This window comes from Lampetra fluviatilis, chromosome 9, assembly GCF_964198595.1.
Source record: "Lampetra fluviatilis chromosome 9, kcLamFluv1.1, whole genome shotgun sequence".
Taxonomy (NCBI): Eukaryota; Metazoa; Chordata; class Hyperoartia; order Petromyzontiformes; family Petromyzontidae; genus Lampetra; species Lampetra fluviatilis.
Genome location: NC_136283.1, coordinates 6,421,964 through 6,635,878, shown reverse-complemented (window position 1 = coordinate 6,635,878; position 213,915 = coordinate 6,421,964). Strand labels below are relative to the sequence as shown.

General features: G+C 43.3%; 2 protein-coding genes across 21 annotated transcripts; one reads left to right on the top strand and one right to left on the bottom strand.

The window, feature by feature from the left end:
- Window positions 1-11,242: 11,242 nt before the first annotated feature.
- On the top strand, window positions 11,243-16,714 carry LOC144934275 (uncharacterized). The gene is made up of 2 exons (XM_078859955.1): window positions 11,243-12,097; window positions 16,497-16,714. Exons 1-2 carry the CDS (start codon window positions 11,243-11,245, stop codon window positions 16,506-16,508), a joined length of 867 nt encoding a protein of 288 aa, XP_078716081.1. The 3' UTR covers window positions 16,509-16,714.
- A 5,305-nt stretch (window positions 16,715-22,019) lies between these two features.
- LOC144934165 (sorbin and SH3 domain-containing protein 1-like) lies at window positions 22,020-156,041 on the bottom strand. Of its 20 annotated transcripts, none has more exons than XM_078859686.1 (35): window positions 155,567-156,041; window positions 123,727-123,812; window positions 105,148-105,209; window positions 102,474-102,545; window positions 101,896-101,991; window positions 100,582-100,689; window positions 96,094-96,123; window positions 93,760-93,902; window positions 90,398-90,826; window positions 88,513-88,729; window positions 87,030-87,059; window positions 83,394-83,608; window positions 82,875-82,938; window positions 81,072-81,146; window positions 73,382-73,432; window positions 71,735-71,849; window positions 65,727-65,838; window positions 63,808-64,008; window positions 63,339-63,425; window positions 61,095-61,160; window positions 51,684-51,733; window positions 48,096-48,295; window positions 44,760-46,652; window positions 42,537-42,655; window positions 39,654-39,851; window positions 38,328-38,380; window positions 37,315-37,429; window positions 36,594-36,719; window positions 34,410-34,610; window positions 33,666-33,872; window positions 30,740-30,853; window positions 29,018-29,065; window positions 26,574-27,211; window positions 25,413-25,522; window positions 22,020-24,605 (listed from the first exon to the last, which is right to left on the bottom strand). In XM_078859686.1, the coding sequence occupies exons 3-35, from the start codon at window positions 105,161-105,163 to the stop codon at window positions 24,544-24,546; spliced, it is 6,261 nt and encodes a 2,086-aa protein (XP_078715812.1). In that variant the 5' UTR covers window positions 105,164-105,209; window positions 123,727-123,812; window positions 155,567-156,041; the 3' UTR covers window positions 22,020-24,543. The 20 variants fall into 20 exon arrangements, with proteins under 20 accessions (XP_078715812.1, XP_078715810.1, XP_078715811.1 ...); XM_078859684.1 differs by having other exon boundaries at window positions 36,594-36,725; window positions 155,567-156,040; XM_078859685.1 differs by having other exon boundaries at window positions 25,413-25,519; window positions 36,594-36,725; window positions 155,567-156,040.
- Window positions 156,042-213,915: the final 57,874 nt, after the last annotated feature.

Below are 213,915 nucleotides of genomic sequence, written 5' to 3'. Positions count from 1 at the left end.
ACTATTGGATACCACTGAGGTGTGTGTGTGTGTTATTGTTGGCCCACCAAAGTTATTTGATAGCTCGTCATTCGGCTCACAGAAAGAAAAAGTGCCCGGTGAAGTGATGTGTCGCGAATCACAACCACCGTCATCACCGCGTGTTCCTGCGGCTGGGTTCATCCCAACACGACCCGGTTCACTCGCGTGATCCGTGCAGCACGCGGGGTTGTTGCTGTTGTTGTACGCGTCTGTGATTCAACAAACACCCTGCATATGAGAGGGAGGACAGGAGCCCAGATCATTATTGTGATGGCTGGTGACGGTGAATGCCTCGGAGTGTACAGCCCTTTGTCAATCCACTGCAGGATGAAGACCCCCATTCCCCGACCTTTCAGTCGCGGGGGTTGTTTGGCCATACCACGCTTGGCCATGCAGGTCGTCTACGACCGCTTCAGATATAACCACTGATGCTAGCCATGGCCAGAAATTTAACTCGGGTGGTTCATAGCGCAAACCCAGTAAACATAGAGCGTCGGGCTAATATTGGGGCAATTTTGGTCGTACGGTTCCAACCATATGTAAAGGAGAGCCGACACAAGATTGCAGGGGGTTCGTCTTTTAATCCTTTTCTCCCATCCACACCTGTCCCCAGCCGTCCCAATCTCGTTCCCGCCAAAGGCCCCTTCTTCCCGCCCGTTCTCCCCTTATATCTCCTCGATTACCCCTCCCACTAACCCTCCTATTGGTGGGAATCATTCTCCTGACACCCCTACAAATATGCTAACGCTGCCCCGACGTTACATGTGTAGTGGTTCAACGCGTGCATATTCGAGAACGGCTGCATGTCTGCGCTGGGCAGCCAGAAGAGGCGGTTGGTGAGCATCATCATGGGAATGTCAAGAGCAGCCAGGGTCAGGATGACCTTTGGGGTAATTCCGTTGGGGTAAACAAGGGGGGAGGTGGACCGGAATTCAAAAGACCGGTATCTGCCAATCATAGAGGGATCTTCTGGAGAATGTTCTGGAAGGGGTCGCGAGGGATATATAAGACGGGCAAAACGGACAGACCCGCCAAGCTAGTTAGAGTATTCTTGGGCGAGAGTAGTCCTGTGTGAACCTGGGTAGGCTAGGATAGGTTCGCTAGGGGCAAGCGCAGTCCGTACGTCGGCACGCTTGACCCCCGGGGCTGCCGTGGTATCATCCCGCTGAGACAGCGAGACACGGCAGCCGGGAGGGGTGAAACAAGGAGGGTAGAGAATAGGATAGGGAAGGAGAGTAGAGAATAGGATAGGGACGCGGCGAGTGAGGGAGTGAACGAGCGACGGGCGGCAGATCCTCGGCTTAACTAAACAAGTGTTATATAAACAAACTGGAACATAGTGGCCCGGACAGAAGACAAGAAATCGTCCGCCTTTATTTACAACACTACACATGTTTGCTGGGAATGTGACAACTACTACACCACCACTCCACCACATGAATTCATGGTAACCATTTACTACTATAATGTGCCAAGAATGTCTGTGTGTCCCGCGCGTGACGTCACTCCACGTCGGCCAGCCCCCCTAATTAATAATCATGAATAGATGACGTCATCCACATGGACCCCCCCCCCCCTCATTAATATTAATTAGCGGGGGACGTCACTCCACATGGGGAGGTGAGGCACCTCCTCCCCCCTCCTCAGCGTCAACTTACAAGGCTAGTTAGTTATACTGTAACTAGTTAGTTATACTCTAACTAACCATTTGCCCGTCCAAGGACGGGTGTATTTCAGTAAATTTGATACTTGCAAGCGAAAATTAATGTGTGTGCAATTTGTAAGGGTGCGGTGACACAGACCTATTTCATTTAAAGGTTATAATCACTTGTTCATCATGACGTCCTTTTTACTTCGATGTCTCAACAGCGTTACGGAGATCAAGTGACGTGAGGGTTCTGCCTTTGTAGTGAGGGTTGAAAGTTGACGCCGAGGAGGGGGGAGGAGGCGCCTCGGCCCCCCATGTGGAGTGACGTCAGCAGCTAATTATTATTATTGGGTGGGGGGGGGTGTCAATTTGAAAGACGTCACCTCTTCATGATTATTAATTAAGGGGGCAGTTCAATGTGGAGTGACGTCACCTGTTCATGATTATTAATGAGGGAGGCTGGCCGACGTGGAGTGACGTTACACGTGGGACACACAGACATTCTTGGCTCATCATAGTAGTAAATGACAGTAGCAAAACATCCACGTCACACCTCCCTGTCATAATCCCACTCCGTGTTCGATGTATAATCCAGAGGATTTTAAGTAGTGCTCGTGCACTATTCAGAGATTGCACAAGTAGATGGCACCGAGTTAGCCAACTAGGTTGTCTGCGTGAGGTGGTACAGCAAGTAGGGTTATCAGAGGTTACGTTTGAGGTGCTTGAGAGTTATTCTCGTATGTTGAAACAGAAAAGTCTAAACATCCCAAAAAAAAAAAATAATTCTAAAATATGTTGAGATCCTCTGTAAACTCTGCACGTTACTCAGGTTGTGTGCTGTGTTGGGATTAATAGGTGATGGGTAACACCACTTGAACAATCCATGCAGGCTACAAAGCATATGTGGTGCCACAGCGACGGGGCCGCTCGGCCGAGCCAGGGAGCCGCCCGGCTTCCACCGCCGCACTGCCCCCCATCACCCCCCCCCACATAAACACGCACCCGCACCCACGTAGGGCCTCGTGGTCGGGTCACCTACCCTGAGTTTTCACCCGAGGGCCCCCTAGGGGGGTTACCCCACGGTTTCTCAGGGCCAGGGAATTGGACAGGACCCTTCCCAGGCCAAGTAACACTGCGGCGCCGTGGGCGGATTTGAGATCGCACGACCACGGCGAGCTCAGAGAGCCCCGCAGTTAGAAACGCATACAAACACAAACACGGGTCAGCAAGGCAGATAGCTGGGATCAGGACCCGGGACGACTGATTGGTCGAAAGTTCAAAGGCCGGCGGGATCGCAAAAGAGCGGGAAATCCTAGGCTCAGGATTGGTCGAGAGACCAAGGCGGTCGGGACGGGGGCGCCTAGCCTTTGATGTGAATAGTTTAAAAGAAAACGCAGGGGCAGTAGGGAACTCTCTTCTTCTGGAGTTTGGACACGGGGTCAGCGACGAAGGAGTCATCGGGCGAGCCGCTAGATTGTCTGCAGGACGATCTGAGCGCCGCAAGGTCACCAAGGACTACAGACGGTATCGTGTTGCGCGCCTTACAACACCTCAGAGCGGAGGGTAGGATCCGTAGGAGAGGGTTAGTTCGGGGTAAGGACGAGTAGGAAAGCGGTTTAGCAGAGAGCGCAGCATAGAATAGGGCTACACGGCACCAGAGTGTGGGTTAGAAGCGCCTTGCTGTCCCGCACACACACACGGGTGGCTCGGTTGGTTAGCAAGGGCTAATAAAATCTCGAGCGTAGTAACAAAACCGTGTTGTTGGGTGTTTTTGGAACGTGGTATTAGCGTGCACTGCATTCGCGAGTGTGTGGTCGTTGTACGCATAAAGGCCGTGGTCTCTGTACGATTGTGCGGGTACGGAGGTGTGTGCGTTAACGCCCGGGGAGAGCACTTTTGGTGTGTTGGCGTGACTACGCAGCCGTGTGAGAGGAGAATCGTCCTTGTACGATATTTGTGTTGACGTGCACGCGCGAGTGGGGGAGGGGACGAGTCGTCGTGTCGGCGTGTGCCCCGCTTGCGTGCGCTCGTTACTTGCGTAAGCTCTCGGCGTGCGTAATCGGCGTGCCCAAGGTGCGCGATCGTAACGTGGGCGGCCAGCGCGGCGCAGAGCGGCGCAGGAGTGGGTATCGCGTGTGGAGCTGTATGCGTGTGTGCGCGCACGTTCACGACGTGTGTAACACAGGTGCGCGATCCTAACGTGAGTGGTCAGGGTTGGGTGAGTGCCGTGCAGAGCTGTGTGTGGGTGTGCGCGTGCGTGGTTATCCATGCCTGCTACGCGGACCCGCGGTGGAGGGGAATCCTCGGGTGACGGCTCCCACACCCTGGGTGAGGAGCCTAGCGGCGGTTCGCTTAGCAGCGGTTCGCTTAGCAGCGGGGGGGCGATTGATGATGTTAGTCCGGCCGTTAGTATTATCGAGGGAGGGATCTCGGGGGCTAGCGACCCCCACAAATTGGTGTCGGAAGCGGTACGGACCCCCGCGTTACCTCACGCTAAAATAAGACTGATATTTACCGGCCGGGGGGCCCCTTCGTGGAAGGCATTCGCCCGCAATCTCTTAGGGGCCAAGGAAATTAATGGATGGACGGACACGCAGGCAGTACGTCAACTTAATATGAATCTTGATGGGCGGGCAGCCGATTTTGTAGAAGCGTTACCCGCGAGCGCACAGACACAGCTAGAGGAGCTGATGCGCCGACTCGATCAGCGTTTTGGCACGCGTGACGAGGAGGAAGCAAAATCGGCCTTAGAGGCGCGCCGTCGCCAACCTGGCGAAGATCTCCGTGATTACGCCGAGGATGTGCGCGAGTTAACAAAGATCGCACGCCCGGGGTACGCAACTGAGGTTATTGAGGAACTGGCTGCCGAGAAAATCCAGCGGTACCTGTCTCGCACGGCGTGGTGGCAGCCAGACATGAGCTGCCCACGTCTTCCCTTTAACACCCTTGTCGAGCGCGCACGTAAGTGTGAAAGAATTCACAGCGAACGCGCGCAGCTCCGGGGGCTGGGACGAGAGCGCGCCATTGCGAGCCTGCTCTCGGAAGACGAGGAGGAGGAACAGGAGCTCGCGAGGACGGTAAGGGGCCGGGAAAGAGAACCTCCAGTGTCCCGCGAGACAACCCCGGGATGGGTTGCCGGTATACAAACGGGTATAAAGGATGTCTCCGGCCAGGTAACCCAGGTACGCGAGGAAACGAACAAAAATATGACCCAATTGCAATCCTCCGTTGAGACCATCCGATCTGAAATGGGGGACCTACGCGCCACGGTGGGAGGGTTATCTGGGAGGGTAGCCCGACTAGAGGCGGAGGGTGGACAGCGGCGTAATGGGGGGGGAGGGAGTGGGCGGGGGGCCCACTACGGAGCCGCCCCCCCTCCCCGGGCATGTTATATGTGCGATCGCCGAGGGCATCTAGTGAGAGACTGTCCTGAAATCACCCGAGCTAGGCAGGCGCGGGGGGTTAAACTCCAACGCCTCCTAGTGAGCGGACCAACTAGGGGTGCAATCGACGCGGTCCCGATACAAATAGACGGTAATGGTAATAATGGCGAGCGAGTGATCTCCACACAGGTTCCAACAACAACGCCCACGGAAACGGTGACTCCTGGCGACTGGCTACGGGAGCTGGTGGCGGGGATCACGGGGGCCACGTCGCTGGTGGAAGGGGAGGTACACGGAGTGCGTACCCGAATTCTGCTGGACACGGGGGCGGTGGCCTCGCTCGTGAGCGCAGCGCACTGCAGCGCGATCGGGGTCGACGTGCGTCACCTGCAGGCACCGGACCGCGCGCTGCACACGGCGAGCGGAGCCGGAATGGGGCTGCTGGGGAGAGCCACCCTAGAGGTCCGCATAGGAAACCAGGTGTGCACACAGGAATTCTACGTTTCGAGTGTGTTGTGCCACGAGTGCATTGCAGGAACGGACCTCCTGGAAAAGTTGGGACTTAACGTACAGCCCCGGCAACGATGCGCTACGGTGGAGGGCAGCGGGGAGCGGATTCCGTTCCTAGGACAGGAGCCGAATCGCCCACGCTTCACACCCGTGGCCGCTACGCTGGTGTCGGCCGTCACCATCGGGCCTCTCGCCGAGATGCTGGTGCCAGTGGCAACCCTCTCCACCGACCCAACCCACCGACCATCGGGCGAGGTAATGCTGACTCCTCACCCGGAGTTGGCATCGCGATACGGGGTGGTAGGGTCAGCCACACTGGTAAACGCAGATGGGGGCCGGCTGTTTATACGTGTGTTTAACCCACACAGTACCCCGGCAATGATACGACGACGCACCCCGGTAGCCACCGTACACCCCCTGCACGCTCGCCACTCGAACGACTCGGTGTTCGCACTCTGGGCGGAGGACCCTGGCCGCCCCGAGGACAGCCAGGATCTGGCCTGGCGGGTCGGCCCGACCCCCCGAGCCGAGATTGTTCCCCTGCAGGATGCGTTACATGTGCCTTGGGCAGCCTTACCTAAGGGGGAGGCCGATCAGCTGCGCGGGTTATTGCGGGAGTACGCCGACGTGTTCAGTGAGCACGATTCGGACGTGGGCCGGACCGACCTGGTCAAGCACCAAATTGACACAGGTGCAGCCCGACCCATCAAACTCCCCGCATACCGAGTGGGCGCGCCTGAACGGACCCAGATCAAAGAGGCAGTCACGGATATGCTACGCGATAACATAATCCAGCCCTCCGCGAGCCCTTGGTCTGCCCCGGTGGTACTGGTAACGAAAAAGGACGGATCGACTCGGTTCTGCGTTGATTACCGAAAATTGAACGCAGTCACCCTCGGCGACGCTTTTCCCATCCCACGCATCGACGACACCTTCGACAGTCTCGCAGGAGCGCGGTATTTTTCCACCCTCGATCTGGCGTCCGGTTACTGGCAGGTGGAGATGACGGAGGAGGATCGGCCAAAAACAGCATTCACCACCCCGATGGGCCTGTTTGAGTTTCGAGTGTTGCCGTTCGGACTCACTAACGCGCCCGCGACGTTCCAGCGGTTGATGGAGTTGGTGATGCGGGGCTTGCAGTGGGAACAGTGCCTGATTTACCTGGACGACGTAATAGTGTTCAGTAGGTCGCTGTCCGAACACTGGTCCAGGCTGCGGGAAGTATTCCAGCGACTGCGAGCAGCCCATCTCAAGCTCAAGCCACGTAAGTGCTACATTGCGCAACGCGAGGTGGGGTACCTCGGACACCGAGTCAGCGAGGCAGGGGTGAGCACCGATCCCGAGAAGGTGCGTGCCGTAGTGGATTGGCCGCGGCCGAGGAACCTGACGGAGATCAGGTCATTCTTGGGACTCGCCACTTATTACCGTCGATTTGTAAAGGGATTCAGTGAGATTGCACGCCCCCTCACCCAACTCACCTCCCCTAAGAACCCCTATCAGTGGTCGGAGGCCTGCCAGACGGCTTTCACCACACTCAAAGACCACCTCACCCACACCCCCACCTTGGCTTTCCCAGATTTCACCACCGATTTTATTTTGGACACTGACGCCTGCAGCAGTGGGCTGGGCGCGGTGCTGTCGCAAGTGCAGGGTGGGACGGAGCGGGTCATCGCATACGCCAATCGGACCCTGAGCGGGGCCGAACTGAACTATTGTGTAACCCGTCAGGAACTGTATGCTGTAATTTTCGCGTGTAAACAGTTCCAACCGTACTTGTACGGCAGGAAATGTCGTGTGCGCACCGATCATTATGCACTGCAGTTCCTCCTTACATTCAAGGAACCGCGGGGGCAGATGGCTCGATGGCTGGCGCAGCTGCAGGAGTACAACCTGCAGATCGAGTACCGAGCGGGGCGAACACACGCGAACGCGGACGCCTTGTCAAGACGGCCCGCGGTGCGCGCTGAGACGAGGGAGGGAGATGCCTGCCCGTGCTTCACGGGGGGACGCTGCCGCCAGGCAGCAGAACCCAAGGAGCGCGCGGAAACTAAACTCCCCCCCCCGAGAGAGAGTGCAGTGTGCGCCGCAGGAACCCCTGCAGAAGGAGCCCGGGGACAGACGGATCATCCCACCCCAACCGGGCGGATCCAAGAGGATGTCGGCTGCGCCTTCCCGGGCTTGGACGACGAGCAGCTGCGACAAACCCAGCAGCGGGATCCGGATCTGGCGGCGGTGGAGGCGGCACTGCGAGAGAGGAAGGATGCACTACCAGGGCCCTGGAGCGGTTTGTATGCCCGGTTGTGTGTAGAAAACGGGGTGGTGAGGGAACTGGCCGACGCTGGGCAGCCGGGGTGCATCTGCGTTCCCGCCCATGTGCGGCCCCAACTACTACGACTGGTACACGACCACCCGCTCGGGGGCCATGATGGGGAACGGCGCACCCGGGAGACTCTGCGTCGCCAGTATCTCTGGCCTAAATTAGCGCAAGATGTGGCCGCCTGGGTGCAGGGCTGCCGGGCCTGTCAGCAGTGTGGGCAAAAGCCGGCGAGGTACCAGGTACCCCTGAGGCCGTTCCGAGTCAGTCGGACGAATCAGTTGGTCGGAATCGACCTGCAGGGGCCCTTTCCACGATCCCACCGGGGCAACCGATATATTCTTGTAGCGGTGGAGTACTTCACCCGCTACCCCGTGGCGGTGGCTATCCCGGATAAAACAGCCCTCGTAGTGGCCCGGGCCTTCGTGGAAAACTACGTACTTAAGTGCGGGATCCCCGAACGAGTCATTACCGACCAGGGTAGTGAATTCGAGGCCGAACTATTCCAGGCGCTGTGCCGAGAGTTCGGGATCCAGAAGGACCGAACCACGGCATATCACCCCCAGGCGAACGGGATGGTAGAGAGGATGAACCAGACTCTGGCCGGGAAGCTTAAACGCATGGCGGCCGCGAATCAACAGGACTGGGACGAACACCTCCCCTATGCCCTGTTCGCCTACACCACCGCCGTTCACACATCTACAGGACAGACCCCGTTCCTAATGATGTTTGGTCGCGAGTCTCGCCTGCCCGCAGATCTGCTGTTCGGTGTCCCTCCGCCGCAACGGGAGGAAGGGAGCCACCCCATGGAGCACTTGCTGGAGACCCTGCGAGAGGCCAGGGGCCGAGCCTACCCGCACGGAGAGGCCGCGCACCAGCGGCAAGAGCAGGGCGCCCGACCCCGTATGGAGCCCCCCTTCTACACTGCGGGCTCCGAGGTGTGGCTGTACACTCCCCGCGTCGGTGCCGGACAGGTGGGGAAGCTGACCACCTACTGGCGAGGACCCTGGATTGTGAGACGGCAGATCTCACCATGGACGGTGCTGATTCAGGGAGGAGAGAGGGGCCGGGAGATGGTGGTCAACATCCGCCGACTGAAGCCGTGGCGAGCAGCCCCCGAGGGGGGGAGCCCCGCCGTCCAAGTACCCCGAAACCCCGGGGTTTCCCCACCCCCCGTGCCCGGGGGCCTCGCGCAGTATATGGGCCCCACGGAGCCCCGGGCTCCGAGGGGCCCCGGGCGGGGCCGGGGGCGACGAGGACGGCGACCCTTAAACCCCACCGCCTCTGAGTTTGTCCCCCAGCCCGCAGGTGCCGGAGACCGAGGGGAGCCGTTGGAATGGAGGAGGAGACCACCGCCGGAGCCCCAGGAGACGGAGCCGCCACCCCCGAGGCCAGCCACAAGGGCCGGGCGAATCCCGCGGACCCCGCGGCGATACCTCGTGGGGGCAACCCAGGCGAGGTGCTCCAGTCAACCCGGGACGGGGACTGGCACCCCGGGGGGCTATGTGGTGCCACAGCGACGGGGCCGCTCGGCCGAGCCAGGGAGCCGCCCGGCTTCCACCGCCGCACTGCCCCCCATCACCCCCCCCCACATAAACACGCACCCGCACCCACGTAGGGCCTCGTGGTCGGGTCACCTACCCTGAGTTTTCACCCGAGGGCCCCCTAGGGGGGTTACCCCACGGTTTCTCAGGGCCAGGGAATTGGACAGGACCCTTCCCAGGCCAAGTAACACTGCGGCGCCGTGGGCGGATTTGAGATCGCACGACCACGGCGAGCTCAGAGAGCCCCGCAGTTAGAAACGCATACAAACACAAACACGGGTCAGCAAGGCAGATAGCTGGGATCAGGACCCGGGACGACTGATTGGTCGAAAGTTCAAAGGCCGGCGGGATCGCAAAAGAGCGGGAAATCCTAGGCTCAGGATTGGTCGAGAGACCAAGGCGGTCGGGACGGGGGCGCCTAGCCTTTGATGTGAATAGTTTAAAAGAAAACGCAGGGGCAGTAGGGAACTCTCTTCTTCTGGAGTTTGGACACGGGGTCAGCGACGAAGGAGTCATCGGGCGAGCCGCTAGATTGTCTGCAGGACGATCTGAGCGCCGCAAGGTCACCAAGGACTACAGACGGTATCGTGTTGCGCGCCTTACAACACCTCAGAGCGGAGGGTAGGATCCGTAGGAGAGGGTTAGTTCGGGGTAAGGACGAGTAGGAAAGCGGTTTAGCAGAGAGCGCAGCATAGAATAGGGCTACACGGCACCAGAGTGTGGGTTAGAAGCGCCTTGCTGTCCCGCACACACACACGGGTGGCTCGGTTGGTTAGCAAGGGCTAATACAATCTCGAGCGTAGTGTAGGGGTGTCAGGGGAAGGATTCCCACCAATAGATGGGTTAGGGGGAGGGGTGATCGAGGTGATATAAGGAGAGAACGGGCGGGAAAGGGGGGCCTTTTGCGGGAACGGGATTGGGACGGCTGGCGACAGGTGTGAATGGAAGGAAAGGAATAAAGGATGAGACCCCTGCAATCTCGTGTCGGCTCTTCTCTACATTTGGTGGCAGCGGTGGGATCCTAATGGCTACAAAGAAGAATCCTCGCGGGAGGGAGCCGAGGGAGGAGGAAGCAGGGGCCGGGGATCCTTCACATCCTGGGCAACAAGGGGGCCTGCTGTCAGAAGCAGCAGAAGGGGGCCCGGATCGCCTGGAGGATCGCCTGGAGGACCGCATGGCCCGCGTGGAGAGGGCGCTCCAGGAGCTCTTGCAGAGGCTCCCTATGGGGGGCCCGCCGGCACCGGGACCCCCACCCCCACGCGTACTACGGGAGGAGAGGCCACGGGAACCGGACGCCGACCAGCCGGCCGGGCAGGAGCCGCAACCAACCTCGTCACGCCAGCCGCCGCCGCTCCCGCCAAAACCCCCAGGGCTAAACACCCAACACGGAGAGCAGGTGGCCGGACGGCCGCGTCGGCTGGGGCCCGTCGACAAGTTTGTGGCTGAGGAAGAAGATTGGGAGGAGTTTGTCCGCCGATTCGAGGCTGCCTTCCACGCTCTCGAGTGGACAGACGAAGAGGCCCTACGAGCGCTGCCATCTGTTCTGGGCAAAGAAGCACTCTCCTCTTACACCTCCCTTCCCTCGCACAGCAAGTCCACGCTACAGGCGGCCTACGAGGCTTTGGGGGAGATCTATTGCCCGGCGGAAGGAGCCTTTAAACGGTTCCAGGATCGCCAGCGAGGGGCTAAAGAATCCCCTTTAGCCTACAGGGGGGCGCTGCTCGTGTTGGCGAGGAGAGCGTTCCCTCGCCTGGCTGAAGAAGCGCTCGAGGACCTCGTGGTCGAGCACCTCATCGCCTACGCTTGCCGCGCCGGCGTTGTAATGCCCGTAGTGACGCCGGAAGAACGCACCTCGCTGTGGGCTGCCCGGACCATCCAAGCCCACGAGCAGGTCATGGGCCGGGCGCCACTCGTGGGCCCGGTGGCTGGCGCGGCGGGGGGGAACAGCCGAGCCGTTGCCGCGGCGCTACTTGGTCCAGCGACACTAACCGCCGAACCTGCACCGTCACCACAGGCTGCCGGTGGGGCATCTGGGGACGGACCGCCGACGTCTGAGACGGAGCCATCGCTGCGGGAGGTGTACGCGGCGATCCGGGGACTGGCGGAGCAGAGGGACCAGCCGCCGCGTCGCTGGCAGCCGCCTCTACAACATCGCGCCGAGCCCCCCCGACGCAACGCCCCGTGGGTCTGCCACCGTTGTGGTCGCGAGGGGCATGTGGCGAGGGGGTGCCGCACGGAGCCGGAGGCCGCCAACGTCACCTGGAACCTGCCGGGGCCGAACGCCGACAGGAGCCAGGCGAGTGACGCCGTCCCACCCGGCCTCTCGGGCGGGCCGGGTAATTACAATTCCGACGCCGCGAACTCACCGGGAGTCTCCTCGGGGTGGGCGCCGGTGGTGTCGTTTCCCGGTCCCCGCTGTTCTGGTCGGGGGAAGGTGATAGCGCCGGGGCCTGTGGTCGCATCGCGACCCGGAGTGGCGTCGCGAACGGACGTGACGTTGCGTCCGGAAGTGACGTCGCGGTCGGAAGTGGTGTCGCGGATCGCGCCGGGAATTGCGCCGGGGCCGTGGACCGCGCCTGGAATCGCGCCGGGGCCAGGGACCGCGTCGGGGATCGCGCCGAGGCCGGGGACCGCGCCGGGAGTCGCGCCGACGCCGGGAGGGACGTCGCGGACGGAGGTGACGTCGCGGGCGGAGGTGACGTCGCGGGCGGAAGTGACGTCGCGGCCGGCAGCGACGTCGATGCCGGGCGTGACGTCGCGCGCGGGCGGGGTTTCGCGGGCGGGCGTGACGTCGCGGGTGGGCGTGGTTTCGCGGGCGGGCGGGGTTTCGCGGGCGGGCGTGACGTCGCGGGTGGGCGTGGTTTCGCGGGCGGGCGTGGGTTCGCGGGCGGGCGTGACGTCACCGGCGGGCGTGACGTCGCCGGCGGGCGTGACGTCACCAGTTACCTGCAACGCCGGCGAGTTGCCAGGGGCAACGGCCCGGGGGCGGAGGCAGCCCACACGATTGACATTGCGCCCTGGAGCAATTCCACGACCCGCCTCACCACCGCTTTGCGACAGAGCGAGACGGAACCAGGGGGACCACGCCCCCGTGACAAAGGAAAGAGAGGGGCTCACGGGAAGGCCCACCCCCCAGTCCCCACCGCCCCCTACAATGGGGGGGGGGCCCCCCCACACCACAAGGGGGGCCCATCCTACGTCACCTAGGGGGGGCAATTTGCACTACATAGAGAGCCCAGCCCGCAACCCAGGGGTAAGCCCACACTATGTAACAAGGGCGCGTTCACCCTGCTGTGACGCACTCCAAAGGGAGGAACCCCATCTTCAGTCCATCCACACCCATCCCCCATCATTTCACCATGCACCACAGGATAACGAGACGCCGCCTGGTCAGTGGCCGGTCTCAGCCACACAATGGAGGAAGCTGGCAAGGCGGGTGGTAGCGGCCACGTCAGGAACCTCGGTCCTGGTCGGTGAAATCGCGGGAGTGTCGGCACGTATCTTGGTCGATACGGGGGCATCAGCCACGATCATCTCGAGCACCATGCATGAAATGCTGCCGGATAAAATCCGACCTTTAGTCCCCGTCAAGACAACGTTCATTGCAGCAAATGGAGGCAGCATGGGCTTCCTGGGCCAGGTTGAAGCCCCGATACAGATTGGGCAGCTTTCGGTAGCAGGACCCATCCTTGTCTCCGCAACGTTGCCCGTACCCTGCCTGTTGGGGACGGACTTTCTGAGGCGGATGCCAATGAAAATCGATCTTGCCAATGGGCGGGTGGAAGTCCAGGGAACGCATCTCCATTTCCTAAAGGCGGAGGGGGCCAGCCGGGGTGTACCCTACGTGCAGGCTCTGGTCAGTAAGTCTGTCTCCATTCCCCCGGCAGCCCAGATGCTGGTTCCGCTGCAATATCGGTCCCCCCTCGTGACAGCCCGACCAGACTCACCCATCCTGGTGTCTCCGGCGTCAGCGGCCATGGATCGTCATGCGCTGGTGGGGGCCGAAACTATTGTACAGAGGAACCAGCATCTGTTCATTCAGGTGCTGAACACCTCCGATAGAACAGCGACGGTGCAGGAGGGAACAGTTCTGGCCCACGTTAGTCCCTTGTCACTAGGAGCCCCAGGGACAGAGCCCGAGCTTGTAGGCAGCATCAGCCAGTCCGAGGACAGAGGGGCCAAATCGTGGATGGACCAGCTGGCGGGGCCTGAGCCGGGATTGCCGCCCGACCAGAAACAGCAGCTGCACTCGTTATTGCAGGAGTTCTCGGACGTGTTCAGCCGGGGACCGTTCGACCTAGGGCGCACAAATCTGTCACAGCACCACATCAACACGGGAGATGCCGCACCCCTGCGCCAAAACACATATAGAATGAGCCCAATGGAAAAAGGGCACATTCAACAAGCGGTGCAGGAGATGCTGCGGGCCGACATAATTTCTCCATCCTCGAGTCCCTGGGGGGCACCGGTGGTCCTAGTCAAGAAGTCAGATGGGTCACTGAGATTCTGTGTGGACTTCCGACGCCTCAATGCCGTCACGCTGGCCGACGCATATCCCCTACCACGTATCGACGACTCATTGGATGCACTGGCGGGAGCAAAATTTTTCAGTACGCTGGATTTGTTGTCCGGGTTCTGGCAGGTCCCACTAGACGCGGACTCCCGGCCTAAAACAGCATTCCGGACACCACAGGGCCTGTTCGAGTTCAACTGCCTGCCTATGGGCCTCCAGACGGCGCCGGCAACGTTCCAACGCATAATGGAGTTGGCCTTGGCAGGCCTCCAATGGGAAACGTGCCTCATCTACCTGGACGACGTCATTGTTTTCAGCCGATCATTCGAGGAACACATTGACCGATTGCGTCAGGTGTTCCTGCGGTTCCGGAACGCGAACTTGAAGCTCAAGCCGTCGAAGTGCCACCTTATGCAGTCGTCGGTACGCTACTTGGGCCACGTCGTCAGTGAGTCGGGAGTGGCTACAGACCCGGAAAAGACGGCCTGCGTGAGGGCCTGGGCTGTTCCCACAACGGTTCCGGAGGTACGCCGGTTTGTGGGTTTCGTTTCTTACTACCGCCGGTTTGTGCCCAACTTCGCAACCATTGCCAAGCCCTTGCACGTGTTGACGGCGAAGAACCAGAGGTTTTATTGGGGCCCTCTGGAGGAAGAGGCATTCCAGCAGCTGCGCTCACGTCTGACAGATGCACCACCATTGGCCTTTCCGGATTTTGGCCTCCCCTTTATCCTGGACACGGACGCCAGCGATGTGGGCATCGGCAGTGTTTTGTCGCAAGTCCAGCAGGGTCGGGAGGTGGTTATCGCCTATGGTAGTCGCGTGCTTTCATCAGCGGAGCAGCGCTACTGCGTCACACGTAGGGAACTCCTGGCAGTCGTTCACTTTGTGCAGCAATTCCGACCCTACCTGTATGGTCGCAAATTTACGGTCCGCACTGACCACGCGGCCTTGCAGTATTCGCTCCGCATCGACCAGCCTTCGGGCCAGCTGGCCAGATGGATAGAACGCCTGCAGGAGTACAGGTACCAAGTAGTGCATCGCAAAGGGACCAGACATGCCAACGCAGACGCATTGTCCCGACTGGTGCCCCAGGGCCCTTGTGCATGCACCACAGGCGGGGCACGCTGCAAGGAGGCGAGGCCGGAGGGGACGGTCATCGCTCCCGTACGCACGGCGGAGGGCGCACAGGGTGAGGTCCAGCTGACCGACCACGACCTGGGGCTGACCTTGGACGATTGGAGACGGCTACAGCTGGAGGAAGCCCCACTGCGAACACTACGCGCCTCAGCAGAGGCAGGGGGGGAGGAGTACATCGTATGGGAGGATCTCCTCATGCGATGGGACCCGACAGGGCGCCGGCGATGCCTGGTAGTTCCGGAGTCGCTGCGTCAACAATTGGTTATGGACGTACACGGCCGCCAGCTGCTGCACCTGGCAGGGCGGAAGACACTGCACACATTACAGGGTCGGTACTTTTGGCCAGGTATGACCGCTGACGTGCATCGATGGGTCGCTACCTGCGTCGAATGTGCGCGGCGAAAGCCGCCACCCCGGGTAAGCCGGGCGCCCCTACAGCCCATCACGGTGACCAGGGTCAACGAATTGGTTGCGTTGGACATCTTGGGACCGCTGCCGGTCACGCCACGGGGAAATAAATACCTGTTGGTCGGAGTCGAGTACTGCACGAGGTGGCCGATGGCGTGGGCCCTCCCGGACCAAACGGCACAGACCATCGCCGATGCCTTCGTGGGAGGCTATGTCCTTGATAAGGGGGCACCGGAGCGGTTGCTCACGGATCAGGGCAGGAATTTCTCCTCACAGCTATTGAAGGACGTCTGCTCTATCCTGGGCACTAAAAAGGTCCGAACATCTCCATATCATCCCCAGACCGATGGGATGGTAGAGCGGCTTAACCGCACCATAGCGGCCATGCTGTCCCAAGTGGTGGACGAAAACCATTCCGACTGGGACCTCCACATTCCATCGGTCTTAGCGGCGTACAGGGTGGCCCCACACGCGGCGACGGGGTTCTCGCCGTTTTTCCTGATGTACGGACGGGATCCCGTTCCGCCTATTGAGGTGCAGCTGACGGACATTCCGGCAAGAGCCGACGCATGGCCGAAGGCACTAAAGACCTCCCTCATTTATTTGAGAGAGGCCCGCCAAGCAGCCGAGGCCGCATCGGCCGCGAGCCAAGAGAGTAATGTACGGATACGGGAGAGGACAGTGACAGCCAAGCCCTTTAAAGTCGGGGACCAGGCATGGCTACACTGTCCTCAGGTGCCGGTTGGCCTCTCACCAAAGCTGCACCGACCCTGGAAAGGGCCGGTCGAGGTCATCAAAGCACTCCGACCGCAGTGCGTCCAGGTCCAACTGGGTAAGCGACGATGGTTTGTACACCCCACCCGCCTTAAGCCATACATCTCTCCACCGTCATCTTCACCAACATCACCACCAACATCACTGCCAACATCATCATCATCCCTACCCAGGCCAAGGTCGCCGACCACCACGCGCCGACCGGCAGGGGGTTCGGTGCCCTGTGTTCCCTTGTCACCTACAGCACCCCATGTGAGGCCTGACGGAGCGGCGGCACGAGCGGGGGCCGGAGAGACAGCGGCGCCAGGCAAGGCGACACCGGCACCACCGAACCAGGGACCGCGACGAGAGGGCCTTCGAAGGAGGGGGCCGCCACGGTCATCTGCTGCCTGTGGATGTCCGGGCTGTTACGGGATGCTGGCTGGAGACCTGGGCAGGCCGCGCAATTGATTTGTTGTGTTATATTGCATTGTATGGTTGTGGGGGGGGGTAAGGGCTGTCGTCACTGTCAGTGGTGGGAGGCATGGGGAGACTTAAATGGTCCATGGGGGAGGCAGAACCGAGGACGGTTATTTTTTCTCCGGGGGGGGGGGGTGATGTAGGGGTGTCAGGGGAAGGATTCCCACCAATAGATGGGTTAGGGGGAGGGGTGATCGAGGTGATATAAGGAGAGAACGGGCGGGAAAGGGGGGCCTTTTGCGGGAACGGGATTGGGACGGCTGGCGACAGGTGTGAATGGAAGGAAAGGAATAAAGGACGAGACCCCTGCAATCTCGTGTCGGCTCTTCTCTACAGTAGTAACAAAACCGTGTTGTTGGGTGTTTTTGGAACGTGGTATTAGCGTGCACTGCATTCGCGAGTGTGTGGTCGTTGTACGCATAAAGGCCGTGGTCTCTGTACGATTGTGCGGGTACGGAGGTGTGTGCGTTAACGCCCGGGGAGAGCACTTTTGGTGTGTTGGCGTGACTACGCAGCCGTGTGAGAGGAGAATCGTCCTTGTACGATATTTGTGTTGACGTGCACGCGCGAGTGGGGGAGGGGACGAGTCGTCGTGTCGGCGTGTGCCCCGCTTGCGTGCGCTCGTTACTTGCGTAAGCTCTCGGCGTGCGTAATCGGCGTGCCCAAGGTGCGCGATCGTAACGTGGGCGGCCAGCGCGGCGCAGAGCGGCGCAGGAGTGGGTATCGCGTGTGGAGCTGTATGCGTGTGTGCGCGCACGTTCACGACGTGTGTAACACAGGTGCGCGATCCTAACGTGAGTGGTCAGGGTTGGGTGAGTGCCGTGCAGAGCTGTGTGTGGGTGTGCGCGTGCGTGGTTATCCATGCCTGCTACGCGGACCCGCGGTGGAGGGGAATCCTCGGGTGACGGCTCCCACACCCTGGGTGAGGAGCCTAGCGGCGGTTCGCTTAGCAGCGGGGGGGCGATTGATGATGTTAGTCCGGCCGTTAGTATTATCGAGGGAGGGATCTCGGGGGCTAGCGACCCCCACACATATATTTGTGTGTGTGTGTGTGCGCGCTAACAGACCACACACCTGGCGAGATATGTATGTAAACACTATACTGGAAAGGTATTTAACAGGAAGTGGGCACAGTAATGAGACGTTAACAAATGGAAACATTTCCTTTTAATAAATGTGAAAGTAAACAGCAATCGAAGACGCCCAAGACGCGGAGCTTACGCGCAAAACATTGCGTTGGCAAAATCTTAATGCAAATTAAAACCCTTAAAGTCCTAAAGAAGACAATGCAATTGCCCATCATCGCCATTATCAAAATGCACAGGTGTGCGATGATTCTGACAACACGTCATGCTATATTAGATGTGTCTTCAGGCCCATTACGTTAGAGACACCCCACTGAATTCTAATTACCCTATTTACTTTATTCGCAACAGGCCACTGAATACTGTGGAAGTCATGGCTCAGGATCTCCAACAAACGGGTGTTAAATTATGTACGGTAATCCATCCGCTTTAGATTGGTGAAATGTTGTTTCCTCTGTGATGTCTAACACACACAGGTCGCCGTGTATACTGCGTGAGTCTTCCAGCACTTGCACAAGTACTTTGGACACCTGTTTATAACGCAGTAAGAGGCGTCGTTTATAAAACGCCACGGAAGACACAACATCCACGGTAGATAAGGATGCAGCGTGGGAATCACGATAACTCCACTGAAGCGGACAGCCCCGTCTGGCATTTGGCCCAATGTGAATCGTCTATACGTCTACGATAACAAACAAAAAACTGCGCTCTTCCTGTTGCCGAGACGACGGTGTTGTGTGTGTTTGGGTTTGAGTCTAGGGCGTTCACGCCCTTTCATCGTTTAGCTCATCACCTGCCATGCGACCCGCGCAGGTAAGTCACACACCTAAGTCACACACGTGTGCGGCTCGAGCGCCCTGATGAGTCATGCAGGACGAAGGCAACGTGCCCTTCCTTAAAAGCAACGAGGGCCAGAAAGGAAATGGCCAATGTAAGCAATAAAACAATACCACCTCTTATGCCTTCGGCACCGCACATTACTTGGTTAATGCACTCCGCGTCAACACCTTGGTTGCCTTGACAATTCAGCCATTGATAGTAACACAATCACAGTCGTGTAGCTTGATTTATACGGTGATTTATAACAGCAAATAACCCATTTGTGTGTGTGTGTAGGGAATATAGCAATTTCACTGGATGCGAATTGTACGAGTATAATTTGTAAACCTGTGTGAAATGTGTGCAATTTACGATTCGAACGATTAAAGTGGAATGTGGATGGAAATTCCATGTCCAACGGTTGAGAGGAAAAAAGCAACATTCAGGAAAAAAATGTTTCACAAGTGATTAGCTAGTAACCGTAATACAATTGTGCGCGAGATGAATGGTGAGAACCGAGCCAATCTTAACATGGCTCGAATAGAATCCTACAAGTTATCGTCTTATCACCTGGGCATGGCCCTTCCACGAATGAAGGGGGGAAATCTCCAGCTCGCATGCGTTCACTGAAACAACAATGATACCACCGAAGGGCAAGGCGAATGAAAAGTTCAAAACCAGGATTTATCATTCGGAGACCTCCATGCAGAACTTCCTCGTTATCGCTTGTAAACATGTACACTATGTTGTAGGCTTCCAGTGAGAACGCATTCATCAAACAGGGGTAATAACGTCTCAATTGCCAAGGTTACGCAGTGGCAGGGCTATACGTTACAAACAGGCAAGTTTCTTCCCTCCCATCAGCCTTTTATAGTCTTTCAGGCGACATCAATGGATTTGTGGTTTCCAACTTAACCTGGGCCCTGAAAAAATGTGATTTTAGAAGCCCAATTCTTTATGTATTTGAAGAATGTTTGAGTGTTTCAGTTTTGTAGTTGAGTACTCATGATGTACAAAACGCCTCGCTCTCGGCTTCACCCTGTGGTTGGACTAATGTCACAGCATGTGTAACAGAAACTAAAGATGCTGCGGCAACGAGCTGTTATTTCCCTCGGCCGGTATAAGTACGTTGTGGGTTCGACTTCTAACCTTATTCCCTCCACATTTAGAAACATACGTTTAGAGTGTTCGGCTGCTATAAATTTCCACATAAGCCATTTCGTTAAGCTTTCATTCGTGGCCAGGTCGCTTCTGAAAAAGAGCTAAAGAGCTCAGTGGACTTTACCGGGTAATTAAACGTTTATAATTTTAAAGATAAATCAGCAATATTCAGCCTTGTGTGCTGCCAGATTCATTTTAAGTATAAATAATTATCTTACGCTATTCCCCACAATAGAGGCAGTGTACCTCTTAGCCCAGTTATGGATGTTTTCCAAAGATAACGGCTGCAGAGCCGAATCTTCAAACGAGATGGCAGGATAAATGCGCTCTGTGCATTAAAAATAATATAACCCGTAAAAACAAAGTTTTTCACTATAAATCCTTTATATGCGTGGCGGCTAATGTCCTTTCGTCCTCTGGCTTGAGATGGCTGCCACCTATGGGTCAGATGATTGCATTGCACCATTCAGCAATTGGTAATTAAATAATATTTTTGTCCTAAAAAGTGTCAAATTTTGGAAAAAAAAATTCACGAACATTAATTGTCACGCACAACGAGTCTGTGTGGAAAATGTCAGCTCGATTGGATCACGGGAAGTGCGTTAAAAAACGACCGAAAGATTTGCACGGTCCTAAGCAAGCAAGCGAACTTAATATAAAGGATTTAAAAAAAGAATGGAGCTACCAAGTGTAAATAAGTTAAATACACGTTACTCTGTGGTTATGCTTATATGTGACTGCGTAGGTGTTTTTTTGTTTGTGCCGTGTAGCTCTCCAGATGTATTTTCTTAAGCTCTCAATACGTGGAGCGAAACCTCAAGACATCATGCCGAACAACACGTGGTACAACCTACAAGCAGAGAACAATAATTTGTACGCACAAATATATTTTCACGTCGTCTCTATAGATGAAATCAGATTGGTAAAATACAGTACAGGTTCACTTTGCAGATATTTATGGCTGTTAAAAATGCGCAAAATAATCCAATAATAATAATCCTAAGTGTTTTCCAGAAAACCCGGAATGACAAGACTTTAATTCGGCGGGTCCTGCATTGGGATGGTTTTCCAATTTAATTAACGAGTGGCACTAAAAACCCAGATAAACATGTCGGGTACCATATTGTTGAGTAAAAGTATTGAATCCTTTTTTCACGTGATTAGTTAGGTCTGCGAGTGCTCTGACGTAATATTAAACGAAACATGACAAAAAGAATATGGCAAAGTTTTCTAAAGTTCCAACTTTATTGAACATTGCAAATTCAAATTGAAAACAGCAGCGCACAGATAATGGATCTCCAAGGCATATAAAGGATACATATTGTATGCGAGGATAATGTCATAAGTACAAAGGAGTCCTAAAGTACATGTGCGATACCAATTACCAGAATTCCGTAATTAAAACTGTAATCTTAATCTGGAGTATCAAAGGCAAAACGCTTTTTGCTTTGGGTAATGGCCACGTTTGAAATTTTGTTTCCTATCTTTTAAGTACAGTTCTGCATTTGAATTTATATTGGGGAAATTGTGTTAGAAACGTAAAGTGGGAGAAGTGATTTAGCCTTTACACTGCAAAAAGCTATGATATATAAATAATGGCTTAATAACATACCTGTCAACCCATACGGTTTACCCGTATTCTTGTACAGGGAAATTTAGTTTTCAGGTCCATACGGCGTACGGCCGTTTCAATACGGGCAACACAATTTTTTGTTTATTTGTTTGCGTTTCTCCCCTGTGATGGGACTTTGTAGGCTGAACGTTGCGATTTATAAGGGCACGGGGTGACCAATCTGAATTGGTCTGTAATAAGGTAGGCACTGATAAGGGGTTGGCAGGTATGTAATAAGGCCATGTGACTTGCTCAAAGCTTTTAATTAACGTTAGACATGCAGCAAGCCACAGTTAGTGAGAAAACAATAATGCAAAATATATTACTGCTATAGCAAGACATTACAAAAATATTTGGATGATATAACTAATATACTGCCAAAGCAAAAAAAATTATTTTCAAGACAAAAAAGCATTCATAATGGAGTCGCTTTATACAGTAATACTCTAGTTTCACTTATAATAAATATTGCATATACTGTACTGTAGCAAACCAAAATGAAACATTTTTTAAATGAGTTTACATAAAATATCATTTTACAAACACCACTATGAGTTGAGAATGCTTTCTATACAAAGTAGCTTTGTTTTTATCATATATATTTAAACATTTGAAGGATTTTTTTTAAAGGTTTTATTTGTTGAAGTTTACGTTATATACAACAGTGCAGCAGCTGCGTAGACATCTGAGATATTCCAGCCTCTGTTTTCTTGATAAGTCTAGAAAATGATCACTTGATGCCTAAAGCCAGAGTTTTAACCAACATTAAAAGCGGGGGATATTAATAACTTCGTTTCATATTTAGTTTCGTTTTTTACGGTTAATATTTAATCACCCAAATGTTTTCGACCAAAATTATGTGCGGGGACAAACTTACGCCGATTTGTTTTAAGAACTGTGGAGAGCAGTTACGTAACAATTCCATTTGCTCAAATGTAACAGGACCCTGCGGGGTGGGCTGGTAGGAACGAATAACCAAAGAATATAAACATAATGTATTATTACACTTGTTAAGCCAGGAAAGCCCCACTGAGTCAAAAGGTTTTTGTAGGGTCCTGCCAAGTGTTTGCAGTAGGGGGCGATGTTGATACACGGACGGACGGACGGACGATATAATCTATTGGTGGTCTGGTCCACTTCGTTCCTACCAGTATAAATGTAGTTTGGTACACCTGCAGGCATTGATGGGTAGATAACACCGGTGCACCTGTGTTTTGATTACATGCAGGTGCATCTTAGTGCGGTGTCTTTTCCCAATTCCTTTGACGATTTATTGGAAAGCACACTATATCATAACTAAGAGTACTCCCCAGTTGACATGCTACACTTGCTATTCACCCCCAACGCTGCCCTTAGATGCAGTCAAAAGATTAAGGCACTCCGCCAGGGGAATACCAGAAAAATATTGTGGTGATTAAGGCAGGACAATTATACAGTGTGACACTGGTTACCACCATAGAAATTGGGGGCTTTTCAACATCCTCATGGAGAATGTATGGTTTGTCATTTACTTAACCGGCGAAATAATTTACAGAAGCATAGACCGCAAGGAGCCTTTGCTTATTGCCCACATAAAGCCAAAGGGAAACACTGGAAAAAAAAACTCTTTGAGATGCTGTGTGGCATCTTTAAACACGTGGAAAAAATAAGGCGATTACAATAATGCTGTGATGCAAAAGCATATGCGTCATCACTTTGGCCATCGGGGCCTTCACCAGAACATTATGACGAGTCCCTTTTATAGGCCTTTAGATTACAAGTCTGCCGGGTTTGCGTTTGTATCATAGTAATAAATTGACAAATGTCACCTTTTTGCTGTAGTCTGCGATACATATAATTAATATGAGACCATACTATATTGTATTGGTCACATCACACCTTGACAATTGTTATACAGTTTTACCCTGCAGGGATTTTCGAAGTGACGTAAGTAGGCACTGCAGAATAACACAGAAGTAAAACACTGTCCACCTAATGTAATTTGCTTTCAAAATACCTTGCACTACAAGTATTGTGAAAATGTTAGAAAATGTAAGATTGAAAAATTGCGTAATTTTTGCCCTCAATAAGAGACGGCTATTCACGAATGTGTAACGGTTCAGAGCACATTCATGTCCTTAAAAGTTGCATGCTTTAGAGTTGAAATGAGGCAAAGCACAATGCCACTGCGCGGCTAATGCATTAATAATGAGCTGATTTTACATCAAATAGCGGTCAGATGCAGTGCGTACTCCATCAAGTGCCAATTTAGATACATTGACTATCTTCCGTGTTGGTAATTGCCTTGTAAATATTACGAGTAACAGGATTCATTTCCAAAATATTACTTCTCACATTACCATGAGCCACAACAGAGCAGAAGGAGGCATTCTGAGATAGTTCAGTAGTTTGATTTAAAATCAATAACAATGGCAGATCAGTAAAAGTTAAGATCTATTATTCAAAAGCAATACGTTCATATATGAAATATTGTTTTACACGTTGATTGAATAACATGTATTTTCTACTCTCAAATTTCAATCAATGTCGGAACAAAGAAAAACATTAACAATAAAACATTTTAATTGCATTCTGAACTTAAATAACAGAGCACACAAATGAAACTGGCATCGTATTCATACAAGGATCAATAACTCAATGAAAGCAATAATAACATGCAGGTTATTTTGCATATCAGCAAATAAAATATCATGGCTATATTAAAGTCCACTGAAGAATGCAACACTGACTGTTTCATTGGGAGTCTATGTTTTTAAAACAGAAATAGTTTCCTCGATGTTTAAGGAACTTCAGTTTAATATACACATTATGTCACACCATTTCCAATCATCTTTAACCAGTACAAATCCTCCCGAAACTGTGAAAACTTTATCAACTGCCTAACTCGGCAAGCCATCCGTTTCTCCTAACACCGTCCCTTCCAATAACATACAAAACATTTAGCAAGAAAGCAATGGTTTAGATCTTTTTTTTATTCTAATTTGCAATCAAAAATAAATCATTCAATCAATATTATATTTTAAGAAATATGCTTTTCTCATTACAGTCTTGCATAATAAATTCTACAAACATCTGCCTTTGCTGTCCAGAGAGCTCCGTTAAAAGAATGCCCCTTCCCACGACACATTCGCGCGGTAGCTTGTGGCAGCTCCCTCTCACACCCGCTTCACGTAGTTGCCAGGGAACGTCCCAAACAGCCTTGTGCGTCTCGATGTACCTGCGGAAGCAGTGAGAAAACCCAACGGTCACCAAAACAACGAAAACTCATCTCCGCACGCATTACAGTACATACAAAGTGTGTGACCTTGCATGATCTCGTCAACAAGCGAACTCCGGTCATCCTCACAGCGTGCGTCTTCTGCCTAGCCATCGAACAAAGATGGTCACTGCATTGCACGCTTTCAGATGCGTTTCTGCAGCCATCTGGAATGCTCTTCCTTCTGGTATGAGGAAGCCACTGGAGCTATGCACTTTTAAATCTAGAATGATAACTCATTTCTTTAAAACTGCTCATGTTCAAAGCTTGTTGTCCTTCCCTCGCACCTCCGATTAGAATGGTTGGCTGCGTACGGTGCGAAAGAAGTTCAACGTACGTAAGTTCAACGTACGTAGGAGCAGCCTGCATGCTGCAGCACAAACTCCGCCTGCAGTTTTCAGCCAGGTTCGTACGCACCATTATTTTCAACCACATGCCTCTGTTATTGGATTTTAACAGTGCTAATCAGTCCCATATAAAGGTAGGCCTTGCTATAAATGAATTAGTGATTCTGTAATAATACCGAGGATGCTGCAGCCATGTAATGGTTAAAGAGTTGAACTCGCAATCTTGGCGTCTAGTTGAAACAATGGGCATGTTTTGTCGTGCCAATGGGTAATTTGTGTGTATATTCAAAATTAAACAAACATGATTGCAGTCTGGCCACTAATTATAACGCTAATGCCATGTTTATGCTGTAAGTTTGTGATGGTAGTGTAGAAATTTTAGACATCTTCATTAAGTTTAAATGTAGCCATGAGCTCTTACCTACAAACCAGCCATCATCGCATTTCTCCATCACCTCCACCACGTCTCCCACCAGTAGCTCCAGCTCATCCTCGTTTTGGGGCTTGTAGTTATAAATTGCCTGGAACCTGCTAGCCGCACAGTACGGACAAAATCCCTCTTTCTGCACAAGTGGGGTGAAGGCAATGCAAACGGTCCACATTTTGCCAAAGTCTAACATGACCTGCATATAACTCAATTTCGAGCAATCACCACCCACTCCGGGCAGGCTAATGTCAATTTGCAAGCCAGGCGCCGAGTCGCGCTTATCGCGTGTAAAGCACATTGAGACATCCCCACGGCATCACGAACGTGCTAAAAAAAACTAATCATTATTACGATGAAGACCACTCTCTGATTTTTTAAAAATAACTTAATCTTTGAAATTAAAATATTAACATTTAATTGGGCTTGTAGTTCACGTGTCCTAATTATTTATTATAATACATCGATGAATTACAACCATTGCGTCACAATAGATAGCCTCTATCCATTTACATATAGCTGGCTACAACACATTGGCGGTGTAAAGTGTTGGTACCCTCGCTTCTTCAAATTCACATGCTCTGTTTGAAAGAGTTAACTAAACTCCTCTCAATACAAAAGCGAAGACATCCGCATTCGGTGGCGTGACCTTTTTCCATATACGGCGCATTAATTGCTTACTGCCTGTTCATTTACACAGCGACACAGACCCACGTCTGTTTATTACTTTAGTGCCCGCGATCCTCGACGACATCACAATAAATTGTCTGCAGTGTTAATTAGAAAGTTTGATTCATCATTATGATGATGAACATTATGAACACGTTTCATTTTAAAGGGAATCTAGATTATGGACATGGCGAGGCCCAAATGGTGCATTTAGGAACGAGACTGACTTTACTCGAAGGGATAATCCCCAGATCGGCGCAGACGCTTCATTCAACAAATTCAACGCGGGACGTTATCACAGACTGGCGAGATATCACTTGGACTTTAACATAGACAAAGAGAGAGCAAAACCAAGTGCAGGTTAAACCAAAATCATTTCATTGTTGTCTCTTTCTCTGCAGTACTTATCAATCATTGGCGCGTACTAACAACAACACAAGAGTAACACAAACTGCCATTGGGGTGTGAATGAAATGCCATGTTACTTACGGCTCTCCTGTAAGGTGGAAGTCGTCAGGGATGCGGACTGGCTGCTGGGGCTGGGGCTGCTGAGAGATTATAACAGATGGTGTTTTATCATAGCCTGAACCAGGCCGCGACATTGCCCTCTGGTCAAAGTCACGCTCTGCGAGTCTGGACCTATAGCTGCTCTCTGCCAGCCGATATTCATAGCCGTCCCTGCTGCCCCTCTGCTCGTAGGCTGCCTGCTCTGTCGACCGAAGGCCATAGCCGACCTCCAGAGGCCTGTATGCATAGCCCCGCTGCACTGAAGCATAGGCATATCCTGGATCGTATAACCTGGAGTCGTAGCCTGGGTGTGATGAGCTGGGCCTCAGCCCGGGCTGACGTGCCAGGCTAGTCCTCGAGCCAGGCTGGGAAAGGCTGGTCCGACAGGCCATGCTGGGACTGTGCATCGCGCTGGGTATCAGGTTCGGGCTGTATCTGGGCTCTACGAGCCGGAGGCCATAGTCTCTGTGGGAGGGGCTGGGCCTACGTTCGGTCTCCGAGCGGCCGTACGAGCAGCCGGCGGCCGGGCCCAGCCATTCAGACTGTGGGAACGGGGAGAGGCTGCTGCAGTACTGCACCGACTTCTCGGCTATCTGCAGGATCTCGTTACAGACGGCCTCCTGATGTCAGCCACGCGGCATGGCGCGACAGCACGGCAAGGAACAAGGTTAGGGTTAGGCATATCGGATCGCGATTTCACAGTGGGTTATAAGCATGTAATTTTGTTTTGCCATGGTGACAAGAGAGGCAAGAGAAAGGATTTGATGCCCAGGAGTTGTAGACAAATCCAGAAGAAGCGTGAGCAGGGAAGAGAGAGAAAGGCGAGCGCATTATAAGCAAAAAGGTAATATGCTGACATATGCAATTACCAGTAATGGATGTCATAGATGCTTCAAACAGTGCATATGCTCAAATGCAATCATGCAAGTTCCTTTGACTTTCATTTCGTTGTTGTTGTTGTATAAGTTGCAGTGTGCCACAAAATCTAAAGTTGCCGAATCTGAAGTCCGATTTATGGATAAAAAAAATTACGAAGTCTTTTCTGCTCAATGATTACATTATTTCCATTTTCTTGAAGATAACTTATTGTAAAAATGTACTTCACTCCAGTATCTTTTTATGTTATATATATGAGAGTATATCTTCGTGAGCATATACTACACGTGAATATATTAAAACACTTTAAGAAGTGTGCAAGAAACCAAGGCATTAATGAATAAACAGGGCTTTCACATTTTCATTTCAATGGGAGAGTAAAAGTAAAACTTGGAATTCAATTATGTAAACACTGATGACCTCCTGTTTTTGGGCTACAGATGAATGAATGAATGCATAAATATTCCCGTTTTCTTGTAAAATAACTTGGTTTAATTAAGTAGGCGGAATACTTTTCTTCACACAGCTTCCAAACAGGAAATGAATCAGCTATAATGGTAACAAAAATGAACACTGTTTGTGCTTTGCCGAAACATTTCTCTCCTCAACCAAACACACTAACCAAGGCGCAATTCAAAGACTAGCGGTGTGTGTCGGACTGGAATGTATTTAATTATTCGATTTAAAGGCATATTCTGGACCTTAAATTCTAAATGTCACCATTCTTTATGGAAGCTGCATCATAAATAGAGCCTACTTTTAAGTATACATTCCTTTTAATTTATTATCATGTATAGGCTGTGATAATTACATGGATGCATCATTTTGTGAAATAGCAGTCTTTTGAGAACCAGAGGGTTAAGTGTATTACGTAAGATTTAAAGTAAGATTAGCGGTGCACGGTATTGACATTTTAATTACGTATGCACAGGCACGGGCATCTCTGTTGCACAATATTTCTCACTGTGAACAGCAGTGTGATCTTGACAAATCAGAGATGACAAACTTAAAAAGCAGTCTGAGTTGATGTTGCACAAGGCTTCTTTAAATAATAATACAAGTTCATTCACCTCTATATGTAATGTGCATACTGCCCCCTACTATTAATTACTGGAGTGCTTGACTGCATTATTTCCTGAAACCAATTAATCTATTTCAATTGTCATTCATCAACACAATTGTCATTCTTCACAAAGCCATCCCTGTAGCATAGTGTCATGGTCATATTATCTACTATTATACTGAAATAAGGACACAAATCTATGCTTGTTGGTGAATTAGCTATACGGAAGTCATTCAACTTAAGCTTCGTAAAAATTAAGATGATCATATAACCTTCACTTTAGATTAAAACCATACATTTGCAATTCCTAAATAATGTAGTACTTTTGAAATGAAAATACTATCGTACTTATGGTCATTTCAAGATGTTCTTAATATATTTTTTTAGAAATCGTATATTTTAAAGTGTTTTGCTGAAATGGCATGAAGGTCATTTGCAAAGCATGTCAATCCAACTGGAGCGCATGGGTTATGAGCTATAAGCTTACCACATAGCTGGCCTCACTCATGGTTAGTGGCAATCCAGCAGGCAGCAGCTGATGGCACGAGAGCAGGCAAGTGTGGCCATGGGGGGCAAAGGCAGACAAACAGATGGAGCCGCAAGAATGAGAAGGGCAGGATGATGCAGCAGCCAAGAACGGTTTAGAGGCAGTGGGCAGCTCGCGTGGAGGTATTGCAGCACAGTCCGTTTGAACGCCACTTGCTGGCACGTGACTCAGTGCGCATTTCTCCCTACAGACGTAGACCCCGCTGTGCGGAAAATAGCTTACAAAATATAACAATTCACAGCCCCTTTTCAGTCGACTGCTGGAAGCAAGTTTTTCATGTCATTGCTCATGGGGGGTGTTGGGTCGGGGGGGGCGGGTGTTTGACCACACTTGCCAATGATGCCAAATGTTGATTTGGTTGGTGAAAGGATCAACAGGGCACCAGTTCAGATATTACTCGGCGGTGAAATTATCTGCCGTCCGATTTATTTAGTAGCCACTGAATCACACCTCCACCTCAGGATAGCTTATATTAACAAATACAGGATGGAAGATGCCAATATTGAACACGTCCTTAAAGTAATCAAATATTTCAGATATAATAAAAAAACCTGGGCATTATTTGTGAGAAGGTTCCATTATTGTTACAAGGGGTAAGTGTATATTCACATTATGAGGTAGTTACCTCACTCCATAACCAACAGCCATGCCACTCAGTTGAGCAATGACAGCTGCATTGAAATAATTATTTCAAATAAGCACAGGTCACTGTTCATGATTTGTGGGGCCATTACAATCACACATCTGCCAAGAAACACCAACTGACATGACCCACATGCAAGCTCTAGCGCTGGAGCATATGTTAAACAAACAGCTTTGCAGGAACAAATGAGCAAAAGCATGACGAGCAAAGAAACGTTAAAGGTCTTGACATGCTTAATCACATTAATCACATTACGCATGTAATGCATCAAATAATTTCACCACACCGTTGTACACAGACATACACTTCAAAACCAGTTTTCATGTATCTGTTAACTTTGTTGACAAGTATAGATGAAAGAATAATCATTTACACGCACACATGTAGGAGACATTTTGACAATTTACAAACACGAATATATTCATGTGGCTGTCATGTGATCAACATTACTGCCGTATTCAGCTGCGGTAGGTGCATGCTTCCCTCTGCTGTGTTGACTAGAGGTCGCTCCCAAGAATCTCAGAGGTAGCGCTAGAAAACACACATTCTTGCGCGGATCGCTCTCTAACACAAAGGGTTGCGCTGCTGTGCCAGAGATTCGAATAGGCACTTTATCTTGTGACAAAGTATCTATCCCGGCAACTCCGATTAGCACGCTTGGCTACGCATGGTGGTGAAAGAAGTTTAACATACATACGTACGTGACACCGACAGCATATCGATTTAAAGCTTTCGTGACTGCAGGGATTCATCTTCTTGGTTCTTTTGGTAAAGTCACGTAGAAGGGAAATAATAAAATAATAAAAATAAAACATAATAAAATAATTCTCACGACGGCTGCTTGCGTTGTGGCCGAAACGTCGTGAGAATTATTTTATTATGTTAAATTTTTATTATTTTATTATTTCCCTTCTACGTGACTTTACCGAAAGAACCAAGAAGACACCGGGATGACAACGCAAAGAGCGTGGGATAGAGAGAGAGGGATGATGAGGGTATGGGACTATAAGGGTCAGTACCTTGATGGAGTGGGTGCCTGCTCCTCGCAATGGGGACGAGTTACTGGGAGGCTGGGAAGGCACAGGGCTGCGGGAACGGCGACCCCACATCATCTCGTCATTCCACACACCAGGCTGTGGGGCCACAACACACGGACCCCGCCTTGCCGTCACACTCCAGCCACCCGGCGCACACACACACACCTACAGCTCAATGTATCAAGCTGCTCGCAAGGAAGCAGTCGTACGTTGTGGATGAATAGGAATATCCACGGGTGAATATGTGATTGGAAAACTTAAACAATCAATGGACGGAGAAAAAGTACAGAGATGCATATTTGTGAATAAAAACAACTATCATTCAAGTACCACGAGTACGTGTAAGCCTCCTTACATGTGTGCAATGAATGCATTGATTAGTAGGCAACTAATGAACCAAAAGGGCACTCGGTGAGTGAATGAATGTCAAAATTGTTGTAAAATGATTAATTCTATAATGGTCGCAAGTATTAAAGCAGCACATTGTCTTACGGTAGTCTGATGAGAATGGGGCGGTGGCAATCACCCATGAAATGTACTGATTGCAATGTTGTGCAGTGTGAGGATGATACATGCCAGGCAGCGTGGCTCTTACAATAAATGACCACCCTTCTTAATGCTGATAAGTACAACAGAGACCACGTGTCTCGTTAAATCTATAACACTATCCTTTAATCATAACACTCACGGTTAGGAAGTAATAATAACAATTGCAGCTTACACTGAGCCTTGGCTAATATCTCAATGCGCTTTAATGAAATTGAAGCCAACAAAGTGAGATTTGTCGTTTTACTGAAGAATAAATGGAAACTGAGCATAATACAGTGTTATTGTAAAACCAATTCAATGTACAGTCCATCTATTGATCATCGTCACAGGATTGCCGTCTTTTGCCTAGAGCTGGTCAGTCACAGCTGTTTCAACGTCACCATGGCCACCTTTGTTTTGCTCACAATGTGCTATCAGGATGTGACATCAAACTGGGCACCCTTGAACGAAAATGTGCTATCTTGGACTCTATTATAGAGATAGGTTTTCAGAAAGATTGTTAAATGTTTACGTGAATAAATATTATATATATATATTTTAACCTTTGTATTACATTCCTCCTAAAGTACAAGACTCAATGCATTCTGTCAACCAAGAGTTTACTTGAAAAGTTTTGTTTTAACAAGTGAAAGTATATTTCATTTGAAATATATATATTTCATTTGAAATATACTTTGCATTACAGCTCATGCAAATTATTTCAAAACATAAAGAATAAGCTGGAACTTAATGATACATACAAATCATGTTTTCGTTAAAAGTGAATCATGAACCGTGGATGGTGTGGTTCTTGCACAGCCCGGAAATTTCCAAAAAATACTTCTGAGAATTCCTGGCTCATTTTGTCAGGCTCTGTTTAATTTTACGCTCTGATTTAAGGCCACGCTTTCACCTAAACATTTTCGATCAAACCAGCCCTGGATACGGGTGGTCCCAGCCGTACTTGTGGTCGCCCGATTTGTAGGAATAAACATGAAGGTACCTTTCCCTGGGGGGCCCAGGGCTTGCAGCGGTGAAAGGGTTTGGAGGAATTGCGTGTGGGAACGGGAGGAGAGTGGGAGGAGTGAGGCAGAGGGGAGGGTGCTTCCTTGGTGTCAGACACCGCAGACCTCCTTACACAGCCAATGAGTGATGGTGCCAGGGAAGGAGTGACAAGCTGTAAGGATTTCATTGTGGCTATCACCTGTGGAGATATAATGAAGACTAATAGCCATCACGGTTCCATTCAACTATTGTGCAGCATATTTTTTGCCAAGCTCTTATTAATTAACGCACTGTGATGTTGTTTGTTGCCAATGTAATGAAAAGGATTTATAACATATTATTGTAAGCGCAACAGCTTCTTTACAGTGTTTATTTAGCCAATCGCATTGTCCCAATATCTGATAACACAGCAAGCAAAGCTCCGATGTATGAAGTATGAATGGAAATGGGTTGCAGATAAACAGGTGATTTGTTCACAACGTGTGGTGGAGCCATGCGCAAGGCGAAGCTTTCAGCAATTCAGATGGGAACACGGTCAGCTGTGGAAGCAGCAAACACCACGCCGTGCGTGTACCTTTTGCCACGGTCTCGACGGTGCCTTTTGGCTATCCTCCCGTGGCCGGGTGCCACTATCTGCCACAGGCTCCCCTGACGTTTCCTCGATAGCACCTTGCTCAATCGAAGGTACTTTGATGACTCGAGTTCTCTGGGGCCTAACACGCTGCCTCACGACTTCCTTGGTTGGGCCAGGCTGTGCCGAGCTAGCTGCCTTTCTCACCACCAGTGTGTCAAGGCCATTGTCATCATCAATGTAATGCTCCACTTCCTGAAACAATCTGTCTAGGCTCTGCCCATTGCAATGCTCTTTGCCAGCTGCGGCCATTGGGTATCCTGTTGGGCACAGATGCCTGCCTGCACCTGCACTGTCCGAGTCTTCTGGTGGTGACACAACGAGGAGAGGAGGGGAAAACAAAGCGGGTGACGATGAAGTGACAGGGGACTGCATGGTGGGGCTGGTTCGATGCATTCCATAAGCTTGAGCGTGACTGCAAACCTTTGGTCTGCCACGAGTCGTAACATTGCCATGGCGAGAATTTATTGGCAGGGTTGCGAGAGACCTAGACAGCTGTTTGTGCGCGCATCCCTGCGAGGACGGGGAGGAGGAACAGGAGACCTTCAGGGGATGATCGGCCTTGACAGATCGCAGAGTATATCCATCAAACGCAGGAACTTGTTTGGGATCAAAGTGCGAGATATTTGGGAGAGTTTTGTACGAAACCATCTGGTAATCGACAGGTGACAGGCTACGCTTGTCTGGCGATGGAACATATCCGTGTCTCACAATGGCCACCGAGGAAGGAGATGGAGGATTGACCTTTCTCCCAGGAGCGGAGGCGAGCAGGTCAGGAGTCAATGGAGGGGGGGGAGGAGTGGGGGTGCCCGAGGGCGACACCCTAACAGTCAGGTCGAGCCACTCGGACGTGACGGCCTGCAAGAGGGCCCTGGAGCCGTCTGTGCCCTTAGCGGCATGAGAGGGGAGGGTGGAGGAGCGAGGAGGGAACTTTCTGCTCAGACGACCAGGCTTGAAAAGGAGCACAGGGCAAGAGAGAGGGATGGTGGGTAAGAAAAGAACATGGAGATGACAAACAATGAAAGATAAAAAAAACAACTGCAGCACATTGGAAAGGATGCATTATAAAATAATATATTTTGTTGATCAAGATATTCAACGTAAAAGAAAAGCACAGTATGCATGTGTTGAAGAAAGTAAAAAGAATAGCTTGAAAAATGCCAGAAAAATACATTGGGATATGAAAACATGTTAAGAGATGATGGACAGTTTCCAAACGCTATTTTAAATCAAAGCAACATCCATCTGACTTTGAATTAGGTTTGCAAACCACTTGAAAAAAATGCTTATATACTATATAAATGTATTAAAATGCAACTTGCATATCCAATTAAAAGTTTAAGCAGATTGGTGACCCACTATCGTCTAAACTTTATCTACTAAGCGTGAGCAGCTGGTCCACCAGTTTCAATGCAAAAGATGAGCCAGCTAGAGGGTGGGGGTTTGGAGTGGGGGGGTTAGGGGGGGCGTTGATGCGAGCCCCCGTACCTCTGCGTTCCCTCCTTGCCCTTGGTGGTGGCTGTAACCGAGAGGCGACGGCGCGTCGGGGTAGTCGGCGGCGTTCTTCACCAGGGGCTTCCTCAGCACCTCGACGTACGACGCGGGGAAGATGCCGTGCCGCGCCGTGCCGGGGATGCGGCCCTCGTACCAGTTCTCGTCCACTCGCCGCAGAACGGCGATCCGCTCACCCTGCCGGAGGACGCAGGGTGCACCGGGGGGTGTCAACACTCGCAGAGCGCTCGTTCAACATCCGGCAGGGTATGCTCAAATACCTAAAACAAACTTTTTTTTATTTTACCAGGTAAGGCCCACTGAGCTGTATAGCTCTTTTTCAAAAGCAAACATAGCCACAATTGATAGCGCAGCCAAGTGGCTTATCGTCACGTGGAAATTTATAGCAGCTAAAATAATCTTAAACGCATGGTTATTTTAAATGTGGAGGGGATAAACCGGAGGACCTGGACAAAAATCCACACAACCACAGGAAGAGAGAGACATGCAAACTCCAAATATACAGTCGGGACTGAGCCCATGACCACCTGTGTACCAGGCGAGGTAGTTAACATCTTCGCCACCGTGGCACCCAATAATGTACCAACATCACAATCAACAACATCATTGATTTGTATGTAAGTAGAACTTCTATCGCACTGTACATAGCCAACCGTGCTCATTGGAGGTGCGGGGAAAGGAAAATACACTAAGCACAAAAATCATCTCTAAAATAAATACGTTTTCTATCTTGTCCTATGTAACTTCAACTTCACCTGCAATTGTGGTAAAGGTGCAGTCCTACAATGACTTGCATATGCCACTGCTGGAAGAACAGCTTCTATTCGAGGTACCTCGAGACAGCCCCACTCGAGGGTATTTGGCCTAATCTTCCACAGTGGCCAGATGTTTTGGAAAAGGTGGGAGTGCCCACACTTTACCCCACTACGCGTCACCTGCCGATTGACTGTTGTATACTCATGTACACTCTTTGGTGGACAGAGGAGGATAATTTAGGATAATTGCCATCGTTTCAACTTCAGCATCAGAAGACTGAGTTGAACCGATGACGTCCGAGATGCAAGTTGAGTGTGCTACCCATTTTACAATGGTAGCATCAATGTTTGCGGAACCCGAAAAAAATCCACATTAAAATAATAACTCCTTATGATCAATGACAGACATTTTAAAGTACAGTACAGTAATCATGTGACCTTGAGTATGCAATGGCAGGACTATGTCGCTCAGCTGGCCTGGGAATTCCTCAGGAAGAACGAGAGTCTGTGTCTAGTAGTGTATAGCGTAGTGTATAGTGTAGTGTATAGTAACGTAGAGCGAGAGTCTGTCGCCAGGGAAAGGGAGGTCTGGACCGCCCTACTCGATGTGGTGCCGCCACGACCCTCACCAGGACAAGTGGACTGAGGAACAGACGAATCTAATATTTTTTAGCCACGGACTATACAGTATTGGATGAAGATTTTTCAACACCATTATCAACCTTTACAATACATCTATCTTCTATACATGGGCTGATCTCATTACTACATATCATCAGAGGTGATTTTCCTCTCAAACATGTTATTTATTCCTTTGGCCATCATTTCATCACCAGTCTTTTCCACTGGCCACCGTCCCTCTTATTGATGTGTCCTTAAAAAACTCACTTACGTTCCTTTAGTCAATTTGCCATTTTCAATTGAATTTGTGCCCTGATCAATGTTTGCTTTTCTGTATATCAGTGCAATTCTAAGCATGTACCCCTTTCCACGCTTATGCACTGTTTCATAGTTGTGTAAAATGTCAACTTTCTGCATTTGATGCCCAAAAATCTGGATTGTTTTTTTTTGCGATTTGGGATAATTGTCTCATTGCATATGTGACTCTACTTAATTGTAGTTTCTTTTAGTTTTGTATATTTGGACTGCCTTTGATAATGAAGCCAGGGCTTGACATCTGTTTGGTCTCAGTCTCAGACCTGATAATCCATTGTACTGTCATCCGTTGGCACTGTGGTGAGACAAAAGCTATGCAATAGATAAACATATCAATAGTTTTGAAAATTCAAGGACAATGTCTGAGAAAATACTACTCATATCACTGGGGGGTTCACATTTATGCTGTACATTAAACATGTCATGAGTTCATGGACAATGTATAAAAGAAAATGAACAGAGGGCTGACCTTCTTGAAGGACATCTCGAGGTGGGAGTCGGCTGTGAAGTTAAACTTTCCCACGGCTTCGCCACACTGGATCACCTGCGGGGGGGCTGCAGGGAGTGGGCTCAGCGGAGCTTTCTCCTGAGTCGGCTGCAGCTGAGCGCAAATCAGATGATGGGGAGGAGGGTGCCACAACAAACCACAGTACACCGTTGTTAGAATCACTTTCAACAAGTAATTATTGATGAGTAACGCTATCGGTGCAACCCTACAATTTCTCACCACTTGTGCCACGACTGGCGGATGAGGGTATTTTGCCTATTCCTCCATTTTGGCAAAATGCCTGGTAAAAGGTGGAAGTACCAACACTTTACCCCAGGACACATGACCTGCTGATTGACTTATTTATACTGCTGGGTGAGCAGAGCCAAAGGAGGAGTTATTAAACTTGCTGCCACACCAGACTGGTAATGCAGATGTCCCGATGGGGCTGTTAAAGAATTTAACCGGATTATTAATGCCTCTTATTATACTGTAGTTACCATTTGGAGTGACTGGCCTCTATCATATGAATATGGAACTTTCGTTCCTAGCTCCAGGTCATGAACCGAGATAAACGCCACCCCCCCATGCTCGCATGAGCATCGAACAAATATTTTTGACTCTAAAAATGGCAACGCTTGAGAATGTGACACATTATTGTGGATCAAAAGGCCTGGAGCTCACCAACTCAAATGTGACTCACCTCCACGTAAGTTGCGGGGAAAATTCCAACTCTGCCGTGGTGCTCCCCTTCGTACCAATTCTGGTCGACTTGCCTGTTAATGTACACGACATCCCCCTTGTGGAGGGGAAGCTCCCTGGACCAGGCAAACAGAGCAAGCAGCAGTGATTAAGACCTTTTTTTATGCTAGGCAACGTGGTGCCACACTTGACCATTTTTCCCCCCACATACCAACTTTAAAATAATCCACTTAATAATATTTCTGAAAGAAAAAAAACCTGTTTTGACGCATTTTTTTTTGCTTTGAGAATCAGTCTGCGATAAAAGGATTCAAAAACCGGCAGCTTGCCGCTTAAGCCAGTATTGGTCGGCCACCTTCATGCTTACATCCATATCATCGGCAAGTTTGCAAGATCCTACATTATTTGAATATACATTTTTTGTTTTGCAAGCAACAATACTTTTTTTATTTGAAGCTTTCGTGACTGCAGGAATCCATACTCTTTGGTTCTTTCGGTAAAGTCACAGAGGTATAAAAATAATAGATCACGACGTTTCAATCGCAACACAAGAAATCGTCATCAGGTGGCGATTGCTGAAGCAGTTTTTTTCTAAACTATAATGTTATTGTACATTTCTGCACATTATATAATCTCTGGCATGAAGCAGTTTTTTCTTGCTGTGGTTGTCCCACCTGATGACGATTGCTTGTGTTACGATCGAAACGTCGTGATCTATTATTTTTCTACCTACGTGACTTTACCGAAAGAACCAAACGGTATAAGACTTTTTTTTGTACAGTGATTGCTGCTCGATCCAAAACTATGATTTCAGCTGTTTTGTTGGTGCTGAGTCATGCGAATTGGAGCCATTAGCCCCTCGGCTACCTCCAGAACTGCTTTAATGTACATCTCCCATTGTCATGGTTTATTTAACCTGTTAGTAATCAACCCACAGTGTAAAGAAAATGCATGAATTCAAATTCAGAAGCTTAAAACGGAATCTGACGATTCGTGCACAAATTGCAGACTTACTTTTGTGATTGGGCTCTGAAGTTATATTTTGCTCTTGCAGTCTGTCGAGTGGGCTGAACAGAGCAAAGCATGTTAATCCACAGTTGCACAAAGACATTGACATCTACAATAACAAATTAAAAAATTGTGGAAACCATACATTTTTGCAATTATGATAAAAAAAAACATGTTTGTGAAATAGGTAAACATCCATTGAGTTAAACTGTAATGGTATTGTACATTTATGTACATTATATAATCTCTGGCATGAAGATATGGTATAATTAACAGTCGAATACAGTACCCTACAAGGTGGGCTGATTGTTATGGTCTAAACAGGATCAAGGTATAATTGAACTCACACTGCTTCTAAAACAACAATCTCAGCCAACCTCTCGTACAAGTTTAAGGTGTTTCAGGTCTATTAGCCAGATTTTGCCTTGCCTATGTAAACACGATAACACACCGGCTCTCACAAAGCTTGTGCTGTAATGTTTACCGTTTTCCTAAATACCATACACGGTACATGTTGTGTAATGTTTATATGCATAAACAATGAGTAATGTTTCTAAACGTGTTTGTTGACAGATATGATATAATGTTAAAATGCCTAACAACATCTATGTAAACAGGACAAAGGACTCATAATCCTTGTTATTAAGCACATTTTCTAATGAACATTATTTTGCAATAATAAATGGGGCAATAGATCACAATTGACAGAATTTTCCATAATGTGTGCACACCGCTGGGCTTTATTAAAGCATGTTAAATTAATATTATACTAACCAGTCAACAAACACTGTTAGAAACGCATCACAACTGCAGCACATTTATTACGCAGTAGTTCTCAACAGAAACGACTCTGGAGGGATTAAACAATTTATGATTAATTCCTTACACTCTTGAGACACCGTGTGTTTCTGAGAAATTAAAAAGGTCAGACAGATGGTCAATTAAACACCCGATTGATTTAAACAAAAATTTTGCAATTTAAATGTTGAGAACCACCACTAAAATTACAAAAAAGCACTACACGTTTGACCAGGAAGTGTTAATTATGACACGTGTTGACAGAGAAGCAAGGTAAGTATCATGCAACAATTGGGCAAATGACACCGTGAACAGTCAGATGGATTAGCGAGGTCATTCAAATTTAACGGTTGGTGCTATGAGTTATAAAGCCAGGCAAAACGTGTGAAGAGCATCACTCAAAGAAGCTTGTTTTCACAACATAAAAAAAACAACGTTGCAGGTGAAAAGAGGTTAATCACAGCACAGAGTGGAAGAAGATTATGTTGTGAAGAAGGGGAAAAGGGAAACTAAAATTAAATTAAAATTGCTAACTTGGGCTGGCGATGGCGAGCTGGGACAGACCTCTCCCACCGATGTCCGCTTCCAGGAGTCATCTATGTTGAGGAGATCTCCAAAGCGATCGTTGGTGATAAACTGGTGGTGGGAAAGGAAGACTCCCGAGTGGCGCCGGGAAGCGATATCGGCCTCCTCCTGCTCGCGTCTTATCCTGCGCTGCTCCTCCAGCATGCGCTGTTGTGACAATTGGACACACGTTGGACACCCACTATCTGTATATCTGTAACACGTGTCCACACGTCTAGCAAAAGTCAGACGTCCCAGTCATATGTCGCAGTGACTACTGTTACAGCCATCAGTCAAACGTCAGGTGTGCCCTACACGTGCTATTCTTTTTTTACAGTATTAATGTGGAAATGTAATTAAATGTTTTAGCTATCATTCAGTGATAACATTACTTTACACATGTAATTAAGTTACTAATAACAGTAATCCTGTTGATGTGGAAATGTATTTAGATGTTTTGGCTATCGTTTAAGTTATAACTATATTTAACATATGCCATTCTGTTACGAATAACGATAATCCTGATGTATTTGAGATTTTTTTTCGAAAACATTCCATTTTAAATATAACATGTCATCTTTGGAAGCAAAACATTGCAGGATTATAATTCAAGATATATTAACGGCCTGGAGTCAGCTGCACAAAACAACTAAAGTACATTCCCTTAACTCCTATATAAATGCCAATTAAGGGATATGTTTACCTTTTGTTTTTAAATGTACAACTGCCCCACTGGTTTTCTACTTTATATGCAGGTCACGCTGCAACCCAGCAAACATAACAATGTACACACATTATTATTAGAATCCCTGTGCATTTGGCCTTGTAGTGCAAACTAGAATGTGAGAATTTTCCAGTATTATTTTATGAAAATGAGACTCGAAGCGCTGATATACACTCAAGAATGTAAATAGTAGGTATTTGCCAAATGGAATTTTATATCTACCCGATGTTATTGTAGCTGCTGGCTAAGTTTGTAATGGTTCTCAAGTGGCCCCAGTGTCTTGGCCAGCATGTGGTGAGTATATCTGACGCTAGTCTTTACATCTCTCCATGGCCCCACCTTATCTTGCCTCACTCATCTCCTTCAATGTCCCGTCTCATCTGCTTCATTCTCAATCTTCTGTCTCTCTCTCTCTCCCTCATCTCTGAACCCATTCCAGTTTTTGGTCCTTCTCCCTCCTTGCACTCCTTCCCTGTACATTAAGCAGTCACCCTCCTTACCCTCCTTATATTCCTCTCGAAGAGCCTCATCTCTTCTCTACTGGCCATTCTTTTCCTCTTCCCTCCTCTCACCCCTCCACTCCTTCCCATCCCTCCCATTTCATGATCCCCAAGTACCCGCTATCAAGGTCACTCATTCCACAACCCTTGCCAGCCCCTGTCATTCGATCCGCTTCTGTCACCATTAAAAAAAACGATGTTAAGCACCTTTATTGAAGGTGCTCTTTAAATACAAAATTAGATTATATTACTTTCAAACAGCATTCATATTTCCTCAGCTACCATCCCTGTGGGGATAAATATATTCTTGGAAAAGGCTTTTTTTTTTTACTCAAACTCAAAACACGATGGTTTAGATCCTTGCCATTGCTGACAAAAATGACCAAAAAGTAACTCATTGAAGGGTTCCATAAGCAGGCTTTTGATTGGAGAAATTTGACAAAAGTTATTATTTGTTTTGTACATCTCCTGAACATTCTTACTGGAGGCAAAAATCACCCTTTCATACTGGGCAATAGATTCCCAATCAACAACACAGAACCTCACCAATTACAATGCCCCTAGCCAGGGGCTATACTCAAATGACCTCTTTCAATACAGCACGTGGTCCTTCTGGAATTGGCCTGGTTTTATTTAACCTGTAACATAATCGGCATACGAGGTTGAAACAAGGACTTGAGTTCAAGAAAAAAGAATTTGGCCAGATCAGAAATTAATACCATCTGAAATGGCAAAACTCCAAATGGTTCCAATTCCTTTGTAAGTTCAATAAAAGTGAATGATGTGATGATCTGCTAGTTTGAGAACTTTAATTGTATACTTTACAGTAAATAAAAGCGGTTATTGATGATATTAAGAAAATAGTGCTCCTGAAGATTTGACGTCCTCAGTTCATATCTAAAAAAAAGGTAATTTATCTGGCTTGGGCCCTTGGAAGTAAACGTTAAAAATGGGGCAAATAAAAAGGCGGCATTGGATCCAAAGAGGGCCCATCACCAACAATGTAGCTCCAGCTCATATTTGAATCGCCATATAAATAACGCGTTTCTTACCCCGAAATGTGTACAGGTTTCTATTATTGTTTCACATATGAATCTGATTGAAGAACGCTTAAATTAATTATTCCCATTGCAGTTAATTAATGACTAATATCTGATACAATGCACAGTAAACCTCTTGATCCACCCTCAAACACCGGCTTGATGATCTGGATATTAGGAGCACTATAATTTAGGCTTTTCATGCTACCCAGCAATTGAAACGTGAGATGGGACTGAGCCCCATGAGTAATGCTGCTGGCTGTTGAGATGAAAAAAAAAACGCATTGCCGACATGAAGTTTCACTATTCTTTATCCAGCTGCTTCAGGTTATTACATTCCCATGGGATATTTTCCCCTTTCATATCATGTTTTGCCCCCAAATGTTTGTAATCAGCAGCAGCAGCAGTAGTAGACACGTGAAGGACTGAAAATACTTCTCGCGATTGTGAATCACCAAGAAGGCACTCAAAAATATCGCCAAAGTCTTTAATTACGTGCCCAATGCTCGATTTGCGGACGCTTAAGTGGATGGGATAGATTTGGAAGGGACGTGGGAAGGTGACGACGGCAGAGGAGCCACGCGCTCACCTCCTTGTCCTCCCGCCGTCTTCGAGATACAACTTCTGCACTCTCACGGCTCTCGTAGATGGGAGGCGGGCGGCCCGTTGGGGACGAGCAAGCGGACATCGGCCGGGGAGACAGAGATTCTGTACACACGCACACAAAGCACGCACGCGCACACACACCACACGCAAAGCACGCACGTGCGCACACACACCCCACAAAGCACGCACGCGCATACACGGACACACGAAAGATGGTGCACGCATAACAGGAAAACGTTCAAGACGATGATTTATGGACAAGTGCACACGCACGCAAAGCATATTGCAGATGCAGACGTAGTCAAATCAGCGCGCATCTGTGTCAACCCACACAAAACATTTTCCACTTTCGTGTGTTTTTTTACACATATCTCCTGGTGCTCAAGTATATGTACATTACACTTAAAATAAAGACATTAATTTCTACATGTATAAGCATGGCCAAGTATGCTGAAATGTATATATTAAGATACTAACGCCCAAGTTTAAAAGTACTCAAGCACGTAAATTGGTAATCTCTCACTTAAATAGGCTCACTCGGTTCATCCATTAAAATAATTAACTTGAGGCTTAAAAAGATGCCCATCAATATATTGGTGCCTTCCATTTACAGATGTCTTTCTCTAAATGTTTAATTCCTCATTCCACTAAAAACATATCAATCGCTATTACAACAGGTTATGTTTAACTGTTCCCCACCCCCTTTTTTGTTTAAATAAAAAAATGTAATAAAAAATGAGCAATTCACTTCTTAATGAACATCAAGTTAACGTGAATGCCGACACAAAGCTTAATTAATGGAGAAAGTCATGCATCGCTATGAATTATTGGTGTGCAAGTCAACATAAAAATGAAGCACATGCCCTTCAATGGATATGTACAGAACACAGTGTTGCCTTTCACCATTACAGAACAACGATATAATTTTTTCCAAGAACGTACATCTCGTAATTACTGTATTTACAAATGCGCATTTTTGGTACTTTATTTTGTGCACAATTAGCGCATTAAGAGGTTGATTTCCTGCAACACCACGCAAAGCACTTTGTGCTAAGAGTAGTATTAATAAAAAATAATTCCAAAATCAAACGTGATAAATGCAAGTCCAATCGCCTTCGTGAATTTGGAAGCCATTGAAGGGGTGAAAGTTGTTCTGGTGTGCAGCGCAATAATGCCGGACATCATAGCCCATTTGCTACGCCCCTACTTGACCACCTCATTGCCTCAGGACGAAGCAATTGGCACAAGTGTGGTGCTAATGTGCCTCCTTTTGTTCATTGCCTCTTCAAAGCATTATCATGTAAACGAATGCATTTTAAAGGCGTCTGCAGATTGACCAATATGAATGATTATAAACTGTGTTTTGAACAGTTTTCTTTTTTATACTGCGCTGGTAGTGGCTCACTCCCAAGCAAAAACTCAAGAAATTCCTCGATAAAACGACTCTAAAAGAAAACAGACAACAGAAGAGGTGACACGTTCGGAGCAATGTCCCTTCTTCAGAGCGGTGTTACTGACGAACATATTGTCCCTGGTGATGTTATGTTTTTTCATGCTCAAAACAAATTCGTACATTTTCTGTGGCAATTTTTTTTATCTCTTATAAATGCATCTGCAGAAATTTTAATTCAGGCCAAACTCAAGCGCAAGCCTCCAGCAAAGGAAATGAGTACGTGAAGACCTCTAGGTTTGTAGCAAATGACTATGTATGCAATGCTTAGTGCTGAATGTATAATAAAATGTGTATCGCAGCTTTGTAAATAATGCAAACGAGGAGACAGTAAAGAACACGGGGTTGTTAGAATGTTAGTTAGTCTCAAACCAAAGTCTTTCATTTAAATAGTTCTCAACCTGCGTAGCATTGACAGTCCCACCACTAAGAGATTGAAAGTGCATCAAGAAATGCATAAAAACGGTAAGTTAGAAATGCTTTGGAATACTCTGCAACAACCCCAATGTCCTCACTTCAAAAAGGAACATGAAAGTGTATGCGTGATGTAAATTACGAAAAAGTACATCCAAGTGACACTACATTCATTGCAGTTGGAAAATGACATACGCAATGACATGACATAAATATAATGAAATGGAATTTAAGGACGCATTTGATAAAACAATCATCACATCTGACAGATATCAGCGATCACAGGACATATACATGACCAATCACTGGACACTGACGAAAGGCAAGGCAACAGATTTCCACCTTGGCGATGGACAAAATGGTAATCTCCCTGGGCTCTGTGGCTGGGGTCCAGGCTATGGAGCGAGAGCTCAGAGTGATTGAGGTTCGGCTGAGGGTAGAGCGCTGCCTCCAGCGGTAGAGGGCTGCTGCCCAGCAACCACAGGGGTGACATTGAACGACCTTCTAAGCCATCCACGTGGCAGCTATAAGCTCCTCGCACAGCAGCAGGCAGGTACGTGGGCTGGTCTCTGTCCAGAAGGTAAGTTGATGGCGGGACGGGCGAGATGGGTTTCAGGAGCGGGTAGGATGAATCTACAAGGTATTCTGCATATTGTCTCTTTGGAAGAAAAGGACAGGGCATCTCAATGTTCTCCAGATGACCAGGATAATGGTTTTCTGAAAAGTAGGGGTAAGGGGCTTCGGAATTTTCCCAGATGTATCGAGAAGACTTCCTCTCTGGTACAAACGGTTTGATCTCGGTTTTGAGTTCTCGAAGAAGTCTGTTGTCAGGCAAACTTCGTCTCCGGGTCTCCCTCCGCATCCTCTCTCGGTACGTCTCGTGCACGGATGACAATGTTTCTGCCCTGTGCTCTTGCCTGCTCGTAGTCTGCAGTGGGGAGGTCAAACACTTCTTTTTCTTGAGTCTGACAGGAACTGGGTTGATGAGACACGCTGCCCTGGCAAAGCTCGAGCGGTCTGGCTGTGCCTGCGTGCGGTAGCTTCTCGCGTAGTTTTCCATTTTCATGGATTTGTAGTTCAAAGGAGAGCTCCTGCTCCTGTAGTAGTCGTAGTTATTCTTGTCGTACAAACTCATGAGCGTGAACCGGGCCCACGATGCCGGGCAGTATCCGGTGCAGCCCCCAGAGAGGTGTTTATGTGTTCGCCTGCGTGCCTTCTCTAAACTCTCGCACGATGCGAAGGACAAGCGATCGAGTTCACTCTCCGTGCACACGGACGTCCTGTCCACCAAAACAAATTCACTCAGCTTGGACGCAAATCCATCGGTGTCCGCATCGTCGTCTCTTTCCCTCTCCAATGAGATTTGGTTCACCACAAGTGGTGGTGCTGCCGCGCTTCTTTTGGGATTGACCGCATCACTGCTTGCAAAGCTCGTTTTCTTTCTGGGCACAGCGCTCGGTTTTCGTTCGGTTGATTGCCACTTGCTTTCCATTGCAACCTCACTGTCTAGCAGCGAGTCAGCGGAAAACGAATTTCCCATTCGCCTGATGGAAAGTGTATCGCTTTTACACATCACCATGACAGCCACTGGCGATGGAACAAGATTTGCTATTTTCAGGTTCGGCATAGACTTGGTCCTTTTTATGAATTTTTCAAACTCTGTAATCCTGCTGGTTACCAGGTCCTTCGGCACTTCCTCTGTTTGTCCGCCCTGGTTGGGCAGCAGGCCCATACCGCTGCCCTCGTACCGTTTCACCATGGTCCCAACGCAGCACAGCGACGGAGACGGAGTAATTTGCTGCCGATCGATCTGATGCATGGTCCTGTACAGCTCGGAGAACTCCGGGTCGGTGACGCGCACCTTGCGCTTAACTTTTTTCCTCTTTCCGCGATCCCTGCGGTTGATGTCGCCGATCTCGGCATATTCGTTGCGCTCCTTGGTGGTGAGGTTTTCGGCGCTCTCGGACTTGAAGGGCTGCTCGGTCTCCACGCTGTGGCTCTCGTTGAGGAGGTCGTCGCAGCTGTGGGACCGCCGCTTTGCCAGGCCTTGGTCGACGCCGACGTCTTCGTCGCAGGTCAATTTTGACGGCTCGCTTGGCCTATCCGCCACGGTAAAGCGAGAAGCGCCTGGGGCCTCTGCTTCTGCGCTACGGAACGGATGAGTCTGACTGCTACCGGGGTTACTACAAACTACATCACTGTCAGAAAACAAGAGGGCAGATACCGAGTCCCCACCTTCACCATCCACAGGAAGCGTTAGGAGAGACGAAGAGAAGGAAAAGAGCAGTTGACGGCAGAGTTAAGAACAGGATCAGAACGTGAGAGAGTGCAGCAAACAGGGGAACATTTCACAACGAGGTCTCTGCAATTGTTGATTAATTATTTTTGACGAGATAAAGAGTCATGCAAATTGGCGAAAGTGTGTGTTAGGTCATCCATGTTAATGCATTCAACACATGCTTGTTACGATAGAGCATCTCTTTTATGTGAAGATTAAATAATGTCATTAAATTTGATTACATTTATGTATTTATGTCATTCAATTATTAGATTTTATAAATGCATTTGCGGCAACATTTTATGTACAAGTAAACATTTGCAGACAGGAAATTAATTTGTTAACATGTAGAATCGGAAATATTGAAAAGATGAAAATAAGAAACATGATATTTCCATGATATCAATCAAAACGATCAACTAATAAAAAAAACATTCCAGTGCACATAAAAGGTAAAGGTGCAGCCCTGCAATTGCTTGCTCAGATCACTGTTGGCGGAAACGCACTCCACTAGAGGGAGCTCCAGCGAGTCCTTCTGGAGGGTATTTGGCCTATTCTTCCCTGCTGGTCAGACGAGACATCTTCAGAGAGATGCGAGTACCCACACGACCTGCCGATCGTTTTACTCTACATATTAAACAAATTATGCATTATATGTGCTATCGAGGAAGACTATATCCCTTGATATTAATTATACACATTCACTTCTGCCCGAATGAAATACTGGCTCGAAAGGTGAAAATAATGTTTCAATGTGTCAGGAGTTTGTTTTCGGTGAAATAATATGAAGAATAAAAATACTAAATCCAAGCAAAACAAAACCAACATAAACACCACACAGTGAAGTGATTACTGTATTAACAATCCTTTTGTATTCGTTTCTACATAACGCGTTCTAGACAAACAAATTACATGTAATCCTAACAATTTAGCCTCGAATTATGCCGTGAGCCGAGCGACACGGCATGTACCAGTATTGAAAGAGAGACGCACACAAGGGGGCACACCCGCTTCATCTGGGGCAACAAATTTAGCTCTAAGCCTTGCAGAGTGGCGCCGGTTTGCAATGCCCACTGTCTGGCGCACGCCAACCACACACACGTGCCACTGCTGACATTAACCGCACGGGACTCCCGTTGAACACATCGATCCAACAAGTCACCACGGTGGCTCGGGGGGGGGGGCTATGTTTGTGTAAACCAATCCATGGGTTGACAAGTTGAGCGGAATGCGTTGAGCGTGCCATGTTTTTCTCCAATGTAGAAATTCCGCGAGTAGGTTTGGCGAATCGGTAAGGCGACAAGCAAAACGAGGCGTTTACAGCAATGTCGACTCGCCACGAATTGCGCGCTCGTGGATGACGTGAAGCGAGGAAGCGCGACAGGGCTCGGCCATCGTACCTTTGGAGCGAGGAGAGAGCGGTGCGGAAGTGATCGAGGGCCTCTTGATGACGCTGCTGAGGCCCTGCATGGGGATGTCCCCTCCTTCCAGCACTGCCTTGTACACCTGCCTCTCTTCCTCCTCACAGCCGGGGGCCCCCACGGGACTCACTGCCGGCTCCGACTGCCTTCTCACGGCGTAATATCCCGGCTCCATGGAGCTGTGTGCACAGGGGAAACGAGCACACAAAAAAACAAGGGCTTTTTGGTCCGTTGTCCATGCGCGCGACACGGTTTTCGTCTCGTCTCCGCGTGCAAGTCTCCCGGCCACGGACGCTTGCAGAATAGCAATAGGATAAAAGTGTGCCAGCGGTTGGTGGCAGCCGCTTTATTTATACAATGCTGTAACAGCTCGAGGGTGGAGGCGTGAATAGATTGCAATTGATGACTTGATAACAATAGCTGCAGTTTATCCTCGATTGTCAACCTACATTAGGGTCTGAATGCTATGTAGGCAAGTGTATGGCGGCTTTAATATGTCCACCTAAAGAGAAAAACATACGATGCAGCTGGAAATGTTTGAATTTTGAATTGCTTGACATCTATTCGAAGAAAAACTCACCGTCAAAAGACCGTGTAAAAAAAAGAAAACTTGGAAATAGATATATGCAATGAAATTAAAAGAATATAATTTCACATACATCGTCAGCGGTTAATGCTTTGACATTAATTCAAAAAACTGTTCTTCATTGTGCCGATATCAAATCATAAACATCTAAGCAGGCTTGAGCTTGGACAGAACTTGAATGGACAACCACCGTGCACAGAACAGGTATTATAGGCAGCTACGGTTGGTATGTTGCATACACCAGTGGCTGGTCAAGCAAAATCTATTGTTGTACTATACCTTTATGCTCACACATCTACGCTCACCCTTCAACAACCCACACGGCACAGCGTGAAGTACGGTAAAAAAAAAAACTCCATGATCGCACAGCGTGGGAGGGCCCTCACCCAGTAGTGGATTCACAAAAAGTGCCGCGTGCACACAGAGACCCAGACAGCTCCATTTCCATGACAATTAGAAAATGAGCCGTGCTGGCTTAATGCTGGAATGGCCCAGCACAGCGTATTTATTGTCCCAATGCTTTGAAAGTTGGGCAGTCCAGCCATAAGTGGAGGGAACAGGTAAACTTTATTTTTAAATAAGATTTAATATATTTTTGGGTGAGTTTACACTGTCCATCCCGGGCTAAGGTCTATTATTTTTAACAAAACATAACCCAGAAGTTGACCCAAGTGAGGGATGCATTACTTTACTGTTGATTTGACAGTGTCGAATGGCAGCTCGGATGCTTGCCCATTGCACGCTTCTGATAATCCTTCTCCACTGGCACAACTGAGCCGAGCTAGGCCACAGCTGTCACGATACACGTGGTTTCCCACTAGCAATTTGATGTGATGAGTCGTGACCAAACTGTGATAAGCTGGACTAACTAAAAAAGATAACCGAATCTACCTCATGACCAAGCAGGACCAAGCAGGACCATGCGCAGGGCTAACGACACATGTATCGCATGTGGCATCAGTCACTCCACTGAGGAGTATTAATGATATGGTGTCACCACGTCATATACGTGCGTATCGACATTGTGTTACATCGGTGGCATAGCTTGGCTTTCTGCAGTGGGAAACAGCCCGTACCCTCCTTACTGATCCACGGTGGTTTGGCCTGGCACAGCCCCGGCACAGCATGGTTGTGCCAGTGGAAATAGGGTATTGAAGGGAGCGAGCGGATTGGTCATCCTGTTAAGGCCTGTCCATAGCAATAAGCGTCTGGCCTACTGGATCATTGAAAAAAGTGGCAATGGGAACATAGCATTAGCCACGCATTAACAGAATCAAACCAAATATACTTTTAGAAAAAATGTGTAACATTCAACTTTTGATGTGATGTGTAAATTTTTTTTATTTGAGTATATCAAAAAGATGGAAGAGTAAAATCACCTCACACTTTCAGCTGCTAAAGGAAGACCTTGAACCTCTTTTTCAGTTAAAAATATATAATTTAAAGGGATTCATTATTGTGAGAGCACATCAATGCAAGCGATGAATCAACATAATTACAAGCAGTGATTAATATCACGGCCTTTAATGTTATTAAAAATGCAAAAATAATACAAATCTAAAATATTAATGACAAAATTACCAGACACAAATTTATAACTTGCATGATAAGTGATATTATAATGACCTATTCTTTTTTTGTAGTTTCCTTAATGCACTTAAAAACAAACAACCAATCTGTAAACAGCTTTACGCATGTGCATGGAATTCTGATGACCACCATTGGTTCCTTCGAATATTCTTTTCAATTACTTTAAGCAACGAAAGTGAAAATTGGCTGGAATCCAAGCAATTATCACATGGACAGCAATACCCTATTGGCTGCACTTTCCAATCGAATGGTGCACTTTCCAAAACAGATACAATTCTTCCCACGGAGCCCATTTTTCATGTTTACTTGTTGAGATCGGCTCGTCTTATTTACACCAGCCAATTAAATTGCCATAAATCCTCAGGGAATGTTTTAATGGAGGCTGTTATCTTTATGCAATGTGTTCCTCCAGCCTAAATAAAGATTCTGATTCTATAAACATGCTTAATACTTGGAACTCTGTTCTCCAAAAGCATTTTACCTTCACACATAGCTATTGCAGTATATGGAGAGAACAAAATGAACTCAGTTTCGCGTGGCTTTTAAGAATCCAGTATTGATGCTGATAAAATAATTAGCACTTGACTCACTCTTTTTAATTAGAATCTGACTCACTCTTCTCATTAAGCTCATTTGGAAGTATAGGGCATTTCACTGCCGTTACGTACATTAACTACAGCTCAGGTTTGATGGACACATTGATGCAGTCTTATCACTTTTCACGTGTGGAAGACTTACATACATATACAAATGTTACAGCACACGAAGCAACGTTATTTTTTTATCTCCCTTTTGCATTAACGTCGTAACATGGAGAATGTTATGCATAATTAGCGATGGGACTGTCTAGACCTGTCTTCTCCACACTGCCATGTTAAATCCAACACACACACAGCAGCAGCGTGCCTTGAATGGGACATCTGGCCAAGGGGGTTAAATTCCACGGTTCATGCCACTTCTAAACCATCTCAGTTATTCTACCATTTTTAAATAGGCGATACAACTCCGATGCAACATTTAAACCCGAATACAAATATTTCGATACTTAATAGTAATGCTATAAATGCATTCTTACGGAAATCCTCACCTCATTTTGGTTATCATTGTTACTAAAGCAAATGTATATGCAAAGAATATACAGTACACCATATAATCACAGAATATCATAGGTTACGGCTTTCGGAGCTATTTTGTTCCAATAGAAAATAAGCGTGTGTGTATATAAAAGCAGTTTATAAAACAAATGGACTATATAATACATGAAACAAAGTGTCATGCCATCCAAATGCAATGTGTTGGCAAGACAATAGCCTCCGATAATAGACAACAAAGAGAAGCAAAGGGGGGCTGGGGCATAATCGTCGTGAGTTGTGTAGATGGAAGATACTCACTAGCCTGATTTGTCTGTGGGCTGTTCAGCAGACGTGCTATAAGCAGACATCTGAAACAAGAAATGGCACTGGGGTTAAAACTCAATTTTTTTTAAAAAACCCAGAAGATACACATATCAGGGTGGGGACACTTGCAGCAATGATGCTCGAATAAAAGCAACGTAGTCATCTTGGTACACTCGCCGACGAATGAATAAGCTTACCCACATGATAAAATGCACACACAGAAACAAAAGCAAAAATAATGACGAAGCAAGCAATGAAGTTCACGTATGAATTGTATTTTACATGTAATGCAAATACAATGTAAACTAAATAACTACGCAATAAACGCCGAATCGTATTAGCTTAACGACGTCGCAACCTGACATTTTCTTAACGCAGATAATTTCCCAACAAAACCATAGCCTGGGCACAACACAATGCACAGGATAAAACACACAAATGCCGGCCGGCTTTGTCTCCTAATACAATGCGTGTAACGCAGATCCTTTGTTACAAACCCACAAACTGGGCATCCTTAAGCAGCAGCAGCAGCACAATTTTTTATCATTCTTTTTTTTAAAGCCCACCCCCTCCCCTCCTCTCTCTCTCCAGGCACCACCACGGGGATCACTAACTTACCATTCTTAACGAACCACCACCAACACCACCGCGCATTTCGTCCCATTCATGATATCATCTGCTACGACTTGCAGGGCAAAACAATGGGAGCGTGCGAAAGCACACGCCGACTGCACGGCGAAGCTCATCCCTCGTGTTGACTGCATGCAGCACGACAGTACAGTGCTCCACACACACACAATGTGATCTGCTTTGGGGGGGCAGCAGCGGCTGCTGTGCCGTGAATTCAGATGACGGGGGGGGGGGTGATTTAAGGGACTCTGAGTGGGGCAACCTCGTCACTTGCTCAACGCTGAGCATTATACGGCGTTTTGATTGTGGGGAAACCTCTGGGTCGGCTATTTTTCATCCACCCCCCATGACATTTAATGCCTCTTCCCAAGTATATGCTATAACAACACCTACCGGGCACGCAATGGTTTTTTTTCTCTCGATATTTTTGTAAAAAAAAAACACTATATAATCATGAATATTTACCCATCTTTGTATTTCACTTCCAATTTTGATTTATGTGACTTGGAATTGTCTATTCCACATGTAACCATTATTCTAATTACAAACACAATAGACTTTGTGCATTTAATGTATTATCTGCAAGGATTCACACTCAATCGATATGCATACTGTCTGATAAAAAATCAAATGCAGAGGTTTCCAATAACAACCTTTAATGCTTCCTGTTAAGATAACATACTTTACAAACCAGCTCTCCAACTATCCAATATGCGGGTGATGTTAACAAATAAAATAATTATTTAATGTTACGTGTGTTTCAAATTATCGTTCATAATATAAATTGTACAATAATTTATAATTATCATAAAATATAAACACACTATAGCTATTTAAGTAAAAACAAATATGTTGTCATTGTTCTGTACATACATTATTTTTTATTTTATTTATTTTTTCACCTACGTGACTTTACCGAAAGAACCAAAGAGTATATATACCAATACCATTTATTAAAATAAAACAAAATGTCCATGGGCAAAATACTCGGGGCTTAATTTCAGCCAGATCCTGGCTAGCAACGCAGAAAATATGAACACACCTGGCAAATACATCTTGCTTTGGTCACATGCCACCCTCCCAGAATGTGTAGCTATAGAGTGACCCAGAAAATATTCGGTCAGATATGAACCCTGGAAATACTTTAAGTTAAACCTACGCCCACCACCGAGCAGTAAAAGAATTAAGGCAGGCGAGTCAAGTCGAATGAGAGTGACACACGAGCCCTTCAACCGATTTCAAATGTTCTTCTCGCCCACGATAAAAATGGGATGGTCGCAAAGAGAAGCGCAAACCGACTGGGGGACACCAGCTGTGCTGCATCAACACCTGGACCTGCAACGCTGCATTGCTGGCAGCCAATATAATCCACCTAAAATCGGACAGCTTACGCCTAAACCCCTGCAGACGCCCTCACCAGTTGGCCCATATCCTCCCCCCTCTTACCCCTGGGTGTACGTGAATCACGGCCACACGTGTGTAGAGTGGTGCCCAGGCACACGGTGGGGGGGGGGGGCCCTACGTGGGAAGACGCCTAACATTGCATACCATAAATGTGGGCGAAATGTGACAGCAACACAAAAAAGGCGTCGTCTTTTGATGAATTTGTTCCAGCGGGGATATGACACGCGATTACAATGTGTCTCGTGTCGCAGCGAGGGTTTTGAAGAAAATAAATTGCAAACCGCTGAAATGATGTGCTGTATTTTTCATTCGGAGGTCGCGCAGATGATTTCAAAGCAAGTTGAGTTTGAACATTGATATAGCATAGCACTGATGAAGGCTTCCTAAGAACAGCTGAATTAGATGAGTTGTGTTGGTTGCATCAGCAGTGTTATTTTGCTTCCCATCTAGACTTTGTGCGTTAGCCTATCAATGTTACATGACAAACATTTAATACATTACTGAAAATAAAAAAGAGCCACTTACAGTGATCGCATTTGGAAAATGAATAATTTGAAATTAGGGGAAAAAACTATGACATTTAGGAAACTGAAATGTATTACATCTGGCCAAAGATTATGAATTAACACAACTCCAGATTAAAATAACTGTTTTAATGGTGTGCATGTACCTTCAATGTGCATTTTTTTCCCTATTTTAAATTTATAATATACACAGCACAGTACATCAGTTTGATTTGCACGCTGTCTGTTGTTTTGAAAATCTGTAAATTCAATATGAATCCATGAATCTGCGATGCTTGCGAGTCTGACCTCAAACCAATGCTGACCGACAATGAGAGGAGACTGCATTTAATAACAAAATGCTGAAGAAGCGGTAACAGAACATTACGATGGGCTTAAGCTATGAATCAGCACTAATCAAAGCTTACGAGGCAAAACTTTACACAATAGATTTCTCCTCCACATAACTTACCATATTCGAATCGAAAATCTATTGAAAATAGAAAAAAAACTCTCGTTGAAGCTGCACCTAAACATCTATATTAAAGCCCATTTATATATATAAAAGACAAAGTAGCTTACCAGAATTTATAAAAAGGATCTAGACATTAATAAGTGTAAAACCAACATCATCTTCAGCCATGGTCAATCGACTGCTGGAAGAAGGCCTCTCCACGTAAAAAAAAAGTACAAGCAGCCTGTTATTACTCAGATAAATATGTCGTATTTGCAGATCAGTCAACATATTTAATTTCCACTTGGTTAGCCTGGCATTAGACGATGAAGGCTGGTCAAATCTTGCCGTTACCATTGCCAGGCTCTGCATGTAGGTTCAGGCAAGCACAGCAAAAAAGCATGTTAACAATACTCCTGGGCGGAGACATTAATGCTAAACGAGGCCCACCAGCGCAATGGTGCTTGGTTCACTGCAACCTTGAACGTTTGAAAAACATCTCTAACATTAACACACGAAATAGCTTGATAGCACGTAAATACTTATTCCTAAAAAGCCCTTAAGAATTGGCTGACAACTCCCAAGGGAAATTACATTACCTAGAATTTATTGTGCAAGAGATTAAAATGGAAGTAAATTTACGAATTACATTAATGAGTATTCGGTCATATATTATGCACGAGTTTAAACACATTTTGGTACTGAAATGCACAAAAAAATGGGACGGTAAGAATGCAATAAAAACTTCACAATTTCAGTAAAAAGGTAAAGACTCAGCCCTGCAATTGCCTGCTCACGCCACTATTTGTGAAAGGACATCCACTAGAGGGAGCTCTGGAGAGCCCCTCTAAGTCATACGTTGGTTCTAGATTTTAAGTTTTCATGACTGCAAGGATTCACACTCTTTGGTTTTTTCGGTAAAGTCACATAGGTAGAAAATTAAAATAAATTAACTCCAGTAAAAATGCTGTAGCGTATGAAGCAGTTACACCTGATGACGGAGGCTTGTGTTGCTTCCGAAACGTCGTGAGCTAATTTATTTAAAAATTTTACCGACGTGACTTTACCGAAAAAAAACAAAGAGTATGATACGTTGGTCTACTTTGGCACATTTGTCAGAAGTCTAGGAAGTGGTGGGCATACCCCCACACGTTACCCCACCACACTTGACCTGCCAATCAACTGTGGTGTGCCCATTCACGCGGCTGGGTGGAGAGAAGCGGGAGGATTTAAGAAACTTGCCCATTGTTCCAACCGCCACGACGGGTGACTTCTGGATTGCAAGTCCATTGTGCTATCCATGATACCACTGGCAGCCCCTTTCTAATCAGTACCATGATTGAAATATTATCAATTAACCCACATTTTTGGGGGTAACTGAATTGAGAAGATAATAAAGATTGCATGGGTTAGTGCATACACCTGCAATGAGTAGAATATTGCCACTCAGCTGTGCTTTAACGTGCCACACCATAACAGTGTAGCTGAATCACATGTGCGGTATACTGTACTCTGCAGATGTGGGTGTCCACAACCACATGCTCAGCCATCAGACGCCCAATGTGTCTGGTCAGCAATGAGCTTCTCTTGGAGTAATAACAGGAAACAGATTTCTATTGTCATGGGTGAGGTGGTGGGAAATGGCAGCACCCACAAGGGAAATCCCTCGGCCAGGAAAACATGCCACCAAAAAAAGACTTAGCAACAGCTCCCCCGACCCTAGCCTCAAAAGCAGCGGTGGCGGCTTTTACTTGTGGGAATATATAAGGAATGCAAACCCCTTTTGTTTTAATTCCAAAGCAATGTGTTGTTATTCACTCGTGCAATGCACTTTTTCAAAAGTGCACAAAAATACACTTCATAAAAAAATGCTGGACAATGGATAAGAGTGCAACATCACAATTTCAAGCCAAAACCATTGATTTATATTTTTCCGTTATTTTTTTCCCCAAACAGCTTTTGGTTGCCATGAATAAACTCAACACGATCGATAAATAGCTCTCACGGACACTCAAACAGAAAGCTTTGATGGTGAAATATCTAATTTAAAGCTGAAAAATTAGCAGTTCTCTTTTTAGCTATGAATAAAAATAATGCAATTTTTGGAAATACCTCAGATTTTTTTTTCTTGGCCTGTGTGTCACACTTTCAAGTTGCGTGCCACATTCTGCATCATATTGCGACACCTTCCTTTACAAAAAAGTTTAATAATTTGCTTGTCCCAACGTGGACAATACCATTGGATCATAACATTGAATGATATAATTTGTGAAAATTACCAGTATCAATTTTATTTGAAATAAAAAGCTTATATGAAGGGAATATGTATTTATACGAATATAAATGTGGAAGAATGTGTAGATGCGTAAATAAATAATACACTTGATATGACCTTGGTCAGAAACAGAAATCTGAGAAGTTAAAAAGGATTTTTAAGACACGACTGGGTTTCAAGCTGAGCTTCAGTTAACTGTGTCATATAATACCACGGAGGAATTACTGTCTCCCAGTCACCTTGTCATACGCCGAGACAATGTCATGCAACACGTGAAAATGTCGAGTACATCAGAACTGTGCGTATTGCAGGAACTGACAATATACTAAGTGACATCACTGCATACCGAGATTACACAGAGATTCCAGTTGTACCCAACATTACCATAGAGACACTGTCACAACACGTGTCGAATGAATAGTCACATTCTACTTGTAACCTTTAAGAGGGTTACAACAAACCCCCATGTTGTGCGGAATCTAGTGCCTTCAAGAGACGACCACTTCGCAAGCGGCATCACTGAACCATGCGCACAGCCTCGCGAAAGGAACGATTTTGCTCTACATTATAGGACCTCCTTTGCCAGTACCAAAATATGATAATAGGTTTTTCCCCTTTTTTCTGGCAACAAAACAAGTGTTAAGATGTTAAAACACCAAACTGAAAGCTTTCACAAGGAATCATTAACCACAATGCTTGTGGTCAGAATGCAAACAAAAAACATACTCTGATAATATATGCATTGTCTTTGAAACTGATTGGTCCACACCAGAGACAGCTGAGCCAAAAAAAGGGGAAAAACCTATTATCATATTTTGGTACTGGCAAAGAAGGTCCCATGATGTAGATGCTCACCCCGAGCTCTCATTACTCTGATAGTGCATTGTCTTTGGTCTGTACGCCTCTTGCCGTCCTCTGGTCTAACACCATTTGAGGCTCAAAAGAAAGCTGTCTGGTGTGGACCAATCAGATTCAAGGACAATGCATATATTATCAGAGTATGTTTTTTTTGCATTCTGACCACAAGCATTGCGCTTAATGCAGACATGATTCCTTGTAAAAGGTTTCAGTTTGGTGTTTTAACATCTTAGCACCTGTTTTGTTGCCATAAAAAAGGGGAAAATCCTACTATCAGATTTTGCTCTACTCGAGCACAATTTCCCACAGTTATATTCTATCCACTTGAAAGTTACCCCTCTGCAAAGTTCAACTGCCAATTACCAGAGGTGGGACAAAGTCATTGTTATGCAAGTCCAAGTCGAGTCGCAAGTCATCAAATTCATGACTCGAGTCTGACTCGAGTCCAAGTCACATGACTCGAGTCCACATCTCATAGGTGGGACAAAGTCATTGTTATGCAAGTCCAAGTCGAGTCGCAAGTCATCAAATTCATGACTCGAGTCTGACTCGAGTCCAAGTCACATGACTCGAGTCCACACCTCTGCCAATTACATAAACAAATAATATCGACAAAGCTCCCTAGTTCACCCACTGGCATACAACTCCTCTGCTTCACGCTGCCCTGATATTAAGATCTCCGCAACTGCTTTTACCTTTGATCTGCTGCGAGTACTAAATTTACTTGCCACGTTTACTGCTCACCACGCGACTATTTGATCCTGGGAGTTGGCAACAGACACCAGGCTGGGGACCCGATCGTACGCATGATTAAACAGCGCGAGCACTCTAGCCATAATCACAATCTGTAATTGTGAACACATAAAGAACACATGTCAAATTATATTAGTGCCCATTAAGCTAGATGGATTCCATCAGGCTCGTCACTGTCTAATTAATAGATATTTAGCATTATTTATACAGCGTACGCTGGCTATGAGCACACCCAATGAGAACAAGATCAGGTTATGCTTTGTATGTGCGGTAGTTTACTCGTAAACAAGTATAACGTAAGCATGTGTTGTTTAAATCAGAACTGTGCTTAAATAAGGTGCGCTTATATCCAGCTTCCATCGTTCAATTTAGTCAGCAGCAATACTTTATTAAATGAAAGACTGATCAACCCAAGTTAGGCTTCAACACAATATCATAGTTGTTTTGTCTGAAAACATTGTTCTTCCCACAGATAAGTTATTGCATTCAAGATATCTACAAGCTGTTAACACACCGAGACGCAAGTTCCATGAATGCACATACCACACACTCACAAGTTATGCAACGAGGGGCGTGCTTACACCCACATTTATGCACACACATAGCCAGTTATAGACACTCTCTCATATTCATACTTTAGATGTAATGTAGCCCAACAAATATTTGGACAGCCACTGAGATGTGACCCAGTCACAGCAATCAATGTATTAATTTCCCATTGTCACGACAGCCACCTTGGATGCTGCAGAACATCTACGTGAACCAGTTTCTTTTCTCCGATTGGCAACAACCACATGGTGGATTTGTGATAACGCAGTAATTAGCACACTAATCTATGAACCAATGACCTTGGTTCGATACTTGGCAAGTGATATCTGAATCAGTCATGGGCCCTCCCCTCTCATAAACCATACAGACCAGAATGACGACATATGATCAAACAACCCCCACAACCAATATGGTATGGCAAGCCTTCATTCAGCAGTGGGCTTACAAAGATGTGTACATTATTGATACTATAAGTAATCCGTTAATTCACCATTATAAATTGTATCCATTCATAACCTATTTATTACTTTTACAAAAAATATAAGTTGTGGTACCCTAACACCACATTCATAGAAAGATACCTTTGAATGTTAAAGACACCAAAGACACATTTCTCCCGTATAGGCTTAAGATACTGTTGGGGAAAGTGCTGTTAGCGAGCATCTATGAAGGCCAGAACGGTAGACGAGGGGGTGGGTGGTCAGCCCCACGCCCAACCGCCTTTGTCTCCCTAGTGGCGATGTTTACACATCGATTTAGGGGCGGCCCAGGACCGGTTCAATAATTGTCACTGGTGTTGGCCGTGAACGGGAATCAAACTCCGGTGGCTGGGTTCATAGCGCAGCTACATATACGTACACATTAGTCCATCCATTGGTCCACCAATACAGCAGGAGGAATGTCAAGATATATTTGTGATTTGTGCTCAACATCGAGAGAGAAAATGGAACGGATACATTGTTTACACGATGGTTTGGCAAAGAACGATACTCCGTAGTTTGCAGTTATTCAACAATAAGAGTCAAGAAGCATGCCCTATAGCAATGAGTAGACTGCAGGTGAGGTTCCACGATGCATACAAAGCAGCAGCAGCAGCGAAGAGCAACAAAACTACGAATGATATTAAGCATTAGAACACCAAGTGCACATAGCTTGACTGTGTCCGACTGCTGTTGTTAATATAAGCGGCCGAGTGCAACATGACGCGGGCTAATGAAGATAATCTTCCCTGACAAGAGCCTTGGTCAATCGAATACAATTTTACTAGAATTTGATGCGGTATTGCTATGTATTCTTCGTCTTCTTTCGTATGGCTGGTGTAGATACAAAGCAACAACAACCTGAATTTCACGTTTAGGTGGTCAAGCCAGATAACGGCGTCAGGAGTAGCTGAGTATGGTAGCGTATCGCTGCGATGTCTCTTTTGCGACGTATTAATGAATACAGTCAAATTGAACGGGCTATTATGCAATGTTACATATTTGTTAGGTTACTAGCCGCTATTCAATCTTATTTTAGCAAAGCGCTTATTGGTGTATATTAGATTTGGTTTTATTATGGATATTGTGTATATGATGTACACGTACAAATGTAGAATTCAAGAATAAAATCATTGCCATCTTGTGTTCATATTTGTATTGTCTTTAAATACCGATCCATATGCTTTTGACTTTAAGAATATTTCCAAATTGAGAATTATATTACAAGTGGACATACATTTTTTACGACTATTTATCTTTTTTTCTCTCTAAAATCAGGCTTTAGTAGAGAGAGAGAAAAACCCAGTTCAATAGCATTATAAATGTATTCTGACTTGATTTGTAAGTTTATAATACATCGTGAATGTATTTATGTGCCTATACATATTATTTTTAAAGACTGAAATCGCTTTAAAATAGATCATGGGTCTGCGCTGAAAAATACTACACAGGTTCAACAAGATTGAGGGTAGTTGGTGACCCAGGGTGGATATATATTACCTGCTTTTCCTGGGGAGGCAGAATGGAACAGTTGCCTGGCGTGTATTCCCAGATCTTTCTGCGAAACTTATGAGGAGGAAAGGACAGATGAGATGAGAGTTGGAAAGGAATTGAGGGACTAAGATAAGACATGCAATACGAGGAGGCATTAGTAACAGAAGCGTCATGCTGGGAGACAGAAGAGACTGGGAAAAATCCATAAATCTGAGAATATACCAGGGTCGCTTGTGTGGAGGAAAGGAGCCATCCAGGCTTCACTGGTGAATTTTTGCATTTGCACCAGCTAATGAGATGAAATGGAGTTACAGTGCAAATGTGTCACTGTAGAATAAAATACGTGTACACATTTAGCAGGCACACCGAGATAAAACATATAGATCGTGATTGAAAAACATAATCTATTTTAAACAATAGACAGTTCTAGGCATCCTATTAATATATGTATAAGCCAAAAGAAAATGATAATGGATGATTCCAAAAGATTATAATCATGATGATTTTTACAAATTACATTTAAACAATACAGGATATTTTTTGTTTAAATGTACAATTTAAATATCCGTATCATGAAGAAAATATTAGTGAAGTATGAGTGGTTTTTTTTGTAAAATGTGTGATCTATATTGTACTTGCAAATACAAATGTTTTTTTGGCAATATTAGTATTTATCCGACTTTATTTTTTTTCAAAATGAGATTTTCTCGTGAGCGAGGATTATATGAAAATTGGCATTACAATCATCAAGCTCATGCCCAATGAAAATAAATGTCATTGTGAAATGAACCTGTCATTTTGCTGACAGTTCTGCAGATGCACAGGATACTGTTTTTTGCAGCTGTAATAATCATAGACTCAGTAAACACTGTAGTATTAGTTAATGATGTACCTCCCCGTATTGCAGACATACTTTCAAAACACTTCCTAATAATTGCAAAAGTAAAAATTACCATGATCAATGATGAAAACCAAATTAATTTAATGTTCGAGCTATGGTAAACACAGTATCATAGCTCTCATAAAAATATAAATACACCATCCCAAATGCCTACTAAAATATATTATAACAAATCCTTCTAAAATATCGAAAATGAATTTAAAATTAGTCTTAAATTCATATTATCAGCGAGGTTCCTCAACTGCTGTAGGAGAATGTGAACAGCTTCGGCAATTATAGTAGGGTCCTAAAATTCATACATATTTCTATGATGGGTGGCCGGAAGTAATACAATATCATGTGCCCACTGCCCAGCTGTGGACATGGAAGCAGCATCATGATTCAGGTTAACCATTCGCATGTGAAGTTGCCGGGACTGAGGACTCGAGTACAAGATGGTCATGCCGGGCATTGAGAACATGTGCTACGCAGGACCATTTTTCCTGACCCAGCATATGTAAGTGTGGAGGTGAGGGGGTGTAAAGGCCTTTATTCGTTTTTTTTCCCAGAGCCTGCAACAACACGTACTCAATTCAGGTTGTCCTGACCTGGCATGGCCCTCAAAGAGCACAATGGATATAATCAATTGCAAGCCACAGCAACGGGAGCACAGTGTACTACCCACAACACCGTTACCAAGTCCATCCATATGGATTTGTGCAGCCTCACAATTTCTAAATATATATTTTGCCCTGACTGCAAAGAACACATCCTATAGAATTTCCAACATACCCATGAGATTATTTTAAATGTCCCAGCCAATCAACGAATTGCATATAAACAGAGGTGTTTCTGATTTAATAAATGCAAAGAGTAAAATATTTATTATACAGGTATCTAATCAGACAATCAATAAGTTTGTTGTCAAGGAAAACATTGTTTCAATGTTCAACAACATTATGTAAAATCATGAAATCACTTTAAAAAAACGAAGCCTGATAAAGCCAGTGCCGTGTATATTTAAATTGTCGATTTTTATCACACAAAGCGGCATTTTTAAATTTCTCACAGTGATATGATCTCAGTAAAAAAAAAAGTATAAATTACATGAGTGCGATTTATAATTATTTTGAAAAAAAAGGATTCATTTCACACCGCGACCTTCGAATATAGTTGCGTAAGGAAATAAAATCACCCATGGAATGATTTTCCACACAGCGGTTAGACCGATAATGGGAAGGACTGAGCCACATTAGATGAAGACAAAGCTGAGCCACATGATATCACACGGTGCTGATTTGCCACTAGTAGCGTGAGATGGTTGCCGTGATCAGGGCAGGCCCATGATTCAGCTCAAGACACCCACTTACCGGCCTTTGGCCAAACTCCAGTTCGGCAAAGAACTTATACCACTCCTCGTTCTGAACGTCTATCTCCTCCATACTTACATAGCTCGGCTAGAGGATGCACAAGTGAGAAACAAGCATGACACAGGAGGGAAATTTTTCAAACAAGAGAAGGAAAAAGGAAAATTAAAACCCTGATACAACATTGCCATTGGACAGAAAGGACCACCATAATTCAGAATCTCTATAGAGAAGAACTGCCAAAAACAAATGAGAAGAGTGAACACTAAAATAAAACAAAGTAGATTAATTTCCTTTCAGTGAGATATCTAAATATTAGGTATACTTCCAGACAACAGTTTTACACAATTTCAAATTCACAGTACTTTGTGATAGAATGCAAAACAACTAGCCCGCAATGTACACAATTCACATGGGTTTAAGGAATCAACTTTTCTGGTCACCCAGCAGTTTATTCAGGAAGTAAACTTACTCTGCGTGTCATTCCTGTTTCCCTTCCATTCTGTCTCTCCACCTGTTCCTCCTCCTCCTCCTGCACAATCTTTCTTGTACCCACTGCTTCAGGCCCTGTTTTCATTCGCTCGGCTGCGTTCTCAGCTCGTCCGTCTGAACCCAGCCTTCCATAGGCCTGCGGCTTCTTCACTGGGAGCTCCTGCCACAGTGTTTGTGGCTCCTTCACCATCAGGCCAAACGTGGTACAACATGCGGAAAGAAGAGACATTGTGCTTTTTTTCCTGTCCCGTGTGCCTTGCCGTGCAGTTGAAAATTTGTACCTACTCAACAGCTGTTTAACTGTCAGGCGTTTGGCTCCCACTAATGCACAATTGCCATTTCACTCAAAAGGGTATCACCTGCTCTTCATGCATAAATAAAAAGCAGCCACTTGTGATCTTGGCACCCATTGTCTGGACTCGTCATGGATAGAGCTAAAATAGGGGCCATTACTTCATCAACAAATGGTAAAATGACAAAGAACAAGGAAATCAATATCCGAATGACAGTCCAGAAAAGTTTTAATACAGCCTTAAGTTTGAACATAAGAGAAGATGCTGTGACAGCAGTTTTTGTTATTCACCACAACTGCTCATAAAAATGTCAGAGCAGTTAATAAACTTGGAAAACACCTCAGTGTAATTAAAAACAAATCCAATTGACTCAATTAAGTAATAAATTATCTACAATTATGTCACTCCCATTCGCACATTAACAACATTGATGCTAGTAGATACCACATTAATTAATATTATTCTCCTGAAACAGAAAACCTTCTTTCTTGTATAAAACAAAAGGAAAATTGTGTATTAGAGTCATGCCAGGCAGGCTTTTTCATGAAAACAATATCTGGCCACAAGGTCAATTATGCCCAATTATGTTCAGAAAATGTAAAAAAATAGATATATACTTTTTATGAACAGTTATTTTGAAATTTCATTTTTACCTTCTCATTAAAGTCACAAAAGTGAATTTATGAATACAATTCAACATTTCTAAGCATTAACTACAAAGCTGAATCACTTAAAGAGTCCAAATAACACACTAAATAAAAAAAACCTGGGGGGTAGTAGCATTGGTGCGGGTGGTTAGCACACTGAAATAAACCTGGCGATCTCGGTAAAATATCTGGCCGTTGCAACATAAGCTGCGATTGATATTTGAACCAGTCACAGCTACAACCTCATTTTCTTCACCAAACAACAATGACCGATATGATGAAGGAGACTGGACTGTACTAAAACAACCCCCATGACTGAAATGTGGGACAACCCTCACCCAGCAGTTAACAAAGGGCTTTAAAAAATAAGGAATTCAAACATACCGTCCCCTCTAGAATGCAGAAATTTAAGTGGACTTCCTTCACAACTCAACAGCCATCACTGGACTCAAAGGGCCTGCCAGGAACATATTGTGCCCCCCCCCCCCCCTTTGGATGACACACACACAAAGACACCGGGAGTAATAGGAGGATCGAGATACACATCGTCAGCTCCTAGCATATCTCAGCAACCCAGCCAGCGAGACAGAGCAAAGAGTCACACGAGCAGAGCCTTCAGTGACAACCAAAGCAACTAGCTCAGTCTGCTTCGGCATGGACACAGCATCCAGAATCAACCAGTGGGGTATGAACTCGGCACACCCTGTACACAGTCCTTGGAAGAATTTAACACACAATGGGGGTAAACAAATGTGTATATTTTCTCAGTTGATAAGGAATAAATAATGAGCAACATTTTTTTAAGGCAGCAAACAGCAGTTATATATGTAAAGGGCACAAGCTTATGAGAAAATGTTGTTTTGGTAAAGGAGTAACTCACACATTGCTAAGTGTTTGCAAAAAAAAGCCAAGTTAAAAGGAACGAATCGTGAGAAAAAGTGCATAAATCCTTCTCTTACCGGCGCTTCCTTGTCTAGAACGGATGACCTTCCCGGCTCATACTCAAAAATACTCTTGGGCTCCGCACGATAGCTCCGTGTGTCCACGCGCTTGTCAGGGGGCTCCCACTCGCTGTCGGGTGGGTGGGTGCAGGGGAAGGCGAGGGTGGGTGGGTTGCAGGATGGGGGGCGTGGGGTGGGTGGGTGCAGGGGGAGGGGGAGGGGAGGGTGGATGGATCCATGGGGAGGAAAGGGAGGATAGGTGGGTGCAGGGGGAGTGAGGGTGGGAGGGTGCAGCAGGGGAGGGTGGGAGGGTGGGTGGGTGCAGGAGGGGAGGGTGGGTGGGTGCAGGAGGGGAGGGTGGGTGGGTGCAGGAGGGGAGGGTGGGAGGGTGGGTGGGTGCAGGAGGGGAGGAGGTGCAGGAGGGGAGGGTGGGAGGGTGCAGGAGGGGAGGGTGGGAGGGTGCAGGAGTGGAGGGTGGGTGGGAGGGTGCAGGAGGGGAGGGTGGGTGGGAGGGTGCAGGAGGGGAGGGTGCAGGAGGGGAGGGTAGGTGGGAGGGTGCAGGAGGGGAGGGTGGGTGGGAGGGTGCAGGAGGGGAGGGAGGGTGGGAGGGTGCAGGAGGGGAGGGAGGGTGGGAGGGTGCAGGAGGGGAGGGTGGGAGGGTGCAGGAGGGGAGGGTGGGAGGGTGCAGGAGGGGTGGGTGCAGGAGGGGAGGAGGTGCAGGAGGGGAGGGTGGGAGGGTGCAGGAGGGGAGGGTGGGAGGGTGCAGGAGGGGAGGGTGGGAGGGTGCAGGAGGGGAGGGTGGGAGGGTGCAGGAGGGGAGGGTGGGTGGGAGGGTGCAGGAGGGGAGGGTGGGTGGGAGGGTGCAGGAGGGGAGGGTGGGTGGGAGGGTGCAGGAGGGGAGGGTGGGTGGGAGGGTGCAGGAGGGGAGGGTGGGAGGGTGCAGGAGGGGAGGGTGGGTGGGTGCAGGAGGGGAGGGTGGGTGGGTGCAGGAGGGGAGGGTGGGTGGGTGCAGGAGGGGAGGGAGGGTCGGTGCAGGAGGGGAGGGAGGGTCGGTGCAGGGGATGGGTTGCAGGAGGGGGGAGCGTGGCGTGGGTGGGTGGATTGCACGGGGAGGGGTGGGCGTTTGAGAGAAATGCGGAAAGTGAGAGTGGGGAGGGCGGCAATTGGTTGTAAACTCCCAGCAGCATCGTCATATGGCAACAACAACGACACAGTGCGCATGGCATAAAAGAAGCCTCATAGCGAGCCGTCATATGCGACACCAACTATCTTTATCACGGATGATATATTCAAAAGAAAGGAAACTGTTCTTTAATACAATACATGTTTTAAAAATACACACTGAAGGCATAGTTTTACTCAAGGACAATACATTATAACAATCATACAAACTCCTGTCATTAAAATTATTACGTTTAAATCAAGTGTATTTCAAAACACAGTTCATCATCACATCATAGACAGTACCGAATTATTAATTTATATTAAGCAATGCAGAGCTGCTCACATAATAGTATTTACTTTTTAAATAGAAATTACACAGCTACAATGATAACTATCTCACGGCAATAATTATCAATCCTTCTGGTGGCAACACACAAAAATGTAAACCCCATTTTTTTAATAAACGAGCAAACCGCACATCCTTTGGATGCGACCGTCCACCCCTCCCAGCCAGCCAGCAAAACTTTAATTCTTCTATGGAGCCCATTCTCTCTCCACCTTCTCTTGCCTTCTCAGTACTGTCGGAATTTATCTCGATTTCTCGCCGTCTCTGTTTCTCAAATCTTGTCTCCTCTCCTCCATCCGCTATCTCAACACCCCCCCCACTCCTTCCATCTCTCCCCTTGTTTTTCTCTCTCACTTCTCTCCCCTACTTAATTCCCACCTCCTCCCCCCTTCCGTCTCAATCTCTCTCACCTCTCCTCTCCCGAATCCTCTCTCTCCCCACAGCCCGTCACGTTCCCTCGCTGTGCTCTTTCCGTTTTGCTCTCTCCCGTTTCATGCCCTTTCACTATCTGCCCCCCCCCCCACCATGTCTTCCTCCCCTCCTCTATCTCCCACCCTCATCTCTCTCCTCTGTCTCTGTCGCTCACCTCCCTCCTCTATGAAGTTATGGCCGTATGATACACAAGATGTGACAGCAATGGCCGGGCAATTGCACTGGAGACACGTCCGGAGTGGAGGGTGGACAGAACAAAGACAAAGATCCCCCCCGTATAGCCTTAACAGACTGTTGGGGCAAGTGCTGTTCGCGAGCACCTATGAAGGCCGGCACGGCACACGAGGGGGTGGATGGCCAGCACCGCGCCCGACCGCCTTTGTCTCCCAAGTGGCGATGTTTACACACCGCACCAGGTACTCATTTTGTTTTAGGCTGAGTCGACCCAGGAGAGACCCAGGACAGATAAAGATAATCGTCACTGGTGTTGGCCGTGAGCGGGAAATCGAGCTCGCGTCGTCGGGTTCGTAGCGCAGCGTAGCGCTAACCACTACACCACCTCTCCATGGAGTGTAGGGGGGGGTGACGTCGTCACGCAGATGTGCCCTGTGACGTCACCACCACGCACGCGCACTTGGGAGCGCGACAGTCAAGCCAGACAGGAATCCACCCAGGTCATCAAGCCGAAGAATGTTTTTTGTTATTATAATGCAGTATATGATACTGCACGTGCACGAACACTCTGCCGATATACAAGTAAAGCCATAAAAGCAATATTCTCAAAATAATACAAACCAAAAAACACAATACATATATTTGGGATAAACATTACCCCAAACAAAATACATCTGTCAACGTTTTTAAGGGAACCTTCGAATAACTTTGGAAGAAAAAAATCCTCCTTGCTTAAATACTCACCTATGTTAAACGATTGTGTTGTTGGTGATGATGATGAAAAAATGGTGATGCAGCAACATGGGGGAAATGTTGAAGTTAACTTACTTGCACGCCACTGGGGCGAGAATTACGGAGTCCATGCTGCCTGTTGTTAGGGTTGAGGCACACCGCACAGTGTGAATTCACAACTGAAGCAGCATTATTATACCCTACAGGGTCCGCTGGGAATATCACGCGGCTTTCCACAATTCTCTCTCAGTCTGGGGTGGTGGTGTGTGGTTGGAGGAGAGAGGGGGGGGGGTAGATTTCCTACAGTCACGCCACGTGACACCACCACAAGAAAATGCTCTCACGTGTAAAACAAACTAATGGCTTATTGTTGCTGGAATACAAACTATTGGCAATGTTGTTGAAATACAAGGCACAGAAGGACGGCGATGAAAACTCCTCTTGCTCGTGATGTTTGTTCGCGACAATTCTGTTAAATGACGTTTCGCTTACAATTCTCTTGCAATGAAATAAAGGTCACGCAGAGAAAAGTTTAAAGAGTCAGGAAATGGCTCGCAAGATTTTCTTTTCCTGGCTCCTAAACTGCACCAGAGTTAAATGCAACTTCCCGTCCCTGGGCAAAAGTAAACATACCCTCCCCATTGCACACAGCGTTACCAGCCCATCCACACTACAACTGTAGCCTGTGTTCCTCTATCCTAATTGCCATCGAGAAGGCCTCACACTGCTCTAAAATATAAAAATATAACACATGTAACGTCAGAGCACGACACTGCTATGCATAGGTTTACGAAGTGTGTTTCACATACGTGATTAATATATATTCCTTTTTATTCAATTATGCACTTCATTCACGCTGTAATTATTATGGTTCTGTGCAACATTCACCACAACAGAACAGAGAAGACCGATTTGCAGTCCGATCAAATCGGTCAAGAAAATCTATATTTTAAGCAGACATGTGACTATATCCCTGATGTGTTACACAAACAAGAAGTATGTACAAATGGAAGTAAACACAGTAAGCCTTACCATCTGTTACGAATTAAGCACAACCCTGCACTGTAAATACACAGCAGGCAGAGTGAGGTTTGATGCAGTAGTAGTGTGGATAAGACAAGCATTAACTCTTTTTGTGTTTGGACATAATAGAGGGGTGGACATATTTGCTATATTTCGGTGTTCATTATGACGCTATTTTTTCAGACAGCTCTGTTCTTCACCTGAGGACGGCTGCTTGTGTTGTGGCCGAAACGTCGTGAGAATTTTATTTTATTATGTTTTATAATTTTATTATTTCCCTTCTACGTGATTTTACCGAAAGAACCAATAAGATATTTATATAGCTATTCCTCCCATTTGTTTTTCTTTTCTCAAAATAATTTCGAAAACTCCATCATAAAATCTACGCATTGTTACATTATCATTATTATTCTGGCATGAAAATATCCACCAATGGTACATGGCACATGGCGAACCCCTGGTCTTTCCATCAAACCAGTGCAATATTAGTAAATGAAACTACACTATTAAACTTGTTTTACCAGGTAAGGCCCACTGAGCTATATAGCCCTTTTTCAGAAGTGGCCTGGCCACAAATGATAGCTCAACGAAGTGCCTTATCACGTGCAAAATAAAAGCGGCCAAATATTCCAAACGAATATTTCTAAACTTATAAAGACAGGTGGGATGTTTCATGGAGAAAGTCTGATGAGTAGAATGTCATTGTCGTCACCCTCTATGGGTGTATCATCAACGTGTTGGTCATCATTCCAAAGTACACAATCCGGAGCCATCCGATCAGCTGCTTCAGAAGATAGGCTGAAGATTGCCACAATCTAAAAGTAATTTCACAAATAAGGCTACTTCTAACCGTATACAGTATATATAAAGTGTTTTTTCTTTACAACTTATTGAACATATAAGTTCGCTAAAGCAGAAACTTGATAACGTGAAACGGCGATCAATCACAATGAACATGTTAAAAACATTACCAGTGCCAAACAGTCAAAATGCCTACGATGAGATGCTAAGCGGGTTAAGGCCTGGATAGCTCTTGGATGGGTGACAACCATGCATTAACCAGGCATTGTAGACCTATGCGGGGCAACATTGTCTCCACCTTCACCAACCCACACTGAGCAGCATGGCCAAATATGGATAAGCAACACCCATGACGGTTATCACGCGAGGAGGCTCTAATCCCGCAGTGGAGTACCACACTTACTTTACGTTGTTGGAAATCATATAAATAAAAAAGAATTGTAACAAATATCATGTCATACATGTACACTAAACAGCCAATATAGAACACATTCCTGCGGAGGGAGCTGGTAGGAACGTTGGGTTGCTCGGTCAATGGCCAGGGTCAACGACGGCGTGGTGTATTCCGCAAATATGGCCGACTGTGAGGGCGGGCACAAGCCGGCGCGAGTAGGTTAAACGTTGAGTTTTATAAGGGCACCACGGGGTGACCAGCCCCTCCCCACTCAACCCCACCCCTCACCCAGCCCCACCCTCCCCACCCAGCCCCTCCCCACCCAGCCCCTTTCCACCCTCCCCACCCAGCCCCTCCCCACCCTCCCCTCTCCACCCAGCCCAACCCCTCCCATTTTTGGATGCATGACGGACGGACATAATAATCCCCTGTGGGTTGGTGTAACCAGGAGGTTCCTACCAGTAATAGCAAAAATAACTTTTTGCTCTGGCTTGCAGAACAGTGCAAATGTATATTCTTAAAAGATGACTAAACATGCAATGATGCACCATCATCACGAGTTAATTCAGGAATCGGTTCTGTTTCGTCTTGTTTTTACAATCTCATTTGTTCCGACTCTGTGTAATTCTCCCTTTTTCACAATCTTCATGTAACGATGAATCAATTCGAGTTAGTGAAGCTATGTGAAGCCGTACGATATGCAAATAATGCAATATGCAAATGAGGCCAGACTGAATTTATGAAGTCTGATCAATACTGAAATTGTGGATCAGGTCCACTTTGTTCTGAATTAGATTTTCACTACAATACTGGCAACGTGATTATAAAAAAAACACACCCCTTGTACTTATCACTGATTTATCCGAATTGTAATCTCCGTTATCCAGCTGTTCAGTATAAACTGGGGGAAAAAGCACATCTGTTACGTGTGCCTGTTTTAAGCAAAAAGTGGCAGCTTACCGCTGGGCCGCCGAGCGGAGGCAGATGCGCGCAGGCAGCGTGGCAGATCTCTGCTGCTGCTGCGCGTCAAAATCCGGGCCGTCCGACAAACTCTTGGAGCGCGGCACCGAGTGATCTGCAGGCAGGCGAAGAGCAACGCGACTGTTAACCTCGCGCAACACTGCGAGGAGGATAAACACGCCGCCAAATGACAGAACGATGCATCGACAGCTCTGCTAGAGCCTCTACACGTTCAGTGGACACACACGTACTTTGTTGTCCTGGAGAGTCGAGCTCCATTTTGATTGTTATTGCAAACAAGTACATGCAGAATTAATATAGAGTATGGTGATCATCATCATCATCATCTATTCCTTCTGTTGGCCCATAAGCGACAATGAAACTCAACAAATTTCTGCCATGCCTCTCTTTCTTTAGCCAGCATTACGGCTTAGTTCAGTCCCAATCCTTTCTGTCCTCGATATTTTACGTCACCTATCCACCTGGTTTCTGTCACCCCCTACTCCTTACTTCCTTTAAAATTACTCCAGATTTATTGTATTTGGTGAAGTGGTCTAGGAGAAGTTTTCTGGACAAATGTACACACATACATCTGAGCTGCTTATAAGGTAGATGCTATGAAAATGAAACACGTAAGAATATTTCTATTTTCCACACATTCAAACAATAATTCCCTGCACAGGACCAAAATAACACCTGAGATTTCGCAACAGAGCAATACACACTTTTTTTTTTATAACTCATCGCAGCTAAGTTATGAGTATATTTAAAATGTAGGAGCTGAAGCGTGACAAATGGGAAAGTGGCCTACATTTGTGAAAGTAGTGAAAATTAACAAAATGTGGCACATTTAAAATGGCTGGTGACAGATGCGCATTTGCAAGCAATCGACCGTAAAGGCAAGCCTTCTGGTACGGTTGCTATGTGACAGCCGATAAAGAAACGTGCAGAGCACAGTTCTGGCCAATACCTAAGTGTTCTGCAAAATTACATTTTTTTTGTATCACTATGGGATAGAAAGGTGTTAGTGGTAAGTTTTAAAACATTATTGTGATCTGTAAATGCATACAATACATATTCTTATTCTTAGGTTTTTTCGGCATACAATACATCCATCCTGAGCTCTCTCTTGTCACAAAAGTGCCACATATTCAGCAAATTCCACGCATGTCACATTGTCAGAAACATATTCTCGATATCACTGTCAGCACCAAAGGTAGAATTGCAAATGATCTACATTTGCATAGATATTGAAAATGTCGCACTAATATATGCAAATGAGCAAATACATAAGAATATAATATTTTAATTACATTACATTGACAGCAAGAAAATGAAGTTTTGGGATATATAACGATACATTAGCTGCACAATGTTCAACAGGATAATCGTTAAATGAAGCAGGCAACTGCACCAGGCCAAATTAATTATCCACTGTAACGTACGAACTAATTAATTATATTAAACACATTGATTATTTTTTTCACTTTCACCTGTTTTTTACGTGTATATGAATTTCGCGTATTTAATCATGTTCACGCCTCCATTTGTAAAAAAATATACAATCAATTATACCTAAGGGAATACGTAAAAAATACTGTAATTAAGGCATATGCAAGAAATATATGTATGCAGGTTAAAACCCACCAGACGTACCATCTGACCGAGGTGTGAAGGTACCATCTACTTCATCATCTTCTGTAACAACAAAAATCACATAAACCGTGAAAATAGCAACAAGAATGAAAACACCACGAATTGTCCCTCCACATTCAAGCCTTCGCGAGTGGCCCGTATCTGGGTGGGGTACCAAGCCCAATTCTGTCCCCTTCATTATGCCCCACCGGGACAAACTTGGGCAATTTTTTGCGTGATTTTTGTTCTCCCTCCATTCTGTGATCGGCGCTTTGTACCGGGCTCACATTCAGTTGTTATTAAAAACTATTTTAAAAAACACACCATTAATTCATATCAGTATTGTAGTGGAGGGCACGACTGTTAGCACCGGTGATCTTTCCGTATTTGGGTGAGAGCGTGGCTATGTGCCAGTGTTATTGAGCGCATGCCCAGCCCAACATAATTATTTGTACGCACCTGGGGCTGTTACCGTACTTGTAATTTGCGACCCAAATAGTGGATGAAATACCAGCAGCTGGATTTACAACGCATCAAAAGTGCGACATCCTAGAACAATATTTCTGTGCACATCAAACACAGCCGTGCATTATAAAATATTGAGATACCCATGCAATGTATTGCACTCAGCAAATGTAACGCTACTCAGAGCGACATACAGCAGCAGGAAAATTATTTGGATTTAAGGGTTACAGCTTTAGCCAAGCACTTTATAACATGAATTTACGTTCTCAGAGGTGTTTTCTTGTAAATCAAAAGTATACTATGCAGAGGCTACTTTTTCACGTAGCTGGAGGCGTTTGTCTACTTCCCATGCACTACTCATTCTCATGTCTCGTTTAAACTGTTTAAACTTAAATAAACTCTACAGGGCAGTGCAGCTTTCTGGGTAGAAACATAATCAAATAGACCACCTTCTGTTCTGTATCGCCACATCAGAAACAAAGTATCTAATAGTCTATCAACTACTGTATTCTCCTTGTAGGCTTAAAGCAGCATGTGTTCAAATGCCAGCAGGGAAAAACTTGTGCATCGTTTGAATGTTTAAGCAAATGCCACGACGTGAGTCTAGAAGGACAGTAGACTAAGGCCAATAATCTAAAACATACTTTACTTGCACATGGAAACACCAAATGGTTACTTTTGAAATATACTGCATAAACATCCATTATATAACAAAGTGTAGATTTTTTTTATGGCTGGGCTACTATAACTCTTTGATGTGTTTCCAAGTTGTACTGAGTGTCGTTCCAAAAGAAAGCTCCCAGCAAGTGGAGTGAAACGTCGGATATCATGCCAAGCAAGACGCAATACAACACAAGACCTATCCATTCTATAAACCTATCGGCATCATAATCTTATTTTCAGGTATTAGCAATGAGCAACGGCTGAGGAAAGTCGATTTTAAAATGACATAGTTGTTATGGACCCGAATGTTGTTGGTACCTAAAAAAAGTTTTTCAGCGATAATCATCAAGGTAAGGCAGCAACATAATCTGGCAAAATGATAATCACCATATAACAGCACACAGCATTATACAAACCAACAATGTCTTAATGAGAAGGCAAGATTACTGTCCACTTAAGCCAGTGACAAAGTGTTCTTCAGGTTGCTCTGTGGAAACAACAAATCTATTTCCTGCCTTTAGCCCAGTGACGACAGCCCAACCTCAAACCCAAAATGCTACACAGGAATGTGTGCTGGGGTATCCGGTCAGGGTCACATCTCAATGCCTTTGAAATCTCAGGGATGCAGGCAACTATGCGTACAATGAAAGGTCGTCAACATAACAAGTAATCAATAGAAACAAAAATGCTTAGTTTTTGGAGGTGCACTGCAAAGAGATTAAGGCCCCATATTTAACAATGTCTTTCTTCTTGTGACCAATAACGCGACACAGCTTGGCAGAACAAAGATATGTTTTCGCACAAAGAAGTCATGGAATCGAATCAACCCACAACTATATATTCTTGCCAGCAGCACTATTTGTGCTTTCTCAAAAGAAATGAATAAATAATGCCAAAAAAATGACACATTTTACAAATGTACACTGCACTTGAATTGACCTCGACTCGACACTCAAAGTGCCTCGCACTACTCAAGAGAAAGCCACATGAGGAGACCCTCGTGGCCCAAATGGGAGGTTGTCATGGCAGCTTTTGTACTTTTGGGAGATCGCAATTCAGCAGGTGACCCTGAAAAGTGCCGGGTTCAGAAGAATATTTAAACACATTCCTGCGGAGGGAGCTGGTAGGAACGTTGGGTTGCTCGGTCAATGGCCAGGGTCAATGGCGGCGTGGTGTATTCCGCAAATATGGCCGACTGTGAGGGCGGGCACAAGCCGGCGTGAGTAGGTTAAACGTTGAGTTTTATAAGGGGACCACGGGGTGACCAGCCCCTCCCCACCCAGCCCCACCCCTCCCACTCCCCACCCAGCCCCACCCTCCCCACCCAGCCCCTCCCCACCTTCCCCACCCAGCCCCTCCCCACCCTCCCCTCCCCACCCAGCCCCTCCCCACCCTCCCCTATCCACCCAGCCCCACCCCTCCCATTTTTGGATGCACGACGGACGGACGGACACAATAATCCCCTGTGGGCTGGTGGAACCAGGTGGTTCCTACCAGTATTACTGTGTATATAGTGCAGCATTTAATTGTAAGGCTCGCTTGAGATTGTAGCCAGCGATGCGTACGCAATGTAAAGGCTCATATGTCAGAGCTGTAAATTGTGTCAGGCGTTGGGAATTCACGGCTCGCAAGCCTCGACGTGAAGATATAAAGGATGCTGATCGCCTCCCCCACCACACAAAATAACAATGTCAAGCCAAAGATGTGCAACTATAGTCTTATTTAATATGACGTACCACCATGTATGGCCAATTGTCTTGAATGAAACCAAATACCGATCAACTAAAAGGTGGTCCTAAACATAGCTAAATAACCCTGGTTTATGTCATTCGCTACCACACGATGACACTGTTTACCAACTCAGCTCAACCTCATTTTCAGCATGGAAGAGTAGGCCATAAATACCCTCTAACAAGGCTCTCTAGACCTCTCTCGTGAACCCTTTCCACCAGCAGTAGCGTGAGCAAGTCCAGTAATTACCGGGCTGCACTTTAAACCTTCACTCTTTCAGTGACTCAGACACATGCACAAGTCACATATTCCACCATTGTAAGCGTACAGCAACCCTGGGGATGGGAGTCGTAGATTTCGTCAAAGAAGCCTTATCGCATGGCCTAACATGACGCGCAATTTAAAATGAAACGAGCAAACGTAATACATACAACAGCATGTTCATGGCTGTATATAAAAAAAAAAGTCGAAAATATTCCCCCCGTGACTGGCTGCTGACCCCCTCTGCATAGAGCCTCATTGTTCATCAGTGCTCCGGGACGCGGTGGTTGGTTTTCCCCTCTCTCAGTCCATACCCCAGTGTGATGCATAAAGAAAGATTTTAGATTTCCCTTAAAAAATAACGAACCACCCAGCCACCCCGAGATACGCTGGATTTTTCCCGTACGCCGAGTTACAGAGACCACTCCCATTACAAGAGCATTGCACACTGCTATGTTTGCAATAGCATAGGACGTTGGTGAAAAACAGAGCAAATGGTCACAGCGCCGTCTTTTGACAGTAGGAAGGATTACACCGTGGGATGTTTCCTTATCTTCATGTGTCACGAAATGTAACGAAAATTACAAATATCTCTGCAACGACATTTTTTTCTGAAATGTCTAGGCGGTGAGAAAAAAAAAATGACAACCGTGCTTTGCGTAATCTGAAATAGCAGTCAATGAAGACAAACAAACAAAAAGACCAAGGGGTGAGTAAAATGACGGGCAAAAAAGGCAAGTCCAGGGTTTGATAAGAGAAGTAAACAAGCAAATGTCACAGATACCTTCTGGATTAAGGCGCGAAACAAATTCAGAGAAGACATACGTGGGTCTGTAGGGATTCTCCTCTACAAGACGGTGGGGGGATGCAGAGGGATGGAGAGAAGGAAGAAAAACAGGGAAACGCGGCCGACAACACAAAGGGATGTGGAAAAAGGACTGCAAAGCCAAACTAAAATATTGCAAAATAAACAGCAAAGATCGTGCAGTGTCAATAATGTTCATATGAAACAGGTAAAATGTGATGTAGGTTGTGAGTAAAGCGAAAACTAACTTTTTTGTTGCCTAAAGGTAAAACTAAATAAGTGAAATAAGTTTATTTTACCACTGATTAGGGACTGACATTCCTATGCTATTCGATTTTGGAAAGTTGAAATGAAAATTTCATATCTCTATAGGATGAAAAGCTCGCTCTGGATATATACTTTCAAATGCACAGATATATAAAGATGATATTGTAATGCATGCTTTTTATTATTATGAAGTAAAAAGCAAATTACACAACACCTTACAAAATATGCCCGTCTTAAATGTGAATTCGTTTTATAATTAATCATAACTTACTGAAACATGTTTAAAAGTATACTTTGAAAACTTTAGGGAATACTTGGAATACATTATGCTTAACAATAAGATTAATAAACCACGGGCTTATTCTATACAAGTGTGTCTACAGAGGATGGACAATGAACTCCTGAATATGCACATATAGGCAAGCAAACAGATGCTGATATGTATAAGCGAGAAAAGTAAATTGTCCAAATGTTCTATGAGATACAGTTGTGCGAAAGCAAATCAATGTAAATCAAAAATATACATACTTACCCCAAAACTGTAATTTTAAAGTTAGTGGGTTCAGATTAATGACATGCTTTTTGTTTGTGTTAGTGTCAATCAGTAGATCTCAAACTCTTCTAATTAGTGGCTCTGCATGGTATAACATTTCATGATTGGTAGTCAACAAAACCATGCAATATGTAATTGTTAATTACCTATGTTTTCGTTTAAAAGACAAATGCTAGATATTTGATATGCACTATATAGCATAACATATTATGGCCATGCCCAAGAAGAGTAAGGAATTTGGAAACTGTTCGTGAGGTTAAAATATATGCAGCCAATTTATATGTGCGAGTAGGGATGATGGTTTTATACTATGTTGCATACATTTCTATTCTTACGGGCAGACCAAAGAGGTCATCAATTCAAGTCTTCTCAGATCACTCAGGCATAGCTTGTAGCATGGAGTGGTAGAACAATAATGGCATTTGTCTTGTGACATGTGCCATGTACTGTACATTAACATCTACACATTATGTCACATGACAAAATGTTACTCAACACTTTGCAAAACCGCAGGCTATGATTTAAAAAAAGACACACCTTTAAAAACAATCGGACGCATTCACTAATATATACAGTAACGTTACGCAAGAAGTAATTTCATTACAAAAATAATTCTGCAAGCTAAATATGCATTTTATGAAGATGGTACAGAGTAATTCAATGGGCATAAAAACTTCAGTTTATTTTTTATAAAGCACAATGGCTTGCGTCACTAAGATCTCGTTTATTAAGCATGCAATTACCCGTGGATCTGTCTGTATTAGTAAGCATTTAGTGGCAACACACACAGAATGTGTTCACAGAAGATACTCAAAGCCCTTATATGCTTCTCCACTTTAGCATTCTGAATGTTTGGACAATCTTTTGCCACAGTTGGGAGTTATTCACATATGGTTTTATATGTATAATTTTGTGAGATTTGTAGTTATTTTTTTAGTGCCTGGAATATAATTTGGGACACAATGAACTAGTCGTGTTATTATGAGCTGTTACCCAACTCTGTAGCAAAAGGCAAGATACCTGATACAAAGATAACGAGCAGCACACACTATTACATTACAGTGGTGACAACTCGCCACTATGATTGAGCAATGAGTATCTTGGCTCATGAATGAGCTAAACATGGGCACAATATATTGAACTGTAGGCAGAACTAATGAAAAACCAAAAAAATCAAATCATCACCACAGTAATAACAAAACAAAATCTCAACTATTTATTAGGATTGCTTGTAACCATCATGGTTAGCAGCTTCATATGTTGTGATATAATCCTGTTGTATTAAATGACATGTATTTATTCATTCTGTATTTACCAGGATTTCATGGAGATGTACGCATACATTACTACACGTCGTAAATTTTACCTTTAACAAAAGAAAAACAATAGACAAGCGTTGCTAAGGGTGGAATGGCCGATTTAATGTTCCGTTGCAGACATGTGGGCTCAGGGATAACGTGCTGGTAATGCGCAATCAAGTCGGCAGGGCATTTAAACCAACGACCCTGAGTCTCAGATGCATGCCTGGTGCATTGAAACCCAGCCTAGCATGGTGTTGGCAAACGAATGTAAGACACCTTTAATTCAATAAAAGTCTAAACTAAGCACTTTATATGTTAATTTTACGAAGAATATTAATGTTAATTCTGAGCCAAAATTGCCTCTCCGTCATTAAGATAAGACTCGTATAACGAGACTGATTCATCGTCCCCATTGCTTTTTGATTGAAATCGAGCATTTAAATACTGCCAAGAACCTGACCATTAATCACCTTGTTGTTTTATAATCCCATTATTGTTTTTTAATCTCTTCACCTCACGTAGTAACAAAGGTATTATTCAAAAGTTCTGCGTACAGTTTAACTTGTGAATTTGCCCAGTGGAACACTGCTTGCACACCGAGTTGGGTCAGGGTTAGACTTCAAGGGTCCCTTGCTGCTACTGCACACCAGCCAAATGCTGCTGTACCTGGGTCAGGAGGCTTTTCTGTGCCCTCTGGAAAAATGTATGTGGGTTTGTATGCATTTAGTTCTGCAGACATGGACGACAGCGGGTAAAGCGGTGAGGGGGGCATTGAGTGCAGTTTGGTTGGGGTGGAGGGATAGTGGAGGGTGGGAGGGAGGGAGGGAAAGTTGGGAGCGAAAATGAATAAGCAAACAGGTCGGTGGGAGTGCAGGACACGCGGGGAAGAGTAAGGCAGCAACGTGGGCACGAGACTGAAAAAAGCACACTGGACGTGCCACTATAAACATCGCCAGGACATTAACCACGAGGTATGAACAACAATAATTGTTACGCCTCAAACATCATGAGGATGTTTTTTTTATTTAATAGTTTATACAAAGTCGGAGTGTGTATGGACCAGCCAAATCATGTCACATACAACATTTAATTTATAATAAGTTCCACAACTTTACGATTTATTGTTATGGGGTAAAAGTTAATTACGTGTGATGATAGAATGTGCTGATTAACAAGAGAAAAGGTAGCCTGTTTACATTAACAGAATAATGCACTGTAGCCCAGTCAGGCACACATGCACCTGAAGAAAGAGATGTTAAACTGCCATGGCAATAGTTTTTTTATTTCCAATCAAATTATTTGTTATTCATGATGTCAATTAGATATTACATGATCATAGCATGGCGAGCATGTATGCATGAATAACAATACTTGAGTTTATGAAGTGTAATCATGAGAATGTATAATTTCCATTATTGGCATGTGTTCAGCCAAACTTCAGTGTCGATCACAGTATCATATTTAGGCAATAAAACTTGCTTATGAAAATAAAGTACAATCCAGCTGTCTGAAATTATCTTACATTGCGTAAATATATTTATACATGCCAAACCACCCCCCAATGCGAAACAAACCAAATTAAATTCCTTTTAGATATGGACCATTCACTGCAACGAGAAAGGGCCAGATGGCTTCACACAGAATGGCTGCCAGTACCTTGACAGTGACTGTGTTGGGCTCTCTCTTCAGGGAAGCGATAGGTAGGCAGGTAGGGATTGCAGTCGGAAGGTTCTGCCAGGAAGCAGAAGCAGGACAGTAGGGAGAGGGGACGGGGAAAATAAAAGAGAGGGCATGAAGAGGACAAGGAAAGGGCAGGGAAAACACCGAGGAGAGGTAGGAGAAAGGCTTGGAGAGGGCTGAAAAAAACTATGGGAAAGGTCAAGGAAATATCCATTAAAAGACAAGGTAAGGTTTGGGAAAGGTGAGTGAAATGGCTACAAAGGATAACCAAATGACCTTACATAAGCCCAGTATGCAGCATGTGAACTAGGAAACGGTTTGACACACATAATTACAACTAGGCACATATTATACAGGGACAACATGTAGTATCTCTGCAGGGCTTTTAAAAGTACTATAGAGGTGATTCAAGACAATGACAGAAATAATTTCAAATCACGGATAGTTGTAAAAAAGCAAAAGCTAATTACCCTCTGCTTGAGAATGTTTTCATGGTGGAAGTGTAGTATGTTAAGTACACTACATCTTAGCGTTCTAAATTTTAACCAAAGAATAAGGTGGTAACGGTCACTCACTGAACGGCATGGGCATAGGATGAGTGCATATAAAGTTATTTTGGTTTGCAGGCAACTCAGCTTTAAGAGTAAGGAGAATTGAACGGAGCTGATGGAACGCTGCTCAGATAAATGAGTGTGCATAAGAAAAAAAGCCAGAATGACACGCAGATAATTCATGTAACTCAATTAAAAAAGTGAACTGAAATCATAGAACAACAAAAGTATCTTAAGGTGCATTATTTGGGCTATGAAATTCCAACACTCCAATATACATTAAGTCGTAATTACTTCCGATGTTGTTTTATCTTTGTTTATTAACTTCAAAGCCACAACTAACACCCCTGCAGGTCAAAGAAAAAATGTTGAGCCTGGATATGTTTTTAAAAGTTATATTTCACTGGCACAGATGTCATCAAAAGATGCAAAGTTTCAATGTAAGTTAGACCTTCGCACGACTTGTTGCAGCTGTAACATGGGATAAAGTTAGCAACGGTTAGAATTTGAAACGTATCTTGGTAAACCATTATGTATTATCTCCTGTCAATGAAAATGCTTAAGAGTACATGATATTTTGATTTAAAGCTTTTGTGACTGCAGGGATTCATATTCTTGGTTCTTTCGGTAAAGTCACGTAGAAGGGAAATAATAAAATAATATAAATATAAAACAATATGTAAAATAATATAAATATAAAACAATAGATAAAATAAATAATATTTTCTAATATTTTATTATTTCCCTTCTACGTGACTTTACCGAAAGAACCAAGAATAGTACATGATATGTAGTACAACAGCCATATTGACTATTCTTAATTTATGATATCAGCATAACATCAGTGGTCAACATTGTGCAATACTGTAAAAGGTAAAGGTGTAGGCCTGCAACTGCTTGCCCTTGCCACTGCTGGCGAAAGAGCCTCCACTAGAAAAAGCGACAGTCTCCCTAGAGGATATTTAACCTACTCTTCCACACTGTCCAGGTATCTCAGAATAGTTGGGAGTACTCACACTTAACCCACCACACACAACCTGCTGATCGACTCACTGAGGCATATACATTCATGCTGCGAGGTGGACAGAGATTTAAGAAATTTGTCCATTGTTTCAAAAGCCACGCAATGGAGAATTAACTGGTGACCTCTGGATTGCAAGTTCAGTGCGCTAACCATTGCACCAAGGCACATCGAGTTAAGATTTGAGATTGTGTATATCACACTTACCTTTGTTCACCTTGTGGATCTGATTGAACATAGTTTTGTACCAGTCCTTTGGCCGGTCTGTGCTCTGCAATGACAACATTTAGCAGTGCAAAAGGGCATGTCAGTAGAATACTTTATTGATTAATTTATTCTCCAACAAAATTAAACATCCAAGTAATGTAAATAATGATAGGTGTACAGCACAACCGAGAAAACAACACGTTGTTAAAAGCACTGGCGATGATAATGCCATCTGTAATGGTGCGCAAGTGTGTACAAACAACGTAACCAGAAACACGCAAGCCGATACAGAATAAGCAAGCAATGATGACAACGATGCCATCAAAAAATATACTACACAAGTGCGGGCGTGTAAACGTAAGCAGAAGCGCTCCCTTGATGGCGAACGGATAAGCAAGCAATATTCAAGCAACGGTCACGACGACGCCGCCGCCGCCGCTAACTTGAATAGAAACACGTTCGCAAGCCAACGATCGAACCGGCGTTGTGCGTGCCCACGGCCACAGCCACGGCCCTCACAGTGAGAGGAATGCCGGCCTCGTCCACGCCACCAATGCCGGGGAAGTCCGGCGGCCGGATGACGCGCACCGAGGGCCGGCCGTCGGCCACCCAGCGCTCCCCGTCCGCGTAGCGCTCGTAGGCACGGCGGTCGTGCGGGTGCTCGCCCGCCCGCTCTCCCGTCTGACCCGCCGCGTCCGGCACGGGTGAAGGCGTGGGAGTAGGGGAGGACGCGTCTGCGTCGGAAAAAATGCGCGGCTTCCATCAACACAGGCCGCCCACCGCGGGGAGACTCGGGCACATGCGTGCGCAGCACTCAACACTCCACAGCAAGGTGCCTCCGAACAGTGCAGCTGTGCGCACAGGCTAAGTTAACTTTGACTCGTCACACGCTGCTGGCACGTTTTACTCCGGAACTTTCGGTCACAGAGACTAAGTATGTTTGAAAACATAACGCCTCTGATCTGTGCTGATGCGATGAACCAATATTGCAGATCTTATAGCCACGATCTTGCTCCACTTATCCACCAGGGGGGAAGAAAATGCGGATAATCGTATGAGGAATAAGGTTACGTAAATAGGAGTATTTGTGGGCCCTATAACTCCCATGCATAATGGGAGTCGGGGTGAGAGGTGCGCAGATATTAAGAGATGTTGTACAATAGTTGAGCTGACACTAAATGAGGCAACGAGTGTGGAATATTTGCTGTGCAGCTTTTTATTTTGAGCTAGGATCTTGTGGTGAGGTGGCAACAGGCAGCTTAACCATGACAACAGGCAGCTTAACCATGATAAATTTTAAGTTTGCTATTTGTATGCCTGTCAACCCATTCGGTTTACCCATATTCTTGTGCAGGGAAATTCAGTTTTCAGGTCCATACGGTGCACAGCCGTTGCGATACGGGCAACAAACATTTTTCTCTATATGTTTGTGTTTCTCCCTTGTGATGGGACTTTGTAGGAAGAACGTTGGCATTTATAAGGGCACGGGGTGACCAATAAGGTCTGAATTGATCTGTAATAAGATTGGCACTGGTAAGGAGTTGACAGGTATATATTTCAATAATATAAAAAATACACTAAAAGTGAATAGGCCACTTGAGTTAATAGGCACATTTGAAACTGTGACATGGAAATATGCGATATGGAAAAGGACTCGGGCCTCATACGATGTACGGCATTATATACCTGCCAAGACAACCAGTGTAAGCGGTTGGATCCCAATTTCTAATCCTTTTACTGCATATGATGTGTTTTGTAGCTGTGCAGATTTTTCTAATTTTAAAAGTAGAAGTTGAGAGATTTTTAGTTTCAAAATTTATATCCAGTAAACGGGCGTTCGAAAACAGCCAGACGACTGATTAAATTGGCAGAGTTGGCAAATATTAAGTGAGTGTGCATGATTTATATAGAGGATAACCACGAAATAACGGAGCCAAATCCCCACTGGGCGTCATTGGCCTTGGAAACATGTGCTGAGATGAATCAGTTAACTTTGATCTGTTACTTTCTTAGTTAATGAGTGTAACTACTCTGTATGTACTTGTTTTTCAATTTAATGAATTAATATCTACACTGTCGATTTACTAGATAACAGGCAAGCTACTTGCAAGAGTTACACAACAAAAACCTTCCCCTTTTCTGAAATGTTAAAAACCGTACAAGCTTTTATGTAACTCTGTTATATAGATGTTTGGTAATAGTAAATATGCACGAGCAGGCCTTCATCCAGCAATGGATGGCTGATAATTAAAATGAATTACATTAGAATATACATTTTCAAATGTGTCTCATGAATTTGCTTTTAAAGTATCTAGTTTTTGGGAAATAAAATGCATTTAACGCTATTTATTTACATAACACGAGGAAAATGCAACAACAACAACCACAAGCTGCAATGAAGAACACATTAGTTGTCACACAAAATACACGTGAAAACGCATTTCAGTCACCACACAACTTGGATTGATCACCATAAATATTTTAAGACAATTGTTCTCCTTGGAGACATCCAGCTTTGAGCGAGAGTATTTGAAGTGACCAAACCATGTGCTCACACGGCAAGAAGGAAAGTAGTGCCACGAGGAAAGAAAAGGGACAGATCCAGTAGCAGCTCCTGCCTCCAGGTTGAGGAGAAAACAACAAAGTCCACCTCGAGTTTTCTTGTCACGTGCAAGTGGACTAATTGATGATTGGAACATCAGGGCAGAGTGTGGTGATAAAGCACCAGCACCGGGCTCCTGGGAAACACCATGGGCTGCATGCACCCGTCTGGTGGAGAAAGTGGCGGTGAAGCCACTGCCAACGCATTTCACTTTCACATTGAATCCACCTGCACACACGTTATAACCTGACACTGGAGAACCCTCGGCAGATGTTGTTGCTTTTTCTCAAGCGCGAGCCACGGAACACCACTAACCGTGGGATGCTTTGGTACCGCTCAGTCAAGCAATCCCCCCTCCACCCAACTATCCCATGTTCAAAGAGAACAATGAAAGGGCACATTATCAAGGCTAAAAGATCCTGCATAACACTGATGTCCTTTTGGCATCTCTAAAAATAGGTGTGGTTTGCCTGGCGCAAGTAGAATGAGGCAGGCATGACGTATTATTGCGCCATTCCAAAATGCCACTGTACCTGTCTGTTGAACACAGCTTCTGAGTGCATCTAAAGGCACCTCAAGGTGGAACATTTGAGCTACTGTATTTATAATTGAGCGTTTTTAAGCCTCAACTTGAAGGCCGATGGAGTGCAATATCATCATCACTAATCTACTTTACAAAAGAACAATTGCCAGATGTAATGTACCAAATATATAAAACATTCCGAATGCTAAACATCCCAAGCATTAACATTACATTAACTTATATAATGAACAAAACAACTTAGTATGGATTTAAAATTATGTTATATTCATTTATACAGTTTCTCAGTGCAAAATAACAAAATAAGAAATTAAGTATTCCAATTTAACTGAACAATCGTTTGTTTCAAAGAAACTAACATGGCATTCAGCCATTCCGTCATTAAACTGGCATTATACACGTGTGCAGGTCAAGTGGCTAAAAGTGCACCACACTCTGAAAGCAACCCTCTGTGTAGCTGCACAGCAAGCATGCGGGGAACTGCAGGGTTAAGGAATAAGACTGGAACTCTCCTGGGAAGAAATTACCCCATGGATCGACAGAATCCACCATAGCAGGTCTCCCAGGCCACACGGTAGGGTTGTCACCTTTGAGGTATACAATAACCAGGACATATCATTGAATAAAAAAAAAAGAAATGGGAATTGTAATTACTGATTTACCAGGACAGCTACCGGTTTACCTTAAAAGTTGTCCTTCCCCCGCACCTCCGATTAGCACGGTTGGCTATGTATGGTGCGAAAGAAGCTCAACATACATACACGAGAAAATTTGGATTTTCCTGGGGATACCAGTAGAGGTGGCAACCCTACCACACACATTAATAGATTTCTACTAAAATTTGATTAAGAAACATAAGTGGTACAAACATTAAACCCAAATTCCCATTATAACTTAGCTTCACAATTAGTGTATATACCAGTGGATTCTGGGAGGCCTGATCCAGGTCAGGGATTTCACGCAGGAGCGATAACCTCTTTGCCAAGGGATGGCCTTACCAGCCTGGGCCTACCTGACAGCCTACTCAGCCGTTTTTGCTGCTCTGGGCGTGAAAGCAAAGTTCAAGAATGAAACACAAAACGCACAGGGGACAAAACAACGTCGTTAGTCGAGATACAACAGGCAAACATAACAACAGTTAATTCAATGTGGTACGTTTCCACGTGAAAATAAATGTTATGAGAAAATACATTGGGAAAATACTGTAGTAAATGAGCAACTAATGCAATTGAAAATTTGCTTTAGTGCCAAATATTGACTTGTTTTTTTATCATGCATTAAAATATACTGCACCAACGTTCACAAAAATCAATGCGTCTTTCATGAACTGTGAAGCCATGCAAGTCTTTTATTTTCTTTGAACCCATCTACGTGACTTTACCGAAAGATCCAAATAATATATTTTAACACTGTTTATACTGTTTTTGAAAATATTATTTTAATTAAATATCTTTGCTGATTAAACAACTATTGGACATGTTCACATTTGATCGTTAAACCTGCTTATTATTGATTGTAACCGATTGCATGAACTGTATACACCTCTGCTATGTGTGAATGTCCGAAGAACACAGTACCGAAAGCGACATTTACTGCCACATTACTTAATTCTTGTGCAGTGTCTTGATCATGCACTATCTGTGCCAACTGTGATGGCACATGGCCTTAAGAGTAACTGCGTGTCAGACGTTCATCCTAGCAATACACATATGCGAATACCAAAACCCATGACAGATGGTTTATTTTAAACTAGGGTTAGGGTTTCACTCCACACGATGGTATATACAGTTGCTTTGTGCAGTATCCACAGTCCTTCTCTTGTACTGCTGTATATTCAAGTCATTCAGCGGTGAATGATGATATGGGCTATACACTAAATGTACATTTACCCTACATGAAGCGTAATGCTACGCAGTCCTTTATGTACAGAGTTTGTGCTCAACAATGAGGCCCAATGATGTATGCAATCTTGAAAATAAGAGGACGGTCCACGACCACAAATTACATTATTCACTTATAACATTAAGAGTCAGGGGAACAGATTTTGTAAACAATCACATGCACATATATATATTGCATATGTAAAACTAATTATTTAAATATTATCTAATCTATGCAGCCACTTTGACAGAATAAAAGATCTTGCTATTTCTAAGAGGGTGTTGTGTAGAAGCAAGAGTCGCAAAATAGTGATATGTTATAATTGTTATATATTATTCCAAAATAAATACAAAAGGCATGTGCCTAAGTCTCAATGTATAGTCTGGAGTAGTTTTAATATTAGGGGGCAACGTTGCTATGCGGTTTTAACTAATTAGGTAATTTGCAAATAATTTGAACATTTAGACCGTGACGCTGGCACACATCCCCGTTAACTCCTTGCATGCATCGCAAAAAAAGTGTCAAGCAAATTCAACAAACGTCGGCATTCCTCCGCATCCAGGCCCCCTCCCCCCCGCGAAGCTATTCCCGCGACCCATCCCTCCCATACGCACCTCCCATCAGGCGATTGTGCTGCAGCAGCACGATGGTGGGGTTGACGGCCATGGTGGACGGGTAGGCAGAAGCGCGGCCCGTCGGCGAGAAGGAGCGCTGCGAGTCGCTGTCGGAGCCTGGGGGATGCCCCGCGGAGAGCGTGCCGGTAGGGTCGCCGTCCGTCGCGGAGGCTCCATCGGGTCCCGAGGACGATCCCACGCTGCCGTTGACGACGGTCTGCCGGGCACCGACGAGGCACAGCTGCACTTTAAAACGCTTTCAATCGGCCCGCTGTGGTGGAAACCGCCCAATACATTGAGCGCAGTGCGCGTGGGTAGGACAGCGGTTGAGTCTCACTTCCAATCACGAGGTCTGGATTGGTGCTAAGGTCAAACTCTTTGAAGTGTTCTCGGGTTCTTGTGCTCGTGTGTTGTACGGCACACGGTAGAACCCAGAAAATATGTCAAGAGAGTTACCAAAGCACAAGTGTAAAAACCCAAGCAGTGGCGTTAACTAATTTACTAAAACCTTTGAGAGGAATAAAACTGCATTGAGCGATTCAAATTCATCCTATAATAAATGTACTTCTTTGAATGTATGTGATAGAAATATGTGATATTATACCGTATGCCTCATGCGGTGACTAGTACAGTTTAATGTGAGGTAGTGTTCTGCAAACAGAAATGAAGAATGCTTGAAAATGGTAATGCCATGCAGAAAGAAGTACTTAATTTTGACATAATTTTTACTCATTTAAAAATGAAATATCTTCATGTAAAACAGCCACATTACTGATGGACCTATGAAAAGTCCCATGCAGGGGAAAAAAGACGTGAACATAAATATTCACAAGGATGTAAATCAGCACAATAACACTCGAAGGAAGATATGAATACTTTGCCAAATGTGAAAGATGTCACAGGCCCTTTGATATGAATGACTGGTGCCGCGCAAAAATGGCTGTAATATTACCATAATGACATTAAGGATGCTATGCGGGATGGATTTTAATTACAATATATTACCAGCAATGCTGCGTGATGCCACATCTGCATCCGCGTTTTAATTTGCATTGCTTGGCTTTAAAATAGTTATATCCTTTTGTGAGCGCTACGACTCCCATCTGTATTGCGAGTTCACAAGCTAGATCATTTGATTTGATGTAAATATTATGTGACGAAATCAAATAATGCCCACAAGTAGATTTTGCATGTATTTAAATATTTGTGAATAATTTTCAGTCACAAAAGAAAACATCACATTGATCGAGCCTGCCAGTATCGTGCAAGAGTTACAATCGGATCACCGTAACTACATCTCGGCGGCATCAGTCATCATCACAGAACACTCCAGTCAGGCAGCAAAGCTGCTACCGTTGAGAAAACGTCAATCATACGCTATTGCTATGAAAATGCAAGTGCTTGCAGCTATTGTGCACTTTAAATGGCTGAGTTTTGCCATGACTCTTCGCAAGGCACAGATGTAAATAATTATTTTTGCCAGAACCTTGAGTGATCATTCTTGCGAATGTGACAACTTAAATAGGGGAACGTTACTTTATTGCCCACCGTTCGCAAGGATATGACTGATGAGGACATGCGCATGGCATTTAAATTAGAACATGAAATCAATCCACAGAAAGAAATGAGAAAAAACAATATTCAAACATAAAAGCAATACTGCAGTGGACTCAGAAAAATAATACAACAAGCATATACAAAAGCATAAACGGAATGTCTTTCAGGAGAAAAAAAGAAATTAGTTTCCAATTAATGCACGTTTAAAGGGAAATGTGGAGATCATGAATCAGACATGCCAGCCTCAAAGCTGCTTAAACATGCATCCCATCTTTTTTCAAGCAGTGTTTTAGAAAATAAAGTAGTCCCGTAAACTTTTCATAATTACATCCGAAGATGTTGTGAGCAACTCTTCACATTCGTCTGGGGTTGTTGCCTGGTCGATGTCTGGTCTGCTGGAGGCTTGATCGTCTTGCACAGTCTTGCAGGACTGGCTTTGTTCCGCAAGGACGTCATCCCGCTCCACGGCTCCAGGTTGAAGGCGAGCGGGGTGCATCTCCAACTCAGGTGGCTCTGCAGACGAATGTTCTGGCTTTCCGTCTCTTGGCAAATGAACGGGGATGAAGTAATTGAGGTTCGGAAGATTCAAATCTTGCGGCTGAAGGTCAGACATGTTTTCTGTGATGGGCAGCGCTGGTGGAGGATTGCCAGCTGGCTCCATTTCCTCAGATGCTGTGTGCTCTGAGCTATAGGTTTGCTCAAAAGCGCTGCCTGGGTCATGTGTGGCATCTGTGCTCAGGCAGGATCCATCTTCAGGCTGTGGAACCCATTAAAAAGGATAAACACAGCTCCTGCGAGTTAGCATGCCTGCAATGGGTTAGAGCAATCTGGGTCTTATTATCACAAGGACTTCGTCTATTGTAAATATTAGGAAAGTATACTGACAGTCTTCACCAAATATCAGCACAGTACTTAAGCAAATTAAGCAAAATGCAGATTTGTGATGGTTCATATCATGAAGGAGCAAGAACATCTAATCATGCACATTTGTTTTCTTTTAAATGTCCAGTCTTACTACTGTATCTTCAATTTGTGATTTCTTAATGAACAGTGCTGTTCTTTACAAATTCGGTTGTATTAATAATGCATGGGATATATTTTTAAATAACATTAATCTATACTCCACTTACTGTTGTGTGTTCCGACTCCCGAATTAACATTCCAAACTCTCTTAGTGGTGGAAATTCCACAAATTAGCATTCCACTTTCCCTCATACATTTCCTATAACACAATCGTCAATAATGCTGCCTTACAAGGCAAGGTATATAATAGGTGACGATTCTGGCAATATCCCTCTTTCATAACACATACATACGCCCAGACCTCTCAAAACACACATATCTGTTTTTTTTTACATCACAACTAGAATGTAAAATATAACTCAAGCCCTAAAAACACATTCAATTGTGTACATGCCAGGTGTGTTGAGCAGTGTTAGCCTATTTCCATACAAATGTGAACTTAAATGCATATACAGTATCCTTGAGTTATGAAATTGCAAAACATCCCAAATGTCCCTGCATGGATGTGTGCGAATTTATACAGAAATGTACAAAAATGTATTTTCAAATTGAAAACATGATCTTTAACATTTCAAATTGAGTAAACAGAGCGACATTTCACTGGCAGAGACACAAATTGCTGGCGTTCCATCCCAGTTTTAAAGCATTGCCTCACTGACATTCCTTAGAAATTACAAATGTTTGGTACATTTGCTTCGTTCAAGTATGCAATTTATTATTTGGTGTTGGATGACTCCAAATTCCACCCCCTTTTCAAAGATGGGTGTCGGGTTTGTGAGCGAGAGCGAAAACAAAGTGGACTCTTTTGATTTCAACAACAGAGCTCGAAAAAAACTCTGAATCAGACAGATAAGAGCCACCCCCCCCATGGTGAAAGTGAAGAGCAACCTGTTCATCACATGACCGACCACGTGCTTATACAGAAGCTGCGAAACCCTCTCTGCAATGCAACTCCCGATACTTTCGAATGGATTACCAAACTCAACATAAAGTAGAAATAATATTTAGCATATTTTTGTCCATTTGCATACGAAAATAAGAGAGTGCATCTTAAGTACAAGGCACAACAGGCTAAATGTCGTGACATCTACGTCACCTCTTAGAAACAGCCACCACTCTCTCTTTCACCTTGAATAAGTCATTATATAATGCATTATATTTTTTGTACAATTTGGGGCATTCAATTATTAAGAAAAAACAGGTTTACTTATCGATCTACATCACTGCTGTTGATAGTTTGGCAATCACATGAAACTGAGGGATGTATGCATTGAACAAAGTGAAACAAGTTTCCACTTTGTTAAAACACTTTAGAACAGTTGATCATTTCTACACTAACAAAGCACTGTATTCTTTGGGTCTTTCGGCAAAGTCACGTGACTTTACGTAGATAGGTTCTTGACTTTTCCGAAAGACCCAAAGAATATGAATTCCTGCAGTCATGAAAAGCTTTAAGTCAAGATTTAACAATGCACTGCTCTCCAAGTAGTGTACAGTATTCTGTAATTAACAGTAACTAGAATGTTACGATGTATGGCCTTGTGTCGTTCGGTACACATTGATTTTATCTTACAATACTTCATCATCCCACTAAGATGTTGTATGCTTTACAGAGCACCGTTCATTTGCACACTTTGTTCTTAAGACTTTAATGCGTGAGAGGAGCAAGCTGCATTCAAAACAAAAAGACCGTGCACAAGCGGCTAAGATCCAGTGGCTCTTAGGGAGACCTAGTCCTTTAATTGCTTCCTATTGGCTTAATTAGTGGTCCTTTCCTTCCACTGAGATTTCCTGTTTATCCTACTTGTATCCCAGGGAGTATCTCATTAAACATCGCACTCATCGCAAACTGATTATCCTAAATGCCATAATACAATGGAGGAATGCAGATCCAATCACAGCCGAAAAGCATAAACAAAATCCAACAGCATTGACACGTATAGTTTCTTTTGAACAAAAATTTAAAGTTACAAGACTTCACCATTTAGTTGAAAACGTTTTCGTAGATAATTATCTAGGCAATTCTTGATCTTTTTATGCAAGTGTCAGAGTTCAAATGTTCCCCTTGCATTACTCAAAATACAAAAGCGAATGTAAAATGTTGTTGTGAAACTATTTTTCAATTTCAACTGTTAAAAATTCATCGGGCCTGAAATGGTGTAGCTGTGTATCCGAAACCAAAAACAGAGTGTTTAAAACAAAACATGTTTCAACGGTCATATCCGTACATAATATGTCAAAGGGTTTCCACTGACAGATTCACCTCTGTTTGGAATAGCTCAGGTTTAATTTGGCACACCTGCGGTTGGACATATTTTCCGACTTATCACGTACACGGCAGATGTGCCGTGTTTCATATGACAATCATAAATATGGTTTATGGTACAAGGGAACACAAAATAGACATATACAAATACTTACGTGTGCTCACGTAAACACCCATTCTCAAGAGTACATTCCGAGAACCATATATGTCTTTGCAACAAATGAGCTTTTCTTAGTTAAAAAACACAAACCCACCCTTGCACAATATTGTATATGAACATCCCTCGTGTCAATCTGCCGCTTGATGAGGGCTTCTCCATGCCTCCCAGGTCACTGGAGAGGTAAATTAACGGGACTTCACCATGTCGGTCAAGCAATGTTATAGGTGCGGGCCCTCTGTACCTGCGTGTGTTTTTTCTCGGTCGTGACGAGGCTGGGTTTCACACTGCGGAATCCCTTGGACACCAGGGGCGATGAAGATGCGTCTCCATTCACGGGGCCGATGTCAGCATTCTCACCCGGTGGGGATGATGCAGCCTCAGATACTGTGTGCACATATACGTACGCAAACTCCGGTCATCCTCAAAGCGGCTTTTGGCTTGTCCATCGAACCAAGATGGTCACCGCATCACATGCTTTCAGATGCCCTTTCGCGGCCATCTGGAAAGCTCTTCCTTCCAATATTAGGAACCCGATAGAGCGATGCCCTTTTAAATTTAGATTGAAAACTCATTTCTTTAGAACAGTTTTTTGTGGTTAGTGTGTCGTCCTTCCCCCGCACCTCCGGTTAGCGTGGTTGGCTACGTACGGTGCGAAAGAAGTTCTACATATATACATAAAGATAAAGTTCCCCTGATACAGACGTGAAGACAAGTGCTGTCAACGAGGACTATTAAGGAATGAACAGCTTATGGGGGAGGCACAGTCAGCACCATACCCAGCCAGCCACCTTTGCATCCCAAACTCTGGAGTTTCGCACACTGCAGAAGGTATTCATTTAAGTGTGAATCCACCTCGGGGAGGTCCAGGATGAGTTCTGATGTTCGTCATGTCTGGGTAATGTACTTGGATGGCTGGTTTTGTAGCACAGTGTGCAAAATCCACTGCAACGCCGCTTTCCACAGTGTACGCATGTACAAAGACAAAGATCCCCCGTATAGCCTTAACAGACTGTAGAGGCAATTGCTGTTAGCGAGCACCTATGAAGGCCGGAACGGTACACGAGGGGGTGGGTGGCCAGCACCACGCCCAATCGCCTTTGTCTCCCCAGTGGCGATGTTTACACACCGTACCAGGTACTAATTTCAGGCTGAGTCGACCTAGGGGAGGCCCAGGACCGGTTCAGATAATCGTCACTGGTGTTGGCCGTGAGCGGGAATCGAACCCGGATCGCCAGGTTCATAGCGCAGCGTGCTAACCACTACACTACCGCTTCCCAGGCATGTACACATACATACACATATGCATAAACAACACACAACTGTTGGAGTCAGTGCTATAAGTGAGTGCCTTTACAGGGACATGACAGCACAAGGTGGGCGATGAAGCCAGCCTGACCACAATTTCTATTCTCTGCGCTAACAATAACGTATTGTACCAAGTAACCATAACATACAGTGGCAACTGGTGTTTGAACCGAGCCTTGGGCCAGGTTCAAACACCAGTTGCAACTGATGTACAAGCCAAGAGATGACAACCCGAGCCACTGGAATCAGTGTGGTGTGCTAACTACACTACCTTGATACACACACCACACACGTGTTACCCAATGGCGGAGCCAGGATTTTCAGGAAGGGGGGAGCAACCCCTCCAGCAATGAAAAATGATAGGAGTTGTTAGTAAGTAATGACTTGTCCCTTGCTTTTTATTCGACACGTGTGGGTCGAATTCGAACCGCGTTGTGTGATCGGCATCGCGCTCACTGAAGATCAATGCCTTCAGGGAAGTCGTGTACTGTATACGCAACTGCGCACAATTCTGAGTCACTTATAACTGCTTTGCCGTTACTTATTTCAAATTATGGACTCAGACTATTGTCCTATCATCTCATAGAGTCCCTGGCACATAAACATATCCTACACAGTGGCAGTGAGGGTCGCAAAATGCCGATTTATTACTAATAAACCCCAATGATCCGATCAAAATTAGGGATTTCGATCGGATCATTGAGGGGGCACGTGCCACCCCACCCCCCTCCCCCGCTCCGCCAGTGGTGTCACCTACTGAACCTTCCAGCAAATATTTATATTTTCGTAAATGTTTATGAGCATAGACGGTTTTGGATCCCCACACAAAATACTACATTCCACAGCAAACGTCCCACCTGTGCATAACGACACAGTGGCTAATGTGCAGGCACAGGTGTGGGACATCTACTCTGGAATGTTCTATTCCGTTCAGGGGTGAGATGCACGGCATCTCCCCTGCGGGCTGAGCCAAGGAGAGCACTGATGGTGGAGGCCACGGTACATTTGCTACAGTACTGCCACAATGGAAACAGGGGTAACGCTCACGAACACATTGTAAACACCGCAGTTGGAAGTGAATCAGAAAATGTTTGGAAATATGTAAACGGGCACAAGTATTTACTGCTGCAAGCAATGATGCATCCAAATGCAGTCTCGTGTACTCTTTAGGAAAAAATCTGTCCACTGCCAAGGATTCAAGTCTGTCAAGGGATGGTTTAAATGCTTAAGGGATAAGCGGCAGTGGTGGTGAATGTAATGTGTTTATTACCTTCATGTTCTATATAATCATCTGCACCAGCTGTGAATATACAAACACATTTTGATGTTTAGTTACACTTCTAAACAAGAGGCGAATACATCTTTAAAATATAAATTGTTGATAATTTAACACGTGCACAACAATAAATCACGCATCAAATTTCCACTATATTTCTCATACAATGTTGTCCACACCATGTTACTCCATTTACTTGCGCATTGTGTTAACCTCATATGTAGCGCAAACTTGTACGTCGCAATTATGTCCTTGACAAGAGGAATATCAGTCACCCTTAATACCAAAACACATTTGCTTATTTTGATACGAAATGTCATTGGATCATTTTTTATTAATACATACAATGACGTGAAAGCAAGATTTATGGTACCAGTAGGGGCGAACATATTTTATAGTGTCGACACCACAAAATCCCACTGGGAAAGATTTATGCATAAGAACAAATTAACCTTGGAATCACAGGCTAACCGACAGTTCGAGTCACCCGGATACCCATAATGCCCAGTTTCCCTGTTCTCTCCCAAATCCGACTCCAATCACGGAAATATAAATAATATGAATGATCCGGCATTGCTCTCCGAAACCATTCCCTGACACCAACGAGAACCAATAATGCCACGATGTTGATGTCATCTCCAGTTTTTGTCTGAAAAAGATTACCCTTTCCACCAAAATAATGCTTGCAATGCATGATTAAATAAGACTGAACATAAATCAAAAGCAACTGCCTCTTTCGAGATTACTATGAGTTAAGCACAATTCATCAGTCATCATTCGCCATGTTCTATCCACACCTGGATAAAGGCCTCCCCTTTATCATCGTCGCTCCCTATCTGGTCATCCTCTTGGCTGCAATACCTCCCTGGCCTGCTACTCTATCACCAGTAGCGTCCATCGGCCATCAACATTTATAGCAATCTGTGTGCCCTGCCCAAACCCACTTACTTTTCAGAGTCATATTTGTTTTCTTATCCATGTCTGTGTCTCTCAGTATAATGCACAATATGCGTCTTTGCATGCATTTCAGATTTTTTTTTCCTAAGCTATTTTACTTTGCAGCATCTATATTTCTGATCCATTTGTCACAGCAGCTTATATGTACAAATTGAAATGTTTCCTTCTCTAGACACTTAAGCAATCACCAATTCCAAGAATATTACTCACAGTGACTGTGCGTTAGCAATACCAAAATTAACGCTGCATTTTTGGAGGTTTGTAATTTTATATAGGCTATCAAATATTTTAACTCCCATCAATAATACAATGGATATTACAATCATAAGTTAAGAGTAAAACATCTAATTTTCATGTTGCTTCTATGGACATGAAATGTTGAAAATATTAAAAGCAAAGATATAAGCATATTCAACATGTTAATTACTTTTGTAAAGGCATAACAGCAGAATAATTATTTTAACACGTAGGCTTTCGCGACCAATATTGTTCATAATCAACGATTTTTTGGGTTTAGATCGCGTTATTTATAAATGTGTCGTAACCCTCCACCACCCGACACGGCCAATCAGTAAAAAAAGTGTCACGTTGACAAAAGACAAATAGTTCACTGCTTTAGCCCACCGGTGTGTTGAAGCGTGAAACCACAACATTTACAATTTGAGTACGACGTTTCGCTGGTAATTGCATCCAGCATCATCGGGCAATTCGCCAGAATGGTGAGGCTCTGCTGTGTCTCCCATTCTTATATAGAGCAGCAGCAGAGTGACGTCATCATTAACTCATCAGGTGCAAAGATAATAACCCCCCCTCAAATCTTTGCACCTGATGAGTTAATGATGACGTCACCCTGCTGCTGCTCTATATAAGAACGGGAGACACAGCAGAGCCTCACCATTCTGGCGAATTGCCCGATGATGCTGGATGCAATTACCAGCGAAACGTCGTACTCAAATTGTAAATGTTGTGGTTTCACGCTTCAACACACCGGTGGGCTAAAGCAGTGAACTATTTGTCTTTTGTCAACGTGACACTTTTTTTACTGATTGGCCGTGTCGGGTGGTGGAGGGTTACGACACATTTATAAATAACGCGATCTAAACCCAAAAAATCGTTGATTATGAAGAATAATTATTATGCTATATAAAATAAAAATACAGTGTAGATGTCCTTTACGTGAACTGCATTCAGCCTGTTGTTTAATTCATTCATGTGTCATAGTTTCATAATCCCGTGGTTAAGGAATGCATAAATAGTATTGCATAAGAAAAAAACTGTATAATCCTTGTTTTAAATCACATGATAATGGTGGACCAAACTTTTTAATAAAAATGCCATTTTTAATTCTTAGCATCAAATTACAAGAATATTTTTTTTATAAACTTACAAAAATGTTTTAACAGTGTACATTAATAAATACAACAGCAATGCTATTGGAGCATATTTTTTAAAAATCTATGTTTAAATTTAAAATAAAATCCTCTAACAAAACCATTTGCATATCCAATCGGAGCAAATGCCCCTTCATGAATGGCGAATGCTACGATGGGTCAAAGGAAATATCTCTTTGTAAGGTAATTGTAATCAGGTTACCACTGCTCTAATAAGTAAATTACTACTTCTCCTTATTCCTGCACCGGAAAGGCTGTCTACACAGCCATGCGCATTTGTAGGATGGCATTTTGCCAATTGGGAAGATTTTGAAGGAGAGATCCCTGGGAAAAAATCTCTTCTGCAGCCATTCTCAGACACGCGGGGCACACAGCTTGGCGAGATTTATGAATGGCTTCCTCAGTCTCATGACGCGATGCCAATAGCACAATCGGAATTCTTTGAAAAACACACGTAAAAAAAGTTAGCTTTTTTACACACTGAAATTAGCGTTAAGTTTAATTTCAGCAGAGGATTAGCCTATTCACATAGTCGCTGCTTGTTGCCAGTGTTGTCAACAGTCAAAATCAGTGGACGTGACAATCAACACATTCACAATTGCTGGTTGCAGCCGTGGTAGCATGGCAGGGAAAGTGACTGCATAATGAGAAAATGTATTGGACGCATGTAGGCGATCAGTCTAACCACTTCCCTTCACACTTAACCATTGTAACAAATTGATTTAATACATTCTATTCATGAGTATGGCAATATGTTCGGGAGCTAAAAGCCAATATCAAGATCAGCTAGCCACGAGAGGGCTTCAGGAGAGTGTTCATGTAGTTTTGCCGTTCATACGTTGAAGGAGCGCAGACTACAGTGGTTTACTATATGGTCATAACAGGTGAAATTAAAGGCTAATGCATTTCATGAAAATATATGTACAGGTTGGCGAATGATGGGGCTTCAGGACTAGTCTGGTGAACATCTGAACTGCTGTCAGCGAATTGTGAAAGTGGGCAATGCCGGACTGTGTACTCCATGGTTTGAGATTGGCGACAGAAATCCCACTGTGAACTATTCTTAATTGTCCATTGGCGTCGGAGACAGCCGCTTCTACCGTGTGACGCCCCGATGAAGTTCACTGGCGAGACGATAACGTTCACGTGGTTGCCCCCCATTGTGTGGCACTTGTTTGGGCCTTCCCTTTACTCGACGCCGACCACAGATGTTGTCATCAGGCCTCCAAACTCGGACTCGACACTCTTGCGGTATAATCAGCAAGTAATGCCCGAATGAACCACATGAAGTTTGAGACTTAAAACATGCCCACTTGATCCACCTCATTAGCATTGTTTTTCAAATTGGAGGTCTACTTAGCTTAATAGTATTTCCTTTCATCAGACTGCCTTCCAAGACAGTCTGTTTACACAGGCTGAATGCTAACAGATGTCTCATGATCATATCAGCAGATCCATTTACGGATTAATCCCATTATTGTATAGATAACACATGCATCTCAAATTCTGTGCAAGAAAATATAAAAAAAACATTACCATCAGCTGCAGCAGTGTCCACTTACTTTTTTTCCCTCACATTTTTTCGTGATTATGTTACTTATTTAATGTGTAGTTGAATACACATGCATTATTAAAATCTACAAGCTGGTGGGCTACTTAATAATGGAGGCATTCTATCTCCACCAACATTTTGTTGTGCAATAACAGTCAAAAAAGTGAGAATGTCTCCGTCTAAAACAAGATTATTATTGACAATATTACTGCATTAAAATCCCTCCGATGTGTTTTCAGTTGATATCACATGTTATTGGGAATGTCTGAAATTTTGTTCCAGGTACTCGGAGCTTCTCATCGAATTACATTTCTGACGAAGCTCCCTGCACGTGGAACGAAATGTCAGATGTGATACCCAAACAATGCGTATTACAACCCCCAAAAACACTCCGGAGTGCCATACAACACAGCCACGAAAGACCTGCGCAGTAGCATAATGCATCAATAACAAACCCAATGGAGGCAAATAACATTTGTATGACGATGCAAACTCGTCCGAAAAAATAATGATTCTGCCCTTCTTTTTTCGAACACAGGAAATCCTGGATACGTGAAAGGGCACGATGACGTGGCAACTTACCGGCGGCGGTGTATATGTGGGCAGTGCTGTGTTTGGTGTGATGAGCCCGGGTCGAACAGGCAAGCAAAACCGAGCCCCTTCCTGTGCTAAATCTGGAAGCGTCTGTTTCTGCATGCAACCCCGGCGGCACGCCAAAGACAGAGAATGGCAGAGCAAACGAGAGAGAGAGAGCAACGGGGAGAGAGAGGGAGGAGACAGCAGCACACCAAGCATGCAGAAGGTGGGCAAGGAGACCGGTTGCAGAACATATGGATTCCTCGCACAGCCATAAACTGGGAAAAATAAGTCATGCAAAACATCGAGAAACAATGCTTTGTTTTAGCATTGACAGCAGTATCCAAAAGCACAAGCAAGAGATTTGCATTAGTGCTTCATATACTGCACATTTGCTTTAAGCATATTGCATTAAAAACAACGGGGATTGAAAGGTCTATCGTTAATATGCGTATGTCAATGGTACAGTACAGTACAACACATATTGGTGGCCATCTAGCCTACAGTTTTTTTTATTCTCAAACCATCCGGTTGGTTTCACTTGATCGTGTTTCCACTATAAGCATAATAAACTATGTACCACTGCACCAAACACATCACAGTGGTATGAAATTTTATTTTGGTTGGAAGTTATCGAAATAAAATAGATTTTGGGAAATTTAAAGAGCACAAACAATCTGTTGCTAAAATTAACTACGAAATGTGAAAGTAACAAGTAATCTATTCAAAATGACTGTGGAAATAGTACTATACCAATTCACGTAGACAACACATTACAAATGCATTGTGTTAAGCATTTGGTCACATAAAACTGAATTTTTTTTTATCTAAGAAATACAATATTACGTTCAGTACATTGTTATTGCCAACATTCTGTCTAAAGTCCCACCGATGCATTTATACGGCTGCCTTTAAGTTGGTATTCTCTACTGCCAAGATCTTCGGATGTCACAACAGGGAGCCTACATTGGTCGGCGTGTACACAGAATCAATCAATTGCTGTACCCAGTCTGTGTACCAGAGGGAAAACGCATCGGGAGATTAATGTTTGGTCGATCAATATTTCCTGACACATAAGGATGGAGTTGAAACCCATAATCAAATTTAAACTTTACAAAGAGATGTAAAATTTGTTTATCTAGATATTGACAAACTCTTGCATTAAAGGACACCCTGAAAATGTCATTAAATGTGCGCAACGCTCCCCCAAACTGGCAATCACCTGTTTAGCAGACACAAAACGAGAGTGGCGACTCAAATAAAAAAAACGCTAGAGCTAGGTACATCGTACAGTGTTGAGCTTAAATCGAACCCTGATACCTGTTAACCACGGAATGTCAGGAGAGCTCTGCGCTTTCTTCATGTGAGAAATAGTGACGGTGGAAATAACACGTCTGCGAGAGGTCCGTGCGGAGTCTGAGGACACAAAACACGAGGCGCATGCGGGCGTGCAACGACCGTGCGGAGGCATGCGCGCTCCACGCTGGGGGAACGTCCCCGCAGGAAGCCACAGCAGCAGCAGCAGCACCACGACCACCAGAGCAGCGCCGCAGAGCGAGGGCCAAAGAGCAGCAAGAGCATCAGCACACGCCCCCCCGCGAGGAGCGCAGAGAAGCGAGAAATATACACAGCTCATGTGGATCCAGAGCTAATGGGAAAATAACAATAATCTACTGCAGGTAACTTTATTTAATGGTCAAATGTGCGGTGATATTTTAAACACACATAGATGCAACAAACCCGACCGATTACAAAGTACAATTCTGGGGTCAAACTTAAAGATGTGGAATATGTTTTTGGAATGAGTCTGCAAAGCTTCCACGTGGGCGAGACTGTGTCAAGGGGGGCCCTCGTGTCAATTGCGAGAGTGCTTTTGTCTGCCTGTGGGAACGTCATACCTTCCTCCACGGATGGTTTTCCATTTTCTTTCAACTCCTCCAATGTATTGTGGTTGACAGAGATGTGTTGTGCTAAAAAAAGTCAATAATATAGGACTTTTACATTTTCAAAAACGGCGCACAGATATTTTGAGCAATACCCCAACATGGTGATTTGAGAGATTTAATGAATGATCGGCTAGAGCTTTTCTTAATTTATCACCAAGTCTCTTCTGTTGTAGCTAAAAGAGACTTCAAATGCCAACTTAACCTTCAGTTATTCACTGGTGATGCAAAAGCCATTCCTAAAAAAATATATATATATATAACAATGAACATAATCATCAAGAGCATACAAGTAAAAGCCATGCACTCTGCAAGAAATTAATGAGATTTTTTTATCATTTTCATTTAATAAGTAATTATCAATGCTGGACAGAGTTCACATTCGTTCTATATCATGAATTAGGTGAACAATGTCCATTCGTTGAGTCAAATATGCTGATACCACAGATGTGCGTTGTTCATCTCTCATCATGATCATAAACATATTTCAGTAGCCAATGCATTTGTAATAATTATCTACACAATGCATTAATGCAAAGCTAAACGATCACAATCTAGTTTACCATTTACAGTACTCCAGTCAAATATTAGTTTGAGCAATGAGTTCAATCTCCAGCCATGGCTAACATTAGTGGCGAGTAATATGTCCTGCATCCGCCACCCCCTCACCAATCCACACTGACTAGCGTAGTGAAGTATGGTCAAAACAACCCCACAACCAATATTATACAGTAAGGCCTTCATACACCAGTGGATTGACAGAGGACTGAACATTATTGCTATAATTATGAGTCAAACACAACTTTAATCACAATTCATTTTAATATATATCAAGTTTAATGTTTTATATTTGTACCCATCACAGCAATGACGGCAATGCAGCCAATTGCTTGTTAATTTAATTGGGAAAGGGGTTTGCCAGTTATATTAGTATTCATGGTGCTTAATTGATTATTCATTTATTCAGCTAGTTTGTTCCAATGACGTTGGAGCACATAAATCACATTGAAAGAGTTCCCATAATGTTGTAGCATAGCCCGAGGAAAGGCCTCGCTGGTCATGCATTAATACAGAAGGGATTGAATATTTCACTGGTTACTGGTAGAGGACTCAAACGCTGCAATCAGCTCAGTGGCTAGACACAATTGGGACATTCAGGAAACATAATTCCTTTCGAGTTTCTTTTTCTAGTGAGCAGCATTTCAAGAATGTCAAAATGTAACTTCCACGTCACAGTGACGTACACCAAACAGAATACAAAATTAAGTGTTCTGGTCCACTTTAGATTACAATAATCTTGGTTGTTTCCAAGCAAACATTACTGAAATATACAATTCAGACTGCTGGACAAATTTTTTTTAAGTTACTTGTATACGGTATACAAATGTAAAAACAACACATGCATTTACTTTATGATTGTTACTTCCATAATCCACCATGAGGTGGAATGGCCAAATTAAATCCTGCTTAACTCGGCACAGAGGCTCTTCACCAAAGCAAGTGTGCAGGAAGAGACATTATGATTTTTCAGACGCTAGTTATGAAATGTAAGTGGGCGTGGTCAGAGATGCATCATGAAAAGGATTTATGGCTGACAGTCAAGAATAATGATGGAGTGCCAGCCAAGTAATGGAACGCATCAGAGACGGCCACCAATGAGATGGAGCAATGAACGGAGTTTGCGTGCAGCTGCTGTGTGGATTATTACATCATTCAGCAGTGGATTGACCAAGGCTGACCATGATGATGCAGGCACATAAAGTCCCACGCTTATGAAGCACATTGCAGAATCTTTGAGGCCAACACTATGGCCACAGACTTTGGTTGTACATTAATAACAAACGCAATCATTCATACATAAAGTTCTGTCTTGTAGAGATTTGGTATTGAGATTCACAAATATGAGTCATATATAAAATACATAACTCACAATATCTACCATGCTTATACTGATTACCTTTTGGAAGACATTGGCATGCTCATGACGTGTTTTTTCTCTCGTAATTTATGTATTCAGTTTTGTATTTGCTAAGTAGTGGGGTTTTGTTTTTGTATTAATTATCCGTGTATGGAACTGGATAATTGATGTGCAGTGTTGTGGAATATAATTGCATGAATGACACGATATAAAATGAAATTACTACTACTTTTATATTCAAACAGCTAAATAAGCTCTACTTAATTTACCGCAATCCTACTTTATTGCCGATTGCTAAAAAAGAAAATAGCATTACACAGTAGTTTGAGAGTTTGCATTCCAGAGGCTTGCGAGTCATAGCACCAATGTGTGTGCAATGCCCAGTGACAGCAGCTACTGAAATGCCCCGTTAAACAGCACAGCCATTCATTAAAGAACGATTCTCTGGGAACTACTCTGCATGTGGCAGCAATAATGCAATTAATGTGTTCCTACCATTCATTAGGGCGGCACGTACAACGTTTCTACCAACCCAACGGGTGACCCTGAGCAGATGCCAAGAGGATAAATGTTACCGTTAACTTCCTTAGGTTTCCCCCTGCTGATTTCAAACTGCGATTTGTGTTTCAGCACCGCAGACTGTTGTGTAGTTGCCACTTCGTAGAATTGACTTCGTGGGTGCAGCTTAGGCTGTTCATCAGAATGACTTACCAGCTTGTGAGCTCATAGTGAGTGTTCTCTTGTTCCGTGTTCCGACCACAGCACAGGTGTCACTGCAAGGTTAGAGAAGATGGCATGTCACCTTCAGGCCATTTACTGATATCATCAATGGCAATTACCATCACTTAATACCACAAAGACTAATTTGTAAGCGCACGCATACCAAGCAATTAGGCACTCCGATTGAAATCATTGTTTCAATTGCCTTACTCAGATGCTCGATCGACCCCGTGCCCTCTGCATTGCAAGTTCACAGGATGCCAACAATGGGCACATTTCTAAAGTCCCCCCACCTGTGTCCACCCAGCAGCATAATTGAGTACAATTGGGTGATCGGCAGGTCATGTGTGGTGGGGTAAAGTGTGGGTATTCACATTTCTTCCCAGACGTCTTGCATATGTGGAAGAGCCGGGTGAACACCCTCTAGAGGGAGCTTTCTAAATCTTCCTCGAGTGAAGGTTCTTTGGCCAGCAGTGGCATTATCAAGTAATCGCAGGGCTGCACCTTTATCTTTACGAAAATTTTTTTTACCAGGTAAGGCCCACTGAGCTATTTCGCTCTTTTTCAGAAGTGACCTGGCCACAAATGAAAGCTCAACGAAGTGGAATGTGGAAATGCATAGCAGTCAAAAACTCTAAACACATGTTGATTCTAAATGTGGAGGGAAAAACCCGGAGAAAAATGCACACGACCAAGGGGAGAACATGCAAACTCCAAATATACAGGGTGTCAGGGTCGGGATCAAACCCACGACCTCCTGCGTACCAGGTGAGGGAGTTAACATCTCGCCAACATGGCACCCCATCACACAGTATATAGGCTGAGATCCATTAGCCAAAGTACAAACTTGACAGAAATGACAGTTACTACCAGGCGAGACACTTGAGGAAACTTGGATAAATATATCTTGCAACACGACACTTGAAGTTACTCAAGCAGACGCCAGGAAAGCGTACGGATTGTAGTGCGCACAGACGCTGTAGTAAAACGTGCCCGCATTAACTGCTCATATCGACACCCCATTAAATAGACGCAACGCAACTCACACTAGCACGCTGAACTTTAATTGAATGAAATATTAACTAGAAGCAGCGGGCATATATTATGCATGCATATTCACAGTTAATTATGCAAAAAAATGAATACTTCATTACAAATGTATACTTGACAAAGTATGGTTCCGTAGTTACATTTATTTAGTTTTGACACATTAATTAGCAGACTGGGCTTTCTGTAAAATATGTATTGTACCATACTGTTGTTTGCATCCTTTAACATGTCCCAAATGTTTGTACCCTCGTGTTACTGAGCCACATTTCTGCAATCCACAAGGGTGATATAACCTGCTACATGCTCACTGACACGATGCACTGTCTGGATAGATCGTTGAACGTGGGGCTCATGCCACGGTTTGTATCGACTGCGTCCAAGATAAAACTTTGCTTCACATGCCCTCGTAAAAAATGTAATTCATCAGCCAAATCATCGTCTCTAAATAACCAACATGTCAAAGTCGTATGTTTATCAATTCACAGCACCATGTGAACACACCTGCAAGAGGTGCAAAAAGTGAACTACTCCAGTATCATATTCTTGGTTCTTTCGGTAAAGTCACGTAGAAGGGACATAATAAAATAATTCAACACTAAAATTCTCACGACGTTTCGATTGCAACACAAGCAATCATCATCAGGTGTGAAAACCACAGCAATTTACTCCAGTATCGTACAAATAACTTCCTATTCCCATAATTTTATTTGCAAATACAAACACAGAACCTTGTGACAACATTCGTTTTTCAAGGAACGTGGCCGAGAGTACGTCGATGAGGAAATACCGTGATGATATCGGCCCGTGTGCCGGATGGATTCTTACACGAGAGCACCGTGAGAAGCGGCGACGACCTGGGGAGGCTTTCATCCAGCGGTGGATTGACAATAGCTGATGGTGACGAAGGGAAGCACACAGTGTTCAAACGAAAAATTGCTCAAGATGAAGTTACCTTGGGTATTCTCTCTGCCACTTCTCATCAACGTGACACATACATCACTGTCTACAGAGTTCCCCCCCCCCCTCTCTCCAACCTCAGGCCACTATTATTAACAAGCAGCCCAACTATGGCACCTCGCACACACACAAAGACACACAAAATACCTACTCACATTACTATGTAGAAGGTTACTTTGCCAGTTGCCAATTTTCTTTTAATCTTTGCCGCTCCTTATAAACATATAAGAATTGGTATTTACAAGGCAGAGCTCGGCTAATACTGTGGAATGCGTTGAGCTCAAAGCCAAGTGAACCCTCGGACAGCCTCGGTCTATAGTTATCGTGCATACTTATTTCACAATGGGGGAGGCTGTGCACGTGAGCTCACATGGCATGCCGAGTAACGGGAGGGCATCAGCGACTGGAAACTCTCGTGAGGTTTTCTGCTTCACTCTCATCTCAATTGCATTAAGAAGGAATGTACCCGGCTCGTGCCAATATTCCACTGGCAGCCATCACTTATTGCGAGATAAATATAACACGGTCTAGACACACGGACTTCCTAAGCTCAAGAAGGAACCCGATTTCCTACTTCTATAACTGAACACTTTTACAGTGTTGTGAGTTGCAGTGCAGGAAGTTATCGCACTGCACTATGAACCTGGCAATCTGAGTTTTATTCCTGGTGATGGCTTGCATCAGTGATGGGTGATATCTCAACTGGTGTGTGGTTCCCCTGCATCACCAACCTGCACTGGCCCACGTGGTAAAGTATGGTCAAACAACCCCCATCACCGAAAGGAGAGGCCTTCATCTAACAATGGCTGAATAAACGGCTGTACAACAATACAGGATTGTATTGTATTTAATGAATGCGAGAATGAGTGCCGCATACTTGCAACATGAGCTTGCAATCTCTGTGTAAGTGACTGACTATAATGTAACATTCCACTGCAGTGGTAAAACTTCTGGCTGCCTTCAGCCGATAAAAAAAAAACAGTAAACAGTGTGAATACCAATGTTTACACGTGCGTTACTGATTTCCAAAATCTGCAAATGCCATAAAAAACTATCCTCCATTAATTGTTTTAAAATATGTGTAAACTAGACTAGAGGGGTACACATCAAGTTAAATCGGCACTTCCTTTTTTGCACACAAATGCACTGTTAGATTTGGTACGATACAAAAACATTTTTACTAAGCTACATAGGACCAAAACGAAAGTTCTGGAAGTGGAAGAGATGATGGAAAATTAGGAATCCGAGGGATAGAGGGGAATGATGGAGAGCCCAAGCAAGGATGTGGTAGAGATGATTGAGGTGGTCGACATATGTTATGTGTTAATCCCTTCAGAATATACCAAACGGAGCCAAAATTAAATCCTTTGGGGACTCAGGAAAGTTTGTCTTTATTACTATAGTTTAATTATGAGATAATGCTCAATTTGTATTATATTACAATTGCTAAAATTATCTTTCATAACAATACTTATAATGTATTAAATATTTTATGGAAAACATTTTAAAATATTCTGAAGCGGTATGCAGAGTAGTAGTGGCGCTATCATGTATGGGTAAAGCACGGGGGGGATAATAAACTCGTCATGTTTATAGCCTTTAGTGAATCCACTGGTGGATGAAGGCCTCTTCACCATGTTGGTCATGTGGTCTGTTTGTTCATACCTCACCACGCTGGTCAGTGTGGATTACTGACCCAGAGGGGTCAGCTCAGCGATGTGTTGCCTCCAAAACGTCGTGATTTAATTTAGTTATTTTTATTCTTTATTTTTCACCTACGTGACTTTACCGAAAGAACCAAAGAGTATGGTATTAGCCGTGTCCGGGAATCAAAGTTCGGTTGCTGGGTTCATTGTGCAGCGCACTAATCGCTGCACTACTCCTCCAACCCCATGGCATGGTTCATGTAAGGTGCAGAAATGTATTATAGGTTTTAAAATTTAAAGAGAGTGATGTGGAGCATCACCATATAAATCCTTATATATGCTCTCGAGTTCCAAGAAAAGCAGTCATTTTGGAGCGTATGAATTATATGACATCTTATATCATGTTAAGTGCAGAAACTTCTACATTACAAGCATAGTTTGACTATAATACAGCACGTGTTTCTAATTTGCATGGTTATAACTGCTACAACATTGAGTGTTTAAAGTGCTATATTTCGAATCCATAATACCTGGATATTGTTGGAAGAGTATCCATGTCAAGTAAATGAAGAAACTAGTTACATGCAGTTAGGTAATATTAATAGGTTTCTATCGGCATCATAAATGGATTGTTGTTACCATCTTCAGAATTCTTACACCACGTAGCTTGAATGAGCCGAGCCTGCCAATTTGAGCCCTAAGCTGGGCCCCAAAAATGCGCAGGAGCATTGCCGCCAGATGTTCCGCTTACTTGAGCAGGACACATTTCACGAAGTAAGAGGAGTGCGTGCATTCACGTGTATATGGTCACCCACACACAATGCTCAACGTGCATAGGAAAAGGGTAGACGATGTATCGACTCTCCCACTGCCGCAGCAAACGTCAATGTTCTGAACACAATGAGCAATAACAGGTACAAAGGCAAGGCGAAGCCCTGAAATAGCTTGCTCGTGCCACTGCTAGCAGAAAGACCTCCACAAGAGGCAGCTACTGAGAGCCTCTCGAGAGTGCATTTGGCCTACTCTTCCACGCTGAACAGATGTCTTAGAAGAGGTGGAAATACCCCAGAATTTACCCCACCACACACAAGCTGCTGGTCAATTAACTGTTGTGTATCCGTTTATATTCTGATTTACGCCACTGGGTGCAAATAAGTGGTGTGGGATGAGGAGGTGGAGGGAATTAGGAAACTCGCCCCCCCATGGTATAAAATGTCGCTCCAGAGATCGACCCGGTGAACCTTGGCATACTCCCAGTCCAGTGTGCTAACCATTACACCAGGGCTATGTCCAAATGAATGGAACCTTTAATGGCCAATGACATCCAGAAGAACAAATTCTAGTGTATCACAATCTACAACGATGTGAATATAATACAACTGACAACGAGCTAAGAATGCGTCACAAACCAGTAGACTCAGTAGTATTGTTTCCCTCCTACAGCCCTACAAAAAAGGTCAACAAAGTTTTTAACAAATATCCCTTGGAGATTCACATTGCATAAGAATCTGTAAAAAAATTACACAGATAATTAAATTAGTATTTATCTCATTGCTAACCCAGTGCTGGATGAATACCTCCCTACACCAAGCCAGTCACGAGGATTGTTTGACCATACTTCATGTGGGCGATTTGAAATTGCCTGCCAACGTTAGCTTGGAATCAAACTCACGCCAACAGATTCATTCCACTGCATGAGCACAACCTCCTCATTTCCATCTGACGTTGGTGTAAAATTTGCCTTCTACTCCTCAGAGATGTCATTTTAAACAAGTTGCCTTTTTGGGGGAAAATTACTGCTTCGACCCCAACGCTCAACACATGGGTCTCCACCACAGCGATGAGAATGCCACCCGTAATTGTCTCAAATTTCCTCCACTTTCTCTCTCACCTTTTCCTCCCAATGGAATTTTTTTCTGCACCCGATCTCACTCCCGTTTTAGCCGACTTCGAGAATCCCCCCCCCCATCACAAACCACAGCCACTAACAGGCTGAGCAGCCTGCAGCCGCCCAACAGCTCGAGGGAGCTCGGTGCAAGCGATTCACCAATCACGCTGTGAGACAGCTCGATGCGACAGCGCGTGCGTACGTTCGCTCGCTCGGCTTAACGTCACATCGGATGTTGCAGGCAGGCCATTTGCGTGACCTATGCCATCAGTCTGCTTTGCCCTAACTCGAGAGGGGGGGGGGGGCAAATGATGCATTACATAGCTAAAATAAACAAATGTATATCATTGTCACGTATGGCCTGCACAAGTGTCGTGCCTTGTCTCGTCTATTGTCTTATTAGGGTGGACTGGCGTGGCTCTGGGAGCCTTGGGCATTTATGTGAAAGTCGAAGAATATCTGCACCTCAAAATAGTCATGGGCCATTAAACAGGAAGTGATTTTCTTTGCCATGCTGCCTTCAATTATTGGCTTATATACGGCACCAAAATCAGCCAGAATTTGCAGTGCACCCCGCATCAAGCACGTGCAACGGTGTTAACGCGAACTGCGTGAAACACGATCAATCATTCACTTACACGCAACAGACATCCGATAAAGATACTCCAGAAAGCTTTACTCCACGTGGCAGCAAAACAATTGAAGACACTTTGCTGCCAGCTTACGATTTTTCTTGAAGGTTAAATTCTACCTCTCCAGAATAATAAACCTACAACTTTCGTCCTCTGTTATTATCAATCAAACAATCTTTATTTATTTAAAGGCTCCTCCATTCAAACTTGAAAACCATGCAATTAAAATAGCACCACTAATTTAATATACAGTACTATATTACTTGTACGAGTATAGTAAACACTGTATAAATGTATGTGGCAGTCACAACATTATGATTGCAAGATTATTCACTAAACCTAATGCTTTATTAGACTGCCATTGAAACATTGTGTTTATGTTCTAATCGCAGAGTGGGAGCATGACTTGTCTGGCTTACTCTTTGAAAAAGCAATCATCTTTGGGCTAGTGTATAGATAAATCAAATGCGAGGTCAATCGTGAAATAGCAAACACATCATATGTAATGCAGACAGATAAAATGTGTGCACATCATGAACATAGTGGATATGAATGGAACTGAAATGATGCCAAACGGTTCAGTGAGCTTTTGCTCAAGAAGGCTTGAAATGTTAACTTACCAAAGTTTTTGGCTTGACATGGTTGCTGAGCATACATCCTAACTGTGGAGGATGTATTCTTTGGGTCTTTTGGTAAAGTCACGTAGATAGGTTCAAAGAAAATAACAAAAAAACGACGACGTTTCGATCACAGCACAAGCGATCGTCATCAGGAGGAACAAGTAAACCCGTAAAAACAAAGTTTTTCACTATAAATCCTTTATATGCGTGGCATCGTGGCGGCTAGAGTCCTCTCGTCCTCTGGCTTGAGATGGCTGCCACCTATTTTTTTTTTCATAAACAGTGTAAAATTTTGGAAAAATTTTTTCACGAAAATGCATCGTCACGCACAACGAGTCTGTGTGAAAAATGTCAGCTCGATTGGATCACGGGAAGTGGGTTAAAAAACGACCGAAAGATTTGCACGGTCCTAAGCAAGCAAGCGAACTTAATATAAAGGATTTAAAAAAGAGGGGAACGCTGCCGAGGCAGACTGTTTTAAAGGTTTAGAATGGGTGTAGCCCAAGGGTCATAAACGAAGTGGGCGGGGCTAGTGATGTTAATGTGATAAATTAGCATGTCAATGTAAGATCGTAGAGCGGCCTCCACGACGAGGGCGCGGAGGTGGCTATGTTAACGTGAGAGATTAGCATGTTAACGTGAGAAATTAGCATGTTAACGTGAGAGATTAGCATGTTAACGTGAGAGATTAGCATGTTAACGTGAGAGATTAGCATGCTAACGTGAGAGATTAGCATGTTAACGTGAGAGATTAGCATGTTAATGGGGGATCGCAGACCGGCAACGTCGAGCTTGGCGAGCGAGGTGGCTGTGTTAGTGTGGGAAATTTCACCTGTTAATGTAAAATCAGAGAACCAAAAATAACAACTAACATCGGAAGGTGGTAGGATGGGAACATCACAGCCAGTTATGACTTAAACTGGTTGATAACGTCCTTCCAATTATTGCTCAGTTTATACCCATCTTCTCGATTGAAGTATGGAGGATACCCAGGGACCAGGTCGTAAGACATTTTCATGGCCTTCTGTTATAACGACTCATCTAGTCTCTTCTACTCAATGCATTTGAACTTGATCATCATTCTAAACTCACAATAGAAACCGTCTTTGTCGTAATGCGTGTGCTCATTTCTTATTTATTACAAAAAATACAATGTATGTCTGTAGAGGGAGGTCCTGAAGAGTTCATGTTTAAAATAACTAAAATGCCTCATTCAAACGTGGTTACCTTACATGTGGAAAGGCCACGTATGGGATTAACGCCTCTGCCACTTTAGCCTCAAGCGAGCAACTGCCAATGTTTGTCACAAGCAGGAATGACAAAGGCAGATAGGCCCTGCGATGGCCACCAACTTACTAAAGGGAAACCAATAACAGTATCCAATATAGGTTTAACCATTTCCAAAGTGTTAACCGTAATCAGGTTATCTACTGCTGAATGAAGGCCTCAACGCGTCATTTCCATCTCTCATGGTCCTACAACGCTAAAATCCATGGTGGCTGTCCTCTTGGCAGTGTTTTCCCTCCCGTGGCTACGATTCTAAAAACATGTGAAAAGGAGCTTCATATTTAATCGGATTTCTCCAGGATAAATAAAGATTCTCATTCTGATTTCTGTCACTAGCCTCAATCACCCGCCATCATCCATTAGCAATGTGTCCTGCTCATGGCAGTTAACCTTTAGAATACAAGTTGATGTCTCTAATTTTTATTTGTTCTCTGATCTATGTGTTTCTCTTTCTACCTCTCAGTATAATTTTAAGCATGCACCTCTCATTGTGTTTCAACGTGCGTTCCATTTCTTTAGACAGTGTCCACGTTTGTGCTCCATTTGTGAAAGCAGGTTATGTACACCGATTGAAAATGTGCCTCTTTAGGCGTGGTGGTATGTGTTATTTTCATTATCAGTTCACATTTTCGAATAGAATTCCAATGTATCCTCGTCCCGTCTTCAATAATATCCAATTCTAGCTTCCATAAAATTACTTACATTTTTCACATGACTACGAATTTAATTATGATTGTCCTAACATTTAATACAAAGTATGTTCAGAATCTTTGCGGCAACAGTATATCGGTTTGTGTATTGTTAGTTGTTGTAACTTTCTGACCCGCCCCTCATGGACATCTGTGAAAGAGCTTTATAGCTCATCGGATTCCTCCAGGATAAATAAAGATTCTGATTTCAACTTCCTTAAGCTTGCTTAGGATATGCCCTCTGGTTCTAGTTAAGAGCAGGGAGGGTACATCATTGCAAAATGTCATTCAACTTCTCCTAATTGCATTGTGCTCAAACATATGAAAGCGGTTACTTTTGCACGTTTTTTTACCTTATTTGAACCATTAGTACAATAAGATTTATCTACAAAGTGATCCCCAATACTTCTATTCCCTGGAAAAATCCTCACTCCATATACAGTAGTTTCAAGCCTGTCTGAAGGTTGAATGTGTTAGGGGTAACAACGCACGAGACACTGGATCCACTGACATGAGCAACACCAACACCCATCATTACTAAAACATTCCAAGATGGGGAAAAATATCTACTTAGATGACTAGCGGAGGAGTTGACCATAAAAAAGCAAACAAACGCAGCCTTCAAAGTCTGTGCCCGACATGGGCTATGAAATTGTTAGAGTTGGCAGCAAGACAGATTCACTCCCAAGAAAATACCTACTCTTGCAGTCCAACAAAGGCTAAGGGGGCGATTTAACTCGTGTATTCTCGCTGAGCCATGCAGGCACTATAAAAAAGGTGCCTATCGCAAACTGCAACAAGCCTATCACACACACACACACATAAATTTGCACTAAAACTCATCCACAGAATTGGTATTGCACATGGGGATGATGAAAACTCATCCATCCAGCTGTGTGAGACATCTAAAGGGTGAAATTGACAGCATGTGCTCCATGAAGTCATAGCATAAGCCCTTCATTAAGAAGCCATGGAACATGAGACACTTCATATGAACGTTATGGTGAGACCCCGGGGTCCTGAATAAACGTAAGTAAAAAGCTCAATTAATTAATTATTTTTGGCGACTCCATACCACCACACACAAAACGCCACGACCCACCTGGCGCGGATAATTCTGTTGTCATGTCGTCCAATCTCAGCGAGGACGAATGTGCATAAGAGCTGAACAAAGCGAATGCACTCCATGCTCGGGTATGGGCAGGTCATAAGTCTTATCCAAAGCTGCTCAAACTGCCTACATGACTTAAGTCCTTTATTTGTCATAACAGTACACATGATACAATGCAAATACACCAATGGGGACTAGGCTACCCGTACCAGTACCCGGCCGCACCAGGGTCGCAAACGGATACCCGTACCCGGCCGGGTACGGGTAGCCGGGTATCGGGTAGGGTACGGGGACTAGGCTCTAAAGAAAGCCGTCTCGGGTGTGGGCCAATCAACTTCAAGGATAGTGCATATTATCATCCTTATCAGAGTTGCTTCTTTTTGTTTGCTTTTTTTGACTACTTGTGTTGTGGTCATTGCAAACATGATGCCTTGAATAAAGGTGTCAGTTTTGTACCAGTTAAAAGGGTAAAAACCTACTATCATGCAACTGCTCTCTTATCTAATTATTATTTGTTACCTACCAATGTCTGCAGCCAGGATCCATCGATGACAATCCTATTACCTGCAGATAGTTAACAGATGAGATGCGTTGCACCGTTAATTCCTCCTGTTTGATAATACTTTTCGTCCGTATGCATCTGTGCAGGTTTTTTTTTGCGGTTAAGCCATAGTCCCCACATACCTCTCATATAAATACGGATAAGATGAGTGGCAAACCACTACTCTGTAAAGTAACATTGGTATAAACGCTTGTTACAATATGAACAGCGCATTGAAAATGCGTACTATTTTATGTACTGTGTTCACAAATCCACACTGAGAAACACGATGATTGACAGAGGGGTGTAAATACATTTTTCGACAGTGTATTTAAATATAGGTACTGCAGGTAAGTAGTTTTCAGTTTTAAAGGCATAGTTTAACAAGACAACACTTGCCACCATCCTTCAAACCGATTGGTGAAAAAAGCAAAGTTTTTATTTACATTATAATATGTTTATGGGAGAGCCGGGGGCTTATGGGACCCCGGGGTCCTGCCATGAGGTTCATATGCTGTGACGATTTAATATTTTCTGAGGTTGTTTTGAGGAGTATTGAAAATCAGCGTGTCTTTCAGAAATGCAGCGATTGTTTTGTTTGTACAGATGGATAATTGTACTGCAACGATGTTTATGCATTTCACCTTCATGAATGAGAATTTGCATTTTCTGTCCATGAGGGTGAATTATTCCCTTGACAATGAAAAACGGAAACAACAATAAAGTTTATTTTGCTAAAATATCCAAGTTGAATTTACATTTCGGCCATTTAGGGTCCTGGCAGGATTCCTTTCTTTCTTGTGAAATCCAATGGGAAAAAGTAATCAACATTTGTATTGTTTTTAATTTGATGATATCCTACAGAAATGTTCCTGACATAATAGTATTCTCATTATACAACAGCCATTTACATTAAATGAAGCGTGATCCTGTGGGTGGGTGAAATGGAGATAATTTGCCACAAGGCCTCGTTCATGAGAATTCATACGTGTGTAGAGGAGTAGTGAGTGACGTCCGGGGAGTGACGTCATGTCCCAAGGGGGTATTTATGGGGAAGCACGTGACGTAAGGGGGGTCGCCGTGGCAGCCAGGAACGGGAGAGGTTGAAGGTTGGGACCCGGGGTAGCGTATCCTCACACGAGGCTAAGGGTGGCTACTTTACCCGATCGGCCGAAGTTGGGTTAAGCCCTCGGCCGGTGTAGGGAGGAGAGCCCAGATAGCCGGGGTGGTAGGATCCCCAGTACCCTGTCCCCTGGGGAGTTATAAGCTAGGGCGTCCCTTGTTAGGCGTAAGCCTGTAACCTGGTTAGGCGTAAGCCAGAGGTCGCAAACAGGTTTTGATTCCTTACCCGTACCCGGCTGCACCAGGGTCGCAAACGGGTACCCGGCCGGGTACGGGTAGGGTACGGGTATCGGGTACCTGATTGCAACCTCTGGGATGAAGCCATGTTGCAGGCGCGGGTGGGTTGATTCTAGGAACTTGAATTGTGAGAAGAGACAAGACGTTGGGAAATGAGTGACAAACAGTTACTCACCAGTAACTCACGGCCTACCCGTACCAGTACCCGGCCGCACCAGGGTCGCAAACGGATACCCGTACCCGGCCGGGTACGGGTAGCCGGGTATCGGGTAGGGTACGGGTATCGGGTACCCGGTTGCGACCTCTGGCGTAAGCCCGTAATAAACTTGGCGTGAGCCCCCTACAACTCACCTGCCTCTGCGTTGTAGTTTGCACCACAGCACGTGCTTAAAGTGGCGCACGTGGCACGTGGGCCAAACAGGGACCACTCAGGAGTACACAGAGGCCACCTGAGACACACCCAGGCAACCTGAGACACGTACATACTACCCAGGATATAAACAGATGGGAGGCCTTAGTCGTGTATATTACCTGCTGTAACATATTGGTTAGAGACATGGATATGGCCCAAGAAAGAGAACAAAACGTGAAAAGTGCTCAAAGAAGCATGGGGAGGAGCTTACTTTGAATTAAACTGAGACAGAGGATTAGAGAACATGCATTGATTAAAGATATCAGTTTGTTAAGAAAAGTAAGTGGCCTTGGGTAGGACACGTGCCAAGAAGGGATGATTGGTCCGTTATCAAGATTAACGATAGGTTGACAGCCGATAGAGCCAACCACGCCTGAAAGGATGTCCTCCGTGGAGATGGAACCATTAAATAAGCTCGTGTGCATGTGCTCGATGGATCATTACATCACAGAACCGATCGAGATGGCGACAGCTCAGGGAGGTCTACATGCAGCAGTGGATTGATCATGGCTGATGATCAACTTTACATTTTTTACAAGGTGTGTGACTTTAGAAATAGGGAGAAGCAAATTTTCAATACATCAGTATTTTGCAAGGTTATGCTGTGCCTTCAGTTTCCAAAACAACTATTCCATTAGCTCAGCACAGATTCCACTCAACGATACTGACACCAGAGCCATTATGGGGAAGAAGTGGACAGAAAGTGCAATTACACAGTGCACATGGGCCATGAGAGTTAACAATATGTCATGTCAACATACGTGGTCAGTTAATTTCAGTGTTAGAAACACGTAAATGGGTCTCTGCAGTTTAACTTGTCTGTATTTCACAGCTGAGTGCATCGTACCCCATTGTGCTAACATTGCTTTTAGGGATTTAATGTATACAGTGTGTGCATGTATATGATCAGCTTGTGGTACTTTCTAAAATCAAAACTTCCGGATGTATTAATAGAAAAGCATGTTCACTGTACCCCTTCATGTAACACCACCCTCTGGATATAAATAATTCTGGACCGTGATATTTATTGGATACCAGTAAACATTCATACCCAAGATGCCTCCAACCCAGCCTTCCCAGCCCACTATGGAATCCTGAATGTTAAATAATCCTATTTAGGATCTTTACTCAAATTTCAAATTGTAAACAATGCCAAAGCCTTTTGGAAGCACAAAAATAATGACATTAGATGGGCCAGATGACAGCTGATGGACCAAATGGATCAACTACTATTTATCCCGAATATAAAAACCTACAACCGATGCCCATCACAAATATCACAAGCTCAGAGGTTAGGGATCTGAGCTGGCGCAGTCGTAGATCCTTGGTTCGATTTTAGTTCTCAACCATAGGGAGGAGAGAGCTAAAAAAAAAAGTAATTTGGTTCTGCACTTAAATTTGGCTAATATCCCATCTCTGATAATGAATATCGGTAAAGTCACGTACATAGAAAACTAAAACTAAAAGCAAAAAACCCACGACGTTTCGACCGCAACACAAGCGGTCTTCATCAGGTGGAGAAGACCGCTTGTGTTGCGATCGAAACGTCGTGGGTTTTTTGCTTTTATTTTTGATTTAGTTTTCTATCTACGTGACTTTACCGAAAGAACCAAGAATATGAATTCCTGCAGTCACGAAAGTTTTAAGTCTAAAATGTGTATCGGTTTGATTGTCATGAGACCAACATTACTCTCAGTGGCAGAACGGGTGGGCAAGTGCTGCCCCTCCACCATGAGGGGCAGAGGCCACTTGGGTTGCCCTTCGAGGAATCCGAATAGATGACATGACACTTATAGCACAGTGAGGAAAACATTGTGGAGGAGATATATACAAGTGCAAGATCCCAGATAAATAAACATACTCCAACTCAAACTATGCAAATCCCATGTCATTAAAAAGTATGGATTCAAATAAAATTTGTAATATAAGACGATGACGTTTAATACTGTAACATTCCTAAAAAGACAGCTACTTTGGTATTGCATGAGAATAATTTAACTAAAATGTTGAGTCTTGTGAAATTCCTTTTACAATAGGTGGCGTGAATCGTATCGATCGTCCGTGTGTGAAAACTTAACATTTCAGCTGTTTTGTCTGAACATGACTTCACACCTTCATTTCTAATTCCTATTCCATAACGAATGGCAAAGCAAAAACTGAGATACAAGCAGAGGTCGCAAACGGGTTTTGTTTCCTTACCCGTACCCGTACCCGGCCGCACCAGGGTCGCAAATGGGTACCCGAACCCGGCCGGGTACGGGTACCCGTTTCCTACCCGTACCCGTACCCTACCCGAAATGAGTGACAAACGGTTACTCACCAGTGACTCACGGCCTACCCGTACCCGTACCCGGCCGCACCAGGGTCGCAAACGGGTACCCGTACCCGTACCCGGCCGGGTACGGGTAGCCGAGTAGGCTATAGGTATCGGGTACCCGATTGCGACCTCTGGATACAAGCAAAGTTATGCAAGCAGCACACAAAAGGACATAACCAAGCTGCGGGCTGAGGGCACTCTGTGCCAGGACCTGGACTTCAACACCCATAGGCTTAGCAGGCGGCCTGGCGTGTAATTCCAGACCTACAGTAAGCTTTAGCATCCAACTTCCCAGCTGTGGTTAATGCAATGGGATTATTTGGACAGTTTCAGTTATATTGCCTGAATACTCTTGCATTGCATGCCTTATAAACCATGACACCCTTATGAAATGGATACTCTTGATTTCAAACGAATTTCAAACTAAATTACCTGGAATTATCTAAAGAGCCTGAGAATCGGTTGGTCTTACGTACGTATCATTTGTACAACTATATGACAAATTGGGAAACAGGTGTAATAGAAAAAGAATACCTAAATGTACGGCATATTCTCGACATCAGCAGATACTGGGCACCACCAGTGATGTCACCATTGTGAGTGGTCACGCGTTCATGCATGCTGTTGGCATGCATTCACACTCAAGTTACGTGCCTACGAGAACGTGCGCTGGAGTGTGCACAACGTGTAATGAATTAAATGTGCACCCATTTCCTGAAGGAGTCAATATATGTGCATATGCAGGTGGGTGATGCAAATGTGCCACAATGTGGTCCTTTGTGTGTGTAGGTGTACATGCAGAGTTGACTTGAAGTAGCTGATGCATTGCGCTTTGATTCCCGTCACCCAGAATTAAATTCCTGACAACTCACACACCACCATCAAAAAATGGCAGCGCTCTCCAAGTACTCATTTTCGACTGGCACATGTGAGCCAAGCTAGCGCGAGACCCAAACGGCACTCGTGTTTTTTGTACTGGGCTATGTAACGAGTGAAAACCCGGATCCAAACTTTTATATGATGACCTCACAATATATCTGAATGTTGCTCTGAGCTAAGCAGGGGTGGGGCCAATGCCACATTCATTGCACACATGTCGGTATATGGTGAGCGTCAGTGCTACGTCATCTACACGTGACATCAACAGCACGGCTCAGCTTCTGTAGTAGTAAATCAACCTGGCACCTGCGCCATGCCGGGCTGACTTGGCATGGCCCTGGCGCAGATAGGTTGCACAGTGGAGAAGAGCTCCTACCCAGGTAGGTTTAACCTGAAGTGCTTACCTGGTGCGGGTGTATAGTCGCCGGACATAAAAAGGCAGCCAATGCCTCCGCTCGCACATCTCGAGCCGAATGGCTCACAGGGCTATACCAAATAAACTGAAACTGAAAACTGAAAAAAAAAACTGCTCTTAGCAATTAATCTCAAGCCTCTGTCGCCCCGTCAGCACCGCGGCTCGGAGACGCGTAAGAGTTCGCCATCGGTCGGCAATCTCACCCACGCTGGGAATGCGTCGACGTGTGCACAGATCACGCGCCTATGGCGTGTACCGCTCCTTGCTCAATAAATGTCGGGATCAGAGGCCCTGACACGCAACAGCAGCCCGTGGGTTGAGCGACGGGGCCGTGCCACGTATCCGTGCCGCTCGCTCGCATTCCGAGTCATTGCAGCTCGGAGCTTCAATGAGGGCCAGAAGCCACGGCTTCCTGTGCTGCATGCCAGAAGTCATGCCGTTTTGTTTACCGTGCTATCAGGTTTGTGAGAGAGGACAGCTGTGCATGCGGACTAAATTAGATCCTGAATCAGCACGGCCAGGCCTGGTTCCCGTAAGTGCCACGAGTGGCCAGAATGTCCTTATTATATTGCAGACTCCATTGGAAATAGAACTAAATTTGTCACCATATTGTTTATTACTGTACTACTCTGCCAATAATACGTATAATATGAAGTGATAACGAAGCACCAAACAATGCTTTTGGTTCGCAGTATTGGAGGTGTGTGTGTTAAGTGCACACTGTTGTTCTATTTTTATATATAATACAGTAATCAGTTTTTTTTTGTTGATTTGTACAGTGCTTGACATATATATGGAAGCAGAATAACGAAAAAACAAGAGGTCAAACAACCACAGGAGCAAGCAGGGTTTTGGAAATATTATGTATATAGACCACATCCATACCATTCAGCAGAATAATACATTTCAATTACCATCACGCCGAGCCTTTGTATACTATGAATCAGAGGCGGATCTAGAAACTTCCCAGGGGGTAGGCGGTCCCGAAATAATGAAGTTATTTCAACAGGGCCCTGCATAATAATAAAACAAAACATCTAATTTACTTTCTATTGTAATTATCAATAAAAAATGCAATTTCCGGGGTCTCAAGAAGGGAGGCGCAGAGGGGGGTGCGATCACCCCCATGCCCCCCCTTAGATTCCCGAACACTATGAAAAAGCATTCGACTAGCAATTGATGTACTCATCTAAATACCACACATCTATGAGCAATATATATTTCGTGTCTGTACAACTTAATTAATTATCATTGCATTTAATTCCCTTTCTACAGGTGAGAGCCTATTAGCGCTCTCGTCCAAAGGAGACAGTGGTACATATACAGGTAGTCCCCGAGTTACGACGGTCCGACTTACGATATTTCGATCTTACGATGGCGATACGACAAAATTGACACCAACAACCTAACATCGTTCAAGTATGCAGACGATGGACAGAATCTTGGCGAGTACAGTACAATATGATACGTTACGATACGTTCAATGCATGTATGATACGTAGCTTTAGCGATTTCATTTTAGGGTTACTACGATACGTTCGATGCATGTTAAAAGTTCTTATAGCAGATAGGATGGTTTCCGGAATTGTATTTATTTATTTATTAAATTGCAGTTCATATAGGTAGGTTAAGAATTTACCTTGTTTTTTACTTTACATTTTACTGTGCAATACAGTATTGTAATTAATAAATACATACAGTATATAATTTATACAGTAAGGTACTCTAAATTGCTCTGTTTTGCTAAATTATCACCATTCTTTAAGACTCCTGGGTAGGCTAGGCCATCTTCGACTTACGATACTTTTGACTTACGATGGGGTCGTCGTAACGCATCTCCATCGTAAGTAGAGGACTACCTGGAAACATATATCATTTCAAATACATCAGAGGATTTGGGCTTTGATGTTACAAAAAATGTTCCTCGCGAAAGGTCGGATATTGAACTTTACAAAATATAGTAATAGGTAATAGGTCCAGCCCTAGAATCGCTTGGCCACAACACTGCTGGCAGAAGGGCCTCCATCACAGGAGCTCTGGAGGATATTTGGCCTACTCATTTACACTTGCCAGAAGTCTAGGGTGTCTTTCTGTTGAACTTCTTTCGCACCGTGCGTAGCCAACCAATGCTGATCGGAGGTGTGTTACGAGTACCGACATTTTTACTTCCCCACAACGTGACCTACCAACACTCGAACTGCTGGGTGCATAGACATAGGGAGATTTAAGAACCTTGTCCTCTGTTTCATCAGCTGTGTCAGGAAATCGAACTGGTGACCTCTGAATTTAAAAAGGCCCAGTTTTCTAACCGTCACACCATGGTGGCACACAAAACATGGTATGCTTTTTAAACATCCAAACAATTTAATTTGACTTCTGTAGAAATCACACCGTCAACTTCACATTCACTCTCTCAGGGAGGAGCACCCAAATAAATTGGGCCTCCCAGCTAGATATATCTGCGACACATTTTTTGCCACCAATGTGTTGTCACAATCAATTATGTTCCAATGTATATGCACTACTGCAATTAACAATAGCACAATTTATTATCATTCACGTACTTGTTACCATATTAATTTAAAGTATGATAAAAGTCCAACCAGAAGTGAATGTTGTTTTTCAAAGACACAAACAAAATGTACAAGTGAAGAAATGTTTGCTATGGTACAGTTAAGACTTCAATAATGTTGCACATCTAAATGAAAATGTGAGGCTCGAGTACTGGTTGCATGTCCTACATTCCAGGATAAAGCGGCGTACTTACCCAGATGTTGCTTTATAATATCAGACTCCCACTGAAGAAGAATGCCGAGATGCACACCAAGTACTGTTTTCTGCCAAATCCTCCTCCTGAAAAACACAGCAGAATAACCCGACATTATTTATATATTATGCAGCAGTAAACGCACAAGTAAAAAAAGCACGTTTTAAGCACCTACGACTTTATCACGGTTGGTTACATGCTGTGCGAAAGAAGCTCAACATACATACGGTCCAAAAATTAAACCTGCGTAGCACGAATTAACTGCTTAACAGAATTTTAATTCACAAAAAACTGCGAGGGTTAAAAAATGCTAAACCTTGCCCTCGCAATTGTAACAAAAGTCTGGGAAACACATACAGACTGTCTTGGAAGAATTCATAATATGTTGCATGGAGGACTATTTCAAAAATTTCCACTTGGCAGGCGAATTTGTACATTTGACCATCCAAAAATAAAATACTTGAACCATTTGTTTTCATTTCATACATAACCCCAGTACTGTGGTGGCATCAACAATATTTTAAAAACTAAAATATGGATTATCTTTACAGCTAGTCATAGTACAAGCCTGTGATGATAAAAAAGTATATACCTGAATTATATTATATTAATCTTATATTATTCATATTAATGTAAAGGGAAAAAAACAAATGCAAATAACATTTAGAATATGGTAGGCAATAGATACACAAAGTGATCATGCAGTAAATAACACTGCATTAAATATCAAAACGCTCTCCACATGCTCCTGCGGAAACTTTTATTTACTGGAAAGTGTCGTGAAAAATAAACGCCTCTTCTCGCGCTTTCGCCTCCACCGCCACACCACCACGCCGTGAAGCCCAGAAGGTGGGAGACTGGCCATGCGAACTCGTCAGGTGAGTGACAGCCAACACACGGCACACGCGCCGCAACTCGCTAAACCCCAAAACGCCGAGTCTTCTGTGCCGGCAACTTATGCGGAAGGAATGGGGCAGAGCTCTTAGCAAAAGTAGAGTCTCACATGTGCGTATGTCTGTGTGTGCATCTGTGTGTGTATAATAATAATATGACTGTGCAACTATTTGTTTTCCAGAGCCACAAAAGCTGCATTGTGGAAGCCCATTGGAATTGTTGCATTCATCTGAGAGTGATGACGCTGGCTGGACAAAACACACTGGCGTGACAATGCAGCACAATCTGCGGCAGCTGATCGACGCAAACAAGCTGGCAGCCAGCACAGAATACCTGCCTTGTTTCAATTCAAGGGACTGCTATGTTGGCAAAAAAATGTCACCTGTTTGTGGAGTAACTGCATTTGCAGTTGGCATGTTAAGGGGCAATTAGTGCATGCTGCGTGACATTTCTTTCATACTGGTAGGAACCTCCTGGTTACACCAGCCCACGGGGGATTATTGTGTCCGTCCGTCGTGCAGGGAGGGGCTGGGTGGGGAGGGAGGGGCTGGGTGGGGAGGGTGGGAGGGGTGGGGCTGGGTGTGGAGGGGCTGGTCACCCCGTGGTGCCCTTATAAAACTCAACGTTTAACCTACTCACGCCGGCTTGTGCCCGCCCTCACAGTCGGGCATATTTGCGGAATACACCACGCCGCCGTTGACCCTGGCCATTGACCGAGCAACCCAACGTTTCTACCAGCTCCCTCCGCAGGAATGTGTTAAATTGGTGCAGGGCTCATTAATGTTTTAATACATCACTGCACATCATCTCAATTATAGTCAGTGGTAGATAAAGCACATTTCTGTACTAGCATTGCTGGAAATGGTTTTAAATCACACAAAATCATTACGTACCATTAAAGAGCTTGAATTTTTTTTTTGTATCTGTCACTACTTGTAAATGGTTACATACATAACAGCGATGTTTGTAAGAGTGGCAGTGGAGGGACAGTACTAGATGGACTTCTCACACCGAAAGGCAAGGAGCTCGTAAATCATTCATTATTTCGGTTAACATGTGATCCCTATATGACACCAGTCATTTTCATATAGTAAATTGCTTATTCTTTGGGTCTTTCAGTAAAGTCATGTAGAACAAAAAAAAATTAACAAAAAAACTATGGCGTTTCGATCGCAACACAAGCAATCGTCATCCTGATCACACCGTTTTGCGATCGAAACGTAGTTTTTGTTAATTTATTTTTGTTCTACGTGACTTTACCGAAAGACCAAAAGAATATGAATTCCTGGAGTCACTAAAGCTTTAAGTCAAGAGTAAATTGCTTTGAACAGAATCTATTCTAATTTTTTGTAAATGGTTGGCACACTGGACTTGGGTCGTCGGTTTGACTTCCCGATGCGGCAGATGAACCAACAGGCAAGTTTCTTCAATCCTGGCAGTACGAATGGGTAATAATCGATGTCAATGGATTAATTTATGCATTGTTACCACCCCTACTTGGTTAGTCGAAACACAACAGAAGTGCTTCCTTAAACTACGTAAGTCAAGATCCCGTTTAGATTCGATGTAAACGTGTGCCACCGTTTAATACGATACTCGGACTTTTTTCATCTTCTTGGTTCTTTCGGTAAAGTCACGTAGAAGGGAAGTAATAAAATAATAAAAATAAAACATAATAAAATAAAATAAATTATTTTATTTTATTATGTTTTATTTTGTATTATTTTATTAAAATAAATTATTTTATTTTATTATGTTTTATTTTTTATTATTTTATTACTTCCCTTCTACGTGACTTTACCGAAAGAACCAAGAAGATGAATCCCTGCAGTCACGAAAGCTTTAAATCGAAACTCGGACTTTTGTTTTGGACACGGACCCTCCCACGTGCCTGTAAATCATCTTTGTGGGTTGCTGCCTCCCAGTGAGAGGAAAGCCTTTGGAATGTGCCTACAGTCAATTAATGCAGTTTATTTCGGTGGGAACACCACGGACACCCCATTGCCACAGAAACACATAAACCCCAAGCTGAACACATGGTGTTTTAAAAACATTAATTTATAAAGGCAAAATATATTGAAACGCCATGTGTGTGGCATAAGCCCGTCATTTATTTCAACTGCATAAATATATTACGATGCTACGTGGCCCAGGACCTGTTCAGACATCACTTGCCACTTGATGTTAGTCATGGTCGGGTGTCCAGGTTCATAGCGCATGACATTATTATTTTTACTCAGTTCATACGGAGTAACAATTGAGAAATATATCCAATGTTATGAGGGTTAGTTTACAGTAAAAAAACACATTTTAGGAACAGCAGGACAATATTTAATAAGAATGGTTCATCGAACTAACCAAAAAGAAAAATGATGTTGGAACTACAGTAGTTGAAATCCTATACATCAGTTTGGTTGAAAATACAGTAGTTAAACGGTTGTAATGATCGCTTGCTTATTTTGAAAGAAGCAAACAGTATGGCTCTTGTAAACACGAAGCAAACAAAATAAACATTTAGCCCAACATTAAGTAAGAAAACATGCGATGGGCTTCCTTGTGCAGCATACACAGCTGGCAGGAGTAGCCCAGATAAGTGTAAACACCCTTCGCTAAATTTGGTACATAATGGCTATCGATAATTGTTATTTACAGACAGACATTCAGTCCCGGACAAAACCACTGGAACGGCAAACACCCGGGTGCCAGGGTCACTATGGGGAAACAAAAGAGGGCCTCAAAACAAGTCACAAACAGATACGTGAGCTTTATTGAAATATCATGAGTCAGTCTTGAGCCCTTAAACAAGTACCGGTAAATGCCACCGAGACAGCTATAACCTTGTACGTTATGACGAAGACGACAGGAGAGTATCACTGTGGTTTTTAGCACTTGTGACTAAACCAAGAAGTTCCGTGGAAGTGATTTCACTATCCGACAAAAAAAAAACATAGTTTATTCGAGTTTTCAATAAAAATTCTGGACCCAACATACCCAGCGTGATGTGTTTGGGATACACGCTTTAGGCTCTTGAGTGACCTTTACAAGAAGTGCAACATCTTATTAAACTAAGGTATCAATGTCAACCTTCTGTGAACGTAACTTGTTGCTTTGTGCCGATCTTCCATCTGATCACGGGAACAGTGAATATTTTAGGGCTGCATCCTCAACAAAAACAAATTTATTTTTTTATTTTACCAGGTAAGGCCCACTGAGCTATACAGCTCTTTTTCATAAGTGACCTGGCCACAACAAAGTGGCTTATCACGTGGAAATTTAAAGCACCCAAATAATCTAATAGTTTAATACTCTCCCAGATATTGTTGGCCATTAGTAGGCACACATTTAAATTACGTACGTATATGTTGAACTTCTTTCGCACCGTACGTAGCCAACCATGCTAATACATACACACGAAGGGGTGGGTGGAAACGGTGCGAGCATCTTGTATATACATATACTCAGTATGGAAGTGTAAGAGCAAACAGGGACAGCTCTGTGAATGGAAAAAAACTGAAATAAAACGTTTAAAAAATCCCAAAGAGTCATGCAATTGTACTCTTAATCCAAAATGAATGGCTCTTACTTTAAGCATCCGCCTTTGCGTGCGAGGCTACAAGAAATGTCCCAGCATGCTCTGACAACAACCACAGCATACGACTGCCACTGGATAAATGTCAACATGGGCTCTGAAATGCATGCACAGTGTCAAATATATTGCCAGTACTTACACGTGTTGTGATGTATAGTAAATATGCTTGTTGTATGACCGGTATATCCTAAAGTAGTGGAGGCCAACACAGGGCTCAAGAGCCAAATGTGGCTCCTAGGCAGGTCAAGTGCGGCTCAGGAAATATGCATTTTTCTTACTTTGCAACATAACTCGATTCAAAACAGGAAAAACAGGGACCCTCCTGCAGGCTATAACATATTCAAAAAATCCACAGCCAACGAACACAAGCGAGTCAGTCACATGACCAACTGACGTTACCCACTCAGTCGGGTGCGTCTTGTGGCTCTCTCGGTCACATGAAATATTTCAGCTTGTGGCAGGAAGGGTCAGTAAGTTTGGCCACCAGTGGTAATTAGTAACAGGGCATTAACATAAGGTCGGAGCGAGATTTTTAACCCTTGTTCTCAAACATTTACGACCTCGCACGTGCTGTATTAAATAACAAAAATCCGAATCACATTTTTTGGGAAAACACCCTCCAAATTCCAGAGTGAATAGTTTCAAAACGGACATCTTTTCATTCACTTGTTGCAAAATATGCAACTGCAAGTTGCTCTGTTATTATAGACTCTGGCTGTTTACGCAGCAAATTCTTTCCAGTCGTTCCGCTGTTCGAAGCAGTTCCAGTGGTGAGCAGGTCACATGGCTGGCAAGCACATATCACCCAAATATGGCCAGGGTTAGTCCATGCCCAGTGGGGGAGGGAATTATAGAATCGTTTACAGCAGCTGAGCACACATCCTAAACAGCAAACATTTAGTTCACACTTGTATTTACATTATCCATAATTAGTGAATTAAAAAAACTGAACATTATAGTGAGCCGTGCTTAACTTCAAAAACTGAGGTAATGACTTCATGGGCGTTGACACCCAATGTCAGGGATGTACAACGCTGTATCATCACGCTCTGTCCACACACACGCAGACGCAAAATAAACACATCAGCAATCGACCATGAAAAACAACATGGTATATCCCTGTGACAGTGCAATTAAATGGTGAAGTAAATGTCCAGGCATACTGCCAGCCATGTCCGACACCAACGTGAAGGATGAGAAAATCCAGCAGATGATTTTCTGGTCTGCCAGGTCGTGATAATTTATCATTGTGCCGAAAATCGGTGGGTCGAATGCTCACAAGCGAAAGAACGGGGTGCACACACGTGAACGAACTCATGCTGTGGCTTGGAAAAAACTTGCAAAAAATAGCAAATATTCAAAACGTAAAGTGTTTGATACATTACAACTATATGTGTAGTCGTTGCGCTTTCAATGTATAGCTGCCTTTACAAATAATAAAATATAGCATTTCCATACGTATATTCATTTCATGGCCTCTTTTCTATCACCACTACTCATCTGAAAATGGCTGCGTTTGGTTTTCTGAGTTTGTTAGAAACAAAATTAGTTATGAGGCAAAGAGGGCAACCATAGCTTATCAACCATAGCTTATCAACCACCGCATCACAAGAACACAAATACAGGAAAAATATTCAACCCATCGCACACCAATGAATAACAGACCTGTACTTAAATCAACTGCATTGGTACAATGGTGGTACTACTTTCTTCCATCGTTTATTTGGGTTTACAGCTTTATTGTTCTTTGGTTCTTTTGGTTAAGTCACGTCTAAAGATAAAATAATAAATTAAATAATAGCATATTACGACGTTTAGATTGCAACACAAGCAATCATCATCAGGCATAAAAGAAATAGCAACAAAAATCTAACTATTCCATTTATGCCTGATGATGATTGCTTGTGTTGCAATCGAAACGTCGTAATATGCTATTATTTAATTTATTATTTTATCTTTAGACGTGACTTAACCGAAAGAACCAAAGAATAATTCATGCAGTCACGAAAGCTCCAAAATGAAGCTTTATTGTTATTGACGTTTCGGAGAAATTTAATATTTAATGTAAACATAAGCATCCACGATCGAAGATAATAAATTGTGTGGGCCTTTCAAACACTACAAATGGGTACTGTGCTCAACGTACGTGGCACACATACCTGGAGTGGTGGTGCATTGGTTAATGTACTGTGTAATGAGCAGCTGACATGAGTTGAATTTCTGGCCCTGACCAACAGCAGTGCCAAGTGATATCTGAAACAGTCGTGGGATGTACCCTCGTTCCTCCAACCCTCCCCCATCCCAACCCCTACACCAGCTCACACTGGCCGGTATGGTGAAGTATGATATAAAAAAAAACAACCTTCTGTATCAGACATTGAATTTTAGTTTAGCCAGTTTCTCAGCTACTTTACAGGAACAAATACATAAATATTAGAGAGAATGAGGACATGGTCCTAAAACAATATTGTACAACAAATCAGGTATTTAAAATGGTCCTAAACGAAACACACACGAATACAAAAAGTGCTATCATGTGTGAGCAAGAGACACAGGAAAGGTTAGGTTCAGGTGCAAGTATGCTCTGCATTGTTGTTATCACGCTCTGGGTTGTTGTATCGCTCTGACCCGCCTTTACTGGACGTCTGTGAAAAAGAGCTTCATATCTGATTGAATTCCTCCACTAAAAATAAATATTATGAATCTATATTTTGGTTTAACAGGGAAATAAAGAATGGGGAGTGAATGGAGAGAAGCAAGCTGCAGATTAACTGCAAGAATGTTCCAGAAACATGGAGCAGCAACGCACAAAAAAACTTTATCAAACAAAGTTTTAGCAAATTAAAATTTTAGTAGGAATAAGGAGGCACTTCTGAGGCGATGGGTGGGAGTTTGAGGAACTAACTGGTCCTTTAGGCAATCGCTGGATTTGTTTAAGAGAAAATTGCATGGGGAGGCCTTTGTCCAGCAGGGCATAGACTGCGGACTGTGTATTATTATGCTGATTGAAAATAGGCTCCGAAGTAACAAACACACACTCAGTTTGGTGTTTTAACATCGTAACACCTGTTTTTTTACATCTTAACACCTGTTTTGTTGCCAGAAAAAAGGGGAAAACCTATTCTCATACATGGGAAAATGCATCGCTGAATAGGTCAACCAAAACCATATAGCACAAACCAAGGGCATGTTTATAGAGGGCATCTTACAATGTTTGGTTAGCGTTTAAATAGGTAATGCACTTGTAAATGTTAGTGTATTACTGTGTAAGGTTTTATTAGTTACAATCCAAAACTGGAAATGGTGGAGTGTTTTTTCAGCTTCCCACTGGAATGCCAGTATTTGTTGCAAGATTGGGGTCCTTGTGAAACCGACTTTTGCCAAAGGTCAAAACCAACTTAATTACTTTTCAGAAATTCCCATTATGGATAATTCATCCCCTTAAGATATGCGACAGCATCTTCTGCACAGTAGCACATTTTTTTGTTCCACAAACCGAAGTTTTACAGTGTTGAAATTGTCAGGATGAGGGTTGGGTTTTCACGACCAGGTTATATGTATCTATGTATGTTGAACTTCTTTTGCACCGTACGTAGCCAACTGTGCCATTTGTAAGTGTGGGAGGAGAATGTCTCATGAAGGAGCTTTAAAAAAATGGGGCATATCACGGGCAGGAAGAAGAATATCTCACAATACCAGAAGCGGGGATAACTACACGCAAATGGATTGTCTTGATTGGAGTATTATTACACAACTGACAAAAAACTGGTACTATTAATGTCCCGGGAAAGACTTACATATTTTCCAGGACAGCAGCTACATCGAAAGTGGATGATTCTAGGTAAACCATAAAAGGTTGGGAAACCTTAAGCTGGGTCTACATCGCAACATTTCAATCTCAAGACCAATGTGCACAAAGTGCCTCGGATTAAAACTTCCATCTTTTTTTGACCATCATTCATCGCGGCGATGTCATAAATACAGATGCTCATAATACTGTGCAACAGTAGATTGCATGTTTTCCATTTAGCATTGGGCTTCATTTTAGGTGAGAATTATGTTTTGCCTCATGCTTTGATGGTTATAATAGGACTGGCTACTGGTTATAATACGACTGGAATAATGCAACGATTCATCTATCAATATTGATTCGATCAATATGTATTCTTCTCCTTCGTATGCACATCGAAGCGTGTGTTTAAGAATCTATTATTTCGATGCTTGCACTGGACGTATTGAGTTCATGTCACCCCTCCAGCCACTAGAAGTACTATTCAACACAAATGTAAAACTATTGTATTCCTGAATAGTGATGACCCTGAATTGCAACAATTCTTCTCATCGATTGAGGGTTAAATATTCTACCCCGCTGAACACCTTCCGTTATAAATGTGGAGATGAATGCACTGTTTGGATTTTTTTTTCCTCAAAGAATTCGAAAAGTAGTTCTCACTAAGTCCACGTGGTTTATTATTTCCATCTTGAAATCCTCATAAAGTAATTTAAGATGTGCCTCAACATTCCTATGCGATGTCCCAGGGGTAAAATTAACATTTGTCAAATTGCATTGAGACCCAGTTATCCCTTGAAATAGATACGTTAGTCTCAATGGACTCTCACCTGCTTTAAATAAAGTTGACGATTTATTGAAACTAATGGCAGAAAAAAGGCAAAGTTTAAATGGGAAAATTTCTTCACATTGGTCAAACTACCAAAAATGATTGCGCATCTTACAAATAATATACCAGTGGCAAAGAACCATGATGCTATTATCAAATTAGATCAAGCATACTTCTAACTTAACAAATAAACAATACAAAAATAATTCATACGCATGGATTAGTTTATGCTGCCCAACATGGCAACTCAACTTTATCAAGTATTTTTTAACATTAGGTCATATTTCTGAGCGTTATTGTTCATCCTCATTTCGCACAAAAGAGAGACAGACCGTCAGCTTAAACTATTTTGACCTTGGTTGGAAAGCGTTTAAACATAAATGAGATAAGAACAAGATTGGGGTAGCTGTGTTTGACCTTCATCAGCCATGATGTGTTTTTTTTTTACCCAACGTGATGCACTCAATGAATACAGGAAGCTCATTGTTCTTCTAACAATACTGGAAAGACCTGCGGGGAGTTGCTGCCCTGCTGACCCAGAAACACATGCGATGTCTGTCAATAAGTAGCCAGCTGCAATCACCGGTGTGGGACTTGGCTCTGGCCCTGTGCTGCAATTATTACATTCCAAAACACGTGTGAGGTACACTCTCCGAAAATGTCAATTCAACGCCTGTGTACTGGACAGAGGAGACTGTGTGGTTATATTCTTCTTCATTTTTCAGTAAAGCGTTTTGCAGAAAAAAGTTACAACAAATATTTAGGAACGGCAACAAATGTTATAAATTATGTCTCGGTTCATGAGCCATTCCAACAACGCCTTTGGTTGACAGTAAAACTAGATACATTTGCATCACGAGGCCTCCTTGCAAAAGGTTTAAGTTTTGTCGCCAGAAAAAAGGGGGAAAACCCTATTAGTATATTTTGGTACCGGCAAAGGAGGCCTCATGATATAGATGCTTACCCCAGCCCTCATTACTCTGATAGTGTGTTGTCTTTTAACTGTGCACCTTTTGGCGTCCTCTGGCCGAACACCGTATGAGACTAGGCTCTCAGGAAAGCTGTCTCTGGTGTGGACCAATCAGTTTCAAGGACAATGCATACATTATCAGAGTGTTGTTGTTTTTTGCATTCTGACTGCAAGTATTGTGGTTAATGTAAACATGATTCCTTTCAAAAGGTTTCAGTTTTGTCGCCAAAAAAAAGGGGGGAAAACCCTATTATTAGATACATTTGCTTTGGTGCTGCTGTTCAATGGTCTTGAAAGGGAACAGTTAAATGTGTTTTGTTGTTCTGTTCCCAAGTTGTAGTTTTATTCAGAAACGCTTTAGAAAAGTTAAAACAACATGTTGAGTCTCCTGCAATGTGCATGAATTGGTCCTACGATGTTACCACGGTGGCGTGTGACACTGCTGTGCAAAACGTCAGAGTCATGCTGGATGGCTCTCCGTTGTGTTCTGGGGTTTGGTACCCCCGCGTGTTTCCCAGCGTGACGTCTGACGTTTCGATCCACGTACCGTTGCTGCTCCAGGAATCGATTCGTTTCCCGAAGAAGCTTCCCAGCACGTGACACAACCCAGTGCCATGGTGACATCGGAGTGCTGTGGTGTGTTTGGCCAGACCTAAATGTGTGTTAAAGCCCCTTTAAAGCCCCTTGTGGCAGATGTAAATCTAGGGGCCTATATTTTGAATGAGGTATGGAAAGAGGATAGTGCTGGAGCTAACCTTTGTGGGCAAATGAATAGATTAAGCAACACAGTCCTCAAGAAGTTACCTATGATTAGCTTTATGAAGCATTTAAAAAGCTGTTATTTTCATTTTTGGACTCTGCTAATGTGTCTATCATCTGCTTGCAGCAGGCTATGCGAAAATATGGCCATAGTCTCTCATGGGTAATAGATACGTGACATTTCCTGCAAATGATGAGTCATGTTTTACATTTACACAATCAAATAGCATAAAATACAGCACCTCAAATATGACCTACTCCCTAAGCGGCTACATCCATTCTTACAATGCGACTTATAGCTTCACCGATCTAACAAAAGAAAAACATTATTTCCTCGTAATTAAAATATTTTATTCAAGTTAAAGATGTATTCGACGGTAATAAGATATATGACCGAATGATTTAACAAATCGCTTTCAAGCATAGTCAAATTAATTTGAAATATTTACGTACCCTATGCATTATTACAGAGTGAAGCCATTGAGCAGGGGCGAGTGCAGTGACCTTGGTTCAATAAACTGGCCACCGCTAACATCGGTGGCGAGTGATATTTGAACCGGTCCTGAACTCCCCACCAAACCGACCTACGCGCTTGTCAGAATGGTGACAAACGATCAAACAACACTAAAGATGACAAGGTGTGGAGAGGCCGTCATCCCACAGGGGATAGACAAACGGCTGTTAAGTATTTTATTTAAAAACAAAAATGACAATACAACACTCTATATGATAACGTACTTTCAAATGTGTTTCAGAGATTAAAAAAGATATATATCCATGGGAAACATGCTTAAATGTTGTGACATATCTCCGCGCGTGTACCCCCGTGTTCGAAAGCTCCGATGTCACCAACTCGACTGTGAATCTTAATTTTAGAACTTAATAATAATAACTCGACTGTGGTTTCCAATCAGTGGAGATGTTGCCGTCCAGTAATCTCCTTGTGGTGTGTGTGAATGCCTCATTAGAGGCAGAGATCCCAATCACTTCTCCCCCTGGACCTTTGTGCCTCTTCCCCTCGGCTGCTCTCAAAAAAGGGGAGGCCGCACACAGGCAGGCATCGCCGGTGTCCCGTTTCATCCCCACAAGCGCCACTGGCCCGCCTGCGCACTTTAGACGAACGCCCGGACCTCCGAGCGTCCGCTCTCAAAGTGCTCGCAGACAGCATCCGGCACTGTCACGGGACCGTCACCTTCGACGTTAGCGCGTTGCGAATTTACACGTCCTTCACCCGTCCCTTCTGTGATGACGTGCGTTCATTCGGCGGATATCAAGCCTTGGAAGATTACATCCGCCCCGCACGGTTCCGTTTCAACACGTGCTTCACGTTTGCTCCAGCAATGATGGAGATGACAGTTGTCACACCTTTAAATTGGGATAAAAGCCACAGGCTAAATCGCATCGTGAATTGGTGAGCATGTGCGATGATGCTCGGGGACAAGCCAGATAATTAAGTGCTCACTTTATAATTAGGCAAAGTAACCGATCTCACATTTATCTCCACTGTATTTGTGTGCGTGTGCGCATGTACAGCCCTTTGTCAATCCACAGCTGGATTAACAGTGGACTCCCCTTGCTGCACGATGAAGGCGAAGAGCATAGGCATGGGAGCATAGAAGCACAGTGCTACAACAGATTTAGCTGTACTGCCCTCTGCTTACCACAACATAGCCCTGCAGCCTTTAACACCTGTTGCACGTGGAAGTCACCCTGTCAAGCACTATCAAGGCTCAACGTACGGCTTAGCTTCAGAGACGTAATGAGATTGACCGCACTTTGGGTGCTCTGGGCATAGGTATTCTGTATCAGTGTATATGTGTGTATGTTGAAGTTCTTTCGCACAGTACGTAGACAACCCGTGCTAATTGGAGGTGCGAAATAAATATTGCACGACATTTTAACGTCTTAAAGCCACGTATATAATGCTCGTGCCGCACTGAGTGGCACATAATAAGAATGACATTAGCAACACGTACGCGTTCATTCGGAAATGTTAACGAACCATCATGGGACCTCCCTTGCCAGTATCAAAACATCACCAGAGGTCGCCACAAATACATGTGGTTAATGCAGACAATGATTCCTTGCAAAAAGGTTCAGTTTGGTGTTTTAATATCTTAACACCTAAATTTTGAATTCAAGCTTTCGTGACTGCAGGGATTCATATTTTTGGTTATTTCGGTAAAGTCACGTAGAAGGGAAATAATAAAATAATGAAAATATCGAACAATAAAAATTCTCACGACGTTTCGACTGCAACACATGATGATGATTGTTTGTGTTTCAGTCGAAACGTCGTGAGAATTTGTATTGTTTCATATTTTTATTATTTTATTATTTCCCTTCTACGTGACTTTACCGAAAGAACCAAGAATATATCTTAACACCTCTTTTATTGCCAGATAGGGTGCAACCTATTCTTATGTTAACGAACCAGTTGGTGCATTCTAAACAATACACAGACAACTCAAGCTAATTTGTCTGCCAGCATCTGAACTCCACGTGCTTTAGTTTCCAGGCCCCACCGCAGAAGTCGGTTCTGTGTCGTTATCCTATTCTTGCGTGTGGCGGCAATATGTTCTGGAGTTAAGTGCCAATGTCGAGGTCTGCTCGCCACAATTAGGGTTTCAGGAGAGAATTTCTGTAATTTCGCTATTGCTCCTCCATTGAAGGGGCGCTGACTGCAGTGGTTTACGAATACGGTCCATAATTTGGGTTGCATGGCCAGTCGCATTACTGTGCCTTGTGTCTTTTCGCGTTTCATTCGCCAAGGAAATGTGTTGGCGCATAGGCCTGCGGATAGTAGAATACGGAGGCTGTATCGGGGGAGGACGATATCATTGAGAAGTGGCATTATGCCTGCAGTAGCAGTGCCTTTTCTTGTGGAGATCGAATGACGTGCTTAACAATAAGCGGCTATTGTTTGCCGCTGCAATGACCACCAGCAAAAAATAAGAACTATCGCACTCCCTCCCTCCCCATCACCCCAAACAGCAGGGTTCGTTTGCAGACTGTGCAATTGCCAGTGTTTAGAGAACACCATGGGTAAAACTTAATGGATTTCTATTGCACTATATTTACCCAGGAATGCCTCGGCCGAAGGCGTCAATGTCAAGGCTGTTTTCCGGGCGGTTCTGTTTGGCAGGCGTGTAAGACTGGAATTAATTGATTAAAATTGATTTTGGTTCTTCCCCTCATGATACATGCACCGTGAGAAGCCTGTGTGAGAATCGATTGGTGTTTTTTTTTCTTTCCCCGTGACCTTTGCAGCCACTAGAGGCGCTACATTCACCACTACGGTTTTAAAAACAAGTGCGTACGTTCTGGAATCGAATTATGGCAGTTCATTGCATCACGAGGCAGGTTGAATCATTAATTGCTACAGATGTTGGGCCAGTTCATTTGTATTTCCTTTTCCTCTGAGTAAGGGTCATTGCCCAAATCGTCAGGCCTACACAGTCGAGTGTATATGCTTATGTCTTTGAGGCAGTGCGAACATTAATGTGGATTGCATTCGTGGTTCATGGGAGGGTTATACTGGTAGGAACGAAGTGGACCAGACCACCAATAGATTATACCGTCCGTCCGTCCGTCCGTCCGTGTATCAACATCGCCCCCTACTGCAAACACTTGGCATGACCCTGTCCGACAAGATGGCCGCCCGCTCCCCCTGCGATCTGTGAATTAAACAAGATGGCCGTCGCTTCCGGCGCCTCACGGCGAAACTTTTTGATCGACTGACTATGGGCGAACTCATTTATTCTGGTGGGTGAACAGTGGCGGGGAGGAGTGGAGGAGGAATTGATGATAAAAACAAACTTGCACCATCGTTACAGCTGCCGCGACGAGATATGTGGGAGGAGAAGCGGCGACCGCTGCCTTGCAGGTGAGAGGTGCGTGTGTGTGTGTGCGCGTGTGTGCGCGTGCGTGCGTGTGTGTATGTGTGTGCGTGTGCGTGTGTATGCGCGTGTGTGTGCGTGTCTGTGTGTGCGTGTGTGCGTGCGTGTGTGTATATGTGTCACTGTGTGCGTGTGTGTGCGTGCGTGTGTGCGTGTCCGGCCCACTCGAGCGGCGTGATGAATGGGCGCTATTGGGCTTCGGATCGTTATTCACGGCGAACTGGAAGCGTAGCAACACAACTTCATTACGTGTGCGTGCGTGCATGTGTGTGTACGTGTGTGTGTGCGTGCGGTGTGTGTGCGTGTGTACGTGTGTGCGCGTATGTGCGTGTGTGTGTGCGCGTGTGTGTGCGGTCGATATCCCTGTACCGGTATTAGTATTATTCCTACCAGCCCACCCCGCAGGGTCCTGTTCTTCAGGTCCCTGAGAACACCCACGTAATAAAAGGTGATAAAAGACAAACATCCCCCATACAGCCTGTAACAGGCAGCTGGGGCAAGTGCTGTTAGCGAATCGCACCTAAGAAGCCCGGCACGGCACACGAGGGGGTGGGGTAAGCCAGCACCACGACTGGCCTCCTTTGTCTCCCTAGTGGTGATGTTTACACACCACACCAGGTACTCATTTGAGGCCGAGTCGACCTAAGGGAGACACAGGACCGGTTCAGAACTCGCGTCGCCAGGTTCGTAGCGCAGCGCCATATCCGCTACACTACCGCTCCCCACAAAGGTGTTGAAGGACACTATAAATAAAACACGGGCACACTTTCTTGACAACAACTTGTGCCTTCAGGTTGTAAAGCGTTGTTGTTGTTCAGAGTGGTGCCGTGACGTTTTCAATGCTGGACAGCTCCTTCTTGAATGATTAACTGCCCGAAGAGGCAGGCTCACGCCACGTGGGAGCGAAACGTCACACACACACACGCGTCATGCCGAGCAGCACGTGGTACGACCAGCACGTGGTACGACCAGAATACACATCGAGGAGTTTGTAACACGACATTGCTCGTTACAAAAACAATCTTGTTTTAGAAAAAGGCACCCGTTTTATGGACCATGCTATTTGCTCAGGCAATGTTATGTAGTAGTAAGCATGTCTAGACATTGCGCTTCTTCCGTTTCTGAAGAAACTCCAAGAGCGGACATCGTGCCAAATAATACCACGGGAGAACTCCAAAACATATGGGAGAGCAATACAGCAACAAGTGTGGAAAGTAAAGCAACAGCCAAACCCACTTGCTGTGCTGCTTTGTAAAAAAAAACATCATTCGGGTGTGTCACTCGTAAGATGATATAGCTGCAATGCGACCTCCACAAACTGCTGGACCCACAGGCACCCAGAACCACGCCCGGCACGAAATATATTCACCAGTAATAACATGGCTCCAGAATGACAACACAAACGCATTTGCTGTGTAGCCAGTAGTGTACACTAATGTAAAAATGTATATTACACCAAATCGATCACTACTGCCACACTGTTGCAAATGCCTCCACGATTGCACTCTGAGAACACTTTAATGGATATGCAATGAATAGTTAATTGTGTGTATAATACCCAACTGTTACCTGGTGCCAAAAAGGAAACTTTTCAATTTGTGCAAGAAAGAAACAATATACAAGGACATGCATAATGCTCTGCAGGCTTAAAAAGTTGAATCAATAATTCTCCATTACCATGCTATCAGGTTATCAATCTGTTTACCTCATCCACTAAAAAAACTGCATGGAATCTAGAATTTGCCGTATTTCAGCGCAACAGTGACATTGCTCAACAGGAACACGAAGCTATGTACAATAAACTACTTTAATGTAACCTGCACATTTTCATATCCTATATCATTATCCATCCTTTTTTGTCCTCAGGTAATTTTATATTGCACGTATTTTTGGGTAGAAGTACAAAATGTACAATTTTAGAAGTTATCTGTCATTACCGTATAAATGTTCTGCCCAATTACGATGAAACGATGTTTTTACATAAACATTTGAAAGCAGTTTTTTATGTTATTTATCCAAATTAGATTTCATTTGGGCTCTCGGAATCATAAGACGAAGATATTTTAATTTAGAACTAATAAAATAGCAGTGCCATCAGCCTGTAATAAGAATAGCCATGGAAGTAAACATGACAGAACTACTTCTAAAGTCCCTTCAATAGCCTTGTAGCCACAAGTCACACCCTTTAATGCCACGCAAAGATTGGCACATATCGATCAAACTAAAACAATTAACTGTTAAGGCTACAATGCACCAAATTAAGCGAAAAATCTCATTTAATGTGATGTTTTTTATGCAGTCATTGGTGAGAGGGCAGAAATCATCAACTCGCTACATTTGATAATCCTGTTTAAATCGTAGTCAGCTTCCTGGATCTGGATTCGAACCCAGGCCTCAGCTACGCAGGCTCAGTGCTCTGACACCGAAGCCACCATGGTCACCGTGCCAATATTATTCTTGACATGCACTGTATTAAAACTGGCCAATTCTATATTAAATTAAGCAACTTAATGCTCATGAACAAAATAAAAAAAATATAAATATACTACTGACAACTTCAGAGTTTACACCGTCACGGCATTAAAAAACATCACTGAACGTTTCTATTTTAGTGCCTGTAATCCTACTACAGTACTGTACTAGAGTAGCATTGTAATAAAATAAACCACGCTTAGTTAATTGGCAGTGATTTATTTATATAAATGGCGTCCATACAAGTTGGTAGAGTTGTTGGTCTTTTCTACCAATTCATGCCACTTTCTCTGGCCAATCTCATTCACTCCTTCATGTTGCTGGCTCTTAAGAGAATATTCAACAACAGTAAGTAGTTTGTTGTGCTACATAATGACCCAAATTGCTGTCCATTAAACAAACAAAAAACACTTGGCTTTTGCTAATCTGGCTTGACGTTCACACCAAAATGTTCAGCCAATGTGTTTGTTAAACTGAATGTGTTTGTAAATAAATAAATTGGCCGGCACACGTACGCACATGGCTCAATGGGGGTTTTCTTTTCAATTCACAATGTTGCCCGTAGCGAGCTCAACCGGATTTGCTGTGATATAATGTGGAGCACGTGGTGTGTGTGTGTGGACTGTTGTGATGTTGGACAAAGGGGGGTGAAAATATTTTTTTTAAGGAACTAAGGGAATGTACAATGAATTGTTTTAATTTAGCTTGCATGATGTTGTGTTAGTCTTAAAGCCATTTGTAGTTGTATTAACAGTTACTTCATTGACTCTTTTTTCTGCTTCCCGCAATCACAAGGGCCTTTATACCAGAATAACAGACAAAGCATAGACCCACACCTCAAGCGATCATGATATAAGAACACTGCAATAGAGTCCAACTGCTTAATTACTTGATTGTTTGCAGATGTGTGCCACTTTTGTGTTGAATCCTTTGTTCTGAGCAGTAAAACAAATCTTTCATTGGATTAAACAAAAAATGTATAGTGCATTATGTTGTTATATTATAGTGATAGTGCACTAATCTTGTTTTCAATTTTTTTTGTATTGGGTATGACTCATTAAAATCCATTATATACCAACTCCCTTAACAAAGCGTGCTTGGATCTTCAGAAGTTCCTTACATATGGGAAATGTAAAATATCCTGCCGGTGTTTTTTAGTTCTCGTGTATACATCAGAGGTCGCAACCGGGTACCCGATACCCATACCCTACCCGATACCCGGCTACCCGTACCCGGCTGGGTACGGGTACGGGTACCCGTTTGCGACCCTGGTGCGGCCGGGTACGGGTACGGGTAGGCCGTGAGTCACTGGTGAGTAACCGTTTGTCACTCATTTCGGGTAGGGTACGGGTACAGGTAGGGAACGGGTACCCGTACCCGGCCGGGTACGGGTACCCATTTGCGACCCTGGTGCGGCCGGGTACGGGTACGGGTAAGGAATCAAAACCCGTTTGCAACCTCTGGTATACATGTTCCAGTGCAAATATATAACAATATATGTTTGTGTGGAAAAAGAGAAGATAATCGGCTACTTATTTGTTTGGTCTTCATTTAGTAACAAACATAAATTTTTTTACTCAAATAAGTCCTTCTCATGTAATTATCGTGACAGAACAGGAATTCCGGGATTCATTTTGCACTTAATGATATAAAACCCTATTATTGTAAAGGACGAGGCATGAATATATTACATGTAATTTTATTATTTCAATTCATACCAATGGCCAAGAGACACTATTAATATTAGTTTTTAATATTGTCAAGTTATTACAAGTACGTACTGTCGTCAATTTTGCAAGCTGGCCCAGCGGTAGAGTGAGCAGCAGCTCGTAATCGGAGAGTTGCAAGTTCAAATCCTGGTTAGAGGTTGGCGCGATCCATCATCCTTCCAGGGTTGATAAAATTTGTACCACTCTGTGGGGAAGTCAACGATGATTGTGTTCTGGATAGACTCGCCTCCGCCATAGGAATGTGGAATTTCTGCCACTGGTTCAGGGTTGTTAGCAGGAGATGAGCACCGCCTCGATGCTCATTTGAGAGTGGAAATCACTGCGAGGAGGACAGCGGGGTTTTCTTTCACGAAGAGACGTTGGAATCTGAAGTGTCCACCCAAGGTGGCAGCGAGTTATCTCCTGCAAAACAGATCTACCTCTGTAACCATGTGCCAAATCCACAGCACAGAGCACTCGGACTAATTTCACACCATGCTACTCAAGTAATATTAACCACTTCAATTGCCGTGTTATATAAACAAACAGTGAAAGAGTTGTAATGGAAATGCTTAAATAAAACTGCCTTTAAGGGGGTGGAGCAGAGGGACTAGGTTTCGTGAGATGGTAGGTGCTGTTGTTGTGTGTCGAGAAATTGGTTATTCACTGCAGGCGATTTATATTCGTAAAAAAAAGGTTACGAATTTTTTTTACAACTCGACAGTTATTTGAGCAAGTGGTAATTCTCTAATAATTCATGTAAAATGGTGCAAGGACAATCTTTTAGCAACTTTGCTTCAAAGCACAACAAATGCAGTGTCTTCATACGGTAGTTGTAGAGTTTTACGGAGGGCTGCTAATATAAGTAATTTAAGTATATGTATGTTGACATTATTTTGCATCGAATGTAGCCAACAAGTGACCATTCAAATGCGAAGTTGTTGGTTTGATTACAAAACTGTTTAAATGCATTACATTACAATTTTAGAATATAATTACGTCATTTTCAAGGTGAGTATGGCTTTTTGGGTGGTTAAGCTTGCTTTTGAGTTCATTTCATAGGTTAAAGATCCAACGCGGTCCTCAGCTGTGGTGTTGTGCACATTACATGGAAATAACGTGCATTATAGCCAGCTTGCATAAAGCCATAAATTACAATACCCCAGACATGCATTTAAAATGGGTACCTTTGATGTGATCACAATGCACAGGCTTTACTCACTATTTGCAAGTGTAATGTTCGTGAAATAAAAAAAAAGCTAAATGGACCTCAAGTAACCAGTCACATTACATATTTAAGAATTTGTGTACATTTTTGTACATTTCAGAACTAAATGCCACAACAATATTGCCCATGGCATTACATATTACCATTCATATGAGAACACCCAATTTGAATCGATCAGGTTACTTAAAAAAAGGAATTACTATATCTTGAATAAAAAAAATATAACAACATCTTAACTGCCTGTATTTGACGATAAAATGTTGTGACATGTGTGCATCACTGCCCAGCACATGAAGTTGCCTTGTCATCTCAATAAACTTGTTCATGCATGAAGCCCTTCCAGAACATATTGCTCCACAGTAAAAACAGGTTGCTTGAAGCAATCACACCTCTTCTTAGGTTTTTTCGGTAAAGTCACGTAGAAAGTAAAATAAAAAAAATCACGACGTTTCGGAGGCAACATTTTATTTTACTTTCTACGTGACTTTACCGGAAAAAACCTAAGAAGATGATTCCTTGCAGTCACGAAAGCTTCAAATCTAGAACAATCACACCTCCTCTTAACAATAATTCCCTGTACGCACACATTATCGGCTTTCGTGCATTCATGGGCTAAAGTATCATAACACAGAGGAACGGATTATTCTTATGCCTCTACCGCACCACCATCACATTAGAAAAAGTACTATATGTGGTATATCTATTTATACAGCTGAGTAGGAAGAAGCACGGTGATTGAAGAAACATGCCCATTGCTTCAAATGCCACGCCGGGAGAGTGCGCTAACAATTATACCACGGCAACATCCTGGTTCATTGGTATTATAGATCAAATATTTGTTTTTACAGTGTCCTAAAACACGAGAGTTGCGAGATCCTTTGGCAGTAACAAAACATCCCTTGAGCATGACTATCAGCCCACGATCAATTCTGGTCATCTCAATGCTTTCCAAATCAAAGACATCAACATCCCTGTCAAATCGCAGAATAAATGACAGGGACTGCTGAAGACATTTCCTCTCCAGTGCAGAAAAACAAACAGGATCTTTCCACTTAGACAACTATAGCAGATGGGGCATGGAATGCACCCAGGTGGCAGATGAAAAATCAAAATTATTCCGTGGGGTTTCTGCATTGCCTTAGGTTTGTGCTTGCATTGCCAATTGCACGTGCCATTAGATATGGAAAGGAGGTGTTGTTCTTTCAGCAAGAGCACTAGGGTGAAACGCTCTTCCAATGAGCGTATTTACAGAGTTAAGATGCACATGTGAAAATCTCGAAAGAGTGCTGCTTGCATACACAGTGCAAACTTTGCGTGCCAACTGCCTAGCCACTTATGCCAATACTATATTTTACTTTGGTTGCTGCAATGGAATCTATTTAAATCAATAAAGTTCTGTGCTATTTAAAATTATGTCATTACGGTGCTTTATAATAATATTCACCTACTATGTGTACATTTTGACTTGCATAGATAATGGTTTATATAAGACACAAATATATTGTCAAATTTTTACTTAAAACTTTTGTGACTGCAAGAATTCATATTCTTGGTTCTTTCGGTAAAGTCATGTAGATAGAAAATAAAATTAAAATAATACAATAAAATGAAAATGTTTTTTTCTATCTACGTGACTTTACCGAAAGAACCAAGAATATGAATATATAGTCATATGCATACGTATAAACATAAGTGTTTATGCATGCATGATGTATTCCTTCGTCGTGACACACATGCATACTGCACTTATAATTATGCCCAATACAAAGGGCAATGAATGCTCTTCAGAGGCACACCAAGCCATTTGCCATGAAGTGTCATCTGTGCAGGAGAGAGATGGGCCCGGCTCCTGTGTTGAAACTGCAACCTCAGCCCTTTGACAGCCTCCATCGGTCTTCTCGCGAGCCTCATCTCTAACGACTCTCCAAATCCCTCGTAGGATGCATCAATACAATAGAACACAATGCCCAACAGATGAGGTCTGACACAACATGCACACATTCATTTACATGTAAACTGGCATTTTTGTCCACCCAAGTTAGACATTGTGCAAGGTTTTTTTTTACATAGTGCATAAGGTAAACCATCATCAGTAGCCATTGTCTATTCACTTGCGCTCGGTAAACCTTCGAACACTAGAAATTGATGATCACTTACAGAATGATATTTGACCATACAGGGGTATGTTTGGGTCATTTTTCCTCGGAAAACGAAACCATGACATAATTGTTTTTGCTTGACACACAAATGCAGCTTGCACATTCCAATGGAAACGGTATGCATGGTATATCTCATGGAAAGCTTGATAATGTAAACAATTTAGTGCAAACAAAACTGCCTTTCACACAGTAATATCAATCGTGCTCAGCTCATGAAACAAAGTTATTTTCGTGAGTGCTTTAATAAGAGACTAAAGTTACGTTTCAGTAAACATTTGTTTGTAGCAAGATGACAGACTATTTCTCCACAAAGTCACCCTCTTCTTCTTGGTTCTTTCGGTAAAGTCACGTAGAAGGGAAGTAATAAAATAATAAAAATAAAACATAACAAAATAATTCTCACGACGTTTCGGCAGCAACGCAAGCAGCCGTCCTCAGGTGCGTTGTGGCCGAAACGTCGTGAGAATTATTTTATTATGTTTTATTTTTATTATTTTATTACTTCCCTTCTACGTGATGACTTTACCGAAAGAACCAAGAAGATGAATCCCTGCAGTCACGAAAGCTTTAAATCGAAATTTAAGTCACCCTCTACTAACATACAGGTGTCCACAAGCTTCCTAATGGCAACAGACGTTTGGGGATTGGTCCATTCGCAATGACTCCATCATTGGGTTCACAGCCTCGCCTGCCACGTGGAGATGCTTTCCCATGGGGCAACTGCTGGGCTGTATAGTCCTGAGCATCCCCATCCAAGCCATGCCAACAACTATAACATTGCACATGCAGTGTGTGTGTGTGGGCATGCACGATTGTGATGGCAAATCACTTCCTTTTGAAACAGTCCACGGCGTTTCCAATGAATGCCAGGATTCGTACAAGATCAACCTCTCGACAGGAGATGAAGCATTAATTGGCCTACCACTTCGGTCATCTCAAACATGCTCACATCCCGACTGCAACCATTCCATAGAATTGTCAATTTTGCCCCGATATGTTGCAGTTGTTACCATATTGTATCTTAATTATTCGCGACATTTCAACTTGACTTTACATCCTCAGAACAAATCATGAATAACAGCTCACTATGCTTCTAATGCATGGTTGTTCAAGGGTGCTGCCATCTTTGGTCATGTGATATGTATGTCATCAAGTAGAAATCTCTGAAAAAAATATTTCACATTTGTAGCAGTCATGCCCCATTCACGACACAATGTCGACCAAAAGTGTGCTGACAAAGTCTGTTTACCGACTGATAAATATTACGAATTGCAGCAATTTGAAAGAATGAAATTACTAACATAAACGATATCTGAAATGTTAACCTGGTATGGCAACGTTTTAATTTACAAGTGATTGAATGCCGTGGATGAAATGTTAACATGAAGCTGTAAAAAAGATAACAGTTTAATGTACTGTATTGACATGGCCAAAAACAAAACAAGACACTTTCTACATGTGCAAAATGCTTTTTTAAGAGCTGAATTGTCAGAGTACTGTGCATAAATATTACATGGCTGTGTTTATTCAATGTTATTTTCACAACTGTGCTGCTGCACATTAAATCAGTTTGAAAGCTTCACAGTTTGTTTATGCATATGTAAGTTAATATTTCAAGAATTATAAAATGCACACTATATATATTAAATTCGAATATGATGAAAACCAGACTGTTAATGCTATTCGTGACTTTTTTGCCAACACGTTTTCAAACATTTCAAAACTCATGGACATGAAGAAAAATACATTTCGTTACGAATTAAGACTAATTCAAATAAATGTCTGGTATGGGTTTATTTTTACTTATTTCTGTTAACGTGAGATTATTCCGTTTCTAAAAACCTGTCCAAGAGGACAACCATGATAGAGATGAAGCGACGTGATCAGTGCACGCGCAGGAATGAGGTGGACGGTAGTAGCACTGGAGAGTGGGTGATGATGACACCGTGGCGTGGGCCTTCATCCAGCAGTGGAGAGAAACAACGTTATATTCTTGGTTCTTTCGGTAAAGTCACATAGAAGGGAAATAATAAATAATAAAATATTTGTAAATACGGCTATTATTTTATTATTTCCCTTCTACGTGACTTTACCGAAAGAACCAAGAATATGAATCCCTGCAGTCACAAAAGCTTTAAATCAAAAGAAACAACGTTGTTGATGATCATGTTTCAAAATAATAATTGCAGGTATGAAGTTTTAACATGAAACCAGTGTGTACTAAACTTATAATGCTTTCAAAACACAAAACCTTTTTTCATTTTGATATGTAACGAGGCACTGGCTTGCTCCACCGTGATGCCAAAATGTATTTCAGTCATCAATCTTCTTATGGTCCTGCTCAGTAAATTAAAAGTCTAAAAAGCTCACTTGTACAAGGTCTACTGGGATGATCCATATCAAGACAAATTATCTCAAGACAAAAACCAGCGGAGCTTGCCATGACCAGGTACGGAGCGTGTGACCTCTTGTGGTCTGACGTCTGTCATAATGCCTCAATGCGTTATAATCTCGGTTGAGGAATGTGCCCACGTTCTGTTTACAGCTGAAGCTGGATATAAGCGCACCCCTTTATAAACACGGTTGTGGTACAAGCAACAACATCCTTATATTCCACTGGTGGGGGAAGGAAAAACGTCTGATAAAAGCACACTTTGAATATAAGAACACCTGGCCATGCTCCTCAGGTGTGCTTATACTCAGCTTCTACTGTAATATATTACTTTTAATTAATGATTGTTGTCACATTATAGGTGTTCCACAACAACCAGATCCCCTCATAGATGCTCTCTTGTCAAAACGAAAACATACATGATTCCTATAGGTTTTCTCTTGTACATTAGCAGATTGTGCAGCACAATACACAACTGCCTGTCTTGTGGCTAAAGGGCCAACAGGAGCCTAGGATGACGTGGAGTTATGGCACTTTCATGCTCAATCGATCGATCAAACCCAGGCACCACAACACAGGTAATGCCCCTCTATCCCGACTTGTGTTTTGCAATTTCAAGTTGAGCACTCTGACCTTGCGAACTCTATCCAAACTAGGCACAAACAAACCACACTCGGGGGTGTATACGCTGCCCTTCTCTGGCAATACAATTCGAAGGGGGCAATTTACAATTTCACAGCCAATAGATGCCTGTGGATTATATACAATGCCCAAGTGGTGCTAATAAAAATAAGTGTTTTGCAACTGGGACTTGCTGTTCAACTGCAGTATTTCACAAGTTCGAGTGCCTACAAAGTATGTCATCAAAAAAGTAAAAAAAATAACAGCTGTTGTTTGGTGTTACATTTTAGACATTCATGCTCATTTTAAGGGCAAAATTTCTCACTCGGTATTTTCCAGAACGCTGTTAGGCTAGTTTGGAATAGGAACACTGCAATTGGCAGTCACTACCACTCGAGTACATGGTACGCTTATCCATAATAAGCAGGTATTATTGTACCTAATACTTCTACAGTCCCCCATGAGGAAAAAATAAGCATCATGAAGACAAAATATGGTGAGATGGAAGTGGCATGCTAAAATAATTCTTGGAACAATATTCCACATTGTTGTGGCTGATATTATGCACTTTGTGTTTTTTTATATACATACACACATTTATTTTCTATTGGAAATGCCTCCAGCAACCAGATTCATAGTTAAGCTATTTCCTATAAATAGAACTTCCAGTCAAAGTATCGAGCATATTTCTTGGCCGGGAATGGCTATTGGAATTCAAGCTTCATACATTTCTCAATTTTTGCCAAAATATCATGAATGGGTGCTTTGAACCAGCCTCAACGGTGTACCTTTACAGCCAAACCAGCAACCATTTTAGACCCTTATAATTCTAAACAATGACTACAAGTGATTTTTAACATCAAACACGAGTTTTGAAACGGTTTTTTGGCACCAGGGTGGTAAGATGTTAACTACCTCGCCTGGTATACAGGAGGTCGTGGATACAATCCTGACGCCTGCTGTATGTTTAGAGTTTGCATGTTCTCCCCGTGGCTGTGTGTAATCTTCTCCGGGTCCTCCGGTTTTTCCCTCCAAATTTATAATCAACGTGTAGTTTAGAGTATTTGGCTGCTATAAATGTCCACATGATAAGCCAACTTTTTTGAGCTATCATTTGTGGTCAGGTTGTGCATTTGAAAAAAAGCTATATCGCTCATTGTGCCCAATCTAAAATAAAATAAAAGTATTGTTCAGCTTAGTTTCCATTGAAGTCACCAGAGCAAGAACAATATCCATCCATTTTGTTCATTTTTTTGTGTAAAGGTAAAGGTGCAGCCATGAAATTGCTTGCTCATCCTACCAGTGGCAGAAGGGCCTCAACGAGAAGAAACTCCAAAGAGCCCCTCATTCGAGATATTTGGCCTACTCTTCCATTCTGTCCAGACATTTGGGAAGAAGTGGGAATGCCTTACACTTTACCCCACCACACCAAACCTGCTGATCGACTGGTGTACCCATTTATACTGCGTGGTAAACAGGAGTGCGAAGATTTATGAAACTTGCCCAGGAATACAAGTCCAGTTGGCTGACCATTTCACCATAGCACCATCCAAATATAATTTATAATACTGATTGCATTGTTTAAACACACATGATGATTATAATGTAACAATTAATTCAGAAAAAGGGCAAATTCTGACGGAAATTTCACCTGCTGAAGCAGGAACAAGAGACTTAATTTAAGAATAGATTTTTTTCCCCTTTTTTTGGCAAAAAAACTGAAACCTTTTTTTTACAAGGAATCATGTCTGAATTAACCACAATACTGGTCAGAATGCAAACAAAAAACATACTCTGATAATATATTCATTGTCCTTGAAACTGCTGGTCCACACCAGAGACAGCTTTCTTTTGAGCCTATATATTATCATGATGAAGAGACTTAATTCCATATCACAATTCTGACACGACATTTTTAAGAATGTTCTTGTTACTCATAACCTGTGCCTACCTCTAAATATAGCTAGGCTTCGTGGCATGATTGATATAATTTTGGGCAAGCGTATTAACGCGCCATTCATGCAATTCATCCAAGTGTTTCCCATCTCGGAGGTTGTAACTTCCCTTCAATAATTATTAACCTGGATATTACCTTCGCATAGCCCCCCTCAAACACCCCACCCCCCATAGTCCCCCATACAGTACAATCCAATTAACACGTTGTGTTTAAAACTCAGCTGTTTCAACGAATTGAGAGAGGACAACATATGGCTGGCTCAGCTAGACAACAACAACTCAACACTCAAGCAGGTGACAAGGCCACGACACGTGACAAGGTCACCACAGTGACCCGCCTTTTGTTCCAAGTTCCAGACAGACCTGGACAGATGTTAATCCAGAGCTCTAAATGGCACCGATTAATAATTAAACTCGCCGAGTTTTCATCGCACAACAATGTGATGCAAATGTGAACACCCTGCAGCCATACTTTGAAATAAAGAATACATATATAATGTAAACAATGCACAGCCAGGCCATTTGTCATTCTATTAATTTGGCTTGCCCATCGGTTCCCTTGTAGAATGTTTAAGTGTAATCAATACGCACATCATAAAGAAAGGTATTTAATTAGAGACTTGGCCTGAGAAGTGTGCTAAAATAAGAATTCATTCAGCCCAGGCAAAGCTTTGATTAATGAGAAAGCCTTCAAACTGGCATGCCTCATATTGTCTAGTCTAGAAGCTACTGTCAGTGAAAACTCAGAATATGTGACAACATCCACAGGAAACCTCAAAACCAGCTGAGAAGAGCATCTGCCTAAGTGAAATGCATCATTTTCTCTTTGCTCAGCGGTACAGACACATCACTGCACTGTTGTAATATCATACATATGAAGATAATGCATAATCAAAAGAGAAAGTACTTATTTATTTTATACACTGTACAGATGGCATTTTAAATGTATAAGTTCAAGCTTACGTGACTTGCCTTCTCCTAATGTACTTATGCAGGCAAGGCTATTTTGGTCGAGGATTGTAGGCAGCTCATTGGCTCAATATGATAAGTCTGCGAGTACGAAGCTAACCCTTTGAGTTTCAGGGCGAGGTTTCGAGCAGCGATGATTTATTTCCTTCTGCCTTGGTGTGTTTGAGCATTTCTATGACTGATGGAATTCAGGATGAAAATGATGAAAGAGAGGCAAGGAACAGCAGAACGGAGGAAGCAGCTTACCACAAAATGCCTGTGCAAGAAAGTTTTCAATCAGTACATAATTCCGGATAGGACTGACATAAGATGTATAAACATGGACATTCACAAATAATATGGAATACAACATGGAACGTTTGTAAAATAAGCATGGGGAGATGCATACTTGGAATTACACCACAAGACAGAGAGAGGAGCATTGGAATCAGGCCACAAACACAAATCAGACGTCATATTGACCGTTGAGAAAAGTAAGGGAGCTTGGCTAAGAGACACCACTCAAATGGATGATGGCTGCTGTAAAAACAAACTGGTGATGGAACGGCAGTCAAGGGAGAGAACACGCAAGCAAGGATGACCACTGCATAAATGGAGCAATGAGATCAGTTTAAATGCGAGCAATGAGATTCAATACTGTACAGAAGGCATGTGAGGGTTGGCAAGGCTGTGAGGAGACCTTCATCCAGCAGCGGATAAACAATGGCTGATGATGAAGCTCAAAGTAGTACAAAAAATGCTTTTATGGTGCATTGTCTTTGAGTTGTGCGCCTTTTGGCGTCATCTGGTCCAACCCATGTGAGACTAGGCTCTAAGGAAAGCTGTCTCGGGTGTGGACCAATCAACTTCAAGGACAGTGCATACGTTATCAGAGTTATGTTTTTTGTTTGCATTATGACTGCAGGTATTGTGTTCTATGCAAACATGACTCCTCGTAAAAAAGGTGTCAGTTTTGTTGCCAGATAAAAGGGTAAAAAAACAATTTTACTTCGTGTGGAAACAAACGTCGAACTCCGTTGTGCTGGCAGGGAATTAGGTGTCCAGAACTGATGCTGCACCACGTATGCAGGGCGGTCCACAATATAATGAGCAGCAGATGGCATGTAATAATATTTATCTGAGAATTCCCTTCAATTACTTTTCACAATGTACATTTGTCAAACACGTGTTTGTCCTGTTTATGGCCTCATGCAATATTCTCTTCTGAAAGACAAACATTGCAATGAACATTCTAGAATTAAAGGGCCTAAAAAAATACTGACGCTCATAAAAATACATTACTTTTTCCTCGTACTGTGAGCCCCATTTATAAAATATAGTACACATTGTAAGCACATTTTACAAACATATTAGATTGTTTTCACGGAATATATTTTTTCCAAATAACCAGCAGCCTATGGTAATGCCTGTATCAATATTTCTTGATCACATGTGGAATGTCCTTTGGCTTCCAGAAAACACAGGCACTCCCAAGAGGAAAGCCTGACCCTGGCAGTAAAAGTCTGGAATCTCAGAATACAAAGACAAGCTTTCCTTGTCCAATGTTACAAACACTCACAGTTAACGGTTAAGTACAGAGGGACAGCCAAATTGGTGACAAACCAGCCACCCAATCATTAAGCAATCAGCAATAGTATCTAGAAAGCCCATCATCCATATGCTCTGTCAGCTTACCACCATACCGAACTCCGAAGCCAGTAAACCTCCCCAGTCAAGTGAACTAGTTAAGTCCCCTGGCCATAAGATAATCTAATAAACCAACATAACAGCCACGCACCACTTTGTAGCTGGCCAACCAAACTACCCAGCCAAATAAGGCACAGGGCAATTCGTGTTGCTCGTGTAGAGAGCTTTGGAAAACCTATCTGGAGACTTCCACACTGACTCGGGTGTGTCCAACAGCTGCAGGTCATAAAACGCCCCCACACAGAGACATACGCACGCTCTTCCGATGGGATTCCTTCCCATTCTCAATTAACCTTGCGATGCTCCGCACGAAACTGTTTTCTCAACACAACAATGTCAACATCGAGGTTTTTTTTTTAAAAGCCCTTTGTCAATCCACTGCTGGACGAAGGTCTCCCCACACCGTGATGTTCATTGGGGGTTGTCTGACCATACTTCATCACGCTGGTCAGGTCGGGTTGTTGATGTGGGGGGAGGGGCAGGGGGCAGGGGTTGGAGGGGGTTCAGGACCAGTTCAGTAATCACTCGTCACTGATGCTGGTCGTGATCGGAAATCAAACTCAGGTGTTAGGGTTTATAGTGCAGTGTGCTAACCACTGCGCCACTGACCCCCCCCCCCAAACAACGGTGGAGTTTTGTGTAAAGAGACGCTATAAAAAGTAAATGAGGAAACTTCAGAGTTCAGAATGATGTTCTCATGTTACCACAGCGCACGTCATTAGAACTCAACGAACTTTTGTCATTTTAAAATCAATCGATCATATCTGACTGCGATTTGAGGTTGCTATACTCTGGAATAATTTGCGTCGTATTTTTCTGCTCCTCGTTAAAATCCAAGACGCCATAATTATGACAAGATTACAAAAGAAGAACTTCTATGCCATTTATCAATCGATACCAATCGTGTTGGATATTCGAGAGACACCAACCCCATTCATGGTGAAGCACATCACCAGCGCACATGACCGCAAATCGGCCCTCGTCCGATTTTCCCACAAAAAGCCAAGAACATTCTCTCATTGTGCTTTGGTGGAACTCCGAGATGTATCTTGTTTTTTAGTGTTCAGTTTGTCGTCGTTTCCCACCGCACACCTCCAATTAGCACGGTTGGCGACGTACGGTGAGAATGAAGTTCAACTACCTCTGTATCAATGCCATGGCCATGGAAGAGATGACGCAGTTGTCCCGACTTGCGTGAACCCGTGGGCCACCTGAGTTCAAGTCCCGGCTACGGATAACATCGGTGGCGACTGCTACCCGAACCTCTCCAACCCACCACTGTCAATCGCGGTGAAGTATGGCCAAACAGCCCCCCTATAACAACGTCCTCTTAGTCCAGCGGTGCATCGACAATTGCACTTGCACGTTGTCAAATGGCACATAAACACGCTCTCCCAACAGGCTCGTTAACCTTCAAGACGTAAACGCTTACAACGCATCACAAACACAAAGATTCCCCCCGCCTACAAAGCATTCGACTATTGGGATAAGTGCTGTTAGCGAGCACCTATTAAAGGGCCCCGGCATGGCGCACGAGGTGGTGTGGTTGTGGTCAGCAGCCGCACCAGGTTATGAACTAATTTAAGGCCGAGTCGACCTAGGGGAGGCCCAAACACCAGTTCAGATATTTTGCCACCGGCAGTTTGGTGGCCGTGAGCTGGGAGTCGAACTCGGTTTGGCCGGGTTCGTAGCACATCGCATCACACACACGCGATCATCTTATCCCGGGCCACAACACGTTTCGTCAATTCAATAAAGAATCCTTTACATCACCACCCTTCTATATATACATACACACGCGCGCTGCGCATAGACGTATCTACACCTCCCTTGTGAAAGATGTAGTAGCCACGCAGTTGACTTATACGTTATGAATACAACACAGCTCTGTTGTGAACGCGAGAGTAAGAGCACCAACCTTCTGAATGAAGTTCAGACGTTGTTTAGTCGGGGCGCGCCACGCGCAAAATCCACCACCACGACCACCAGCAGCAGCACCACCACCAGCACCACTAGCAGCAGCTCCCTCTCGAGATGCTCGCACGCGTTCTTGTGCTAGACAGCACCACCAACACCAACGCACGCTGCTGCTGCTCCTCCGTACGCTGACACAGTCATAATAATAATCACGGATCGGCGTCCCGGGCACAACGCACGCGCGTGGATTAGCTGCCGGGGCTATCCCGTCTCCGTGTTAATCTGTAATATTTAAGCGCTGCAGTAAAGGCGGGTGGGCGCCTCCTCTTCCCAGCACCTCCTAAGAGGTTATTCCAGCAGCAGCAGCGGCGTATGACAGCGTGGGTTTATCCCGAGCACGTCACAGCAGCAGCAGCAGGAGGAGGATGATGATGAGTGCGTGGATTGCCTGTGTGGCACCCCCGCTCCTGCCACTAAGCAATGCATCCCCCGCCCACTCTCCTTCTCCCCTCCACCCCCTCCCTCCACCTCCCTCCCCCTCCACCCGCTCCTCCACTCCCTCCTCCACCTCCCTCCCCCTCCTCTGCCCCCTCCACCCCCTCCCTCCCCCTCCACCCCCTCCCCTGCCACCCCCCCCTCCCCTGCCACCCCCCCCCTCCTCCACCCCCTCCCTCATCCTCCCTCCTCTCCCAACCCCTCCCTTCTCCTCCTCCACCCCCCCCTCCACCCCCCCCTCCACCCCCTCCACCTCCCCCTCCCCCCCTCCACCCCCCCCTCCTCCCCCCCTCCACCCCCTCCCTCCCCCTCCACCCCCTCCCACCCCCTCCTCCAAATCCCCCTCCCACCCCCTCCTCCAAATCCCCCTCCTCCAAACCCCCCACCTCCACCCCCTCCCTCCTCCCCCTCCATCCCCTCCCTCCTCCTCCTCTCCCCCCTCCTCCTCCTCTCCCCCCTCCTCCTCCTCTCCACGTCCCCCCCACCGCCCTCCGCTTCGTGAGGGGTCTCTGCGACGGGCGCAAGTGACGCGTTAGATTTTGTTTTTTTTAGTTTTGTTTTTAAATACCGTTCGCGCACGTTGCCTTTTTTGTTGCTTTGAACGAGAATCTCCTCCATGTGTTCTGTTTGGAATGGTATCTGTAGTGGCATTGTACGCATGTTGAACTTTTTTCGCACCGTACGTATGCCAAACGTGCTGAATGCGTGGAGAAAGGACAACAATCTAAAATACAAAAAAGCAGTTCTAAAGACACGAGTGTTCAATCGTTTAAACACGCCTGACCTCTCACCTGCAGATGAGACCGAGAAAGTCGAAAGCAGTCCAGGCTTTGGCTTGCTTGATACAAACGCTGCTTATTGATATTGGTCTACATTTCCAATAGACTAATGGGCCAACACACATTTGAACGTGGATACTCATAAATGGAGTTCTGTTGAAATTTGCTTTAACTAAAAAATACGGAGTCAATGCCGCACGAGCATAGCAGCATCAAAGGCATCCCAAAGCTTTGCTCGTCTCATAGATCATGGGGGCGTGGGGGGCACACTGAGGTTTTGCGCAACGGACGCGCCGAGACCATTTCCCGTGGATGGAATACACAGCATGAGAGAAAATAGCCTGAAACAGAGATTCAAAAATTCCCTTGCCCGCCAACTACGCGGTGGATACACGTCTGTTGACGTTACGCAATCTCCTCCGTCGTAACGCGCTGCACGCGCATGATGATTGTTAAACACATCCTACGGGACAGGGCTCTTGATGGATATAGTTTGGGCTCTTGATGGATATAGTTTGTGCGCTTGTGTGTGTGTACATGGGACGTGTACCAACAACACTATGTAACACAATTTTTGTTCCTGGGTAGTAAGTGTTATTTCGTAATTGCTTATGCCTAATAAGCATAGAAAATGGCTATTATTCCACACCAACTTTGCTTTTGTGACCAGGACAGCGATATTTTGAAATGTACCTATTTTTAATGAGAAAATGTGCGAATTTATATATTGTCGTTCACATAAAGTGAGAAAAAAACAACATATGAATGAAGATTAACATGTATTCATACAAAAGTAATACAAAAATTACTACAAAAGATTTAGAAGTGAGTAGTTTTTCGAGATTTACGATTATACTGTAAATCACTTTCACGATTGTACTGCCATCATGTTCTTGTTATACTGTCCGTGGTAGCGGCGTTCAAAGTCCAGTATATACTGGTGGAAGCGTTCGCCTTGCTCCTCCGAGTACGATCCCATGTTCTCCTTGAATGTATCAAGATGAGCATCAAGGATATGGACTTTGAGGGACATCCTACAGCCCATTGTGTCGTAGTTCTTCACCAGAGTCTCAATCAGCTCCACGTATTTTTCGACCTTGTGATTGCCCACGAACCACTACGACAAAGCTGTTCCAAGCCGCTCTCTCCTTACTAGTGAGCTTCTTGGGGAATTCATTGCCCTCCAGGATCTTCTTTATCTGTGGTCCGACGAAGATACCGGCTTTGACCTTTGCCTCAGACAGCTTAGGGAAGAAGTCTTGAAGGTACTTGAAAGCTACCGACTCCTTATCTACATCTCTGACAAATTGTTTCATAAGGCTCAATTTGATGTGCAGTGGTGGCATCAGCACCTTCCAGGGGTCTACCAGTGGCTCCCACTTGACATTGTTCCTCCCCACAGAGAACTCGGCCCGCTGTGGCCAGTCCCGCCTGTGGTAGTGCGCCTTGGTGTCCCTGCTGTCCCAAATGCAAAGGTAGCAGGGAAACTTGGTAAAACCGCCTTGGAGACCCACCAGAAATGCCACCATTTTGAAGTCTCCGATGACCTCCCAGCCATCCTCAGCATACTTCAAGGCGTCCAGCGAGGTCTTAATGCTGTTGTAATCCTCTTTGAGGTGCACCGAGTGAGCCAGGGGAAGAGACGGGTACTTGTTACCATTATGGAGCAGCATGGCTTTGAGGCTCCTGGATGAGCTGTCAATGAAGAGGCGCCACTCATTCTGGTTACAGGCCTCGAACAGACTGGTCACATTGTGGCAGAAGCAGAGCCCATCTTGACGGGTGAAGAAGCTGCAGAAAGGTTGGTGACGCTTCCTCTGATCTGCGACTTGCACACTTTTATTCAACAAGTTCCACTGCTTGAGCCTAGACGTCAAAAGCTCGGCATTGGACTTGGTGAGACCATTATCTCTGATCAAGTCGTTGAGGTCTTTTTGGTTGGGGTAGTATGGGTTTCTCTCCTCAGCTCCACCTCTGAAATTGTCATCTGGATCTACGTCTTCCTTGCTCTCTGACTTGCTGCTCTCTTATAAAGACAGCTGCTCTGGAGTGGGTACAGGGAGCTCATGGCAGTGTGGCACCGGGGCGATGGATGAAGGTCCGGATACCTGATAGCAGGTGCATTCTTGCCAGTCCGACGTATGGAAGGGTCCACCATGCAGAAGTAGCAGTTACTTGAGTGGTCAGTGGGTTCCAGACAAATTATTGGGATAGCGAACTTCATGGCTCTCTTTTCCCCTCTGTACCATCCTACAAAAATACATTTATTTTACCCATGACTAATGTGTAAAAGATTCTAGAAACATTTTCCATATATGATATATTTTTTTCAATAACATTGAAAATTGTAAAACATTTTAAAATTCAAAACTTTTACAATTTTAAAAATTTGAATAAATTTTATAACATAAAATTCCGAGCAACAATTGTCCATCTTATCTTCCAGAGTTTTTTTGCATTGCTCGCAGGTTAAATGAGGTGTCCCGGGTTTGTCTTGAACCCAGACAGGCATGCCGAAATATGCCTTGTAGGCCTCACAGTCTCACACATCTTAGCAGATGCTTCCACAGAGTACTTTTTCGCTCGTCTTGATAAATTGGCCGCAGACATAGCAAAATGCGTCTGCCAGATGCTTGCAACCTCTTGATGCCATCTCAGAAAAATGCAGATGTGTATACACTTAGGCAGCTGGAACTAAACTGAACTGGTGGGCGAAAGGCCCCTGTATTTATACTACTATTTATATTACTGGAAAGTTCTAGAATATTCGAGAAGTTACCCCAAGTTAGCTCAGCACTGAATCTATCTGGAATGTTCTGGAAAATAGGTACATTTCAAAATATCACTGTCCTGGTCACAAAATCAAAGTTTGTGGGGAATAATAGCCATTTTCTGTACTTTTTAGGCATAAGCAATTAGGAAATAACACTTACTACCCAGGAACAAAAAATATTGTTACACAGTGCAATCATCGTGCGCGTGCAGAGTACAATGACTTCAATTTATATTCTCGTACGTTGCGAGAGTTGACAGTTTAAAAAATATATATATGCCCGGCTGGCCGGATAATTCCGCGCCCTGCACACCACATCCAGTATATATGCAGCTATGGCTGTGGCTACTAGACACCTAGACACGTGCCCATCTACTCAAGTCAACAACATGCCTCGCAAAAAACGAAAGCCCTTGCACGCAAGCCACGCGGGGAATTAATTAACTGAAACGATGCACGGCCACGCCACGTGTCGATACATGGGCTGTCAATATCGCGGCACGTAAATTGTCTTAATGCTCATCTCGTAATGTCAGCAAAATGCATGGTGATTTATATCATGCCGGGATAAAAAAAAACTAACAAAAACACGTGCAGTATATGCGTGTGTGTGTGTCGAAACGTCAGTTGTACGTGTTTCTACACAGATGTATACTTTGAGAAATATTTTTGGGGAAAAAAACAAGAAATGTTCTCAGTTATATATACAGCACATAAAGAGCGCCCCCTTTTGCAATTGCCAGGCAAATGTAGTATATACAGTAATGTAATGAGGCTGCAATAACCTATCATCATCGCCACAACATCACATCACACAATGCTATAATGGAGCAAGTGTCATTTGCTCCTGTTTGCCGGTCCGGAATTACTGAGTCAAAACCATTTATCTTTAGTGCATAACATTTGTGAAACATTACTATTTAATGAGGCGTTGATATTTTAGTATTTTGAAATGTCGGTTTAAACAAAAAAGTACGATAAAATTGTTTGATCATACTTCCCCATGCTGGTCAATGCGGTTTGGTTAGCCGTGGCCAGAATTCGAACTTCGGTCACAGAGCTCAGGAGGCCAACAACTGCGCTATGAAAAGTTTCTCTGCAAATGTTGAACAATTAAGCTAAAGTTGCATTCTAACAATGTACTAATAATAATTGTTGCATTTTCGACGAACTGCTGCATCATCCTGGTTGTGTGAAATCTAAACCTTGTCTCTTCTACTCTGGTTCCCACTTATTTGTTTTTATCTTTTGTCAATGTACCGACCTTTAGCGCATTGAATGCAGAGGCACTCACCACCGACTCAAGACCTATTTTCATTTGTAATCTCTCAGCACATCACAGAAATGTCGTGTCCCTACGGTACAGCGGCAACTTTAACAAAAATGTACAATTTGTTCTATATATCTGCTAAAAGCAAATAGTGTACCTCACCAGGCACACTCTTTGCTTTTTCACGGGCCACTAAGGTCAAATCTGTCCGACCAATATGGAACTCCCTCCCCCATGCCGTCCGGACCGTCGACTCACTTGCCCCATGTTCACATTGAGGTTCAACACTTTCCTCGCGTCTTCTGCCTGCGATTGGCTATCTCGTCTGTAGAATGTAAATACTGTGCATGTTATCGTCTAGGGATGCTGCTGTGGTGCAATGCTTAGCACACAGCACTTGCAAATCCAGAGATCACCCGTTCATCCTGTCGATCAGTTTCAACAAAGGGCACGTATCTTAAATCTACGACCCCTGTCCACCCAGAAGCATAAATACCCACAGTGAGCCGATAAGGCACGTTGTGCGTGCTGGCGTAAAGTGTGCTATTCTCACATCTTCCAATAACTTCGCCCAGCATGGAAGAGTAGGCCAACTTTCCCTCGAGAGAGACTTCATCGAGCGCACTCTAATGGAGAGCAAGCAACTGCAGGGCTTCACCTTTAGCTGTTACATTACTATCTACATGATGCCGATCACAACGTTTTTGTACAATTGTATAATTATATAAACTAGCTGACGCTTATGGAGGTCCAACATGTTAGATATCTCATTATAAAAACCGTACGTTATGGTTTGTACGCCTCATTATTGACGCTTCTAGATAACAGAGGAAGGGCATTGAAGACGATGATCAAGATCTGCTCAAAGATGCTACATGCCACTGCTTGTGCTGTTGCCCGTGGGCTTAAATAAGGTCCCGACGTCCACCCACACCCATAAGTGTGCAGACATCCAACACAATAGCCCGAGTGCCTTTGCACAGTCAATATTCCCACGGAATTAGTTTCACGGTTATTTCGTGGCAGTGTGAAAATCATGTAGCTACCAAACCAATATAGGCTATAACATTTCTGCCAGCTTTACGATGAGATTTGATGTTGAATGTAAGCAAGCAGCAGACACCTGTGAGGTGATAATGTAGAAAATAATTTTAACGTGGAAACCCTTTACTACATATGCTAGTTTGTGTTCTACTTTTGTTGGTGTATTATCCATGCGAGAGTAGACAAGATTCATTTTAATATGCAGTTTTTTTTAGTAGTTTTGTAGAATTTAAAATTAAATGCGTTGTAAATGTAATTCCAATTGAGACTCCAAACAAAATTAGTGGTTTCCACATAAGCCAAGTGAGTTATGAGTGAGTTGCTATGAAGATAAATTAGATTATGCATATACAGTACTGTAATGCGCTCAACATTTACAAATGCCCTTATGGAAATTAAAATTACCTCATCGTATTGCTATTATGATTCCAAATATAAAACATATGCCTGCATTAAACAATGTTCAAACAGCATATCAGCATAATTCCAGTAGAATTACCACAACTAGTTGGTCTAGTAATACTGTATAACTTTAAACAATGTATACATTGCAATGGTTAAAAAAAAAGAATAGTCACCTTTTGAATGGCAAAGAAATATAAAACTACTTTCTTATATTTACTAAACATAGAATAGTTGAATATGAAACGTTTATTTATCCACAGTTGGTGTTCAATTAATCAGCTAATCACTTCTATTTCTGCATTACATCAAATTATAATAAGCATTGGCTAGATGTAACAAATATAACCGTTGTTTAGTATACAGTACTTTTTTTTTAAATTCTGCATTTGCAACATAGCCCGTGGTGAAATTCTTTGGTGTGGAAATCTAAAAGCTATTATTTAAAATAACAAACTAATTGCATTGCATATTTCACAATAACATAAAAAAAATTTCTGACAGGTTATGTGTCATGTTACATGTGCACCATCCAATTGAATTCCCTTAGAATTTATGTATATGGCTTGATTTTTAGTAAAATACTACAAAAGACAAACGAACTACAAAAGACTTGTGTGAAAATAAAGGAACATTAATCACAATGCATTGTTATTTTAGTGGTTGATAAAGCAGTCATTTGTTTCAATAATATGCTGTGCAGTATGTAAAACTCTGCCTTGTGACAAGTCATGAGAGCAGAAACATACATGACACTCACAGGTACAAAACGGTATTAGATGTATGTTGCATGTAGATGGTGCGGAAGATTTTTCTTGTGGGAGTTGCAAACATTCCACTTTTTAAAATGGTCTCTATGAATGTGTTTCGCATGATGAGTGACCTTTATCAAGCATACTCAACATGTACTGTGCTCAACCACCATACTGGATGGCAAACCCCTTTTCTGTTTCTTCATTCTCACTGCTCAGCTTTGGAATTCGCTTCCATCGTCTCTTGCTCAAGTCAAGCAACCTATTAACTCTTATCTATTATAACCTTAATAGTTCATTACCTAAAATAAATACACCTGATATGGACGATGCTGAGCAACAGGCGACTGTGTATATATGGGTGACAAAGCCAGGTCAACCCGGTTCCCCAACAATGGATTGCCACGAGGATCAGTAATTGCGGCAACGCTCTTCAATGTCTGCACGAGCAAGACGCCACCAATTGGGTCACGAAAATTTGTATATGCGGATGACCTTGCCCTGGCATGCAAGCGGCCACTTTCAACGGCATCGAATCTCCTCCAAACCAACACATAAACACCATGGGAGAATATTTTCAGAAATGAGGCTCAAACCAAATCCACACAAAAACATTCACTGCATTCCATCTTGATAATAGGAGCACCGAGCACACTCTAAAAGTGACCTGCGGCAACACTGTGTGAGATGACCCCACTCCAACCTATCTCGGAGTGAAGCTGTATTGTACGCTAAACCTTCCACGACCACCTGAGAAAGGTAGCTGCCAAGACCAAACAAAGCAAGGGTCAACATGGTCAAGAAACTGGCAAGCACGCGCTGGGAAGCATCAGCACCCAGTGCTACGGACATAAACGATGACGCTTGTGTACTCTGCAGCTGAGTACTGTGCACCAGTAGGGACCAGAAGTAGTCGCACTCGACTCGTTGATATCCAAACGAACACTGGAATGCGGTGTATCACTGGAGCCGTCGAGTCGACCCCAACACCGTGGCTGCCTGTGCTGTCACACATCTCTCACTCGCCCATCTGCCACGGCGCTGCAACCCTATGGGAAGTCTTGCCAATTGAGGAATATAGTAGCCATCCCATTCATCATAAACTCAATAACGTCCCTCCTCGTTTGAAGTCACACAAGCCCCTTTGCGCTTAACTTGAAACAATGCGAATTCATCCATAACACAGGGTTTTTTTTGGGTTAGATCGCGTATATTTAAATTTACGCTATCTAATCCAAAGAAACCTGTATTATGAATGAACTGGATGCGAATTCAACCCCGATGAAGCTTGGAAAGCTGAATGGAGTTCAAAATAAGTCACAAACAAACTCCTTGTGAAAGACCCAACGAACAAGATCCCTGGTTTTGATCTTCCACTAAGCTCATGGCCCACCCTAAACCGCATCGGCACAAACCATGGCAGATGCGGATACCTGATGCACAAATGCAAAAATGAAAAACTCTCCAGTGTGTGACTGTGGTCATCCAGAACAGACCATGACACATACAACAATGTGATGCTCGATCCACAAATACGAAGGAGACATCGCAGCGTTACACTCCGCTGCTCCTGACGAGGTTGTCTGGCTTGACTGCCTGAATGGGAAACTGGAGTTGGTGCTCTGCATCTACATCAGCAGCCGTTTGAAAGAAAGCGAAGACCTCAATGGTGCATTTTGTTGCTAGACACTTGGCATTTTTTGGGTCTTTGGATGTGCGCTCAAGCATCTGTGATAAAAAATATAAGTATGAGAGCATACTTGAAATTAGCGTCCATAAAGACAAAGCACAATGACGTGATTACGTAAGTTTAGGAAAGCGTATATGATTGTACACCTAAGGATTTACATGATGATTAAGGTTTGTTGAGTTACAATCTCAAATGTAATATTTATTGGGGCTTAGGAAACAGGATCACAATCAACAATGTCTGCAGGGATATGTTATTGGTTCATACTTAGTTCTTTCGGTAAAGTCACGTAGGTAAAAAATGAAATTAATAAAAATAAAACAATAAAAATCACGACGTTTCGGAGGCAACACAAGCTTCCGTCTTCAGGTGAAGGTGAAGACGGAAGCTTGCGTTGCCTCCGAAACGTCGTGATTTTTTACCTACGTGACTTTACCGAAAGAACTAAGAGTATGAATCCTTGCAGTCACGAAAGCATCAAATCTAGAATGTTATTGGTTGTTCTTCGGAATGCAAGACTTTATCTCATTTAAACTTTTCACCAATGACAATATATACCACCACACATGTATTACAAGTGCTAGAATAAAGTAGAAGCCAAATGGATACTTCAATTATATTTCTGTACTCGAAGTATTAGTGACACATTTAGCTTATCTGAAAAAAGAGTTTAGGTAATAGCAGATTCAGGAGCACGCATTTGTCATTTATAGCAATAATGTGTGAAAAGAAGCATTTCGTAGCAGTAGCATTTTTGAGAATGTAATATGGTCTGATTTTAGGGGATAGAACCTCTTAACAGTGTATAAAGGTAAATAGTAAGCGCAGCATGATAACATCTGCACGAACACAAATGGCAGAGACATCCATGGGCGATAAGTGAAGAAAAGTGACCTTTTTGTATCTTACTCCGTTGCTTTTCGCATTTGTGCTGTATATCTCTCTGATGTGTTTTCAGACTGTACTCTGTGTGTTTTCTCTGGCATGTCTGACGGTCAACTCCGACATTTCCGGAGCAAAACGCTTCTTCGGGAAACTCGGATCCTGAAGAAGCTCCCAGTTCGTGGAGCTACTAAACGTCAGGAAACATGGGACAACAAGCGGCATTGCAAGCAATCGTCATCACCTGATGACGATTGATTGTGTTGCGATCGAAACGTCGTGATATTGTTATTATTTTTATTTTTACTATTTTTTCTATCTACGTGGCTTTACCGAAAGACCCAAAGAATATGAATTCCTGCAGCCACGAAAGCTTTAAGTCAAGACTTACTCATTCTCATTAAGATTGACACTAATTCTAACAACGCCACATACACAGCAGTGGTGTGGTCGACCCTGTTTGACTTCAGGATGTTCAAATTTGTGACCCTCAATCAAACATATCCTTATAAATCACTTTTAGCTAGACCACAGAATGTTGTGGTAAACGCTCAATGTTTATTTGCCGCTCCACAGCTCTCATTTTTGTCATAACAAAATGAGATGTTGTATCCTGATAAAATATTTTCAGCATAATTCTACCCATTAGTAAATAATACTGGTAGGAACCTCCTGGTTACACCAGCCCACAGGGGATTATTGTGTCCGTCCGTCGTGCAGGGAGGGGCTGGGTGGGGAGGGGAGGGGCCGGGTGGGGAGGGTGGGGAAGGTGGGGCTGGGTGGGGAGGAGAGGGTGGGGAGGGGCTGGGTGGGCAGGGTGGGGCTGGGTGGGGATGGGAGGGGTGGAGCTGGGTGGGGAGGGGCTGGTCACCCCGTGGTGCCCTTATAAAACTCAACGTTTAACCTACTCACGCCGGCTTGTGCCCGCCCTCACAGTCGGGCATATTTGCGGAATACACCACGCCACCGTTGACCCTGGCCATTGACCGAGCAACCCAACGTTCCTACCAGCTCCCTCCACAGGAATGTGTAATGACTACACATCCTTAAACTGAAATTACCTCATAAGTATTGATCCAAATTTTTTATATTCTTGTGTTATATTCTCATCGGGTCGCATGGTGTTTAGTGCAGTCTCTAACCCTTATTAACTCTCTCGGACCTCTCTGTTTACGTGCTATGAAGAACCATTGTCCAAAATGGCACTAATATATTTTCTTCTTTTAAAGCAGTGTTACTGACGAATGAGTTGAGTTTTGTTGATTGAGCGTGTGCACCACTGCTAACGCAGCATCACGAAATAATTAGTTTGACATGTATTGATCGAAGGTTATTTATAAAGTAAAAGCAAGTCAAGATGGTGTATGCTAAGAGATTCCCAAGCATCTGGTATTGCAAGACTGTAGTGGTAATGCAATGAGATGGCATGTTAGCTTTGTTGTCTATGACGTGATGACTTTTGTAAATGCGGTGAAAACTATGACAATGACTATGCCATGTCGATGATGATAACGTCAAATTGAACGATCAAAATGATTTTTTGCCAATTCAGAAAAAAATATATAATACTAATCAGCAAAACAACTTCAAAATGGATACAAATAACAGCTCGGATTTATTGCCCACGCAGTAGCAGTATGCTGTGAAACTAATTAGACCATACATGCCATGGGCCTGAATGCTAATTCAGGATCCCTGTTAGCTTCATAAGGACACATTACATCAAGGCTATGCTATTTGAAGCCAATACAACAGAAACTGACATCGCATGCCCTGTTCCAAGCCAGCACATGGATTTGAAGCTACCCCACTGGCTTTGCGCTTAACAAAGCGGCGTGTAATTCTGGTTTCATTTTGACAAAGCTTCGCCTAACATCCGCCAGCATGACACGCCACCGACTTCTGAACATGTCATTGGGATTCAGTGTTAAATGCAGAAAATTAGCCACAGGATTCCCACCGGCTCTCAACGCTAAATACGACAGAGCACAATGACTGCAGTGAGTAGCATAACGTTTATGCTCTTGTTCCACATGTGGCACGCAAATATGACAAATATGTTAACTGATTAATTAACTACGTTGTATGCAACCATTTTCATGTACATTTTATTGTGTTTTAAAGTTCAAATCTCTATGTTAGGTTTGTTATCAGAGCTGGTTATGCAATTACTTCACTGGTGAATCTACTGATTACAAGTTCAAATCGGATAACACAAATTATTATGAAAAAAGTCTCAGCTCTCTGCGCGCGTGTGTCGCTGGACGGGAGGTGACATTGTTGACGTCATCAATCGCATCATGCTAGCCATACATTGTAGGGGGGTTCCTGCCTTCAGTAGGGTATTGAAGTGGCCACCAGTTTTAAAGGGCCCAGAGTAATCGACCACATACACATAGTTAACTAATTAACTTAATCGACTTATCATCCCAATTCTATTCGCAAAATGTAGCTTAAATTTTCTCAACATGTGTAGTTTTCCTCTATGATAACTGAAACAGTAATAACACGAAGATATAATTAACTAATTGCTGTGTGTTTACATCTGACCACACGCACACCTAAGCCTTTAATGTTACAGAATGGCGCACAAACAGTTTCCACTGACTCATGTTGGCATGTTAGGTTAAAAAAACACGACAGGTTATTCTTAATTTATAAACAGGCAGGTGCTTTAAAGGCACAGCCATCCTCTGAAGGTGGATAGTGTTTTATGGATAGCACATGCCTATGAAATGTTACTCATTAAGACCACATTGGCAAATGGGCATGTTCATATGGAGTCAACATTCATGACAAGCTACATACACCATGCCACACCTTATAAGATTGAAAACGACAAAAGCTAAGGCGAACGTGCTGATGAGAATGTGTTCGTTTTAAACATTATGAAAATTCTACATGTCACATAATGCACATTTCACATGACTTAATAAGAAATGTCAAATACTGTACGTGAATTTCACAAAGTATACACTCCACAATATACAGTTGTCATTAACATAAGATTATTATTAATTACAAAAATTGTGGGTTAGCAAAAGTCCTCGCTATTTGCAAGCATATTGCGCACCCATTACATACAGCTGTATGTGCCCACATTAGTCAACTTCCATGAAGTCATGTGGAATTTAGAGAGCAAGTGCCATCAGTTCACTCAAACAAATGGAGATAAATTACAGATTGTAAGTTTGCCGCTACTGCAACTACAGTTTTCTAAAAAGCCTGGATATAGACCAAGCTGAGTCTGGCCCTAACAAAATGTTCACTCCAATCTATGCCATGTATAACATCCAGTACAATACGTTATATATCTGCCTTGACCAATTAACCACCCAAACCCATTGCAGTATGTGTAGATGGTGTAACTCTCAATTTCATTAAGACAGATGTTCACAAATCTGACCTTTTGTCACACTCGGTAATGTATTCTTAACCTCATGTACATTCGCTTACTTCCAGTACAATCGAACATTTCCCATTTTTCAGCATTTTGCACTTTATTTTTGTCCAGTAATCTATTTGTGCATGGTGTAATAATCTCTTTGCATATCCAACATTTTACATATCCACCTATACTGTACTTCAATCCCCCATTATGAGTCGGATAAGCAACTTTGTACTTTACAATACCTATTACAAGCAACAAGGTGGAATTTAAATTACTACGAGTTACATATGATAAATACACTATAGTCGTGCAGTGGTAATCGTAACTATAAATCAAGTACCGAAATGACATTCAGCATCCGAATCTGGCCTGGAACTCTGTTAGGTTGATTCAGTCTAAAATGAACATCTAGCACATCAGCGCTTGTGAGACAAAGATGGGCTATGTGGTGTGAGCCCTCTACACCCCCCCCCCTCATGCACCATGCTGGCCTTAAGAGGTGCTCAATACTAGAAATTAACCCAACGGTTCATATAGTCAAACATTTTTTTTGTCTTTATTAGATGTGTATAAAATACGAGGCCAGGAAGACATTTCCATTCTTCGAATTTTTAGGGTGCCTCATATATATGTGTATACATGCATGTGTGCATGACTGTTTTAAACCATAATTCATGTCTCTGGAATTTGTCAAGTATAGAGAAGCCAAAAACAGCAATTGTGTGACTTATTGGGTGCCTATTGGAATAGTAATAAATAATGGTAGCTACACATCTGCATATAACTGTTTTGAGAACTCCATTATTTTTATAGTTAGTATTCAGTATAAACCTGCTTGGTAAAGTATAGCTGGCATCCATTATCAGTAAACACATGGGGGGCATGATTGACCAATCATGTGGGTGATTTCACTGAAGAGTGAGTATTTTAAATAAACATTCTAATCAGTAGGTGCACACTCGTGGTTCATCGAGTGCTTATCCTCACTAATCTTTTCCGCTCCATGTGATTTATTCTCCGAGCAGCGGCGTAGTTAGTTAAGTTGTGGTCCAGGAAATTCCTGTTCGTCTCCACTGTGCTTTTTTTTGTTTTTATATTTTTGCTATTTATGTTTTTTGCATAAACTTGACTGGAATAAAATTACTCATTTTGGCAACAAACAAGAAAGAATTGGCTACACTGTTCAGGATTACTTTTTTCTGGCTTGAAATTGAATGACTCTACGGTTTGTAATGTAATAAATATTTTCCACCAAGAACCAACACGTTCTTCCATGCCAAATAATAAATAACAAAAAATATTGCAATTGAGAATTTGGACCGATGCAACAGCAAATATTTTCCTTGTCAATTATGAACACTGCACATAATAATATTTTACATTTGTAAGGTACATTTAATCTGTAGATCCCAATAACGCTGTCTATGGAAACAGGGCATTATGACCCGAATAATGACTAGATTCGGACAAAATATTTGCACATAAATTCACTTCACATAACATATTTTTTTAAATAAAGCATTAATTAATTAAGTAATTAAATAAATACATCTTGTACCTCATATCCCGTTTTTTTACATTAATACAATCTTTTATGCCAAAAGTTAATGGTGTAAAAAAGTACTAACACAACACGTACATTACCACGAGAACATATTTATGTATTAACCAACAATGTGAAAATAAAATCTCACGTGTTAAATTGAATGGCAGGGAAAACATACCTAAATATACTTAAAGTACTGTAGTTGAAGCCAGAGCTGTATATACTTAAACATAAATAACAACCTTTAAATTATTGCTTCAGCTGGATCATCAGGGTGAGGAATATCGGAGAGATCGGGACAGAGTGGTAACCTTTTCTCACTAAAACCCAAGCATGTGTGACTGCTAGTGTAAAGGGATTCTGTGCCGAGCAAATCCAACAGCAGAAATCAAAACTTGATGGCTACTTGGCTGTCGATGTGCCTTTCTTTATGTGCCCACTTGCCCGAGTTGATGCAGGGGAACTTAAGCGTACCACTTCAGAGTCGTGCTATTACCTTCCTGTCATGGCCTCCCCCCCAAGCAGTCACATCAAAGCCTTTACTTGGTTTGAACACAAAGCTGGGAGGTCTACGGAATTAATTGTGCTACCATATCTCTGTAAAACTTTGTAATTGTGTACAAATATAGTGTACGTAAACTATTTTACACCACAGCTGACAGAGGTGAAATAAAATTTGGATTTACGTGATGTCTAAAGACTACAACATTGGGTTACAGTTCAATATGGGCAAAAAAAGGAGGGTACAATGCGTTTTCTAAACAAAATACTAAATTTTATGCATATACGTAATTTGAAAATGCAGCAGCATATTTATACCTAGCAATTACAATTACTTTTATTTTATCAGGTAAAGCCCACTGAGCTATATAGCTCTTTTTGAAAAGCGACCTGGCCACAAATGATAGCTTAATGTAGTGGTTTATAACGTGGCATTTTATAGCAGCCAAATACTCAAAACGCATGTTTCTAAATGTGGAGAGAAAAAACGGAGGACCCGGAGAAACATCCACACGACCACGGGGATAATATGAAATATACAGGCTTCAGGGTCGGGATCCAACCCACGACCTCCAGTATACCAAGAAAGGTAGTTAACATATCACCACCACGGCACCCCTGAAGGTAGGTTGGGATCAAAATAATGAAAAAGAGATGAAGAAGAGTAGGATTAAGTGCGATTGGAAAGCTCAATCTGATAATAAACGACAATATACCAATGTGTAACTTTTCAATTCGTGCAAACTTGCAACTATGGCATTGGGATCAGAAACATAATCTCTAAAACGACCATGGAACAGAAACTGAAAATTCATTAATTATGTGTGGAGAGATGCATTCTGGGAACTACAATGAGAGACAGAAAGAACCATAAAAACCTCTTCAGAGATATCGTAGTGTACGTTGCCACAAGTGAGTTTGGGAAAGACATTGCGAGAACGAATGATGGCCAATGGAAATGATTATTGAGAGAATGACAGCCAAAGGCATAACACGCCAACGAAGACAACCATTATGAAGATGAAGCAATGACATCTGTTCATGCGCAGGAATGAGATGGCTTTTGGCGTCGCAGAATTATGATGGCAACAGCGTGGGGACACCTTCATCTAGAAATGGATAAACAATGAACATGATAATGTTGAATGATTGGATATATGATGATGATGATAATTTTTTATGTCAACAGAGTATGTAATCCATAATAGAGCTTTTTTGGGTTAGATCGCGTAAATATATAAATGTGTCGTTAAAACCCGCCACCACCCACCACATCCAACTGGTAAGGATTGTCACGTAAACAGAACGTGCCAATTCGTCACCAGTACAGCGCACCGGTGTGTTGGAGAGCCAAGCCACAATATTTACAATCTGAGTACGACGTTTTCCCAGTAATTACAACTAGCTTCATCAGGTGACAGCCAGATTTGTGGAGAAGTCCACCTGTTTCGTTCCTTATGTAGAGGCGCAGACGTGGTGATCACGCTTCTGCGCTCTTGTGCAAAGTGGTCGCGAATGCCTACGTGTTAAACAGAGTTTGTAATGATGCATTACCCGAAAGGGTTCCATTTCAGTGACAGATGTTAATCTAATTCTGCTTTTATGTGATATAGATACATGCTTAATAATGCATGAGTAATTTTCAATGTTATATATTTTATGTGTTTATATAACGTTGGTTTCTTGCACTTAAGCTCATGTTTACCGTGTTTTTTGCAATATGCACCCTCTTTCGTTATCTCCAATACCTCAGCTGACAGTTTAAAACAAACGTTTATTTGAATCTTAATTTACATTCATACTATTGTATCATATGACCTATGTTTAAAACTTGTATCAGCCTTTGCTCATCTCTTTATATATACAGTACCTGTTAAAAACCCCATCAATAACAGTAATATCAATTATGTAGAACTAAAGAGTTGAGTAAAAGGTAACCTATGCTATGCTCTTGTTCTACCTCAGGGAGAACGACCTATTCTGGTTAACAGTCATTGATCTTTGAAAATATGAAACCAAACCTTTCTGACACTGCAAAGTAGACGTCAGAATTCTTGAAAACGTCTCTAGGCCAGACACTCTCAATATGTGGCCATGTTTGTGAGCATGTGCTATTACTCATCTGTGCAGAAGCCTCCTTGAGTCCTTGTTGACACATGACTGTTCTCATCATACGCTGGTTTCCCAGTGTCATGTGACACAAGTTGTTGTCGTTGTGAGAATGTAACTCCATGCTACGGGCAATGACCTCCCACAATTTCTTCCATTCCCTCACCAGTTGCTCATATCCTCCAGTAGGGGCCTTCAAAATCTTAGATTTCATCTCACCAATCTCCATCCGCTGTCTTCCTCATCTCCCACCCCCCTTTCTCTCAGTATCTACTCTACGGTGAATTTCGTCTCTCATCTCTTGCATGTGACATGTGCAGGCAACTTAAAGTGATATTGGAATTTGAGGTCGATGTCTGGTAATGTACCAGTGCTGGGCATCCACCTAGCACAGGGGTCGGCAACCTACGGCTCCGGAGCCGCATGCGGCTCTTTACGGGCTGCTTATTGACAATATGTACGTATGTACAGTATGTACTCAGATGCATTGCGGCTCTTGAAATACTGAATTTTGTACCGAATTGGAAAGAAATGGCTCTTCTTGTTATTTTGGTTGCCGACCCCTGACCTAGCAGGTTCTCCTCGTAGGCTGCTGAAGTTCTTCTGTATCTCCTCTCAGGCTGCAAGTACCCATCTGTTGGAGAAAATCCTGGTGAGGCCACTTATCACATTCTAGTTACTCAAATAATCCACCTTCAAGCATCACTCGAGACTGGAAACACAGACGTGAACATTGTTGCCTTTTCAAACGGCGGTCAAGAGCCACCACCGGGAAAATGCATATCGTCCACATGAAGCTAAGTCAGTTGGTAAGAATCGAATTGTTTAGCTTTGGCTCTGAAGGAGGACCGCTCGTGAAGGCCTTGAATGCTGCGCACATTAACTCATGCATAAAAAAAGTACCCTGTAAACAACACTAAATCGAGTTACACTCTCACATTGCATTGCTAGAAGCAGTGCATCACAGATGACTCGACCAGATGTGACATCGTCACTTCCTTTTTAAAAAAAAATCACAGTCGTATTTCATAGGGCAGTCGGGGCTTGTTTTTTTTAAGCCATTAAAACAAAACTGTTGTTTATTGGCCTTGAGCAGCAAAAAAAACATCGGCATGAAGGAAACATTCAACCCCACTCCAGATTTCCTTTTTCTCTACTTGAAAAAGCACATCACAAAGAGTTATTGTGTGCAAAAAAATAAAAATATACGGGCCCATTGCCAACCATGATATCGCAGGTGAGCCACAACATTGCGGAGGCTAATAAAGTGCTCTTTGAGTGGTTAAACAGGGAGTGCTTTCTTCGATGCTCTCTATTCGGAGGGTCCCCCACGTGGCTACGTGCCTGACAGCTTAGGCATATTTTTTGTCCTCAAAATGCATTCTCTTCCCAGGATTGTCCTCTTAATGGGGAATCTATACGGCTTCCATGAACATTTAAACAAAATTTGATCTGGAGTGTAATAATACTCCAATCACTCCCCTCTTCTGGGCTTGTGATATATTCTTCTCATTCTGTCCCAGTTATTTGTACCTCAGAGGTGGAAAACCTATTTCTATTAAAGTATTTGGTGATACTGCATTGGTAGCGGGTGCATAAGCACAATTAACAACAACAAAATCAACAACACTGCTTTCAAAAAAAGGGTTGAAGACAACACTGCTTTCTGAAAGCGACTTGGTTCGTTATTTTAGTTGTTCTGCACTTCAATTATGCGGGGACGAGAGCTGCAATGCTTGGTATCCGAGTTCTCATGAGAGTAGGCTACATGATCATATAGCCATGGGCAACATTGAGTAGCGGTGTGTATACTAGACATGCCCAAAGTTAATTGTAGCGTCATACATTCACCGCACCTCCGATGGCTTTGCACGCATGCGATTTCTGCCAATTGGCTGAACACGGTGCGTTCAAGATGCGATCGCACAATTAGAAAAAAGGGGCAATTTGAGAAAGTTAATTTTTTATTCGGGCAATAACTATTAATCTTGCATGAGTGTTGCTGAGTGGGCTTGTAGTTTTATGATGATGATGATATAGTGTGCATTTTTTTTTTACAAGATCAAACTGCTCAGGGCAATGTCGTGTTCTGAAAGTGATTCACTCGAGCACGTGCTAATTTGCATGCACCAGTGCACACTGCAGCTAATAGTGGTATTCTCATACCGGCCTTAACAAGCAATGCAAAAAACATGAACGATCCCATATTCATAATCCTTAAGGACCTTGCAAGAAAGTGCTGCAGAGGCAGATAAGTACTTGTTAGCGCACACGTAGGTTGAAAGCCAGAAATTTTACCCAGAGGGAAAGTCAGAAATATATCCAGACGATATTCTTGGCTCTTTCGGTAAAGTCACGTAGAAGAGAAATAATAAACTAATAAAAATAAAACATAAAAAAATTATCCAGACGACTTTCTTCGCCTCGTGCTGTATATAACCTTAGCACACCATTTCAGCACGGATCGATCAAGAAATAATAACCAAGCACAGATGCCAACAACAGCAGCTGCAGTTTCGACATCAAAAACTGACAAAACACGTGATGACTGCAATGGAAGCGCTGTGTTATAACAAACCAATCCGTTTCCTCGCCGCTTCTGAATGTGCAAGGATGTTTGAATTATTTACAAGAATTAATGCACGGATCACAGAAAACAAAATTACTTGTAGGAAAGTGATGCTTGCATCTTTTACGCTCACAAATTGTTGTACATTAACTATAAAAGATGCAGCACTTATCCTTAACCATATTTTAAGAGAGTGCAAGTATTTTATGAACACAATGAATAAACGGCTTATGAAATTTAGATATAAGTATATAGATTTTTTTTTATCAAGTAAGGCCCACTAAGCTATACAGCTCCTTTTCGAAACAACCTGGCCACAAATTATAGCTCAACGAAGTGGAAATTTATAGCACCCAAATACTCTCAAAACATGTTTCTAAATGTGGGGGGGGGGGCAGGGGAAACCAGAGAAAAATCCACGCGGCCACGGGAATAACATGCAAATTCCAAATATACAGACATCAGGGTTGGGGTGGAACCGACGACCTGTAAACCAGGAGAGGTAGTAAACATCTCGCCACCGCGGTGCCCTCGAGAATTTGGCTTCAATGCTCAATATTCAATGTAACTATTTTTATTATTGAATCGCACTCTGACAGCCTCTTGCTAAGCTTATTGTGAAGTCTCGCTTTCATTGATATAATAAGATTAATTATTCACAGTCCTATCGCAATCCAATGCTGAATGAAGGCCTCACCATGCCGGTTAGGTATAAGGGCTGTTTGACCATACAGTACAGTACTTTTTTTTACGGAATGGTGTAGCGGAGGGGGGAGCACAAGACTGGTTGTAGATATCATGAGCCATTGTGGCAAGTGGAAAGTGATAATGAACTTAGGTCGCTAAGTTCATTGCGCTCAAAGCACAAACCACTGTGCCGCCAATATTTTGCTACATATAGCAAGAAATCACACACACACAACATTATTCCTTAGATAATATCACCATCCAGTACAAGTACTACATTTTTAATGAACGGTGGGTATGAAATGCCAAATTATAACGATAAATTTGCATTTTGATAATGTTTTCACACTTTTATTGTAATCGTTGTGCGCATCATTAAGTCTCAGTACTTTTATTAATTTAAATTTTTTACCTACGTGACTTTACCGAAAAAAACCTAAGAATATGAATCCTTGCAGTCACGAAAGCTTCAAATCTAGAATCTCAGTACTCTTCTGTTTGTGGGTCCAGACTTTTGGACATTTGACCAATTACATTAACAAGCATGTGGGAAGAAACCGGAGTACCCAGCGAAGTCCCATGCCTATGGGGACGTAACACTCAACACTTCGCACAGACCGGTTCAAGCATCCAACGCTCTCCTGCCACCTCTTTGCCACTTCGTAGCCGAAGTCGAGAGCTGTAACAGCACAGCCTTCACTGGTGGAACTGTTCCAAAGAGACCACCGTTTGTGAATGGCAGGGCAATCAGGTTTAATGTTCTAAAAGTGAATGACCTGCCAGGATAAGCAGCTGACATTTTACATGCTTGAGACATAGTCCTGCTGCTGTCTGGCGAGCTTATGCTATCAACAGTGGCTTAACTCATTCACCAGAACTATTTTGGTGCTGCCACACATTTTTTTCCGTACCAGTGGAAGAATTATAGCATGAATAAAACGATACAGTACTGTAATACCTATACGAGTGTCACTCATTGCATACAATGTATCTTACAATTATGTCATCATTAGATTCCAACTTAGCTTCATCATTAGTGCTGGGAAAAGTGATCAAATGGTATATATTGGTGATATTTTCTTTGTGCACATTCCAAGTAATGTGTGAGTTTTTTTAAGAGTTTACTCAGCACTGTACATTCTAAAATTGTACGATATGATTTTTTTCCATGAATGGTTCTTAATTTAACTATCATTTCCAAAGCAATTGTCATTATGATTACATATAATACATACCGTAACAGCCCGTCATAAATTTCGATTTAAAGCTTTCGTGACTGCAGGGATTCATCTTCTTGGTTCTTTCGGTAAAGTCACGTAGAATGGAAATAATAAAATAATAAAAATAAAACATAATAAAATAATTCTCACGACGTTTCGGCTGCTTGCGTTGTTCGGCTGCTTGCGTTGTGGCCGAAACGTCGTGAGAATTATTTTATTGTTTTATTTGTATTATTTTATTATTTCCATTCTACGTGACTTTACCGAAAGAACCAAGAAGATGAAGCCCGTCATAATTTACAGCTATTTGTCACGAGACTGCTGAATGGAGGCACCTCGACACCATGTCAGGTACACTGTTTGACCTTACGTTAACCATGCTGGTCGGTGCAGGTTGGTGAAGAGAGGGCCCAGGGGTCGGCAAACCAAAATAAGAAGAGACATCTTTTCGAATTTGGTAAAAAAAAAAAACTAAAAATGTCAAGAGCCGCAATGTAGTCCTTAAAGGGCTGCATGCGGCTCCTGAGCTGCCCGGCTCTTTGCTCAGATATTACTCGCCACCATGACCGGGAATCAGTCTCAGGTTGGCGAATTCATAGCGGCCGTGCAATATCCACGGCGCCAGAACGCGAATCGGGTAATGTGCTGCAGACACACCTGCAACAAAGACAAAGATCAGGGAAAGTGATAACCAGGTTGTTTTAACAACCAAGCTCATTCACCGTATTGAATGGGTATATTAACATGGCAGTACAAAGTTTGGTAATTTTTCATTCTGATTTATTGAGAAACAACGTAAAAAAAACACATCATTAAAGTTTCGATTTAAAGCTTTCGTGACTGCAGGGATTCATCTTCTTGGTTCTTTCGGTAAAGTCACGTAGAAGGGAAGCAAATTATTTTGTCTAGGCGCTCTTCTTCCCACCTCCCCCCCTCTAACCCAGCTTAAATATACGCTCCAAGCTTGGTGGTGTTTCATTCTTCGCCTGAGGACGGCTGCTTGCGTTGTGGCCGAAACGTCGTGAGAATTGTTTTATTATGTTTTATTTTTATTATTTTATTACTTCCCTTCTACGTGACTTTACCGAAAGAACCAAGAAGACATCATTAAAGTGTTCGTCTTAAAGTTAATCCCGTAGAAACGCGTTTACTTTTCCGCATCACAAAGAAGGAGAAAGTTTTTTTTTTAATGTAAACAGCTATCGGTACACAGCAGTTAATTCGAGCCTCTGGGACGATATCGATGTTTGCTTTTGCACTCAATTTTCCCACAAACATTGCATAGAAAATTACAAACTAGAGCGATAACATGAAGCAGTTTAGTTTAGATGCAATGGCATCTTCGTTTTTCAGGCTGTGCTCGGTGAATGCTGTACATTGTGCGTCTGCATTATTTTTGTTTTTGCACATGCTCGGGCTGCAGTTCTACACCTTTCAAAACACAGACAGGATAAATATGTATATTTTATAATAACGCTCGAGAGGACCATAAAAATACAGTTTTTCTAATTCGTGAGGGAATAAAATTTACTGCTTTCATTACATTAGCGCTCTTGCTCACTTGTAACAAAAACGAATTAAAAACTCGAATATGACCACGTAGTGTAGGACTGTATGTTTATTTTTTAATCACTTATAAAGGATAGCATATGGTATGGAAGAAAGACAAAGATCCCCCGTGTAGCCTATTAACAGACTGCAGGGGCAAGTGCTATTCACGAACACCTACAAAGGCCGGCACACGAGGGGGTGGGTGGCCAACACCACGCCCGGCCGCCTTTGTCTCCCCAGTGGTGGTGTATACACACCACACGAGGTACTAATTTTAGGCCGAGTCAACCTAGGGGAGGCCCATGATCTGTTCAGATAATCGTCACCGGTATTGGCCGTGAGCGGGAATCGAACTCAGGTCGCCGAGTTCGTAGCACAGCGCGCTAACCGCTACACCACCACTCGCCATGGTATGAAACATGTACAATAACGCAGCCTAAGGGACGCAATCATCATCTATGAAGAAAGAAACCACCCGTTTACTCCCAAAATTAGGGCAAAAGGAATAACAGGGTGCTCTATTTTACAAAGGTTCCTTGATTGATGTGTCACATCCATTTTATGGTGGTATTCTGGCTATTGCCAAAAACCCAGTGCCAAAGACAACATTCTAAGTGAGAATAAGGTCGGTCAACTAATCGCTGAAAACTGCAAACCCTGGGAAGCGAGGTCAAGCGGGGATCCACAATGATCATGTTTCTTGATCAATCTGACAAGGTTGAGTGGCACTCTTTGAATATTGGTCATTGACAGAGACCATAGGGAGGTCTAAATCCAACCGACGGCTTAACTTAAACAGTGCCCTTTCTCATGTAACACCTCGTTTGTTTTCATAACGCTTCTGCGGTGAAAGACGTTAGAGCAATTGAATGAAACTGGTCCGCTTTCCGATGACTCACCAAATAAATTAAATTTCGTAAGCACTATATTTATAATCGAGAAAAATTATTACATTTATGTAAAAGTGCAAATCTAATTGATGTTAGTTTACAATATATGGGGGAATGGAACAATTTGCAACAAAGGCTTCCAATGGATTATATTCTGGATTCATGAAATACCCATGAAAAATGATTATGCAGCCTTAAATGTCTCCAGCGTTGGCACTAACACCATACTTGGCATTTTTTTTCAGATCAGAATAAAATTTTGCAGAAAACATAGTATTTTTTAGTTTTTCACCATAACAGTTATAATAATGTAAAAAATATATATTTGTAAGCATCTGGATATGGTGTAAATATGAACTTAATTAAGCTATAAGTGCATCAACATTACAATTACCTAAACCATTGCCACACAATTATCTCATTAAGCCTCAGTGGAATTACTCTACGATTGGCCATGTATCATCAAAAACAATAATGATAATTGAAACCCCTTTGTTTATCTAATGCTGGATTTAAGTCCTTGCCAAATAATGTCAGTTCATTGGGGTTGTTTGACCATACAACACCACGATGGTCAATGGGGAATGGTGCTGCCACGATCCAAAGCCGGTTTAGATGTCACTGATCGCTCATGTTAGCCATGGCTCGGAATCGAACTTAAGTATCTGGGTTCATAGTGCAGTGTGCTGACTGCTGCTCCACTTCTCCATCCCTATATGAAACACATTCCTGCGGAGGGAGCTGGTAGGAACGTTGGGTTGCTCGGTCAATGGCCAGGGTCAACGGCGGCGTGGTGTATTCCGCAAATATGGCCGACTGTGATGGCGGGCACAAGCCGGCGTGAGTAGGTTAAATGTTGAGTTTTATAAGGGCACCACGGGGTAACCAGCCCCTCCCCACCCAGCCCCACCCCTCCCACCCCCCACCCAGCCCCACCCTCCCCACTCAGCCCCTCCCCACCCTCCCCTCCCCACCCAGCCCCTCCCCACCCTCCCCTCTCCACCCAGCCCCACCCCTCCCATTTTTGGATGCACGACGGACGGACACAATAATCCCCTGTGGGCTGGTGTAACCAGGAGGTTCCTACCAGTAAAAACATTGCATTATTGCAAGAGTCTCAACTGCCACTGGGCATCACTATCGTTATAAAAAGTATTTTGTGGTGCGGCAAGAATTGTAAAAATCCTCATTATTATAGTGAGGTTTGAATGTATACTTTTATAGGCAGTAAACAAATACATGACCCTTTTCAATATTGTATACACTGTCGCACCTGAAATGGTAGTTTCGAAGCGTAATTGCCTTCCAGCACCCTTGTAAAAGTATATCTTGGTTCCCTGAATCCAATCACTGTGCAGTCAGGATCGATAATAACCTCGGGTCCGATGTAGCAGTGTTGTATCCCAAAGTCAGACTGGTCCTTAATAATATTCTTTCCCCTAAATCCTCCTCCACATGTATTTTTTTGTTTTACAAAAACTGCTTTCACATGTGTGCTTGTGAACATATCTTCCATATCAGGGAGAGTGATGGAGAGGCCGTTTGGAAAGGCCCGACAAATGTAGCCACGAGAACAAAGTAACAAGATATGGCAGAAATACATCCGAGATAAGATAGCGACGCACGTTAAAGATGGTGCTTCCATTGTACATTATTAGTCACCATAAACAGGGGGGGGGGCTTCAGCAGCCATAGATTTCCTTTGTCTTTGGGTGCAACCTTGAATTGACCAGCTAAACTGTACTCTTTGGTTCTTTCGGTAAAGTCACGTAGGTATATACCTACGTGACTTTACCGAAAGAACCAACGAGTATGGATTCCTGCAGTCACGAAAGCTTCCAATCAAGACAGCTAAACTGTATTCACCAAAATTACGGGTCAACTTTCACAAGTACAGTGTAAGCGATCATTTGTAGACAAATCTGACGTAGAATGGAATTTTTGTTTAACCCCCCTCCCTCCCCCACAGAACCCATTAATTATCAGTGTGACAAATGGTGAGCGTTTAAAAATGGCACAATCTCCATCATGTGCATTCTTCTTATTCTCGCACTTTGGCCTTTTGGGTAATCGAGGCCTGACCATTTCCTTCACTGATGCTCTCCGTCATCTCCTTGCAGTGCTCTTTCCACTTCTCTCTGTACGTTGCTGCTTCTTTCAACTGCATTGCTTGTGTCCATTTGTCAATGGCCTTTAATGTTGCCTGCGCACGACGTGAATCAAAAACTAAATCTCAATTGTGCCTCGATAGTAAGGGACTACTTCAGCAGAGTTATCAATAGAAAGGCATAATCACTTGTGCCCTATTTATTGATCAACTGAAATAATGTAACTCTTGTAGGTGAGTAGCTCTCCCAGGTTGTCATACATTAGTTTATCAGGTGTGCTGTCAAAAGTTGTGAAACTGGATTTACATTGCATTAAAATGTATGGGATTGTCTAGTGACATGCCAAGCCAGGCCACTTATGTAAAGTAGTATTTTTCTCATTAGGCAAGCTTCAAAATAATGTTCAATAGCCAGGGACACACAGCCACAATTATTTTTGTTTTATGAATTCTGTGTTGCTTTATATAAACTATCGGCATATATTTTCCATTCGCACCCTGTTAATATTACAGAGGACAATGCTAACTTCTTTAAAGCACATTCCTCTCCTGCAGACTTCGCCTGTAAGCATCCCTCTTCCTACAATACATCTTCTCAAACCAAGTTTAAGTTAATGCATCTGGAAATTATTGCACTCTCCTCTTCACTTTGCTCTTTAACTGTCACTACTTCTACTGCAGGGGTGGAAGGAAATCCTGCCAGGATACTCAAGCTGGTATCGTCACTCCCACACTCAAGTCTGGTGACCCTATGGATCCCAACAAATGCCACGTTTTCCTGGAGCCAGAAAATAAAATCCATACATGACCATTATATTGTGGCAGCTAATGGAATTTATATGTCTATGATTTATTATATAAAGAGTGGTGTGGGTTGTGTAAGAATCACTCATGGGTCATGTGTTTGATTCACTGTTTGAGATTTCTGTAGTGAGGCCATGGATGTAGGTGGGCTAAGAGACCTTGTGATTTGAGACCTTGCGATATCATTTGATCGTCACATCCATTCCACCCCGCTGAGAAAACATCAAACTCTATTTCACTTAAGTTTGAAAAGTGTACACTAGTTGCATCTCTATCTCTCGGGCAGAAAGCCAGCGACTGAATTCAGATGCACGGGCATAAGTAGTACTAATCACATACCTGCATTTCCCATAAATATGCTAAATTCCTCTTGATATGCATATTCTTTTGTCAAGGCGCCCTTTTCCCCCCTTCCAACCCAGCTTATATATATGCTCCAAGCACGTGTGCTGTTTCATTCAGACGCTGTCACCTCGACAGATCTGGTTTTCACCTGAGGACGGCTGCTTGGGTTGTGGCCGAAACGTCGTGAGAATTGTTTTATTATGTTTTATTTTTATTATTTTATTACTTCCCTTCTACGTGACTTTACCGAAAGAACCAAGAAGATGAATCCCTGCAGTCACGAAAGCTTTAAATCGAAATTGAATTCAGATGGTCACTTTTCTCAACCACTGCCCATTAACTGTGAAGTTCTTGATTCCTCAGAGCTTGGCTATTTGCTGTTCTTGTTTTACATTAATTAGCTATCGTCAAGCACAAACAACTTCCAGGTCATAATGTATTCTACATGTTCCAGTGTCTTATTAAATATAGGCTATCACATTTCTTCGAACATATTTAGATAAATTATATTGACATTGAATCTCAGCAATACTTGGTTTCCCTGTAATTGGATCCTATCAACAAAGAAATACATTTTACAATATGCAATTGATTATCAGTAGCCGGACTGTTTTCGATAGTGCATCTGTTACCCACCTGGATAAAGCTGTAAATTGAACTCTCTCCTTTGTGGACATTATAAAGTTTTGCACGATAAAATATGCTTTTGCTTTGACATGCTGGTCTCTGCCTGAGCTATAAATTATCGATGCATTAATTAATTTACAAGACCCTCACAACCAGTCAACCCAGCCTCTGAATTGGTGACCTACATAGTGTGACATGTACAGAATAAATCTGTACAATATATCATGCCAAACCATGACATTTCCATTGATGAGCATTTCAATTCTTTACAGTCGGCACTGCCGCATACCAAACCATGTGTCTCATGAGCTTGTGCTAAGTATAACATGTTCCAGAGTCAAGCCCCGGTGTTTCTATACGAGATTCATGACCAGGGCCATGACACGCAGCCATAATAGCAAATCGTGTAGCCATGGTGATATATCCTGAACCTTTTACCAAACGAGGAAAACGATCCAGGTGTTTATTTACAGAAGCTTTGGAACACACTGCTCGCCAATGTCCATTGTTCTTTCTCAGTGGTGTTCGGATAAACAATACATCCCTCTAAAAACACCTATCCCCTACAAGCGCTGAACGTTTTCCGTGTTATTTTATGTTTTGTTTCATAGATTGATGTCGTGTATCTTGTACGGGTGCCTTAGGCACTACTACTGAATCCAGAAAATCCTTATTTACTTTATTCAGAAATAACATCACTGAGCTGGTGCTAAAATTTATTGTGGTGCAATTGTGGTTTTACATAGGTGAACTAGTCAGGTCAACTCTGAAACAATAGTTGTAAAGTTGACAATTGCGCACCACAGATAATGCCATGCCAATATTGCCAAACACGATAGCACGCATAAAGGGCCTCAGTTAATTTTTAGATCATTGTTTACCAACAGCAGTGCCAAATTTCCATGCCTATTAGGGTTGCTCTAAAGGACAGCCATTGCTCAGCCACAATGCCTTGGGGGGGGGGGGGGGCATCAACCGCAATGGTGGCGAGATGTTAACTACCTCACCTCGTATACAGGAGGTTGTCGGTTCGATCCTTACCTTGATGGCTGTGTAGTGTAACAGCGGCTGAAACTGTGGTTGACAGACAGTACACACGCCGGTGAGCGTGAGCACGGTGTGTGTTGGCAGAGCGGAGGAACTAGGGCAAGGGTCACGGAGGACCCAATCTGGAGGCCCCTGGAACCTGCTAGCGGGTTCGAGAAGGGAGGCGCGGTCAGGGCGGAGCCAGGCCACGTTCGTAGGATAAAAGGAGCCGAGAGCGGGAGCTCGAGGCTGCCGGTTCTGGGAGTGGACTCGTCTCGTTGTCGCTGTCGTCTCGTCGCCGTCGTCGCTGCCGTCTTCGCTAGATATTTTGTTGCAGGATCGTTGTTGGCTATCTCAATCGGCGCCGTCAGCTAGTGTTCTGTACAGGCTAGGCTAAGCGACTGTGGAGTGTGTGTGGATGAGACCGTGAATGTTGATAATAAAGAAGGTGCCTCCTACAAACCTTGTCTCCAAATCACTGACACTACACCTATATATTTGGAGTTTGCATGTCTCTCCCTGTGGTCGCGTGGATTTTTCTCTGGGTCCTCCGGTTTCCCCCTCCACATTTAAAAACATGTGTTTAGAGTATTTGGCTGCTGTATATTTCCAGATGATAAGCCACTTCGCTGAGCTATCATTTGTGGCCAGGTCACTTCTGAAAAAGAGCTATGTAGCTCAGTTGGCCTTAGCTGATAACGTTAAACATTGTTTAGTTTTAACCAATAGTGGATAGATCATGGGCAACAACGGTGATTGTACAATATTATAATGCACACGTTTCACAGGCATATTGGGAAAATTATGTTTTATACTACCTGCATTGCAAGTTGGTGTTTCTAATTTACAGTACAAACACAATTGTTTTCTATACTTTATTTTTCAAAAACAACGGACCTGAAAATTCCTGCTCACCATGAGAAAAACTAAGTTCGCAACCCGAGGTTGGCTGCTTGGGCAAATAAACGTCCTCCCAGTTTTGTTGCTTTCGCCCGTGATATCGTGTTCCTCTCCACAGTCCGCCATGAAACCTTACCCCCGAAGAGAAACGACATCCTGTTAATTCGACTCATAACGTGTCATGAATTAAACATTTGTGGCGCTTGGGTTACGGCACGACAGAGCGCTTGGCTCAGTCACCCCCCATTCACCGGTCAAATAGGAGCAGGTGAGGGGTAGATTTCATTCTCTTTGTGTGTGGTTGCTTTCCATCGGCTCTTTCATGAAACTTTTAGCTATCCCCTGAAACCCTGTGACAAAGCACATTTTGCTGGATTGCCGTGCGAGTTTATTTGTAGGCCCGAGAACCCGGTGCCTCTTATCGCACGAGATGTCTGTGCTTGGCCCGTATACAGTGTCATAAAACTGTGTTGTAGCCCTTTCTCCAGCAGTGGATTGATCATATCTGTGGGCAATGATGCATTAAATACAGTTTTACAAAATGACAAATTAGACACAATAATGCTATCTTAAAGATATTAATATAATCTTTACTTATACAATGTGTATATCATGGGACTTTTTTGCCATTGTCAAAGTATTAAATATAAAAATAGATTTTACCCTTTCAGCACATCACAATGAACCCTTTTTGGCAGAAAGGGTAAAACCTATTCTTATTGACTTAAAGCTTTCGTGACTGCAGGAATTAATATTATTTGGGTCTTTCGGTAAAGGCACGTCAATAGATTCAAAGAAAATAAAACACTCCGACATTTCGATCGAAACACAAGCAGTCGTCATCAGGAAACGTCGTAGTTTTTTGTTCTTTTTTGTTATTTTCTTTGAACCTATCTACATGACTTTACCGAAAGACCTAAAGAATATGAATACCTATTCTTACGTTTCATACACTACGTATAATTGCCATCATTTCTGTCACATTTTTTTAGTAGTACGTACACGTTATTAAACATATAAACGCGTTAATGGCCCTATATGTCCAATAAGAATGCTCAAAATGAGTTGATTTCATTGTCAAGACATGACATTTCGGGCACCAGTAAATAAAAGGCGTAAAACGCATTAATAAAACCATGGCTTGTCTACAGCACATCATAGTGAATCTTTGCTTTATTGAACAAGTGGAGGCTGATGGCAGAGAATTGTTGTCACGAGAACAGCCCAGACTATTACCATTATCATTCCCATAGTTCAATACGGAACATGAAACCAAGATCTGAATACAGTCCTGGTTTTGATACCGACTCGTCCGTTAAAAAGATACTCTTCTGCATGCACAGAGATTCAAGTTACCCATTCATGTGTCGTCTAAAAAGTTGCATTGTGGTAATTGTGGTTGTTATCTGCAGTGACATGTCTTAACACACCCAAGCAATGTGGTTCATCGTATCAGCGTATTGTCAATCACACGCTGTCGTATGTTGCAACTCATTGCTCCTCCTGAGCCGTCTTCTACTTAACATATGCTGTAAATAAACGAGATAGCAAACACGTGCATGGAAATATATGGGTGCTATTATAATGAAATGGAGAATGAAAGTAAGTGGTATGAATTGTAATTACCATATATTTAATAATACAGATTGGCTTGGAATATGTCTACATGCCTAGTTGAGAATGTCTTCCAAATGCATGATGAAAATGAGAGTGGTAAGGGCTAAAGGTCCCATAAAAACCAGCCAAGTAAGAATCAAGCAAAGATAGCAGCTATGCTTGTGCTTTGGTTATTCATCAACAAGGACGAAATGATAATACCAAATGGCACTCCATCAAAATGAAAAGTAACTTTTCTATTATATTGGTAGCTTAATTTAATGGAACGCATGATTGCCATTGTGATATATTTGTATGAGTCATTAAGGAATATATTTACAATATTTAATCCTGAGAGTTTTTTAAACCATTTTTTTATTAATGAAAAATAGTCCATCTATGTAGGGGTCTCTTGGATTATTTGCACATGTCAAATGTAATGGGAGCATTCATGACGTTAGACGGTTTTCGTAAACCCTCTGTAAGTATAGCTGGGCTTTCTAACCACAGTGCCACTTCAAATTGCGTTGTGTTTGCTTTATTTTGTTATACTGAACTGTTTCCCTCACTACTGCGAAGGTAGCAGACAGCAGACACGGACCACTCTGGTAACTGTCCAGAACTGCAGCAATGGAAATGTAGGTTGCTGTTTTGCATATCCATGCCACGGTGGCGAAATGTTAACTACCTCGCCTGGTATTTGAGAGGTCGTGGGTTCTGATCCCGACCCTGACGCCTGTATATTTTGAGTTTGCATGTTCTCCCTGTGGTCACATGGATGTTTCACCGGGTCCTCCGGTTTTCCCCTCCAGATTTAGAAACATGGGTCTAGAGCATTTGGCTGCTATACATTACCACATAAGCCACTTCGGTGAGTTATTATTTGTGGTCAGGTCGCTTGTGAAGAGGAGCTATATAGATCAGTGGGCCTTACCTGGTAAAATAGAAAGTTTCGTTTTAGTTTAGCTGTTTGCTCATTATACACAACAACATCATGTGAGATACCGGTGTAAACAATTATATGATATCAAAAATACAGGATTTATTTATGAGTCATGATTATGAATGTAAATGCCTAGAAAACAATTTGTTATTTACAAGGCAGACTGTTATAATCATGGGTTGGTACTGTATTGTTGCTATTGTTTGAGTAAAGCAGAGAAATTCAGTATTTACCAGAGGAGCGAATTGGCAAACCCAAGCTGAATTGAATGTAATCTCACTGAATTGAATATAATCTCACTTTTGCAGATGACACAATGTCTTACAACTTTCACATTTATATTAAACATACTTCACATAATGATTTGCGCAACATATCAATGGCAGTATTATTGGAGTTCAGAATATCCATATAGTACAGTGTGTATAGATACATGTAAAGTACACACTTTGTAAAACAAAACTTGATATTAAATGTTATTCCCATGAGAAACTAAAGAGCAGAGCAACTGTATAATAATCTTAAGCTTAAAAAAAACAGAACAAATGAACACTTATATCGGCAGCTGTGTTATGGCGCATTCAACACTTTCTCATAAAGGAAACGCATGGTTTATTCAGAATATGGCCAGCTGAAACCTGACGCTACAGCATTTACACTTGTGTTTTTTTTGTTCAGGGTCAATGTAACTAATTAATTCCAACCTCAACTCAACGGAAGGTTTCTTCTTCCTCTCTGCTGTCCCCTTTGCCTGGAACTCCCCTTGGACATCGACACTGCTGAGACCCATCCTCTGTTCAAGTGCAGGTAAAATACATTCCTCGTGTCCTCTGGCCGTTGACTCTATTTATCAAGTGCCCTCTTTGCCCTGCAGCCTTGGTGGCGGGTTTAACACCCCCTCCACCCCCCCAAAAAAAACCCTTTATCATGGATAATATTAGTTTTGAAAACCTACGTGTTAAACCTCATAGACGTCTCCACCATTGCTTTGCAAATAACGTTTTTTAAAAAACAACTCTTGTCTCTCCAAAACTCCCAAGACTGCATACAGTGAGTGATACCTTTCCAATTCTAGTCTCGTGATGCGGTCACATTTATACGTTTTATAAACTCAATTTTTTTACAATGTACATGTTAGCCATGTGTGCGCGATAAAACGTCTTGCTACAAATGGCTTTTGTTAAATATCAATTGTATTTCTTACATCTACCTAAATGCATTTCCTTTCATATACAGAATAAATGCATGTGAAAATGGAATATAAACACAAGCTTATTTCAATTGCAGAAAAGTATTGCTTTTAAAAGGAATGCAAACAGCTGAGTGCACAGTACCGTGGTGAATTTGTAGTAATATCTATCCGATACACAATTATTGGGTTGGATAAGGAGTGGATATTGTGATATTACAATGGATGCATGTTTAAACTCTTGAAAATACTTGGCAAAGGATAATGTCTGAGAATACGGGTAACTCTTGACTTAAAGTGTATGGTTAACGTTCATCGGCAAACAGTAATTATCTTGCATTTGCACAAACCCACTGCACCTCACAACACGAAATAAAATGTAAATACAATTATACCATACACTTGTATTGAGTATAAACTTTGTCCCCCAGATGCTAGAGTAATGTAGCTGCCAGTGTCAACAATTAATTTTAAGTTCGTGAAACAAATATGAACATAAAGTATGAAGAATAATTATACAATAAGCACTATGTATGTGATACCTAAAGTACAATTTGAGCAAAAACGCATTTTCAATGTGGCACAAACAAAGGAACACAAATTTTAAGCTCTGTATTTCAAATAAATTATTCAGGAATAATTTCACTGACGTTGGAATTGACTTTGTTAATTGTATTCATTTGAAAAGATCAGTACATCTTACATACAAAGACAGACAAAGATCCCCCATATAGCCTTGACAGACTGTTTGGACAAGTGCTATTAGCGAGCACCTATGAAGGGGGTGGGTGGCCAGCACCACACCCGACCGCCCTTTTCTCCCAAGTGGTGATCTTTACACACCGCACCAAGGACTCATCTGAGGCTGAGTGGACCTAGGGGAGACCCAGGATATGTTCAGATAATCGTCACTGGTGTTGGCCGCGAGTAAAGCTACCACTCCCCACACCACTGTATACACATATACATACAGACATGTAGTAAGTATAACATATGTACACATATAAGACACTGAGCATGTTCAATTACTTAATTCAACCGATAACTCAAGCGTATTTAACAAAACAACTATAAACAATATTGTCAAAACTAATTAAAATTTACATTCGCTGCTTGTGAGGTCACGCATAACCGTGGGTGGTTATTTTCTCTGTTCAAATTCTAACCGTTTTGAAAAAAAATGTAAAAATAAAGAGCGCATAGAAACTGTGAAACTGCTGAATACGGACTTGTTAAGCTCACTGTGGGGACTTTGTGTTTTTTTCAAGCTGAAGGCCGGACGGAGCGGTCTGATTCACTCCAGATTGAGCCACTCCTCGACTGTGTCATGAAGCAGCTTTGATTTTGTGTGGGTGTTTTAATGGAAAAAAGAAATCCGTGGAAAATTCACACGAGCCCCCATCTGGAAGTCATTCTGGCGCAAAAGCAAAAAGGATTTTCGAATTTTCATACAGGAACAGCTATTGGTTGTTTTTTTTTGCTTCAAAAAGCTCCTCAACTGTTCAAGGCTGCACAAGTAATCATCAGTTCATACTTTGACACACATACAGTGACACACACTACCCATATTCAATCACCTTGATTTGCACAGAAACTATTTTAAGTTTCAATACGCTAATTTCACAGACATATATAATTATGTAATCGAATACAATGTAATGTCTGGCCATTATCCAGTTTGTAAACAATGGATTTTTTAAAAAATAATTTAAGTTGTAGACGTGAGAGAAGATTTAAAACGCAATTTTGTCAAAGTGACCAGAAAGTTGTACGTATGTTCATACGACTCTGCTACAAAGTTAAACAAAACACAACAATATGCATTTAGGGAAAGGTTTAGTGCTATATATATACACCCTTGGCATCTACACTGGATTGGGAATAACCGTAACATTCTGTACATAGAACACAATGAAAACAATGCATGGGCACCAGATGCAACATTGTAATGATAGCAGTCATCCCTGCAAACGATGCAGATGTGCATACGGTTGCAATTGGTAATGGGGTACCAAGCTACTGAGTAGCAGTAGTTGATTGAGTGCCAACATTAGAGCAGGGCAGGTCATCACACAAGAGTACAAATTCCATTGGGAAGGGAGCCATGTGACTCATGGGTCAGAGCAGAGAATGGAAATAATGATCTTACTGAGAATATTCAAACAAATGCCGTGCATTAATCGGTTACCAAAGTGGAGTTTATCAACTAACGTCGCTTGAGAACATCACACAAGAGTACAAATTCCATTGGGAAGGGAGCCATGTGACTCATGGGTCAGAGCAGAGAATGAAAATAATGATCTTACTGGGAATATTCAAACAAATGCCGTGCATTAATCGGTTACCAAAGTGGAGTTTATCAACTAACGTCGCTTGAGAACATCACACAAGAGTACAAATTCCATTGGGAAGGGAGCCATGTGACTCATGGGTCAGAGCAGAGAATGAAAATGTATGATCTTACTGGGAATATTCAAACAAATGCCGTGCATTAATCGGTTACCAAAGTGGAGTTTATCAACTAACGTCGCTTGAGAACATCACACAAGAGTACAAATTCCATTGGGAAGGGAGCCATGTGACTCATGGGTCAGAGCAGAGAATGAAAATAATGATCTTACTGGGAATATTCAAACAAATGCCGTGCATTAATCGGTTACCAAAGTGGAGTTTATCAACTAACGTCGCTTGAGAACATCACACAAGAGTACAAATTCCATTGGGAAGGGAGCCATGTGACTCATGGGTCAGAGCAGAGAATGAAAATAATGATCTTACTGGGAATATTCAAACAAATGCCGTGCATTCATCGGTTACCAAAGTGGAGTTTATCAACTAACGTCGCTTGAGAACATCACACAAGAGTACAAATTCCATTGGGAAGGGAGCCATGTGACTCATGGGTCAGAGCAGAGAATGAAAATAATGATCTTACTGGGAATATTCAAACAAATGCCGTGCATTAATCGGTTACCAAAGTGGAGTTTATCAACTAACGTCGCTTGAGAACATCACACAAGAGTACAAATTCCATTGGGAAGGGAGCCATGTGACTCATGGGTCAGAGCAGAGAATGAAAATAATGATCTTACTGGGAATATTCAAACAAATGCCGTGCATTAATCGGTTACCAAAGTGGAGTTTATCAACTAATGTCGCTTGAGAACATCACACAAGAGTACAAATTCCATTGGGAAGGGAGCCATGTGACTCATGGGTCAGAGCACCGAGCCAGCACTGTTGAGGCCCCGAGTTTAAATCCAGGCAGCCAGCGGGGATTAAGCCGTGTCCTCAAGCGACGTTAGTTGATAAACTCCACTTTGGTAACCGACTAATGCACGGCATTTGTGTGAATATTCCCAGTAAGATCATTATTTTCATTCTCTGCCACAGGGCGAGGCACTGCTCGTTGTGACGGTTCCAAGCAGAACTCACTTTGTCTCGTGCCGTGACGCTGCGAGCACAATTGGAAAGTAACTGGGGGCAAGCATTTTTCTCATGCGATTTGTATTGGCTCAGCTCTGAGGACGTTCCATTGTATACACAAACCAACAAATACCTTCACTCTCGCCAGCAAATTTAAAGACCAAAGTGCTCTGGTACGGTGCGTGTGTGAGAACCTCCTCTTATCCTTTCCATTTTGCATGCTCACATAGTAAATAATACCCTTAAAGAATAATTTGCAAAAGCAAAAGAAGCAGATCTCTCCTTTTCTGTGACGAACAACAGCAAATGTGGCTGCCAACAGAAAACTTCACCAAGCTGCCCTGATGAAAATGGTGAAGCATGGTCAAATAACCCGCCCCTCCCCCTCCCCTTCACCCAATGGTGGATTAACAAAAGGACATTCATCCCATATACGCCTCTAACACCATCACTGCGATGAAGGGCACGCGCACTCTTGGGCCACGATGCTTGTTTGTAGTGGGAGACACGCATGGTTCATGAAGGATGGACACTGATTTACAAACGTCCACGGACAAAGCAAAACAAGTGACCTTGTCTCCATCAACATGGTAACAGCTTGCCGTGCAGAAGTCACCCCCCACCCCGCGCCCCCCAGCCCGCCCAGGGAGATGATGCCCTCTGTGATTTTGTGGTCGTTGCCCAAGAAAGGGGTGGTGGACGTTCGCAACTGTTTTGAACGCGAGCTGCATCACCACCGCACGTGTGTCCACAGGAGTTGGACTCGAGTCAAAAAAAAATTACAGCCCACCTTGCTGGTGGGTTCACAAGCACCAGCTGCCAGAACAAATGAGGGCAGTGCAGAGAGAGAGAGTCTGTTTTTTGAACACATTTAGATGGCAGCAGATGTAAAAACAATCAACAAAAGAATGTGAGTTGTTTATATATTTATAATTCTCTATTTTTAGAATGCCTACAACAAAATGTACAATGCATGCTTTAGTAATTACATGCACTCAAAGACACATTTCATTAATTATCAAAGGCTTAATGCCAACAGATATTTGGACATCAGGATACTGACGTGTGATAACATGTCATATAAAACTAATCAATAACATGCCATTAATGAAAGTAAAGTTTAAGTGTGGCATTTTAAAATGCTTCAACATATAATAAAATGCTGCTTGACATTTTTTAAAGTTGGTGTCCATTGTGGTTATGTACTGAGGTTGTATCAGTGTGCCCTACATAGGTTTCTCCTTTGGCATGTCAAGAAAAATAAAAACGTGTCCATGAAATAGATGTTGCACATTCACCGAGATAGAGATATTTGTTGATTTCTTTATTTCACTTCACGAGGTTGCAGCTATCCTATTTTTGGTAGGCGTGTCCAGCAGTCAGTAAGACTGGCAGGCAAGCATTGAGGGTTCAAGCTGCCCGCTGGGAAGGTCAAATAGAGAACATTTATAGTCTCGGTAAAGGCATCCTGAAGCATCTATGTCTCGGTAAAGGCATCCTGAAGCATCTATGAGATGTACATAAGGAGACAGATTATTTTCTTTTTTAGGAAATCTAAATATAATAAATATAAATTAAAACGTGTTTTTTTTTCTCTACAATCATTGGTATATTTAATCATAGTTATTTGATTTTGTTGTCTGTCAGACTTCAAGAAGTAGCCATTGCCTTTTACTTGTGTGAAAATAAGAAAGTTCTGAGGCCAGGTGAAATGTGTACAAACATCATTTTATGATGTCTATCACAATAGAGGATGTGTACCTTGGGCAAATTATTGAACGTGACCGGGATACAAATTCGGAAATAAATCTGAAAAGGAGAATATGTTAGCAACATACTGTACCACATTGTCTGTAGATATTTAAATCTGTCCATATTGCATTCTATGACATAAAGAGAAATGTGGACACCGACAAAGAAAATGTAGCAAAACCTATCAAGTACACAAAAAAATGGAGATTTGCATGCTGGGAATTACACCGAGAGGCAGAAAGAGGAACATATGTGTCAGATATAAACAGCAAATTGGAGACATAGTCACTAGAATAAATGATGGGTGATAGATAAGACAAGTGATGGAATGGCAACCAAAGTAGAGAACACATTCAAGAGAATGACCACCATGGAGATGGAGTGATGAGATCAGTGTATATGTAGGATTAAGATGGATTATGGCATTGAAGGGTTGCGAGGGTTGGCATGGACACGAGGAGGCTTACATCCAACAGTGGAGAGATTATGTGCTATTCATGGAAAATCTAATGCTTCTACACCTGCATTTTTTAATTGCGTGGCATTAAAAAGACATTGTGACCCAATATAATACATTTCTGAATCTAAAATACATTGCAAACATGTATTAGTCCTTGCCAATTGCTCTCCAGTTCTGTTCACAAAGTATTTCCACTGTAAGGTAAGAAAACATTTCATTATAAACCTGATTTATGGCTTTAATAAAGTAGAAATTGAGAGAAACTGCAAGCATGTCTTTTTTTGCACTCTCAAATAACAAAATAATTCCTGAAGACATTATATTTGCAAGAAAAAAGCCACTTAGAAACGTTAGTTTCATTAAATTAGCTTTTGGGAGTAATTAAACTCTTTACTGTTCATTTGCCTCTATACTATGATTATGTTTTACATAGCAAAATTTGTATTTTATATTGACCTATATTCATTGTAAAATAAAATTAGCAAACCATCACCAACACACACAAAGGACCCAATCTATGTAGATCTATCGGTCATCATTCCTCCAGTTATTGCTGAAAGATGGCCATTATTGCAGAAACAAACGGCCCCATACCACAGATTTCAATGTGTGTACAGCAGATTCATAAAAAAACACACACCCATTTTGCAACTACTCATACCACAAGTTTGGAATGGTCCAAAGTGGGCAGGGTTAGGGTGGAGCCAACGATGGTGGAAAATTTCTGCAAATATCACATCTTAGGGTGTGTGGAATGTGCAGGGATTGCTTACCATAATCTTCATTTATCAACATCAGATCACCATTATTTATCAAGAATGTCATGATCTTCATTTATCATCAGAACCACTATCATCATCATCGTCGTCGTCGCTGTCGTCATTTTTTATATCACCGCCTTCATCGACACAATTCTGTGCCTGGATGCAGGGTGGATCAACACACACAGGAGAATGTTGGACTGATGTGTGTTAGTATATCAGACGGATGCGGCCTGGTTGGCTGGCTTAGTCTGTTGCACTCCTCCAGCTTCTGATTGGCTGCGGGAGTTTTTGTGTGAAATGGGGCTCCACTCCTTTCGCAAGGTGAATCAGACCAAAAGAATGCTTCATGTTTGAGGAGCTATTGCTTTTGCAGAAATTCCAGATAACGCCAGAATTCTACAAAAGTCTGAAAACCAAAATATACATTAATTCTGCCCAAATAAACACGTGCATGGACGTATTAATGTGTGTTTCCAAACCCAAAGCCCTCCCCAACAAATCTGTTGAGTTCCTTTGTAAATGGCAACCATATGTGCACAGATGTAGGTGAAGATTGTGGAATTGATTGACCATTATTTTGAATTGTAAACTCAATTATTTTCATAACACTGGAATAACAATCATGCCATTCAAATGTATATGTTTTCTGTTAACGAGGCCCTATATGAATAATAAGGACGTTTAACACGTAGGCTTTCGCGACCAATATTATCCATAATACAGGTTTTTTTTGGGTTAGATCGCGTAAATATATAAATGTGTCGTTAAACCCGACACCACCCGACACCACCCGACACAGCTAATTATTAAGGTTTGTCACATATGTTCTATTTACGTGTTCTATTTACGTGACAATCCTTACTAATTGCCTCTGTCGGGTGATGGCGGGTATAACGGCACATGTATATATTTACGTGATCTAATCAAAAAAACCTGTACATATTATAAATAATAAGGCAGCCTGAGATTGATTCCTGCCCATGGCCAGCAACCGTGGTGAGTGGTATGTGAACTCGTCTTGGCTCTCACAATCCATAATTATCAACCCACTCTGATCAACATGGCAATGTAAGGTCAAACAACCCCCATGGCCAACACACCATGGGGAGGCCTTCATCCCGATGTGGAATAACAAAGGGATGGAAATTATCCTTAATTGAGATTTGAATACTACATGGAAATGTTTCAAACACAATGGCATATTCACGTGATTTACATTGTCAAACATAAAAATGAGAATATTGGTTTTAGTAACTTCCCTATAAAATGGTGACACACCTAGATAAGCTTTTACAAGTGTGATAGTCGTGGGTTGTAGATATCCTTTGGCTGTGCAGTATTGAAATAAAATAATATATAGCTGTACTAATTATGATTAGAAATAAGCTCAATTACGAATAAGTCCAGATACATATTGGTGATATTCGAATGATCAGGTAATGTGCCCTGTGTTTAACATTCAGTAATGAGATCCACACAGAATGTAATATGGATTTTCCCATGTATTAAATATTATTGGAACATTTTAACTGGGTAATCGTACATGCCACAGCCACCACAGGCATTGGTAGACTGTGAATGTGATCACAGAATTGTTACACGGAAGATGCTTATTCTGAGCAGCTCAACAACATTATCAGCATTAGCAAGGCACTGGGCAAAATGCCAACGTGAATGCAATTTATCCCCCAAAATAATAAATGGCATGGACCTTGATGCTTCAAACGCACACCCTCTTCCTCTATTGCTATGACCGGTATTTGGAGACACGACCATTGTGGAGTTTTGTAAATCAATAATAATGTGTCAAATAAATGGCTCTAGAAGGTGTTCTCTGGTTGTAACATGTGTACCGTACAACCTGAAAATACACTGGACAGCTCATACAGCAACAATGTGAAATCCCACGCAGTGGTAATGTGTATTGTGCTTGCAAAAAACGACGAATGTGTTGTAAATATCAAGCCTGTTTGAATGAATCTACCGCTTTAGGCAAAATGTATTCCATTTTGTCGAAACAAATCTAACTTTGGCACAAATTGCAACTCCAGAGTAAAGCATAAATTCACTTGTAAGTGAGCTACATAGTTCAGTCGGCTTTCCAGCGTATCTTTTTTCCCTCTAAAAACAAGGACACAGGGGAGACTATTCTTGTTTCAATGCAACTTAACCGTCTCATTGCAATCAATAGAGATGGCTGTAACTTTCTCATGGACATCAATAGACGTGGCAAAACAGCCTGAAGCAAGAATATCTGATTTTCAAAGTGATAAAGTACATGTGGTGTGGACATTGCTCACACTTCACATACACACATATTGGACGTACTTTCATTTGTAAGTGCAGTCACAGAGGGGATTTTAAGGGGTCTAACTTTCTCAAACTCTTCAAAGGCTCGAGCAATGCTCTGCACCAATGTAACTGCAATGTGCCTCGAAATACAATTTTTTTAAAAACATGAAAACATTCCATGTCCTATTTTTGGATCTTTCGGTAAAGTCACGTCGAAGGGAAATAATAAAATAATGAAACATTTACATAATAAAATTCTCACGACGTTTCGGCCACAACACAAGCAGCCGTCCTTGTGTTGTCGCCGAAACGTCTTGAGAATTGTATTATGTTTAATTTTCATTACTTTATTAATTCCCTTCTACGTGACTTTACCGAAAGATCCAAGAATATGAATCCCTGCAGTCCTGCATATAATGGTGGGATTTTTTGTGGGGATTCTTAAAGATTGAAAACAAAAATGTAATTAAAAACAATGAAAATCACACTCCCGAAGCTTGTGAATTGACCAGCGTGTAATACGATGACGACTCGTGTTAACTGCGCCTCCATACTGCTCAGAAATGTCACGTGCCAGGCAGCCCCCAGATTAGTACCGTACATTAGAAGAAATACTCTACCGTTGGATTGTGCGCTCTATAGACCAAGTAAGTTCTTTATATCTTGATTTTCTTAAGTTCATTCAAATATTAATATGAAATATTAACTGTGTTTTCATGTAATATTAATTGTTGGGCTCTCAAAAATAACATTGCAAGCTGTTAAGGTAACCCATGTGGTGAGGAACCCCGCCACTGAATTGGCGAGGTGTTTCAAGGACCCACTTAGCAGCCTGGGCTACGAACCCAGTCACCTGAATGCAATTCCTGACCGTGGACAACGTTTGTGGCGATTGATATCTGAACCACTCTTATTCATTAACCTTGCACTGTCTAGAATGGTGAGGTATGGTCAAACAATCCTCACGATTGATATGGCATGGGGAGGCCCTTAAATCAGCAGCAGTTTGGCAAGCAGCTGTAAATTATTGTAAAGTAAACTTTGTATATTCTTCTACATTTCCTTTTTTTTATTAAAGCCAGTCAAACTCCTTTTATTCTGTCTGATCAAGAATTCTTATCGGGTTAGGATGATGATGCTGAAGTTTATTTTTAAGTTATCCATTTTGACAGCGCTTGCTACTGTCGGGTATTTTCAATCTGGAGGAGCACAGTTTGGCTGTTTTTAAAGCCAAGTGAAGTCAAACACACACTGGAAAAACCGCCTCACTGCATTTGAGTAATCTCCCGCTATCCACACGGACACAAAAATAATGGTGTTTATTTGTTCAAGTTACTTAGCATTGTACAAGATACACGCCTGTTTCTTTTTTTTACTTTTGACCAATGCTCACATGAACAGAGCAAGCAGGAAAGTTCTCACTTAAAATGTGCACTTTTATTACAGAAAAACGCTGTGGCCGGATGAAGCAATCATGATGATTGCTGAAATCTTCATTTATTCGTTTCAGCCCAATGTCTTGCACGAGACTAGCAGGAATTACAGGAGACATTGTGGAGAATGTGTGTGTCCCTAACATGTGGAGTTGGGGGGGGGGTTGAACTTCCTCTGCTGACAGTCATCACTGTGTTGTACTCCCCCCCCCCTCTGGCCTCTGGGTTTAAAAAAAAGTCCCTCTTTTTAAAACGAGGTCACGCGACAGGTTGCTGTAAAAATGTGCTCCTAAAACTGAGAGTGCACAAATGCATGCACTTGCACGTCTATTTTATTTACCACCACAGGCAATGTGTATGACAAAAAAAAGGAGTGGAACAGCATGTATGGTGAGCAAGCGATGTTGACGTGCGATTGAAAGTGCGGCGATCGTGAAGGGGTCGTGTGCATATTTATTGGGCGGATACGACGCTTGTGCAGATGTGCCAAGCGAATCGACCTAAGAAACACGTCAACCATTCTCATAATGATGGTCACAGTGTTTTCTGGTACCCTGCAGCAATCAAATGTGATGTTTACAATGAAATTAATGCGTTAAAATGTTCGGTCTACCTGAATGAAAAATTACTCGGATAATCCTTCAGAAACCAGTCATAGAAATGGCATGGTCCCAGAAAGTAATAAAGCATAAGTTGAATATACACACGCAGCAGCTGATATAAGCACAGTTCTGATGTAAGCAACACATGCTCACATTACTCTGATGGGGGGAAGGAAAATGGCAGCGTCTAATACAAGCAGATTTTGTAGAAAGCACAGTTGACCTTGCTAGAAAGTCTATTTATCTTTTCATGATTTTTGCAATGTGGGGAGAGGGGGGATAGTGACGCATTAGCTAGCACACTGCACCCTGGAACCAGCGACCTGAGTTTGATTCCCTGCTCTGGCTAACATCAGTGGCAAGTTATATCGAAACCAGTACTGATATCCCCCCCCCCTTTCACCAACCCATACTAACCAGCGCGGTGAAGCATCGACGAAAAACTGCCACGACTGAAATGGTGTGAGGAGGCCTTCGTAGTTTTACCAACATTTATCGCGGTGGCTGAACTAGTACAGAGGTTTCATTGCTGAAATATGGTGCATCATAGAGCTACTTCAATGGAAATCCACTACATAGCTACTTTAATGTTAATTCTGCAACCTGAATGTATTTTTTTTCAATAAGCAAGAAATCTCATGAATATTCTGGCCAGTATTACAACCGCATATACATATACGAGACCTTTTGATTTTAATTGGGTACCGACAAACGCTCTGAAGATTGCAATGCTTTTTTGTGTGTGTTATGCCTCTTCTCTTTAATTCCATCGCTGGTATTTTATCCCACAGTGGTTCTTGAGATGCCAATCCAGCAGCACCGAGGGTCAATGTAACATCACACGCTGTGTTGGACACAGCTCTCAGACGTGGGTTTTGCACTCAACCACACGTATTGCACCTCCGCCTAGCACGATTGGCTACGTACGATGCGGACGAAGTTCACCAAATATACATACTGTGCATAGGTATCGTTCGGCATCATTGTCCCACGTTTTTCGCTCCACGTGCTGGGAGCTTCCGCACGTGGAACGAAAGGTTGGACATCATGCAAGCCTAAGAAACACACACGGGCACAACCCGTTAAAACATCGGAGCGCATTAGCCCAACAGCAAAAATCTACACCTTCATAACACAAGGCAATGAAGCTACCATTGGCGTGGATATTAGTTTAGTGTGCTCTTTAATCTGTCCATTTGAAAGCGAAATGCGCAGTGGTAATTCGATTACGATTTGGCACAAGGGAGAAGAACTATGGTATCAACTCAAGTCACTTGTGTTCAGATACTACATGGGAAGGATCAGGTGTTTGTTTTAAATGTCTCCATGTTGACCTTTTCTCTAAGTCCAACCCCACGTCAATGATGCTTCTCTCATTAAACCTGTCAATTGGGATATACTGCCCAGGTCACAGAGCTTGTATCCTCCCATTAGCTAAATTGCTTTGAATTTCGCATTCAGACTCGGGTCAATGACACTTAATGTTACACAACAGAGCAATGCGCTTTGTAGCAATGTGTAACATGCTGCAGCATTGAAAAAAATAAATTGTGCATCACATGAAGAGCATAATGCGTGTTTTTTTTTGTTCGTAATTCAGATAATCTCTTGGTCATTTATATTCTCCCAAACACTCATCTGTGTGCCCTTTGGCGTCACCACACGATGAGCCGTGCAACGTCTCACAAATGGCACCGAGAAGTCACGTGACTGGGGAAGCCGACGCTTGAGGCACAAGGCAAGCAGTTGATTTGCCAATGTGCGACACGGTAATTAATGTGACCACCATGGGTGCTGACACTGGCAATGGGGGGCGGAAAAAAAACTCAATACCAATTTGAGTACGGAGGAATTTTACAAATTGGTTGGTTAACTGAAAACGAGGAGCTTTGAAGCGTGCCACCACTGCCTGATCGCTCGTGGGTATGGTGTCACATTGGTAACCAAAGCTCCAATTCGCAACGGCCATGTATGAACACGATGTGATATTGCTTTTGCAAGCAACAAAGGAACTTGTGAAACTTATGTGTATTAAGTTAAAACGTCGACTTGGTTTTTGTACGTTCAAACAGCCCAAAATCGTGTTCACTTCCTCCCACTCACACCGAAATCGAACAACAGCAGCTTTCCTCATTGAGATTAATGAGGCAGGCGAAGGAAAGGCAATGCACGTGTTGTTATGCGACTGGCAAGATTCATGGTGGAGGGGCACAAACTTTCCCTTGCAAAGTGAAACATTCAATTAAAAACGACCAAGGAACACAGAATGTGTATTTAACATCAACCTGGTAGCTAAATATATTGAACTCAGAGAAAAAAGATATATCAGGTATTATTTCAGAAATATGTATTGAAAGAAACAATAATTGTATTGTTCGCACCATGAATAAACTATGAATCGTTCATTCATATGTAACTATCATTTCATACGAGTATATGTTATGTTGCATTACTCGATATAAAATGTAATGAAAATAATATGCAGCCCCCTTGTGAATCCAGTGCTGAGTTAATTCCTTCACCACACTGATGACTTCCTTACACAGGGTTGCAAGTAGATGTCATGTGTTTGTCAACACATTCCTGCGGAGAGAGTTGGTAGGAACGTCGGGTTGCTCAATGGCCAGGGTCAACGGCGGCGTGGTGTATTCCGCAAATATGCCCGACTGCCCCACCCTCCCCCCCCAGCCCCTCCCCACCCTCCCCACCCAGCTCCTCCCACCCCCCACCCAGCCCGACCCTCCCCACCCAGCCCCTCCCCTCCCTCCCCACCCAGCCCCTCCCCACCCAGCCCTCCCTCCCCACCCAGCCCCTCCCTGCACGACGGACACACTAATCCCCTGTGGGCTGGTGTAACCAGGAGGTTCCTACCAGTATAACCTTCTGCTCCGTTGTGTCTCCTGTCCATCAAAATGATGACAAAAGGATAGGCTTCACCCTTTCCGGCAATACACGCGCTGACAGATGTGATCACAAAAGGTATTTCATTGAACAACTACAGCATCTAGCGCTAAGTATAATTATCGATTGTGCCTATGAATATGAAAAGGCATTTTAACAAAATGGAGTCAATCAGACGATAATTAATGATCAGTCGGCAGTGACTGCGCAATAGAATGCACCACTGTTTAAAGTATACTGTGCAGAATACTTTTTTACTTTTGGTGTGAAGTCATTTGCTTCTTTGTTTATGTCAAACAAATTAATAGTAACTGTGCCGCATTTGTTGCAATTTGTGCAATAATCGCTCGACATATTTTACGATGCAGATCACAAGAGGATGATTACTTCTGTCTAAAGTTTCCACTCTCAATCCACTACCACGCTGCCAAAAAGTCTGAATATATCATTGCATGCAAATAGACACCAATTAATTTTTTAATGATTTTTTAACACGTTCTTACCAAAGTTAGTCCAATTCTTCAACAGGATGGGCTTAAGCAAGACTTGTCAAGCCCTATGCTAAAAACATCACGTAAAATGTCACTTTATGACCATTGGATTGCAATTTAACTGTTTCCCACCAGACAACTCTTGGCATGAGGTATGGATGAGCCCTGTTTAAATGCAAAACAACAAGGATCCTTTTAGATGTATCACGATGTTTCACTTTAAAGTTGGTAATAATAAATTTAACTGGAATGTATAATTTACATACATTGACACAAACGTTTAGTAACTGTATTCTTTGGTTCTTTCAGTAAAGTCACGTAGATAGAAAAAAAAGTGAATAAAAATTAAATAATAATAAAACAAAAAAACATAAGTATAGACTGTAGCTTGGTTCTTAATCGGAGTGAGTGTACTGGCAGTCTATAATGTAGACTGTAGCCTGCTTATTAAGTTTGGTGAGTGTACTGGCAGTCTATAGTGTAGACTGTAGTGATGGTTATTAAGCTGGGTGAGTGTACTGGCAGTCTATAATGTAGATTTATTCTTGGTTCTTTCAGTAATAAAAATAAAATTTAAAAAATTTAAAATAAAACAAAAACCACGACGTTTCGATCACAACACAAGCGATCGAAAGATGGAGATGGTCACCTAAGGCAACCGTTTTTAAAGGTTTAAAAAATGGGCGTGGCACAAGAGCAAAAGCTCCTGCGGGGCAACGAAGTGGGCGGGGCATATGTGACCTGGGGTCAGAAAGCACCAATGTGAAGCACGGAACATGCAGTGCCACAAGACGTCTTGGTGTCAGAACAAAGTGGGCGGGGCACATGTGCCCTGGGGCAAGACAACAAGAACACGACACGAATCAAGTCATGACTTGAGCTGTGCTCCATGAGACAAGAAAACACAAATCAAGTCACGACCCAAAGTGGTTGATGACATCTTTCCAATGATTGCTGAGTTTATAACCATCCTCTCGGTTGAAATTGTGTCTGTATATATGGATGGCTTCATGAACGAATCTTTGTTGATAGCCAGTGAGCTTGCAAAGTACCTTCGTCTTAGAGAAAAGCTTAATAACCATTACTACAGTCTACACTATAGACTGCCAGTACACTCACCAAACTTAATAACCAGGCTACAATCGATATTATAGACTGCCAGTATACTCTAATTAAGAACCAGGCTACAGTCTACATTCATGTTTTTTATTATTTTATTATTTTAATTTTATTTTTCTCATTTTTATTTTTATTCACTTTATTTTTATTTCTATATCTACGTGACTTTACCGAAAGAACCAAAGAATATGAATTTCTGCAGTCACGAAAGTTTTAAGTCAAAAGTTTAGTAACTGCTCTGGGAATGGTATTCCAGACCAAGCTACAACTTGGGTGCTCTACAGTATTACCCGCGCGTGACGTCACTCCACGTGAAGCCCACCCCCCTGTGTGACGTCACTCCACATGAGGACCACGCCCCCTCATTAATATTCATGAGTGGGTGGATTTTTACACTAATGCAGAGGAAGGTCGAGCTGAATTAAAACATTTATTATGCAAAGTCGCTACAAATATGACGTTTCATTATAGAAAGTGACGGTAAAAAATAAATCTCCACCGTGCGTGACGTCACTGCAAAAGAGCCCCCCCCACCCCCTTCATTAATATGCATTCCCGCGTGGAAAGTTACACTAACGCAATTTCAGAGGTGGAACTGAGGAGAGAAACCCATACTACCCCAACCAAAAAGACCTCAACGACTTGATCAGAGATATTGGTCTCACCAAGTCCAATGCCGAGCTTTTGACGTCTAGGCTCAAGCAGTGGAACTTGTTGGATAAAAGTGTGCAAGTCACAGATCAGAGGAAGCGTCACCAACCTTTTTGCAGCTTCTTCACCCATCAAGATGGGCTCTGCTTCTGCCACAATGTGACCAGTCTGCTCGAGGCAATCGGAATCGCCTGTAACTAGAATGAGTGGCACCTCTTCATTGACATACAGAAGCCTCAAAGTCGTGCTGCTCCATAATGGTAACAGGTACATGTCTCTTCCCCTGGCTCACTCGGTGCACCTCAAAGAGGATTACAACAGCATCAAGACCTTGCTGGACGTCTTGAAGTATGATGAGGATGGCTGGGAGGCCATCGGAGACTTCAAAATGGTGGCATTCCTGGTGGGTCTCCAAGGCGGTTTTACCAAGTTTCCCTGCTACCTTTGCCTTTGGGACAGCAGGGACACCAAGGCGCACTACCACAGGCGGGACTGGCCACAGCGGGCCGAGTTCTCTGTGGGGAGGAACAATGTCAAGTGGGAGCCACTGGTAGACCCCGGAAGGTGCTGATGCCACCACTACACATAAAATTGGGCCTCATTAAACAATTTGCAGCCATCAAGTACCTTCAAGACTTCTTCCCTAAGTTGTCTGAGGCAAAAGCCAAAGCCGGTGTCTTCATCGGACCACAGAAAAAGAAGATCCTGGAGTGCAATAAATTCCCCAAGAAGCTCACTAGTAAGGAGAAAGCGGCTTATAACAGCTTTGTTTCAGTGGTTTATTGGCTTCCTGGGCAATCACAAGGTCGAAAACTATGTGGAGCTGTGTGAGACTGGTGAATAACTAGGACATAATGGGCTGTAGGATGTCTCTCAAAGTCCATATCCTTGATGCTCATCTTGATAAATTAAGGGATAACATGGGAGCGTACTCGGAGGAGCAAGGCGAGCGCTTCCACCAGGATATACTGGACTTTGAACGCCGCTACGAAGGACAGTACAGTATAACGAGAACAAGATGGGAGACTACATTTGGGGGCTGATTCGTGAAAGTGATTTACAGTATTATCGTAAATCTCGAAAAACGACTCACTTCTAAATCCTTTGTAGTGATTTTTGTATTACTTTAGTATAAATACATGTTCATTTTGATTCTTCTGTTATTCTTTTTCTGACTTTATATCAACGAAAAGACACAAAGTCGCCCGTTTTCTCATTGATAATAGGTACATTTCAAAATATCACTGTCCTGGTCACAAAAGCAAAGTTTGTGGGGAATAATAGCCATTTTCTATACTTTTTAGACATGAGCAATTAGGAAATAACACTTACTACCCAGGAACAAAAATTGTGTTACATATTGTAATCATGAGCTGAACAATTTTTATATTGAATATTTCAGCTTCACTGCAATATACACCCGTCCTTGGACGGGCAAAAAAGCTAGTTGATACAGTATATAACAGGGTATTATATTGCATTGATTCACCAGTCAATTCTACTTCTTAAACGCACAATACACACATCAAATAATGTGCACAAGATGTCATTTGATTCGTGCGAGTTGCATCGAATTGGTCACGTGACTTGCAGCTGCTAGAAGGCGATACTATTCACACCAATAAAACTCAACACATTCCTCAATAAGGTACCTACCTCTGGCCCTCTCTAGGTGCTGTGATGAAGGGTCATTGCCCAGAATGCGGCCTATTACATATATATTCGTTTTGAGGCAGTGGTATTGCTCAATGTTGAGTTGTTTTTGTTATTTGTGCTTTGTGTAATACTGCTACATTATCAATAGGAGCCAGTGCAGCCAACATACATTGTTATCCTGTACTATCCTCCAATATCTATGCTCCCCATAACCACCAACTCATACTAACCCGTGTGATAAATATGGTCAAATAACCTCTACGGCATGCATATGCCCTCATCCAGCAGTGGATTGATAAAAGGGGGGTCTACGCGTGTAAGACAACTGCAACGCGAAGGGGAAATGCTCTCTCCCTGTCGACGTATGCCCTTTGATATTTTTTTTGAGGGGCATGCATCGTGGCTCTTTGTTTGGGGGGGGGGGGGACTTCAAGTGTGTTTCAAAAACAAAAGCCGTGGGGAGAATCTTTGTATCGCCTGGTAATAACTCAGAAGTACATTCTCCAGTTGTGTAGCCGTAGGTCAAGAAGTGCGTTTTCGTGATTTTATTTGACCTCGTAAACTGTATTCTCACAACCGACCTTCAAAGCTCACGAACGTCGGCCGTTCACATGTCAATCAATACAGATTTATGGATAAACATAAGCACTAAGCAACATAAATACTATGAATGTATCACTAGATGCAAAAATCCAGACCTTGCCAAGCCACAGACAATGAATTATGAAAAACTAGTAAAAAACACTAATCGTATGAAAAATAAGAATAGTTTTTACCAGATGTTAAGATGATCAATTAGATTCCGTTTGCAAGGAACATCTTAACATGTTTTATTGCCATAAAGGGTAAAAACTATTCTTCTTTTTCATACTTTGATACTGGCAAAAAGGTCCCATGATAACATTGATCGTACCTAAAAGTCTGCACTGACAGCCACTTGCATACAAAAAGGCAATGTCTTGTCGCTTATATTGAAACTGAGGTTAATTAAGGCAATGTCTCACGTGATACACTGCATGTATTAAAATGTACGAGCTTCAACTGGCACTGAAAAACTTAACTTTTGCACTCTCACATCGAGCAATCTCAAGAACAACATTTCTTTGGCCGTGGGCTGGAACATCCTCACTGAACGCGTGCCAAAACACATGTGGCCCCACCCAACCAAAATGTCTGGCATATTTGTTGTACCGAGCAGCAGGCTGCCCGAGGACGCCTAAGGAACAAGATGGCAAAAAAAAACTTAGAACACTAACAAGCAATGCTTATTGCCTCCACCTGCATGCTCAAGTTTCCTTTCGTGAAATCAGCACAGGTGTTTGTAATCGTCTGCAAAGTATTTTATGTATCCCTGGGACTGTTTAGCGCTGCATCTCTACCTCTGTCAGCATACAAAGACAGACATTTGTTCTGGGTAATAAAACTTCAGTGGCAAGAAGAAGAAGAAAAGCACAAATTTTAAAAATGCAAATAATTACAATTTCACGGTATGTCTACAAGATCACAGGGGTATAATGTGGTCATGGTTCTGCACGGTAAATCCATGAGCTCTAGCGGTTATATGCAAGCATCCCCGCTGTGTTTTTGTTTTACTGAGGAGATGTAGTTGTTTTAAAAATGAGTAAATGAATACCCCATTTGATTTTGTATATGAACTAATTAGAAACAGAATGAGCTGGGATAACTGGATCATCAAGCGAGCCTTGCAATTTTACATTTAAATGTAAATTTGTAATTACAGTTCTATAATACACGTAATGAGCATATATATTTATAAATTTCAAACAACACAACATTGAATTGCTCTCGCTAATTCACAAGGTTACCAAAATGTGAATAAACTTAAATCCATCATAAGAATAGACAACATATTGTCAAGGTTAAATTCATCGGCCAGTTATTGCCAATACATATTGTAGCTTTCGATTTAAAGCTTTCGTGACTGCAGGGATTCATCTTCTTGGTTCTTTCGGGAAAAAGTCACGTAGAATGGAAATAATAAAATAATACAAATAAAACATAATAAAATAATTCTCACGACGTTTCGGCCCCAACGCAAGCAGCCGTCCTCAGGTGGAGAACAGGTCTGTCGTGAGAATTATTTTATTGTTTTATTTTTAATATTTCTATTCTACGTGACTTTACCGAAAGAACCAAGAAGATATTGTAGCTTGTTATTATAAGATTTACAATCATGATGCCAGTAAGAAGAGATAGATGAAAGTGCTGGAGATAGCACATATAACGTGGTCACACTTTGAAAACATTTTTTAAAGGGCATAAAAGACAGGAAAGTTGCCAAAGCCCACGGTGCAATGCCAAAACCTAGCCCAGCGAGCAGGAGTGGCTTTCATAGTCATCACAGCACGAAAACAGTGATGCTTTTTATTATGACATCCAGATGGGAACGGCACTAGAGTTCAGATCCATAGAGTCAGGCAAAACAAGGAGACTAAAAGGTTAGAATATTGTACCAATTATCAAAACACATGTGTTATGTATGTATTTACAAGTTGTTTTCCAGGGCAGGGCTTGACAACCATTCAAATGTTGTATTTCACAACATCTGCTTATCAATGGTTGTTTTAACATATACCGTAGTAATAGTCCGCAATTATCAGCTTGTTACACGGTTAGATGATGAAAAATACAGTACAGGCACGTCGTTAATAATCACTTAATTATTCAGTTACCTTGCAGATGTCCAAATTTTGTGTGTTTAAGATGGAGCACCCACAAACGATGCATCGTAATTTAAAATAATAAATCATAATTTGGAGCCTTTTTTTTATCCTGTTGAATGGGGGCCTTGCTTGCCAGGTGGTGTTGATAACGGAGGGCCCGGGAATGGGTGAAACATATCGCTGGCAACACAGCCCAGGACGACCTCTTGCAGACGGGTCAACGGTGTGACATCTGAGTTATTTCAGTCACAAGTCGGTGATAACTAGGCAGTTCCAATAGGGTGTAGGACAATTTCGTACTCAATAAGCTCTTTCTATAATACTGCAGAATAAATTCAATAGCAATGCTACATGTGATTAATGTCTGCGTTGAAAAATTTCGAGTGATTCCTTGATACCGCACCTGAGTTGATGACTTTAGCAATCTTGTGTACAAAACATAGCGTATTCGCATAATAACCAATGCATAATATACAGTTATTATCCTGTAATGACCGAAATTAATAGGCACTCACCCCAATCCAACGTGCAGCCAAACGGTTCTTGAAAAAGTAGGCCAAGGTCTCATATTGGCAGAAAGAGGCATCCGCGGTAGTTGATCAGAAGGCAGGGTTTGAAGTGATTGGAGGGAAAGGTTTAAATGGAAAAAGGCAGTGCTCAGATTGTAAATGTTGTGGATCTGCTCTCCAACACACCGGTGTGCTGTATTGGTAACAAATTTGCATGTTCTGTTTACGTGACAACCCTGACTAACCTCACAGAGCGGAACCCATAGGCGACGGTTGGGAGAGCAAATCCACAACATTTACAATTTGAGTAGTGAGGGAAGATTCTAGAAAGGGGGCTCGGGAAGGCTAAAAGGTTGGACGTTCAAGGGAAGGGGCAAGCTTTAAGACCAAGCACCAAGCTCGGACCTAGTGTTGTTATTGTGTCTTAATAAAAGAGGCTCCTAGGAGACAGTCGTCCGAGTCATTTCAATCCTATATGCGATATGTGGACTACACACAGTGTGTTTAAATGCAGAACATTTTGCCCAACGCGACTTTACCGAATGCGTGTTTTGGCGCTACACCGTTTACCTAAGGCGTCTGTTGGAAGGTGTGAATGAATCGACTGTGAGAACAACTGATATATATACCATGTGTGTTTGTGTGTGTGATAATGTAACACACTCAATGCGCACAAGGACACAAGGCGAATGTTCACGTATTGCCGCGTTACCTTTTTTGCCAGTATCAAAGTATTAAAAATTAAGAATAGGTTTTACCCTTTCTGGCAATAAAACAGGTGTTAAGATGTTCGAAAACCAAACATTAACCTTTTGCAAGGAATCAAGTCTGCAATAACCACACGTACTTGTGGTCAACATGCAAACGAACATTCTCTGATAATATAAAGCATTGTCTTTGAAACTGATAGACCTACACCAGAGACAGCAGCCTTCTTTAGGGCCTGTTCTCACCAGTGTCAGACCAGAGAAGAGTAATGCAGACGGGGGTTGTGCGTTAAGGTGAAATTGAGTGTACACGCACAAGAAATTGAGAGTGACTCAGCATCATTTTAGTACAATAACAAGTGTGGCTATAATGTAGAATCAGTTCAACAAAGAGGGGTGGGGGTGATAATGTCGGATCCAGGAATGAAACCGTTTTCCCCCCTAAAACGAATCTTATTTGTCGAACAAGGTTTTTCCCCAACACGGCATTTTACGAGAACATAACCCCCCACGTTCGAGGAAGTCTGCCTGCAAGCATTAATATATTATCCTGGCTGCTCAGACCTTGCCTGACCTCTGCTCCATCTGCTCCAACTGACGGCAGACCTCATCTGCTTTGGCTGCTCTGTACTCTGATGAGTTTTGTCTGCTGTGCTGGACCTTGCCTGGCTAAATCTTCCTCTGCCTAGGGCCGCCAACTGTCATGATTATCTCTGGATCATCCTCATTTTGAGATGAGCTGTCCTAGGAAGTCTGTGAGCCTTAGGATATTGAAACTTCCGGTTTAAGTCAGCGATTAAATAATACACCACCAAAGACCACCATTTACATGTGGTTCTCCCCTCTTCTGGTAATGTGAGATAATCTCCCCATATCTATCTGTTTTGTTGTAGTGCCAGATGGCAATCACACCTGAACCCTCATCTGCTACCCAGGACCTTATTCTACTGCTCTGAGCGTTATTTGCCATCTGTGATTGTTGTCTGCTGTCCTGATTTTCATACCCTCTGAGCTGTCTCTGCTCTGGGCCTCATCTTCTAGCCCAGGCATTCTTTGACCCGGACCTCATCAGCCCCGGTCTTCAACTTCCCCAGACATCATCTGCTCAAGGCTTCCACTGCTGCCCAGAGTTCATTTATTTCGCCAGCCAGGCCTTTGCTGCCCCAGGCCTTGTCAGCTGCCTGGAGTCATATCTGACACTGCAAGCCTCGTTATTTCTTAGCTGTCCCAGGCCTCATTTGCTGCCACAGGCATGATTCTGCCCAGCACGTTGTCTCAGCTGCCCTAGAGACTTTAGAATGTGAGTGAGATTTGGGGTATGTGAACCTTTTGTCGTCTGGTTTCACCTTTTGGCAGCGGCACACCGTGCCGCTGCCATCTCTCTCACTGCCTTGTCGTCGCCCCTGCTCACCACCATCCTCACGAGTTGGCCTCCTTACCCTCCTCCCCCTGTGTGTCACCTCTCCATGGATCCCTCCCTGCGTGGAATGTGTGTGTCGGGATGTAGTTGCCCCCACTTTGTTGAAGTCCGTTATGGTTGCGCTTTATTTTTTTGTCCTAGGTGTCTCTTACAAAAACACACTGCACTCTCAGCCACCTCTCAACCGAGTTTAAAAGGGTTGCGACTACGACGTACACCTACTTGTGACACTATATAGTACATGGCGATATTACGTGTCTAAGTGACATAAGCGACTCGCTGTTCTAAATGCATTTCAAATATCAACATTTTGGGGGGTTTTTTCACCCAATTATAATGCATATGTAGTACATAAATACAGGCAGAATTTGCCTTGGAGCCTCTATGGAAATAATGACGCTGTTAAAATTCCTTCAGCTACGGTTCTCATCCTCCCACAGGTGCAATCCATTCCCTACTTATTAACATTGCTGAATAAATAAGACTGAATCCAAATTTAAATTCATTCTCAGTGATTTAGTACACTTTCATGAATAATTACCCATGAAAATCTCACAATTTCGTGCAATATTACCAGAGTGAAAGAAATGTATTTATGAATGGGTGTGTAAATCATAACTTTATCTATGATTATGTGAACCTGTCAAATTTATCTGAAATGCTGAAACGCAGTTACGAAATGAAAACGAACAATTGTGGACGAGTATATTGCAGGAGTAATGCTATGCATTTTTTGAATGACATTTCAATGAGATGACATATTGCTACATCCTGTAAGGAAAAATACATACCGTAAGGAATGATTAATGAAGCAATTTAGAGCATGTCTAATTATATTTAAGCAAATTAGTCTGTTAAATTATTAAAATAATCTGAATATGTACGTTCCATAAGTAATGAATTTATCAAGAACACTGTTCACATGACTGTGTAAAAGATTAAAGGTCCAAGTTGAATATTTGCAGAAGCTCATTTTCTGAATCAATAGACCATTTCCTTGTAGCCTCCTACATATTCAAACCTTGTTTTTTTATATGCAGTGTTTATGAGGACCACTATTTGTGAAACAGAAATACAGACCATGTGAACATGACTTGATTTTAAGCTTTCGTGACTGCAGGACTTACTCTTTGGTTCTTTTGGTAAAGTCACGTAGACTTTATCTCGCGTTGCTATTTTGAATATTGTTACACTAGCCTTTTGCCCGTCCAAGGACGGGTGTATTGCAGTAAATCTGAAACTTGCAAGCGAAAAGCAGACTGCGACGTGATATTCATTGCAATAATGCGTGTGCAGTTTGTAAGGCCGCGGTGACACAGACCTATTTCATTTAAAGGATATATCACTTGTTCATCATGACGTCCTTTTTACTTCGATGTCTCAACAGCGTTACGG

Bases quoted from the DNA above. Each gene is read 5' to 3' on its own strand.
- LOC144934165 (XM_078859684.1), bottom strand. The intron at 37,430-38,327 runs GTAAGTCTGCAA...TGCCTGGTCCAG, and splicing joins TTCAGAGCCCAATCACAAAA to GGAGCTTCCCCTCCACAAGG. The intron at 27,212-29,017 runs GTAAGCTTATAG...GGCTGACATCAG, and splicing joins TGAGTGAGGCCAGCTATGTG to GAGGCCGTCTGTAACGAGAT.
- LOC144934275 (XM_078859955.1), top strand. From the start codon at position 11,243: ATGCCCGTAGTGACGCCGGAAGAACGCACCTCGCTGTGGGCTGCCCGG.